At 36.6% G+C, this 288,358-nt stretch overlaps 9 protein-coding genes and 4 long non-coding RNA genes across 18 annotated transcripts; 3 read left to right on the top strand and 10 right to left on the bottom strand.

Annotated features, from left to right (window-relative positions):
* Nucleotides 1-15,324: 15,324 nt before the first annotated feature.
* LOC126714973 (senescence-associated carboxylesterase 101-like) lies at nt 15,325-20,620 on the bottom strand. The gene is made up of 4 exons (XM_050415400.1): nt 20,453-20,620; nt 19,906-20,266; nt 16,544-17,080; nt 15,325-16,290 (listed from the first exon to the last, which is right to left on the bottom strand). The coding sequence occupies exons 1-4, from the start codon at nt 20,467-20,469 to the stop codon at nt 15,469-15,471; spliced, it is 1,737 nt and encodes a 578-aa protein (XP_050271357.1). The 5' UTR covers nt 20,470-20,620; the 3' UTR covers nt 15,325-15,468.
* Nucleotides 20,621-47,156: 26,536 nt separating this feature from the next.
* LOC126714979 (uncharacterized) lies at nt 47,157-50,482 on the top strand. The gene is made up of 2 exons (XR_007651723.1): nt 47,157-48,266; nt 49,864-50,482. It is a non-coding gene; the product is annotated as an uncharacterized LOC126714979 (long non-coding RNA).
* A 3,005-nt stretch (nt 50,483-53,487) lies between these two features.
* Nucleotides 53,488-56,555, bottom strand: LOC126714978 (uncharacterized). Its single transcript, XR_007651722.1, has 2 exons — nt 54,185-56,555; nt 53,488-53,714 (listed from the first exon to the last, which is right to left on the bottom strand). It is a non-coding gene; the product is annotated as an uncharacterized LOC126714978 (long non-coding RNA).
* A 9,842-nt stretch (nt 56,556-66,397) lies between these two features.
* On the bottom strand, nt 66,398-72,223 carry LOC126714975 (senescence-associated carboxylesterase 101-like). Its single transcript, XM_050415402.1, has 4 exons — nt 72,057-72,223; nt 71,605-71,965; nt 67,607-68,143; nt 66,398-67,367 (listed from the first exon to the last, which is right to left on the bottom strand). Exons 1-4 carry the CDS (start codon nt 72,071-72,073, stop codon nt 66,549-66,551), a joined length of 1,734 nt encoding a protein of 577 aa, XP_050271359.1. The 5' UTR covers nt 72,074-72,223; the 3' UTR covers nt 66,398-66,548.
* An 18,310-nt stretch (nt 72,224-90,533) lies between these two features.
* Nucleotides 90,534-95,432, top strand: LOC126714977 (uncharacterized). 2 transcript variants are annotated; one of them, XR_007651721.1, is made up of 7 exons: nt 90,534-90,920; nt 91,094-91,115; nt 91,232-91,303; nt 92,599-93,493; nt 93,941-93,999; nt 94,639-94,742; nt 95,237-95,432. It is a non-coding gene; the product is annotated as an uncharacterized LOC126714977 (long non-coding RNA). The 2 variants fall into 2 exon arrangements; XR_007651720.1 differs by lacking the exon at nt 91,094-91,115 and having other exon boundaries at nt 90,537-90,920.
* Nucleotides 95,433-109,600: 14,168 nt separating this feature from the next.
* LOC126703124 (uncharacterized) lies at nt 109,601-110,131 on the top strand. The gene has a single exon (XM_050402044.1). It carries the CDS (start codon nt 109,601-109,603, stop codon nt 110,129-110,131), a length of 531 nt encoding a protein of 176 aa, XP_050258001.1.
* A 16,395-nt stretch (nt 110,132-126,526) lies between these two features.
* Nucleotides 126,527-209,251, bottom strand: LOC126714971 (senescence-associated carboxylesterase 101-like). Of its 5 annotated transcripts, none has more exons than XM_050415395.1 (5): nt 209,106-209,251; nt 208,561-208,918; nt 205,745-206,281; nt 205,328-205,477; nt 126,527-127,439 (listed from the first exon to the last, which is right to left on the bottom strand). In XM_050415395.1, the coding sequence occupies exons 1-5, from the start codon at nt 209,120-209,122 to the stop codon at nt 126,693-126,695; spliced, it is 1,809 nt and encodes a 602-aa protein (XP_050271352.1). In that variant the 5' UTR covers nt 209,123-209,251; the 3' UTR covers nt 126,527-126,692. The 5 variants fall into 5 exon arrangements, with proteins under 5 accessions (XP_050271352.1, XP_050271353.1, XP_050271354.1 ...); XM_050415396.1 differs by having other exon boundaries at nt 205,328-205,474; XM_050415397.1 differs by lacking the exon at nt 205,328-205,477 and having other exon boundaries at nt 126,527-127,568; nt 209,106-209,250.
* Nucleotides 133,596-224,097, bottom strand: LOC126714970 (uncharacterized). The gene is made up of 19 exons (XM_050415394.1): nt 223,991-224,097; nt 143,460-143,789; nt 142,765-142,956; nt 142,463-142,618; nt 142,000-142,293; nt 141,480-141,697; nt 141,302-141,376; nt 140,820-140,886; nt 140,155-140,480; nt 139,737-139,970; nt 139,460-139,647; nt 138,296-138,437; nt 138,088-138,196; nt 137,108-137,210; nt 136,807-136,996; nt 135,926-136,024; nt 135,773-135,831; nt 135,238-135,343; nt 133,596-134,146 (listed from the first exon to the last, which is right to left on the bottom strand). The coding sequence occupies exons 2-19, from the start codon at nt 143,707-143,709 to the stop codon at nt 133,982-133,984; spliced, it is 2,973 nt and encodes a 990-aa protein (XP_050271351.1). The 5' UTR covers nt 143,710-143,789; nt 223,991-224,097; the 3' UTR covers nt 133,596-133,981.
* Nucleotides 222,375-223,997, bottom strand: LOC126714974 (uncharacterized). The gene is made up of 3 exons (XM_050415401.1): nt 223,050-223,997; nt 222,747-222,902; nt 222,375-222,511 (listed from the first exon to the last, which is right to left on the bottom strand). Exons 1-3 carry the CDS (start codon nt 223,258-223,260, stop codon nt 222,489-222,491), a joined length of 390 nt encoding a protein of 129 aa, XP_050271358.1. The 5' UTR covers nt 223,261-223,997; the 3' UTR covers nt 222,375-222,488.
* A 6,769-nt stretch (nt 224,098-230,866) lies between the features above and the next one.
* On the bottom strand, nt 230,867-232,454 carry LOC126714969 (gibberellin-regulated protein 14-like). The gene is made up of 4 exons (XM_050415392.1): nt 232,176-232,454; nt 232,021-232,050; nt 231,448-231,688; nt 230,867-231,240 (listed from the first exon to the last, which is right to left on the bottom strand). The coding sequence occupies exons 1-4, from the start codon at nt 232,230-232,232 to the stop codon at nt 231,056-231,058; spliced, it is 513 nt and encodes a 170-aa protein (XP_050271349.1). The 5' UTR covers nt 232,233-232,454; the 3' UTR covers nt 230,867-231,055.
* Nucleotides 232,455-244,209: 11,755 nt separating this feature from the next.
* LOC126707156 (gibberellin-regulated protein 14-like) lies at nt 244,210-245,295 on the bottom strand. The gene is made up of 3 exons (XM_050406761.1): nt 245,176-245,295; nt 244,896-245,010; nt 244,210-244,759 (listed from the first exon to the last, which is right to left on the bottom strand). The coding sequence occupies exons 1-3, from the start codon at nt 245,230-245,232 to the stop codon at nt 244,572-244,574; spliced, it is 360 nt and encodes a 119-aa protein (XP_050262718.1). The 5' UTR covers nt 245,233-245,295; the 3' UTR covers nt 244,210-244,571.
* A 4,547-nt stretch (nt 245,296-249,842) lies between these two features.
* LOC126707150 (uncharacterized) lies at nt 249,843-251,054 on the bottom strand. The gene is made up of 3 exons (XR_007648847.1): nt 250,916-251,054; nt 250,433-250,679; nt 249,843-250,316 (listed from the first exon to the last, which is right to left on the bottom strand). It is a non-coding gene; the product is annotated as an uncharacterized LOC126707150 (long non-coding RNA).
* A 20,291-nt stretch (nt 251,055-271,345) lies between these two features.
* LOC126714968 (uncharacterized) lies at nt 271,346-272,313 on the bottom strand. The gene is made up of 2 exons (XM_050415391.1): nt 272,191-272,313; nt 271,346-271,954 (listed from the first exon to the last, which is right to left on the bottom strand). The coding sequence occupies exons 1-2, from the start codon at nt 272,245-272,247 to the stop codon at nt 271,508-271,510; spliced, it is 504 nt and encodes a 167-aa protein (XP_050271348.1). The 5' UTR covers nt 272,248-272,313; the 3' UTR covers nt 271,346-271,507.
* Nucleotides 272,314-288,358: the final 16,045 nt, after the last annotated feature.

Here is a 288,358-nt window from a genome sequence, read left to right as displayed (position 1 = left end):
TGTGTTTCTACGTTGGAGCCTTGTATGCTGGTAGGTTTAGATTGAGCTAAGCTCATGATGAAATTTTTGTTGCATGTCACATGCTCATGCATTGTTCATGCATACGTACCTTTTCATCTCTTTTTGGTAATTTTTTTTGATTGGTGTTTTCTGTTTGTCTCCTCTCTCTCTCTCTCTCTCTCTCTCTCTCTCTCTCTCTCGGATAGTCTGTGCATGGCACCCAAGCGCAAAACTACTACGTCCTAGAACCCTTTTCATTTCGGGGCATCTTCTTTTGATTCCACACCTTTCCATGTCAAGTTTTGTGATGAGAAGGCCCGTCAGTACTTCTCGAAGAACTTCTTCAAACATGGCATTCATTCGGAACGCCGTGTTATCCTATCGAACTTCTCTGATACTAATAGTTTTAGACCCCTTAAACAATTTATTTAACCTAGGTAATTAGCCAAGTTGTTACTTAGTCCAATTAAACAAGTCTAGGTTATCACAATATCAAAGATCAAATCATGCAAAGTAGCGGAAAATAAATAACACAAGATATGATCACCCAGGAAACCAAACCGGTAAAAACCTAGGGAGGATTTGACTTAGCTATCCTCAAGGTAAACTTGAATCCACTATCTTGAAAAAATCGAAGTTCATACAATAAGACTTACAAGCCCTAACGCTCGACTTCTTATTGCTACCAACCAGTAGAATTTACTGACACGACCACGTGCAAGCTCCGAATCCACGGACTCCTTCTTTCTTGGATTCACCACCAGATACAAGCACACCCGCTTGTATTTTCTTTAAGCTTCAATGGCAGCAACTAAATTGATCATCAAGGCGTAGATAAATCTTCTCCTTGAAAACCCTAAGTTTGTGTAAAGGAAAGCTCTTCTAGATCTCACAAGAGATTTACACAAACTGCAATTATGAGCAACACTAAAACGTGGCTAGGGTTTGCCTTTTATACTTAGGACAAATAAGAAACTCTAAAAACGTTTTAAAACACTTAGGGCTGAGTTGGACAAATCTGCAGAAAATCATTCTGCCTGAGCTTCGATCGATCGAGCCTATCTTTCGATCGATCGAGCTAGGCCGAAAGGCACAATGCTTTCCTGCTATAACTTGATTCCAACTTTACATAAATGCACAACTTTGAGCTAGACTAAATCACTTCTAAACACATTGTTTTGATCATGGTTTGCCAGCAATACAAATTAGAGTTCTAAATACATAAAATCCTAAGACTTTAGAACCTAACAGATACTACTCTTTCGATTGTCATATACAGGCAGGGTTGGGAATCTCTTTGTGACCCGTGAGTTGTCCCTTTGTGATCATACAGGAGTTTTACTCCAATATGCACGGTTTTGATTATTCTATACCTCATTTTCATTACTTCTGTTCAAGGTACTTGTATAGTAGTTACTCCAGAGCTTATCTCTAATGTGCTACATGTTTCGAGGGAATCACATCCTGATTACCCTGGATGTCCCCGTTTACAGACTGTTTCCAAAGACGAACTCTTGTCTCTCTTTTGTGAGACACCTTCATCATGGGGTGACCATCAAAACACCTCATGCTTGGGCTTTGCAAAAGGTCCGAGGTTCCTGAATATGGTGATGACATTTATTCTACATCCCTATAATTCTATTACTGAGCCTCGTGCTCGATTTTTGTTGTCCCTTATCGAGGACCTTACCATTGACTTTCCCTCTCATTTCATACTCTCCCTTATAGATGTCTATAAGGATACGATGATCCGTGGTAAGCTTATCTTTCCTTTTGCTATCATGAGGATCATTTGCCATTCCTCTATCTCTTATCCCGAGTCTGCTCACTTCACAGTCATGGATACTATCAGCGTGGTGTTTGTTAGACAGAGTGAGGCCCAACTTTGACCAAAGTGGCCACGGACTAAGACAACGACTCCTCCAGCCCATTCCACTACATCCACCTCCGCTCCTTCTTCTTCTTCTTCTGCATGGTGTGACACTTTAAGCGATCATGGCGTAGCTTCAGCGCATGGATGCTCGACTTGACACTCTCACTGATAAGATGAGTCAGGTGACCACCTGTGTGGGTCGTATTGCATGACGTCAGGCTCGCCTTGGTGGCTTCGTTTCTTCTCACTCTCCATCTCCACAGGCTTTAGAGGATGAGGATGATGATGCTAGCTCTTTCGGTGATGAGGAGATGATCGCTTTTCAGTGACTTGCCCTTTGTCATTTGTGACAAAAAGGGAGAGTAATTTTGGGTATGAGAGTAGTCATGTACTTAGGGGGAGAGTTAGCATATGACCTTTTTGTTAAGGGGAGTGTTTTTATATTTTTGAGGGATGTAGTGAGAACTTATGTATCTTTTCTTTTCTTTCTCTTTTAGATACATTATCTTTTGTTCATTGGTCTTGTGACCACTTAGTGATAGCAAACATTGTATTTATCCTTGATATATATATTTGATGATGTTGTTATCACATTCCACCTATCTCTCCATGTGTTGTTTCTTTTCTCTCTTTATACACATGTTTCTTATTTATTGTGTGCAATCTTTTATTTCTGTTTCACACTAAGTTGCCTTGATGAGTTTTGTTTAAAGTGTTTCAGAAATATAGGTTGTCAAAATCTATCATGCCATGAACTCTCTTCTTGCAAAGTTTTTCAAGAGTTTGTGTTAAGATTAGATTTTATTGTATTTAACAAGTGATTATGAGTTGAGTGATTTATGACTTCTCTCATATTTCATTTGTTTGTTGTGGTTTTGTCACGGATTGCCAAAGGGGGAGATTGTTAGGACATGTGGAACATTTTATGAACATATGTTATTTAGAATTGGCTAATCCTTTGACAAAATGTACTTTACTTGTAATTAGGTAGGTCTAGGATATGTTTAATATTTCAAGGAACAAGTGTTCAAGTCCAAGTATTGAAGCCATGCAAATTTGTCCAAGAATCAGGTGAAGAAGTGTTGTTCATTAAAGCTCAACAGATAGCTCGACAAATGTATCTATCGAGATTTAAATATTTAAAGCTCGAAAGATAGCTCGATAGCTATATCTATCGAGAATTATGAAATTCAGATTTCTAAATCTGTTTTTCATATTGTTGAAGGCTAAAATTTCACAAGAAAGCCCATTCCATGAAAAGTAAAGAAGGCCCAATTCAAGCAGCAAGAAGAATCAACATTAAGGCCCAATTTATGTTCAGATTTCCAGCAAAAAGGCCATTAAAAAATCCAGCAAAATCCAGTGAAAGAACTGGGCCGGGATACCCAGAGGCTGCCAGAGGCTCGGGATCCTCGGGACGTGCAGCACAGCTAACGTGGGATTGAGACAGCTCAAAAGGGTTACCACGAAATACAATAAATGAAGAACAGATATGTCCTTCTCAAGCACCCAGTGGTACAGCAAAGAACCAGAAACTTGGAGAGTGACAATTCATGAATAAAAAGCTGGTACATCGAGAAACCCAGAATGAAGAACTATAAAGGGAAGTGGCTGGGAAAACTTTCAACCCAGCAAGAATGGATTCTGCTCACTTGGGAAAAATGACAGGAAGAAGGACAGCCAAAAAGCTTAGTCTAAAAGGTAAAAAGCCTTGAAAGAAGAAAGGGTGAAGGTTAGCTCTCCAAGGACGCCCCGGAATGGAAAGTCAGCAAGTGACTTTTAGAGAAACAGTATTAAAAGATGAAAACCATGAGAAAAAAAGGAAGAGACGAGCCCCTAAGAAAATGTCACAGCACGAGCTCTGAGGGGCAAAAGAGAGAAATCACTAGTACCTCAGAGCCCTAAAAAACACGCTATAAAAGGAAGAGAAAACCCATGTTGAAGAGGGAGGATTTTCAGTAGGAAGAATATCAAAAAACAGAGTCATTAGAACTCTGTAAAATTTAAGAAAAACAGAGGAATGTCTCCCGGTATCCCAGAAACAGCCACTATAGCACATACTTGGATTCAAAAGGATTCAAACTTTGCAAGTCTTAGAGGCTTGAATAGCCATCAAAGTCTGTAATTTTTGAGCTTATTTGAACCTTGTATCACGTCTTAGTGAGCACACTTGTAATCCACAATCAAGAAAAATGGTGAAATATCTCATATTGATTTGAGAATTTCTAACATTTACTTTGCATATTTCTTTATTATATTATCTTCATTTACTGCTTCTTGCTGCTCAATACATATATTCTTGCTTGTAAAGCTGAGTCCCTGCCCAAGCAAAGCCACTCAGACTTGAGTTCCAAATCCCACAAGTCTTGTGCAAAAGCATAAGTCTGTGAGAATTGGGGCCAGGATCCTCGTGGCTGAATCATTCTTATGAAATTCATTTACATATATGTATATGTATTAATATATATATATCCTAATCTAAGAAACTAACAATTATTTGAAGATATGTGCATTGTATAGTTGTTCTTGTGTAGGACCTATAGAGGTAAAAGGAAAGGACAAAACTTCATTGCATAACAAGCATGGAGAAAGATTGTATAGTGCACAGAACCAGAGATTCTGGGTTCTTACAGGCCTAATGCGCCCCGGGATCCCACGACAGTACGTCCCGGGATCCCACGACAGTACGCCCGGGGAGGAATCGCATTTTTGCCTTGAGGAGATTTATGTGACTTGCGCACAACTTGGTTCGTAATCAGCCCCCATTTAGCTGCGGTGAACCAAGCCCAGTCCACCAAAACACAACTATTTGGCCCAGGATCCTTGGGCCTGTGTGCTAAAGAAAAAAGCACTCTCACATTTTGGCGACTCCACTGGGGACTGGGAAAAAGGAGAGGGAAAAAGCAGTCCCTTCGCAAGCACGACTCCAAAGCTAGGAAACACCTAGAGGAAGGAAAGTTCCTCTTAGTGCATTCAACATCAAGATCCCAAAAATGCGGGTTCCTCCAACAAATGTTCTACCGAGGGACTCTATATAGAATTTTGGGGAATTTCCCAACACAAGATAAGTTTTATGCGTTATTATTTTCTCTGCTTTACAATTTGAACATAATGGATCATTGCCCTACTTTTTAAAAGAAAAACAAGGGGTCATGTAGTAATATTTAAACAATCATAATATTGTCTCATTGCTTTAAAGAAAAATAGAGAAGTGAACAAATGAAATATATTGATGAAATGAAGATTCTATGAGCTACATAATAGAGAAATGGCCCCACATTTGGGGGCTAATGTATTCTTTCTTTTAAAAAAAAATTCATGATATTGTTTCACTTGTTTAAAAAGAAAAAGAAGAAAGAGAAGTAAGTGAATCAAAGAGATCTGATGAAATGTAAATTACATAGCAAAGCAATTTCCTCACGTTGTGGGGCTAAATAATTTTGCAGCAACTTGATAATAATATCATATGGCGCAGGTTAACAAAATGGATAAGTTCCTTAGCTCCATGATCCCAGCAAAGTCTAGGAGATCCTTGACTCCAAGAAAGCAAAGCCTGGGAGATCCTTGATCCCAACAAAGCTGAGAAGATCCTTTATTCCAGCAAGGCTGAGTACATTCTTAATTCCAGCAAAGTCTAGGAGATCCTTGACTCCAGGAAAGCAAAGCCTGGGAGATCCTTGATCCCAACAAAGCTGAGGAGATCCTTTATTCCAGCAAGGCTGAGTACATTTTTAAATCCAGCAAAGTCTAAGAGATCCTTGACTCCAGGAAAGCAAAGCCTGGGAGATCCTTGATCCCAGCAAAGCCTAAGAAATCCTTGGTTCCAACAAATCTGAGAAGATCCTTTATTCCAGCAAGGCTGAGTACATTCTTAATTCCAGCAAAGTCTAAGAGATCCTTGACTCCAGGAAAGCAAAGCCTAGGAGATCCTTGATCCCAGCAAAGCCTAAGAAATCCTTAGTTCCAACAAATCTGAGGAGATCCTTTATTCCAGCAAGGCTGAGCACATCCTTAATTCCAGCAAAGTCTAGGAGATCCTTGACTCCAGGAAAGCAAAGCTAAGGAGATCATTGATGCCAACAAAGCAGATGAGATCCTTTATTCCAGCAAGGCTGAGTACATCCTTTATTCCAGCAAGGCTGTGTACATCCTTAATTCCAGCAAAGTCTAGGGGATCCTTGACTCCAGGAAAGCAAAGCCTGGGAGATCCTTGATCCCAACAAAGCTGAGGAGATCCTTAATCCTAACAAGGCTGAAGAGATCCTTGATCCCAATAAAGCTGAGGAGATCCTTTATTCCAGCAAGGCTAAGTGCATTCTTAATTTCAGCAAAGTCTAAGAGATCCTTGACTCTAGGAAAGTAAAGCCTGGGAGATCCTTGATCCCAACAAAGCTGAGGAGATCCTTAATTCCAGCAAGGCTAAGTACACCCTCAATTTCAGTAAAGCCTAAGAGATCGTTGGTTCCAGCAAAGGCGAAGTATTTCCACGAATCTAGCAAAGTAAAATGGTTATAAAAAAAATGGAGGCATCCGAAAATGGATAGAAGTTCCATAATAGCATCAAGAGAAAGTGGATCAAACATGATTCAACAACCGCCTCATGTCTTGGGGGCTAAAGCCTATTATGCAGTGGACTTAAATATATTTTGAAGAAAATCAATAGAAACACTATATTGCAAGGCAGCAGCAAAATCAACATTATTGAAAACTCAACAACTATACAGTGCATCTATCATCTCTTGCAGCTCAATGATTGGGCTCACCCATGGAAATAACAAGATTTGGAGGAGATACAGAGACCACTGAAGAACACCTACAACTAGCTCTAAAGGCCAACCACAACATCACAAGTATTGTCTGATCCTCTCAATGTACCATTAGCACGTTAAAGAGGGATTGAATGGGAAGCCCATAAAAGTCGCTGCCAATCTTAGTCCTTTCATCCAGCACATAATAAACTTTGTGGAAAATATACTTTATGATGAATCGGCTCCAGTTGAAGAATATCTTTTTGTTAGGATCCCGAGGGGCTCCCATATCTGGGATCCCGGGAGCTCCTATCGCAGAAGAAGAAGAAACCTGGAGGGAAAGCAGAATATTACTTATGAAGGCACGCGGGACCTGAATGTAGCCTACAAGAGGATCTCAGACCACCATCTTACATGATAGCCCAAGAAGAGATCCTGGAGGAACCTGGGGATACGATGAGTCAGAATTTCCCATCTCCAGGATCCCGAGGGGTTCCCATCCAAGAAGAAGGAAGCAATGCCCATGGTTTGAGGGATCCCTTGGACAGAAAAAGAAAGAAGGAAGAATACTAATATACTGTTTACGAAGATCCTGGAGAAACTTACAGATATGGAAAGGAAGACATAAATCCTACCAAAGGAAAAACTAGAAGAGGTGAACTTGGGGGCTGACGCAAGGAACCCAGGGCCCATCCTAATCAGCAGTCAGTACAGAAAAAAGAGCAACTGGTGGAGCTATAGAAAAAATATGATGATTTATTGGCGTGAACTCCTTCAAATTAAATAAGGCACGTCCAAAAGATAAATTTCCTTTGCCTAACATCGATCTCCTCATAGATCCAACTAAGGCAACAACAATATCAACCATGAAGAGGCATGCCACGATCAGGGAACTCAAAAGCTTCTTAGAAAGAGTTTCTTACATTAGGAAGTTCACACCAAGACCAACCTTGGTCAGTAGTGGACTATCCAAACTGTTGAAAAAGGGGAATATTTTCATATGGGGAGTTGAGCAACCAAATGTCTTTCATAAAACTTCAACAGATCATGAGTCATTTGCCTACCATATGGGTACTATCCATGGCAAAATCATTATTGTTGTACCTGGGATCTTGATCCCAAGCATACAAAGCATTGAAGAACACTGAAATGAGGTATCCCAACATAGAAAGGGTGTGTATGGCAGTTATGCATCTCAACAACTGAATCATTACTTTTCATCCCACCAAATCCTGTTGGTGACAAGCTCTCATCCAATAAAAACCCTCCTCAATCAGCCCTTGCAATCTTGAAAAGTAGCCCGGTGGTTAATATTAATTTCCCAATACAACATAGGTTTGAAGGATCCCCAGAGCTATCAAGAGCTAAGCTGTAACAAACTCACTAACCCAGTTCCCCGAAGAAGAGAAATACCTATTAAGTGAGAAGATCTCTAAAAAAGTAGTAGCGGTAGAGATCCTTGTAAAGAAATAGACTATAAGGTTTGTGAAGAAAGCCTTCAACGAGCATGCCTAGAGAAAGTCATCCTCTTCCAGGATCCCCGTACGAAGATCCTCGTACGAAGATCCCCCACTTGAAGAAAACACCATGACAGAATCATCTTGGTGGAGCTCCTGGCCATCAGTCTACCATTGAGAGCAACCTTAGATGACTCATAAAAGAAGATTCTTTCCATAAAGAATTTGTTCACAGCCAAGAAAGGATATTTTAGAAAATCCTCGGAAAAGAAAACAAATCCTCATCCCTTTAAAGAAAAGAAAAGAAATCAGTTCAGTAAGCCCACTCGAAAATGAAGGGCTATGAAAGAGCTTTTTTTTCTGAAGATTGAAAAATTCAATGGTCATGAACAAATTTTCCAAGTGGCATGGCCTAAGACTTGGGAAAAGGAAAATTTTCCATGTACCTAGCCCAGGACTTGAGCAAAATAGAAATTTCCCAAGTGGCATGGCCTAGGACTTGGGAAAAGGCAAATTTTCCATGTACCTAGCCCAAGACTTGAGCAAAACACAAATTTTCCAAGTGGCATGGCCTAGGACTTGGGAAAAGGCAAATTTCCCATGTACCTAGCCCAGAACTTGAGCAGAACATAATTTTTTCCAAGTAGCATGGCCTAGGACTTGGGAAAGGAAAAATTTTCCATGTACCTAGCCCAGGACTTGAGCAAAATAGAAATTTTCCAAGTGGCATGGCCTAGGACTTGGGAAAAGGCAAATTTTCCATGTACCTAGCCCAGGACTTGAGCAAAACAGAAACTTTCCAAGTGGCATGGCCTAGGACTTGGGAAAAGGAAAATTTTCCATGTACCTAGCCCAGGACTTGAGCAAAACAGAATTTTTCCAAGTGGCATGGCCTAGGACTTGGGAAAGGAAAAATTTTCCATGTACCTAGCCCAGGACTTGACCAAAACAGATTTTTCCAAGCAACATGGCCTAGGACTTGGTAATAGCAAATTTTCCATGTACCTGGCCCAAGACTTGGCCTAGAACAATTTTTCTAAATACATGGCCCAGAAATTTGTCAAGAGCAAAAGTACCCAAGTACGACCAAGAAAATGGTCAAAAGCAAAAGTTTATGAGTACAAGCTGTAGCACATACCAGCAATAGGTAAAAGTGCAGATTGTAAGCATATCCCAGTCTTGGCTACAACTTGTAGCACATACTAGCACTGGGTACAAACTGTAGCACGTACCAGCAATAGGTACAAGCCATAGCACGTCCTAGCAAAGGATGCAAATTGTAAGCAAAGCCCAACGAGGGGTACAAAGAGAAAGAGCCTTGAGTGGGTATGAAAACCCAAAAGTGGGTGTGTAAAGTGCACAAGATTGACCTCCTTGAAAGGAATTGGTTCAAGGGAGCCTAAGGAAGCAAGGAAGGCGTAACTTAAAAAAAAAATTCTAAGAGTACATCACTCGAAGCTGCACAAGCATGGATACTTTTGCAAGTCTCTATACAAAGAGATTAGTCAATGACATTACAAACCAGCTAGCGACATTTCCCTCCTCCAACAAGGTGCAAACTCACCAAAGGCTTGGAGGTATTTCGACTCAACAAAAGAAAGGTACCCTTTCGTTCATCCCATGAAGGAAGTGTAGCAATTCCTTTGGAGTTTCCCTCAAGAATTATTTGATCTACACATTGGTTCTACAAACCAGAAAAGTGTCCAAAAACAATTTATTTTCTCGCGCATGGGCTACAGGTAACCCACGAGCTCGGGGGGCTAATGTTGAAGGCTAAAATTTCACAAGAAAGCCCATTCCATGAAAAGTAAAGAAGGCCCAATTCAAGCAGCAAGAAGAATCAACATTAAGGCCCAATTTATGTTCAGATTTCCAGCAAAAAGGCCATTAAAAAATCCAGCAAAATCCAGTGAAAGAACTGGGCCGGGATACCCAGAGGCTGCCAGAGGCTCAGGATCCTCGGGACGTGCAGCACAGCTAACGTGGGATTGAGACAGCTCAAAAGGGTTACCACGAAATACAATAAATGAAGAACAGATATGTCCTTCTCAAGCACCCAATGGTACAGCAAAGAACCAGAAACTTGGAGAGTGACAATTCATGAATAAAAAGCTGGTACATCGAGAAACCCAGAATGAAGAACTATAAAGGGAAGTGGCTGGGAAAACTTTCAACCCAGCAGGAATGGATTCTGCTCACTTGGGAAAAATGACAGGAAGAAGGACAGCCAAAAAGCTTAGTCTAAAAGGTAAAAAGCCTTGAAAGAAGAAAGGGTGAAGGTTAGCTCTCCAAGGACGCCCCGGAATGGAAAGTCAGCAAGTGACTTTTAGAGAAACAGTATTAAAAGATGAAAACCATGAGAAAAAAAGGAAGAGACAAGCCCCTAAGAAAATGTCACAGCACAAGCTCTGAGGGGCAAAAGAGAGAAATCACTAGTACCTCAGAGCCCTAGAAAACACGCTATAAAAGGAAGAGAAAACCCATGTTGAAGAGGGAGGATTTTCAGTAGGAAGAATATCAAAAAACAGAGTCATTAGAACTCTGTAAAATTTAAGAAAAACAGAGGAATGTCTCCCGGTATCCCAGAAACAGCCACTATAGCACATACTTGGATTCAAAAGGATTCAAACTTTGCAAGTCTTAGAGGCTTGAATAGCCATCAAAGTCTGTAATTTTTGAGCTTATTTGAATCTTGTATCACGTCTTAGTGAGCACACTTGTAATCCACAATCAAGAAAAATAGTGAAATATCTCATATTGATTTGAGAATTTCTAACATTTACTTTGCATATTTCTTTATTATATTATGTTCCTTTACTGCTTCTTGCTGCTCAATACATATATTCTTGCTTGTAAAGCTGAGTCCCTGCCCAAGCAAAGCCACTCAGACTTGAGTTCCAAATCCCACAAGTCTTGTGCAAAAGCATAAGTCTATGAGAATTGGGGCCAGGATCCTCGTGGCTGTATCATTCTTATGAAATTCATTTACATATATGTATATGTATTAATATATATATATATATATATATCCTAATCTAAGAAACTAACAATTATTTGAAGATATGTGCATTGTATAGTTGTTCTTGTGTAGGACCTATAGAGGTAAAAGGAAAGGACAAAACTTCATTGCATAACAAGCATGGAGAAAGATTGTATAGTGCACAGAACCAGAGATTCTGGGTTCTTACAGGCCTAATACGCCCCGGGATCCCACGACAGTACGTCCCGGGATCCCACGACAGTACGCCCGGGGAGGAATCGCATTTTTGCCTTGAGGAGATTTATGTGACTTGCGCACAACTTGGTTCGTAATCAGCCCCCATTTAGCTGCGGTGAACCAAGCCCAGTCCACCAAAACACAACTATTTGGCCCAGGATCCTTGGGCCTGTGTGCTAAAGAAAAAAGCACTCTCACACATATATATCCAAGTTATTTGTATAGGGTTTCTTTTCTCACAACCCTAGACATATATAAGGATTAATTTAACGGCTGTCTCACTAATGCAAATGTTGTTGCACTTGTTGTTACATGCATATTGTGACCGAAGACAATCTGCCTTAGTTCATCTTTCTCTTGAAGAAGCTGTTGCGTTTGTACGCCATAGGATTTTGTAACCAAGGAGCTTCTTGGTCTTCATCATATGAATGAACTGAAGAACTTTGCAGCCAACGTCCTTCTTAATTGTTGTGTTAGTCACGTATTGGGATCCGTGTATCGATTGGTTAGTTATGTACTTGGAGCCTTGCATTGAAAGGAGAGATTGTCACTACATTACAAGTCCAATTGTGTCTTGGGGTAAGGGTTCAACTATAAGTTAGTATAAGGTATTGAGATTTCTTTACTTGTAACCGCTTGTTTTGATAATAGTAGATTCTTGGGAGTGGTAACCTTAAATTCACCCAATGGGTTTTTGCGTTGATAGTTTTCTCCATTCGTAAACAAATCACCTGTGTCAAATTTAATCTCCTTACCACCACCAGAAAATCCAAATGAGCCCAAGCTCTCCTAGACCTTGGTCACCGATGAGGGAGAAGAGAAGCAAGAAAGAACAGAGGCAAGGACAGACAGAGACTTGGTTTTCCTAGAGGAAAGAGAAAAGTAAAACTAAAACTAGAATATTAATAAAATATTAATTACACAGCTACAGTAACCATGCAAATAAGCACTGTTACTATAGCTAATGTGTATATTTACACACCTTTGCACTTTTTGATGTGGGTTAATTTTTGGCTAGATTGAGTAAATCTTGCATCTTTTTTTATTATACACAGATAGATGTGAGTGCTCTTACAAAATAAATTTTATAAAAGATTATGAATATAATGTATGGTACTCATTAGATAGTATTTTATTTGAGAATTAATTATTGAAACTTGAAAAATCAACCCAATTAAATTATATAATAATAGATACCTCTACATTTTGCCGTGCCCTTTCTGAAATAAAAGTATATGTGGGTTTCACTAAAAACTCAAAATTCTTTGCTTTCATATCTTTTCCCCTTTTGATTCTTAAAAAAATATATCCCCTTTCTCATGACAATTTAAGGAAAATTTTACGATTTAGGAAAATAAAAAATAACAATCTGAAACGCCCCATTAAAAAAAATCTAATCTCTTTCATCTCTTGTGAATTACACAATTTCAAATTCGAAGGTCTAACTATTGAACTAATTTTTAATGACATGCTTTAGATTTTGTAAATATGACATTTTTTTTTGTTAGAAACTTAGTGCCATTTATTTATTTATTTTTTTTTAAAAGAAACAAACACACACCCATACATAAGGAATAGGAATTAAGCTTCTAATACAAAGACACACCACAAATTTCATTCTTCTATTAGTGAAATTTTATATATTTAATCAATGCATTTGTATATATGTGATTGCATTTGTGTACTCCTGGAGTACCATAAATGCGTACTCCCTCCTCTTATATGAATAGTGGGTCCCACTAATTAAATTCATGGTGGGACCCACCATTCATGTGAGAGGAGGGAGTACGCATTTATAGTACTCCGGAAGTACCTAATAATTTTCGTGCAATTTATACCGCATTAACGGTGAACTAATACAATTAATGTTGATAAATGGTATGTGGATATGATAACTTGAAGATAACAATGAACTGCAAAACTATGGCCGCAATTGCACAACGATATTATGATGGTGATAATGGGAACTTTGATGTACAAGGTCTTAGCCTAAAACCCCAACAACCATTTCTCAATATATTATATAAGGTGACGATGACCTACTGTAATTTTTCAACTTGTAACCTGCAGCTTTCTATTCATATATATATATATATATATATGAAAATTTCAAACAAAATGGAAAGTTTTTTTAAAAAAAAAAAGGTTTAAAGAAAATACAAAATTTTCATTAGTTGGACATAGAAAACAATGACATTATTTATTTTAGTTAAAAAAAAAACCCTGCCCTTGTTTGGTTTTGTAAAGGGTAAGATAAAAGAGTTTTTATTTTTTATTTTAAAATTAAAAATTTAATATACTAAAAATGAAATATGCTTACGAGTAAAATAGTTTATTAATATGGTTAATCCTAATATATGATCTTGAACTTTCCATAAAATAAATTTGATAGGATAAGAATGTATTGAACCCTTGTGATGAATTAACCAATTAATTAGTCAAGTTAATTAATTAATTTAATTTGCATGCAATAAGCGTGGTAGCCAAGGATGTCAATACCGTACCGGAGGCCGTACCGGTTTGGCCACCGGTACGATATATTTCGGATACCGGTCAATACCGGTGTACCGTTTCGGGTTTACCGTTATTTTTTATATTTATAAATATATATATATATATATATGTATGTATGTGTTTGTGTATATATATATATATTATAATAAATATAAAAGTTTACCATAAAACATTTCCTCAATTTAGAACTAGTTATTCATGGTTTTAGACTTTAGTATCAATTAAAAGGGGAAAAAAATAAAATAGAAAGCTTAAAAGTTACCATTGCATACTAAGAAAACAAATAATACTAATAAGTTTATACAAATAAGTTATCATTTTGTCCTAACAAAAATTCAAAAATTACAAAACTTAAAAAAAAAAAAAAAAAAAAAAAAAAAAACTTTTTTCTGTACCGGCCGGTACACCCGGTACCGGCCGGTACACCCGGTACCGGCCGGTATTGCCCGAAATTGGCCGGTACGGCCGGTACGGCCGGTATTTTTTCCGGTACGAAACAGGGGGGTCGAGTGTACCGGATTGCTGGCCGGTACGGTATATTCCGGCCGGTACGGTCGGTACGGTACGGTATTGACATCCATGGTGGTAGCACAAACAAATCACCAAATAACTAAATGTAATGGAAAAATAAATTGACACGATGATTTGTTTACAAATGGGGAAAATCTACATGGCGAAAAACCCTGCCGAGTGATTTTAAGGTTACCACTTCCGAGAATTTACTATTATCACAACAAGCGGTTACAAGTAAAGGAATCTCAATACCTTATATCAACTTACAGTTGAACCCTTACTCCAATACCCAATTGGACTTGTTCTGTAGTGACAATTTCTCCTTGAAATGCACGGCTCCCAGTATATGACTAACCAATTCGATGCGCGTATCCCAATACGCGACTTACTCACCAACTTAAGAAGGATGTTGGCTGCAAAGTTCTTTAGTTCGTCACACGATAAAGATCACGAAGCTCCTTGGTTTCAAAACCATATGGTGTACAAACACAGCAACTTCTTCAAGAGAAAGATGAACTAAGGCAAATTCTGTCTCCGGTCACAATTTGCATGAACACAACTTTGCTTCACACTTGTGCAACCTTTGACGGCCCTTAAAACAATCCTTATATATGTTTAGGATTGTGAGAAAAAAAAAAGCTCAAACATGTATTCACGGATTGGATTGAAATCAGCTCTGAAAAACTGAATTTCATAAACCTCGATAGATAGCTTATCTGTCGAGCATCGGGTTTCAGCAGCTTTTTAAACCTCGATAGGTACTAGCTGTTGAGCTTTAAAATCCAGCACTTTTTTACTTGTTTTCTGGATAGACTTGCATGGCTTTAACACTTAATCTTGAAACCTTGTTCCTCGAAGCATTAAACACATCCTAGATCTACCCAATTATAAGTAAAGTGTGTTTTGTCAAAGGATTAACCAATTCTATATTGACATATGTTCCTAACAATAAATCACATATGTCCTAACAAAATTATTCAAATAATCACATACCCTCATCCATGGTGCAAATCCATGATTAGTAATAATAATAATTGAAAAGATGATGTCCTCAATTTACAATTTAATTTATTGGAGAAGAACTTTTGAAACCAAGACAAGTTTGAAGGAAAGTGCAGATATAGATATTGAAATCTCTTAGGAAATCTATAGGGAGCCTGAAGCATACTTGTCATAATTCCTATAATCCTTCATTAGCTTAGCGAGATCTGAACTATAAGAAGTTCCCATAATTTTTTCATACTCTCTCCACCATTGCATGAAGCTGCTTCCCTGCAAGAAAATCTCAGGTGACACTACATAATTTTTTATCAAACCATATGCATAGTTTTCAAACTTAAACAGGCTGTCCCTTGATGATTGTTTATCCATCTCACTTGATCCTGTGCCAGTCAGCATTTTGCATGAAATGAGAGCCTCCTCAACATGTGCCCAAAAGCAAGAATCCTCCGTCAGAATTGACGCCACGTTCTGTTTCATCGAATCATTCGAAACACCTACAGGTTTTGCTGTTTCATTCAGCCATTGCTCCAATTTTATGTAATGTTTAGGCCTTCCTTGATTTATGTAGTCTGTTTTTCCCTTGTTGTAGTAATCAGCTATGTCCAATGGTTCAATCATCCTTCGGTAATTTGTTCCCCCAAAGAGCCAACCGGTTCGAAGGGAGGCACCTACTGTTTGGGGCCTTTTCTCTACTTCATTAACCAGTTCTTCCCAGTAACATGTGAGGGTTTTCATATGGATTACCACATCAAGATCACTTGTGTGGCTTTCATTCTTGTAGCTGTCATAGTATCCAATTTTGTTGTCTTTAGCCACCTTCTTGTACCATTCTAGGTTGGCCATATGTACTTTTACCTTATTCAACTTCATGGAGGGATCAAAAACCTGCTTCTTAAACAATGCTAACTTCTTTTCCTGGTTTTCTGTCTTTGTAATGATGGCGTTGATATCAATGTTATGGGCCTGCTGCAATGACTTGAAAAATTGAGATGGGCTAGAAGTGGATTTTTGGAAGAAATATCGAAAGGACAAAGACAAAAACTTCAAATTGTACTAATTTCTATACATTTAAAAAGATTAGAGCCTTTGGTTAGTTGTTAATCCGTGAGCATTTTATTCTTTACTCTGTTCTAGGTGTAACAGTTACGTACCATACAATGACATAGCTCAAATAAGAAATTTAATTTATATGATCCAAAAAGAATTGTAACTGAGTTACCTGTTGTGGCACTAGTCCGATTGCTGCTAGTTGTGTAATAATGCTTGCCCGTAATGGTGGTGTAGTCCAATCAAACGAGTGTGTGGTATCCTTACAAATTACCTTTCGGTTGATATTCTTCATAAATGTTCCATAGGACTTAAAAACCATATTAGGATCTTGATTTCCAGGACTCCCTGAATAGGTTGCCTTCAACAACTCCAAAATGGTTCGAGGGTCCCCAAAACAAGAACAACCCAGCTTAGAACACAAGAGAAACGTTCCAAAAGGCTTGTAAACACTAGTTTGAGAAATTAAGACTCTGGGAACTGGATCTTGGTCAGAAACTACATGCAAAAAGCAAGAGTTCCATGCTGCATATTTAGATATGGCTTCTTGCAAGTCCTCATCACCAATAAGGGGTGAACCAAAAGTGATGCAAAGTGGGCGTTTGGTGGTTAAAAAATTGAATTTTTCTAGCAGCGATAAGGTGAAGAGAGAGGCAACAGATCCTCCCAGAGAGTTTCCAGTGATAATCAATGGTTTGGAATTGGTCATCTGCATTATGATATGAATCTTACAATGTTAATATATAGGGAAATACTTGTTGCACAAAAACTATTTTACACCATTTTACACATAGCAAAAAAAACTTAAACCGTGAGTTGAAGTCATGATTTCTAACGTGAAAATTGTGAGTTAAGTCATATTTTTAGTTGTTTTTTGGGCGGTATGTAAAAAAAGAAAAAAGCTGACTGTGTAATAAATACAACTCATATATAACTGTTCATGTCACATTCTCAAAGTTCAATAAAAATAATAATAAAACTTATATAACATATCGTACACATTTTTAAATATTATTGTGCCATGGTAACTATGAATATTCGTCACTAACCAGTGTAACAAGAAATATTAATATACAATTATATCAAAACCCAAAAGAAGAAAGGTTCCCTTAAGCAGGGGTGGCGCTACGCTCATGCCAGGGTGGTCCCAGGACCACCTGACCTGAAAAAAAAAATTATATATAATATTTTAAAATTTTTTATTTGCCTACTCTTAAAAAAAAAAAAATAAATAAGAACACCCTCAGAAAAAATTAGGAATACCCTCAGATTTTTTATTGCTAAAAATTTTGAACTAAAATCTGAAAAAAAAAAAAATATATATATATATATATATATTGTAACAGGGCAAGCCCACCCAAGAAAAAAAAAGCCCAACATCAATCCTAAATAGCAAACCCAGCCTTAAAAAAAAAAAAAACCCAACCTAAAGAAAAACCCAACAGATTGTAAAGCAAACCCAAGGATTCTTAAAAAAAAAAAAAAAAAAAAAAAAAAAAAAAAAAAAAAAAAAACAAACAAACAAACAAAAAAACAAAACCCAATACGCTCAGCCGATTTTATCAAATGGTAAAGCAACAATTGATATCAGAAACCTAACCTAAAGAAAAACCCTCATCGGTGCGAGCGCGATAAACCAGAAGCACTGAACCTGAAGCACATCGGCGCAAGCGCGACGGCACCTCGTGTCCTTCCACCTTCCTCGCACGAGCACAGCCACATCGGGCATCAGAGATCGGTCCGATCCGATCAACGCTTGGCCTCGACCCTCGAGTCCTTCCGCCTTCCTCGCCTCATGTTCTGCTGCCGCGGCGCCGCCACTCAGGCCTCCCTCAAGGTATTTCAGTTCTTTACACTCTTTTTCTCTCTTACATCTTTGCCTCTTTGGGTTTGCTGTGGTCTAAGACTATCTCTCTCTTTAGCTGATTCTCTCTCTCTTTGAACTTTAAATTCAATAAATTGGCTTTATAGCTTCAGCTTTACTTTATAAATTATAACTTTATTAAATTTGCCCCAGTTTTAACTTTATTGCGTTGGTGAGTTTGTCTTTTAGTGTACTGTAATTTGAATTTATATTCGCTCTTGTAATGACTCTTGTCTGTTGGTGAGTTTGTCTTTTAGTGAATTATGATTTGTGAATTTATCTAATTGGCTCTTGTAATGACTCTTGGTACCCACTAGGGGTTACTCTAACAAACCAAATACAGACAAAATTAAATTATGTTACCCACTAGGCAGCGGGTTGAGCCGCACATGGGGTATATGTTACTGCACGGTGAAGTGTGTGCTATTGGTTAGTAAACAAAAATAATGAAGCAACTAAATAACAGTAATTAATAATTTAATTAATCAATACATTATAAAAGATATACAAATTAAATTATGTTAGGCTACACAATAATTAATAATTTTATAATTAATGAAACAATAATACAACAAATAAACAAATTATAATTTATAAAAGACAAACAAATTAATGAAACAACTAAAAAACAATAATTAATAATTTTATTAATATTTTAAATAAACTTATAATTTATTGTTTATTCTTTTGTAGAATTATGGAGAAATATTTGATAAGAAAATCACGTACCCAATAATTTTATAGATTGTGTAATTTATACTTCTTAAGGAACACCCTGGGAAAAATTCTTGGAGTCGTCACTGTCCTTAAGAAAATAACGAAATACAACTTCCTAATAAATTCAACATATATAACTTCAGCTCAATGATACATTATTTAAAACTAATATCACTACCAATTAAGTTTGCATAAATTAAATCAACATTAGTTTCTTCATACGAATAAGAAACACAACTTTTGAAATTAATCTTCCAATAGCAAGCGGGGAGCAGGCTTGGAATGGTAGAAACTTGTAGTTAACTTTTGAACCATATTGCACGAAAACTTACAATCTGTACAACATATGAAAATAAGCTTATGTTCTATTTTAAATTATTTAGAGACATGTCTTTTTTACCTTATTTGATTTGTTCCATTTTACCTAGCTAATCCAACAAATTCTTCAACTAAACTAATTTGGATATGTAAAACTGTAAAATCAAATAAATTTTTTCCAACGTATCAATAAAACTTACACAATTAAATAAAATGATAGAATCTATTAGATTAAAGACAGAATAATACAAATATAAAAAGAGATAATGAGCATCTTGCAATTAGAATATATCAGGTAGACCCATCATGTTGGTTTCTTTTTACTGTCACATGACCTATTATGCAGCAAAACATTTTCAAAAAAATAGTACGTGGACAACTGAGGACTACCAACCACACGTTGGTCTCTTCTCTTTTTATCCCTATTCAAAGCTATTTGTGACCTAACATATATGTATAAACTTATAGAAAATTTTTAGGCAATGATATATTGTTCAGGCAATTTGTTATGACCTATAGTTGAACTAGTCTTGAGTTTCTTGACTGCTTAACTTTTGCCCAGTTTACAAGTGCCATGACCAAAATAAAAAATTAATGAAAAAATAAAAGAGGATTTTTCAGAGAATAGAAGGTACCACAGATTTCGGGAGCACATAAAAAATGGAGGTAAAAAGCTCCAAGGCAGGTTTGTTAATGGAGAACTTTTGGTTGCCTTTGGGGCACAGGAAATTGAAGTGAGGAAAATACCCCTTGAGAGCTGATGATGTAACAAAATCTCCTCCTTCATTTCCCTGAACACAGTCTTTGCTATTGGCAGGCCAAGTGAAAAAAGCTATGATTGTATAGTTTAGTGGTTCATAAATTTTGAATTTCACTGAGGAAGATGGTTCTTCTTTTTGACTGGTTTCTTTATATAGTTCACTAATTGCAGTCCATGTTTGTTGTAGGATATCAGGGATCACCACGGAATTTGCCAACTCTAACCCACTGCTAAAACTGCCATCAAGGATTAATCATAGGAAAAAATTAGCTAAGAAATAATATATGATGCATCAATCTTTAATATTGAATTAATTGGTCATGAAACAAACTTGAGAGGAAGAAAAAATTGAAGAGCGAAGAAAAACAAAGACAAACAACTAAGGAAAGAAAAAGAAATGATTTGGGTTACTTGTTACTTACTACTGAGTTTGGGTCATCTTCTCTGTGTTTTAGCTTTAGATCAGCTTAGCGAAGTTGAGCAACATAAGCACTACAACTATAACTATATATGCTTATCATATGGTCCCAGAAACAAGGAGGGCAATTGCCTAGGAAATTAGATCGATGCATCACAAGACGACAAGTACGACGACTCTAAGTCATTTTTCTATATTTTCTTCTTTTTAATGGGAATGTTTTCATTTTCTATAATCGCATTTGTTTATGCTCTCCACTACTTTTTTAGGAACCTTTCTGACGATGGAATTTTTCACACCATCATGAGTTATGATTGATGGATATAATAAGTAATTAGTACTATCATTTTACAATCTTTGTCTATCAATTACATCTTTTTACTTAAATTGTTATGTTGGTGCACTTTTTCTTTTCTTTTTCTTGTACTTTTTTTTTATTAAAAAAAAAAAAAAAAAAAAAAAAAAAAAAACCTGTGATGCACATGGCCACCCCTCGTTACAAATTCTAGTCTAATGAGATAAAGCTTTCTATCAAAATAATAGTAATAATAATTAAAAAAAAATAATAATAAAGCTTCTCTTCAGATAATTAAAAATGTCAGTTTCAATTAATTAACTTGATTTACTTGTTAGTTATTACTTATAAAGATTAGGTCATTTTGTAAGTGTTAGTGTTGTAAGTCTCGTCTTCTCACTTTCTCTTTTCCTATTCCCTATGTCTTCTATCTATATTATCTCAAAAAAAAAAAAAAAAAAAAAAAAACTTTATTTACTTGTCTCAAAGCCTCGAAATTAACCTCACTAGGGTTCATCAAATTTTCTTTATCCAATCAATATACCTTCTTCTTTTCTTTTTTTTTTTTTTTTTTTTTTTTTTTTTGCGAACTTTAATGTTATAATGCATTTTGTACTGGAAAAAGTGGAAGCATAGACTAGGGTGGAAGAAGCATAGAAAATAGGTTATAATTTTTCATATTTTGATAGTGTAGAAAAGAAAAAAGGATTAACCTTCTTTTGTTAGAAACCTAGAGCCCTTCATTATTTTTTAAAAAGAAACAAACACACACCCACATACAAGGAATATGAATTAAGGTTCTAATACAAAGATACACTACAAATTTCAGTCCCCCATTAATGAAACATGATAGGAAAAAATAGAGAGAAAATTATATGTGTAAGGGCGCAATTCGGATCCTAAGCCCAAGAAGTAGCTGGATTACGGCCCAAAGAGCCCAACACAATGAATTTGTAGAGAGTGGGCTTAAAAACTAGGTTTCAATGAATCGAGCAACGCGCACAGTGGATTAAAGATAGTAAGAAAGCAAAGAAAGACAAACTCTATGCAAAGAAATCCTTCCTCAGCAAAATCCAAAGAGAGTGGTCCTTAAATATATTTCTTTTAGACTTGGATACAATTTCAGTTCTTGTCGGTATAGTGTTTTCTCTACAGATTCCCAGATCCCCCATTCTTGGAGGATCTCTCATATTATATATCCTCTTTTGGTTGATCCTGACCCTCCATTTGTTGATTATGCAGACCACTACACGAGTGCTTGTCCCATCAAATGCCCTCTCCAGTCTTTTGTGAGTTGCGGCAACCAAGACAACACTATTCAGAGGTCTTCTCCACATAAGTGCGGCTAAAGGGTTTGGTGAGGCGCAATAAATGTGGTGGCAACTACCATCCCTCCAATCACATCAGGGCTAACCCCCTCTCTAAAGCTCTTCCTCCACAATGTGGCCCCCCTTTGGTTTTACCGTTCGAGTATACGGGCTCCTTGGCATAGTAATGGCCTCCTCGGCCTTGGGTATAACACGTTGTACAATTACCTTATTAAATTTCTATACCCTACAATAGTCCCTCAAAACTCCGATTTTTCTCTCTTATCCGAGGAGAAAAGTGGGGTTTTGACCTTGGGTAACTGGTTTTACCGTTCGAGTGTACGGGCTCCTTGGCATAGTAATGGTCTCCTCGGCCTTGGGTATGACACATGGCACAATCACCTTATTAAATTTCTATACCCCACAATAGCCCCTAAAAACTCCAGTTTTTCCCTCTTATCCGAGGAGAAAAGTGGGGTTTTGACCTTGGGTAATTAATTCCACACGCTTCTTTTAATCTCATATGTGAGAACGTCACTTCACATGCCTTGTAACCGTTCCTGGCGCTTCAGAGTCTATAACATCTCATTAAATGCTCCATGAGGCGCCTTGTTCCCCATGTTCTACGGTGAGATGGAGATCCCACAACTGGTATTTTTCCTCAAAATTTGGGCAGGATAACTCCCACCTAATTCCACCTCCTATATAAGGGGCCTGAGGGATTCATTTCTCCCACTTTCTGAATCTTCAAACTTTCAAGACTTTCCAAATCTTCAAACTTTCAAGAAGCTCTTGAAGTGACCCTTGTCATAATTTCCGTAAGTTCCTTTATTCTTAGGTCCTTTCTCCTTGGCCAGTCTCCTCGACGTTTTGTTTTTAGGTTCTTTCTTCACAAAAATTTATGTCTCTTCTCCTTAGTCTGCTTAGATGGGTAGGTTTGCTCATTTAGTAGATAACCCCACAGGTATGGAAGGGTTTAGGGCCCGGTATCATATTCCCTGGGGTGTCTCCTTGCGGTACTTCCTTTTGGGTGATTGGCATACCCTCAGAAGGGAGGGGGAAGTCGTTATTCCCTTGATCGCCTTTATAGAAAGGGGAATTAGGCTTCCCATGGGTAGAGTGGCCAGGGATTACCTGATCGCCCATAGGTTATGTTCCCATCAATGCGTGCTCAACCTGTTTAGTGTCTTAGGTAGTGTAGATGCTCTCAACGAGCAAATGGGGTTGGGCCTCACTTGGCACGATGTTATGTGGATGTACAAGTGCCATCTTCTTGCAGATTCTGGCTATTACCTTAAGTCTAGGTCTTCCAACGTTAGGCTTATCTTGTGTTTCCCTAAATCAAACAAGGGCATGAAAGATGACTTTCTGATCGCCTCAAGTGAATGGCATGATAGTCTTCACTACCCAACCCAAGAGGGAGCACCAGGTAGGGTACCCTAGGTTTAGGTCCTTTAACACGGGAATTAGTCTTGTATTTTGCTTCTTCTTTCGTTCCTTTAGCACTTTGCTTCCTTTCGTCTAATGACTCATTTTTCTAGCTGTGGTTTTGCTTCTCAGCTCATCTTTTCTTGTAGATAAAAGATACATGGCTCCAAACCATAACTTTATTAATGTTCCAGATCTCAACAGAGTCGTAAGATCCAAAGTGGTCGTAAGCGAGGACAGACAATTGAGAGTTGTCCATCTCATTCTTGATTTCAAGCCCCTATCCGACAAGTTCCAGGACATAGGCAACGCGATCAGAGCAGGTGATCCCCAGCTTGCTTGAATTGATGTCTCGGTGCCTGGATTCCTAGCCCGATAAGGCATCGTGCAAGTTAAACTGCCCTTTTGTCGTTCTCCCTGTGTAGCAGCGGTTCCAAGAGAAGAGACAACTTCTTCGCGTCTGTTACTCGAGGTGGAGATAGACCAATTTCGGCTCGAGGAAGAGGGAGAGGAGCAGGGAGAGCCCGTGATTCAAGTCTCGGATTCGGAGGACGAGCTTGACAGATTTTTAAGCGTTCGTACTTCTAGACTCGTTGTTGCAGGCATAGCCAGCGATTCAAAGGAAGAAGAAGAAGAAGAAATTCCGCTAGAGAGGAAGAAGGGTCTTCGTGAGCTCCTCGCGGGTAAGGCCAAGGGGTCAACGTCTAAAGATGCCTTGGGGTCTTAGCTCCCTCCTGCTCTTCCTCCCTCCTCCTCTTTCAATCAACCCCTTCGCACCTGCCAACCTTAAGAAGAGGAAAAAGGACAAGGAGGTGGTCGAGGAGGGGGAGGTGGTCCCCTTGGATTAGGGGGTTCCTCCCAAGCAGCCTAAGACGGCCAAGGGCAAGGGGAGGGCCTCTTCGGTCAAAAGTAAGAGGCCGAGCTCGTGGCTGAGGTGCGCCTCTTAAATCCGGTGTGGAACCCTCGGTTGGAGTTTAATGGCACAACGATACCCTAGAACTCTTCCATTAAGGAGTTCCAGAAAGGGAACGCCCATTATGTTGCTGACACTTTGGAGCAGCCCCTCCTACTGTCGAAGGACATGGCTGCCTTGAAGAACGTGAGGCAGTAGGATCTCTTCTTGTCCCTGAAGAGGGACTTCTCTTTGGTAAGTTTCTTGACATGCCTTACTAATTTCATGCTCGGTTGTCCTTTTCTTATTTGACAAAGCATTCCTTCATCGTTTTTGCGCAAGCCATCCAAGAGGTCTTTATGGGCGAGGAATGGGTGAAAGACACCTAAAATGAGGCTAAACTTGCCGATAACCTCTACGTAGAGACCAGCAAGTCCTTGGCCGCTACTGAGAGCAAGCGAAGGAGCAGTGCCAAAAGTTCCACTACATATAAAGTTGGCCACGGCCAAACAGCAAGTGGTGGACTTGAAGGTGGAGCTGGAGAAGGCTAAGAAGGCTGCCTAAGTAGCCCAAGTAGCTCAAGCGGCCGTGGATGCTACAGGGCGGAAGTTCTATGACCTCAGAGTGTAGGAGATCGAGGCCCAGCTGACTGATAAGTTGGTTGGGGTCTGTAGGGATTACTGCCTCGAGGTGTGGATTGAGAACCTGAACGCGGCTGGGGCTCCTGCCAACTCAGAGTGGAGGAAGTCTGAGAACATTTATTATCCAGAAGACCTTTGAGAGACTCTTGAGGTAGCTCCGGGCCTTGGGACAGATGCCGCCCCTGCCACACCTGCACCTGAGCAGCTCCCTACCACTTAGGCTTCTTTTCCTCCTCCCAAGGCCACTAAAGGACCTGGCAAGGCTGGTGAACCAGGTCACGGGGTGGAAATGGCCAAGGGTAAGGAGGCTGGCCAGGGTCGAGCTGAGCCAGTGGACAAGGGCAAAGGCAAGGAAGCTACTCTTGAGCCAAGGGAGTCTGAGCCGATCAAGCCTCAAGCCGTGGCCAAGGAGAAGAAGGCCACCTCGGGCAATGCTGTTGATCCTCCCGCCTCCCAGATAGTTAGCAAAAAAGATCCTCCTTCAACCAAGGTCTAGCGTAGGATTTTTCCCTTTTTCTTTATTCTTTTTCTTCTTGTACTTCTCTTTTGTTGTGGCATTTTGCCACTGTTTATGATGTATCTTTTCTTTTGTTCAATGAAAAGACATTACCTTTTACTTTATGAGCCTTTTTTTTTTTTTGCAATATTTATTTCTGATTGGCTGTACTTACTGTTTTGTCCTTTCCTGAAAGGTTAGATTGATGATGCTTTTAAGGGTGAACGCCCATACTTTAAAAAAAGCTAATAGTAATGGATTGTTGTTAATTCAAATAAATTGAGCCCATGTAGATAGTGAGAAAAATAACTAAGTGTTAGTGCCAAAATCTGTATAATAAAATGCTAAGCAGAGAAAGGTGTGTCTGAGGTCTCTCATTTTAAGAGTACCTTATGAATGTACCTTCAGGATCCTTTAACCAAAACCAGGGTGAGTCCTCGTATTCTCGTGATGATGAATATGCTGAGGTCCCATCCTTGGTGAAATTGCAAGGTGTTAATTTACTGAAGGCATGGGTCCGAGGGACAAGCATGGCTGAGTTTCTATTTAACCCTTAGAGGATTTAATTAAGGCGTTAATTTAGCCAAGGCATGGCTGAGGTTCTGTTTAATATCCACACAAGTAATCAGGAATATTAATTTACCCAAGGTATGTAGTCCGAGGAACCAAGCATGACCAAAGTTCTGTTTAATATTCGCACAAATAACCAGGAATATTAATTTACCCAAGGTATGTGGTTCGAGGAACTAGGCATGACCAAGGTTCTGTTGAATATTTGCACAAGTAATCAAGAATATTAATTTACACAAGGTATGTGCTCCGAGAAACCAGGCATAACCAAGGTTCTGTTTAATATTCACGTACGTAATCAAGAATATTAATTTACCCAAAATATGTGGTCCAAGGAACCAGGCATGACCAAGGTTTTGTCTAATATTCACGCAAGTAATCAACACAACATATAATGTCACAAATAAAAACATGGCAGAGCTGCCTTTCATTAATAATAGTACCTTTGTAGGTTATATACATTCCAAGGTTGCAGTACAACATTTTCATCTAGATTTTCTAGGAAGTACGCACCTATACCAGGTACCCAGGTGATACGATATGGCCCTTCCTAATTGGGCCCTAACTTTCCCCATGTTGGGCTTTTTGCAATTCCCAGAACCTTTCTTAATACCAAGTCCCCAGGGGCCAATGGTCATAACTTCACACTTGAATCATACCCTTGTTTGAGCTTCTACTGATAGTATGCTAATTGAACTATGACATTTTCTCTCCGTTCTTCAACTAGGTCCAGGCTCTTTTCTAGTAGGTTGTCAATGTTGTTTAGAGCAAATATGCTTGTCCTCAGCATTAGGAATCTAGTCTTTAGAGGAATCACAACCTCGGCCGTATAAGTCATTGAAAATGGGGTTTCCCCTGTGGACCTACGAGGGGTAGTCCGATATGACCGAAGAACATATGGCAGCTCTTCCATCCATTTACCCTTTGAATTGTCCAACCTCTTCTTGAGTCCATTTACTATGACTTTATTGACAGCCTCAGCCTATCCGTTCCCTTGTGATAGGCTGGAGTCGAGTACCTATTCTTAATGCCCAATTCACAACAGTACTTTTTGAAGGCTTTGCTATCAAACTGAAGATTATTGTCCGAGATGAGGGTATAAGGGATCCCAAACCGAGTGACAATATTTTTTCACATAAATCTCCGGGCATCCACGTCCCTGATATTTTCCAGTGGCTCAACTTCAACCCACTTGGTGAAGTAATCCGTGCCGACCAATAGCCATCTCTTATTCCCTGTTGCCTTAGAGAAAGACCCTACAATATCCAAGCCCCATTGGGCAAAAGGCCAAGGGCTAGATAGAGAATTAAGGTCACCCCCTGGTTAATGAATATTTGGAGCAAATCTCTGACATTGGTCACACTTCTTCACGTATTCTTATGCCCCATTTTCCATATTTGGCCACCAATACCCTTAAGTAAAGGCCCTGTGAGACAGTGATCTGCCCCCTATATAACTTCCACAAATCCTTTCGTGTAACTCTTCTAAGAGTGGTTCCACTGCCTCAGGATGAACGCGAAACGAGGAGCCTTTCTCCGCACTTTATCAGCTTCCCCCTTCTCCTTGGGCAAGATGTCATCCTTAAGAAAGAGCACAATAGGATCCATCCAACTAGGCCCCACCCTGATTTGGTGAATAAGGACCATCCCCTCTCTCATCTCGGTAGGCTTACATAGATTTTTAACCAGGATAACCTGGGGTAAACTCTGTACCGAGGAGGTTGCAAGAGTGGTAAGAGAGTTAGCATACGTGTTTTTGTTCCTTAGGATTTGTCATAAGGAGAAAGATTCAAACCCTGATTGCAAGTGCCCAACTTGATGCAAATATCCTGCATTCTCACATCCCTAGTCTCTAGTTTTCCATTTACTTGGCCTATAACCAACCTTGAATCTGAAAATATCTCCACTGTTCTTCCTCCCATTTTTTGAACCATAGCCATTCCCACCAACAAAGCCTCGTACTCAACCTTATAGTTTTTGGCCAAGAAGCATAGCCTTAAGTATTTCTCAATGATGATCCTTTCAGGAGATACTACAACTAGCCACACTTCTGATCCCCTTTGATTTTCTACGCCATCAACATACACCTTCTAAGATAGAGATTCCCATTCCTGCAAGAAGATCAACCCAATTGATTTTCCATCAATGTTCGGCCTTTCATCATTTTCTTCTAATGAAGGCTCAGCAAACTCAGCCACCAAATCTGCAAGGACCTGGCCCTTTACAAAAGTGTGAGGCATATACTTAATATTGAAAGCTCTTAGGATCGTTCCCCATTTTGCAATCCTCCCTATGTAATCAGCTTTCCGAAGTAGTGATCAAAGAGGGAGTTAGGTTAGAACCACAACAGTGTGAGCCTGGAAGTAATGTGGGAGCTTCTGTGTAGCATGCACTACTGTCAAGATGGCCTTCTCCAATAGTAGATAGCGAACCTCTACCTCATGTAATGATTTGCTCACATAATAAACTAGTCTTTGTACCCCATCATCAACTCGTATTAGTACCAGACTCACCGCATGTGAAGCTACAGCAATGTAAGCAAATAGAACCTGCTCCTCCTTGGGCTTGGACATAATAGGTGGCCGAGAAAGATATTCCTTCAATCGCTAGAAGGCCGAGGAACATTCCTCTATCCATTCAAATCCCTTCCACTTATGCAACAACTAGAAGAAGAGCGTACACTTGTCTGTTGATCGAGAAATGAATCGATTCAAAGTGGCAACCATCCTTGTCAACTTCTAAACCTCTTTGGGATTCCGAGGAGGCTGTAGGTCGTTAATTGCTCTAATCTAATTAGGGTCAACTTCAATTCCGCGGTGGGTAACCATAAAACCCAAAAACTTGCCAGAGCCTACACCTAAAGAACACTTAGTGGCATTAAGGCGCAATTTGTGTTTCCTCAGTATCTCGAAAATATTCCCAAGGTCATTTATATGCTCGGACTTTACTTTATTCTTTACCACCATATCATCTATATATATCTATATATTTTTGCCCAACTGAGACACAAACATCCTAGTTATCATCCTCTGATAAGTAGACCCCATGTTTTTCAATCCAAAGGGCATCACTTTGTAATGGTAGTTTCCTGTGGGTCTAAGGAAAATAGTTTTCTCTTGATCATCCTAAGCTAATGGTATCTAATGATATCCTTGGAAAGCATCCAAGAAGCTCATTCGAGGATGGCCTACAGTTGCATCCACTAGCTGATCTATTCGAGGCATGGGGAAGGGATCCTTTGGGCAAGTTTTATTTAAATCTGTAAAGTCTACACATACCCACCACTTCTCACTTTTCTTTTTCACCACCACTGTGTTGGCCAACCACTCGAGGTAATACACCTCCTTTATGGCCCCAACCGCTTAAGCTTTAACAACTCCTCCTTGATAGCATTAGTATGTTCCTTAGATGAGCACCTAGGTGGTTGCTTTTTGGGGATGATGGATGGATTAACGTTTAAATGATGAAAAATGAAATTTGGATCCACCCTAGGGGCCTCATAAGTGTTCCACGCAAATACGTCAATATTTTTTCTAAGAAAATCTATCAGCTCATCTCTTTCCCAAGGAGGCAACTGAACTCTGACGTGAAAGAATTTCTTCTCGTTATCGCCAATAACAACTTTTTCTTGTTGCTTACACTTTGCCCCTTCTACCACTACGTTTGTGGGCAACACTAGCACCTTTGATTGCTGTAAATCCCGCCCAGCAGAGGCCTAGGACTCACCTCCAGTCTGAAGTCTAATCGTGGCTACCATGCACTACCTAGCCATAGATTAGCTTTCCACTAGCTCCTCAACTTGATCCTCAGACGGATACTTTACCTTTAGGTGCAAGGTGGAAGATACGACATCCACGACGTGAAGCCAAGGTCTTGCCACAATAGCAGTATAGGGGGAGTAGGCATCTACCATGATGAAGCTCACCTCTACGACCCTTGTCCCTGTCTGAACGGGTAGTCGGATTTGGCCTTTTGGAAAGACAATCTTCTTGTCAAACCCTATTAGAGGGGAATTATAGAAGGTCAGGTCCTTAGACCTTAGCTTTAGCCCCTTAAATAGGTTAGGGTACATGATCTCTATGCTGCTACCTTGATCTACCAACACTTTCTTCACATTATACCCACTTATCTTGAGGGTTGATAGGCCAAAAAATGAATTGACCCCTTGTGATAAATTAACCAATTAATTTAGCCAAGTGAATTAATTAAGTTAATTAACATGCAAACGCGTGGTAGTACAAACAAATCACCAATAAACTAAGTATGCAGCGGAAAATAAATTTGACACGGTGATTTGTTTACGAATGGAAAAAATCACCGAGACAAAACCCCACCGGGTGATTTTAAGGTCACCACTCTTAAAATTCCACAATTATCACAACAAGGGTTTACAAGTAAAGGAATTCCAGTACCTTATACAAACCTAAAATTGAACCTTTACCCCAATACCCAATTGGACTTGTTTTGTAATGACAATTTCTCCTTTTGATGCACGGCTCCCAAGTACGTGACTAACCAATTTGATGCGCAGATCCCAGTACGCAGCTTACTCCTTTGCACGAATCCAAGTATGTGACTAACAACACAACAACTCCTTAATTGTTGTAGTTGATTTGCAACAACTTCACATAGAAACACCAATAAGATCTTCAATGTTGGTGCAAGAGACTTTGCTTGGTTACAGAACCCAAAAGCGTACAAGAAATATAGCAAGAACTCTTTCTTTTGTAGGAGAAGGCTAGGGTTTCAAAAAGAAAACCTTATGAAGCTTTTTAGGATTAGGTTTTTCCTTTTCCACCTCCTTTAAATAGGAGCTTAATGGGCTCTCCTATTCCGAATTGGTTTACACAAACTTTGGGCTTTCCTAGTCCAATAAGGATTATACAGACCCACAAATCTGGGGTTTTCCTAGTCCTATAATGATTATACAAACCCATAAACAAATAAGCCTTTTAGAATAAAAACGTTACTGGCTATAGTCTAAATCCCGTAAGCTCGATAGATCGAGACATGTGTCGAGTTTTAATGAATCTTGACAGATCGAGCTTCTGTCGAGAAGGTATCGAGACCTGCAGATTGCACTTTTCTTGAGCAGTTCTTGAATAATCTTCATGTCTTCAATTTAACCACTTGTAATGATCATCTTGAACTTACTTAGATTTACTCAAATACAAGTAAAATGCGTTTTGTCAAAAGATATACCAATTACATAAAAATATGTCCCTAACAATTTCCCCCTTTGGCAATCCGTGACAAAACCACAAGAGTACATTGAATGTCCTAGAATACATTCTACTCAAAATTATAGAATAAATAAGCCTAGTCTAAAAGATTTGAACCTTGGAAGTTGCTGCAAGAAGAAGGTTTGGAATCTTGACTTGGCTTTAACCTGTCTTTCCTGAAAGGCACTAAACAAAACACATCAAGGTACCATGTGGAAAATAATGACAAGTTAAATAAACAAGAAACTTGTGTATAAAGAGAGAAAAGAAACAACACATGTGAGATAAAAAGTGAAATACATACATCATTATCAAATATAGAAACAACACATGATGTATGTAAATGGTTACAAAACCATAAGATACACAACACAAAAAAATATATCAATATCAATGTGTATCAAACTAACTCTCCCCTTAAGTTAGTTACATCAAGAACTTTCTTCCCTTTAACATGAAGTTCTCCCCTAATTCTATTACTCCCCCTGAGGAATGACATTCAATTCTCAAATTTCTCCCCCTTTTTGACACGATTGTCAAAGGGCATAAAAAGCCAAAAGACATGACAGGAGACAGACAGAAAACTGACATAGAGGGAATGAGGAGAACAAGGAACCATAGACCTACAAGAAAAAGAGAAACAAGATGCTATGGACACAAAGATAAAAGAAAGATGCAAAACATGTGAAAAATAATGCATGCAAGGGTATCTCGATCGATCGAGAGGTGGTGAGATAGATGTCGAGCATAATAGACATTGATAGATGCAGCTATCGAGGATCTGTCAAGGGAAAAATCAACAAAAGGCTAAAGAGAAGCTCGATCGATCCACCAGCTGTCGAGAAGCTATCAAGGGGATAGGAGCTTTCTCGATCGATCCACCAGCTATCAAGGAAGTGTCGAGATTGCGATAAGAAAAAGTTTGGAAGCTCGACAGATAGCCAGGTGTCGAGGAGGTGTCGAGCTAGCTTTTAAAAACATTTTTTCGAGAAGAGAAAAACACATACATGAATACAATCAAGCAAGCAACTTAAACAATGATCCACACACCATATTAACCTTTCAAAATCATCTCTCAACAGCAATTTTAAGCACATGAATCCCAAAAACACACACACACACACACACTAAATAGATCTAACCAATTTTATATTTCAAAAATAAGTCAAGACAATTTAATGAGCATACATTAACACATGTAAAACCTTGTGATGGCCAAATCACATTGTACCTGCACATGTATCAAGAGTAGCAAAGAATATTGCATGTTCTATGTGAAAAATATCGCAAGATTGCATAAGTGTATACATGTTATGATGATTTGAGATATGAGAAAATCAATTTAACTCACACACAATCATAACTGTTTGATAGGGACTATCACCTTCTAGGTACATCCTATAACTCCCACATCTCCTAGAGTACATGCTTGCAATCATATTTAAAGCATTTTTGATCTTTTTGTTTTTTATTTTTATTTGTATATTTTTCTTTTAAGCAAATCATGCATGGGCATATAAGAGAGAGAAAAGAAATACTCAATTATGTTAAGCTAAACATCACAATTTTGCTATGCCTAAGCAGACAGATGTTATATCATGATTGGCGGGCAATAGTGGTGAGATGGTTATTTATGCCTTTCTCTTAGGATTTTTTAGTCCTTTTCGTCAAAAAGAGTGATACGAGTGTTAAGTATAAGAGATAACTTAATCTTACTTATTACAAACAAGAGCCACAAAGCTCACTTGTTTAGTTGTGCATAGAGATGCTCATCTAAGCTACAAAAGATACAAAGTTTAGAAAACTTTGTTTCAATGGCCATCTAAGCTACACAAGTACCAATATACACAAAACACACACTGTTTTTGTATTTTTTTTTTCAAATTTTTTTTAATTTTTATATGAAAAACAAAATAAATAAAACTGAAAAATAACCAAACAAAAACATGTTAAACAAAACAACACGATACATAAAACTAGATGCAAATGCATGAGAGCATGATTCTAAAAATAAAGTCCAACTTTAGATAGAAAGCATTAAAGCAAAGGACAAACAGAAAGACAATTAAGTCTTAGGATCCTTTATCACCCACATAGCTTGAGTCTTTGGCCGTGAAAATGAAAAGACACGTGTCCTAGTATGACTCCTAAAGGACATAGAGGAATTAGAATTCCCCTGAAATTTAGTCAAAAAGCTCAAAGTTTTTAATAACTCACCAAGAATAGATACAGAGCCTTTAGACAAAGGATGAGACCTATTTGACACTCGCTTATGAGGAAACAACTTGAAACAATTAGGACGAGTGTGGCCTGAAGCACCAAAATGGTGACAAACATAAGTAGTTTTAGAGCTACTCGACTTCCAAGAGGGAGGAATAACCTTAGAGGTTGACAACTTAAGACAATTTGGCCTAATATGACCAACAATATGACAATAATGACAAGTGGGGACAAATTCAGAATTTTTATTCAACCTAGAAGGAGTTTTAGACATAGGTTTAGAAACTTCAGCATTAACATCAAATTGTTTACCTTTATCTATCCTAGCAATATTAGCCTTCAACTCTTCATTATTCCTTTTAAATGGGGGAATATAAAAATCTTTTTCTTTTAAGTTAGGCTCAACAACAAGTTTGGCACTAGTTAATTTTTCAACTTCAGTTTTAAATTCAACTAGTTGCTCTTCCAAACTCTTAATTTTAAGCACCTGAGACGAAATTTGATTTTTAAAAATATCATTCAAATTTTTGGCTTCATCCAATTTTGCAATAAAATCATCTTTTTCAAGTTTGACCTTTTTAAATTTAGCTTTTAATTTTGTAGAACATTCAAGAGATTACATACAAAAATTATAAAGCTTGCAATAGACATCTTGAATATCATCATCATCATTCAACATAAGATCATGAAAATCAAAACAATCAAGAGTTTCCATGACAACAGGGGTTAATGGATCACACAGCAAAGATTAAAACCTAATCGGAGTGTGCTTGCTTTGATACCACTTGATAGGCCAAAAAACAAATTGACCCCTTATAATAAATTAATCAATTAATTTAGCCAAGTGAATTAATTAATTTAATTAACATACAAACGCGTGGTAGCACAAACAAATCACCAATAAACTAAGTATGCAGCGGAAAATAAATTTGACAAGGTAATTTGTTTACGAATGGGGAAAACCATCGAGACAAAACCCCACCGGGTGATTTTAAGGTCACTACTCTTGAAATTCCACTATTATCACAAGCGGTTACAAGTAAGGAATCCTAATACCTTATATCAACCTACGATTGAAACCTTACCCCATTACTCAATTGGACTTGTTCTGTAGTGACAATTTCTCCTTTTCATACACGACTCCCAAGTACGTGACTAACCAATTTGATGCGCAGATCCCAATATGCGGCTTACTCCTTTGCACGAATCCAAGTACGTGACTAACACCACAGCAAATTGTTGTAGTTGATTTGCAGCAGCTTCACATAGAAACACCAATAAGATCTTCAATGTTGGTGCAAGAGACTTTGCTTGGTTACAAAACCCAAAGACGTACAAGAAACGCAGCAAAAACTCTTTCTTTTATAGAAGGAGGCTAGGGTTTCAAAAAGAAAACCTTATGAAGCTCTCTAGGGTTAGGTTTTTCTTTTTCTACCTTCTTTAAATAGGAACTTAATGGGCTCTCCTATTCCAAATAGGTTTACACAAACTTTGGGCTTTCCTAGTCCAATAAGGATTATACAAACCCATAAACCTTGGGTTTTCCTAGTCCTATAATGATTATACAAACCCAAACAAATAGCCTTTTAAAATAAAAACATTACTGGCTATAGTTTAAATCCCGTAAGCTCGATTAATCGAGATATGTGTCGAGCTTTAATGAATCTTGACAAATCGAGCTTCTGTCGAGGAGGTATTGAGACCTACAGATTGCACTTTTCTTGAGCAGTTCTTGAGTAATCTTCATGTCTTCAATTTAACCACTTGTAATGATCATCTTGAACCTTCTTAGATTTACTCAAATATAAGTAAAGTGCGTTTTGTCAAAGGATATGCTAATTACATAAAAATATGTCCCTAACAAGGGTGACCACTAGGGCATCATCATGTGGCTGCAAGGTTCCAACCTTATTATCATCCGAAAAGCTCAAAGCCGACTAGACTTCCATTCTACTCCTCTTCGGATCAAGGGACGAGCCCTTTGCAGATGGCCGAGCTATAGACATCACCCTAGATGGCTGAGAACCAGTCCTTCCCGAAGCAGCAAGAATGACACTGATTATACCTAGAGGTGGTCTTATAGAAGCATCTCTTTGAGCCTCCGACCTGCCTGACCGCCCTGTCCGTTGGGTTGATACACGAATTACTTCAACTTTCCCACCTTAACCAATTGTTCCAGATGGCTCCATAAAGTCCTGTAATTCTCGATAGTGTGCCCTCGTTCTTGGTGGTACTGGCAATAAAGACTGGTTGCACTTCGGGGGGTCTCCTCCCATTTTAGTTGGCCACTTAAAGTATGGTTGGTTCTTAATTTTTTTTTTAAACCTGATACACGGGTTCTTGGAATATAGTACTAACCATCTGGGTGGTAGCCGAGCCAAGGTGCCCTACAAAATCTCTCTAGGGTCAATTGCTATTGTGCCTATCCGACCTGAAATCCCTCCACTCCTAGGGGATCACCTTAGCCTTTCCCTTTCCTTGCTGCTAATCCACCTCGACTTGTTTGTACTCGTTAATACGATCCATGAGTTGACACACGCTCCCAACAAGCTTCCTTGTCAGAGATTTTCTCAAATCATGCTCAACGGGTAGGCCGACCTTAAAAGTCCTTATGGCCACGTCGTTAAAATTACCATCAATCTCATTGAACATCTCTCAGTACCTATCAGAATATGTTTTCATGATCTCTCTCTCCCGTATGGTCATAGACAATAAGGAGTTTAAAGGCCGAGGAACCCTGCTGCAAGTAACAAAACGAGCCCCAAATGCCAAAGTAAGCTCCTTAAAGGAGTTGATAAAGCCTTCCCTCAGGCCGTCAAACCACCTTATCACCACAGGCCCCAAACTAGATGGAACACCTTACACATCAAGGCCTCATTCTTGGAGTGTACAGCCATTTTTTGGTTGAAGTGGCTCACATGTACATGGTGAACGTTGGCTGAGTAAACCAGCGAGGAAGCTTTCCACTTTCAATTCTATGTGTAAAAGGTGACTTGGAAATTTGGTTCAACACCTTACTCAGAGCATCGTTTACTAGGCTTTTGCGAGATGGGCTCTTATTCTTGCGCTCGTAATGGTGATCCTCATCACACGAAAAAGACTCATTGGGGAGAGTCCTTGACTTGGGCCTGTAACTACCATCTCTATCATCATTAGAAGAAAGATCAGAATCTGAGGGAGTCCTTCTCCGTCGCTCGTGGCGTAGCCTCCTGCGAAGACAGTCAATCTCCAATTGCATGCTTTTAGTATTCTCCTTATGAGAGATGTAACTCCCGCCTCGAGACTGGCTCCTACATATGCGTGGTGTGCACACTAACCTCGTGGTCCCTCCTTTGTTCAAGATTGAGAAATTGGTATTGACGTTGAGAACCAATAGACTCCTCCCGGTTGGATCCTGAACCTACCATAGCTAGACGTTGATCTCACTAAAGCTCCAACCTTCCCACAGACGGCGCCAATTGTAAGGGAGCGATTTGGATCCTAAGCCCAAGAAATAGCTGGATTAGGGCCCAAAGAGCCCAACACAATGAATTTGTAGAGAGTAGGCTTAAAAACTAGGATTCAATGGATTGAGCAACTTGCACAGTGGATTAAGGATAGTAAAAAAGTAAAGAAAGACAAACTCTATGCAAAGAAATCCTTCCCCAACAAAATCCTTCCAAGGAGAGTGGTCCTTGAATATATTTCTTTTAGACTTGGATACAATTTCAGTTTTTGTTGCTATTGTGTTTTCTCTATAGATTCCCTAATCCCCCATCCCTGGAGGATCTCTTACATTATATATCCTCTTTTGGCTGATTTTGTCCCTCAATTTGTTGATTATGCAGGCCACTACTTGAGTGCTTGTCCCATTAGATGCCCTCCCCAGTCTTCTGTGAGTTTTGGCAACCAAGACAGCACTGTTCAGGAGTTTTCTCCACATAAATGCGGCCAGAGGGTTGGTGAGGCGCAATAAATGTGGTGGCAGCTACCATTCCTCCAATCACATCAGGGCTAACCCCTTTGGTTTTACCGTCCGAGTGTATAGACTCCTTGGAACGGTAATGGCTTCCTCGACCTTGGGTATGACACGTGGCACTATTACCTTATTAAATTTCTATACCCCACAATATGTATAAGTAAACTTGACATTTTTACTCCTACAATTTATCCCAAAAAAAATTCATATAATAATATATTAAGAATTTGGCACTAATATTTGTTGTTCCTCTCACCTTTCTCTCTCTCTCTCTCTTTCTCTCTCTCTCTTACCAAAAAAATAATTGTCTCTTTTTCACATCTTTCCTGGACCCTTCCTCTACCTTGGCCAGTACACAAGTTATCTATCAATGTTGTTAGAAATATTTAAACTTTCATTGACTAGCAAGGTGAAATAGTGACTTCTTTTTGGGTAAGGGTCTAGAAAGTCTAATTACTCATCTTTTTTTCTTTTTTTTCTTTTTATTTTAGGGATTACCCTTGTCTTGGGTAGAAAAGCTCTTTAAAAAATACTACATTCACAATATTTTAAAAATATTTTTTCAAAAAAATTCTAGATGGTAAATTATTATTAGTTCTAATTTAAATTTACAAGTCACCACTAAAATTATATTTTTGCTCACCAATAATAACTAGTAACAACTTTTTATTTCAAATTTATTGTAAAAATGTTGTAAAAATATTATCGACATATCAATTTTCGACACCAATATCCATAGTCATATGATAAGACAAAATTAGATCAAAGAAAAACCCGAAATTGGCGGAAGTTGTGTAGAAAGCGGGGACTCGTAAGTCATAAGAACTTGACCAAGACCTGTGGAAGCACACTAGTTCCAAAATTATGAATAGAATGTATGGTACTCATTAAATAGTATTTTATTCGGAGAAAAAATTATTGAAGCTTAGAAAAAGCTACCCAATTAAATTATATAACAATAGTCAATATATACCTCTGCATTTTGTCGAAAGTATATATATGTGTCGGTTCCAATTCAAACTTAAAATTCTTTGCTTTCACATCATTTCCCCTTTCTCACGGCAATTCAAGAAAAAATCATAATTCAGAGAGGATAAAAAATAAAAAAATAAAAAACAAAAAAAAACACGAGATCCTCTATTAACCTTCACTTTCATCTCATTACTTTTTCACAGTTTCAAATTCGAAGTTCTCTACATACTCAAAAATTTTGTTTACAGAGCTACAGTATAGCTCTTAAAAAAAAAAAAAAAAAAAAAAAAAAAGCATCCCAGTAACTCAATTTTATAGGTTCACTCTCCAAAGTTTCAAGAAAATTAGGTATAACTAAAGATGCTCTTCGGCAAACAGCATCGCATATGGGGTTGGACCTGCTTCATTTCAACTGGGACTTAATAAGCATTTTATAAGGGGTTGGACCTGAGGTCATCAGTTTCTTTCTTTCTGCTTCAATTTCAATCTTAATAATTGTAATTTTATATAGTTAATCAATGCATTTGTACAAATGCGGTTGCAATTTATACCACATTAACGGTATACTAATACGATTAATATTGATAAATGATCTGCGGATATGATAACTTGAAGATACAATGAACCAAGCAAGCCCTGTTATAAACATGCTAAACTATTGCACAATGAACGGGAACATCTGGAAAATCCCATTACTATGAAGTCCTTACACAAAGACAATAAGCAGTTAAGCACTTATGGGAAGCAATGACGAAGATGCCAAATGAGAAACAGCTCTTAAATCCCAAAAAAGCCGCTGTAATAAGAATGAAAAAGCTCACCTTGAAGGAAAGCATGAAGCTCACTTTGGTGCCAAATATCTTAATCTGATGTGACTTTTTACATTGCTTTCTGAGAAGATTCGAGTGCTGAACTGCACTGGATATCTTTTGTGTATACATTTGTGAGGGTAAACAGCAGCAGAACAAATACAACTTGGGCACTCACTATTCCAAAGTGACTGATGCTATTACCAATTTCCATCCAACTTCCCGTGTTCCAGACCTGATGATCAATTACATATGACAATAGTCAATAGGGTGCCTATTTTAATGTACAAAGTCTTAGACTGAAACCCCAACAACCATTTCTCAATATAAGGTGATGATAATGGAAACTTAAATTTTATATTTCAACTAGTAACCTGCCACTTTCTTTTCAAATATATACATATCAACTTGTAAAAAACAAACAAATATTGATCAACAAAGTCATAATAGCTTATTAAGCAAGAAAACTGGAAATTTTAGTGAGATAAATTAATGGAATTAGGTAGCTTTGGGTTTGTTAGGTTTAAAAATGCATGATTGACCTGACACCACACATTATAAATTACCACTTAACCTAAACTGTTACGAAATAGTGAATTTAATCATTATTCTAACACTCCCCTTTTATGTATAAACTTAGACTCCCACTTAGTAAGTAGGGTCCAATATGTGAGATTTTTCATCTTTTACTCTTTTAGTGGACATAACATTTAAGGAGGGTAAGTGCCATTTGTACTTACAAGAGAGAGAGAGAGAGATCTATTTGAGCTAACTCATTTAAAGGGAGGTAGTGACATTTGCCCCCAAAGCTTAAATTATTAGGAAATAATAAACTTAATCTTTCTAACTATTATTCTAACAATATACCACACACACATACACATATATAAAGAGAGGAAGTGCCATTCGAGTTAGAACTCATTAGAAAGTAGGCATATCTGCATAATCTAAAATTACAAGTAGGGCAAGTCTTGCCAGCCATTTCATTTACGTAAACAGTAAACTAGGCTTAGCAGTCAGCGCCATTCAATTTTACTACAAAACTTTTATCAATATTCTTGATTAATTGATAGAAAGTTTTTCCTAAGCAAGATGATGGGAAATTTCCAGACCCACGAATTACATGAATTTGCAAGATAAAAACGCGATAAGCTTAAATAATGATTACACAAGATACACTTTTCAAACATGATTGCCAAAATGAGGTAATCTATCTAAATGAGTAACATGGTACCAAATTAATTTTATATGTAATGCGTTTAGAAATAAGGGCCAATGTAAGCAGAGCTTCATCTGGTAAAGAAAAGGTGTGAAATAAAGAAAACAGTTCTTACCAGGAAAAAGAAGTGAATGGTCATTACGTGTGAAAATGATATAACGAGAAAATAGCATCCCAAAACATGGAATTTGGTGTAGTTTAGTTATGGAACTGAAAGCACATCTACATTTTGGCTCAAAACAAGCAACTTAAGAATCTAACTTTTAAGAGATTGATTTGGAATCGCAACTTCCTCAAAAAAAAAAAAAAAAAAAAAAAAAAAAAAAAAAAAAAACTGCAAAGTAGTTGTATGATCAATAAGCTAAAGAAACCAAGACTCTTGCCTATCTAGATAGACAGTCCATGAAATGGTTCTTGCCGATTAAATAGACCATGTACAATGACTATTACTGTAAAGATAAAAAAAATCCTCAATAATGCTAGTGAGGCATTGTCTTTATGTTTACATCCCATTGCGAACTGGAAATAAGTTACCAAATAGAAGAATTGGTGTGATCAAGTCTGTATTTTGCTAATATGGAAAAAGTTATGACTTTACTTACATGACAAGCAAGAATGGTATATAAAGCTTGAATACAAGTAGTTAATTTTGAAAGCAAACCATATCAGCTCGGTAGCAGATTTCTAACAAGAAAGTGATACATGTTGTAAGGAAGTAAGTTCAAGCTTTACTTACGCTGAAGACTAAAATGGTGTTAGTGAGGGTGAGAAATGACTGTAATGCTGAGAGAGATGATGTGGTATTGGTGGATCTTGGAGGGTATATGAATTTGGACCGTAGGGGATTAAAATGAAAAGTATTAGGGACCCACTACTACATTATATATAGCTGGCTGTGCCACCATTGCGTCCCTATGAGACGCGCAAATTATACAAACAAAAGCGCTTTCGAAGCTCAACCTCAAAGACTTTCGTTCCCATGTTTTGCTTTACATTTTAATTATTTTTATCCCTTTATTACGTGGCTGCTTTAGATGGAGGGGGATTTAGGGAACTAGGCCTAGGGGAACTCAAGTTACTCAACCTCTTGGCCCGTTACCCTGTTTTATTTTAATATTCAATGAATAAAAAGATATTAACTTAATAAATGAAATTCATGCTATGTTATAAGTTTCACTTCATCAAATTAAGTGATCTTAGTTTCATGCATTTTGTTTATGAGAAGTTCTGGATCAATAAAATTTTCACAAAAAATTTTAGGTTGGAAGTTGTTACAAGTTTTTAATTTGAATTCACTACTGAAATTACTTTATTACCCACAAGCAACAGGCCTTATAATAATTTGTCATTTATGATTTTTTGTGAAAGTATTTTGAAAATGTTGTGAATGTAACATTTCTTTTTGTGTATTGAATTAACATTTTACGTCTACAACAAAACTAATATTTTTGAAACAAACGTAAGAAGTTATTAACCAAATATGCAATTTAACCGAAAGTTAATATAATAGTATTGCTCTCTCTCTCTCTCTCTCTCTCTCTCTCTCTCTCTCAATAAATGAATGATCTGCTCTTACCTTATTTAAGATATTGTCATTTGACCACAACAAACCTTTGGTGTAATGGTCATTCCACAGGTATAAGTGCTTGTGGGGTGTGGTGATGGGGGAGGAGGCAAAGGCTGGGATTCAAGTCTTCAGGAGTGAGCTTCACACACATACACTTAGATTAGGCTAGAATAGAATTTCTATCTTGTATAATTTTTTTTTTTAAATAAGGAAAAAAATATATATATATACACTTATACACACACAAATACACTTAGAGTTCAAATCTCTAAAAGGAAGCATTACACACATATATACTTAGATTATATTAAAATAAAATTTATATCTTGTATTAAATTAAAAAAAGAAAAAGAAAAAGGAAATTGTCATTTGTAGGCAGAATACAATTATATCCTTTTAGGTGATACAACTTATGACTTTGGTATTAATTGTCTTGAAAGTCGTCATCATTTGTTTTTCAGTTGCTCTTTAATTAGAAGAATTTGGGTTCTGATTATGAGGTTTATGCTTGATGTAAACCTGTAACCAATTGGGATGATGTAAGAACCAAGTACAAGAATTCTGGGCCTTAGATCACTTGGGCTCACAATTTATTTGTAGTGGGTTTAAGGATTTCCTACAATGGGTCGTTCTCGGCAGAGAGACTCAAAGCAACACTCAGTTGATACTCTCTCCTAGACTATTTTCTCTCAATTTTTCTGAACCCCTTCTTCTCCCAACTTTCTTCTATTTATAGCCAAGGTTAGTGGGGAGATCATGATTACAGTCACCGTTAGTGCTATTGAAGGTCCAGTATTATCTGGTTAAAGTGGTTGTTTAGGTGAAAGGGCGGTGCAGCATTTATGATCTTGGAACTTGGTTCCATTTTCACCGATTATGTTCGGCAACTCACGTTCCCGTGCATATCATGACCTTCCCGGATATGACTCATGCGCTCTACCGGGAAAGATTAACCGGTCAACCCCGGGAACTTAATACCCAAAACTTGTTTTTGCTCTAAGGCAGTTTCAAGAAGGGCATAAGGTAACTGGAACTTTCTGCTGGGCCTGCGCCCAAGGCCGGTATGGGCTTGGGCCCGGGGCCTAGATGGGTCTAGGCCCAAGGCCAGTATGGGCTTTGGGAGCTCGGTGCCGTACAGATGAGATAGTTGATTTGGGTTTAAATAACTGCCTCGGTAAGAGTTATGAGGGGAGTCCTATGTATAGTGGCTTGGGAAACTGCTCTTTATCATCTTTGCTCCAAAGGAACAATCATATTCATGGAGGTCGGCTTAAAACATAGGAAAGCTTAATACAACTTAATAAATGAGAAGTTAATTAGAACTCGTGATGGTGACATAGTTCGTTTTAAGAATTAATTATATCTTAGACATGGCCCATTGTTGTTCAAGGGGAATCCTTGAACCTAGTTTTGTTAAAACTAGATGTATCATTGGTAATTAGTTGGTGTATTACCTAGTTTTTTTTATAGGTGAATTACCTAGTTGAATTGTGGTTTTCAGGTCTTGATCATTATGCATTTCTTCCAAGTTCAAACTGTATTAATTGTGACCTCTTTGCTCTTGCGGGATCTAGATAATTAACGCTAGCAGTTTTTTTTTTCTGCGGTATGTTGTTGTAATCTAGTTTTGTCGTATTTCTTCTATCTATTCTTTATATCAATGGAACTTAGTTCATTGCTATATGGACTATTAGGTTCTAAGACTTTAGGAACTAAATGTATTAGAACTTTATTATGTATTATGTTGGCAAACCATGATCAAAACATAGAGTCTAGGTTAGGCTTGCTTAAAGTGTGTTTATGTGTAAAGCTGGAATCGAATGATTGCAGAATTTTCTGGACTAAATCTGCAAGGCTCGATCGATCAAATATTAGACTCGATCACTTGAACCTTGTGCAGATTATTTTTTGGGATAATTACACTTTACCCACCTGTGGTTTGCCTCTAATTTGATGTGCCTACCCGTGATTTAAATTTTGACACTTTGTGATTCCCACCGTTACTGTGCCGTAACCCACCTCTCCCCTCACCGTTACTCTAACACATGTTATGTAAAAAACTCACTCCCATCTAGATCAAAACACTCTCACTCCCAAAAATCACTCACTCCCATCCAACCCAACTTGCTCACCAAATGAAGATCCTACACAATGCAATGTGCTTCGCTTGACCGAGAACCATCTGGGCTTTGATCGTGCAAGTAACCCGAGGAAGAAGGAGCTTTGATTTTGGGTTCATTTGTTGCTTGGGTGAGTTCGGGTGAGTTCATTGTGCAATAATTATATTTTTGATTTTTTGTATTTGATCCGTTTGTTTTCTCTTGATTCTGGTTTCATCTGTTGCTTGGCTGAGCTTCAAGTTTTGGTTTTTTACTTTCATATGCTCTGTTCATCTAATTTTTTGAAACCTAGGGTTTTAAATTTTTATTTATTTTTTCAAAATTGGGTTGTTGCAAGGACAATTTAAATGCAAATCTATGTTTTGTTTTGTTTTTGTTTTTTTTTTTTTTGTATTCATTAATGTGGGGCTGTTGGTTGCATTTTAATTGTACTAATGGTACTTAAAAAGTCTCTGTTTTATTTGGCTAATCATTGTACTTGGGTTTTTATTCATTTAGCTTCCCCTATCATATACAACTATGTTCTTCTATTACCCAGTAAGATTCCAACCATCAATACTATGAACACAACCATGTTCATGCTTAATTTCACAATTATGAGTAATTGACAAAAAGTAGTGGGTCAAGTTAATAGGTGGGCAAAAAGTGTCCACTAACACAAGTTAACAAACTGCGAAATTGTTAGAAGTGTGTAAGTGTGTTACTTAGTTGGGTGCTGAGGTGTGCATGTGGTGTTGATTAGTTGTGCGTGTGGTGTTGCATGTGTGGTGCTGGTGGGGTGCGTGTGTGAGTTGCTGATGAAGGATGCATGAGTTACTGATGAGGCATGCAGGTGTAGCTGATGAGGTGTGCATCCATTAGTGCTGCCAGAGTGTACAGTGATATTGTACTATAGATGATAATTATAATTGCTTAGTTGGCAATATATACTTGTATTCTCCACACCAATATTGTATATCATGAGAGTTAGTTAATATGGTTAGTTAGTTAGGATATGGACAGCTGGCTTTGGGCAGTTAGACAGTGGGAGGTATTAGAGTAGTGTGGTGAGGATTGGCATGTATCAGATGAACATTCTTAATTCCAAATTCTCAATCCTCTCTCTCTCTCTCTCTCTCTCTCTCTCTCTCTCTCTCTCTCTCTCTCTCTCTCTCTCTCTCTCTCTCTCTCTCTCTCTATTCACATCTCTTCCCCTGTTTTTGGAGGCTTGGTTGTCCTCAAATTCAACTACTAAATACCCCTATTCCTAAGAGAAATTTAAGTATGTCTAGATTTATTCTATGATTTAGTCACTTTGCGTCAAAATGTCATGCTCATGGGAAAAACTACCAACCTTTGTTACTTTCACCTCAAAGCACAAAGAAACATTATACTTTAGTCTAATCCAAAATTCAGGAGTCATGAAAATGTAGACAGACTTCTTAAAACCACAAATTAAAGCCAGATGGCAACACTAAATGGTCAAATTGTCAATCTATGATTGCTTCTTTCTTGGAATTTTGGTGTTTCTTACAAAGGTTCTTGTTTGCAATGCATTAATGTAGGATTTCAATGTGAGTTTATCTTACTTAATTTGATAAGTGTTAACAATGGTTTATGCTGTCACACATGCTGAAAATTTGAACTATGCCACTTGTAACAGATTTATTGGTCTATAAGCTTGTAACAATTTTTTGCTATGTCTTCATCAACTAGCAATGGCTCTACAATTAGTGGTTTCTACCGTGCCGGAGATGATCATTTATGTACCCTTGAGAATTGTGCCCTACAAACAAGTCGAAAAGCTGGTAACTATGGAAGAAGATTCCTCGGTTGTAATCAATTTAATGTAAGAAACAATTACATCGCTGTATTTGAATTGAATTGAATTATTAGTTGTGATTAATTGTGAACTGTGAAATTAATTGTTACAATTGTAATGATCAGGTTGGTCCCAAATGTGGCTCATTTCAGTGGGTGGATAACGAAACTTGTAAGAATGACCGTGAAAGGATAAGTATGCTTGAGAATGAATTGCAACTTGCAAATAAGAGAGAAATGACAACTAGGAAAATGGAAGAAAGATCTAACCGGAGGGAAAGAGAAACGCATGAGTTTTATGTAGAAGCTAGGGAGAAACTTAAGAGGGTTAGAGAGAGTGAGAGATTGTACAAGGTGGCACTAGTTTTGTCATGGCTATTTTTCATTTTTGTAATGTTGTTGTTGTGTTTTGCCTCAGTGAACAACAATGTAAGGGTGAGGAACCTTAATATGCCATGATGCTTGGGGGGGATGTTGAAATGTTATTGGGTAATTGAAATACAAAGTCCCTGATTATTGTATCTATCTCCTGAAATCGAAAGTGTTGTTTTAGTGCAAATATTCTTTAGTATAATTCTTTTTTTTTTTTACTTCATTCTGTGATTGATATATATTGGCACAAAGTGTTATGTGGAAATGTTAATAACATGAATGGAACATGTTGGTTCAATACATACACTTGTGTCAATGCAAGATTTATATATGGAACATGGAACATGTTTGCTGTGTCAATGCACACCTGCCCTGCCCATAAATGGAATATATATGGAACATGAAACATGGAACAAGATTTGCTGTGTCAATGCACACTTGCCCATAAATGGAACATGTTTTACATATACACATGATTTGTTGTGTGAATACATACACCTGTGTAAATCCACCAAAAGCACAAGACAAGCAAAACACATAGTCCCGTGTAAATCCACCAAAACCAAAGACAAGCACAACACAACAAAATACTTTATCCTATGTTAATGCACATTAACATTGATAAAAGTGAAGACAATCTTTGTGACTTTATGTCACATGCATACAAAATTACCAATATTGTTTTTGGCACATCCTGTGACTTTACACATCTTCCAACCAAAACCCAACTACTAGTACACCACACATCAGACATACACATCTTCCAACCAAAATTGCCAATATTGTTTTTGACACTTGACCATGCTTAAGCAAATACATTGAACATGGGAACTATAACAAAAAAAGTGGTTGAAACTTCAACATCTTCCATCTTCATTTACTGCTTTTAGTGCCCTTGCCAGCTACCTTCTTGCCCTTTCTACCAACTGGTTGAAACTTTCTGCCTTTAAACCCCCTAGCAGCACCACTACCACTTCCTTGACTTGGTACACCACTAGTGCCCACAGATGCACTTGGTTGCATAACCAAAATCCAATAGTTAGCAAGATGTTCCAACAATAGCAAGTAAGAGGAAAAAAATAAATAAAATAGAAGAAAGCAGAGGTGCCTGAGATGGTAAAGAATCCCATGTCTCTCTAGGGGTATGGAAACTTGGTTGTGAGGAAGAAGAGAACCAGTTGGCCCTAGATCTAGTTGGAGGTTGAGTTGCTGCCTCAGATCTATTGTTTGGTGCAGGTTGAGATGCAGTTTGACCAAAAGCTCTGTATGTAGGCTGAGATCTAGTACTTGGTGGCTGAGATGCAGTTTGAGGTGTTGCAATTTGCTTTGTTTTTGTAAATTTACTACCTTGTGCCTACAAAGAGGGTAGTACAAGTTACATACACATGAAATACTTGAGGAAATGAATATAGTTCAAAGCATGGAAATACTTACAGCTTTTGATTTAGCAAGTCCATCTCTTCTTTGTGATGGAGTTTCACCAATGATGCCTACCTTGCACCCTCTTGCATTATGTTCTTCTTTCTTGCACTTCCTACACTTGATTGTCTTGTTCATCCTAGAAACTCTATAAGGGTTCCTTGGCTCTTCAGGATCTCTTTTTCTTTGCTTTAGTGGTTTGCCAGGTGATTTATACACATGAGGAGCAACATGATCAGGTTGGTTAGTCTCAACCCACTCAGACTGGCCAAACATTGGCTGTATTATCTCTTTGTAAGTTTTAGCAAATGTCTCTTTCAAGTAACAAGGATGCATATAGTCCTACACTTTCTCCAGGTTCTTAACAATAGTAGAGATCCCATGTTGGCAAGGAAGTCTTGTCAAATCCCAAATCCTACAGCTGCATGCTTTCTTAGCCAAGTCAACCACATGTCTCTCACAACCATTATCAACCTCATACTTGAAGTTGCCTGCCAAAGTAGCATTAAAAGGTATAGATTCATGTTTTAACTTCTCTAATTTGTCTTGAATATTAGGACACACATTTCCAGTGTATTTTGCTATACATTTCATCTTTTTGTGTTGTTTGGTCATGAGCCTAACTCTGATCCACTCTAACATTGCTAAAATTGGCTTATCCCTAGCTTCTAAGATCATGGCATTAAAAGACTCACTCAAGTTATTAGCTAAACAGTCACACAAAACTCTACTACTAAAGTGAGACTTAGATCATTGTGTAAGGTTGATGTCAGTAAGATACTCCCATGCCTTGACATCCAAATCCTTCATTTCCTGCATTCTTCTCTCAAACTCCCTGATTGTTGTGGCTCCAGCACATCTCCACAGTGCATCCTTCAACTCCAAGCCCTTACGATTCACTTTAAAATTATTATAGATATGCTTCACACAATACCTATGCTCACAAGTTGGGAACAGCATCTCAATTGCAGGTATAAGGCCCTAATTCATATACAAAATAGATCAAGTAAATATGTTAGTTAAACATGTTGAAATGAACTGAAGCATGTATTAAAATGGTAGTATTTAGCTATGATTGATGGATAATAAGTAATTAATGTAACTTCATTTTTATTATCTTTGCCTATCATTTACATCTTATTACTCTTTGTAAAAAAGGTTATGTTGGACTTTTCCTTTCTTTTTTTTTTTTCTTTTTTTTTTCTTTTCTTTTGCTGAAAAGTTATGTTGGAACTTGGACCTTGGTGCACTTTTTTTTTTTTTTTGGTGGTACTTTTTTGGTAACTGTGATATACATGACCACCACTCGTATACAAAATCTAGTTTAATGAAATAAACTTTCTAATAATAATAATAATAAAAAATGAGGTACGATAATCCCCTTAAAAAAATGAGGTACGATACTTACTAGTAAGTAACTTGCTATATTAAGTTACTTTTTTCTCATATTTGATAGTTTCATCCTTATATTATGCAATTCTAACATCATATGTGACAATTCTTTTGTCACATTTGGTAGTTTCCTTTCTTTTTTCCTTACATTTGACGGTTCCATTCTCATATTGTGCAATTCCAACTTCACATGTGACAATTCTTTTGTCACATTTGGTGATTCCCTTATTTTTATTTTTTTCTCACATTTGATGGTTCTATCCTCATATTGTGTAGTTCCAACATTACATGTGATAGTTCTTTTGTCACATTTGGTGGTTCCCTTACTTTTTTCTCACATTTAACTGTTTCATCCTCATATTGTGCAATTCCAACATTATATATGACAATTCTTTTGTCACATTCGGTGGTTTCCTTACTTTTTTCTCACATTTGACTAATCCATTCTCACATTGTGCAGTTCCAATATTACATGTGACAGTCTTTTTGTTACATACGATGGTTCTCTTTTTTTTTTTTTTCCTCACATTTGGCAGTTTCATCCTTACATTGTGCAGTTCCAACATCACATGTAACAATTCTCTTGTCACATTCGATGTTTCCTTTATTTTTTTTCATCACGGTTCTATCCTCACATTGTGCGGTACCAACATCACTTTTGACCGTACTTTTGTTACATTTGATAGTACCCTAATTTGTTTTTCTCATATTTGACAGTTCCATCATCACATTGGGCATTACTAATATCACATATGACCGTTATGTGGGCGAGGATCTTTTATCCCATTTAAATGAACTGCCAAGATGATTTCCAAGGATACACCTTAGACCTCGAGGACGAGCACTGGATAACCACAGGAAGAGCACCAGCTGACCTTGGGGACGAGTAGTAACCATGATAAATGCATAAAGTTAGAATATCACTAAAGGAAGAAAGTAGACTTGGCATAGGTTATGAGGAGGATGAAAGGAGAAGGGTGTAGAAGCTATCCACTCCGCATTAAATGTAAGACAAATACTCATCTGGCCGCATTAATGAGGAAATGACCATGAATAGTGATGGCACAGCTCAGATTGCAAGGCAGGAGCTTACTAGTACATTCCAAATGAGACAGAAGACTTGGAAATACAATCTCAGTTCTCTAGATGTGGGACTAGGATAATCTATGTGTAAATATAAAAGGAAAATGAAGATCCTTATGTAGGGGATCGAGGAAAAGAGAGAGAGAAAAGCTTGGTAACCAAGAATAGAAGTACTTGTTAAAAAGAGAAAGTAATACACATATATAAAACAGACACTCCTCGGGCTTGATCGAGGATCATTTTTTCTTCATAATTTTGTGATCCTAGTCATTTCATTAGCGTCTTTACTCATTGTGATTAACTTTAACTCATTTAGTCAATATCCTATCCATTCTCTAACAAATCAATTGTAATGGGCTCGTGGGGCCACTATCTGGCTTATTCTTGGGCCGTGGGTTAGCTTGTGGCCCTAAAACCGTATTTTTGTCACATTCAATGGTTCTTTTTTTTTTTTTTTTACTCACATTTGACAATTCCATTGTCACATTAAGCTATACCAACATTATATATGAGTGTAGCCAACCCAGCCCAACCCCATCGAATTACCTAATAATTATGGATTCTAACAATTAAAAATTACCAAAATAACCTCGAAACTCTCAAAAATAATTGGGATATCCTTAAAACCTAAAAAATGACCGAAATGACCCTAAAATCTACAAAATGACTGAAATACTCTTTAAATCTAAAAAATAATCGAAATACTCTTAGATACTAAAAATAAATAAAAAATAAAAACCTAAATGAAAATGAAATCTAAAAAATGACTAAAATGACCTTGTAACTTAGAAAGTGACAATAATGCCCTTAGAACTTAAAAAACGACCGTAATGTAGCTTAACTCTAAAAAATTAACGAAATACCCATAAAACCTTAAAAATCACCAAAATAACCCTGAAACCTTAAAAAAATTTGAAATACCATTGAAACTTATAAAATGACCAAAATACCTCATTAAACTTAAAATGACCAAAATACCTCTGAAACCTTCAACAATTACTGGAATACCCTTAGAACCTAAATAATGATCAAAATGCCTTTAGAACCTAAAAAATGACCGAATGACCCTAAAACCTAAAAAAAATTCTAAAATTACCCTAAAACATAAAAAATAATCAAAATAACCAAAAAACCTAAAATAATGACCAAAAATACCCCATAACACTTGAAAATGACCAAAATACTTTCGAAACCCTTTAAAACTACCAGAAGACCCTTAGAACCTAAAAAATAACTTAATGACCTTGAAACCTAAAAATGACTGAAATGAGGCCGTAACCTAAAAAATTACTTAGATATGCTTAGAACCTAAAAAAAATGACTGTACTTTTGTCACATTTGGTGATACTCTAATTTTTTTTTTCTCACATTTGACAGTTTAATCTTCACATTGGGCAGTTCCAGCATCACATCTTATTGTACTTTTGTTACATTTGGTGGTACCATTATTCTTTTCTCACATTTGATGGTTCTAATGTCACATTGGGCAGTACCAAATCACATATGATCATACTTTTGTTATATTCAATAGTACTATTATTTTCTTCTCAAAAAAAAAAAATAGTCCTATTATTTTTTAGTCACATTAGGCAATACCAACATCACATATGACTGTACTTTTGTCGATACATAACAATCTTGATAATAATTAAAATGTTAACAATGAATTATACCAAAATACCCCAATGCCTCAAATATTACCAAAATACCTTCATTAACATGTAAAATGACTAAAATACATTTTTAAACTTTCAAAATTAATAATTAAAAAAAACACTAAAAATGAACAAAGTAGCGCTAAAAATTCCTAAAATGATTAAGATACTAAATATTTTGAAGATTACCATAATAGCGTCAAAACCACTCAATTTGGCCATGTTAGAGTGATATCTTGGATTTTTTTTTAGTGATTGTAAAGATATTTTGGTCATGTTAGAGGTTTTCAAGACAACTTTGTGATTTTTGACATCTCATGGGTATTTTAATCAAACACATCTCAATTTTTTTGGTGTCTTTACCACTCAATTTGGCCATGTTAGAGTGATATCTTGGATTTTTTTTTAGTGATTGTAAAGATATTTTGGTCATGTTAGAGGTTTTCAAAACAACTTAGTGATTTTTGACATCTCATGGGTATTTTAATCAAACACATCTCAGTTTTTTTGGTGTCTTTATGGTGTTAAATTTTCTCAATGAAAAAAATGGTGACCCAAAGCAAACATTATTTGTTAGGAAACATTAGCTTCTCTAAATGATTCCAAAGAAGCTATATATTTAGACCATACAATGATGTAACTGTGAACTCTAAAGAAGAAAAAAAATTGAAACCTTAAACAATTTAGGCCTCAGTGTGTTTTCTTGAAGAATTTGAAAATGAAACCTAAAACAAATTTAGGCCTCAAAGCATGTTCTTGAAGAACTTGATATCCCAGATACGAAGGGAAAATAGAGTGTAAAATTGAGAAGCAAATAAATTATGCATTCTAATGAAAATAGCTAATGATATTCTTGTCATTGGATGTGCAAGCTGTGAACTAGAAAAAAACAGCTGAAAAAATTATTATATGTGAAGCTTTGGACGTGCAAGCTTTGTTGTGGTGGTTTATTTGCATGGAATTTGTGTTGGAGGAGGCTGGATATAATAAACTAATTATTCCAGATAAAATTGTTCAAAAATAATATACTTTCTAACAATTATGTATAACCATATATCTGGGGGGAGAGGAACCCCTATGAGATCTGGGGCAGTTGTGTATTTGTGTAGTTTGATTGATGAGGATGCTAAGAGCGTTCAACCAGGAAATTTTGCATTGCCCTTAGTTATGGGACATCTTGTGGAAATTTGGATTCAAAAGCCAGATAAAATCTAACCATGCTTAGCCCAGAGTTATGGGGTGCACCTAGAGTCATAAGACAATATCAGATTACGTTGTAAGCAATCATAAAACTTGGCTCAGTTTAAGCATTCAATCGCTATTTAACAAATCTTGTTGTTGGCTTATTCTGACAAAGTGATGAACTAGATTAAGAAGCTGCTTGCAAAACAAAGTATAATTGATTCCCTGTCAAAAGCCAAAATCAGCGGCTTGCAAATTGGATGTCAAAGGGTTCATACAAAAATATTGCAATAACATCCTAGAGGGGTTGGCATTAGTTAAGTTGTATGACCTATTCAACTTGAGTTTTCAACTGCGACAAATGCAATTAGTAATTCCAATAAATTTTGGCATGAATGCATTAACAATACTTCATGTAATATGAGTAATTAAGCGCTGTTATTTAGATAAAATTGTACACCGAGAAAGTTTGATGCCAAATAAGCCATTTTGCAGGTTACAAATAGGTTCTAACTCCAAGAGTAAGGCAAAAAACTAATATTTTATCTGACCCTATTCACCAGATATACAGACACAAAATGGGGTCTATCAGCATTCCATGTAAGCCTGGGTTCAATGCCATCTTCAATTATTATACTCCTGGCTAGCCTGAAAGAGGAAAGAAAAAAAGTTCGAAGATTAGTGAATCGGACAACTATTGACCACCTGAAAAAGAAAACATAAGACTGGTGGAATAGAACAGCCATGATTAATAACACATGCAAATTCTCAGTAATTCCTTAAACATGATCCACCTTATAGGAACACAGTACGTTACATCTCAAAGTCATAACGTACACTACCTTGTCACATCAGAGTTACCTAGAAGAAGTAGTAGTAGTAGTAGTAAAAATAACCATGCATAAATTTGAACATTCATAGCCAATTAGACCCAAAGATTTCTTTTCTTTTTTTAATTCATCACTTAAGTTTTCATCCATAAATAACAATGTTTGAGAACTGAAAACCAAATGGCAAATGCAGTAATGGAGGACACGAAAGCCCTGCCCCATTGTGACCCAAAAAGGCATACATTAAGTTCAACAGACGTGTCACTGAAGATTTGATAAATATAAAACCTAACTATACAAAGCAACCGGACCAGGAAGTGGAGAGCACTTGCTCCTCAGTCAAGAAATGAGAATGGACATCTCTGCAAAGCAACCAGGCCAGGAAGTGGAGAGCACTGACCAAAAATAATATGAGATGCAGTTTCTCATATGAATCCCTGAAATGCATTTTGCCCAAATCTGAAAATGTGATTACTGAGAGACATCCTTCCCACATCTGACCAACCTTCCCAAAAATTATGGTCTCAAATGACTGACTATATTCAGCAACATTCAGATGAGTATGTAAGTGAAATTTTGTGTTTTCCATTCCTATGTAAATTAAAATGAAAAATTTTGAACTTTTGTGTTTTCCATTCCTAATAACCATAAATAATTTTGAACTTCTTCAAATTTTCATGATAATTTATAAGTAGCCTGTTTCCCTCATAATCCCCAGCCTTGGGACTTCCATTAGCCAACTCCCCTAGCATAAAAGTTACAGTATTTGAGTGGAAGAGCAGTCCTCCAAGAACAATCGTTAAATTAAATGTGTACACTGCTTCCTCTCTGCAACAACAATTAAGATATTACATGAAAAATGAGAGACCATCAATAAACAGGATTTAATTATGTAACCCACACAATGTAAAATATCAACAACTCAGAGCCAAAGTTTTAATCCAGCTGCAAGAAAAAGAAATGGAATATATGAAGCCTCACAGGTTTGCCACAAAGACAAATATCAAGAACCATCAGGTAAGGGAGGAGCCTTAACTATTTTACCAAATTTGCACGGAATATAAACAGGAAAAAGGAAGAATGAAAATAGAATATAAGCCTTTTGAACTGAGCTAAAAGAGCAATCAACAAATTTCAGGGGAAGAAAAAAAAGGGTATAAGATGAACACAAAATAAGAGAAGCATCATTTTTTCAGGTGCAACCAAAGTGATCCAACTCAGCATGATCAACCTGATCTTTTTGTTTAAAATAACTTCTCTACAGGAAAGTCCAAGGAAGAATGCAGAAATCAACAATCAGGTGCCATTGTGAAATTATAATAGTTTAGCAATTTAGATATAAATGAGTTTTAGGCACAATGGAATATGAACCATTCTAGAAAAGGATCCCTTTTCTAGGTGACATTCCGAATTTCTAGAATTTCTCTGGGTGCTCCACAGGACGCTGCACAATGTGATAAAGAGAAGGCAAAAACAAAGTCTCAGCCATAATCTGGTTAAGTATCACAAAAAATACACTGAAATCAATTCAGCAAAAATAATGAGAAAACAATAAATAATAATGAAGTTTAACAAAAACATCACTTAATACAAATTCCAATCCAGTAACTCTATTCCAAAAACTAACAATGTGATAACAATAACTAATAATGAAGTTTAACAAAAATGGCTAACAGATGAAAAAAAAAAAATCATCTTATATCTAGTAAATGTCCCATCGACATTTCACTATTAAAGAAAATTATAATAATGTGTTCCTAAATCAGCTGAGCCAATAGGTCTCACTCAAGTTTCACGTCTCACATCCCATACTCAAAAGTGTAAAGATTAATTTGTCAAATATATAAGAACCGAAACTCAAACAAAACAATTTGAGGTTGGATTGGAAAAGAAGAAGCTAGAGAGCGGCGCCGCCGAGTTGGACTGGAAGAGAAGAAGCGCCGCCGATGTGAGGTTGTGGGTGCGCCACTGTCTGGTTCTTCTCTTGTGGGTATGGTTTTGATTAGCAGACGCCAGACGATTCTTGTGGTTGGATTGGAGGAGAGGAATCTAGAGAGGCAAACGTGAGACAGAGGTAGAGAAAAGCGTCGACGTAGCATTGATTTGTTACTTTCCCTTTGTTTTTCTTTTTTTTTTTTTGATAGAAAACACACCAAAACTATTATTATAACAACATTACAGTACAAATACATCCTGGATAAGAACTTGCTGAATACAGCAAGGAATCTCTTCAATCCAAATTACATCATTGACAAGGTTTTGAGCTTGTCTTGCTAGAATATGGGCTGGTTTATTGCCAGTCCTGCGTACATGAGAGAAATGAATAACACCAATTTCAACACCTAACTCATGAATGCCTTCCATAATAGCACCAACAGAAGAGGGTGGTAGTGTAAGTCGCTTAGAGCCTCATAGGCCTTAGCTTCAACTTCAAGTGATCCCAATGGAGCTGTAATTTTTCTGCATAAAGCGGCCTTTAGTCTGCCTTCCACATCTCTAATCACAACACCAATCCCAGCTAGCTTCTTTGATGAAAAAAGAGCCCCATCTACATTGATTTTTAATAAACCCACTGAAGGCCGAAAGCAGAGGCTGTTGTTGTGCAGCAGGTGTGTGCTGAACCGGTTCTGATGTAGCTTGAAAGAATGAATCTGTAGCAGACCAGTACTCCTGAAGATAATTTTTCTTTTTTGTTTATATATATAACCTGTTTAACCGGTATCTAGTACCCTTTAAAATTATATGAATAGTTAAAATTAAAACAATACTAAGTGCCCGTTTGGATAGCACGTCTCACTGCGTTTGCGTTTTCCTTTTTTTTTTTTTTTTTTTTTTTTTTTTTTCTCCAGCCGCATATTGTTGACTTTTCAGCCATGAACAGTGACTTATATACTGTTCATGGGTCCCACAAACTCCACTTTTTATCAACTTTTTCATTAAAAATGGGTCCCACGGTACTATTCACACATTTAAAAATTATTTTGCTACAGTGTTTTCAGTTTCAGTTTTCAGTTTCAGCAAAAATAAGCTCAATCCAAACGGACCCTAAATTAATGGTTCAGAGTTAAGTTTGTTTTTTAAGAATCAGTTCAGATTTTAAGTGATTATTGTAACTTTTATTTATTTTTGGTGAAGAATACAGGAAAATGATCCATATAAATAAGGAAAAAGTTAACGAGTGTCCTAAATAATCCATTTAAAAAAAGTTTTTATAAAAAATGAAAAAATAAATTAATTAATATTTTGAAAATTTTTTTCACTTCCCTTAAAAGTGATATCAACATTTTTCTAAAATAGATTATTAACGAGTGCCTTAAGGACACTTATTAGCATGACCTATAAATAATTAGAAAGGTCAGTTTTTGTCAATTAACTTGATTTACTTGTCTCAAAGAATCTTTTATTGTTATCGTAGTTGGGGTTTGTTAAGCATCTTTGACTCTATTAATCATAAATCTTGTAATCATTACCTCACTAGGTTCGTAAAATTTTCCTTTTCCAATCAATGCTCTTTTACAATATTTTGATGAGAAATGTTATTCAATGCATTTCGTACAGAATAAAGTGCATAGACTAGGCCCAGGATGGAGGAAACATAGAAGATAGGTTATAATTTTTCAAATTTTAATAGTAGTAGAAAAGAAGAAAGGATGAACCTTTTTTTTTTTTTTCTTTTTCTTTTTTTAGAGCCCTTCATCTTTCGTTTTACCATTAATGAAACTTCAGAAGGAAAAAATTATAGAGAAGATTATATGTAGAAGTAAATTTGACATTTTTACTCCTACAATTTATCAAATAAAAAATTAGATAATAATATATTAAGAATTTGACAATTTTTTTTTCCTCTCACTATTCATTCCCCTTTTTCTTTTACCAAAACTTTAAATGGAAAAAAAAAAAAAATTGTCTCTTTTCAGGAAAATGTAATTTGGACAGAAATATTTCAAACTTCTCTTCTGTTTTTTAATTGAATTTGAAGTTTCAAAATCTCACTGTTAAATTGCATGTTTTTTATATTCTTCACACACATGTAAAATTTCGTTCAAATCGGATCCTATTTAATATTCGATCAATAAATTTATTTTTTATTTGTAAAAATTTAAACATTTGATTGATGATATATGATTTTCTTGAAATTTTACAAGTATGGAGGATATACTAAGAACGTGTATTTTAACGGTTAGATATTCAAAATTCATTTTCAATGAAAAGATATAAGGGAAGTTTGAAAAATTTCTCTCAAAATTAGTTTGGAGATAAACATTGTCCTCTTTTTCACATCTTCCTATATCTGACTTGGCCAATACAAGAGTTAGTTGTCTAGCCAATATTAGAGCATTCGCTTCAATTTGTGTAAAAATTAATGTCTGTTTTAGTATAAAAAAACTTACTTTTTTCTATTTTAAATATTTACTTCTGAAAATATATCACATCAGATTTTTTTATTTTACACTACATTTTATTAAAAAAATATCAAATTTTTATGATTTTTTTAATTGTTTATATTTCTTCATATATAATAACTACTATCCACTCTCTTCATTTATTCTTGAAATACATGAAGAAAAAAAATAAATAACTAAATGTAAAATGAATAGTATCAATGTAAATTTACACAGTTACTTATATAGCAAACTTAAAATTTACACAATTATATATAAAATGTAACTAATCATTTTTAAATTAAATTATGTAAATTTTACACATTTTACTATTATATACGAATGGATAACAATACTCGTAAAAAATGTAACTAGCAAGTCTTGAAACTGCAGTGAATTTTATTTTTTCTCTCATTAAAAATATAATATAATATATAATGGAAAAAAAAAATTAGTGACTTTTTTTTTGGGTGTGCGTGTAGAAAGCAGGGACTCGTAAGTCGTAACAACTTAACCAAAACGTTTTTCTGTTTTTTGGAGGGAGAGAACATGACCAAGACTTGTGGAAGCACACTAGTTAGAGCAGTTGTACTAGTAGGTGTAAAAAAATTTCTCCATTTTATAAAAAAGTACTTTTTTTTATATATATACAATTATTTTACAAAACACTAACATCAAATTATCTATTTTATAAATTTATTCAATAAAACATTTACGGTATGTTTGATAACTGTTTTTTCTCCTTATTTTTTGTTTTTAAAAACAATTTTCTATTTTTGAGACTAAAAAACTTGTTTGGCAACCAAAAAAAAAAAAAAAAATTGTTCTCAAAACTCAATCTGTGAAGAAAACTGAAAACATACAAAAGACTGTTTTCAGTTTCTATTTTTCAAAAGTCAATGAAAATACGCATTTAATTTGATGAATTTGTCTCATTTAATGAGTTAGCATTAGAGTTCAAATCCTAGTAACAATATATTTTAATATTTTCTATTTTTTTCTTCAAAAAACCTGTGGGGTCACAAAATCTTTAACGGCCCAACAACGATGTTGGGCTCGCACACGGAAAGCCCCTCACAATAATATTTGTAGAGAGTGGGATTAAAAGGCCAGCGTTGGATCACAGGGGGACATTTCGGGCCGAACTTTAGGTGAACCAACATGAGATAAAGCTTTGGGCTGGATATTCAGGCCCTTCAATCTTGTGTCTAGGAGGATTTGGCTCCTCGGATCATGTCCGAGGAGCGATGGTGTTGTCCTCGGTTACCCGTCGGCGGGTTTTTAGGTGGTGTCCGGCGTATGTTCTCCAGGCATTCTCTTTCATCAAGTCTTTTTCAGAAGCTCCATCGGAGAGCCCTCCTTTTGATCACATAACATTCTTTTTATACTAGCCTACGTTCGTTGTCCTTCGTCCACGTGTAGGGTCGATCTTTCCAGGACAGATATCTGTCCCATCAGTCTAATCCCAAAATTACTGTAGATGATCCATAAAGCCTAAGATCCCGGCTCTGCTAGGGGCAGTGTCATGTCAGGGAAGGGCATTAAAGACAACTTCCCCAAGATATTTTCTGATCTTTCTAGCTTACTCGTATTCCATTACTATCCCTGAGGTTTTGGGCCTGCCGAGGACGAGACCGTCCTCGGCTATGTCTTCGGGCTATTTTCATGTTTCCCAGTTTCGAGCTTGGGCCCTGGCCTCCTTCCGTTTAAGACCGGTGGGCTTCCCATAAGCGTGTGGGCCGGACCCATAAATTATTGGACCCCACATTAGCCCCTCAAAATCCTGCTGTCCAACATCATGGTAGGACAGGTGGATTTTGATGATGTCAAGCCCTTATTGCCGTTCACTTTCTTCGGATCTTGATCAACACTGGCGACTCTTCCCCTCCACAAGGAACGCACCGGTCTACGAGCCGTTTTTCCTGGATTTGCGCACGTTGCCGTTATGCTGCGTGGTTATCTGCAGCGTGTCTTTAATGTCTTCCCATTTACGAGGCCTCCCAGATGCAACGGTTACTGATGGTGTGGGAGAACGAAACGGCGCGTTATACTCTGGATTTCCCTGGGGATCTGAATGTGTCACATACCCTCTTCTTCGTTCCCTATATAAAGAGAGAAGACAGAGGGTGACTCTCTCATATCTAAATCCCTCACGTTCTTCTCAGAATTCACTTCCTCCATCCGGTTCCTCCCTACTCAATAATACTTCTCTCATAGTAATCCATCATGAACAAGTCCTTCCTTTCCCAGAAATGCCATGTCCTGACAAAACTTGAGATGGCTCGGTCAGGGCAAGGATGGCGGAGGCTTAAGATTTGCCTCTCCATTCTTTTAGCCAAAATCCGAAGCAGGGACTCGTCACACCCCATTTCTGGTGTGACCGAGTCGAAAACCTCCCTTGTCATCTCCATCCGCTCTCTCATGAGCATACCTAATATGGCTCCCCTTTTCCCTCTTTTGCTCCTTTTACTTTCTTTTCATTGCTTCCCTCTTCTTCTCCTCCTTCCCGCTCATGTCTTCCATCTTCTTTTTCCCTTGCATTCTTCAGTGACAAGAGCTTGCTGAAGTGCTTCCATGTCTTCTAATTCTTCTTCCTTCTCCTTCATTATTTTTGTATAAGGATCTTCTCCTGATATGAGCAGTACTGAGGCATAGATGTCAGAAAGACTTTGAAGGCGAATTCAGAAGACACCTGATGGTTTACTTGTGTTACGGATGTTGTTACTGTTTTAGCAGTTCATTTTTTGTATTGGCTCGTTTAAGCCCTTCCTTGTACGTTGTAACAATTTTTCATATTAATAAAAGTTATTGTTACTCTATTTCGTATGTCTTGTTTATATATTCTAACAAATGTGAAAGCGCTGCTCAGCATAATAGTATAGCATTTCAATCGATAATAAATAAGGCCAAAGTAATCGTTGATAAAAAGATGCCACGATGACTTTAACAAAATTATTATTCAACATAGCAATCCGACCAGTGAGGAATGAGACTTATCTTAAAATTAGCCGCGATGGGTACTAAATGCTTCAATAAGATGTAAGAAGTAGCTATCCGAGGACGTGTTACCCATCGGATGAATGGCCTCTTTAGGTTGACGATCATTAGGTTGTTCTGCCATTTTCATGATACGCGAGACTTAACCCTCTCCAGTATTTAAGCCGAGAAATTTCTTCATTCGGGCAGTTGATTTCCCAAGCAGCCTAAGTCCGAGGACTTTGCAAAACCTGGGTTTTGTTCAAGACTTATGCGTTTTATCTTATGTACTTGACTTTTTCCCTTTAAGCTTGAATCCGAGACTTGGGTCTTTATCGGTACTAGGTTTTCCCTTTTAGCTTGGGTCCGAGGACCATGCAAGCCTTAGGTTCTGTCCGAGACCAATGTCCGCATTAGTACTTGGTTTTCCCTTTTAGCCTGGGTCCGAGGATCATGCAAGCCTTAGGTTCTGTCCAAGACCAACGTCTGCATCAGTACTTGGTTTTCCCTTTTAGCTTGAGTCCGAGGACCATGCAAGCCTTAGGTTCTGTCCAAGACCAACGTCTGTATTAGTACTTGGTTTTCCCTTTTAGCCTGGGTCCGAGGATCATGCAAGCCTTAGGTTCTGTCCAAGACCAACGTCTGCATCAGTACTTGGTTTTCCCTTTTAGCTTGAGTCCGAGGACCATGCAAGCCTTAGGTTCTGTCCAAGACCAACGTCTATATTAGTACTTGGTTTTCCCTTTTAGCCTGGGTCCGAGGATCATGCAAGCCTTAGGTTCTGTCCAAGACCAACGTCTGCATCAGTACTTGGTTTTCCCTTTTAGCTTGAGTTCGAGGACCATGCAATGCCTTGGTTCTGTCCAAAACTTGTATGCTTCTTTTTAAGTAGTTGGTTTCCCCAGAGGCTTGGATCCGAGGACCATGCAAGACCTTGGTTCTGTCCAAAACTTGTATGCTTCTTTTTAAGTAGTTGGTTTCCCCAGAGGCTTGGGTCCGAGGACCATGCAAGGCCTTGGTTCTGTCCAAAACTTGTATGCTTCTTTTTTTTGTACTTGGTTTCCCCATAGGCTTGGGTCCGAGGACCATACAAGGCCTTGGTTCTGTCCATTACTTGTAAGATTTCTTTTTTGTACTTGGTTTCCCCATAGGCTTGGGTCCGAGGACCATGCAAGGCCTTGGTTCTGTCCATTACTTGTAAGATTTCTTTTTTGTACTTGGTTTCCCCATAGGCTTGGGTCCGAGGACCATGCAAGGCCTTGGTTCTGTCCATTACTTGTAAGATTTCTTTTTTGTACTTGGTTTCCCCATAGGCTTGGGTCCGAGGACCATGCAAGGCCTTGGTTCTGTCCATTACTTGTTGGAGATCAGCCCCTAGACCATGGTGGGGGGGGGGGATTTGGCCTGAAGCCGGAAGCCCCTAGAGCTGTCCGCGCTGTTGACACTGCAGGGCGTAGCCCCTAGCAAAAATTCGGGTCGGAGCAACGACGGCATGTCGCCGGAGATGGAGGGAATCCCACAAACCTCAGCTGGCTAGAGAGTTGACTCCAACACCTCCTACGCCAACGCGCAAGCCTTTCCCACAGACAGCGCCAATTGTGGGGTCACAAAATCTTTAACGGCCCAACAACGATGTTGGGCTCGCACACGGAAAGCCCCTCACAATAATATTTGTAGAGAGTGGGATTAAAAAGCCAGCGTTGGATCACAGGGGGACATTTCGGGCCGGACTTTAGGTGAACCAACATGAGATAAAGCTTTGGGCTGGATATTCAGGCCCTTCAATCTTGTGTCTAGGAGGATTTGGCTCCTCGGATCATGTCCGAGGAGCGATGGTGTTGTCCTCGGTTACCCGTCGGCGGGTTTTTAGGTGGTGTCCGGCGTATGTTCTCCAGGCATTCTCTTTCATCAAGTCTTTTTCAGAAGCTCCATCGGAGAGCCCTCCTTTTGATCACATAACATTCTTTTTATACTAGCCTACGTTCGTTGTCCTTCGTCCACGTGTAGGGTCGATCTTTCCAGGACAGATATCTGTCCCATCAGTCTAATCCCAAAATTACTGTAGATGATCCATAAAGCCTAAGATCCCGGCTCTGCTAGGGGCAGTGTCATGTCAGGGAAGGGCATTAAAGACAACTTCCCCAAGATATTTTCTGATCTTTCTAGCTTACTCGTATTCCATTACTATCCCTGAGGTTTTGGGCCTGCCGAGGACGAGACCGTCCTCGGCTATGTCTTCGGGCTATTTTCATGTTTCCCAGTTTCGAGCTTGGGCCCTGGCCTCCTTCCGTTTAAGACCGGTGGGCTTCCCATAAGCGTGTGGGCCGGACCCATAAATTATTGGACCCCACAAAACCATTTTTTTAATTTTAACTAACTAAACATGTTTTTGATTTTAAAAATACAAGAAAATTATTTTTTCTTTATATTCCCAAAAACAAGTTTTTGAAAATAGAAAATAAAAATTGTTACCAAACATAACCTTATTCTTTTACAATTTTTTATTATTTCCTTCAACCTACTAAACCCAAAAAATCATTGCAACCCACAAACCCAGAAAATTTCATACCAATAAACCCAAAAAATTCATATCCATAAACCTGCAACCTAGAAAATTCATACCCATAAATCCAAAAAAAAATTGTAGCAACCCATAAACCCAGAAAATTTCATACCTATAAACCTAGGAAATTCATACCCATTAACCTACAACCTAGAAAATTCAAACCCATAAATCCAGAAAATCATAGCAACCCATAAACCTAGAAAATTTCATACCCATAAATCTAGAAATTTCATACCCATAAACCTACAACCTAGAAAATTCATAAACCCAGAAAAATCGTAGCAACCCATAAAATCCATAACCATCCTTACTTGACAACCTCCTTACCACCACCAGAAAATCCAAATCAACCCAAGCTCTCCTAGAGCTTGGTCACCGATGAGAGAGAAGAGAAGCAAGAAAAAATAGAGACAGAGACAGAGAGAGACTTGGTTTGCCTAGAGGAAAGAGAAAAGTAAAACTAAAACCAGAATATTAATAAAATATTAATTACACAGCTACAGTAACCAGGCAAATAAGCACTATTACTATAGCTAATGTGTATATTTACACACCTTTGCACTTTCTGATGTGAGTTAGTTTTTGGCTAGATTGTGTAAATCTTGCATCTTTTTCTATTATACACATACAGATGTGAGTGCTCAAACAAAATAAATTTTATAAAAGATTATGAATAGAATGTATGGTACTCATTAGATAGTATTTTATTTGAGAATTAATTATTGAAACTTGGAAAATCAACCCAATTAAATCATATAATAATAGATATCTCTACATTTTGCCGTGTCCTTTCTGAAATAAAAGTATATGTGGGTTTCACTAAAAACTCAAAATTCTTTGCTTTCATATCTTTTCCCCTTTTGATTCTTTAAAAAAAAAATAATAAAAATAAAAAAAAATCCCCTTTCTCATGACAATTCAAGGAAAATTAACGATTCAAGAAAATAAAAAATAACATCTGAAATGCCTCTTTAAAAAAATCTAATCTCTTTTCATCTCTTGTGAATTACACAATTTCATATTCGAAGGTTTAACTACTGAACTAATTTTTAACTACATGCTTAAGATTTTGTAAATATGACATTTTTTTTTTGTTAGAAACTTAGAGCCCTTTATTTATTTTTTTTTTTAAAAGAAACAAACACACACCCATACACAAGGAATAAGAATTAAGGTTCTAATTAGGGGTGTCCACGGGTCAGGTTTGTGCCTAACTCGGACTCGACCCACTTAGATCGGGTGGAACAAAAACACACCCACAACCGACCGCCGACCACCATGGTTTGGGTCGGCCGGGCTTAGAGGGGTGAACGGTCGAGTCGGTTGAGTCCGATGATGAGCGACGGCGGGCGAAGGAGAAGTTCTTTATTCCTCGATCTGAGTTGAAGGTGCCGGATTCGAGTAGATTGGAGTCTATCTTTGCCGATCTTAGTAAGAATAGCCAGATTTAACCAAATATTTGAGTGTATCTTTGCCAATCTGAGCCTATCTTTGCTGATCTGAGTTAGATCTAACCATATATCGCCGAATTTGAGAAAATCTGACAAAGGAGGAGAGTAGATCTTGGCCGGATTTGAGTGGATCTGAGTAAATACCACCGGATCTGAGCAAAGGAAGACCAAGGGTGGCCGGATCGGAGCTAAGGAACACTAGAAAGTCGTCGGATCTAGGAAATTTTGGCATTTTTTTAGCATTTGTCGGTCGAATCGGGTGGCTCCAGTTTGAGAGACTGAAACCCGCCACTTGACCCGCCGAAGTCGGGTTTCAAAGAACAGGAACTGTCACCGACCGCCAGAGGTGTCGGATTTGGCCGTGATGGGTCGGGTCCGGTCGGTTTGGTCGGGTCTCCGGGTTGCTTGGACAGCCCTAGTTCTAATACAAAGATACACCACAAATTTCATTCTTCCATTAGTGAAATTTTATATATTTAATCAACGCATTTGTACATATGTGGTTGCAATTTATACCACATTAACAGTAAACTAATACAATTAATATTAATAAAATGGTCTGTGGATATGATAACTTGAAGATAACAACGAACCGCTAAACTATGGCCGCAATTGCACAATGATATTATGATGGTGATAATGGGAACTTAATGTACAAGGTCTTAGCCTAAAACCCCAACAACCATTTCTCAATATATTATATAAGGTGATGATGACTTACTGTAATATTTCAACTTGTAACCTGCAGCTTTCTATTCACACACACACACATACACACACATATACATATATATATATATATATAAATGAAAATTTCAAACAAAATGGAAAGTTAAAAAAAAAAATTAAAGAAAATACAAAATTTTCATTAGTTGGACATAGAAAACAATGACATTATTTATTTTAGTTTAGAAAAAAAAAAAAAAAAAAAGCACCTTGCCCTTGGTTGGTTTTATAAAGGGTAAGATAAAAGAGTTTTTATTTTATATTTTAAAATTAAAATTTTAATATACTAAAAATGAAATATTCTAACGAGTAAAATAGTTTATTAATATGGTTAATCCTAATATATGATCTTGAACTTTCCATACAATAAATTATTCAAATAATCACATACCCTCATCCATGGTGCAAATCCATGATTAGTAATAATAATAATTGAAAAGATGATGTCCTCAATTTACAATTTACAATTTAATTTATTGGAGAAGAACTTTTGATAGCAAGACAAGTTTGAAGGAAAGTGCAGACATAGATATTGAAATCTCTCAGAAAATCTATAGGGAGCCCGTAGCATACTTGTCGTAATTCTTGTAATCCTTCATTAGCTTAGTGAGATCTGAACTATAAGAAGTTCCCATAATTTTTTCATACTCTCTCCACCATTGCATGAAGCTGCTTCCCCGCAAGAAAATCTCAGGTGATACTGTATAATTTTTAATCAAACCATATACATAGTTTTCAAACTCAAATAGGCTGTCCCTTGATGATTGTTTCTCCATCTCACTTGATCCTGTGCCAGTCAGCAATTTGCATGAAATGAGAGCCTCCTCAACATGTGCCCAAAAGCAAGAATCCTCCGTCAGAATGGACACCACGTTCTGTTTCATCAATTCATTTGGAACACCTGCAGGTTCTGCTGTTTCATTCAACCATTGCTCCAATTTTATGTAATGTTTAGGCCTTCCTTGATTTCTGTAGTCTTCTTTTCCCTTGTTGTAGTAATCAGCTATGTCCAGTGGTTCAATCATCCTTCGGTAATTTGTTCCCCCAAAGAGCCAACGGGTTCGAAGGGAGGCGCCTACTGTCTGGGGCCTTTTCTCTGCTTCATCAACCAGTTCTTCCCAGTAACATGTGAGGGTTTTCATATCCTTTACCACATCAAGATCACTTGTGTGGCTTACATTCTTGTAGCTGTCATAGTATCCAATTTTTTTGTCTTTAGCCACCTTCTTGTACCATTCTAGGTTGGCCATATGTACTTTTACCTTGTTCAACTGCGTGGAGGGATCAAAAACCTGCTTCTTAAACAATGCTAACTTTTCCTGGTTTTCTGTCTTTGTAATGATGGTGTCGATGTCAATGTTATGGGGCTGCTGCAATAACTTTAAAATTTGAGATTGGCTAGAAGTGGATTTTTGGAAGATATATCGGAAGGCCAAAGATAAAAACTTCAAATTGCATGTAAAAATGTTAGAGCCTTTGGTTAGTTGTTAATCAGTGAGCATTTCATTCTTTACTTTGTTCTAGGTGTAACATATATGTACCATACAATGACATAGCTCAAATAAGAAATTTAATTTATATGATCCAAAAAGAATTGTAACTGAATTACCTGTTGTGACGCTAGCCCGATTGCTGCTAGTTGTGTAATAATGGCTGCCCGTAATGGTGGTGTAGTCCAATCAAATGACTCTGTAGTATCCATGAAAATTACCTTACGGTTGAAATCCTTCACAAATGTTCCATAGGACTCAAAAACCAGATTAGGATCTTGATTTTCAGGATTCCCTGAATAGGTTGCCATTAACAACTCCAAAATGGTTGGAGGGTCCTCAAAACAAGAACAACCCAACTTAGAACACAAGAGAAATGTTCCAAAAGGCTTGTAAACACCGGTTTGCGAAATTAAGACTCTGGGAATTGGATCCTGGTTAGAAACTACATGCAAAAAGCAAGAGTTCCATGCTGCGTATTTTGATATGGCTTCTTGCAGGCCTTTCTCACCCATAAGGGGAGAACCAAAAGTGATGCAAAGCGGGCGTTTGGTGGTTAAAAAATTGAATTTTTCTAGCAGCGATAAGGTGAAGAGAGAGGCAACAGATCCTCCCAGAGAGTTTCCGGTGATAATCAATGGTTTGGAATTGGCCATCTGCATTATGATATGAATCCTACAATGTTAATAACTGGCCATGCATGTCTCCTTCTCAAAGTTCAATCTAAAAAATAATAATAATAAAAAAATAAAACAAAACAAAACCTTATATAACATATTGTACACATTGTTAAATGTTATTATGCCATGGTAACTACGAATTTTAGTCATTAACCTGTGTGATTCATAAGTAAACATACAATTATGTCAAAACTAGTGAATACAACTTCCTCATGAATTCAAAATATTTTAGTTCTGAAATATTTAACTTCAGCTCGATAATAGAAGATTATCTATAACTAGTATTACTACCAAATTAAGTTTGCATAAATCAATATTAGCATCTTCATACTTATAAGAAATGCAACTTTCAAAATTAATCTTCCAATAACAAGTGGAGAACGGGCTTGGAAGGGTAGAAACTTGTATTAAAGAATTTACATTTTTGAAAAATTTACAATATGGCCATGGTTTCTGACATTGTAAATCAATTCATCTCTGTTAATCAGTTCGCATAAATCAATTGATTTACCATGTCAGAAGCCTTGGGCACACCATGTGACCAAGCTAGGATCTGACCTTCACTGTAATTTTGTTGGTTTTGATCACTCACAGCTTATGGTAGAGAACTTACTCACCCTTGATGACGAGGCAAATGTTTGTAATAGTTACAACCAATGGCGCAGAAGGGGCCGGCATCATTTTGGAAGTGATCAGCTATGCTATTAATTTTGGATTATTTTGATCCTAAGGTTTAAGAATTGTCCTAATTGATCCTTCATTTAATTTCTGTTAAACATTGATGGAAAATGGTCACATCGTTCGTGCATAGTATATAACCATTTTTTTTTATTAGTTATGGTAAACAAAATTAAGATGAAATGGTCAATTTGAATAATTATCAAAACTCATGGATTAATAATACAAAATTGATAACATGGCCAATTTGCAACTGGCCCAAATTTTTTCATTTTTTCATTTTTTCTTTGGAAGGAAAAAAAAAAAAACTGAAATATATTGTGTTATAATTGATATATTGGAAAAATAACAAAATATTATATTAATAAAATATTCATCCCCATGACAATTCGAACGGATTTAGGATCTTAAGCTATCGGGGAATAGAATATAAAGAAAAAAAAAAAAGAAAAAAAAAAAAGAAAAGAAAAAAACTCTAAATAGACAACCATATAATATTAAAAATATATATATACACAAAATTCTTATTTCTAAATACATTAAGATGCAATCTTTTACCAATAAAACAAAAACAAAATAACTTTTTTTTAATACTAGTTTGGATAGGTTTTTTTTTTTTTTTTTTTTTTTTTTAAGTTAGAACATTCACAATGATGATGCTAAAAATTTTAGCTTTTAGCATCTTAAAGAAGCTAATTTATCTCTTTTACCACTTCAGTTTATAATACACCTAATATCAAATATTATATTTTTTTTATCACTTCACTTAAAATAATATAAAAAAACTCATTAAAATAATAAAAGAAGAGAGAGAATTTGAGTTTTTTAATCGAAGGAATAGAAATAATTTCAATAAAATATTGTATTCTATTTTTAACAGTTTGTTACAGTCAACTAATATTTATACCAATTTATTATAGTTGTAAAAAATTTAGTTTTAGTTTCTCTAATAACACATAATTTTTTTGTTCTATGGTGGTAAAATTGTTATTTTGGTTTTTTTACTAAAATATAATCACCATTAGAACATCTCTAATAAGTACTCTAAAGCCTAATTTGAAGAGCAAATACACAAAAAAAAAAGTCCCCCAATAACCTCTCTATCTCTAAATTTTTTTTAGATTTGTTACAGTAACTCTCTAGGCTATTTCCCCTTAAAATAATACTGCTTGAATTAAAAAAAAAAAAACTTTTTTCTCTTTCCTTCCTTTCTCTTTCTTCTTCACTCCGTCTCTCTCTTGCTTCTCTTTAGGAAAAAATACTCTCTTTGCTTCTCATCAGAAAACAACGGTGAAGCACAGAATCGACGATCTCCACTTCTCTGCCGGTGATCTATGTGTGTATGAGAGAGAATTTGTTTGTGTGAGAGAGAGAAAGAAAGAGAGAGCTTCTTGAATGCTCTAGAATAGACGAAGAGAAGAAAAGAAAAAAGAAAAGTGAAGAGAGCTCCAGTGGAGTAGACGAAGAGAAGAAAAGAAAAAAAAAAGTAAGGTGAAGAGAGCTCAGACGAAGTGCCAGAGTACAAAAGAAAAAAGAGAAGTGAAGATAGAGATAAGGGAAAAGTGTGGAGAAGAAAAAAAAGAGGAAAAAAGAAAAGAAAAGAAAAGGAACGTGGGAAGAAAAAAAAAAGGGAAAATAAAATAAAGAATAAGAAATTAAAATTGAGAAATATTATTATAATATTTTTATAATATTTTTACAATAAATCTTAACTATGAGTTGTTATTAACTAATATTGATTAAAAAAAAAATTTAAGTGATGTGTTCAAATTAAAATAAGTAATAACTTACCACATATGATTTATTGTGAAAATATTGTAAAATATTAAGGACGTAGCACTTCTCATTAAAATTAGATAAATGAAAGAAGATTGAAAAATAAATATTAAAGAAAGAATGAAGAAATAATATTTAAATGAAATAAAAAAATGATAAAAAATTTGTTAAAAAGTGTATATGAAAAAGTAGATAGTGATGTGTTCAAATTAAAATAAGTAATAACTTACCACATATGATTTACTGTGAAAATATTGTAAAATATTAAGGACGTAGCACTTCTCATTAAAATTAGATAAATGAAAAAAGATTGAAAAATAAATATTAAAGAAAGAATGAAAAAATAATATTTAAATGAAATAAAAAAATGATAAAAAATTTGTTAAAAAGTGTATATGAAAAAGTAGATAGACAAAAACTAAAATAAACTGATCACACTTCAAACGGTACAAATATTTGAATAGCTTCTTATGAATGTTTTTATAATTTTTGTTAGATTTTTGTGTTTAATAGTTATTATTTGAGTGAGAGAAGCCAACCTATAAAAATAAAATATATATAATAATTATAATAAAAAAAAAATTAAACCCAGGGGCCGGGCACCCTTGGGCCCCACCTGGGTCCATCCCTGACGCCAAGTACCGGTTTTTTTTTTTTTGGGAGAAAGGACAAGTACCGGTTGATATCTCACACCAATTCAATCTGACGTCATTTCAAGGATATTTGTTAAAATTTAAAACCTTAATACATAATAACATAGTAGTACCTTGACAAATGAGTACCACCAAGTACCAAGTATCAACCAAATATTATGACCAAACATGTATCAATTTATAGAAAAAATTTCGGCAATTATATATTGTTCAGGCAGTATGTTTTGACCTATAGTTGAACTAGTCTTTGACTGCTTAACCAAAAATAAAAATTAATGAAAAAAAAAAAAAAAAAAAAGAAGAAAAGGAATTTTCAGAGAATAGAGGTACCACAGATTTCGGGAGCTCATAAAAAATGGAGGTGAAAAGCTCCAATGCAGGTTTGTTAATGGAGAACTCTGGGTTGTCTTTGGTGCACAGGAAATTGAAGAAAGGAAAAGACTTCTTAAGAGTTGATGATGAAACAAAATCTCCTCCTCCATTTCCCTGAACATAGTCTTTGCTATTAGCAGGCCAAGTGAAAAAAGCTATGATGGTACAGTTTGGTAGCTCAAAAACTTTGAATTTCACGAGGGAAGATGGTCGTTCATTTTGACTGATTTCTGTGTATAGGCTCCAAATTGCAGTCCATGCATCGTGCAAGACATCAAGGCTCACCACGAAATTTGCCAACTCTAACCCACTGCTAAACCTGCCATCAAGAATAATTAATCACAGGAAACAAACACAAACAACTAATTAAGGAAAGAAAAAGAAATGATTTGGTTTTTTATTTTACTTACAACTGAGTTTGTGTCATCCTCTCTCTCTGGCTCTAGATTAATTTGCTTAGGAAAGTTGAGCAATCTGAGCAGTACATATGTAAGCATAAAGCATCGCATGGTTCTACTTTTCTACTCATCAGGAGAGAAATTTCCCAGGAAATTCAGGTGCATCACAAGACGACAAGTCTCAAAAGCCGTGTAGGTTTAGTTGATGACTTTTTTTTTTATGGGAAGTTGATGACTTTCTTTAATCCAAAGTCATTTTCTATATTATCTTAGAATACATGAGTTACCAGAATATGAGAATATACTATAAACATCCAATTCCCACTATTTTTAAAGAAACATTCTTTCTTTTCACCCCATTACTCATTCTTTTTGAATCCTCCACAAAGAGTTAAAGACAGAGACAAGAAGGATGGTGCCTGGACTTTTCCTATTATATATAAGAAATTCCATTAATTATATGCTGTCCACATCTTAAGAGAAAATTTAAAAAGAAATAACTCATAGACACACAAAAATTTCACGATATATACAGTATTTCTGGATAACAAGAAACAAGTATCAAGTATCAACTTTATTATTTTTTTAAAATTATTAAGATGATAAATTTTTACTTAATTTTATTCAAAAATTTATTATTAACATCTTTTTACTTATTATTACTAACTTGTGGATTTAACTTGTGCGAAATTTTTTGTTCCTCACTTTTGTTATCAAATTATGATTAACAAAAGAAAGTCTATGATATACTGAAATTTTCACATTATCTCTGATTTTGTATTGAGTGGACCAGATGAGTTGAATTGTAATTTGCAAGAGAATGTGAAATTTTCTATGGTACTTGTTGGCGCAATCGTAGAGAGGCTCCGAAGCTAATGACCATTTCTTCTAATTAAGGTCGACGTCTAGAGGAAATTAATGGCTCTAGCTACTCGACTCAACATCATTCCCAAACTTATTGAATTCTCAACTAACTAAAATGGTATTAGTTATGGTTGATGGATAATAATTGCCTTCATTTTTATTATCTTTGTTAGTTGTCTATCATTAATTTACATCTTATTAATTAATCAGTTCGTGTAAAAAGTTAGGTTAGACCTTGGTGCATTTTTTTTTTTTTTTTTTTATAGTATTTTCATTTTATAACTGTGATACACTGATACACTTGGCCACCCCTCATATACATATTCTAATTTAATGAAATAAAGCATGACGAAAGAGACCTAACATGGAAAAGTATAAATTTTTGGCAAGGTGACTTATTCTTTACAAAAAGAATTGAAATACTCTTAAGTGGCACAAGAAAATATTAAATACTATTTTTTTTTTTTTTTTCATTTGATTCAGCGTTTCAAGATTTTTCTAATTAAAAAATAAATATGTGGGGCCCGGCCCAAAAATGATGGGCTATTCCAAGCTCAGGCCCGTCCGAAGAGCGTCCTGTCCAATGAAAAGCCTCATATGAAGCGCTATTCAACCCCAATAGCGTCAAGGAAACCTGTCCGAGGAGTAACTCCTCCTCGGACATCGCGAAGCCCAGACGAGAAACTTGCCCCAGCCATTTCAGCTCGTCTTCCCAACATATAAAACGAATTAAATTCAAAATATCTCACGGAAGGCTACCACCACATTAATTGCGCCCCAACCACCCTCTTGGCCGCATTAATGAGGAAAAGACTCCTGAACAGTACCGCCTTGGCCTCTACAACTCACAAAGGGTCTGATGAGGGCGTCTGATGGGACAGGTGCTCGAGTGGATGCTTGGATGATTAACAGGTGTAAGGCTGGGATGAAAAGAAGAAAAATATATAATGTAGTGGAGTCCCTCAAAGAAGGGGACGGGGGAACTGTATCAGGAACGAAAAAGAAATAAAATCAGACTTGAGAAAAATCCATTCTGGTGTTTTTCTATTTTCCTTTTGCAAACCATACTGCCCATGCATAAGACCGAACAAGTTCACTGAGGCCAAGTTCTTTGACCCATCCTCTACAAATAATTATTGTGGGTTGCGCTTTGGGCCAGGGCCTAATCAACACAAGTTGGGCCAGGAAAATCGTGTAACCACAATTGGCGCCGTCTGTGGGAAGAGCTAGGGCATCAGCTAGTGCAACAGTCGAGCATGGAGGAACTAGATCCACACCAGGAGGATCCTCACCAAGCTAACTCCCAACGAACACGACCTGCCGAGTCCCAGAGGCAAAATAACCCAACCAACCCAGGCGGCAGGGGGAATCGTGAGGGGAGTGTGCATACCACCCGGACGAGCCAGAGTCACACTCAGACAGGAAGTCACGTGTCTCAGAGGCGAAATAGTCACCAGGCCATGCAGCGAGAAATAGATGACCTAAAAAGGAAGTTACGACGTGCGCAGCGAAGACGATCTCCCTCTGACTCAGGCGAGTCTTCTAATCCGGAAGACGTGAGTTACAGACGAAGGTCAAGGACCCCCCCAAGTGAAACCTTTTCTTACGAAAAGGAACCACGCCTTGTACGGAAGTATGAGCGCCCGTCCAGCAAAGGTTTGGGGAGCGACGCCATGAAGAAGGCGTTGGATCAGGTCTCAAGATCACCCTTCACGAATAGAATCGAAGGGGCTAAGATGCCAAGACGCTTCAACCAACCGGCGTTCGCCATTTATCACGACAAAGCAGACCCGGTGGAGCACGTGAGTCAGTTTAATCAAAAGATGGCAATTTACTCGCAAAACGAGGCCCTGATGTGCAAAATCTTCCCCTCTAGCTTGGGATCGATGGCAATGAGATGGTTCAACAGCCTGAAGACAAACTCCGTAGGCTCCTACAAGCAGCTCACTCAAGCTTTTTGCTCCCGTTTCATTACAAACACCAGAGTCCCTCGACCTCTCAGTTCGTTGCTGTCCTTATCCATGCACGAAGGAGAAACCCTGAAAGCGTACTCGGATAAGTATTGGGAGGTGTATAACGATTTATATGACAACCATGATAACGTCGCTATCAGCACATTCACAAGCGGCCTCCCCACCGGGCATGGCTTAAGGAAATCCCTCACCGGGAAACCAGTTACTGACGTCCAACAGCTGATGGATAGGATCGACAAGTACAAAAGAGTGGAGGAGGATCAGCTGCAAGGGAAGGGAAAGGAGAAGGTCATCCCCTTTAAAGCAAATGATTTCAGAATGGAACGTCACAATCCTGGTCAGCCGAGGAGAGATTTTCCGCGACAGGCTGGGCAGAGCACCCCGCAAACAGTGAATGCCGTATTCAGAGAGCCGGTACAACAAGTACTGGAGAAAGTAAGGGATGAACCCTATTTCAGATGGCCGGGAAAGATGGCTGGAAACCCTGCCAATCGTAATCAGAACTTGTATTGCCAATATCATCAGGACCACGGGCATACTACTGAGGACTGCAGGAATTTGTGGAATCACCTGGATCAATTGGTCCGAGAAGGAAAGCTACGTCACCTGCTGCACCCATCGAGCGGTCATCCCGGCCAAGCGACACAAGAACCTCGAATGGACGTGTCTTTAAGACCCCCCACCGGGACGATACATGTCATCCTCGCTGCACCAGGAAGAACTGGGCCACCCATCCCCAGGGTATTAGCCGTGGACCACCTTCCCTCCGAGGGCAGACAAAGGGAACCCAAAAGGATAAAAAAGGGAAGCTCTTTGATACTGGGATTCTCGGATGAGGATAAGGGAGGAACAATTCAACCTCACGATGACGCCTTGGTGGTCACCTTGCGGATTGGGGGTTTCGATGTGAAAAGGGTATTAGTAGACTCTGGAAGTGCGGTGGAGATAATGTACCCCGACCTATACAAGGGGCTGAATCTGAAGCCAGAAGACTTGACAGCTTATGACTCCCCCCTCCTCAGCTTCAAGGGGAAGCTTGTAACGCCAAAGGGGCAAATCCGACTGCCCGTACAGACTGGGGCGGAAGTGGTGGAGGTGAATTTCATCGTGGTCGACGCTTATTCACCCTACACCGCGATAGTCGCAAGGCCATGGATCCACAGCCTAGAGGCCGTGACCTCCACACTTCACCAGAAAGTGAAATACCCATCCAGAGGACGAGTGGAAGAGATCCGAGGAGATCAGGCCGTGGCCAGGAAGTGTGTGGTGGCCGCCATTTTACATCGGCCCTTGGTCGAGACCTCGGCCCCAAAGAGCTTATAGCAACCAGCCTCCTCGGCAAAGCAAGACGAGGGGCTGGCCGAGGAGATAAGGTGTGAAGGTTTAGATAAGGTTGCTGTCAGCAATGACCCGGAGAAGTTCTTTCAGGTCGGCTCTGAATTGCCCTCTCAGGAAAAGGAGGAACTGGTCAGATTTCTCAGAGAAAATGTCGACGTATTCGCTTGGGACGCCTACGATGCCCCTGGAGTTGATCCCAGCCTCATCTGCCACCACCTGAACGTCAACCCCTCTTCCACTCCGAAGAAGCAACCACCCCGACGCCCTTCAAAGGAACACGCTGGTGCCGTAAGAGACGAAGTGGCCAAGTTGAAAAGAGCAGGGGCTATCAAAGAGGTCTTTTATCCTGAATGGTTGGCGAACACAGTGGTGGTAAGGAAAAAGACGGGGAAGTGGAGGGTCTGCGTGGACTTCACGGACCTGAACAAGGCGTGCCCCAAGGACCCATTCCCCCTGCCCAAAATTGATCGATTGGTGGATGCAACCGTGGGACACCCTCGAATGAGCTTCCTGGACGCCTTCCAGGGCTATCATCAGATACCCCTTGCGCTAGAGGACCAAGAGAAAACGGCTTTCATGACGCCCATCAGAAATTATCATTATAAGGTGATGCCATTCGGGCTAAAGAACGCGGGCTCAACCTACCAAAGGATGATGACTCGGATGTTCGAGCCGCAACTGGGCAAGATCATTGAGGTGTATATAGACGATATGGTTGTGAAGAGTAAAAGGGTGTCCGAGCACGTGCAAGGCCTTGGAACAGTCTTCGCTATCTTAAGGGAGCACCGGTTGCGGCTGAATGCCTCCAAATGTTCATTCGGGGTCGGGTCTGGGAAATTCCTAGGGTACATGGTCACCCATAGAGGAATAGAAGTAAGTCCTGACCAAATCAAAGCCATTAATAGTCTACAGACTCCTCGGAACCCGAAGGAAGTGCAGAAGCTCACTGGCATGATTGCGGCATTAAGCCGGTTCATATCACGATCGGCGGATCGATGTCGGCCTTTTTACCTCCTGATAAACAAGTGGAAAGAGTTTAAATGGTCGGAGGATTGCGTTCAGGCTTTCCAGCAGCTTAAGGACTACCTGTCCCGACCACCCATCATGTCCAGTCCGGAGGCAGACGAGGTGCTGTTTGCCTACATCGCCGTAGCTCCCCACGCCGTAAGCCTGGTATTAATACGGGATGATAATGGGGTGCAGCGACCGGTGTACTATGTGAGCAAGTCACTACATGAAGCCGAGGTGCGATACCTACCCTTAGAGAAGGCAATTTTGGCGATAGTGCATGCAACCCGGAAGCTTCGTCATTACTTTCAGGCGCACACGGTCATCGTCCTGACTCAGCTTCCACTTCGAGCCGTGCTTCGAAGTGCTGACTACACAGGAAGGATCGCCATGTGGAGTGCTCTTCTGGGGGCTTTTGATATTAAATATATGCCCAGACCCTCCGTCAAAGGACAGGTCCTCGCGGACTTGGTAGCAGAGTTTGCTGAGCCCTCTATAGAAACGATGACCGAGAAGAAAGACCTGGGCGGAAAACTGGTTGGCGCGATTTCGGCCGGGGAAACCATGCATTGGAAGGTCTACGTGGATGGCGCGGCCAACCAGAGAGGATCAGGAGTTGGGATAGTTTTAATATCGCCAGACGGCGCTGTCATTGAAAAGTCATTAAGACTCGGATTCTCGGCTACGAACAATGAAGCCGAATACGAAGCCTTACTTCAAGGAATGGCAATGGTTCAAAGGTTGGGTGGAAGAGTAATAGAAACCTTCTCGGACTCCAGATTAGTGGTCGGACAAGTGATGGGAGAGCTGGAAGCTCGAGATACTAGGATGCAAGAGTATCTGGGACAAGTCAAACGGCTACAGGAGAGCTTTGAATCCTTCAGTTTAACGCACATCTCCAGGAGCGTAAACACTCATGCAGACTCGCTGGCCACTCTTGCCACGTCCTCGGCACGTAATTTGCCACGAGTGATCCTAGTCGAAGATCTAGTTAAGGCCAGTCCCATCAGTGGAAACCCAACCCAAGTCCATCAGATAAGACAGAGCCCCAGTTGGATGGACCCCCTAAGGAATTTCCTCCAAGATGAGATCCTACCGGAAGAAAGACTAGAAGCCGAGAAGATACGTAGAAATGCTCCTCGTTTTTGGCTATCAGAGGACCGCAAACTTTATCGGCGCTCCTACTCTGGACCGTACCTGCTCTGCGTACATCCAGAAGAGTCCGAGTCTCTTCTTGAAGAGTTGCATAAGGGAGTATGTGGAAGTCACACCGGAGGAAGATCGCTGGCGCACAGGGCATTCACCCAAGGATACTGGTGGCCGAACATGCAGAGACAAGCCCAGGAATACGCTAAGAAGTGCGATCAGTGCCAAAGATTCGCCTCAAATATCCACCAACCCGGAGGGGTTCTCAACCCCCTCTCCAGTCCATGGCCGTTCGCGCAATGGGGTCTTGATATTGTTGGACCTTTCCCCAAGGCTGCGGGGAACAAGCGATACATAATAGTCGGAACCGATTACTTCACTAAATGGGTGGAGGCTGAGCCTTTGGCCAACATCAGGGACGTGGACGCCCAGAAATTCATCTGGAAGAACATTATCACCCGCTTCGGAACTCCGAGAACACTCGTTTCCGACAATGGTCTTCAGTTCGACAGCAAGAATTTTAGGGAGTATTGCCGTGAGTTTGGGATCATTAATCGATATTCCACCCCCGCATACCCCCAAGGAAATGGGCAAGTCAAGGCTGTAAACAAGGTCATAGTGAACGGATTGAAGAAAAGACTGGATGAGTCAAAGGGGAGATGGGTAGAAGAGCTACCGCACGTCTTATGGACCTATCGGACAACGCCGCGGCGTTCAACCGGTGAAACCTCCTTCTCAATGACTTACGGGGCTGAGGCTGTGCTTCCGATCGAGAAAAATTTCCCCACGTTGAGGTCTAGCTCGTTTACCCCAAGCGATAACGATGAGTTGCTAGGAAGAAGTCTGGACCTAGCCGAGGAAAGGAGGGAGAAGGCCACGATTCACATGGCCTATTATCACCAGAAGCTAAGACAAGGGTATGATGCTAACGTCAAACTGTGGCCTCTGGGTCCAGGTGATCTCGTGATGAAGAAGATTCTTGGCAGCGCAAAGAACCCCTCTTGGGGCAAGTTGGGGCCCAATTGGGAGGGACCATACCGTGTCACATCTGTGGCCGGAATAGGCGCCTACTACCTAGAAGATTTGGATGAAAAAGCTGTACCTCGACCATGGAATGTAAATAACCTCAGGAGGTATTATTATTAATAAGAATGGCTTAGCATACGTTCTCTTTCATGACTATTTGCCGCTTGCCAGTCTACATTACAATTATTTATAAGTTTTAAACAGAACCCAAGTCCTGCATGGCTCCTCGGACCACAGACTTGGGGGAAATTAATACTTAAGCCGATTATTTATAAGTTTTAAACAGAACCCAAGTCCTGCATGGCTCCTCGGACCACAGACTTGGGGGAAATTAATACTTAAGCCGGTTGTTTATAAGTTTTAAACAGAACTCAAGTCCTGCATGGCTCCTCGGACCACAGACTTGGGGGAAATTGTTACTTAAGCCAACTATTTATAAGTTTTAAACAAAACCAAAGTCCTGCATGGCTCCTCGGACCACAGACTTTTGGGGAAGTTATTACTCATGACAGCTCATAGTTTTAAACAGAACCTAAGTCCTGCATGGCTCCTCGGACCACAGACTCTAGGGGAAATTATTACTCATGACAAGTCATAGTTTTAAGCAGAACCTAAGTCCTGTCTGGCTCCTCGGACCACAGACTTTTGGGGAGATTATTACTTGTGATAGATTGGGAGATTATTACTTAAAGGAAATCACTTTTAATACATGCGCACAGTCTAGCACCATCGCGACCCTCAAATGAGCAACCCAAAAACCCATTTTCATTTTGACCGTTTGCCTGTATCTACCTCGTTGCAAATGTTTAAAAAAGAACGCTATTGACATACATTCTTAGTAAGCAAAACGAACATTTTATATTAATATTCCGAGTACATTAAAAAGAGAGGTCCTTACAAAAGAATGAAAAAACAAGACAACTCTCATTAAAAAAAAAAAAAAAAAAAAAAAAAGGGGCTAAGCCTTAGCGGGAGAATCTTCTTTCTGCTCGGGCTGAGGAGGAGGAACCTCAATGGTAGAGCCTGTGGCAGGATCCTTAGCCACATCAGGCACAAGGACGGCATCAGGCACCGCTAGGTCTTGCTCCGAAGCGACTTGGGCTTCATCAGGGTTAGCTCGGATCTCCGGAGGATAGAAGATGCTCTCGGGCAGTCTTAGGGCCGAATCCGCAGGAACTCCTGCAGCGTCGAGAGCATGAGCCCATGAAATGTCGCAGTACTCTCTGCATACCTCAGGAATCTCCTCAGACAGCCTGGCCTCCGTCTCTTCGGCCCCGAGCTGGCGAGCAGCATTCTTCTCAGCCTCTGTGGCCTCTCGGATCAGCTGGGACTCCTCCTTTACTAGCCTCAGCTCATCCTCTACCTTTTGCAGGGCAGTCCTGAGATCCCGCACTACCTGCCTCTCGGTGGTGAGGTCGAGCTGCGTCGTGTACAGCTCTTTGCGCTGGTCCTCCGCCTGGGTCTCAGCACTCTTTAAACCAGCCTCTGCACTCTTGCACCGGTTCTCCGACACCTTAAAGTCGTCCGTGAGTTTAAGGTCCTCATGCTTGAGAGACCCCAAGGCTTTCTCCATCTCTGCCCGAGCCTGGGTCTCAGCCTCAGCCCTACTTCGGCTATCGCGGCAAAACTCATCAGCCACGAACACCTGTTGGGTAATCTGCGAACGAAACAAGAGTGTTATAGAAATCTAACAAAATAGGAAAATCAATAGAACAGTAAAAGGATTACTTACCAACGCGAGATCCCTTTTTAGGGATAGGAAGAGCTCGGGCTGAGTGCATCGTCTATAGGCCTCCATGTCCCGAGGAAGGAGTAAGGGTTGCTCTAAGGCATCCGCCACGTACCCTGCCCGTCCTCGGTTGTACTCTCGAACCGAAGCATTGTAGGAGATGGCAACCCCATCCAGCTCCAGCTTGGGGTTCCATACACGGGGGGAGGCGCGAACGTCAGCAAGGTTCTCCTCATCCCGGCTCTCCGAGGAGTTACCCCTTCTGCTCCTCGGCGCCCGCGTAGTCTTTTGCTGTTTGGTCGGCTGGACAGCCATCTCACCCTCCTCAGGGGTGTCAACCGGTCTCTTCTTCTTCAGGTCCGGGTTAACCTTAAGGCCAGGGTCCGAGACGCCCTGGGGGACCACAGGGGGAAGGGTTTTGACCTTTGATGGACTTGGTCCCTTCGATGGCTGAACCTTTGATGACTGACCTTTCCCCCAAGAGGACATCAGCTCCTTTAGAGACTTTCCCTTTCCTACCATGGGCTCTACCTCTTCGTCTGAAGTATCGTCCGAGCAGATAACGATTGAGGGAACACCAACTGCGGAATGTTGGTCCTGCTCTACTTCGGGATTAGAAGACTCCACCAAGGGGTTTTGCTGAATTTCCTCCTAGAAGTAAAACTTATCTATCTCCTCTTCAAGGGAAAGACGAGATGATTCAGCCTCTTCTTCAACCAAAACAGCAGCACCAGGCTCGTTTACCGGAGGTAACTGCTCCGCTAAGTAGGGATTTCTGACACCTGGCAACACAACTGGTGGCAAATCGTGGTCAGCTAGGAATCCGTCCCGGGACACATCAATTCTGGCCAGCCTCGAGCTGCCAGCCCTTATAGCGTGACCGATTGCCTGGAAAGCGCTGCTCAGAGGTTGATAGCCCAAAACCAGATGGGCCGCACGCAACTGTCCGTCCCCGGTAACGTAAATCTCCGACCTGAGAAGATAGTTCAGCGCTGGCACGTTCACAAGTCTTATCCGAGGAGCAACGTGATTTTTGTCTGCAAACAAACCAAGAAAAGTGAGGTCAGATCATGAAATTTTCCAATTACAAAGAAAGCAAGAAAAAATAACCCCTCAACACTAAATCCTTTCCCCAAAAAGGATCAATCCTAAAAGCGCCGCACCTGGGTTTCCTGCCCGAGTTGGACAGTGAATATCGTCGAACCACTCCCCAGAAGTAATGAGGAAATCATTCTTCACGGTCTTATTGGAAACTGGAAGACAAGAGATCAACCTAACGTCCTCGTTCCGGGATTTAAGATAATACCCATCATCCCCGAGGCGGTGACATTCGTACAAATAAGCCACATCGTGCCAAGTGAGGCCTAGATTCATCCGCTCGTTTAAGACATCTACACAGCCTAGTACCTTGAACATATTTGGGGCACACTGATATGGCGTCAACCTATGGTTGAACAGGTATTCCCTTGTGATCCTGCGCATGGGAAGTGTCATCCCTCCCTCTATGAAAGCAATCATGGGGATAACGACTTCTCCCTCAACTCTATCGGTCAATATTCCTTCAAGAGGACAGTGCCGCAGCCCAACCCTCGGGGGAATGTGGTATTTAGCCCTAAAGGCTTCCATAGCGGCAGGAGTTTTTACTAATTTTTCGAATCTACCCATCTGAACTGAACTGAGGAAATGAAAGTAAAGACTGAAAAGAAAAGTAGAGTCCGAGGAGGGAATTGAAACGGAGAGAAAGGCGAAATGTACTGGTACCTTCACAAAACGCTCAAGGGGACGCCTGGGAATCTCTCTTGGACGAAGCGCTTCACAAGAACGGCTACGGCAGCGTAACGGACGCAAGTGTTCGTATATCTCTGGGATTCGATGGAGTTCTCTGGAGTCTTTTGAGGTTTGCGAAATGCAGATGAAAGAAGGAACTGAACCCCTCTGGCGTCTTATATAGCCGGGAGGAGAGAGAAAAGATCATCCCCTCCTAGAAATACGGGAAGAAACGATGGCCGTTCGATCCACGCCAAGCCGTTGGATGAAGGGAACATAACGCCTCCAGAAGTTAATGGCCACGTCTCGTAAATTGTAGCGCGTCAAAAGTAACGGTCCGCACGCGCGCCCCACGATCTCCTTATTTCCCTCCACTCACAAACATCAAAACCCCGCCTTTCCCCTCGGAGGGAGGTAAAAACCGGAGTTTTGATGGGCTATTGTGGGGCCCGGCCCAAAAATGATGGGCTATTCCAAGCTCAGGCCCGTCCGAGGAGCGTCCTGTCCAACGAAAAGCCTCATATGAAGCGCTATTCAACCCCAATAGCGTCAAGGAAACCTGTCCGAGGAGTAACTCCTCCTCGGACATCGCGAAGCCCAGACGAGAAACTTGCCCCAGCCATTTCAGCTCGTCTTCCCAACATATAAAACGAATTAAATTCAAAATATCTCACGGAAGGCTACCACCACATTAATTGCGCCCCAACCACCCTCTTGGCCGCATTAATGAGGAAAAGACTCCTGAACAGTACCGCCTTGGCCTCTGCAACTCACAAAGGGTCTGATGAGGGCGTTTGATGGGACAGGTGCTCGAGTGGATGCTTGGATGATTAACAGGTGTAAGGCTGGGATGAAAAGAAGAAAAATATATAATGTAGTAGAGTCCCTCAAAGAAGGGGACGGGGGAACTGTATCAGGAACGAAAAAGAAATAAAATCATACTTGAGAAAGATCCATTCTGGTGTTTTTCTATTTTCCTTTTGCAAACCATACTGCCCATGCATAAGACCGAACAAGTTCACTGAGGCCAAGTTCTTTGACCCATCCTCTACAAATAATTATTGTGGGTTACGCTTTGGGCCAGGGCCTAATCAACACAAGTTGGGCCAGGAAAATCGTGTAACCACAAAATATTTTTTGTATCATTTGATTCAATGTTTATTAACTTTCTTTATTGAATGACTTTTCTTCCCTTTCCCTTTTCTTTATTATTTTATTAAGTAATTATATTATTTTAATGTGTTGGATGTTAAAATAAAAACTAAAATAGTAGATATATTGTAAAGTGAGATAGTACAAATCCAAACGTGTATGCTCAAGTGAGTAAAGTATCTTTCTCAAAAAAAAAAAAAAAAAAAAAAAAAAAGAAGAAGAAGAAGAGTAAGTAAAGTCTAGTAAGCTCGCCAGGTTCATGGAATTTTCCTTATCCATGGTGGAAGAAACATAAAAGATAGTTAATAACTTTCCAAATTTTAAAAAGAAGAAAGGATGAATTTTTTTTTTAGAGCCCTTCGTCTTTCATTCTGCCATTAAAAAAATTTGGATGGAAAAAATAGTGAGAAAATTATATGTATAAGTAAACTTGACATTTTTACTCCTATAATTTATTAATTAAATAAAAATTCAGATAAGAATATATTAAGAACTTGACACAAATATTTTCTCTTCCTCTCACTTCTTTCCCCCTCTTTCTCTTACCAAAAACTTCAAATAGAAAATAAAACATTTGTCTTTTTTCACATCTTTCCTGGACCTTACCTCTGCAGTAGCTGTCCTGTCAGTGTCATTGTTTGAAATATAAACTTAAACTAGTAATTGGGTCTTGAAGTAGTAGACTAGTAGTGATTTTTTTTTTCCTCATTAAAACATAGTATAAATATATATATATATATATATATATAAATTATTAAAGTCTTGAGTATAGTGACTTCGATTACCCTCATCTTGGGCAGAAAAAGCTGCTTGACAACCATAGTCATATGACAAAATAATTAAATCACAGATAAATCCAGAATTGTCGGTAGATGTGTTAGAAAGCAGGACTTGTAAGTGTATAATAAAACAACTTGACCAAGACCCCAGATAAATCCAGAATTGTGGACTTGTAAGTCGTATAATAAAACAACTTGACCAAGACCCCATATAGATCCAGAATTGTGGACTTAGATGTGTTAGCAAGCAGGACTTGTAAGTTGTATAATAAAACAACTTGAATAAAACAAAGTTTACCAAAAAAAAAAAAAACTTGAATAAAACAACTTGACCAAGACCCCAGATAAATTCAGAATTGTCGGTAGATGAGAAAGCAGGACTTGTAAGCGCATTCTCATCAAACATGTCAAAAAATATAATATTTAGCATCTCAAAACACTACTTTATCAATTTTAACACTCCACTTTACAATTCACCAGACATCAAAGATTTTTTTTTTACTACTTCATTAAGATATTATTTATTTAATTCTTTTTTATTTTCAATCTCATCTCTTCCCCTCGGCGAAAATGGGTAACTAACTATAATTTTCCAACTATATAGTTAGTAGTTCTAGTTCCCAAACTATATTATTTACTAGCATTTCGAGTCTATGAGACTCAATTTTGGCCTATAAATCGAGTCTCAGAGACTCGATTTTCATGGTCTAATCATTTCCAATGTGGCATATTTTTCCACGTGGCGACCACATGAAAATCAAGTCTCTAAGACTCGATTTATAACCCTTATAAACATCAAAGAAGAACCCAAAAAAAAAAAAAAAAAAAAAAAAACAGAGAGAGAAGAACCCAGGCCCCGCATCGTGCGCGACCCAGGCCAGGCAGCGCGGTGCGCGGCGACCCAGGCCGATCGATCCAGGTAGCGTGCGCAACCGACCCAGGCAGCGTGCGACCTAGGTTCTTCTCTGATGTTCCGAGTTCTTCTCTCTTTCTGTTTCTGGATTTTTTTTTTCTCTGGGTTCTTCTCTGATATGTTCTGGGCTGGTCACCTCTCCAATCTGATCTGAGTCTCTAGATTCTTTCTCCCTTTGATTTGATTGTTGTGTTTCTGGATTTCTTAAAAAAAAAAAAATTGTGTATTTTGGCTTGTACGAGAGACTTGATACTTAAAAAATTTTTTAAATTTTTTTGGTTTATAAATCGAGCCTTAGAGACTCGATTTCCAAGTAGGAAAAAAATGCCACATCAAACCATGGAAATCGAGCCTCTGAGACTTGATTTATAGGCCAAAATCGAGCCTTTTAGACTCGAGATGTTAGTAAATAATATAGTTTGGGAATTAGAACTACTAACTATATGGTTGGAAAATTATAAAATTATGGTTAGTTACCCATTTTCGCCCTTCCCCTCTCTCTTTCTATATCTCTCTCTCCTAAACAAAAACACCCAACCCACTGCAAACCCAACCCGCTGCCACTAGCCACACCCACTGCCACCAGCCACCACCGCTCATACCCACTGCCACAGTCACCACCACTCACTACCTCAACCACCGACCACCAAAATCACAAACAAAAACAAACCCAAAACCAAATCACAAACCCAAAATCAAATCAAATCACAAACTCAAACCCACACCCACTGCCACCAGCCACAACAAACCCACACTGAAAAAAAAACCCACAAACGCAACAAACCCACACCGAAAAAAAACCCACAAACGCAACAAACCCAAAATTCTGGTTCCAACAGGTTTGACAAAATCATATTCCCACAGAGCATGCATCACCAATTCATGCTCCTTCAAACAAAAAGGCCAAGATGACTTAGATAAGATTTTTATGCTTCATCAGATTTGCCTTTAGTTGGCAAAGCATCAACACCGAAAAAAAACCCACAAACCGGAACCACAGAGGCTTGGTTCAGTGGCTTAAGGCAGGGGCAAGACGGTCTGGGGTGAGAGGATTGGCAACGTGGGTGACTAGGGAGAAGCAACAGAAGAGAGAGAGAGGGGGCGGCATGTGCGAGAACAAAGAGAGAGAGAAGAGGATTTGTGTGAGAGACAGAGAGCTGGAGAGAGAATAAATAAATTAATAAAATATTATACAATCTTGCTACAATGCGCTCTAAAAAATGAGAGTGCACTGTATCAAGATTGTAAAATTTATAGCATATACCAGTTTTGATGGAGGGTTTTTTTTTTTAGTTTCAGATGCTAAAAAATAGCATTTTTAGCATTTGAAAAGTTTGATAAGAATGCCCTAAGTCGTATAATAAAACAACTTGACCAAGACCCCAGCGGAAACGCAAAAGTTACAAAAATATATAAAAATTACCCAATTAAATAATAATAATAATAATAGAGATACCTTCTCTACATTTTGTTGTGTCGTATCTTTTCTGAAATAGAAGCGTATGCGGGGTTGGGTTCCACTTAAAACTCAAAATTCTTTGCTTTCACATCTTTTACCCTTTCTCACGGCAATTCAATCAAAATTTACGATTCTGGAAAATAAAAAGTAAAAATCTGAAACGCCCCTTTAAAAAATCTAATACACTGGATAAAATGACAATTTTTGCTATAATTATTTTATATCACACATTTTTTTCATACAAACTCACCACTTTTCTCTACTACTTACAATCTAGCTGCCATATAAACAGGTTGTAGGTTGTAGTTTATTACATGCTCTTAGATTTTTTTTCTATTTACCTTTTCTCTTTCATCTCATGACTTAAAAAGTAACTAGTGTTTATTTTAACTACATACTTAAAAATGTGTTTACAGAGCTATACTATTATTTCCACATCTTTTCCCCTTTCTCACGAGCACGGCAATTCAAGGAATATTTGCGATTCATGAAAATAAAAAGTAAAAATCTGAAATGCCCCTTTAAAAAAAAATCTAAAACAAGATAATTTTTATCGCAACTATTCTACATAGCAGATTGTGATTAGTTCACATCTTTTTCATATGAGCCCACTACTTTTTCTTTATCACTCACAATCTGCCACATGAACTGTGATTAGTTGCACATCTTTTTCATATGAACCCCCTATTTAGTCTCTACTACTTACAATCTGCCATAGAAATTGTGGTTTATTAGAGGATCCTTATAATTTTTGCTATTAACCTTTTCTCTTTCATCTCATGACTTAAAAAGTAACTAATACTTAACTACATACTTAAAAATGTGTTTACAGAGCTACAGTATAGCTCTTTGAAAAAAGAGCATCCCAGTAACCCAATTTTTTAAGGGTTCACTCCAAAATTTGAAGAAATTTAGGTTTAAGGAGTCTATTAGAGAGATGCTCTTAGGAAACAGCATTGCATTTGGGGTTTTACTTTTTTAGGCGCATGCCTGCTTCATTTCAACTGGGTCTTAATAGGCATTTTATGTGCTGAGGCAGCATTTCATATGGAGTTGGACCTGAGGGCCAGTTTCTTTCTCCTTCAATATTTATCTTGATAATTGTAGTTCAATATAGTTAATTAATGCATTTGTAGATATGTGGTACCAATTCAAACCATGTTAACTGTAAAGTAATACAATTATAACTGATCATTGAACTGTGGATATGATAACTCGAAGATAACATTTAACTATGGTCACAATTGCAGAATAAATGGGAACATCTGTAAAACCCCGTTAGTATGAAGTCCTAACACAAAGGCAATAAGCACTTCTAGGAGGAAATGACGAAGATGCCAAATGAGAAACAGCTCTTAAATCCCGAAAAAGTCGCTGTAAGAATGAGAAAGCTCACCTTTAAGGAAAGCAGGAAGCTCATTTTGATGCCAAATGTCTTAGGGTTGTTTGGTAGCTAATTTCAAGTATTGTTGTTTAAAATAATGTGAAAAGTGTAGTTTAAAAAGTGTTGTGAAAACACGTATTTAAAATATTCATAATGCAAATAATATGTTTAGTAGCATATTTTTAAATAACATATTGTAAAATGTTATTTGTGAATAATGTTTTTGGTTCTTTCAATGTAGGTTTCAGCCCTTCTTGTTTTGAGCTTATCATTAAGAAGAGGCTCTTGTTTCCTCTTTGTAGTTCTGTTTGTCTTGTGAATAAAATTTCTTGTTCATTAAAAAAAAAAAAAACATATTTTAAAATGTGAAAAAACATAATTGTGTATTTGGTATGTGTATGTGTTTTTTTCAAAAAGCTTACAAGTACAATAAAAGTATTATTATTTTATTTAAAGAGAGAGAAAGTTATCTCATATGATCTCATCAAGTGAGACCTACAATTTTTAACATATTTATAAAAGTGTCATTGAGTAATGTTATTTGTGTTAAGGACATATTTTGTGTGATTGGTTAATCATTTGACAAAACACACTTTACTTGTATTTGTGTAGATCTAGGATGTATTTAATACTTCAAGAAACATGTTGTTCAAGTCTAGTATTAAAGCCATGAAGATTGGACCAAGAAACAAGTGAAAAAAAAGTTGTTCACTAAAGCTGGACAAATAGTTCGACACCTGCGGACAAATAGCTCGATAGCTGCTCGACATATAGCTATCTATCGAGGTTTAATGAGGCTCAACAGATACTATATATCAAGGTATCTATCAAGATTACGAGAATTTAGATTTTCAGATATGATTTTCGGCCCATGCTTATGTATTTGTGTAGGGTTTCTTTTCTCACAACCCTAGACATATATAAGGCTTATTTTAGAGACCATCACATAAGAGAATACAAGAAGAACATATGCAAAAGGTGACCGATGCCTTATTCTCTCTGAAAGAAGCCACTACGTCTTTGCGCCTTAGGGTTTTGTAACAAAGTGCTTCTTGATCTTCATTGTTGATGAAGTAAAGAACTTTGCAGCCAACATCTTCTTCAAGTTGGTGTGTTAGTCACGTACTGGGAGCGGTGCATATTTGGTTAGTCACGTACTAGGATCCGTGCAACAAAAAGGGTGGCGTTCATATATTGAAGAGTTTAAAGGTTCTAAAGCGATAGAAGCACTACAAAAAACGCGCTCTGGAGCTGCGTTTTTCAAAAACGCAGCCTCAAGGTGCTATTTGAGCTGCGTTTTAGAAAAACGCAGCTCCATCACTGGACGTATAGCTGCATTTAGTAAACGCAGCTATAGACTCACTCTGAAACTGCGTTTTGTGATGTTAAGGCTGCGTTTAGCTGGGTAGGACTGAAGTTGCGTTTTTAAAAACGCAGCTTTAGACCCATCCAGGGGAATTTTTTTTTTTTTCAATATATCCCAGAGCTGCGTTTAGTAAACGCAGCTCAAACACTTTGTGTATGTTTGTATTCAGCTTATTCACGTTGCGTTTTTCTCCTTCACGTTTTCTCTTTTTTTTTTTTTTTTTTTTTTAACTTGAAGTTGGTTTCACGTGGGGGACAAACCTATCAGTGGGTCCCGTGCACAATGCACGGGACCCACTAGCACTTGGACGGCCACATATTGATCTAAAATGGCACTGTTTGTGGGTCCCATGTACTGTTCATGGGACCCACAAACATATTTTTTTACCTAAATTTTAATTAAAAATGGGTCCCACGGTACTATTCACACATTTAAAAATGATTTTGCTACAGTGTTTTCAGTTTTCAGTTTTTAGTTTCAGCAAAAATAAGTTGTATCCAAACAGACCCTTTATGGAGCTGCGTTTACTCAAACGCAGCTTCAACATGTCTGGAGCTGCATTTGACAAATGCAGCTTAAAAATTTTTAGAGCTGCGTTTGGCACGCAACGCAGCTTATACATGTCTGGAGCTACGTTTGTTTAAACGCGGCTACAGTTTTGTACAAATTAAAAAAAAAAAAAAAAAAAAAAAAAAAAAAAAAAAAAAAGAAGAAAAAAACCCGATCTCTCACCTTCTCTCTCACTCTCTCCCTTTGACTCCCAAACCCGATCCTCCTCACCATGGCCGAAGCCGTCACTCTCTCTCACTCCGATCACCAGCACCACCACTACGGTGGTCTTCTCCATCCCCGAACCAACTCTCTCAACCTCGAAATCTCTCTCTAATCCTCAGATCGCCATGGTGGCAGCGGTGGTTACAGCATTAGAGCCATTTGGATCATCAACAGCCTCGATGCCATCGTTTTCTCCAGGTACTTACTTACGAAAATATGCCGTCCTTTCACATTCTTCATTTGCTATGTACTAATCGATCTGACTCTTCTTCTCACATTTAGGGTTTTCACACTATAATTTCTGATTTCCAAATTTTCCCTCATTGTTTTGTGTGCTCACTGTGTTGATACTATTCTATAACATCTACAAGGGCTATTTTAGTAATCTGTCAAGTAAGATTTTTTATATATTTTCGTAAATTCATCTTTAGACTTTTGTGATTTAATCTTGCTTTTCAATTTGTTTTCCACAACAAAATTTCATCTTTCTTTTGTTTTCTTGTTTTCAGTTAGCACACAGGGATTGTATACAGAGGTGGTTTAACGAGAAGGGCAACACCACCTGTGAAATATGCCTCCAGGTTTGTATCTGAGTTTTGAGTTCTAAGTTTTTTTTTTTGTTTTTTTTTTATTATTTTTTTTTAATGTTCTGTTTTTTCTGTTGTAGTAAATGATTTTTTTTTTTTTTTCCTTTTCTTGTAATTCAAACTCAAATTGGGTCTGTCTTTTTTAAGATTGAGTTGTTAAAATTAGTTTGCATCATCATCATCCCCTTATTCTGGTTTTAGAATTTGGGTATCTCAAATTTGTCGTTTGCCTAACTTTCCTTTATGTTTAAGTATCTTTTTGTCTGTCTCTTTGCTCTCTCTTTTTTTTCGCTGGGTAATTGGTTTATAGGGGGATCGAACCCCCGAGCTTGACAAGGCACTAAGGCCCGAGTACCACTCAGGCACAAGGCCCGGTGGTTCTTTGCTCTCTCTTTTTATAATTATGAGCATTTGAAATGTCATATTGGTTTCACCGTCACATACAAAATCTTTTAGGCATCTTTTCTTCATATTGTATCCAAAACTAGTGCTTTGAAAGCCATTCTTTACTGTCCTTTTATAGACCAATTTAATCACTCTTGAATTTTGGTTAAAAAGGATAATGACACTCCAAAACCATTGGCTTGTCCTCATGTATGCCTATCCTTCGTTGGGAGGGGAAAAAAATTATCTTTGGTTTTAGATATCTTTTTAAAGACATTGATATTTATTTTTTATTTGAAAACTTTATTCTTAAAGATAAGTAATTTATTGTTGTATTCCCACCCTGTTGTCCTCTAATTTTGCATAACTTGTCGTGTCCTGTGTCCATGCCTTTTAGATTTAGAGTAATCAACTAAAAATTATTTTAAGAGTTCCACTGAATATTGATGGGCTTTTATTTTACTTGATCTTAGTAATCCACCCTGCTGAAGACCAATTTTCTCACCTTAGATGTTTTGGTGTAATTGCATTTTGGACTGGATTTGGAATGATGGTAAACTTGATATTATAAAGCTTTTATAAATGTTAAATGTAAGGATAGTCCCTGCTGGTGTAGGAATAGACATAATTTACTTTTGTAATTTATTATAAAAAATAAAATAAAATTGTTAAATGCAAGGATACATGCCCCCCTGCTGGATATATTTTTTTTCCCCATGTAATGGAGAGATGATGCTGTTACTCATTTGTGTAAGAAGGTTTGAGATAGTGCCTTCTATTTGTTTCATTAAATATCATATAAATTATGGGGGAGGACTTTCTTTTATTTTCCTTTTTGGCGTTTCATTTAGTAGTTTTTTTCCGCCTCTTATATCATATAGTGAGCTGCTAATTTTCTGGTGTAGGCTAGGCAAGTTCATCCAGATAAAAATCCAAACGACTCTCAAGCGGCTGAAAGATTTCAGGCTAGTTCATCCAGATAAAAATCTACTAATTTTTCCCTTATAGAAAAATTCAGGTTTTGGCTTTTCAATACTATAGAAACAATAAGGAATCTACTAACAGAAATTTTTTAATTTTAATACTATTTCCTCTACTCTAGTGTTGTGGAATGACCTATTTTACACAAATTTTGGCTTCATTTCTTCAACTTTTATTTCAGAAGGTGTTGTTAGACCAGGCCAACAGTCAAACACAACATTGCATTGTCCTAAACTTAATTATGATTGCATTGTTCTAATATGCTTCTCATGTGTTAAGGGTTGGTCATTTCTTTCTCTTCCATATATTCTTTGATTCTTTTATTTTTAATCCTATGGTTAGGATTTGTATGTTAATTTTACACAAATTTGGCTGTCTCTAGGCCTAAATTTTATATCCAACTGCTTTGGGCTAGTGAACATTACCCAATCTACGCCTTTTGAGGAGACCTTCTCTCTCTCTCTCTCTCTCTTCTTATATATATACCTCTCTTTGTCACTATTGTTTCTTGTGCAGTAGTAGTTGTAGTAGTAGTAAATTCAAAAGCAGAGTTTTGTGTTTGTATTACTTTTTGCAACCACCTAGGCTAGAAGAGAGGAAGAAGTAAGAAGAAGAAGAATATAGAGGTTTGATCCAGCAGAAGAGGCAGAGAAAGAGAGAGCAGCCAAGATAGGGTCAAAGTCTACAACATGCATCCAAGGGTGGTCAAACCCATCAAAAAAGTACAAGTTGTTTACTATCTCTCAAGAAATGGCCATCTTGAACACCCACATTACATGGAAGTCACCCATTTAGTCAATCAACCTCTTCGTTTAAGAGGTAGCTATTCCAAAAATCATTTATTTCCTGCTTATTTAATCTACTGACTTCTATTGAACAATGGTATCTGGTTGTCTTCATTCTTTTTAGTTTTTATCAACATGGTGGGGTGCTACATTATGCATGATGATAATACCGGTTTTTTTCCAAAAATAAAATTTTTATGTAAAAAAAAACTGCTTACAGAAGCATTATGCACTATTTTCTGTTTGCTTTCAGTACTTAAGTTTTGATGTGTGATTCGTGTGCTGTCCAAATTCAGACTGAACTATAATTAGGAATTAGAATCCCAATAGGGTTAAGTTAGAGACGTAATGCCAATGGCAGTTAATAGAAAAATATTCTCATGCAGGGATTGTAGATGGTCTTTTCATTTATGATTTTATAAGCTAACACGCTATCTGCATAAATTTCCATCATCTTATTTTTATCATCTTCATTGTGTAGGTTTTCCTAAAGCAGCATCTTACAAATGTTTTCTTTTGACTCCAATTTTGGTGATGAAGGTTAGTTTTCTGTTTGGGGTTTGTGTTTGTTTTAACTTCGGTTCTTTTTTGATAGCTCTATTACTGTCCTTTTGTTGAGCAAGATTTTTTAGTCCTCTGAACTGAATTAGTAGCCAAATCCTTGCATTTTTTAAACTTCTCAAATATCTAGCAACTTTGGAAGTTGAACTTAGAAACTGAGTTTGTAAGTAATTTTCTCCATAAAGTTCATTATTTTTTTGGTTCTTCCTTGCCATTCCAGGACAATGTTGCAAGTTCAAACACAAGCAGCTTAAGATCATTCTTTATTGGAATGGCATTCTTATTTCACACACACCCATAACATTCATCACACTCTTTAAGAATTTTTGTGATTGAAAAATATAGCAATTCCAAATTATGATGGATGTCAATTATTAAAATTTACTCAAAAAATAGAAGAATTATGTTTGTGATTGTAATTTTGAAGGTGTTAATTTTTTTTTTCTTTTCAATGGCTAAAAGATACTCCTTCCTTGATTGTGATAAATGGTTATTTTTGGCCTATTTTCCATCTCTAAATAGGAAGTATGGATTTATGCGACTGTTGAAGAATGTTTTCTGATTTTGTTTAATTAACCTTGTATGTTACTTATGTTCCATCTCTTTTTCTATATACAGGTTAAGAATTTAATAGCTTGATTTGGTTATTGTGAATTGGCTCCTGCAAATCTTTCTGGTCAACTGGTTCCACAACTTGGTCAGCTTTTAAATCTGCAATACTTGTAAGTCATCTTCACATGCAGGGCAAGTTGTTTGACTGTATTTTTTTTTTTTTTTTTTTTTTTTTTTTTTTTTTTTTGTGTTGCATGAGTTAGTGCCAGGATATGTCCACACAAGAAATAGACTTCACTACCCATAAGAAATTCTTAGGCTGCTTGTAAAACCCCCACCTCCTTGATTAATTATAGTTGGGTCCTTTCCTCATTTGAAGTTCATCTCCGCATTTAATGCTGGCATGGCTGGTATTATAGTTCTAAAGGGTAATTATGCCAAAGAAGCATTTATTCAACAATTTGAAAACAATCCCTTTTTTCACAAATATTTAATCAAGAAAAGAAATAGATTTCCTTCCAACACAATCCAATATGCAATAACTAATTAGCAACTCTTAGAGACTAGAATCAAACAAAAAGACTAATTAAACGTTTATATGCTATAACTATGATGAGGTAGAATTGATGAACACCATTTTTTTCATTAATGAAATGTTTGGTAGGGCCTGTGAAACGATCATGTTTATTGAAGGTGAACGATCAGCAATAAGACAGATCGATCCAATAGGATCAGGTGGGAACTTTGTGATGTTTTTATTTTGTGATGTAAAAACCAAAGTTTGTTGGGAACTTTTATTTTATATGTAATTATTTGGATATGTAATTAATCTTTTGGCAACGAACATAATTGTTTTGTTTATGTAAAATTATCGTTTATGTAATTAATATTTTGGTAATGATTTGATACTATATAGTATCAAATATGCAATTTGTTTTGTTGATATTTTGGTAATTAATGATTTCATATATGCAATTTGTTTTGTTGGTTCAGTATTGTTGCATTTTGAGTGTTGGCAGGAATGTGTATGTGGAATTACAGGTTTTGTGTTTTGGACAGTAATGTGCTTAGGAAGAAAAAAAATATTAAAAAAAAAAAAAAACCTATAGCTGCGTTTGAAACGCGGCTCTAACACATAGTATAGCCGCGCTTTAGATATAAAATGCAGCCCAAGCCGACCTATAGCCGCGTTTTATACAAAAACGCAGCTATAGGTCCCGAACACTCCACTGTGTAGAACCCGGCTATAGCTGCGTTTCAAATGCAGCTCTATGTTGCATCTATAGCCGCGTTTTCATAGAAAACGCGGCTATAGCTCCCTCACCTGGGAGCATAAAAAACGCGGCTCTAGGATTGAACAAACACAACTATAGATCCCGTTTGGGCTGCGGTTAAAACGCAGCTATAGGTCCCGCATCTGGGTTCGTAAAAAAACGCGGCTCTAGTATGTCTGAAACGCAGCTACAAACGCTGGTTTGGGCTGCGTTTTTAAAAACGCAGCTCTAGGTCCCCGCAAGGGGCTATAGCCTCGCCGCATAGGCTGTGTTTGGAAACGCAGCCATAAAAACGCAACTATAGTCTATAGCTGCGTTTTTTATTGGCTATAGCTGCGTTTTGCAAATGCGGCTATAGCCTTATTTTTTTGTAGTAAAGGTTTCTACTGTAAGTTCATCTACGGGGATTGTAAAGTCTAGGGATAAAAGTTTCGTACTAGATCTGAAACTTCTCTTTACTATAGTGGATTGCTTTTCGGGAAGGTTTCCCCCCAGGTTTTTTAATGTGAAACTAGTTTGTTTCATTAGTTTTCTTGGGTCATCATATCTTGTCTTATTTATTTTTTCGCTGCATGATTTTGACATGATATTGATGTTTATTTGTTTTAACAAGTTTTATTCATAATAAATCTAATTAATAACTTGGGTTTAAAATTTGTTAATTCTATCAACCGAGGTCTAAATTTCCCAACAAGTGGTATCAAAGCGGGTACACTCTGATTGGATTAATTTCCTGAGTGTGATCCGTAACCCCTGTTGTAATGGATCATGGACAATCTCTTTTGATTCCTCATTTATTTGATGGAACTAATTATACGTACTAGAAAGTTCGCATGAAAGTTTTTTTGCAAGCTCTAGGTGAACAGGTATGACAAGCTGTTGAAGTTGGCTGGATTAAGCCAAAGGAAGCGTCGGTGGATTGGGATGATGCAACAATCATAGTGGCAAATTTCAACAGTAGGGCCTTGAATGATTTGTTTTGTGGGGTGACCAATGAGGAATTCAAGAAAATATCATCCACGGAAGTTGCCAAAGAAGCATGGACCATTCTTGAGACCACCTATGAAGGTACCAAGGCAGTAAAGACTGTGAAGCTTCAACGACTCACTAGTAGTTTTGAAGAAATAAGGATGGAGGAGAACGAAACCTTTGATGAATTCTATGCCAAACTCAAGGATATTGTGAATTCTGCCTTTAACCTTGGAGAATGTATTGCAGAATCCAAAATTGTTAGAAAAATCCTTAGGTCTTTACCTAAAAGATTCCATGCCAAGATCACTACCATTGAAGAAGTGAAGGACATTGATCAAATTCCTTTAACTGAGCTTGTAAGGAACCTTCAAACCTATGAGATGGGATTAGGCTCAATGGGAAAAGGTGGAAAAAGTAGAAACTTGGCTCTTAAGGGTATAGAGGAAGAGATTGAGGACTCTGAAGATGAAGATGAAAGTGATGAAGATGATGATGAGGATAAGGATCTAACCTTCATAACTGATGAGATTATCAAGCTTCTTCAATTTAGGAAAAATGAGAAGGGCAAACCTCCTAGGAAATCTAAATCCTTAAGGAAAGGCAAGAATGAGAAACCCCTCATCAAATGCCATGAATGCAAAGGAAAAGAACAAGAAGTCAAAAGATAAAGGGTTGGTTGCTACTTGGAGTGATACTGAGAATGACTCTTCTAATGAGTATGTAGATGAATGTAGTCATGTTATGGTCTTTGTTGCCACAATCGATAAGGTGATTGTGGAGAGTGCTAGTGACAGTGAGGATTCTTCAGATGATGAAGTACCCCAGAAGTTGACCCTTCAGGAAGCCTATGATAAGCTATGCACTGAATTCATAAAATCTGAAAAGACTTCTCATCTTTGTAGAAAAGAGCTTAATAAGGTAAAAACTGAAAAAGTTGATTTGTTAGTCAAACTAGATGAGACTACAAGGTGAGTTGAGACTCTTGTTGTGGAGAACATCTCATTAGAAGAGAAGGTCAAGAATCTTGAGGTTGAGCTTAGTCAAGCTATAGAGAGGATGTCTAGTGCAAAGCTTGATGAGGTATTGAATGCTCAAAAGCCTAGTTCTGATAAAACTGGCTTAGGATATGTTGTTCCATGACTTCTAGATCAAGGACTGTCTTTGTGCTCCAATTTGAAAAAGGTGATAAATGTATGAAATTCAAAACTGATTTATCTAATTCTAAATCTTTTGTTAGACCTAATGTTTTTCATCATTGTGGTGTTTCTAGACACATTCGTCCTAATTGCTTTAAGTTGTATCCTTAAAAGCAAGTGTCCAAACGGTTATAGGTTTCCTCTCAAGGACCTACACCTTTGTTTGGAGAGTTATTAAAAGCTTTGAGCTTTTTGACTCAATTTCAGGAGAATTTTAATTCTTCCATGTCCTTTAGTAGACATACTAGGACACGTGCATTTTCATCTTCACAGCCAAAAACTCGTGCTGTGTGGGTGAAAAAGGAGCCTAAGACTTAATTGTCTTTTCTATTTGTCCTTTGCTTTAATTCTTTCTATCTAAAGTAGGACTCTTTTTGCTTGATTTCTTATCTGTTTTTGGAATCATGCTTTCATGCATCTGCACCCTTCTATCATGCCTTCATGCATATGCATATTTCTTTCATGCTTTCATGTTGTTTGTCTGTTTTTGTTTGGTTGTTTAGTTTTTATTTTGTTTTGTTTTCAAAATAAAAATAAAAAGGAAAAATCAGAAAAATACAAAAACAGTGTGTGTTTGTGTACATTGGTACTTGTGTACCTTGGATGGCCATTGAACAAAGTTTTCTAAACTTTGTATCTCTTGTAGCTTAGATGAGTATCTCTATACATAACTAAGCAAGTGAGTTTTGTGGCTCGTGTTTGTGATGAGTAAGATTAAGTCATCTCGTGTACTTAACACTCGTATCACTCTTTTTGATAGGAAGGACTAGAAAATCCTAAGAGAAATGCATAAATAATCATCTTACCACTGTTGCCCGCCAATTATGAAATGACATCTGTATGCTTCGGCATAACAAAAGTGCAATGTCAATGACATTTGTGTGCTTCAGCATAGCAAAATTGGAATGTCAAATGCTTAACATCATTGGGTATTTCTTTTCTATCTCTTATATACCCATGCATGATTTGCTTAAAAAGAAAAATATGTAAAGAAAAATAAAAGCAAAAAAATCAAAATGCTTTATATATGATTACAAGTGTGTATTCTAGAAAATGTGGGAATTATAGGATGTACCTCGTAGGTGATGGTCCCCATCAAACAGTTATGATTGTGTGTAAGTTAAAATGATTTTCTCATATCTCAGATCATCATAACATGTATACACTTATGCAATCTTACGATGTTTTTCACACACTACACGCAATATTCTTTGCTACTCTTGATACATGTACATGTACAATGTGATTTGGCCATCACAAGATTTACATGTGTTAATGTATGCTCACTAAATTGTCTTGACTTGTTTTTAAAATATAAAATTGGTTAGACTTGTTTAGTGTGTGTATGTGTGTGCGTGTTTTTGGGATCCATGTGCTTAAAATTGTTGTTGAGAGATGTTTTTGAGAGGTTAAAATGTTGTTTGGATCCTTGGTTGAGTTGCATGTTTGATTGCATTTATATCTGTGTTTTTCCCTTCTTGAAAATTTGTTTTTAAGCAATCTCAACACCTCCTCGATACCTCTTGATACCTAGCCCATTTGTCGAGATCTTCAGTTGATTGTTATCGTAATCTCGACACCTCTCGATAGTTAGGTGGATCGATCGAGAAATCTCATGTCTGCTCGATAGCTTCTCGACACCTTTCGATTTGTCGAGATCCTCTTACATGCATTGTTTTTCACATGTTTTGCATCTTTTTTATTATCTTGTCATTCATAGCATCTTGTTTCATTACATTCATGCATTTATATGGCTTTCTTGTGCCCCCTTGATTATCTTTATGTTTCTCAGGTGCAGCTTTTTAGCTTTTTGTACCTTTTGTCAATTATGAGAAAAAGGGGGAGAAATTGTGAAGAAAATGTAGTTTCTTTTTAAGATTCTACATGTCAAGGGGAGAAATACATGCCCTTGTAAGGGGGAGATGTGTTTCATCTTGTTAGGGGGAGTGCTTACCTCCTTCTTTTTGTACACCGGTCTTGTGACCATATTTACATACATTGTGCTTATCTTTGATATATATATGATGATGTATATCTTCTTTACCTATCTCTACATGTGTTGTTTCTTTTCTTTCTTTATACACATGTTTTTTATTTATTGTATGCAATCTATTATTTCTGTTTCACACAAAGATACCTTGATGAGTTTTGTTTAAAGTGTTTCAGAAATACATGTTTTCAAAGTCTACTTGCCATAAACTCTCTTTTTGCAAAAATTTTCAAGAGTTTGTGTTAGGATAGATTTTATTGTATTCAACAAGTGAATATGAGTTGAGTGATTTATGACTTCTCTCATATGTTCATTTGTTTGTTGTGGTTTTGTCACGGATTGCCAAAGGGGGAGATTGTTGAGGACATATTTTGTATAATTGGCTAATCCTTTGACAAAACGCATTTTACTTGTATTTGGGTAGGTCTAGGATGTGTTTAATACTTCAAGAAACATGTTGTTCAAGTCTAGTATTAAAGTCATGAAGATTGGACCAAGAAACAAGTGAAGAAAAGCTGTTCACTAAAGCTGGACAGATAGCTCAATAGCTGCTCGACAGATAGCTATCTATTGAGGTTTAATGAGACTCGACAAATACTATCTATCGAGGTATCTATCAAGATTATGGGAATTCAGATTTTCAGATCTGATTTTCGGCCCATGCTTATGTATTTGTGTAGGGTTTCTTTTCTCACAACCCTAGACATATATAAGGCTTATTTTAGAGGCCATCACATAAGAGAATACAAGGAGAACATATGCGAAAGGTGACCAATGCCTTATTCATTTTGAAAGAAGCCACTGCGTCTTTGTGCCTTAGGATTTTGTAACAAAGTGCTTCTTGATATTCATTGTTGATGAATTAAAGAACTTTGCAGTCAATATCTTCTTCAAGTTGGTGTGTTAGTCACGTACTGGGAGCCGTGCATCTTTGGTTAATCATGTATTGGGATCCGTGCAACAAAAAGGGTGGCGTTCATATATTGAAGAGTTCAAAGGTTTTGAAGCGGTAGAAGGTTTCTGCTATAAGTTCATTTACGGAGATTGTAGAGTCTAGGGACAAAAGTTTTGTACTAGATCTGAAACTTCTCTTTACTATAGTAGATTACTTTTCGAGAAGGTTTCCCCTTAGGTTTTTTACTGTGAAATTAGTTTGTTTCATTTGTTTTCCTAGGTCATCATATCTTGTCTTATTTATTTTTCTGCTGCTTGATTTTGACATGATATTGATATTTGTTTGTTTTAACAAGTTTTATTCATAATAAATCTAATTAATAACTTGGGTTTAAAATTTGTTAATTCTATCAACAGGGGTCTAAATTTCCCAATAGTTTGAAAAATTAAAACTAGTAAGAGGAATTTCCTAAATTCAGTGTTCAAAGTTCAAACGTCCTAAAATGAGAAACATAACTCGAACACTATGCAAAGTAATCTCTTTCCAAACGTGTTTTTTTTTTTTTTTTTGGCCCATAGTTTTCAGTGTTTAAACACTAAAAACTATTGTTTGAACTACCCGACCAAACATGCCTTTAATCCAATGAGACTTCACATTGCTTTATGAGAAGTAATGAGCACTGAATATCTTTGTGTATACATTTCTTTTCATATATATATATATATATATATATCAACTTGTAAAAAAGCAAACAAATTATTGATGAACAAAGTCATAAAAGCTTATTAAGCTAAAAAGTTGAAAATTTTAGGGAAAATTACATTTTACCACCTTAAACTCTACATCATGTTACATTTTGCACTCTAAACTTTTCAAATGCATGTTTTGTGCCCTAAACTATAACTTTTGTTACACTTTGCACCCTGACATTAAGTTTTCTATTAACTTAGATGGAATTTCAAAGTTTAGGTTGCAACGTGTAATTAGGAGTATAGTTTAGGATGGTAAAGTGTAATAGCTCTTTTGTTTTTAAATGATTAAGAAAATGGACAATTAGGTCTTTTCATGTGGTACCATATTTTAATTGTTTTTCCATCCAAGTTAATAGTAAACTTAACGTCGGGGTGCAAAGTGCAACAATAATTATAATTTAGGATGCAAAACATGCATTCAAAAAAATTTACGATGCAAAGTGTAATCGAAGGTAATAAAGTGTAATTTTTCCAAAATTTTAGTAAGCCAAATTAATGAAATTAGGTAGCTTTCGTTTTGTTAGGATCAAAAATGCATGATTGACTTGACACTAGTCACACTAAACATGATAAATTACCCTTACCTAAAAGCTTGAACTATAAATAGATGGAATCTTATTTATTTTAGGACACAATCTTCTTTTGCAGATAGGAGTGTTATCCATAATTGGGACTAACAAGACAAACAAAAATGATTAGATAAGTGACATATTTTAGCTTTTGCAATAAGATTTTCATTATTTTTCTTTTATAATTGATTTATATTGCAGCTTGATTATGAGGCTTTGCTATTTGTCTTTCTTTTTTTTTTTTTCTGTGTGTGTTGGGGGGTGGGGGGGGGGGGGGGGGGGGTGGGGAAGCTGTTTCTTTAGGTTATCAATATAAAGTTATTTTCTTAATGGATCCAACCAATCATTGTTGAGTAACAATTGCTCATATGACATTTTGTGTTTCGTTTGCAAAACGTATGGATATATTTGATTTGGTAGATATTTACAGATTATCAAGAAGAGCAATAATTTAGTAGGAAAGATTATGATGATTCTTATGTATGCTTTAAAAGTGAGAGAACTATGATTATGGATGACAACAAATAGTGGTTTAAGATTAAAGACAACATCAAAATAGAGGTATGCAAGTGAAAGTTTTTTAAATAATGGGAAAACTCTACTTTTTTCTTACCTTTCCAATTATTGTAATTGAAAAAAACTTAATCACCACTATATATATCATATCAAAAAATGGATGGGCTCATAATAGGAGTAGATAAAAATTTTAAACAAAAATTAAAGTAAAAATATAGGTTTTTATTTATGGAGAATATAAAATTTTCACCAGTTGACAGAGCAAACAATATGGCATCATTTATTTTAGTTTGAAAAATAAAAAATAAACCCTCCTTTTGCACTTGGTTGGTTTTGTGAAGGGCAAGATAAAAATAGCTTTTTTTAATTGAATATGTACGTTTTTAGACCCCTTAACACAAGTTGTTTAACCTAGTTATTTAGCCAAGTGATTACTTAGATAAATTATTCAGTTCTAGGTTAACATAATAATATCATATCATGCAAATAAAGCGGAAACATAAAGTATACCACGATATGATGACCCAAGAAAGCCTAACCGATAAAAAACCTGGGGAGAATTTAACCTAGCTATCTTTAAGGTAAAAACAGATCCATTGAAACTAATTGATTATATATTTCAATATATATAAGCATTGTTACTATAGCTATAGTATCCATGCAAATAAACACTATTACTATAGCTAATGTGTATATTTACACACCTTTGCACTTTCTGATGTGAGTTAGTTTTTGGCTAGATTGTGTAAATCTTGCATCTTTTTCTATTATACACAGATAGACGTGAGTGCTCTTACAAAATAAATTTTATAAAAGATAATGAATATAATGTATGGTACTCATTAGATAGTATTTTATTTGAGAATTAATTATTGAAACTTGGAAAATCCACCCAATTAAATTATATAATAATAGAAACCTCTACATTTTGCCGTGTCCTTTCTGAAATAAAAGTATATGTGGGTTTCACTAAAAACTCAAAATTCTTTGCTTTCATATCTTTTCCCCTTTTGATTCTTTAAAAAAAAAAAAAAAAAATCCCCTTTCTCATGACAATTCAAGGAAAATTAACGATTCAGGAAAATAAAAAATAACAATCTGAAACACCCTTTAAAAAAAAATCTAATCTCTTTCATCTCTTGTGAATTACACAATTTCATATTCGAAGGTCTAACTATTGAATTAATTTTTAACTACATGCTTTAGATTTTGTAAATATGACAATTTTTTTTGTTAGAAACTTAGAGCCCTTTATTTTATTTTATTTTTAAAGAAAACAAACACACACTCTTACAGAAGGAATAGGAATTAAGGTTTTAATACAAAGACACACCACAAATTTCATTCTTTCATTAGTGAAATTTTATATATTTAATCAATGCATTTGTACATATGTGGTTGCAATTTATACCACATTAACAGTAAACTAATACAATTAATATTGATAAAATGGTCTGTGGATATGATAACTTGAAGATAACAATGAACTGCTAAACTATGGCCGCAATCGCACAATGGTATTATGATGGTGATAATGGGAACTTAATGTACAAGGTCTTAGCCTAAAACCCCAACAACCATTTCTCAATATATTATATAACGTGATGATGACTTACTGTAATATTTCAACTTGTAACCTGCAGCTTTCTACTCATATATATATAATTTCAAACAAAATGGAAAGTTAAAAAAAATAAAAAAGTTTAAAGAAAATACAAAATTTTCATTAGTTGGACATAGAAATGGCCAACTCTTAAGAGGTGATGATGACTTACTGTAATCTTTCAACCTGTAACCTGCAGCTTTCTATTCATATATATATATATATATATATATATGAAAATTTCAAACAAAATGGAAAGTAAAAAAAAAAAAAAAAGTTTAAAGAAAATACAAAATTGTCATTAGTTGGACATAGAAATGGCCAACTCTTAAGAAGGCATTTCTCAAAATTTATTGAAGAAAGGAAAAGACTCCTTAAGATTTGATGATGAATCAAAATCTCCTCCTCCATTATCCTGAACATAGTCTTTGCTATTAGCAGGCCAAGTGAAAAAAGCTATGATGGTAAAGTTTGGTAGCTCAAAAACTTTGAATTTCACAAGGGAAGATGGTCCTTCATTTTGACTGATTTCTGTGTATAGGTTCCAAATTGCAGTCCATGCATCGTGCAAGACATCAAGGCTCACCACAAAATTTGCCAACTCTAACCCACTGCTAAACTTGCCATCAAGAATAATTAATCAAAGGAACAAAACACTAACAACTAAGGAAAGAAAAAGAAATGATTTGTTTTTTTTATTTTACTTACAACTGAGTTTGTGTCATCCTCTCTCTCTGGCTTTAGATTAATTTGCTTAGGAGAGTTGAGCAATCTGAGCAGTACATATGTAAGCATAAAGCATCGCATGGTTCTACTTTTCTACTCACCAGCAGAGAAATTTCCCAGGAAATTCAGGTGTATCACAAGACAACAAGTCTCAAATAACATGTAGGTAACTGCCAAGAAGTGTACCTTTTTCCGGTGTCAGGGTGTCCGTAAAAGTCAGTTACTTTCCAAGGCCCTCTGTTGCCTTTCCCGTGAACAACCACATCGATGTGGGAGTGAGAATAGCTCTTAAATCTGATATCCGTTCCTTCCCTCCACAATAAAGCCAATCTACCACTCCTACCATCACTCGGAACAATGATTCCTTAGGTGAAGCCCAATTTATTCTGAAAACCTTTCATCCTATCTATGCTTGCTTTCATTTCTACTAGGAAGACCACTATGGGGTTTTTTTGTTTCACCTCTTTGGTAAGGGTGCGAACTGCCGGTGAAGCCCCTAAACCCTGGCAGTTCCAAGCGAGGACACTCATTGGGCTGGGCAGGGCGGCCCCACAGCCACCGCCACACTGCCAACCATTTTCCCATCATCCTCAAGGTTATTCTCTACTTTAAGCTTTCCCTTCGCCCTCCGTTTACTATTAGTATTTGGATCCAACTTTGAAAGAGGGGTGTCTCCTTTTCTTTTCTGATTTGCTGGATCAAATTCTTCTCATGGGCTTTTTGCTTTAACTTGTCTGGCTAGGAACTTCCAATGCCCACTTTTCGGGCCCAATACCTCTGCAATCCATCCCTTTTCCTGGTCATAGCTCATTGCTAATAGGCTTAAGTCATTGTTGGCCCAATTTTGGTTTTCTTTTTCCCCATGTCCCGTGCTAATTGTTTGTAGCGTATTTTTTTGCTTTACTTCAGGCTTTATCACTAGCTTAATCTTCGTCACTTTTTCCCCATCGCATGCTATCCACCTTTTCTGTTCTAAGCAATGTGCCCATCAGAGGCACCTCCCCTCTTTTGGTTTGAGTTTTTTCAACCTTTGTTTCTGAAAGGTTGACCTTACCATTTTCGTGAACCATCTCCACCCTCTGTTGGGTCTCCCCCCCCCCCCCCCCCCCCCCGCGACTCACACCTCCCGAATTTTTCTTGTTTGTAGCTTGGACCATCTTCCTGACAAAAAGCCTAGTCGTTCACGTGCTGCCCACCTACCATAATCTTGCCCCAGACGTCTCCCTGGTTCTCCCTTCATCCATGCTTTGTATTGCATTCACTTTTCACTTCCAATGATTTCCCCATCCTTTTTTGCCAGGCAATCTTTCTCCCCATGGTCTAGCATTCCACACCGATAGCAGAAATTAGGCAACCGTTCATACTTGAAGAAAATCCATCTGCTTTCCCCCCCTTTAATCGAGACCTTCTTTCCCCTTATAAGCTTCTTTATAGCATCGATGCGTATCCTCACCCTTAGAAATTTTACTTGAAACACTCAATGCACAATGTAGTTTGCCATGGTTGGTTTGTGGAGATTTTAGTGAGATTGTTCACCCCGATGAGAAGTTGGGCTGGAAAGATAGAGATGCTGAACAAATGGGTGCGTTTAGAGAAACATTTAGTAGATGCGGCCTATTTGACTTGGGGTTTGTAGGGCCGAAGTTCACTTGGTGTAACGGTAGATTCGGCGAACAACAACACACTCTTATTCGATTGGACAAAATGGTCGCCAACGAAGCTTGGTCTCAGGTCTTTCTGGATGCAAAAGTCCACCACGTCTCTATGTCGCCCTTGAATCATTGTCTCCTTGCCCTATTTTTGAAGAAGGACCAGCACAAAACAGAGGGGAGGAAATGCTTCTTCTTCGAAGCTATGTGGATTTAGGAGAAGGAGTGCAAGGAGATGGTCGAATTAGCTTGGGACCTATATAGGGATGATTTGGTCCTGCCCATCTAGGAAAGATTAGAAAGGTGCCAAAAGCAACTTCGAAACTGGAATAAGAATAGATTTAGCAATATTTATAAAGGCTTAAGGCAGAAACAGACACGGCTTCAATAGCTTGAGTCTTTGAACTTGCTCCATGAAACGGCAGAGGAAGTTCAGGCACTAAAAAGGGGGATTAATGAATTGCACACCAGGGAAGAGATTATGTGAAATCAGAGATCAAAGGTCATGTGGCTTCAACATGGTGATAAAAACACCAAATTTTTCCACGCTACAACTAGTCAAAGACGACGAAAGAATAGAATTGGGGGATTGATTGATGATACAGGCACTTGGCATGAAGACAAGGAGATAACAGAGAAAATAATCCTAGATTATTTTAATTCCATATATAGCTCTAATCAACCATCCAATTTTGATGAAAGTTTGAATGCCATGGAAGAAAGAGTGTCACCCGAGATGAATGAGGAGCTCCAGAAGGATTCCAAGGCAGAGGAAGTGTGGACTGCTCTCAAGCAAATGCACCCCACCAAGGCACCGGGCTTGGATGGTATCTCTCCTATCTTTTACCAAACTTATTGGGATATTGTTGGCCCCTCTATTACAAATTGTGTATTGTTGGCCCTTAATTCAGGGGTTATGCCAAAAGAAATTAACAAAACACACATCTACCTAATTCCTAAGACAAAAAACCCCACAAAGGATAACGAAATATCGTCCCATCAGTTTATGTAACAAGATATATAAAATCGTGTCCAAGGTTCTTGCAAACAAATTGAAGAAAGTTCTCCACGGTTTCATAAACAAAGCCCAAAGTGCATTCGTTCTGGGTAGATTGATAATGAATAATGTGATTGTTGCCTTTGAAACAATGCACTCCATTGACAAGAAAAGGAAGGGAAATAAGGGTCTAATGGCAGTAAAACTAGATATGAGTAAGGCATACGATAGAGTTGAGTGGGCATACCTTGAATCAATGATGAAGAAAATGGGCTTGAGGGAAAGATGGATATCTCTCATTATGATGTGTGTAATCTTCGTGACTTATTCAATCCTAATCAATGGAGAACCGATAGGTGCGATTACTCCATCAAGGGGCCTTCGTCAAGGGGACCCAATCTCCCTATACTTGTTCTTGTTGTGTGGGGAAGGCTTGTTGGCAATGATAAAAAAGAAAGAAAGGGAGGGGCTGGTTAGAGGGGTTTCGGCTGCAAGACAAGCTCTAAGAGTCTCCCACTTGTTTTTTGCGGATGATAGTGTCATTTTCTGTAACGCAACAAGGGAAAAGCGTATGCAAGTAGCTAAGGTGTTGGAAGTGTATGAGGAAGAATCTGGGCAAAAGCTAAATAGAGACAAGACTTCCTTATTCTTCAGCAAAAACACAAAGGAAGAGATTAAAGAGTTTGCAAAAGGGACCTTTGGAGCCCAAATCATACAACACCACGAAAAGTATTTGGGTTTACCCCCATTGATGGGAAGAGCAAAGAAAAAGGCCTTTAATTGCATAAAGGATCAAGTTGGGAGGAAGATTGCAAATTGGAAAGGAAAGCTTCTATCTAATGCGGGAAGGGAAATCTTAATTAAAGCAGTTGCATAGGCCACTCCTACATACACCATGAATGTTTCAGGCTTCTGGACTCATTGTGCTTAGAACTTAATTCAATGATGGGTGGTTTTTGGTGGGGTCAACATGGAAGAGAGAAGAAGGTAGCCTGGGTTTCTTGGAAAAAATTATGTAGTCCTAAGGCAGAGGGTGGAATGGGGTTTAGAGACCTAAAAGTTTTTAATTTAGCTCTCCTTGCCAAGCAAGGATGGAGACTACAACAAAACCCCAACTCACTGGCTCATAGGATCATGAAGGCTAAATATTTCTCGAGTACATCCTTCTTGGAGGCTCACCTCGGGAAGAAGCCATCATACATATGAAGGAGCATCATGGCGGCAAGAAACATCATCAATGAGGGGGCTTGGTGGGTTGTTGGTAATGGAAAAAGTATTGAAACTTGGAAAGCGAGGTGACTGCCTTCATCAGCATCGATAAGGTGATTACTCCAAAGTCTGCAACAAGGCAGTGTGAAATGGTAGCAGATCTCATTAACGCCGAGAAAGGGGAATGGAGAACCTCGCTGGTCAAACACACATTCTTACCCCATGAAGCCGAGACCATACTGAGCATCCCCTTTATTCCTCTGAACTAGGTAGACTTTCTAGTATGGGCAAAAACTCCTAATGGATGCTTCTTTGTGAAAAGTGCTTATAGGGTAGCGGAAAAATGCCTTGCAGAAATGGAAAGAGTTGAGGAAATTCCTGGGTGCTCAGACAACTCTGGGATGACAACAATTTGGAAGACCATATGGAGCCTCTAATGCCCAAACAAAATAAAGCATTTCCTATGGAGAGCAAGTAGAAACATACTCCCTACAAAGCAGTGTTTGATGCACAGGAAGATCTTAAAGGAGGACTGTTGTGATTTTTGTGGAGAGAGTGAATCTTCGAGCCACATACTTTGGAGTTGCAAGATTGCGAAAGAAACATTGAGTGAAGTGGGGCTTAATTGCAATATCTCACCTTCAGCTCCTAGGGAATTTTTAGATGTATTATGGATTATGATGGATTCTCAGGGAGAAAAAGATTGGGAGCTCTTTGCTATTGTGGCATGGTGTCTATGGAATAATAGGAATAAGGTGCGGCATGGAGGGGCTGGGAAAATATGTAAATCCATCGCAGAAGAGGCAAGGAAATATCGAGCAGAGGTCTGGACTGCTTTGCCTTCCAATAATAGACCCTCGAGGCCCAAAATCATACACAAACAATGGTCCCCTCCACCACAAGGCTGGTATAAAGTGAATGTAGATGCTGCTGTTTTTAAGGAACAAGGAACGTGTGGTATTGGTGTGGTCATCAGAAACCATCAGGGGCAGATCATGGGGGCTATGTGTAAAAAACTAGAGTTCCCACTAGGGGCCTTAGAAGCAAAAGCCAAAGCAATGGAAGCTGGCATCCTTCTCGCGTGGGACTTGGGGCTGAAGGATATCGTCGTAGAAGGTGATGCTCAACTGATAATTCAAGCCTTGAATGGCTCTGCTACGCCTGCCATACCAAGTCTGAAGATAATTGAAGGTTCAAGGAAATATTTGTAGCTTTTTAGCTCCTAGAAGGCAGCCCACATGAACAGAATTAACAATTCGGCTGCTCATGTATTGGCTAGAGAGGCAAAAAATGTAAATGAGTGTGTAATCTGGGTTGAGGATTCCCCACCTTGTATTGAGACCCAGCTCATGAGTATGTAATTGCAATGGACTTTAGTCCTCATCAATGAAAGTTCTGATACAAGTTGACAAAAAAAAAAAAAAAAATACCGTGTAGGTTTAGTTGACTTGCTTTAATCCAAAGTCATTTTTTATTATCTTTGAATAAATGAGCTATCAGAATATGAAAATATACTATAAGCATCCAATTCCCACTATTTTTAAAGACACATTCTTTCTTTTCACCCCCATGACTCATTCTTTTGAATCCTCCACAAAGAGTCAAAGACAAGAAACAAGAAGGATGGTTCTTGGACCTTCCCTACTATAAGAAATTCCATTATATGCTGCCCACATTTAAAGAAAAAATTTAAAAAGGAATAACTTTATAGACACAAAAAATTTCACAATATATATACAGTATTACTGGGTTACAAGTAACAACTGCCAACTTTATTTTTTTTACAATTATTAAGTTGATAAATTTTTACTTAATTTGATTTAAATTTATTATTAACATCTTTTTGCTTACTATTGATAACTTTTCGGTTCAACTAGTGCGAAAATTTTCATTCCTCACTTTTGTTATCAATTTTGATTAACAAAAGAAAGTCTATGATATACTGAAATTTTCACATTCTCTCTATTTTTGTATTGAGTGGACCCAGATGAGTTGAATTGTAATTTGCAAGAGTATGTGAAATTTTCTATGGTACTTGTTGGCACAATCGTAGAGAGGCTTTGAAGCTAATGACCATTTCTTCTAAGGTTGACATCTAGAGGAAATTAATGGCTCTAGCTACTCGACCCAACATTGATGGTTTTTAGACCCCTTAAAACACAATTGGATTAACCTAGTTAATTAGCCAAGTTGTTACTTAGTCCAAATTCTAAGTCTAGGTTATCATAATCAAACAATCATATCATGTATAGCAGTGGAAAATAAATAAGACAATGATATGATCACCCAAGAAACCAAACCGGTAAAAACCTGGGGAGGATTTAACCTAGGTATCCTCAAGGTAAACCGGAATCCACTATCTTGAAAGAATCGAAGTTCATACAATAAGACTTACAAGCCCCCATGCTCGACTTCTTATTGCTACCCACCAGTAGAATTTACTGACACAACCACGTGCAAGCTCCGAATCCACGGACTCCTTCTTTCTTGGATTCACCACCAAATACAAGCACACCTGTTTGTGTTTCTTTAAGCTTCAATGGTAGCAACTGAATTGATCATCAAGGTGTAGATAATATCTCCTCCTTGAAAACCCTAAATTTGTGTAAAGGAAAACTTCTCTAGATCTCACAAGAGATTTACACAAACAGCAATATGAGCAACACTAAAACGTAGTTAGGGTTTGCCTTTTATACTTAGGACAAATTAGAAAACCCTAAACGTTTTAAACAAACTAGGGCTGAGTTGGAAATCTGCAGAAAAACTCATTCTTCCCGAGATTCGATCGATCGAGCCTAAGCTTCGATTAATCAAGCCAGGCCGAAATGCATAGTAACTTTTGCATCAGCTCGATTCCAACTTTACATAAAAGATACAACTTTGAGCAAGTCTAAAAACTACTAAACATATTGTTTTGATCATGGTTTGCCAACAATACACATTAGAGTTCTAAATACATAAAAACCTAAATATTTAGAACCTAAATATTTAGAACCTAACAAACTCCCCCTTTGGCAATCTGCGACAAAACACAACTAGAAGCTCAAAGTTTACAAAGAAAAGCCCTTTACAAAACAAATGCTCATAAAACAAACTCAATCCTAACTACTATCCATCAGTTGCAAGTGTAGACAGCAGCTTAATTGAATCAACCTGTATATTTCCTGAAACACTAAACAAAATGCATAACCGCATGTGTGAAAAATACAAGTAAACAAATTAAATTCTTGATTTCAAACAACACACAATAAAGACATATATCACTGAATAACTCATAAATATAAAACAATAAGTAGTTGAAAACAAGAAACATATAAAGCAATAAAAGTAACTCCCCCTAACAAGCATATCCCAACAAAAGTATGGCAAGAGCTAAAAAAGATAAAATACAATGTGAAGCACCTAGATTCAATCTAAACTTCACAAGCTCCAACCAACAAAAATACTCTCTCCCTGAAAACAAAACTCTACAAGAGCTCAAATATGTACTCCCCCTTTTTGTGACGGAATGCCAAAGGACAATCAAAATCCATCATCAAAAGGGAGGTGGCGATGAAGACCGTCTAAACTGTGTCAACTCTGCGCGCAAAGCACGGATCTCATCGAGCACGTCCACCAAAATCTGTCCATGAGCCGCCTGAACGGTCAAGACATGATCCAACGTATGTTGAATGTCCGAATCATTCGAAGTAGTCGGTAGAGGAACATCAGCATCAGCAGCAGCAACACCAGACGTCTCAGCAGCATCAACACCTGTAGAAGAGGGAGGATGGGGAACAGTACCAGATGACGCACCTCTAGGACGCGAAGGATCAACTCTCAAGTGAGCAGCCCTTTGCCTAAGAAAGGTGGCACCAATGGGAGCAACAACATGAACAAGCTCACCGGAAGGAAAACCATCTAGTCCAAGAAACAACAAAATCCTATGAATGAAAATAGGATGGATAAGCGATTGCCCTACGGCAAAACTCCTATGAACCTCGTTCAAAGAACGAAGGAATAGATGAGGGAAACTGATAGAAGCACCAGAAAAAAAAACATACAAAAACACACATCGCTCTAGAGGGATGGTGTGGAGATGAGAAATAGGCCACAAAGAATGACACGCTATCCTAAAGAAAAGATAGGCAATCTCGGTAAGCTCAGCAGACATGATCCGATGATCAGAACCCCACTGGATAGAAGATCCAGTGATGTATGACATGATAACATCTAAGGGTGGAGACTCATCATAGGGATAGTCAGGCTCTCGAACAACTGAAACCCCAAGAGCTTCAACCACTACCCGAGGAGTAATAGTGAACTCAACACCTCGTATCCAACTCCTAATAAGAGTGTTGGAATCATAGACGTGGCAAGAGAGATTCAAGAAGAACTCTCTAATCAGGGCAGTCGAGGGTAGATGATCTATCTCTAAGAGGGACAACCAACCTCTAGACTCAAAGTTAGCCCTAATGGTCGAATCAATCTCATCTAAAATCACAGAACGCTTAGCCCAAATCTTACGCTTACTGTTCAATTTCTCAAAAGCCTCTCTGCTTTTGTCATTCCTAAACAACTCACTCCTAGAGGAAGACTCAGAGGAAGTGGAGGGGGTCCTATGGGCTCTAGTTTTCCTAGGCATAGTGCTAGGATAAGGACCAAGACACAAGCAAAAACAAAAAACAAAAAACCAAGGGCAGACTGCAAGTTAGCATAAAAAAAATATAGAGCAAAAATCTATATGATGCATGAACAAATTAAATGTAGTGATGCATGACCTAATGCAATGCAATTAAGTTCAAAATTAGTTCAAGTTCACAAATTTGGCTTGAGCATAGAGTACTTAAAAAAAAACCCCAAAATTTTGAAAAACCACTTGATCAATTTGTAAGAAATTGACGAATTGATCATCATACAAGATAGATTTCAGAAAATAATGACCAATTACATCAATTCAACAAGCCAATTTCATCAATTGAACCAATTTGAACAAAAAGCCCCAATTTGGATTCAAAGCAAACCCTAGAATTTTTTATTTTTCATAAAACCCCAAATTGATCAAATTAACCAACATAGATCATGAATATATCATTGTAGCAACAAAACCCATTGATCAAATTCATAAAACAAGCCTTGATTAATCAAAAATCCCAAATAGTGCATAGTTCGAAAATTACCCAAAAACCATGAGATTTATGCATGAAAATGTGAAAAACAATGCAAAAGGAAGGGTAAAATAGACATACCGGCTTAGGGAGAGAGAATCCTTGCAAAAAGAATGGACGAAAACGACAAAAATTTGTGATTTAGCCTTGACCAAGTCGTATGGAGAGAGAAAAAGTAAAGAACTTTTTGAAAAAGTGTTTGACTGAACTGAAAATCAAATTTTAAAAAACTTTCCATACGATTTTCGATTGATCGAAGTATTAGGTTCGATCGATTGAAACAAACAGAGGCTCACGAAAATTTTTAAAACCAATTTCGATTGATCGAAAAACAGACTCAATCAATCGACATAGACAGAGACACAAATTTTTGAGAAATAAGCACAGTTTTTGAAAAAGTTTTAGAAACATCCCAAAGCATTGAAATTGAGGAACAAAATGCATAAGTATGTGATGATATGATTTTCAAAAACAAGAATTGAAGCCCAATTTTCCCAAATTTAAAATTTCTTACATTCTCCAAAAAAATTTCAATCATCAAATCAATTTTGCACAAAACTCAAAGTATTTGCAAACTTGGTTGGTCAGACCAAAAACACACACAATAACATGTACAATGTTTAGCAAAGAGTAACTCGTGTAGTGTGTGTAACTAGCAAAAACTTGAGATACATGTGAGGTGATATGTAAACAGCAATCAATCTCAAAGTCTACAAAATTCATTACATAGAATTTAAAAGAGACTATCACCTAAAGAGTTACATCATATAACTCCCACATCTCTTAGAACATAAGCTTGCAATCATGGAAGTTTCTTGAATTTTGCCTCATAATATACATACCAATTTTAATTTATTCAGAAACTTATTAAAAAGCTAGGATAATGTACACACCAATTTTAATTATGTGATTTGGCATCAAATCTAATAGTACACACCAATTTTAAGCATTAAGCAATTAAACCGAGACTACACCTTATGTTCTTTTTGTGCATGTACTACACTTTCTCGAGCACAAAATCTTACGATATGCACTAAGGTGTTCATGATTGGCTAGTGAACAGTGGTGAAATGGTTATTTATGCCTTTCTCTAAAAGATCAAGTCCGACAGTTAAAAAAAACATGTGACTTCAAGATCAAGACAAAGTGATCAAAACCATAAACATCTTTCCCACACAACATGCACTACAAAGTTTCAACTAGTAAAGTGCAATAAGTAAGCTCATCAAGGCTAAACAAGGTACACAATACATGTTATGCGAAAATAAATTAACTAACCTTGTTCTCAAAAACCAAGAAACTAGTGCAAAACACAATTTGCTTCCTTTTTCTTCCTTTTTTTTTTATATAATTAAAAAAAAATAGAATGGAATGCATGAATGTGATGCAATGCAAAACCTAGAAACAAAAAAAAAAAAAAAAAAAAAAAAAAAAAAAAAAAAAAAACACAAAACACAAAACACAAAACCAAAGAACAATGGTCACAAAGGGTAGAGCAATGAAGCACAAAGACCATGTCAAAAAGACTCAATTAGTTCGAGTCTTTTGCATCCAAAACCTTTTAGATGCACTATGAACATTGGAGTTCTTATTCACATGGGAATGATTACCAACTCCAAGATTGGAATAAAAGTTTAAAGTCTTTACCAATTCACCAATGAGTACCACAGGATCTTGTGCTTGAGGCATAGGTACTTTTGGTTTGTTTGCTCTCTTTGAAACTTGCAGCTTGTAATAGTTTGGACAAATGTGTCCAGACTTTCCACAAAAATGACAAACCCATGCAGGTTTATCATGTGACTTGTCCTTAGACAGGGTAGACTTCTTAGGTTTAGACTCTTTCAGATCAACCCTAATCTTCCTAGATAGTGAAACTTCTATGGGTTTGACAACCTCACTCACAGGGGGTTTGACAGTTTCACTCACAATCTCACTCATAGAAGGTTCAGAAGAAGATGAAGGGACAAAGTTTGTGGAATGGGGAGCAGACACAGAGATGCTTTCAACAAAACCTAATCCAGATTTGTCAGAAGGAGACTTTTGAACACTCAGCATTTGATCAAGTTTAGAACTAGCAGATCTAGCAACAACTAAATCAAGTTCCAAAGATTTAACTTTATCAAGCAATAGCATATTCTCAGTTTTCACATTGTTCAAAAGTTCATTAGCATCAAACAGTTTTATAAGCAAATTCTTCTTATCAAGCTTAAGAGATTCAATTTTCTTCAAGCCAAGATCAACATTCATAGCATCCTTTGCAACAACTTTGCAAAGTTTATTGTAGGCCTTTTGAAGATTTGCATCCTCAGAGAGTTCCCCATCAGAAGGGTTCTCTTCAGTAGATATGCTTTCATTGACTACAGCAGTAGCAGTGAAAGCAATGAAGTTTCCATCCTCGTCACATCCAAACTCACCATCAGAAACTTCACCATCACTAAGGGTTACAGACATAGCCTTACCCTTAGACTTCAAATAGGTAGGATATTCATATTTCATGTGACCATACCCCTGATATCCAAAACATTGAGGACCCATAGAATTATTTGAAGATTGACCTACTTTTTCTCTAGGTTTATCATTAGTGTTAACCTTATTGGGATCATTCTTCCTAAAATTTCTAGATTCAGCAGTGTTCATACCTTTTGCCTTTCTGTTACTATTCCTGAGAAAGTTTCTAAAGTTCTTGGCAAGGTAAGCAATCTCTGTAGCAAAGAGCTCATTAGCAAATCCACCAACCTCAACATCATCAACTAACTTAAGAGCCATTGATTTGGATTTGTTAGTTTTGAATAGGTCCAACTCATAAGATTTAAGTGATCCTACAAGTTCATCAACAGGGATGGAGTCCACATCCTTGCTTTCAGTAATGACAGTCACCTTGGGTCTAAAGTCTTCAGTTGAAGATCTAAGAATCTTCCTAATAATTTTAGGTTGATCATAGATTTCACCCAAGTTAAAAGCAGAATTAACAATATCATTCAATTTAGCATAGAATTCATCAAAAGATTCATCATCAGACATCCTAATGCTTTCAAATTTTGAAGTCAATTGCTGTAATTTATTGATTTTGACATCCTTTGTGCCTTCATGCATAGTCTAGAGGATATTCCAAGCAGTATGAGCAACCTCAACATTAGAGATTCTCTTAAATTCCTCCATAGAAACAGCGTTAAAGATAGCATTCATAGCCTTGCTATTGAACGCGGCTGCCTCTTTTTTAGAAGTTTGCCACTCACTAACAGAAGTAGTGGGCTTTTCCCATCCATATTCAACGGAGTTCCAAACTCTCTCATCAATCGATTTCATAAATGCTTTCATCCTTACTTTCCAATAAGCATAATTATTCCCATCAAAGTGAGGAGGAATAACAAGAAAGTGTCCGTGTTCCATGACAACAGGGGTCAAGGATCAGCTCAGTGATCAAAAGATCAACAACAAGAAAGCAACCCGCTCTTATACCACTTGATGGTTTTTAGACCCCTTAAAGCACAATTGGATTAACCTAGTTAATTAGCCAAGTTGTTACTTAGTCCAAATTCTAAGTCTAGGTTATCAGAATCACACAATCATATCATGCATAGCAGCAAAAAATAAATAAGACAATGATATGATCACCCAGGAAACCAAACTGGTAAAAACCTGTGGAGGATTTAACCTAGCTATCCTTAAGATAAACCTGAATCCACTATTTTGAAAGAATCGAAGTTCATATAATAAGACTTACAAGCCCCCACTCTCAACTTCTTATTGCTACCCACCAGTAGAACTTACTGACACGACCACGTGCAAGCTCCAAATCCACAGACTCCTTCTTTCTTGGATTCACCACCAGATAAAAGCACACCTGCTTGTGTTTCTTTAAACTTCAATGGCAGCAACTGAATTGATCATCAAGGTGTAGATAATATCTCCTCCTTGAAAACCCTAAGTTTGTGTAAAGGAAAGCTCCTCTAGATCTCACAAGAGATTTACCAAAACAGCAATATGAGCAACACTAAAACGTGGCTAGAGTTTGCCTTTTATACTTAGGACAAATTAAAAAACCCTAAACGTTTTAAACAAACTAGGGCTGAGTTGGAAATCTGCAGAAAAACGCATTCTGCCCGAGATTCGATCGATCGAGCCTAAGCTTTGATCGATCGAGCCAGGCCGAAATGCATAGTAACTTCTACATCAGCTCGATTCCAACTTTACATAAAAGATACAACTTTGAGCAAGTCTAAATACTACTAAACATATTGTTTTGATCATGGTTTGCCAACAATGCACATTAGAGTTCTAAATACATAAAAACCTAAGTCTTTAGAACCTAACAAACATCATTCCCAAGCTTATTGAATTCACAACTAACTAAAATGGTATTACTTATGATTGATGGATAATAATTGCCTTCATTTTTATTATCTTTGTCAGTTGTCTATCATTAATTTACATCTTATTACTACATCATTTCGTGAAAAAAGTTACGTTAGACATTGGTGCATTTTTTTTTTTAGTATTTTCTTTTTATAACTGTGATACACTGATACACTTGGCCACCCCTTGTATACATATTCTAGTTTAATGAAGTAAAGCATGAGGAAAGAGACCTAACGTGGAAAAGTATAAATTTCTGCCAAGCAACGTATTCTTTGCATAAAAAAATTGAAATACTCTTAAGTGGCACTAGAAAAAATTAAATACTATTTTTTTTTTTTTTTCATTTGGTTAAGTGTTTCAAAATTTTTCTAATTAAAAAATAAATATTTTTTGTATCATTTGGTTTAATTTTTATTAACTTTCTTTATTGAATGACTTTTCTTCTCTTTTCTCTTTCTTTATATTATTTTATTATGTAATTATATTATTTTAATGTGTTGGATGTTAAAATAAAAACTAAAATATTAGGTGTATTGTAAAGTGAGATAGTACAAATCCAAACATGTATGCTCAAGTGAGTAAAGTCTCTTTCTCAAAAAAGAAAAAAAAAAAAAAAGAAAAAAAAGAAGTAAGTAAAGTCTAGTAAGCTCGCTAGGTTCATGAAATTTTCCTTATCCATGGTGGAAGAAACATAAAAGATAGTTTATAATTTTCCAAATTTTGAAAAGAGGAAATGATGAATTTTTTTTTTTTTTTTTTTTAGAGCCCTTCATCTTTCATTCTGCCATTAAAAAAATTTGGATGGAAAAAATAGTGAGAAAATTATATGTATAAGTAAACTTGACATTTTTACTCCTATAATTTATTTATTAAATAAAAATTCAGATAAGAATATATTAAGAACTTGACACAAATATTTTCTCTTCCTCTGACTTCTTTCCCCTTCTTTCTCTTACCAAAAACTCCAAATGGAAAAACAAACATTTGTCTCTTTTTCACATCTTTCTTGGACCTTACCTATGCATTGGCTAGTACGCGAGTTAGCTGTCTTGTCTGTCAGTGTCATTGTTTGAAATATAAACTCAAACTAGTAATTGGGTCTTGAAGTAGTAGTGATTTTTTTTTCCCTTTGTTAAGACATATGTGATTCACTTGTTAGAAACATATGTCACTATTTTATGTAATTGGATTATTCTTTGACAAAACGCACTTTACTTGTAATTGGGTAGATCTAGGATATGTTTAATACTTCAAGAAACATGTTGTTCAAGTCTAGTATTAAAACCATGAAGATTGGACCAAGAAACAAGTGAAGAAGGGCTATTCATTAAAGCTGGACAGATAGCTCAACACTTGCGGATAGATAGCTCGACAGCTTCTCTACAGATAGCTATCTATCGAGATTTAATGAATGAAGCTCAACAGATTCTCAATCGATCGAGGTATCTATCGAGGTTACGGGAATTCAGATTTCCAGATCAGATTTTCAGCCAAAGCTTATGTATATGTGTAGGGTTTCTTTTCTCATAACCCTAGACCTAAATAAGGCTTATTTTAGAGGCCGTCACATAAGAGAATACAAGGAGAACATATGCAAAAGGTGACCGAAACCTTATTCTCTTTGAAAGAAGCTATTGCGTCTTTGCGCTTTAGGGTTTTGTAACCAAGTACTTCTTGATCTTCATTTTTGATGAAGTAAAGAACTTTGCAGCCAACAATCTTCTTCTAGTTGGTGATTAAGTCGCGTACTGGGATCCACTCAATTGGTTAGTTATGTGCTGGGATTAGTGCATCAAAAGGTGGCATTCATATATTGAAGAGTTCAGAGCTTCTGAAGCGGTAGAAGGTTTCTGCTATGAGTTCATCTACGGGGATTGTAGAGTCTAGGGACAAAAGTTTTGTATTAGATCTAAAACTTCTCTTTACTATAGTAGATTGCTTTTCAGGAAGGTTTCCCCCCAGGTTTTTTACTGTGAAACTAGTTTGTTTTATTGGTTTTCCTAGGTCATCATATCTTGTCTTATTTATTTTTCCGCTGCATGATTTTGACATGATATTGATGGTTGTTTGTTTTAACAAGTTTTATTCATAATAAATCTAATTAACGACTTGGGTTTAAAACTTGTTAAATCTATCAATTGGGGTCTAAATTTCCTAACACTTTCATTAAAAAATAATATAAATATAAAGGGATAATTACACATAATCCACCTGTGGTTTGGGTGAAAATTACTTTGCCTACCCGTGGTTTGAAAAGTATCACTTAACCCACCTGAGGTGTGTTTCCGTCACTCTCCGTAACCCACCTTGGTCTCTGCCGTTACAAAAACATCTTTTAACCCCAAAACAGAACATAACGTGAATCAAAACCCCCAAAACTCAAACACTTTTCGAGAGAGAGACCCGAGGTGCGATCAGCTTGTTCTTCGTGGTTTGGAGCGTCTAGAGAGGGAGAAAACACTTGTTTTGCATCATCGAACCTAGGCGCAAGGTATGTGTGACTGCTGTTCATCTGCATTTGGGTCTGTTCTTGATTTAGGGTTTCAGATTTTGTTCAAGTGTGAACTTACTGTGTGAAAGTCTAAATTTGTACTTCCTAGGAATCGTGTTATGTTGATATGTCTTCATCAAGTGGTAATTTCTCGGGTTCAAGTGGACATATGTGCAATGAGCAGACTTGTGTTTTGAGAACAAGTTTGAGTTTGTACAATTTTGGGAGGAGGTTCTTGGGTTGTAGCCATTATAAGGTTGGTCCTAAATGTCCTTTCTTTGTTTGGATTGATAACCCAACCTGTCCTCGTGGGAATGAAACTGCACCTTTGGCTCTAGAGAAGATGTCTAGGCTTCAGAGTGCTCTCTAACTTGCAAATGAGAGGGAAAGGACAGCTCTGGAAGCGGCAGAAGAAGCTAGGCAAATGGCAGAAAAGGCTCTTGAAGAGGAAGCCAAAGCCAAGGAGAGGGAGAGAAAGGCTCGAGCTGTCTGTGCAAAAGCTAAGGAAAAAGCCATGTTTGCTGAAGAGAAGCAAAGAATGTGGAAGTCTGCATGCATTTTGTCATAGATTTTTTTGTTATTGTTATGTTGTTGTGTTTTGGCTCAATTGAGTTCTCTGGAGTGAAGAGACCTAGATTGTTGCCCCTGAAGTAGTTAATTGGTTAGTAGAGATAGTTATGGCAATGGTGTTAATGAATTTGCATTGTAATAGCACTAGCCTACTGATATAATATTTTGATGTGTCAATGAATGAAGAATTGGTCAATTATTGAGTATTTTGTGCATATCATAACAACCATTCAATGGAAGAATTATTGGTCATGCCACTAGTCTATGGGCATTTAATGGAAAAAGTATTGGTCAATTATCAATGACCTGTGCATACCATAACAACCATTCCACAATAAAAACTTCCATACACTATATTGGAAAAGTATACTTGGACACAATCTATAGTAGCAATAAATAAACTTCCATATAATTTGGCTGTGCATACCATAACAACCATTCCACAATAAAAACTTCCATACACTATATTAGAAAAATATACTTGGACACAATTTGTAGTAGCAATAAATAAACTTTCATATAATCTAGTTTGGACAAATATTGTTCCATACAAACTGTAATATCACAACTTCCATATAACAACCTGGACTGTATTGTACCTTAATTACAAAAAAGCACATTCCAAGGCCAGCTACATATATATATTGTTTTTTACACTAATTGATAATTACAAAAGGCCAACAGTGGTCTTCAAAAAAAAAAAAAAAACAAAAAGGCCCACATGTTCCCACTAGCTTTACTCCCAATGCTGGCATGCGTACCCACTAGCTTCATTCATTTCTTGCCTTTACTCTTTCCTCTTTCCACCCACTGGATTCATTTTTGGTGGCCTTTGTGCAGCAAGCAGTCCTCTAGTCCTCACACCATCAATGCTCCCATTTGCATGTGAAGGCTACAAAATAAAAAATAGATCCACTTGTTAAAAAATATCCCAGTCTACACAACCATCCAGGACTAAGTTACCTGTGAAGAACTTGGTAAGGTATCCCAGGTCTCCCTAGGTGTGTGAAACTCTGGTTGTGAGGAAGAGAACCATCCTACTCTCTTGTGAGATGGCCTAGGTTGATTTCCTTGCTGTGAGGATGAAGGCTGAGTGGCAGACATCATGTTGTAGGTCTGGGTAGGCTGCTAGGATGGTGGCTGAGGTGCAGGCTGAGATGCAGATCTAGGTGCAGGCACCCCTCCCCTTGCCTGCAACAAAACCCAGTTTTAATACAGTGTTTATTGTAAGTTTAAAAACAAGTTTTTTTTTGTTTTTTTTTGTTTGCCATTTAAATCCTGATTACTTACAGCTTTTTCTCTTTGAAGTCTCTGTCTCCTCTGCCATGGTGTTTCCCCAATGATGCCAGCCTTGCACCCTCTTGAATTATGCCCTTCCTTTTTGCATTTCCCACATCTTACAGGTCTGTTCAGTCTACTTGCTTTGTAAGGGTTCCTAGGCTCATCAGAAGCCCTTTTTCTTTGCTTGGGTGGTCTGCCTGGTGGTTTGTATATGTGAGGTGGCAGGGGAGCAGGCTGTCCAGTCTCAGCCCATTCTGACTGGCCAAGCATGGGAGGAAGTACCTCCTTGTATATCTCCATGTAAGTTTCTTTGAAGTAGCATGGGTGGGTATAGTCTTCTGGTGTCTCAATGTTTGTATAAATGGCTGTTATGGCATGTTTGCAGGGAATGCCATTTAAATCCCAAGACCTACAGCTATATGTCTTCTTCACCAAATCAACTACATGCCTCTCATACTGACTGCCTACCTCATAAAGGAAACTACCAGCTGGGGTAGCACTAAATGGCTTACTTTCAACCTTCAATTTCTCCAACCTATCTTGTATGCTTGGACACAACTTTCCAGCATACTTCTGTATCCCTTTCCTTTTTGTGTAAAGCCTAGTCATAAGTCTAACCCTAATCCACTCCAACATTGCCAAGATAGGCTTGTCCCTAGACTTCAATATCATTGCATTAAAAGACTCACTCAAATTATTTACCAAACAATCTGTTAAGGCCCTAGGAGTGAAGTGTGACCTTGTCCACTGTGCAGGTGCAATGTTTGCAAGATACTCATATGCCTTTTCATCCAAATCCCTTATGTACTGCATGCATCTCTCAAACTCCCTTACTGTTGTGGCAGCAACACATCTCCAAAATGAATCCTTCAGCTCCAATCCCTTGTGATCAACTTTGAAATTATTGTAGATGTGTTTCACACAGTATCTATGCTCCACGGTAGGGAATAGTGTCTCTATTGCAGGTATAAGCCCCTGTAAATAAGCAAACAAACAAACAAAACAAGTTGGTTCAGCAAACAAAGTCAACTATTCAAGTGTAACTGAACAAAACAAAACTTGCATACCTTTTGCCTATCAGAAATGAAGACCAACTGAAGCTCCTCTAGCCTCCCTATATCATCAGCAAAAATTTCCAAAAACCATATCCAAGACTCCCTGGTTTCTTGTTCCACAACAGCCATGACTACTGGAAAAATGTTGTCATTTGCATCCTTAGCAGTGGCAGATAAGATTTGCCCACCAAATCTGTGTTTTATGTGACAACCATCTAAACCTATAAATGGCCTGCATCCACCTAAAAATCCTACCTTCTGAGCATTGAACCTAACATATATCCTCTTAAATTTTGGCTGGGAAGTCTCCTCAGCCATTTCTGTCTGCAGTATAACCCTACTCCCTTTGTCTACAGTGGTTATCATTTGTGCATAGTCCCTAAGGACACCATATTGCAGTTGCTCATCTCCATTTATCAAATCCTTTGCATTTCTCTTTGACCTATACACTTAGGTCAACAAATAAATTTTGTATCACATGGTTGTGTACACCACTCACCTCCCAATTTGGATTTTTGCTAAAATCCTCAATGAATCTCTTAGCAACATAAGCTGATATTGCTTGGTTGTTTCTAAAAGACTTGGGGCAAGTACAGTCATCAGTCAAGGTCTTAATTTGAAATGTTAGCTTTCCACTTATTTGAGATGCATAACATCTCCACCCACACTCATTCTTGCAGTGAACTGATATCTTGGTCCTTTCATTAAGCTTGAATTTGATGTCAATAGGTTTTTTAATTGCATACTCCCTCAAAGCAGCTCTAAACACCTTTGCATTAGGGAACTTCATCTCCTTTTTCAGTACAACATTTCTCATGTCACTCTTAGCATTAAACTCTACTTGCTCAGGTACCTGCTCATCATCAGACCCATCCATGCTTACCAAGTCATCCTCAAGAGCTGGCTCAACCCATTCAGGGTCTGCATGGAATGCATTGCTTGATTCTGGGGCTGTGTGGGGTGCATTGCTGGATTCTAGGTTTGTATTGGGAGCAGAACCTTGTGGAGTTGAGTTTTGAGCAGCAAATATATCATCACCAAAGTCATCCCCCTCTAGACCTTCATTTAGCCAATCATCATCATCATCATCATCATCTCCTTCAACATTCTGTTCTTTATCTCTTGCATCAATGTCAACATCCTCAACATCTTCTTCATCATCACTCTCATCATCATTCTCATCATCTTCATCATCATCACTATCCAAATCTATTTTAACCCTTGCTGCATCACCACTTGCATGACCACCTACACCATCTGCCACTCCCCCTCCATCACCACCTACACCACCATCTGCCACTTCCCCTGCATCAGGATACTCAACTGCCAATGGCTTCACATCTATGTCAGTATAGATTATGATTTTTTCAGCATGCCATGCCTTATGAAGGTTAGTCATGTTTACGACATCTGTATATGTTTCTATGTCTCTTAAATCATGCTGTAGATCACCTTCAGGAAGTAAATACTTATATCTACTGTGTTCTTTAGGAGCACCAACTAGATGGCATAAATCCTGAATTTCAAAGTAACTCAGCTTGTCAGGGTCAATCTCTGTCAGTAAACGTACAGACCCACCCACATATTGTATGGTTGGCTCCTCCACAAAACATCCCCCAACATGAATTTCAATGTCAAATGTGAAGTCAACCATCTGCAATTAAAATAAATAGTTTGTTTACACACTGACATGCAGAAAATGACAAGAAGCCAAAAGAGACAACAACACACGGACAAAGGACCATATAAAGCACATGCAAAACCAGATTCCCAACAAATTCATAGGGACCACACTACCCACAGTTCACAAACAAGTGCAATCATTGACAAATAAACTTAATTCTTTCAGGTATATACATTTTAGAAACAACCATAGCAAAATGCATATCCTAAGCGATTCTACACATAAATAGCAAAATGCACATTTAACATACAAAAAAAATTTTATTGTGCAGATGAACAGCAAAACCTAACTACGTGGGTGGGTCACGATAAAAAAATGACATCAAGAACCCAAATGCAGATGAAAAACAATCACATATACCTTGCTTAGGTTCGATGATGCAAAACAAGTGTTTTCTCCTTCTCCAGACGCTCCAAACCACGAAGAACAAACCTGATTGCACCTTGGGTCTCTCTCTCGAAAAGTGTTTGAGTTTTGGGGGTTTTGATTCGCGTTATATTCTGTTTTGGGGTTAAAAGGTGTTTTTGTAACGGCAGAGACCGAGGTGGGTTAGGGAGAGTGACGGAAACACACCTCAGATGGGTTAAGTGATACTTTTCAAACCACGGGTAGGCAAAGTGATTTTCGCCCAAACCACAGGTGGGTTATGTGTAATTATCCCTTTTATATATATATATATATATATATATTATTAAAGTAATGAGTATAGTGACTTCGATTACCCTCGCCTTGGGCAGAAAAAGCTGTTTGACAACCATATTCATATGACAAAATAATTAAATCACAAATAAATCCAGAATTGTCGGTAGTTGTGTTAGAAAGCAGGACTTGTAACTTGTATAATAAAACAACTTGACCAAGACCCCAGCGAAAACGCACTAGTTACAAAAATATATAAAAATCTGCCCAATTAAATAATAATAATAATAATAATAATAATAATAATAATAAACTATTCCTTTGATAATGATGACTAAAACTGTTTTCATCTACTCACATCAAGTATCGAACCCCAAAAATAGCAAGAGAAAGACATGAAAATTTTATTATACAAAAATTTAAAAAGTTAAAAAGATGATGTCCTTAATTTACAATTTATTGGGTAATAACTTCAAAATACCACACATGTTTGAAGGCAAGTGCACACATAGATATTGAAATATGCATATCTCTATCATACAATGTTTAAAAGACCAGGGAGCCTTTAGCATAAGCCTCATAATTGTTATCATTCTTGAGAAAGTTAGTGAGACTAGAACTATAAGAAGTTCCCATAATTTCTCTATACTCTCCCCACCATTTCATGAAGCTGCTCTTAGGTAAGAAAATCTCAGAAGATACTGCATAATTTTTCAACAAACCGTATATATAGTTTTCAAACTCAACCAGTTTTTTCTTTGATGATTCTTCGTCCATAGCACTTGCTTTTCGTTTCTTCTTTGATGATTCTTTGTTCATAACACTTGATTCTCTGCCAGTCAACAATTCGCATAAAATGAGAGCCTCCTCAACTTGTGCCCAAAAGCAAGAATCCTCCGTCAGAATTGACTTCACATTCTGTTTCTTCAAATCATTTGGACCACTTGAACTTGAAGGTTTCTCAGTTTCTTTCAGCCATTGCTCCAATTTTTTGTAATGTTCAGACCTTCCATTATTTATGTAGTCGCTTAAGCCCTTGTTGTAGTAATCAGCTATATCCAATGGTTCAATCATCCTTCGGTAATTTGTTCCCCCAAAGAGCATTCGGGTACGAAGGAAGGCACCTATTGTCTGGGGCCTTTTCTCTGCTTGATCAACCATATCTTTCCAGTAAATTGTGAGGGATTTTTTATACTTTTCCAAATCCATATAAGTTGTAGTCAATCTTTCAAACTTATATTTGTCATAGTATCCAATTCCATCGTCTTTAGACAACTTCTTATACTGTTCTAGGTAGGCCATATACACTTTAATGTCATTCAACCCCTTGGGATCAAGAGCCTCCCTTTTTGGCTTCAATTTTTCCCGTTTTTCTGTCTCTGTAATGATAATGTTGACGTCAACATTCTGTCGTTGTTGTTTCTGCAATAACTTGTAAAAATGAGTTGGGCAAGAAGTGGAGTTTTAAAAGATCACAAGACCAAAGACAGACTTCAAATTGTAGTAATTTTTATCCATGTAAGAAAACATTAGAGGCTTTGGAATTAGTTGTTAATCGGTGAGCATTACATTCATTACACTATTCTATTTAGTGTATTGTCTAGGTGTAGCATAGAAGTACCATACAATGATATATATAGCTCAAGTAAGCATTTTAATTATATACTATCCAAAAGGAATTGTAACTGAGTTACCTCTGGTTGCATCAGTCCAGTTGCTACTATTTGTGTAGTAATGCATGCCCGTAATGGTTGTGTAGTTCTTTCAGGCAACATTGTATTATCCTTACAAATTACCTTTTGGTTGATATCCTTCACAAATGTTCCATAGACGTCAAAAACTGGATTATGATCTTGATTTCCAGGACTCCCTGAATAGGTTGCCTTCAACAACTCCAAAATGGTTCGAGGATCCTCAAAACAAGAACAACCCAGCTTTGAACACAAGAGAAATGTGCCAAAAGGTTGGTAACCATTAATTAAGACTCTGGGAACTGGATCCTGGTCAGAAACTACATGCAAAAAGCAAGAGTTCCATGTTGGATAATTTGATATGGCTTCTTGCAGACCTTCATCACCAATAAGGGGTGAACCAAAAGTGATGCAAAGTGGGCGTTTGGTGTTTGTAAAATTGATTTTTTCTAGTAGTGACAAGGTGAAGAGAGATGCAACAGATCCTCCTAGCGAGTTTCCAGTGATAATTAATGGTTTGGAATTGGCCATCTGCATTATGATACAAATTGTACCATGTTAATATATATGGAAATATTTGTTGCACAAAAACTATTTTACACCGTTTTACACATAGCAAAAAACAACTAAAACCGTGAGTTGAAGTTATGATTTCTAACATGAAAATTGTGAATTAAGTCATAGTTTTAGTTGTTTTTTGGGCTGTATGTTTAAAAAAAAAAAAAAAACTAAATCTGTAATAAATACAACTCATGTATAACTATTCATGTCACATTCTCAAAGTTCAATAAAAATAATAATAAAACTTATATAACATATTGTACACATTCTTAAATATTATTGTGGCATGGTAACTATGAATATTAGTCACTAACCAGTGTAACAAGAAATATAAATATACAATTATGTCAAAACCCAAAAAAAGAAAAGTTCCTATAAGAAAATAATGAAATAAAACTTCCTAATAAATTCAACATATATAACTTCATCTCAATGATACATTATCTAAAACTAATATTACTACCAATTAAGTTTGCATAAATTAAATTAACATTAGTTTCTTCATACGAATAAGAAACACAACTTTTGAAATTAATCTTCCAATAGCAAGTGGGGAGCGGGCTTGGAATGGTAAAAACTTGTAGTAAACTTTTGAACTATATGTATTGCACGAAAACTTATAATCTGGCCAACATGTGAAAATAAGCTTATGTTCTATTTTAAATTATTTAGAGGTATGTCTTTTTTACCTTATTTGATTTGTTCCATTTTACCTAGCTAGTTCAACAAATTCTTCAACTGAACTAATTTGGATATGTAAAACTGTAAAATCAAACAAATTTTTTCCAACATATCAATAAAACTTACACAATAAAATAAAATGATAGAATCTATTAGATTAAAGACAGAATAATACAAATATAAAAAGAGATAATGAGTATCTTGCAATTAGAATAAATTTAAATATAAAATAAATTATAATCTCAAAAGTCATGAGTATGTAAAGTCAAAGAATATAATCAATTAATAATAATTAGTAATATGATTGTAAATAATAATAATAACTAGTCATCTTAATTAACAGTTAACACCACCAGCATGAAAGGGAGAGATGAGTTGATTTACTTTGCCAAAAGCCATGAGTATACAGAGTCAAGAATATATAGTAGTTAGTCATCATCAATCAGTGACACCACGACAAGGAAGAGAGGAGAGAGAGATATATATGAATGAAACATATTAGACAACGAAAAATCAAAGTAATACTACTTAGCCAAAAAAACAAAAAATTCAAAGTAAGACTAAAAGATTATTTCAATCAAAATGAACAAAACTTACAATTTAAAAGCACTTGAGCACAAATATCATGATTTAATAATAATTAAAAAAATTATATTTATAAACATATAACAATCTTGAAATCATAAAAAAAAACAAAAGGTCAAAAATTACTGTTTTAGAACATATTATAAAATTAGGTAGTGGATAGACAACTTAATGAGGGGAATAGTTTAAAATATTGTATCATTATATCTCGTGATATCTTGGCATAGATAATGATTTTTTTTTTTTTTTTTTTTTGTTTGAGAAAGAACAGATAATGAAAATTGATATCGATTTTTTAAAATAATACATGTACAGCACATAAACATTCCTGTTAATTAATTACTGGTTAATAGAATTGAAATAGAATGGTCAATTTAGACATCATTTCAATTTTCTAGAATGTTTTAGGAAAGGATTTGTTGTATACGAGCAATTGCTACATAATGGATTATATCACAGTTAAAATAAAAAATAAAATAAAAATAAAAAACTAACATATGTTCAAGGGTCATGTGCAATGAATATGATCAGGTAGACCCATAGACATATTGGTTTCTTTTTACTGCCACATAACGTAGCAAAACCTTTCCCAAAAAAACAATACCTGGACAAATGAGGACTACCAACCACACGTTGGTCTCTTCTCTTCTTATCCCTATTCAAAGCTACTTGTGACCAAACATGTTTAAACTTACAGAAAATTTTTAGGCAATGATATATTGTTCAAGCAATTTGTTATGACCTATAGTTGAACTAGTCTTGAGTTTCTTGACTGCTTAACTTTTGCCAAGTTTACAAGTGCTATGACCAAAATAAAAAATTAATGAAAAAAAAAAGAGAGAGGATTTTTCAGAGTATAGAAGGTACCACAGATTTCGGGAGCACATCAAAAATGGAGGTAAAAAGCTCCAACGCAGGTTTGTTAACGGAGAACTTTGGGTTGCTTTTGGTGCACAGGAAATTGAGGTGAGGAAAATACCCCTTAAGAGCTGATGATGTAACAAAATCTCCTCCTTCGTTTCCCTGAACACAGTCTTTGCTATTAGCAGGCCAAGTGAAAAAAGCTATGAGTGTACAGTTTGGTGGCTCATAAATTTTTAATTTCACTGAGGAAGATGGTCCTTCATTTTGACTGGTTTCTTTATATAGTTCACTAATTGCAGTACATGCTTGCTGTAGGATATCAGGGATCACCGCGAAATTTGCCAACTCTAACCCACTGCTAAAACTGCCATCAAGTATTAATCATAGGAAAAAATTAGCTAAGAAATAATATATGATGCATCAATCTTTAATGTTGAATTAATTGGACAAGAAACAAACTTGAAAGGAAGAGAAAAAGAGTGAAGAAAAACAAAGACAAACAACTAAGGAAAGAAAAAGAAATGATTTGGGTTATTTATTACTTACTACTGATCAGTTTGGGTCATCTTCTGTGTGTTTTAGTTTTAGATCAGCTTAGCAAAGTTGAGCAACATGAGCACTACAACTATAACTATATAAGCTCATCATATGGTCCCAGAAACAAGGAGGGAAATTGCCTAGGAAATTAAGATGCTTGATCACAAGACGACAAGTACGACGACTATAAGTCTTTTGCTATATATTCTTCGTTTTAAGGTTATCAAAAAAAAAAAATATTCTTCTTTTTAATGGGAATGTTTTCGTTTTCTATAATCGCATTTGTTTACGCTCTCCACTACTTTTTTAGGAACCTTTCTTACGATGGAATTTTTCACACCATCATGAGTTATGATTGATGGATATAATAAGTAATTAATACTATCATTTTACAATCTTTGTCTATCAATTGCATCTTATTACTTAAAGTGTTATGTTGGTGCACTTTTTCTTTTCTTTTTCTTGTACTTGTTTTTTTTTTTTTTTTAAAAAAAACTGTGATGCACATGGCCACCCCTCGTATACAAATTCTAGTTTAGTGAGATAAAGTTTTCTATCAAAATAATAATAATAATAATAATAATAATAATAATAATAATAAAAGATTCTCTTTAGATAATTAAAAATGTCAATTTCTATCAATTAACTTGATTAATTTACTTGTCTCAAAGCCTCGAAATTAACCTCACTAGGGTTCATCAAATTTTCTTTATCCAATCAATTACTTTTTTTTTTTTTTTTTGGGGAAACTTTAATGTTATAATGCATTTCGTACAGGATAAAGTGGAAGCATAGACCAGAATGGAAGAAACATAGAAAATAGGTTATAATTTTTCAAATTTTGATAGCGTAGAAAAGAAGAAAGGATGAACCTTCTTTTGTTAGAAACTTACAGCCCTTCATTATTTTTTTATCTTTATTTTTAAAAAGAAACAAACACACACCTACATACAAGGAAGGTGAATTAAGGTTCTAATACAAAGGTACATCACAAATTTCATTTCCCCATTAATAAAAACATGGTAGGAAAAAATAGAGAGAAAATTATATGTACAAGTAAACTTGACATTTTTACTCCTACAATTTATCCAATACAAATTCAGATAATAATATATTAAGAATTTGACACAAATATTTGTTGTTCCTCTCACCTTTTTTTTTTTTTTTTTTTTCTCCCTTTTACCAAAAACTTCAAATGGAAAATAAAAAATTTGTCTCTTTTTCACATCTTTCCTGGACCCTTCCTCTGCCCTGGCCAGTGCACGAGTTATCTGTCAATGACAACGTTGCTAGAAATATAAACTTTCATTGACTAGCAAGGTGAAATAGTGACTTCTTTTTGGGTAAGGATCTAGAAAGTCTGATTGCTCATCTTTCTTTCTTTCTTTTTTTTTTTCTTTCTTTTTTTTTTTAAAGGGATTACCCTTGTCTTGGGTAGAAAAGCTCTTTAAAAAGAACTACTACATTTGCAATATTTTAAAAATATTTTTACAAAAAATTCTAGATGGTAAATTATTATTAGTTTTAATTTAAATTCACAAGTCACCACTAAAATTATTTTTTTGCTCACTAATAATAATCAGTAACAACTTATTACTTTAAATTCATTATAAAAGTGTTGTAAAAGTAATATGGATATATCATTTTTCGACACAGACATCCATAGTCATATGATATGACAAAATAATTACATCAAAGAAAAATCCGAAATTGGCGAAGTTGTGTAGAAAGCGGGGACTCGTAAGTCGCAAGAAATTGACCAAGACTATTTTTCGACACAGACATCCATAGTCATATGATATGACAAAATAATTACATCAAAGAAAAATCCAAAATTGGCGAAGTTGTGTAGAAAGCGGGGACTCGTAAGTCGCAAGAAATTGACCAAGACTCGTGGAAGCACACTAGTTACAAAATTATGAATATAATGTACGGTACTCATAAAAATAGTATTTTATTTGGAGAAAAAATTATTGAAGCTTGGAAAATTCTACTCAATTAAATTATATAACATTATATATATATATATATATGTATATCTACATTTTGTCGAAAGTATATATATGTGTCGGTTCCAATTCAAACTTACAATTCTTTGCTTTCACATCATTTCCCCTTTCTCACGGCAATTCAAGAAAAATTCATAATTCAGAGAGGAAAAAAAAAATCTAAAACGCTCCTTCAAATTGAAAAAAATAAAGTCTAAAACACGAGATCCTCTATTAACCTTCACTTTCATCTCATAACTTTTTCACAGTTTCAAATTCGAAGTTCTCTACATATTCAAAAATTTTGTTTATAGAGCTACAGTATAGCTCTCTTAAAAAAAAAAAAAAAAAAAAAGCATCTCAGTAACTAAATTTTATAGGTTCACTCTCCAAAATTTCAAGAAAATTGGGTATAACTAAAGATGCTCTTCGGCATAAAGCATCGCATATGGGGTTGGACCTGCTTCATTTCAACTGGGACTTAATAGGCATTTTATAAGGGGTTGGACCTGAGGTCATCAGTTTCTTTCTTTCTGCTTCAATTTCAATCTTAATAATTGTAATTTTATATAGTTAATCAATGAATTTGTACAAATGTGGTTGCAATTTATACCACATTAACGGTATACAAATACGATTAATATTGATAAATGGTCTGCGGATATGATAACTTGAAGATACAATGAACCAAGCAAGCCCTGTATAAACATGCTAAACTATTGCACAATGAATGGGAACATCTGGAAAATCCCATTACTATGAAGTCCTTACAAAGACAATAAGCACTTATGGGAAGCAATGACGAAGATGCCAAGTGAGAAACAGCTCTTTAATCCCAAAGAAGCCGCTGTAAAGAATGAAAAAGCTCACCTTGAAGGAAAGCAGGAAGCTCACTTTGGTGCCAAATATCTTAATCTGATGTGACTTTTTACATTGCTTTATGAGAAGATTCGAGTGCTGAATTGCACTGGATATCTTTTGTGTATACATTTGTGAGGGCAAACAGCAACAGAACAAATACAACTTGGGCACTCACTATTCCAAAGTGACTGATGCTATTACCAATTTCCATCCAACTTCCCGTGTTCCGGACCTGATGATAACATATCACAATAGTCAATACGGTGCCTACTTTAATGTACAAAGTCTTTAGCCTAAAACCCCAACAACCATTTCTCAATATAAGGTGATGATGGTGATAATGGGAACTTAATTTTATATTTCAATTAGTAACCTGCCACTTTCTTTTCAAATATATACATATCAACTTGTAAAAGACAAACAAATATTGATCAACAAAGTCATAATAGCTTATTAAGCTAGAAAACTGGAAATTTTAGTGAGACAAATTAATGGAATTAGGTAGCTTTGGGTTTGTTAGGTTTAAAAATGCACGATTGACCTGACACCACACATTATAAATTACCACTTAGCCTAAACTATTAAGGAATAGTGAATTTAATCATTATTCTAATACTTCCCCTTTGTGTATGTACTTAGACTCCCACTTAGTAAGCAGGATCCAATATGTGAGATTTTTCATTTTTTACTCTTTTAGTGGACAAAACATTTAAGGAGAGTAAGTGCCGTTTGTACTAGAGAGAGAGAGAGAGATATCCATTTGAGCTAACTCATTTAAAGGGAAGAAGTGACATTTGCCCCCAAATCTTAAATTATTAGGAAATGATAAATTTAATCTTTTAAACTATTATTCTAACAATATACCACACACACATACACATATATAAGGAGAGGAAGTGTCAGTTGATTTAGAACTCATTAGAAAGTAGGCATATCTGCATAATCTAAAATTGCAAGTAGGACAAGTCTTGCCAGCCATTTCATTTACATAAACTAGGCTAAGCAGTCAGCGCCATTCAATTTTACTACAAAACTTTATCAATACTCTTGATTAATTGATAGAAAGTTTTTCCGAAGCTAGATGATGGAAAATTTCCAGACCCACCAATTACATGGATTTGCAAGATAAAAACACGATAAGCTTAAATAATGATTACACAAGATACTATTGTCAAACTTGATTGCCAAAATGAGGTAGTCTATCTAAATGAGTAACATGGTAGCAAATTAATTTTATATGTAATGCATTTAGAAATGAGGACCAATGTAAGCAGAGCTTCATTTGGTAAAGAAAAAGTGTGAAATAAAGAAAACAGTTCTTACCAGGAAAAAGAAGTGAATGGTCATTACGTCTGAAAATGATATAACGAGAAAATAGCATCCCAAACGTGGAATTTGGTGTAGTTTGGTTATGGAACTGAAAGCACATCTGCATTTTGGCTCAAAACAAGCAACATAAGAATACAACTTTTAAGAGATTGATTTGGAAGCACAACTTCCACCAAAAAAAAAAAAAAAAAACATTAAGATTGATGTAACTAACATATAGGTTATTGATAAAAATAAAAATAAAAATAAAAATAAAAACTGCAAAGTATACCAGTATGATCAATAAGCTAAAGAAACCAAGACTCTTGCCTATCTAGATAGACAATCCATTAAATGGTTCTTGCCAATTAAATAGACCATGTACAATGACTATTACTGAAAAGATAAAAAAAAATCCTCAATAATGCTAGTGAGGCATTGTCTTTATGTTTACATCCGATTGCAAACTGGAAATAAGTTACCAAATAGAAGAATTGGTGTGATCAAGTCTGTATTTTGCTAATATGGAAAAAGTTATAACTTTACTTACATGACAAGCAAGAATGGTATAAATAGCTTGAATACAAGTAGGGCTGCCATCAGAAATGGCTGCATTTTGAAAGCAAACCATATCAGCTCAGTAACAGATTTCTAACAAGAAAGTGATACATGTTGTAAGGAAGTAAGTTCAAGCTTTACTTACGCTGAACACAGTAATGAACCGATAGACAGATGAAATCTCAAAACTAGCAATGCTTGCAAAATTTCCCGTTCCAAAGAAGGCAACATTGAATAAAACCATCTAAGAAAACAAATAAGAGCCATTACCATTAGAGACACATGCATGAAAATATCTTGACCAATTAAATTAAGACACTGCTCCAAACTATGTCTACTCCTTTACAATCAGGAGATTTGTACCATGAAAAAGAATAAAAGAACATGCATTGATATATTCAACCCAAATATCAGCATGTGCTGAATTTTATGCCGGGATAATAATTAAATTATCAGTCCAACAAAGAAATCAGCCAAGGGAACATAGGCACAGTTGCTAAGATTTCATCTCACTCTCTCTGCCTCTAGATTTTTTGTAAATAAACAAAGTTTTGATGTTTGAATGAGAAACACAAACCAAAAGAAAAATCTGACCCAAACCCAAATCCTATTACTAGTTTAAAATCCCACTTACACCAATCCCTGTGTATCCTATCACTAAAAGTAGTTTATAGAGCCAATTTCTGGAAAATTCTCCATCAAACTTCACAGTTACGATAGGATGAAAATTAAATAGCCACCAAAAGAAAATTCTAAAAGTAAAACCTGACAGGTGATATTCTTCCAAAATTATTTCTAGACCATTTATTACATGGAAAGTACTAAATTTAAAAATTAAAAAAAATTACATGTAAAAAACGGATACTTCATGTAACTATCTCTGTACCTATCCCAGAAAAGAAAAAATGCTGAAAAAACATCTACTCAAACCAATTACACCAAGTCTTAATCCTTACTAGATAAATATGGTCAAAATTGATGAAGATTAAGAAAGGGAAATGTGATGAGTAAAAAAGGGTGACTTACAAAGATTAAAGGAATCCTCACATCAGATAGCTGCAAGCATCTAGTATCATGATCAAGAGTGAGATGATCCTCCACAATTTTTATTGAAGACGATGGTTTTTTAACCTTACTTAGGTATAGAACTGTGTTTTCAAATAGTATCCATGCCATTAGTACAAGAGCAAGAGCACCATAGAAGACAGCTTCATATCTGCACAAATTTCATGAGAAGAAAAACATGAAAAGAGAAAAATGAATTTCTGTTTTTCATATAGCTGTTAAATAAGGAGTACCATTGCAGTTACTTATAAATGAGATATACCCAATAGATAGAAGAAGGAACGGAGGTGCAAAACCTAGAAATATAGAAGTAAGCCGAGACAAGAGGCCATTTGCTGAAAATAATGGGAGAACCATCGAAAAACCTATGATAAAAAAAAAAAAAAAAATTAAAAAAGAAAAAGAAACTAACAGGTGAATTTAGACAAAGACATGTAATGTGCAGCAGTATATGCCTCAAGCAGTGGAAACTCAGAAACAAGTAAATATGAAATAAAAAAGGGGAGCAAACATGTAGAAATGAGGAGCTTCGACCATTGAATAAGAGAACAAATTAGATTTTGTAATATACAATAACACAGTATTGATAATGAACAATGGAGATATGTTTCAAGTATCCAAATTAGAAAGCTAATGGTAATGTGTGATCTGGGTTGAGCATGATCATGCAGTGGCAGAACTGTGAGCGTAATTGTTCTACGGACTGTCAACTGTAAATATGGATCATCAGTCAGATGTGACATCTCAAAGACAAACAGTTTCAAGATATATGGATTAACATTACAAAGTTCATCTCCTATTACTGTATTTAACAAAAATTGAGCTGTTTCCAACATGAACTCTCGTATTACCTTTGATGTTGCCTACATTCTTAAACATCTGTAATGCGTGAGTTTCAACCATATACATACTTACTGTTTTTAAGCATATACTTCACACAAAACTACATGCAAAGGATCTAGCACTAGCATTTTACTTATGGTAACAAAGAATCCATTGCCACAACCCTCCTCCTTTCTCTGTGCTTGAGACATGCTTGTAAAAGTAATAGGTCAAAAAGCATGAAATGAGCAGAGTTATATACAGGACAAGAGGACAATTGGGATTTGTAGAACATCAGAACTTGAAAGGATAAGAGTTAAAGTCAAAACTTTATGTTAGATTAGTTTGGTATTTTCTGCATGGAAAAGGCTCAATAAAAGTAGTAAACATTAGGAAAGAAAGACGAGTCCAAGAGTATACCAGCTATAGCCCAATTTATCAACTGGTGTAATGCAAGCAGTTCTTGCTTTTCTGTTCTGTGAGACGTTGATAAAGACACCATAACTGAAGATAACCCAACCAAAAGTGCCTATTTTTCATTTATCAAAAGTATTCATCATTAAATCAGTACAGTTATATCAATCATTAAGCTTCTAGTCCAAATGGAAGGTATAGACATGCTATGCACCTGTAAATGAAAGAGCATGGGAAACTTGGGTCTCTTCACTCCATGATTAGAGATGCTCAGCCAGAACTTATTACCTTCAGCATGCAGATCTAGCCACCTTGCAACTAACCCTATCAAGATAATCATAGCTCCACTTGCAATTCTGCATAAGTTATTGTTAACACACAAACATCATAATCATGATCACTCAGATATAGATTAAAAAAAAAAAAAAAAAAACCTATGAACTCAGGTAGTTTATAGAGTATTAAGTACACTTCCTTAATTGAATATCTCTGTTAAAAATAAAAAATAAAAATTGCAACCTACATTGTTACTTTTTGTTGGCCCTAACTCAAAAGTCTGATTTTAAGAGTGCAGGATCATCATTGTTTGCATTTGTAAGAAAGCATGTGGGTATATGATTTCAAAAAATCATCTTCTAAAATTTTTTCTGCTTGAATTTTCTTTTCTATTCCTAAAATCAGTGAGAAAAAGTACTGGCCGATTGACTTGGCTTCACACTCCATACACACAGCAATGCCATTTGGATTCATATCATTTTTTATTTTCTTTGAAACAAAAACAGGAAAGGAATAGCTTTGTTAGCCCTTCCCTTTAGTTACAATATAGATGTTATAAACTTAAAATAAATAAGGTGAAATTGCAGTTATTTTTAATAAGTTATATGAAGTTTTATTAGAAAATAAAGAGAAGCTCTATAAAGGAAGATTCACTAGAATGAACATACATGATTCAAAAAACACCATGAAATCAACTTAGATTTACAGGACACCCCCCAATCATCATAACAGTACTGTGGGCTGAGACTCCTGATTGTATTATGTGGTTAATTTATTGGGATCAGAGTATCCGCACATTTGATGGAGTAGAGAGCTTTACAATGAAACTTAAGAAATTACTACTTTCTCTACCCTGCTTATCCACATATAAACCATTTAAGTTGATGAAATGCATTGTACTGACTCAGCTTGTGCTAACTATTCTTCAGTCCCTTTCCTATTATCATTATGGGTTAATTTTTCTTCTTTTTGTAAGTAAAATTGAAAAGCCAAAGTAGCATTTTCATAAATTTAAAACAGTTTGCAACAAACTTAAACACACAGTCATTCATTCCCACAAAGCCACACTATAAAAAGGACAAACTCAAGGAAAGCAACTTACACTAATTGATTATTATCAGGAATTTGTGCTGGCATCAAAGTAAATATGGACAAAAACCAACATGCAATGCAGACAAAGATTGGTATTCCAGATCTCCATGGAATTGACTTAAGAAGATAAAGAGAAGCTATGGCCCCTGTGATCAGGAAGCACCAAGTGTAGAGCTTCCTGTCAGTGAAGCTATTCACCTGCACAAAAATATCATTACTCAGAATGCTAGTTTAGAACTTTATCATTGCTAGAACAGGTCTATAAATAGTATGTTTGATATCCATACCAGAAGTTCTAGAATGAACAATGCCACAGCACTGGTGGCTACAAGTTTAATGATATAGTTGAATTTTCTTCCACGTAAGTATATCCATAATGCTCTTATGGACCAATATTCATTAATTATTCTGGTCCACAAGAATACCGTCATTGTAGTATATGCATGGTAAAGGGGAGGAGAGTGCTCCAGAAAAAGTAGAATAGAAAGTGCTCCCATGAAAAGACATCCACATAGGTTTATCTGTCAAAACAATGAGATGTATGAGATATGTCTGCAAATGATGAGGTTTAATTTATACCCGGCTCCTTTGTTTCTTTTCCTACTCCTAATACTTTTTGTTTTCTCTTCATTTTGTTTCTCATTTTGCTTCATTTTGAATGATCAAAATGCAGCTTACAAGAGCTTAAGCTTACAGAGACATTACCTTTCCAGTATAACTTCTCTGACGAGCTGCTTGCTCCTTTCTTGATATATTTCCTGGCATTGAAGTATAAGATTGCAGCACATGGACAAAAAGATATATCATCCAACCAATATACCCAAGAGTGATTATGGTCATAAGCATCAGCCAGTCATAAGTTTGAAAATAATGAAGTCCTTGAAGCGCCAAGCTTCTGAGATTTTCGGATAGCTTCATAGCAGCTTCATAGTTTCTAAATGATATTAGACGCTCAATTTGATCCAGTACAGCAGAATAATTGGCCAGTTGCTTGAAAGGCTTGAAATAAAGTGAATTTGACCGCTTTATATCTAAGCTAGTCAAGAAAACTCATACAAAATTAGAAAGCTCATTCCCTACCTCCTCCCTCTACATATCTCCATAAGAAAAGAAAAGACTAAACTATGAAGCAGATTTTATAACTTTTTTTTGAAGGAACAAGAAGGTCAAAGTAGAACATAATAAATTAATCAAGGAAGAAATTTAGTATGCACATACCAAATCTCCTCAAGAAAATATATTTTGTTTTTCAATTAAAACAAAATAATAATTTGAAAGAAACTGAAGAATTAATGTTAAAATCTTCAAGAAAGTGAAGCCCATTAAAGTCCATACTACTAAGATATAAAGTTAATATAAGAAGAGGATACATGACTTGCGAAGAAACTGGTTGAGAACTTGCTTTGTATTTGATACCACAGCTTCAACTTCTTCCATCTGCACATTAAAATAAAAAAAAATCTCTATCGATTATCTACCAATTAAAACAAAAGGTTGGATTGATTCAAATCATCACTGAAATTAAAGAACAAAACTCCATTTGCTTGAACATTATAGTGGAATATAAGACGATATTTCTTCATCCATTTATAATGAGTAGGATCAATTCAATTAATAACATGATGCATCCATTCTCAATAATATGAAGAGGCATTTGCCACTATTTATTCTTTTATAGGTAAATACACCACCCACAAACTGCAGAGGGTTGAACCTATGACCTCACCCTCCAGCAGAAAAACCTCAATCATGTTATGAGGGGATGCCATTTGGTCCAGGGGCCATTGGCACATTTGCCATTTTATATTACAATGAAATAAGTCATCTATCCATGAAAGCTAGTTGAACGTACCTCAGTCATGTTTATGTAATCAAGGGGTAGACTTCCAACTGAGTTAACAGGGCATGGCAAACCAACAAGTGTGGACTGCCAGAAAAGCCAATGAGGACATTAGACTAAGAAAACTGAAGGACAGACCGGAGGATTCAGGCCTGAAACAGAAAAATTCAAGAAAAATAAAATGTACAACCATGAGTGGTGCAATATCAGCTTGATTGACATCCACCCTTTCAATATCATTAAGGCCCCATTCTACGGGTGTCGGTGCGTCATGAATATGTTCATCAACAAAACGAAAATTGCAATGAGAATGGTTGGTGCCTGATATTGGCTTGGGATTTTTAACACCAGCTCCCCAAGCAACAAGGGGAGTATCAGTGTTTGAAGGATGCCCATCTCCATGGCTTCCTGTGAGTGAAACCTTAAATTTGTCAGCATCTCATTTCAATATATCTAGCAAATTGAAGTAGTAGGGGGAAAAAAGGGATTTAGGGACAGAAAATTAAAAGCCTGATTCAAGGCAAACAAAAAGAGAGAACGTCTTATTCAAACCGATTATGCATGTCTTTGAAGAAGTCTAAACCTAGAGCAACTCATGGAAGATGCAAGTTGCTTAAATCTAGATTATAACCATTGAATGCATGCAAAAAATAAAATAAAAAAATAAAAAAATCCCAAGAAAAGAAATGGAAGTTTCTAAAAGTTCCAACCTTTGTCACTCATTCCATGATCAGCTGTAAATATATATGCCGTACGGTTGTCCTTGAAATGATCTTCAACCATATGATAAACCCTTTCAGCTATAGAGTCAACAACCTTTACATTGTTGAGATAGATGGAGGAAAAGGGCCTATGTGCATGACCATTTGAATCACAACCAAGTAGGTGCAGAAATATTACAAGATTATCCTGTAGAAGTAACTCCTTCAACTTTGAGTCTTCATTGGACCTATTTAAAAGGCTCTGAAATTGATCAAAAGACCACTCATCCAAAAAGGATGCATCTGCATAACCAATAGTGATTTGACAAAGCATTGAATGAAATTGAGGATGATAGCAATTAACGTTTAACAATATAAGCATAATTCATCTGAACTTCTTTTCTCTTTGAGCGCTTACTTGTTAGCTTATAACATTTACCAATCAAAAAAAAAAAAAGTTCAAAGGATGTACCAGTTGCAAAGTCTTCATACTCATGAGGATATGTATTCCATGTGCTGTGTGGCACAGCACCGCAGAATATTGGAACAATGTCAGGACTCCCAAAAGCAAATGTATGGTGGCTTCTATTAAATACTGAATCAAATTCAACTGGATTAGCTTTCCATCCTGTGTACAAGATAGAATATTTTAGTGGACAGAATGTGACACCAGCCAGTAATATGATTTACATGCATTAATGTTTCAGTGTAAAAAATGATATAAAGTGAAAGATGCACGGGAGTTAATTTGGCTCAAGAAGATAGACAGTCCACCTTTTGTAACTGCACTTGGATCCTCATAGAAACCAGCGATTAGAGCAACATGTCCAGGTCTCGACTCTGTTGGAGGGCGTGCATGAGATACTCCCCAGCGACCTTTCCCTTTAATAATGCTTCTTAAAAATGGAGCTCTGTAATTTCCTTCAGAATCAGGCTCAAAGAACTTGTCGGCACGCAAACCATCAGCTGCAATTTTTTTTTCCCATTCATAAAAGTTCTATATTTTATGACATGTAGTACACTAACAGCATATCTAAATTAGCAATTAACTAAGCCTTAACAAGCAGTGAATTATTACTAGTCCATTTTCAAAATCTAAGTCAAGCGCGCCAACTCTTGGACATACTAACCGTTCAGACTGCTCATATTAGATAAAACAACTCCAATACAGAAACTTTCGGATTTCAACCCTGTAATGATTAATAATTTATACAAAGGAACTCTCAAAATCCCAAAATTTAATACACAATATTGAACAACCTTAGTACAAAATATAGCATAAACTCAAATTAGTCACCTACATTTCGTTCTATAAACAATCCTAACCCGACCCATCTCATATTCAATGCCATTTCCTAATTGGGTAATCTAAAATCACTAAACAAAGCCAAAAAACCATAGCAACATTTCACTGAGACAATTCAACAAACACTTAGTGCGCAAAGTTCTAATTGGGTTTGGGTACGTACCAACGAGTAGCACGAGGCGCTTGGCTGGGGCATTGAAGCGAGGAGTGACAGGGTCCATGCCATGAACAATGGGGGTCTTGAAGTAGATATCGAAGATACTGAGCATGTAAATAGCGTGAAGAATGACACCCAGAACCACAAGCCATGTCTCTCGCCTCTTCAGCCATTTTCTTCTTGTGCTGGTGCTGCCTATAGTTGCTTTGCTTCTTTCTATGTCCCTGTTGCCTAAGATCCCATCGCTACCTCCCATGTTTGATGCTTTTCGATTTGCACTATGTTTTCTATTTTTGCATTTTCTATTTTTTTCTAAGTTTGTCAAAGGGCAATTAGGCCAATACATTGTTTCATTGACCAATAAAATATAAACAATATTATCTTTTCCAATGATAAGTAAATTCGATGTAATTTCATCTTTGAATTTAATTAGAGAACTTAATATACTACATTTAGAGAATTGTACTTTAGTTTTACACTTTTTATATTGTATCTTGTAATGCAAAAGTTAACAATAACATTATCTAATAGTTTTAACTTTCATAATTAAAAACAAATTTATATACTGTATTAAGGTGTTTAATAAATATATAAGGTACGTATTTAATATAAAAAAATTAAAGTAAACTTATTTATCTTAAATATGATCTGTGAAAATAAATTTAAATATAGGATAGTAAAAAAAAAAAGTGATAATGATGACTTGTCGACAAAACATGTTTTTTTATATATATAAATATAATAGAATTTAAACTTAATTATGACATCCATGGCTATGATGATTATTCTTATCTTCAGACTAATACATTAATTTTTTTTTGTTTACGTGAAGTTTGAATTCTAGATCTTGACAACCAAACATGTAAAAAAAAAAAAAAAAAAAAAAAAAAAAAAGATCATGCCTGAGTGTTTTTTTGTGATCGGTTCCAAATGAAGTTCAATGGGTCATCAAATACCCATTCACAGCTATCTCACAGCATATGATTGACCTGATTAGGATATTTGTTGAAAACCGAATGAGTATATATATATAGAGCTTTTATTTTCCAAATTCACAATATTTCATTTTGGATTGTCCTGCACAAGGCATTCTAGACTTCTAGTACATGCACCAAGTTCCTTCTTAAAATGAATATTTGCTTAGAGCATAATCATCTGTGTATATGTATAGGACGATCAAGAGTGAAATTTTAATTTATATTATAATAGTAACAGACGTGAAAAAATACAATTTTAAATCAAGTGCGATAAACATATATATTACAATAATACAGACATGAAATCAAACATAATATTATATTGATACAATCTTGTGACCTCAACACACCATCAAGGATATCTGAAGAGCGAGGAGCGAGGACAGGAGGACCCTAATCGATTTCTTTGAGGAAAAAGAATGAAATGGCAACACCCACAAAGCCAGTCAGCATTGATGGAAAAGGTGCATTAGAGTTGTTAGGGCTAGGTGCAAGGCCAGGAGTGCCTAGTACTGGTGAAAGACCAGGAGTGCCTACATGCTGTGCAGAAACAGCCAATATGGAGCAAGCAAGCCATATGACAAAAGTAGAAGCAAGCCTTTGGATCGCCATGTTTTGTGATATTTTGTTGAAGTAGCTTTGATGTTCAAAGCTCATTGATGGTATTGTTTCTCTTTGGTCCCTTTATATAGGCAGAAAAACCTTAGCAGTAGTTTTCATCGACAAGATAGAAATTATTTTAGCTATCCGGGGCTAAATGATCCATGAATCTTTTACTGTCCTTTGGGATATCTTCCAAGTGTTTGATTCCAATATTTGGGCATGTATAGAGACCAAATGGCATGAGCGAGTCTAAGGTCGTAATAACCATGCATCTATATAATATATAGTATTGCTGGCCCGATAATAATAACAAAGTTTGAATATTGGCACTTCTGTTGACTGTTTCTTACGGAATATATGTGGTGCTTGTTAATTATAAGTGTAAATGTATTGCAGGCTCAATTAGGATTAACGTAATATTCATATATAATCTTATTTAAGATTTTGTATTGTAATACATAATTCAACATATAGTAAAGATGTAGTTGTAAATGATTTTATCTCATAGACTTAGACAATCAATTTGAACCATATAATCCTCGCATTCTCATTCTCCCTTGCTTCCACTTCTCTACAATATTTTATAGTCTCACCCATCAAGGAGCCACAACCACATGTCGCATTTCAGGTCAACCATATTAGCCACCACGTTAACACTCGACCACTTCACTGCCTTGTCAACATTAGCTTAAGTCTACACGACCGAGTTAAAACTTCGAACTAGATCTTTGGCTAAATCATAGAATTAGATCAAATCAAATTACAGATCCACACCAATGAACCATACTATTGACTTTGTCTACTTTGACCAATATTAGGGTTGACTTTTTTCCAATTATGTATCCTTTCTGTTTTTTTTATAGATTACAATTTTAGAGGTCAATTTTCTCATATGAGGCATCCAAGTCACACTAATCAGCCTATTTTTTGGCCTAATCAATGCAAAATTCACCAACTCATCACTCACACGTGTCTTATCATGTCATATTCCCTTTTAGATATTCCTCAAGCCATCAATGTAGCCGTCCTTAGGCCATAACATCCCCTTCTTAGTCACTCATGCAACCATTCTTAAGCCTTTATGGTCATTTTTCAACATTCATTTATTGTCATTATTCATTGCGATCACTAGCAATTTTCATGATTCTTTCTCCTCCATTGTACCCAATCCAATTTCCATTCAATACAGTCATTTATGGTCATCGACCTTCAAAGCATTATTGAGGCATTTTCATGATCTTATATTTCAAACTTAAGGTATTATTAAGATTCTACCTTGAGTTTGCGAGGGCGTATTAATGAAATTATGGTTTATGTGGATTTGGACTCAATGTAATAGTAGCCCGGTGCAATGCACCTTTAATATGAGAGGAAAGTTGAAAAGCTAAAAGTTGAAAGGTTTAAAAAATTGATCCAAATATAAACACACACACAAGGGAGAGGAAATGAAATTCTAAAACAAGCATATCACAAACTCCACTTAAAAGTCAATGTAACTTTTAAGAGATAGGATAGAGCAAGTTATACTATAGATTTAAAGTTGGGCTTGAGCTTGGTTTGTTTAATAAATAAACAACATAAACAGACTTTTTCTCGAGCGAAGCTCTATTTGTTCATAAATGGCTTGATTCATTATAGTGCTAATAAGATATTTCTTAGACATACACCTAATTGACAAACAAGTAGAAGGAAGAACATAGTGTTAACCAGCTCATAAGGCTTGTTGTCATACTAATTTGACTTTTGTAAAATTCAACATTTTGTTATTTTTACTTCTATTTTTTTAACAGATATAATAAAATTTTAATCTATGACATCTACTTTATGGTAATTATCATTTATTATTAGGCCAAGATACTAGTGATTTTTTTGTATAAGCGGTGTTCGAATTCCAAATTCTTATGTAACGATAAAAAACTTCAGCAATTTAACTATCTATAACTTACTTTATTTTACCATTTAATAAAAAGAAATTCAGATAATGTATATAAAGAATTCAACTCAAGACATTTTCTTTTTCCCTTTCACTTTTTCTTTTATCCCCATAACCAAAACCTTGTAACGAAAATATAATTTTTCCTATTTTTTCTACATACTCCCCCGACCTAACTATATTACAAATCGCATTATATAAACCCTACCATTAATGTATCAATTGAACTGCTCCTTTCACTCTCAAAATCATATTTTTGACTTTTGTTGGAAAATGTAGAAATATTAGCAAATCATGAACGGTCTTGTTGGGGAGAATTATGCTCACTATTTCAATGGTATAGTGTGGCCTTTCCTTGCTGAGAGGGAAGAATAAACAAAGCCAAAAAAACTATTCCTTTGATAATGATGACTAAAACTGTTTTCATCTACTCACATCCAAGTATCGAACCCCAAAAATAGCAAAAGAAAGACATGAAAATTTTATTATACAAAAATTTAAAAAGTTGAAAAGATGATGTTCTTAATTTACAATTTATTGGGTAATAACTTCGAAATACCACACATGTTTGAAGGGCAGTGCACACATAGATATTGAAATATGCATATCTCTATCATACTGAAAGTTCAAAAACGTGTATAAAACACTTTTGAACGTTTAGACCCCCAAATTACAATTTAACCAATTCAAGCTTTATGTCAAACAACTAGTGTGCGGAAACTTAACATAAGCTATAAACAGAATTGGAAATCAATCTAAGCCAATTATAAATCACATCCATAGCAGAAAATAAAAGGCAAAGATAAAGGGAAGAGAGATGCAAACACAAGGACAACACACGATGTGTTATCGAAGAGGAAACCGAAGCCCTCGGCGTAAAACCTCTCCGCCGCCCTCCAAGCGGTCAATAATCCACTAGAAAATGTAGTTGGGATACATGAACAGCAATAGACCCTCCAAGCCTAATCTACCCGATGTACCTAAGCCCTCCAAGTTTCTTGCTCCAACGAGGTTGTGCCGAACCTTTTTCTTTTCTAGCTTCCCGGATTCCGCTACTTGACCATAGCATCAACCAATATAGATTGGTTCCTTCCTAACTGCTTCCCAAAGCACCAAATAAACCTTCTCACAGATATGGGTATGGTGAGAAAAGGATTTGGCCAAGAACCTCTCAAGGATGTATCAATGGAGAGGAAGAGAGTAGAGGAATTTGAAGAGTCTCTTAGGTGAAGATTGTGGATGAATCAATCTTGTTTTTCTCTAGGGTTTCTCTCTCAAAATTCTCTCTGGAGGCTCTCTTTCAATCGTGGGTTAAAGGGGTATTTATACTGGAGAGGAGAGGAATGTGAAACGTCAGGTTTTGGCAAAACAGGGGTGGCTCGTGGCTTGACCTCGCGGCTTGACCAAGTCGCGAGATCCAGTCGCGAGTTAACCGTATGGCCAGTTGTCCTGTTTTGTCCTGTAGTGCTCCAGCTAGCATGACTGTTCATCTTCCAGCATGCTTGGCACGTGTGCAGCTTCTGGCGGCTTGTAGCCGCGAGTCCACCCGCGAGTCCCAGCCACGACACTCTGTTTTCTTGCACACTCTTGAGCAATCTTCACTCTATCTCACTCACTACCCTTACAACAAACCCACCTAAATACAGGGTTACTAAATGCTGAATTACAAGCAAATTTGGCACGAAATAAAGCCAATTAGATGGTTGAATAAATTCAACCTTACAATCTCCCCCTTTGGCTATTCCGTGACAAAACCCTAAAACAGACTCTAGACTTAACATGTGAGTTGGGAACAGTTGAACAAAACTCACTCACACCTAACTCTAGAAGCTGTGAAGCACTTGAATCATATGAACAAAAACTCCTGAAACACAACAATACACCATGATCATTGTAAGCAGAAAATTATAAATGCATATGAAACAGGCAATATGAGATCAAGCAAAGATGGAGTTAATAAACAAACCATGGCTTGATCAACCAAGTGAACACCACAAGGTAGTGATCACAGTGCTCATTCACACTTGGAATGAACACAAGGACATACAAGTTAACAAGCACAAGGCAAGACACTTGTATGCTCAACACTCAACCAATGCATAGCACACAAGGCATATGCATCTAGGAACAATCCTACAAGGGCACAAGAGTGACAGTACATAAACCAAAATGCAGAACATTTAGATTAAAGTACTGATTTCAACATAGCATAAAGGCTGCACTTAAGCAAGGTACATACCATAAAGCCTACAAACTATGCATAAAACATTAACCCTAAAAGCTTACAAAAGCACATGGGTACAAACACATTATATTGAATAAAAACTTAAACAATATAAACTAAAAGTGCTTAAAATTTCTCCCCTTCAAAGTGATGAGAAGCTGTGATGCACTTGGAACATATATACTTGTAACCTGAAACACTTGCACAAAATACATTAGACCCTCAAGGTAAAGCAAGTAATAAAAGGACAAGTATAATGTAACAAGCAAATTACGATCAAGTAAACATGATGTGAAACATGTGAGCAACTTGATCATACACCAAAACAGTCATATAGTAATGACTACAATGATCACATAGCAAAGCAAATGATCATCCAAACATGCATTCAATGGAGCACAATAACATAGAGATATATGCATGTCCAAAACAAAAACATGATGTGATGAGAACCACAAAGCATAACTCAAAGCACCATAAAGCCAACAAGAAAACAAACAGAACAAAGTTTTCTTATGATCTCAATGTCTTCTCCCCCTTGGTATATGCATCTCCCCTATGGAATAACTCTCCCCCTACAAATGTGCATGAGAAATAGAATTTCTCCCCCTGAGGATGTGCACAAGAGTCATATAAAAATGACAAAACACTCCGACATACTCATTAGAGTATACTCTCCCCCTTTTTGTCAGGAATAGACAAAGGGTCAGGGAGAAACAAGAGCAAGAGATGAAGGTACGAACAATGCCAATGATGCACGAAGGGAAAAATGAAAAAAAAATTTTTTTTTTTTTTTTTTTTGAAAACAACTTTGAAAATAACCCTCAATATGCAAAACACGCGATTTTTGCGACTGAGTTAAGTCGCCAGGGCAAGCCGCCAAAACGCTCAAAGACAAAATTTTGAAAAATTTTCTAAGTGTTTTTCGCGACTGGAGGGTCTACCCGCGAGGGAGTCGCGAGCTGAGCCGCCAAAATCTCTGAGTAACCCTCGTGACTGGACCTTCCACTCGCGAATAAGTTGCCAAAAATGACCCGCAAAAACGCGACTGAGTCTCGCGACTTGACTTACCCGCGACTGAGTCGCCAAAACAGGGCAAAACTGGGTTTCTTGAAAAATTTTAGATTTTTTAACAAAATACTTTCCAAAAACACCTAAAACACTCAAAAATCTTTTTGCGCTTGAATTAACAAAGATTGAGCATGTGAAAACACATTTCATCAAGTACAATCACACAAATGAATATGGCATTTATTGAACATAAACTTGTGTGTTGTGTGTGGATATCAACAATGAAATAGTCCTTAGTCTAATGTGAAGCTTCAATGATCAATTCAACCAAGGCATACACAATTAGCACTAGATCAAGTGATCCATCTCAATTATAGAAATATGTATATATGACCTCCCACAAAACTTGATAACATATCTTGAAGCTTTACATTTGACTCCATAACATTTGATCATTTTGATCTCTTGAGATAATCGCCTCTCATTGTGAGAGTGATATTTGATATTTCACTTTAATGAACAAGCCTTTGGCTTTTTGAATAAACATTCTCTTAAATATAAGGTCGCTTACCCTTTTTCCTAGTCGAATACTAGAATGTGCGACAGGCTTTTGCAGCTCAATATCTCTTTTCATTTGGAGATTTACATTTGGTGAGTTCTTCTTAGCAAAAACAAAAATAAAGAGTGGGAAGATATATAGACACAAGTCTATGCAAGTTTCAAGATCAACATAACCATTCACTAATCATTCATGACAAGTTTGAAGATCTATTTACAACAATCACATAGATTTCAAGATTTCTTCCACAGTGATATGAGTGCAAAGGAACAAGCAATGCTCGAAAATGCACAAAGCCATTAGCACAAAGGTACAAGGCAAAACAAGTTTTGAGACAAAACTTAACAACGTCGATCAAGCTTTTTGATTTTCTACTTTTTATGTGGTTTTGGATTTTTACACACACAAACCAAAGACATAAAGGTAAGATCAAAATAAAAACAAAACAATGCATATAAAGATATGCATGATGCACAAATGCATGACAATGAAGCATCTAATGCATGAAGGGTCCTACAAAGATCGAAAGAATTAGATCAAGAACCAAAGGAGCAAAAGCTCAACCATAGGAACCCTTCCTCATCCAAACAGAACAATTGTTTGGAATGAGTGTCTCATGAGAAGTGAGACGAGGGTTGGAAGAATGAGAACCGGAGATGCACATAGACAAGGAGTTAAGAGCATTAAACACTTTCTTTAACAACATGCTATTATCACTTAAATCCGGTTTATCCTTTTTAGCACAACTTCCAAGAAGCTCAAGTTTTTCTTTTCTTTTGATTCTTTTAAAAGCATGAAACTTAGAGCATTGAGGTCTTAGATGACCAAAGGCACCACAATGGTGACACACAATGTGTTTAGGTCCACTAGGCCTTTTGGGAAGGGATCTAGCAATATGGTTTTGTTCCCTCTTCAACTTATGACATTGAGGTCTTATATGACCAATCACACCACAATTGTGGCAAGTTGGAACAAACTTAGATCCATCCAGAGCCTTAGGTTGAGACCTAAACAGAGACTTTGACTTAACAGTCTTTCTCTCCACCTTTTGATTTCTTTTATGTGGAGGAATGTACACCGATTTGTCCTTTAAGGTAGAACACACACTAGGCACAAAATCAGGTATCACAACATGATTGCAACAAATATTTTCATCCTTTTTAACAATAGGTTCAGCAATCAAACACTTGGCATGCATCTTAAGAGATTCATTTTCACATTTAAGATCATCAACAAGTTTGTTAGACAAAACAAGTTTAGCATCCAAGTCCATATTCAAACATTCAAACTCTTTCAGCTTTTCAAGAGAAATTTCAGCAAGTTTTTTATATTTCTCAACCAATTTGTTGGATTCATTGAGCTTAGCAATCAAATCATCCTTTTCACAAAATAACTTGCTCAAATTCTTTTGAAACTTCTTAGCATTTTTCTTCAAGAGTTTGTCAACAACACCCATGGATTCAATTAACATGTCATCACAATTATGAGGATTAGCACTCATAGAGACATTTTCACAAACACGTGGCATGTTACATTCATCACCAACCAAATCATGCAAAGAGGCATACAAAGCACAATCCATGGCAAATAAACAAAAGGGGTCAAGGATCACACTTAGGTATTTAAACCACAATAAGTGTACCCGCTCTGATACCAATTGAAAGTTCAAAAACGTGTATAAAACACTTTTGAACGTTTAGACCCCCAAATTACAATTTAACCAATTCAAGCTTTATGTCAAACAACTAGTGTGCGGAAACTTAACATAAGCTATAAACAGAATTGGAAATCAATCTAAGCCAATTATAAATCACATCCATAGCAGAAAATAAAAGGCAAAGATAAAGGGAAGAGAGATGCAAACACAAGGACAACACACGATGTGTTATCGAAGAGGAAACCGAAGCCCTCGGCGTAAAACCTCTCCGCCGCCCTCCAAGCGGTCAATAATCCACTAGAAAATGTAGTTGGGATACATGAACAGCAATAGACCCTCCAAGCCTAATCTACCCGATGTACCTAAGCCCTCCAAGCTTCTTGCTCCAACGAGGTTGTGCCGAACCTTTTTCTTTTCTAGCTTCCCGGATTCCGCTACTTGACCATAGCATCAACCAATATAGATTGGTTCCTTCCTAACTGCTTCCCAAAGCACCAAATAAACCTTCTCACAGATATGGGTATGGTGAGAAAAGGATTTGGCCAAGAACCTCTCAAGGATGTATCAATGGAGAGGAAGAGAGTAGAGGAATTTGAAGAGTCTCTTAGGTGAAGATTGTGGATGAATCAATCTTGTTTTTCTCTAGGATTTCTCTCTCAAAATTCTCTCTGGAGGCTCTCTTTCAATCGTGGGTTAAAGGGGTATTTATACTGGAGAGGAGAGGAATGTGAAACGTCAGGTTTTGGCAAAACAGGGGTGGCTCGCGGCTTGACCTCGCGGCTTGACCAAGTCGCGAGATCCAGTCGCGAGTTAACCGTATGGCCAGTTGTCCTGTTTTGTCCTGTAGTGCTCCAGCTAGCATGACTGTTCATCTTCCAGCATGCTTGGCACGTGTGCAGCTTCTGGCGGCTTGTAGCCGCGAGTCCACCCGCGAGTCCCAGCCGCGACACTCTGTTTTCTTGCACACTCTTGAGCAATCTTCACTCTATCTCACTCACTACCCTTACAACAAACCCACCTAAATACAGGGTTACTAAATGCTGAATTACAAGCAAATTTGGCACGGAATAAAGCCAATTAGATGGTTGAATAAATTCAACCTTACACATACAAAGTTTAAAAGACCAGGGAGCCTTTAGCATAAGCCTCGTAATTGTTATCATTCTTGAGTAAGTTAGTGAGACTAGAACTATAAGAAGTTCCCGTAATCTCTCTATACTTTCCCCACCATTTCATGAAGCTACTCCGAGGCAAGAAAATCTCATACGATACTGCGTAATTTTTCATCAAATCCAATACATAATTTTCAAATTCAATCAGTTCTTTCTTTCCGAGTCCTCCTCAACACTTGATCCTTCATTAGTCAGCAATTTGCATGAAATGAGAGCCTCCTCAACATGAGCCCAAAAGCAGGAATCCTCTGTCAAACTTGTCGCCACATTCTATTTCTTCATTTCATTTGGAACACTTGAAGGTTTCTTCATTTCTTTCAGCAATTGCTCCAATTTTATGTAATGTTTAGGCCTTCCTTGTTTTATGTAGCCTTGTTTGCTTGCCTTGTAGTAATCAGCTATGTCCAGTGGCTCAATCATCCTTCGGTAATTTGTTCCCCCGAAGAGCCAACACCAACGAAGGGAGGCACCTACTGTCTGAGGCCTTTTCTCTGCTTGATCAGCCATTTCTTCCCAGTAACATGTAAGGATTTTCTTATGCTTTACCAGGTCAATATTACTCGTATCGATTACATTTTTGTATCTATCATAGTAGCCAACTCTGTCATCTTTAGACACCTTCTTATACTGTTCTAGATAAGCCATATATACTTTTATTTCATTCAACCCCTTGGTGGGATCAAAAGCCTGCTTGTTTAAAATTACCATAATTTATTCCAGTCTTTCTGTCTTTTCAATGACACTGTTGATGTCAACGTTCTATGGTTGCTGCAATAACTTGTAAAAATGAGTTGGGCCATAATAAGGGGAGTCTTGAAAGATCACAAGGACAAAGACAAAAACTTCAAATTGTAGTAATTTTAATCCATGTAAGAAACATTAGAGGCTTTGGTTAGTTGTTGTTAATACTTAATCGGTAAGCATCTCATTCGTTATTCATAAATGACATAGGTGTAACATTATTCTAGTTCCTGTATTGTCTAGGTGTAACATATATGTTCCATACAAGTGACATAGCTCAAATAAGCATTCTAATTATATACAATCCAAAAAGAATTGTGACTGAGTTACCTGTGATCGCACTAGTCCAATTGCTGCTAGTTGTGTAATAATGCCTGCCCGTAATGTTGTTGTAGTCCAATCAATTAACGACTCATGATCTGTAGTATCTTTGCAAAGTACCTTACGGTTGAGATGTTCCACAAATGTTCCATAGGACTCAAAAACCTTATTAGGATCTTGATTTTCAGGACTCCCTAAATAGGCTACCATCAACAACTCCAAAATGGTATGGGGATCCTCAAAACAAGAATAGCCTAGCTCCGAACACAAGCGAAATGTGCCAAAAGGCTTGTAACCATTAATTAAGACTCTAGGAACTGGATCCTGGTTAGAAACTACATGCAAAAAGCAAGAGTTCCATGCTGAATAGTTTGATATGGCTGATTGCAGGCCTTTGTCACCAATAAGGGGTGAAGCAAAAATGATGCAAAGTAGGCGTTTGGTGTTTGTAAAATTGAATTTTTCTAGTAGTAATAAGGTGAAGAGAGTGGCAACAGATCCTCCCAGAGAGTTTCCCGTGATAATTAATGGTTTGGAATTATCAATATGCATTATGAATATTAAACACTAACCCGTACTGGAAATATAAAAATACAGTTATGACAAAATTAATAAATATAACTTCCTAATGAATTCAAAATCTATGAAGTTTAAAAATTTATAACTTCAGCTCAATTATACATTATCTAAAACTAATATTATTATTGAATTTAGTTTTGCATAGATCAATATTAACATCTTCATACTAAAAAGAAGTGCAACTTTTGAAATTAATCCTCCAATAGCAAGTGGAGAGTGCTCTTGGATTTGAGCATAAACTACTTAGTTCCTCAGGAGTGAATGCTCCAAAATTATTTGCAATTGGTTCTAACAGGTGGGATAAGTTGTTTGAAAGTTTTATTGGCTAAAAGAGACTCCAAAAAAGGTCTCTTTTTTATAAAGATTACCTACCATATTGTTGGAAAACTTACAATCTGACCAACACGTGAAAATAAGAAAATAAGCTTATGTCCTAATTTAATTATTTAGAGACATATGTCTTTTAGGGTTTTTCCTTATTTGATTTGTTCCATTTTCCCTAGTCTAATAAAAGACTCAACTGAATATAAAATTTAAAAAAATAAAATAAAATAAAAACTCTCCAACTAAACCAATTGGGACATGTAAAATTGTAAAATTAAACAAGTTTCTCTAACCCATCATGTATCATATACACTATATTAAAGTGGAAACTCAGTCAAGTTAAAATTGGATTCTAACCGGACTCCAATTTTGTGTCAAATATCTTTTTAATTTTTTCAATAACTTGATGCCAAGTGTCATTCTGATTGTTTAATAATTTAACGTCAAGTGTCTTTAGGTATTAATTAATTTACTCTAATTTCATGCAAAATCTCTTTTTAATTTTTTGTCAATTGTATATAAATTCAAATTCATGCATCTAATTCTTAGAAAATATAAAAACTCTCTCTCTCTCTCTCTCTCTTATATATATATATATATATATATATAACAGCCATCTGAACAGTTAACACCACCAACATGCACGGAAGGAAAAGATGAACTGATTTACAAAATAAAAGTCAAGAGTATACAGATTTAAGAATATATTTGATAGTAATTGGCGTCATCATCAACCATTGACGCCACTAACATGAAAGAGTAATAATAATAATAATAATAATAATAATAATAATAATAATAATAATAATAATAATAACTAGTCGCAAACCCGTGCGATGCACGGGATAGTTTTAAATCAAATGTTAACACATTTAGATTTAAACATCTCTCTAATTTCAATTATTGAAAGCTAAATTGACTCTGATATAAGATGAAACATGTAATATTATGAAATAATATTAAAAATGAGATAAATACAGATATTATGAAGTAATATATTACAATAATCATAATATGCTTTTACATTTGGTTTAATAAGTATTACAAAAGAACATCGCACGGGAATGCTACTAATTTTTTTAATTAAAAATAAATAAAAACTGTATCCATAATAGAAGGACATAAAATATCATTACTGTCCCAAAAGATGACACATAGATCACAGTTTTAAGCTGAAGCTCCTCCCAACAGTTTTTAATTTGCACATAAGTCCCAATACCATGTATTTTTGCTATGGCTTTTTTTTTTTTTTTCTTTTCAATTTCATTTATTTCATGACTTCCACTAAATATTCATTGTATGCATAATATTTAAAAAACGTTGAAGTAGAGTTGTATCCTCAAATAACTAAATAAAGGAGTTTAATTCCTCTCTGTTTCAATTTAAAACCAAATTGTGCATAAAAGCAAAAAAATTTCCTTTGTTCCACTATGTCTTTAGTACCAAAATCACAAATCCATTAAAACCAACTTGTGCATAGAAAATCTTAGAGATTGAAAGACAACTTTAAAGTGTTTTTTGCATCTTCTTCCTTTGTTGCTTTGTAGCAGTCCTTGAATATGCCCTTTTGTTTTCCTTGGGTACAGATGTTGGTGTGAGTTGCACATTGCTTTGAACATCAAGTTTCACTGATGTAAGCCTAGCAATAGAACAGGTTGAGGAATGTATTACAACATATACATCTTAAATATCATATTTGTAATTTTGCTAAATTAAAAAATACGTACTTCTGTCATTTTATCAAGCTAAATTGCTTTGTCAATTTCTTCAAAAGAGTCAAAAAGTTTCTTAATGGAGTAGAATTTCCATCCTTACTTGAGATTATAGTCATTTAGTTGTATTTTTCTTCTTAATTGAAGAAAAATATAGCATTCACATACTAACTTCAGAATTTAAAAAAAAATAAAAATAAAAATAAAAACATGATTATTTGATAAAATACAAATTGTACATAGAAGTAATTAAAACAATGGAAATCTTGAGATGAAACAATTAACCCAAACATAAAACCAAGTTTGAGATAACCAAGAAACTTAAATATGCAATCATATTCCAATTTCAAATTCTTTCTACAAACATATTACCAATAAATAGTACAAAATAAAGGAAAGACTGGTAAATACCTGACTTTCCTCGTCTTGTAGTTGTATTACCAAATAAGCCAGATATCAAAATGTTAAATCCTACCTGCAAAACAGTAAGAATCCAATTTTCAGCCAAGAAACATTAATAAAAGAGAAATAATGCAGTACAGAAAGTTTGAAACAGTGTAGTATAGTGCAGATTTTAATGAAACAGTGCAGTGTAGTGCAAATTTTTCTTTTTTAATCTCCTTCATATCATCAAACAATTTGATTGTGAGAGCAGGCAGCTTACCCTCATAAAAAATAAAAATAAAAAAAATAAATGAGAACTCTTCCTATATATGTTATTTTCTTCAAGAATTAAATAGATTAGCATAAAATTTTTTATGATTCTATCCAATGAAAAAACAATCACCTGCATCACCATAGTTGCTGTTGTTAGCTAACTTTAACTCATTTTTTCCATAGTGACCAGTAATTTATAGAGGCAAAGGAACCCAGATATTAAAAGCAAAAGCCTAAACTAAATCCTCTAATTGATTTAAGAATTCCATTTTGTTTTATGCAGTTACTTTCAGTTATAGTCATGTAGCCTTGCAAGTATTTGAATGTATCTTATCTAATAATGTATCTTAGCTAATCAATGTGTCAGCTGCATCATACCTTGCATGTCCATATGTTCATGTGTTTGAAGACAAAAATAATGTTGTTGAGCAATATAATATTCAATTTTGAAAAACTAAATAACACTGAAAAACTAACCTCAATGTACTCCACACCAATTTCGCTAAGATTATCAAGAGTGTTGTGTAATGAAAGCAAGTTGATAACTCCACCTCTCTCAGTTTCCACCAAACAAATTCAAACCCATAGCTCAGTTTCCACACAAAAAAATTCAAATTGATTATCACCATTTTAATATCTATTTAAAATATTGAAGATGTAACTCACTTCAAAAAATATTATTGTCAAAACACACTACTAAACTCAATTACAAAGTTCCAAACCTAAGACTTATCTAAGCGTGTGCACAAACTCAATTACAGATACAAAAGAAACACAGCTAAAACAGCACATATTAAAATAATAAGCCAACAGTAAACTATTGAAGTTACAGAAACTAACAACTGTCACATAAAAAGCTGAATATATCCCTCTAGAATTACAAAACAGCTGACTTCACCATCTGTTGCAAATGCAATTCATAGAGTTCCATCTTTGGGGTAGCCCAAGACAACGAAGCCCCACATTCTACTACTGGTTATAACGTATCACACCACTTAATTCCAAGATACATCTTTCAATTTATGATACAGAAAAGAAAACAAAGCTCAATACAGAAAATTTTATCAACATATACTCAAAAACATTTTGCAAAAAATAGTAAATTGACCCAAAACCACCTACTCAAATCAATAATGCATTCACAAAAGAAAATTCCCAAGTATATCTATAATGGTGTTTTTTTTAAGGATTGAAAAGAAGTGGAGCAACTATTATGACAAAGAATTCCATTAGCGTAATCATATTTATAATGAAAGTGGCAGAACACAAAGTGCTTTAGAAAATACTAGGTATTGACACATAGATGGCTAAGAAAGTGAGTCCACTTAGAAGCACTCTGCTTCATGGAATAAGATGTTCTCCAATTACTAATTCTCATGGCCCTTCAAACCACCCATGGAACAATGAATTTTAGACTTGAATTGGAAACATCAGAAGAAGTAAAGGGAAATCCATAAAGCTGGATTGTTGTATATATATATATATATATATATATATATATTCTATTGAGAGTGAAAGAAGACCAGCTATTTCAAGCATTAAAAAAAAAAAAAAAAAAATCAAATTGATTATCGTCAAAACACATGAAACAAATCAAACAAAACACACCAAAAAATTCATTTGAATTTTCTCAAAAACGACCCTAGAAACCCAATCTTTTCTGCCAATCTCTTCAATCAACAATAATTCCCACAATCACAATTCAAATAAGAAATACATACCCACTTAGACAGCCATTGGTTTTTGCTTAGAGAATTTTGTAGGGGGATTTCTGGAACTATGACAAATCAATCAGAAGGGCAAAAACTTAGTACCTGATCCTGAAATCAATGGCAAAAAAAATAAATAAATAAATAAATAAAAAAAAATAAAAATCAGTGAAAAAGGAAAGACAAAAAGATGACTGCTTAACAGGTTTTCTGAATCGCAAGGTAACAGGGTGGTGAGACCATTCTAAAACTAAAATTTAATCAACTTCAAAGTAAATTAATTTGAAGTAAACAAAAGCAGATCAAATCCTAAGTCATAATTCTGACATCAAATTGATTGAAAGCAAGCATAAATGCAGACCAACCATAGACTACCACTAAACAAATTCAAACCCATAGCTCAGTCTCCACACAAAAAAAAATAAAATTGATTATCGTCAAAGCACAGTACTAAACTCAGTTATAGAGTTCCAAACCCAAACTCAATCAATTACAGATACAAAGAGAAACGCAGCTAAAACTACAATTTAATCAACTCTAGAATACAAAACAGAAATCAATGAAGCTGGGGTAAAAAATCTCAGAAAGGCTAAGAAAAAAAGCTAAACTAAAAGCTAAGAAATCCAAACTAAACGAATACCATACCTTTAACCCTACTGCAAAAACTAAAATTAACAACAATTTATAGCATAATAACATATTACCAGTAAATTTTATTTATTTCAATCAACCTAAACAAATAAAGACCAATAAAATTATGGTATATAACACCAATAACCTAGAGGCCAGAGGTCAGAGGTCAGTTCGTGTTGTGTTTTTTAGGGAAAAGATGGAGAGGTTGAGAGAGAGTTGAAGAAGAAGCAGATATCTTCGATTTTGCACGAGTTCAACATTAATCAAAACCAATTATCCAAATACCTAAATTAAAGAGAATCAAATCAAATCCAAATACCTAAATCTAAGATAACAAAAATTAAAATACCTGCACTGGTAGCGGCTTTGGCGGTATATGACGGTGGTGGGAGGCTGGCACTTTTTGCCACTGAAGGAGTGAGAGAATGCCCATGGGATATAGTTTAGTGGTTTTGAGAATTGAGAGAGGCAAAGGCTAGAGAGAACGGCAAAAGAGAGAAAGGGTATAAAACCTAAAATAAAAAAGAAAAAGAAAATAGTGGTAGAATTGGGTTCCGGTTTATAAAACCTAAAATAAAAAAGGAAAATAAAATAGTGGTAGAATTGGGTTCCGGTTTTAAAAAGGTTTTATTATTATTTTTTTTTTAATATTGTGCTGATGTGGAAAATTGTAGGAGCTTCAAAAGTTTCAGTTTTATATATATATAGATGAGAAGGCTAGATAAAAAAATTATAAAAAAAAAAAAAAAAAAAAAGTGTTAGAACATATGTGTTTCACATGTTAAGAACATATGTCATTCTTTTATGTAATTGGCTTATCCTTTGACAAAACGCACTTTGCTTGTAATTGGGTAGATTTAGGATGTGTTTAAATACTTCAAGAAACCTTGTTTTAAGATCAAGTATTGAAACCTTCAAGTCTATTCAAGAAAACAAGTTCAGAGTGCAAAATCATTAAAGCTCGACAGCTGCATCTATCGAGCTTAAGGAAGCTGTTCTACATTCGGTGTGCTCGACACCTGCTCGACAGCTTCTCGACACCTACTATCTATCGAGGTTTAAGATTTTCAGAATTCCAATATGATTTTCTTGGGATCCGTGAATTTGTCTTTGGGCTTTCTTTTCTCCTAACCCTAGACATATAAAAGGATCAATTTAAGGGTCGTCAAACAATTCACAAGTTGCACAAGCTTTGAGCAAACTCTATTCAAGAAAATTGTGACCGGAGAAGAAGTTCTTGCCCTAGTTCATCTCTTTCTCTTGAAGAAGTTGCTATGTATGTGCACCGTAGGGTTTTGTGACCAAGTATCTTCTTGATCTTCATCGTGTGGATGAATTGAAGAATTTTGCAACCAACAACCTTCTTAGTTGGTGATTGAAGTCGCGTATTAGGATCCACGCAATTGGTTAGTCATGTACTTGGGAGTCATGCATCGAAAGGGGAACTATCACTACAGAACAAGTCCAATTGGGTATTGGAGTAAGGGTTCAACTGTAGGTTGGTAAAGTACTTGGATTCCTTTACTTGTAACTGCTTGTTATGATAATAGTGGAATTTTGGAAGTGGTGACCTGAAAATCAGCCGGTGGGGTTTTTGCCATTAGGTTTTCCTCATTCGTAAACAAATCACCGTGTTATTTATTTTCCGCTGCACATTTAGTTTATTGGTGATTTGTTTGTGCTACCACGCGTTTGCATGATAAATTGATTAATTAATAACTTGGCTAATTAATTAATTTCTATCACAAGGGGTCATTCAATTTGTGGCCTATCAAAAGGGAAATCTCTCTAGTAAATAAGGACAAAATTTAGTTACAAAATTGTTTGTAGTCTAATGCTACAACCTTACTTAATTTTTTTTTTTAATTATTGAAGGTGAATTTTAACAAATCCACCATTGAATTATATTTTTTTCTTATATCCTTACATACTTGAAATTTTTTTAGAAAATTAAAAATTACTAGCTATGTCATCAATAAATTATTTAAATTGCAAGTCTTTATAATTTAAAATTATGTATAAAATATAAGCTTGTAGATTATATAGTAAATAGTATCTGATTGACACAAAATTTGACATATATATTAAGAACCTAAGGAACATACAATTCAATGATTAGATTTTCAAAATATACGGTTGTAGGGGCAAAGACTCCAAATCATGTAATGGGTCTTGGGCCCCATCCGGAACGATTAGCAATGTCCGAGGAGAGGAAATGGTTGCTAAAGGGATTTCCAACTTAGCTCTCGTAGACAAGGGGGCATTTGGAGGACGGTCCGAGGAGGAATGCCTCCTCGAACGTGATGAGCATGGCTCAAACATGCACTCTGTCTACTAGAAGGACCCCCCCCCAATAGGCATTAGCAATAGGGATGCGCCCCACAGACCCGCAGGAAAGAAGGAAACGTAAAATATCCAAGGAAAGGCTGCTGCTACCGCATTAAATGCGTTGCAGCTACTTTTCTAGCCGCATTAATGTGGAGAGGACCTGTGACCAGTGCTGCCTTGGCCACCATAACTCACAGAAGGCTGAAAGGGGGTGTCCGATGAGACAAGCACTCAAGTAAGGATCCAGATAATCAATAAGTGTAAGACCACAATGGCTTCAAGAGGACAATATAAGACAGGGAGTCCCCATGAGGAAGGGAATGGAGAAAAAAGAAGAGAGAATACTGTAGCAGTATAAACGACCATAATCTTCAAACAGTGATCGACATATATTCATCTAACCTCCTCGGACTAAAGATCTATGGATGTTAACATGTCTTACTTGTGTTCAACTGTTGCATAGCCCAATACTAACCGTTGTCCAACTTGCTAAGACCTAATTCTACAACCCACTCTCTACAAATTTATTGTTTCTGGGCTCCTTGGACCAAGACCCCATACCTCTTGGGCTTGGGCTCCAAATTGTGACCCTACAATTGGCGCCGTCTGTGGGGAGAGCTTGTGCCTCAACAAGTGCAACGATTAAATATGGTAGGATCAGGTCCGTACCAAACGGAACCTACAGACTCCCAACTGTAGGACAACTTTCTTAACCTTGAATGGGAAAGAGATCAAGACAAGCGACGAGAGGGTAGTGTACATATCACCCATACGAGCAGAAGCCATTCAAGGGGGAAAGGTCGTGTATCCCAAAAGCGGGATGATAACAAAGCTCTACAGCAAGAGATTATCGACTTGAAAAGGAGGTTGCGTCGAGCGCAGCGAAGGCGTCCCCTCTCCAGCCTAGACACCAGCGATGAAGAGGACAACGAATACAGGCAAAGGTCGAGAACTCCACCAAGTGAAACCTTCTCCTATAAGGAAGAGCAACATCATAAACGCAGTCACAGAAGTCCGTCCTACAAGGGCCTAGTAAACGACGCCATGAGCAAAGTCCTGGATCGAATCTCCTAGTCACCCTTCACACGCAAGATAGAGAGGGCTGAACTTCCTCAGCGATTCCATCAACCTACCTTCACCATATATAACGGTCGGACGGACCCTGTAGAGCACGTAAGTCAGTTCAACCAGATGATGGCCGTCCATTCCAAAGACGAAGCTTTGATGTGCAAAGTATTTCCATCTAGTCTGGGACCGATGGCGATGAGATGGTTTGACGGCCTCAGGCCAAACTCCGTAAATTCCTTTAAGTAGCTAACCTAGGCCTTCGGCTCTCGCTTCATCACAAGCAACAGGATTCCTCGACCCTTGGATTCCCTTCTATCTTTATCCATGCGAGAAAGGGGGACCCTAAAGGCCTACTCGGATAGGTATTGGGAGATGTACAATGAGATAGAAGGCAATTATGATGACATTGCCATCAGTACCTTCAAGAGAGGCCTGCCAATCGAACAGAATTTAAGAAAATCTCTGACTGGGAAACCGGTCACCAACCTATGCCAGCTCATGGACCAAATCGACAAGTACAAGAGGGTCAAAGAGGACCAACAATTAGGTAAGGGTAAAGCGAAGGTTGTCCCTCAGGAGAGGAGGGACTTCAGGTCGGATCGATTTAGCAATAACAATCGACCGAGGAGAGATTACACAGAGCAACTCGGATCAACCGGTGCCCAAGCAGTCCACACTGTGTTCCGAGATCCAATACATCAGGTTCTGGAGAAAATCATGAATGAGCCATTCTTCAAATGGCCAAATAGGATGGCAGGAGACCCCACAAAATGCAACCAGAACCTATACTGTCAGTACCACCAAGAACCGGGGCACACCACTGAAGACTGCAGAAACCTGAAAAACCACTTGGACCAGCTGGTCCGAAAGGGAAAATTGAGTCATCTCCTACATCATTCCAGTGGCCGACAAGAATAGGCGAATGTTGAGACACGGAGGGACGCCTTGAGACTGCCTATCGGCACGATAAATGTCATTCTCGCCACTCCAGGAAGGACCGACTCTCATCCTTCCAAAGTAATGTCGGTAGCTCGACTTCCCACTGAGAGTGACGATTGGGAGTCTAAGAAGGCCAAAAGGATGGCCTCACCCATTCTGGGCTTCTCGGACGAGGATAAGGTCGGAACCATCCAGCCCTACAATGATGCTTTAGTCATCACGCTTAGGATTGGGGGATATGATGTAAAGAGAGTGTTAGTCGATCAGGGCAGCGCTGTGGAAGTAATGTACCCCGAACTATACAAGGGGCTGAATCTAAAACCCGAAGATTTAACGGCATACGACTCCCCTCTGGTAAGCTTCAAAGGGAAGACCATTACTCCAAAATGCTAGATCAAACTGCCCATACAAACAAGCTCAGACATAGTGGAAGTGGACTTCATAGTGGTGGACGCATATTTACCCTACACAGCCATTGTAGCTAGGTCTTGGCTTCATGCCCTAGGGGCTGTTTCTTCTACCCTACACCAGAAGGTGAAGTACCCGTCGGAGGGTCGGGTAAAAGAAAAGCTAATTGATTTTCTTAGGGAAAATGTGGACATGTTTGCATAGGATGCTTACGAAGCCCCGGGGGTTGATCAGAACTTCATATGCCGCCACCTTGACGATAACCCATCCGTTATGCCCAAGAAGCAACCCCCTCGGCGTCCGTCGAAAGAGCATGCTAATGCGGTAAAGGAGGAGGTGATGAAACTCAAGAAAGCAGGGGCTATCAAAGAAGTTTTTTACCCTGAGTGGCTGGCCAATACTGTAGTGGTGAAGAAGAAGAGCAGAAAATGGCGAGTCTGTGTAGACTTCACGGACCTGAATAAGGCCTACCCAAAAGATCCCTTTCCTATGCCTTGGATAAATCGGTTGGTAGACGTAATCGCGGGACATCCTCGAATGAGATTCTTAAACGCCTTTCAAGGATACCATCAAATACCCCTGGCTGTCGACGACCAAGAAAAGGCAGCTTTTGTCACCCCCATCGAAAACTACCACTATAAGGTGATGCCTTTTGGTTTGAAGAACGCCGGTTCCACCTACCAGAGAATGATGACCAGGATATTTGAGCTGCAGATGGGTAAGAAATTAAAGTCTACATAGATGACATGATGGTAAAAAGCAAATTGGTGTCCGAACATGTGAGAGACCTTAGCGACATCTTTGAAATGCTGAGAAGACACAAGCTGCGTCTCAACGCGTCTAAGTGTTCATTCGGGGTGGGATCAGGAAAGTTCTTAAGCTATATGGTGACCCACAGAGGTATCGAAGTTAGCCCCGACCAAATCAGGGCTATCCATAGCATGCAGCCTCCTCGGAATCCCAAGGAGGTCCAAAAGCTTACGGGCATGATTGTCGCTTTGAACAACTTTATTTCTTGTTTGACGGATAGGTGTAGACCTTTCTTTCTCTTGTTGAATAAATGGAAAGGATTCGAATGGACCGAAGAATGTGCCTCAGCCTTCCAGCAGCTTAAAGAGTATTTGTCTCGGCCACCAATCATGTCTAGTCCCGAGGCCGATGAAGTTTTGTTCGCTTACATTACTGTGGCCCATCATGCAGTAAGCTTAGTGTTGATACGAATGGACAACGGCGTACAACGACCAGTTTATTACGTAAGCAAGTCATTGCACAAGGCTGAGATTCGCTACCTTCCGCTAAAAAATGCCATCCTGGCAATTGTTCAAGCTACACGAAAGCTCCCCCATTATTTCCAAGCACACACAGTCATTGTTCTAACCCAACTCCTACTCAAGTCCATACTCTGGAGTGCTGATTACACAAGGAGAATTACTAAATAGGGCACAATTAAGGCCAAGTCCTCGCGGATCTAGTGGTTGAATTTGCTGAACCTTCATTAGAAGAAGAAGAAGTAATGCGAAGCATGGATGAAAAATCGGTTGGTGCAATCTCTCTGTAAGGGCCCACCTGTTGGAAAGTATACGTCGATGGCGCGGTAAATCAAATGGGCTCTAGGGTAGGACTGGTCCTGATTTCCCCCAAGGGGATTACCAATGAAAAATTGCTAAGACTAGGCTTCTCAACCACGAATAATGAAGCGGAATATGAAGCCTGCTGGAAGGAATGTCCATGGTCGAGAAATTGGGCGGGAAATCCGTAAACATGTTCTCAGACTCAAGACTTATTGTGGGTCAAATAAATGGGGAATTAGAGGCAAGAGATGAAAGAATGCAAGAGTACTTAGACCAAGCTAAACGCCTGCGGTCACATTTTGATTCTTTTAACCTACTGCACATATCCAGAAGTGGAAACACCCACGCCGATTCCTTGGCCACGCTGGCCACCTCCACGGCTCAACGTTTACCTTGGGTCATACTTGTGGAAGACTTACACAGGCCCTTGGTGATGAAGATAGGAGTGATCCATGTCCACAACGTTAGAGTGGAGCCTAGTTGGATGGACCCTTTGGTACTGTTTCTAAAAGAGGACACCTTACCCGAAGAGAAGAACGAAGCCGACAAGATTAGAAGAAAATCCTCTCGATTCTGGCTATCTGAGGACTTGAAACTGTATAAACGCTCATTTTCAGGACCATACTTGCTCTGCGTGCACCTTGACGCCACGGAACTTATCCTAGAGGAATTGCATGAAGGAATTTGCGAAAGCCATACAGGAGGCAGGTCTTTATCCCATAGAGCCATAACCCAAGATTACTGGTGGCCAAACATGCAGAAAGAGGCGCACGAATACGTGAAGAAGTGCAACCAATGCCAGAGGTTTGCACCAAATATACACCAACCAGGGGGGATCCTCAATCCACTGTCCAACCCTTGGTCGTTTGCTCTGTGGGGCTTGGATATCGTAGGTCTATTTCCTAAAGCAGCAGGGAACAAGAGATATCTGCTCGTCGGCATTTATTATTTCACTAAATGGGTCGAAGCCGAACCTCTGGCAAATATCAGAGATATGGATGCCAAGAAGTTCGTCTGGAGAAGCATTGTCACTAGGTTTGGAGTCCCTCATACCCTAATCTCGGACAATGGTCTTTAGTTCGATAGTAAGGCTTTCAGAAGGAACTGCGGCGAATTGGGAATTGCGAATAGATACTCCACACCAGCCTACCCCCAGGGGGATGGGCAGGCCGAAGCCGTTAACAAGGTCATAGTAAACGGGCTAAAGAAGAGGTTAGACGGTGTGAAGGGAAGATGGGTGGAAGAGCTACCACATGTCCTGTGGACGTATCGAACCACACCCCGCAGATCAACAGGGGAGACCCCCTTTTCGATGACCTATGGGGCTGAGGCTGTCATTCCGCTAGAAACAAACTTTCCAACACTGAAAACCAGCTCATTCTGTCCCAGTGGCAACAAGGAGCTACTGGAGAAGAGTTTAAACCTTATTGAGGAAAGAAGGGAAAGGGAAATGGTCCAACTCGCCTGCTACCAACACAAGCTTAAGCAAGGTTATGACGCCAAGGTAAAGCTAAGGCCATTAGCACCTGGGAACCTAGTATTAAGGAAGGTTCTGGGCACTACAAAAAATCCCGCATGGGGAAAGCTCGGACCAAATTGGGAAGGGCCATATCGTATCACTTCAATGGCCGGCATAAGGGCATACGTTTTAGAAGATTTGGATGAGCATATAGTACCATGCCTTTGGAATGTAAACAACCTGAAAATGTACTATTATTAATGAAAGTTCTCACTCTTGATATACCCTTCTATTGCGAAAAGCCTTTGCGCTACTTATTTCTCATTTATCAGTCCCAGTATTAAACAGAACCTAAGTCCTGCGTAGCTCCTCGGACCACGGGCTTAGGGGAAACTAATCACTTCGTATTTTTACCCAAGTATAAACAAAACCTAAGTCCTGCGTGGCTTCTCGAACCACAAGTTTAGGGGAAATTAATCATTTCGTATTTTTACCCAAGTATTAAACAGAACCTAAGTCCTGCGTGGCTCCTTGGACCACAAGCTTAAGGGAAATTAATCATTCCATATTTTTACCCAAGTATTAAACAAAACCTAAGTCTTGCGTGGCTCCTTGGACCACAGACTTAGGGGAAATTAATTACTTCGTATTTTTACCCAAGTATTAAACAGAATCTAAGTCCTGCGTGGCTCTTCAAACCACAGGCTCAGGGGAAATTAATCACTTCGTATTTTTACTCAGGTATTAAACAGAACCTAAGTTCTGCGTGGCTCCTCGGACCACAGGATTAGGGGAAATTAATCACTCCGTATTTTTACCCAAGTATTAAACAGAACCTAAGTCCTGCGTGACTCCACGGACCACAGGCTTAGGAGAAATTAATCACTCCGTATTTTTACCCAAGTATTAAACAAAACCTAAGTCCTGCGTAGCTCCTCGGACCATAGGCTTAGGGGAAATTAATCACTCCGTATTTTTTCCAAGTATTAAACAGAACCTAAATCTTGCGTGGCTCCTCGGACCACAGGCTTAGGGGAAATTAATCACTCCGTATTTTTACCCAAGTATTAAACAGAACATAAGCCCTGCGTGGCTCCTCAGACCACAGGCTTAGGGGAAATTAATCACTCCGTGTTTTTACCCAAGTATTAAACAGAACCTAAGTCCTGCGTGGCTCCTCGGACTACGGGCTCTGGGAAAATTAATCACTCCATATTTTTATACAAGTATTAAACAAAACCTAAGTCTTGCATGGCTCATCGGACCGCGGGCTCAGGGAAAATTAATCACTCCATATCTTTATACAAGTATTAAACAGAACCTAGGTCCTGCGTGGCCCCTCGGACTACAGGCTTAAGGGAAATTAATTACTCAAAAAGAACACAAGACACCAGGGAAGAATCTTTTTCTCTTGTTCATACTTAGCTATATTACTTGAACTACAAATAATGAATTACCATTAGAAATCTAGCAACACAGTCCGAATTCATTCATGACGACAATAAAGTTAAAACAGTAAAAATAAAGACCAAAGAAGAAGAAATTATATCATTCATTAAACTCAAAGGAAAGTTGTCTTACAGACATTGGCAAAAGCCAAGGAAATGAAAGACAGAATGAAACAATTACAAAAAAAAAAAAAAAAAAAAAAAAAAAAAAAAAAACCCTACACCTAAAGTTCTAGGCTTTATCTTTGATTAGGCTTTTTACGGGGTCATCAACCTCGGGACGATAATCTTTGGCTTTGGATTTAGATTCGGCATCCTTGGCCCGCGAGACAACATCTCTAATTGTGAGGGTGTCCTCAGATGACTTATCCTTGGCTGGTGGCTGAGCCTCCTCATCCACCCCTTTCCCCTCTGGAACGATGGGATCAGGAACTACGGTTGGGGCAGAAAGGAGCTTCTTAGGAGGATCCGAATTAGGAATCTCTCGAATATCCTCAGGGAAGAAGATATTCTCGATCCTCCTAAGCTCGGAGTCTGCAGGAACTCCTGCCCGGTCCATTGCTACTCCCCAGGACTCGGTGCAGTAGTCCCTACAAACCATAACCACCTCCTCGGTCAGCCTGGCCTCGGTGTCCTTCACCCCACGCTCGTAAAAGGCTACCACCAGAGCCTCAGCTGCCTCCCTAGCCACCCGAGCCGCCTCCTTAGACTGTTGCAACTGCGCCTTGAGGTCCAGGACTGTTTGCTTCTCGGTGGCCAGGTTTATTTCCGTTAAGTGTAGCTGCTGGCGCATGTCCTCAGCCTGCCTCTTTGTGTTCTTAAAGCCCGCTTCAGCGCTGTCCTGGGCCTTAATAGCCTCTTTGATCTTCTCATTTAGGCTCTCTTTTTCCAGCCTAAGGGCACTGACAGCTTTCTCAACTACGAGGCGAGACTGAACCTCAGCGTTCACTTCCTCTCGGGAATTCTTCACCCACTCCTCAGCCACGTAGATTTGTTGGGTAACCTGCATAAAAGTAATGAAAGAATCATCAAAACGTAGACGACAAATAGATGAACATAGAATCAGGAACCTGAACAATGGAGAGTCTTCGTTTTACCATGGCGAGATCCCTCTTCAATGACATGAAGAGGTCCGGTTGCCTCGTAATCCGGAGCCCGTCCATGTCAAGAGGCAAGAGAAGGGGCTGCTGCAGAGTCTCAGCAAGATATGACGCTTGCCCCTACTGGGACTCCTAAAGGGTCACGTCCCTAGGGATGGGAGCGCCGTCCAATTCGAGCCAGGGAGACCAAGTGCACTGCTCCCTCCTATGTGCAGCCTCATCTCGGCTGTCTAAGTACTATAAGCATCAAATTGGACCAATTCCACTATTTTGAAAGAAACATTCTTTTAATTCTTTCACACCATCACTCACGGTGAGCTGCGATTCACTCTTCTTAAATCCTCCACAAAGACAAGACAAAAGAAGGATGGTGCCTAGTCCTTTCCTACTTAAAAAAATTCCATTATGCTCCCCACGTCTAAAGAAAAAAATATATAAATTACATTATTAACATGAAAAATTTCACAACACATAGAGTTATTGGGTGTAGCATCTACCAACTATTTTAAATTGTGTATGAGTAATGATAGAGGACACATAGTTTCTCATAACTTTGTGCTACAACTCGTCACATGACGAGTTGTGATTAGTAAATATGTGATGGTAGGTCATCTAGGAACACACTTTTGTCAATCACAACTCGCCATGTGGCGAGTTGTGGGCCTTGTGGCACAGAGTTGTGTCTCTAACATTACTTATTGTGTATTATTGTGTGTACGTGCCGGCATTTTTTTTTTTTTTTACCATTTTTAAGTTGATTAATTTTAATTGGATTTTATTTATATTTATCATTGACATTTTTTATTATATTTTTATTTTTTTGATAAACTTGACATTTTTTACATATTATTAGCAACTTGTGGATTTGACTGCTGTGAAATTTTTCATTCCTCACTTATAGTTAACAAAAAGAAGTTTATGAGATACTGAAATTTTCACTTTCTCTCTCTCTATCTTTGTATTGAGTGGATTCAGATGAGTTTGAAAGCTCTAAAATGTGTGAAAACACAAGAGCTATTTAGACCCCCAAATTAAAATTACAGCGCGATTGATTTTACTCTAACTTATACTAAGTACGGAATAGAGTAAATGCGAGTGGATAAACAAACAAACTACTTTAATCCATATTCATAATAACACAGCAGTAAAATGAATGGAAAAAGAGTAGGGAAGAAGGATGCAAACACAAAGACAACACAGCGATGTGTTATCGAAGAGGAAACCGAAGTCCTCGACGTAAAACCTCTCCGCCACCCTCCAAGCGGTAAATAATCCACTAGAGAATGAAGTTGTGATACATGAACAGTAGAAGACCCCCCAAGCCTAATCTACCCAATGTACCTAAGCCCTCCAAGCTTGTTGCTCTAACGAGGTTATGCCGAACTTTTGTCTTCTCTAGCTTACCGGATCCCGCTATAGCCCATAGCATCAACCATGCCTCACCGGCTTCTTTTGGCAATTCCCCAAAACTTCCCAAGCTCTAAAACACTCTCTACACTCTAAATAGGTGTGGGTTGTATTTGGGTACAAATCTCCTCTCAAGGTATGGCAATGGGAGAGGGATGGAGAAGATGCTACAATGATTTTTCACTAAGGATGAGTAGCTCTCTCTCAAAAAGATGGGTGTGTGTGTTGTAAAAAACCTATCTAGGGTTTTTCACTTGAATGGCCTCCTTTATATTTGTGGGTAATGAGGGTATATATAGTATGGGTGAAGGGTAAGAAAGTCACTCTTTAAAATCCTCCAGGCAGAATATTTTGCGACTACCTCGCGGGAAGGCCTTACCCACGAGACACTCGCGAAACTGACAACCTGGCATGACTCTTCAGCTTCTAGTCATGTGCTTCTCACATGTCCTTTTCGCGGGAACTCTTCTTGCAAACTTCTCACGAGCTAGTTGCGAAATGCATTGACTCTTCAATTAAGCTTGAGTCTTCACCAACTTAATACTAAACCTAATACAATAAAATCCCACAAAATACAAGGAAATAAATTAAAGCAATTACAACACTTTTGTCATGAAATAAAGCCAACATAAAATATAGTTGTAAATCACAACTTTAAAGAGTTGAATTATGAGAGAATGTGAAATTTTCTATGGTACTTGATGGTGCATGTAGAGAGGCTCGGAAGCTAATGACCATTTCTTCTAAGGTCGACATCTTGAGGAAATTAATGGCTTCGCTAACAAGCTAGATCCTCGACTGGACACAACATCATTCCCAAAATTGTTGAATTCTCAACTTACTAAAATGGTACTATTTAGCTATGATTGATGGATAATGAGTAATTAATATACCTTCATTTTTATTATCTTTGCCTATCATTTACATCTCATTAATCTTCGTGAAAAAATTTATGTTAGACTTTTCTTTTCATTTGCTAAAAAGTTATGTTGGACCTTGGTGCACCTTTTTTTTTTTTTGGTATTTTTTTATCAACTGTGATATACATAACCACCACTCGTATACAAATTCTAGTTTAATGAAATAAACTTTCTATTAATAATAATAATTATTATTATTATAAAGCTTTTATATTGATAATTAAAAAGGTCCAGTTTTTGTCGATTTATTTGTCTCAAAGAATCTTTTATTGTTATACTTGTTGGGGTTTGTTAAGCATCTTTGACTCCGTTAATCATTAGTCTTGTAATCATTACCTCACTAGGTTGGTGGAATTTTCATTATCCAATGTACTCTCTTTTACCATACTTGGGAAATGTTAATCGAAGTTTTAGGAACTATTTTTAGAAACATTTTATTGGAAGAATGATAAAATAATAAATGTTGTTGACATTTTTTTTTTCTAATGCAAGTGATGTAAAAATTTTTCTATTATTATTTATTAACCATTACTCTAAGTACATCCGTTAACATAACCATATTTTAATTAATGTTGTTCATATATACAAGGCCTAGGGTGGAGGAAACATAGAAGATAGGTTATAATTTTTCAAAGTTTAATAGTAGTAGAAAAGAAGAAATGATGAACCTTTTTTCTTTTTCTTTTTTTAGAGCCCTTCATCTTTCATTCTCTCGTTAATGAAACTTCATAAGGGAAAAATTATAGAGAAAATTATATGTACAAGTTGTTAGGACATATGTGTTTCATTTGTTAGGAACATATGTCACTATTTTATGTAATTGGCTTATCCTTTGACAAAACGTACTTTACTTGTAATTTGGTAGATCTAGGATGTGTTTAACACTTCAAGAAACATGTTGTTCAAGTCTAGTATTAAAGCCATGAAGATTAGACCAAGAAACAAGTGAAGAAAAGTTGTTCATTAAAGCTGGATAGATAGCTTAACACCTGTAGACAGATAGCTCAACAGCTACTCGATAGTTGGTGGATTGATCGAGAAAGCTTCTGTCTCCTTGACAGCTCCTCAACAGCTTCTCGATAGCTATATCTGTCGAGGTTTAAAGCTCGACACCTGCTATCTATCGAGGTTACAGAAATCAGAATTTTCAGTTCTGATTTGTGGGCCAGGCTTTTGTATTTGTGTAGGGTTTCTTTTCTCACAACCCTAGACCTATATAAAGCTTATTTTAGAGGCCGTCACATAAGTGAATACAAGGAGAACGAATGCAAAAGGTGACCAATGCCTTGTTCTCTCTGAAATAAGCTACTGCGTTTTTGCGCCTTAGGGTTTTGTAACCAAGTGCTTCTTGATCTTCATTGTTGATGAAGTAAAGAACTTTGCAGCCAACAATCTTCTTCTAATTGGTGATTAAGTCGCGTACTGGGATCCGCGCAATTAGTTAGTCACGTACTGGGATTCATGCATCAAAGGGTGGCGTTCATATATTGAAGAGTTCAGAGGTTCTGAAGCAATAGAAGGTTTCTGCTGTAAGTTCATCTACGGGGATTGTAGAGTCTAGGGACAAAGGTTTTGTACTAGATCTAAAACTTCTCTTTACTATAGTGGATTGCTTTTTGGAAAGATTTCCCCCTAGGTTTTTTACTGTGAAACTGGTTAGTTTCGTTAGTTTTCCTGGGTTATCATATCTTGTCTTATTTATTTTTCCGCTGCATAATTTTGACATGATATTGATATTTGTTTGTTTTAACAAGTTTTATTGATAATAACTCTAATTAACAACTTGGATTTAAAACTTGTTAATTCTATCAACCGGGGTCTAAATTTCCCAACAAGTGGTATCAGAGCGAGTACACTCTGATTGGATTAATTTCCTGAGTGTGATCCTTGACCCCAGTTGTCATGGATCGTGGAAAATCTCTTTTGATTCCTCCTTTATTTGATGGAACTAATTATGCATACTGGAAAGTTCGTATGAAAATTTTTTGCAGGCTCTAGGTGAACAAGTATGGTAAGCTATTGAAGTTGGCTGGATTAAGCCAAAGGAAGCATCGGTGGATTGGGATGATGCAAGAATCATAGTGGCAAATTTCAACAGTAGGGCCTTGAATGCATTGTTTTGTGGGGTGACCAATGAGGAATTCAAGAAAATATCATCCACAAAAGTTGCCAAGGAAGCATGGACCATTCTTGAAACCACCTATGAAGGTACCAAGGCAGTAAAGACTGTGAAGCTTCAAAGACTCACTAGTTGTTTTGAAGAAATAAGGATGGAGGAGGATGAGACTTTTGATGAGTTCTATGCTAAACTCAAGGATATTGTGAATTGTGCTTTCAATCTTGGAGAATGTATTGCAGAATCCAAAATTGTTAGGAAAATCCTTAGGTCCTTACCTGAAAGATTCCATGCCAAGATCACTGCGATTGAAGAAGTGAAGGATATTGATCAAATTCCTTTGACTGAGCTTGTAGGGAACCTTCAAACCTATGAGATGGAATTAGGCTTAATGGGAAAAGGTGGAAAGAGTAAAAACTTGGCTCTTAAGGGTATAGAGGAAGAGATTGAGGACTTTGAAGATGAAGATGAAGATGAAGATGAGGATGAGGATCTAACTTTCATAACTAATGAGATTATCAAGCTTCTTCAGTTTAGGAAAAAGGATAAGGGCAAACATCCTAGGAAATCCAAATACTCTAGGAAGAGCAAGAATGAGAAACCCTCATCCAATGCCATGAGTGCAAAGGTTTTTGTCATATGACGATAGAGTGTCCAAACTACCTCATGAAGGAAAAGACCAAAGAGTCCAAAGATAAAGGGTTGGTTGCTACTTAGAGTGACACTGAGAATGACTCTTCTAATGAGTATGTGGATGAATGTCGTCACATTATAGCCTTTGCTGGCTCAACTGATAAGGTGATTGTGGAGAGTGCTAATGACAGTGAGGATTCTTTTGATGATGAAGTACCCAAAAAGATGACCCTTCAGGAAGCTGATGATAAGCTATGCACTGAATTTATAAAGTCTAAAAAAACTTCTCATCTTTGTAGAAAAGAGCTTAATGAGGTAAAAACTGAAAAAGTTGATCTGTTAGTCAAACTAGATGAGACTACAAGGTTAGTTGAGACTCTTGTTGTGGAGAACACCTCATTGGAAGAGAAGGTCAAGAATCTTGAAGTTGAGTTTAATCAAGCTAGAACTCAAATAGAGAGGATGTCTAGTGCAAAGCTTGATGAGGTCTTGAGTGCTCAAAAGCCTAGTTCTGATAAGACTGGCTTAGGCTATGCTGTTTCCTCCAGCCCCTCCTCTTCCACAACTTCTGGATTAAGAACTGTCTTTGTGCCCCAATTGGAGAAAGGTAATAAAGGTATGAAATCCAAAACTGATTTGGCTAATTCTAAATTCTTTGTTAGACCTCATGTTTGTCACCATTATGGTGTTTCTGGACACATTCGTCCTAATTGCTTTAAGTTGTATCCTCATAAGCAATTTTCCAAACCGTCACAGGTTTCCTCTCAAGGACCTACACCTTTGTTTGGAGAGTTATTAAAAGCTTTGAGCCTTTTAACTCAATTTCAGGAGAATTTTAATTCTTCTATGTCCTTTAGTAGACATACTAGGACACGTGCCTTTTCATCTTCACGGCCAAAGACTCGTGCTGTGTGGGTGAGAAAGGAGCCTAAGACTTAATTGTCTTTTCTGTTTATCTTCTACTTTAATTCTTTCTATCTAAAGTAGGACTCTTTGTGCTTGATTTCTTATCTGCTTTTGGAATCATGCTTTCATGCATTTGCATCTTTCTTTCATGCCTTCATGTTGTTTGTTTGTTTTTGTTTGATTGTTTAGTTTTTTTTTTTTTTTTTTTTTTTTTTTTTTTTTTTTTTTTAAATTAAAAGATTAGAAAAATACAAAAACAGTGTGTGTTTGTGTACATTGGTACTTATGTACCTTGGATGGCCATTGAAACAAAGTCTTCTAAATTTTGTATCATTTGTACCTTAGATGAACATCTCTATGCACAACTAAGCAAGTGAGCTTTGTGGCTCGTGTTTGTGATGAGTACGATTAAGTTGTCTTTTAAACTTAATATGCATATCACTCTTTTTGACGAGAAGGACTAAAAAATCCTGAGAGAGAGGCATAAATAACCATCTCACCACTATTACCTGCCAATCATAATATGACACCTGTATGCTTCGGCATAGCAAAAGTGCAGTGTCAATGACATTTATGTGCTTAGGCGTAGCAAAATTTGAATGTTAAATATCATTGGGTATTTCTTTTCTCTCTTTTATAAGCTCATGCATGATATGCTTAAAAGAAAAATATGCAAAGAAAAATCAAAAGCAAAAAGATAAAAAAAAATGCTTTAAAAATGATTGCAAGCGTGTATTCTAGAAGATGTGGGAGTTATAGGATGTACCTCAAAGGTGATAGTCTCCATCAAGTAGTTATGATTGTATGTGAATTAAAGTGATTTTTTCATATCTCAAATCATCATAACATGCATACACTTATGCAATCTTGCGATATTTTTCACACACAACACGCAATATTCTTTGCTATTCTTGATACATGTGCAGGTACAATGTGATTTGGTCATCACAAGGTTTTACATGTGTTAATGTATGCTCACTAAACTGTCTTGACTTGTTTTTAAAATATAAAATTGGTTAGACTTGTTTAGTGTGTGTGTGTGTGTGTGTGTGTTTTGTATCTTTCTATTATCTTGTCATCCATAGCATCTTATTTCATTACATTCATGCATTTTTTTGGATTCTTTGTGCCCCCTTGATTATCTTTGATCATCTTTATGTTTCTCGGGTGAAGCTTTATAGCTTCTTATACCCTTTGTCAATCATGACAAAAAGGGGGAGAATTTGTGGAGAATATGGGGTTTCTTTTTTAGATTCTACATGTTAGGGGGAGAAATACATTCCTTTGTAAAGGGGAGATGTGTTTCATCTTGTTAGGGGGAGTGTTTACTTCCTTCTTCTTGTACCTTGGGTCTTGTGACCATTTTTGACATACATTTTACTTATCTCCATATTTATGTTGATGTATGTTCTTCTTCACCTACATCTACATGTGTTGTTTCTTTTCTATCTTTATACACATGTTTCTTTACTTGTATGCAATCTATTATTTCTGTTTCACACAAAGATGCCTTGATGAGTTTTGTTTAAAGTGTTTCAGAAATACAGGTTGTCAAAGTCTACTTGCCATAAACTCTTTTCTTGCAAAGTTTTTCAAGAGTTTGTGTTAGGATAGATTTTATTTTATTCAACAAGTGAATATGAGTTGAGTGATTTATGACTTCTCTCATATGTTCATTTGTTTGTTGTGGTTTTGTCACGGATTGCCAAAGAAGGAGATTGTTAGGACATATGTGTTTCACTTGTTAGGAACATATGTCATTATTTTATGTGGCTTATCTTTTGACAAAACGCATTTTACTTGTAATTGGATAGATCTAGGATGTGTTTAATACTTCAAGAAACCTGTTGTTCAAGTCTAGTATTAAAGCTATGAAGATTGGACTAAGAAACAAGTGAAGAAAAGCTGTTTATTAAAGTTGGACAGATAGCTCGACACCTACGGACAGATAGCTCGACAGTTGCTCGATAGCTGGTGGATCGATCGAGAAAGCTTCTGTCTCCTCGACAGCTCCTCGATAGCTTCTCAATGGCTGTATCTGTCAAGGTTTAAAGCTCGACACCTGCTATCTATCAAGGTTACAGAAATCAGAATTTTCAGATCTGATTTGTGGGCCAGGCTTTTGTATTTGTGTAGGGTTTCTTTTCTCACGATCCTAGACCTATATAAAGCTTATTTTAGAGGCCTTCAGAGTGAATACAAGGAGAACAAATGCAAAAGGTGACCGATGCCTTATTATCTCTGAAAGAAGCTACTACGTTTTTGCGCCTTAGGGTTTTGTAACCAAGTGCTTCTTGATCTTCATTGTTGATGAAGTTTTTAGATTCTAAAGATTAGGATTTTATGTATTTAGAACTCTAATGTGTAATGTTGGCAAACCATGATAAAAACAATGTGTTTAGAAGTGTTTAAAGCTAGCTCAAAGTTGTGTGTCAATGTAAAGTTGGAATCGAGTTTAAAGCAGGAAGCACTGTGGCTTTCGGCCTGGCTCGATCGATCAAAGCTTAGGCTCGACCGATCGAAGGTCGGGCAGATTGCTTTTCTGCAGATTCGTCCAACTCAGCCCTATTTGTTTTAAAACATTTTTAGGGTTTCCTATTTGTCCTAAGTATAAAAGGCAAACCCTAGCCACATTTTAGTGTTGCTCATATTGCGGTTTGTGTAAATCTCTTGTGAGATCTAGAGGAGCTTTCCTTTACACAAACTTAGGGTTTTCAAGGAAGAGATAATTTCTACACTTTGATGATCAATTCAGTTGCTGCCATTGAAACTTAAAGACTACACAAGCGAGTGTGCTTGTAGCTGGTGGGAATCCAAGAAAGAAGGAGTTCGTGGATTCGGAGCTTGCACGTGGTCGTGTCAGTAAGTTCTACTGGTTGGTAGCAATAAGAAGTCGAGCGTGGGGGCTTGTAAGTCTTATTGTATAAACTTCGATTCTTTCAAGATAGTGGATTTAAGTTTACCTTGAGGATAGCTAAGTTAAATTCTCCCCAGGTTTTTACCGGTTTGGTTTCCTAGGAGATCATATCTTGTGTTATTTATTTTCCGCTGCTTTGCATGATTTGATCTTTATTATTGTGATAACCTAGACTTGTTTAATTTGACTAAGTAACAACTTGGCTAATTACCTAGGTTTAATCAATTGTTTAAGGGGTCTAAAAACCAACAAGTGGTATTAGAGCGGGTTGCTCTTTTGTTTTAGATCTTTTGATCTAAGAGCTGATCCTTGACCCCTGTTGTCATGGATAATTTGAAGTGTCTTTCTAATCATGTTTCTGCTCATGCTTCTGTTGATTTTATTGATGCCTATGAAACTCTTCGTAAGGAATTATTGAAATCTATGAAAATTGCTAAGAAATTCAAGGAAGAGTTAAAATTGGCTAATCTTGAAAAAGAAGAATTGATTGTTAGATTAGAGGAATCTAATAAAAAGAATGAATTTTTGAGAAATCAAATTTCCTCTCAAGATGAGAAGATGAAAAGCTTGGAACAAGAGTTAGTTGAATCTAAAGCTAAAATTGAAAATTTGACTAGTACCAAGCCTGTTGTTGATAACAGAAGTGTTTCTGTTTCTCTTAAGCCTAAAACTGAGAAAGTTTATATCCCTCATTTCAAGAGGAATAATAAAGAAAAGGCTTATTTTGCTAGGTTAGACAAAGGCAAAAGTTCTGATGTTGATGCTGATGTTTCTAAACCTATGTCTAAACCTACTGTTAGAGAGCATAATAAATCTGTTTTTGTGCCTACTTGTCACCTTTGTGGTGTTGTTGGTCATATTAGACCAAATTGTTCTTTGTTGAGGCAAAAACCAAAATCTGAGACTAAACTTGTTATTAGGAATACTGATGTTCCTAAATTTGTTCATGTTTGTCACTTTTGTGGTGTCTCCGGTCACATTCGTCCTAATTGTCATAAACTGAAATTTAAGCATTCTATGTTTCAGTCTAGGATTTGTGATGATATTTCTCCTGCCATAAGTCCATATAAATTGTTTCATATTCTTTTGAAAAATTTGAGCTTGTTGGCTTGTGAAAGGAATTTGCAGGATTTCAGTCTTTCTCAGAAGATTGGTGTAATCCCTCAAATACACTCTGCTTCACATGGATTTTCACCTACAAAGCCGAAGACTTGTGCTATATGGATGAGAAAAAATTCTCTAAGGTGAGTGTTGCTGAATTGTCCCTGATTTAATTCTTTCAATTGTTTGTGGACATGTTTTGTTTTTGTTGTTTTGTTTTTTAGTTTTTCTTATAAAAAAAAAATCCAAAAACATTGAAAAAATTTCAAAAAGACAAAAATATTTTATTTTGTGTCTAGTTTTATTTTTCTTGAGGATTACATGAGTTATGATATCTCTCTCTTGATTTAGAACATGCTTGACATCGTGGAGAAACTTGAATAGTATGTGTTAAATAAGTGTTAAGCTATTTCTGATTTTGTGTGAGTATATACTAGTTTGTACATGTACTCATAGGTTAATTAAGAAATTGATATTTCTTGTTTGTGTACCCTCTACAGCTTAGTTAAGCATTGTCATGCATTGCATTTGCATTGTTCATTTAACATAATGTGTGCTTTTTGTTTTTGGTCATAAATTTTTTAAAACCAAAAAGATTTTTGTATTTTGTATTTCACATCTTGGATTTATAATCAAGGATTGACCATATTATCTTTACATAACAAGCTTATGTACCTTGTTTAGCTTTGATGAGCTTACTTATTGCATTTTACTAGTTGAAACTTTGTAGTGCATGTTGTGTGGGAGATGTTTATAGTTTTTGATCACTTTGTCTTGATCTTGAAGTCACATGTCTTTGACTGTTGGACTTGAACCTTTAGAGAAAGGCATAAATAACCATCTCACTAGTGTTCACTAGCCAATCATGAACACCTTAGTGCATATCATAAGATTTTGTGCTCGAGAAAGTGTAGCACATGCACAAAAAGAATATAAGATGTAGCCTCAATTATAAATGCTAAAATTGGTGTGTACTATTAGGCTTGATGCCAAAATCACATAATTAAAATTGGTGTGTACATTATCCTGGCCTTTTAATAAGTTTCTGAATGAATTAAAATTGGTGTGTATATTGTGAGGCATAATTCAAGAAACTTACATGATTGCAAGTTTATGATCTAGGAGATGTGGGAGTTATATGATGTAACTCTTTAGGTGATAGTCTCTTTCAAATTCTATGTGATGAATTTTGTAGACTTTGTGATTGATTTCTATTTACATATCACCTCACATGTATCTCAATTTTTTGCTAGTTGCACACACTATACAAGTTACTCTTTGCTAAACTTGGTACATTATATTGTGTATGATCTTGTTGTGGCCATCCAAGATTAAAGTTCCTTGATTTTGATGCAAAATGTGCTTAATGTTTGAGTTTTTGAGGACAATTGGTTGAAAATCTTGTTTTTGGAAGATCTGGGTTGAATTCAAGTGTTTATTTTTAAAAAAAACTTTTAATCTCATACTTATGCATTTTATTCATAATATATTGTGCTTTGAGGAGTTTTTACATTAAATTGCTCTGTTTTTCGAAAATTTGATTTTTCCATGCATCATTTATGTTTAGAATTCACATGTATTGCATTGATTTTTTGTATCCATCTTGCAGTTTTGCAGTCATATCTCTCATTGTTTTCACACATAACATGCATATACTTTGCTACATTGGGTACTCAACTTGATCAAATAATTGATTGATTAATTTTTGAGCTATGTACTTTCTAGTATATGCTATTTTTATGTGTGAATTGTAGAAAATTATTTTCTTAAGAGTTATGATGGATAATCAATGTGCAAATATTTTCTCTACTCATGCAACTGTTTATGGGTCACATAGTGTCATGTTTGCATTTTATTGAAAGAGAGAATATTTTTTCTTTACGTGTATCCTCAACTTAGTTTTTTTTAAACTTGGTTTGTGTCTTTTTTTATCCCCACTCCCTTTATTTTTCCCCAAAATTGTTTTTCCCAAAACTTGTTTTGTTTTTCCTACTTTTTTAGGGGAGAAGCTTGTTTTTTAACCTTTGTTGTTCATAGGAGGAGTTGTCTCTATTTCTTATAGAGTTGAATTGTTTTGTGTTCCCTTCTTTCTCTATTTTCTCTTACTATGTTGCGTATGTTTTCTGTCAACTCTTTGTTTGAGTTGTCTTTGTCAATGCGTGACAAAAAGGGGGAGAGATTTAGATGAAATGTGTGGAAAATACAAGAATGTTCTGTTTATGGGGAGTTAACATTGTTTTTTATGTATCTAATTTAGGGGGAGAGTTAGATTGCATATTTGTTGATTTACTGTTTTTGTTTTTCTATCACACATGCGGTTATGCATTTTGTTTAGTGTTTCAGGAAATATACAGGTTGATTCAATTGAGCTGCTGTCTACACTTGCAACTGATGGATAGTAGTTATGATTGAATTTGGTTTATGAGCATTATTTTGTAAAGGGCTTTTCATTTTGTAAACTTTGAGCTTCTAAGTTGTGTTTTGTCACGGATTGCCAAAGGGGGAGTTTGTTAGGTTCTAAAGATTAGGATTTTATGTATTTAGAACTCTAATGTGTAATGTTGGCAAATCATGATCAAAACAATGTGTTTAGAAGTGTTTAAAGCTAGCTCAAAGTTGTGTGTCAATGTAAAGTTGGAATCGAGTTTAAAGCAGGAAGCACTGTGGCTTTCGGCCTGGCTTGATTGATCGAAATTTAGGCTCGACCGATCGAAGCTAGGGTAGATTGCTTTTCTGCAGATTCGTTCAACTCAGCCCTATTTGTTTTAAAACGTTTTTAGGGTTTCTTATTTGTCCTAAGTATAAAAGGCAAACCCTAGCCACGTTTTAGTGTTGCTCATATTTCGATTTGTGTAAATCTCTTGTGAGATCTAGAGGAGCTTTCCTTTACACAAACTTAGGGTTTTCAAGGAGGAGATAATTTCTACACCTTGATGATCAATTCAGTTGCTGCCATTGAAACTTAAAGACTACACAAGCGGGTGTGCTTGTAGCTGGTGGGAATCCAAGAAAGAAGGAGTCCGTAGATTCGGAGCTTGCACGTGGTCGTGTCAATAAGTTCTACTGGTTGGTAGCAATAAGAAGTCGAGCGTGGGGGCTTGTAAGTCTTATTGTATGAACTTCGATTCTTTCAAGATAGTGGATTCAAGTTTACCTTGAGGATGGCTAGGTTAAATCCTCCCCAGGTTTTTACCGGTTTGGTTTCCTGGGTGATCATGTCTTATGTTATTTATTTTCCGCTGCTTTGCATGATTTGATCTTTATTATTGTGATAACCTAGACTTGTTTAATTGGACTAAGTAACAACTTGGCTAATTACCTTAAGGGGTCTAAAAACCAACAGAAGTGAAGAACTTTGTAGCCAACAATCTTCTTCTAGTTGGTGATTAAGTCGCGTACTGGGATCCGTGCAATTGGTTAGTCACGTACTGGGATTCGTGCATCAAAGGGTGGCGTTCATATATTGAAAAGTTCAGAGGTTCTAAAGCAGTAAAAGGTTTCTGCTGTAAGTTCATCTACGGGGACTGTAGAGTCTAGGGACAAAGGTTTTGTACTAGATCTGAAACTTCTCTTTACTATAGTGGATTGCTTTTTGGGAAGGTTTCCCCCCAGGTTTTTTACTGTGAAACTAGTTGGTTTCATTGGTTTTCTTGAGTTATCATATCTTGTCTTATTTATTTTTCCGCTGTATGATTTTGACATAATATTGATGTTTGTTTGTTTTAACAAGTTTTATTGATAATAAATCTAATTAAAAACTTGGATTTAAAACTTGTTAATTCTATCAACCGGGGTCTAAATTTCCCAACACAAGTAAACTTGACATTTTTACCCTTACAATTTATCATATAAAAAATCAAATAATAATATATTAAGAATTTTACATATATATATATATATACTTTGTTCCTCTCACTCTTCTTTCCCCTTTTTCTTTTACCAAAACTTCAAATGGAAAATAAAAAAAATTTATATCTCTCTTTTTCAAGAAACTATAATTTGGACAGAAATCTTTCAAACTTCTCTTATATTTTTTAATTGAATTTGAAGTTTCAAAATTTAACCATTGAATTGTATTTTCTTTATGTTCTTCACACATGTAAAATTTCGTTCAAATTGGATGTTATTTATTATTCAATCAATAAATTTATTTTTTATGCATAATTTTAGGCCACAAAAACTTAAAATTTAAACATTTAATTGATGAAATAGTTATTGATCTTTAATCTTCTTAAAATTTTGCAAGTATGGAGGATATAATAAGAATATTTATTTAAATGATTAGATTTTCTTAAATTCATTTTCAATGAAAAGATATAGGAGAAGTTTGAAGGGTTTCTCTCTAAATTAGTTTAGAGAGAAACATTGTCCTCTTTTTCACGTCTTCGCAAGACCCTACCTCTGACCAGGTAGTACAAGAGTTAGTTGTCTTGCCAATGTTAGAGCATTCACTTCAGTTTGTGTAAAAATTTATGTCTATTTTAATATAAGAACTTACTTTTTCTATTTTACATATTCACTTTTTAAAATATATCACATCAGATTATTTATTTTACATTACATTTCATTAAAAAATATCAATTTTTCATGATTTTTTTAATTATTTATATTTTTTCACATACAATAACCACTATGTTTAATTGTTTATATTTTAGTATAGCTCTTTTTTTAATTGTTTATATTTTATTATAGCTCTTTTATAAAAATTTTTTAAAAAAAAATCCCAGTAACGCAATTTTATAGGTTCGCTCTCCAACATTTCAAGATAATTAGGCATGACTAAAGATGCTCTTCCGCAAACATATGCATCATGCAAGACATCAAGGCTCACCACGAAATTTGCCAACTCTAACCCACTGCTAACCCTGCCATCAAGAATAATTAATCACAGGAAACAAACACAAACAACTAAGGAAAGAAAAAGAAATAATTTGATTTTTTATTTTACTTACAACTGAGTTTGAGTCATCCTCTCTCTCTCTGGCTTTAGATTAATTTGCTTAGGAAAGTTGAGCAATCTGAGCAGTACATATGTAAGCATAAAGCATTGCCTGGTTCTACTTTTCTACTCATCAGCAGAGAAATTTCCCAGGAAAGTCAGGTGCATCACAAGACGACAAGTCTCAATGACCGTGTAGGTTTAGTTGATGACTTGCTTTAGTCCAGAGTCATTTTCTATTATCTTTGAATAAATGAGCTACTAGAATATGAAAATATACTATAAGCATCCAATTCCCATTATTTTTTGAATGTTCAAATAGCGTATAAAACACTATATATGAACGTTTAGACTCCCAAATTATAAATTACTAATTCAAGTTTAATATCAAACAATGTATGTGCGCAGTGGCGACTCCAGGATTTTTGTCTAGGGTGTTCCTATTCCACTTTGAAAAAATTTCGAGTTATTTCAGTCTATTTCGGGTGTTTTGGTAAATACCGACCGAAATTCAAGATTTGGCCTTAAAAAAAAATTCTTAAAACCAAAACAAATTTGTATTCTGTACAACGAAAAACCTCAAAAAGAAAAAAGTGAAAAGAAAAGAAATGAACAAAGGTACATGTACAATAAACTATAAGTTCATTTGAAATATTAATAAAATTATTAATTATTATTGTTTAGCTGTTTCATAAATTTGTTTGTCTTTTATAAACTATAATTTGTTGTATCGTTGTTTCATTAATTATTAAATTATTAATTATTGTTTAGCCTAATATAATTTAATTTGTTTGTCTTTTATAATGTATTAGTTAATTAAATTATTAATTATTGGTCAATACCGGTGAACCGTTTTAGGTTTACCGCTATTTTTTACTATTTTATACAATATACAAAGTTATATTTCTAATAACTCAATATATCACTTTGGCAACTTTTTATATTTTTTGGTGGAGTTAAAGTATTAGCAGCAATGAAGAATGCATTTTACAATAGTTGAGCCATAGCTAACATTTTTTAAAATTTTATTTTAAAAATTATAATAAGTTACTAAAACAAATATTAATATTTTTTTTTACTCATTCTTTTTTCACCTCCACACATCTTGCTTACAGTTGTAGCCCATTAGTCTTTCATTATAAGTTTATTTATTTATTTTTTTTCAATCTTTTTTTCACCTCCACACGTTTTGCTTTGAAGTCTTGTCACTTGGTTCTTGACTGACTACTTTTCCACTTTCAAGTGAGTGTACCAAAACTAAAGGGAGAGACAGACACATTGAGAAATAAATGAAGAAGATGAAGGGGCTGTAGAAATAGAGGCCGGTGAAACAAAGAAAAATAAGAAGAAATGCGTAGCAGAGACAAATAGGAAGAAGAGGATGAAAAACCGACGTAAGAGTGAGGAAACACAGAATATTTTTTCAATCTTTTTTTTTTTTTTCAGATTCTTTGTTACAATTTTTTCTTTTTTAGATTTTAATTCAAAATTTGTTTGGCATAAAAATTTTAAGGGTGTTCCTATTTTTTCTTTAAGGGTAAACAAATAAAAAAATTTAAATTATTATATATAATTTTTTTTTTTTTTAAGTCAGGGTGTTCCTGGGAACACCCTGCACTCTGAGTGGCGCCGCCACTGTATGTGCGGAAAATGAACATAAGCTTATAACATAATTGATAAACAATCTAAACCAAATAAAATCACATCCACAGCAAAAATTAAATGGCAAAAATTAAGGGAAGAGAGATGCAAACACAAGAACAGCACAACGATGTGTTATCGAAGAGGAAACTGAAACCCTCGACGTAAAACCTTTCTGCCACCCTCCAAGCGGTTAATAATCCACTAAAGAATGAAGTTGGGATATATGAATAGCAGAAGACCCTCCAAGCATAATCTACTCAGTGTACTTAAGCCCTCCAAGCTTCTTGCTCTAACGAGGTTGCGCCGAACCTGTCTTCTTTAGCCTACTGGATTTCGCTATAGCCCATAGCATCAACCAATAACCATTGGTCCCTTCCTAACTGCTTCTCAAAGCACCAAATGACCTTCTCACAGATATGGGTATGGTGAGAAAATGATTTGGGTATGAACCTCTCAAGGATGTAACAATGGAGAGAGTGAGAGTAGAGGAATTTGAAGAGTCTCTATGTGAAGATTGTGAATGAGTCAATCTTGTTTTTTTCTAGGGTTTCTCTCTCAAAATTCTCTCTGGAAGCTCTCTACATTTCATGGGTATAAGGGTCTATATATAGTGGTGTGTGTTTGGAATGCGAAGAGTCATTTTTCCAAAATAGAGCTGGTTGGCAACTTGGCCTCGCGACTTGACTGAGTCACGAGTTCAAGCCGCGAGCTAACTGAATGGCCAGTCTGGACTTTTTGTCCTGTAGTGCTACAGCTGGCACGACAGATCAACTTCTCTGCATGCTTCACTCGTGTGCATCTTCTGGCGGCTTGCCAGTCGCGAGCCACCAGTAAGATCCAGTCGCGAGTCCCTGCCTTCACTACACAATCTTGAACATTTTTTCACACTCTCTCACACACTACCCTTACATGATTCCCACCTAAATACAGGGTTTCTAAATGTTGAATTACAAGTAAAATTTGACATGAAATAAAGCCAACAAAATAGTTGATTAAATTCAACCTTACATTTTTTAAGAAACATTCTTTCTTTTCACCCCATCACTCATTCTTTTGAATCCTCCACAAAGAGTCAAAGACACGAGACAAGAAGGACGGTGCCTGGACTTTTCCTACTATATATAAGAAATTCCATTATATGTTGTCCACTTCTAAAGAGAAAATTTAAAAAGAAACAACTTTATATACACAAAAAATTTCACAGTATATATACAGTATTACTGGGTAATAAGTAACAACTATCAACTTTATTTTATTTTTTTTTCAATTATTAAGTTGATAAATTTTTACTTAATTTTATCCAAAAATTTATTATTAACATCTTTTTACTTATTATTACTAACTTGCGGATTTAACTGGTGCGAAATTTTTCGTTCCTCACTTTTGTTATCAAATTATGATTAACAAAAGAAAGTCTATGATATACTGAAATTTTCGCATTCTCTCTGTTTTAGTATTGAGTGGACCCAGATGAGTTGAATTGTAATTTGCAAGAGAACGTGAAATTTTCTATGGTACTTGTTGGCGCATCGTAGAGAGGCTCCGAAGCTAATGACCATTTCTTCTAGGGTCGACGTCCAGAGGAAATTAATGGCTCTGCTGACAAGCTAGCTACTTGACTCAACATCATTCCCAAACTTATTGAATTTTCAACTAACTAAAATGGTATTAGTTATGATTGATGGATAATAATTGCCTTCATTTTTATTATCTTTGTCAGTTGTCTATCACTAATTTACATCTTATTATTTCATCAGTTCTTGAAAAAAGTTGCGTTAGACCTTGGTGCACTTTTTTTTTCTTTTTTTTTTAAGTATTTTCTTTTTATAATTGTGATACACTTTGGCCACCTCTTGTATATGTGAGAGTGCTTTTTTCTTTAGCACACAGGCCCAAGGATCCTGGGCCAAATAGTTGTGTTTTGGTGGACTAGGCTTGGTTCACCGCAGCTAAATGGGGGCTGATTACGAACCAAGTTATGCGCAAGTCACATAAATCTCCTCAAGGCAAAAATGCGATTCCTCCCCGGGCGTACTGTCGTGGGATCCCGAGACGTACTGTCATGGGATCTCGGGGCGTATTAGGCCTATAAGAACCCAGAATCTCTGGTTCTGTGCACTATACAATCTTTCTCCATGCTTGTTATGCAATGAAGTTTTGTCCTTTCCTTTTACCTCTATAGGTCCTACACAAGAACAACTATACAATGCACATATCTTCAAATAATTGTTAGTTTCTTAGATTAGGATATATATATATATATATATATATTTATATATTAATACATATACATATATGTAAATGAATTTCATAAGAATGATTCAGCCACGATGATCCTGATCCCAATTCTCACAGACTTATGCTTTTGCACAAGACTTGTGGGATTTGGAACTCAAGTCTGAGTAGCTTTGCTTGGGCAAGAACTCAGCTTTACAAGCAAGAATATATATGTATTGAGCAGCAAGAAGCAGTAAAGAAATATGCAAAGTAATTGTTAGAAATTCTCAAATCAATATGAGATATTTCATTATTTTTCTTGATTGTGGATTACAAATGTGCCCACTAAGACGTGATACAAGGTTCAAATAAGCTCAAAAATTACAGACTTTGATGGCTATTCAAGCCTCTAAGACTTGCAAAGTTTGAATCCTTTTGAATCCAAGTATGTGCTATAGTGGCTGTTTCTGGGATACCGGGAGACATTCCTCTGTTTTTCTTAAATTTTACAGAGTTCTAATGACTCTGTTATGATATTCTTCCTACTAAAAATCCTCCCCCCTTTTATAATGGAGTTTTTGGTCCTCCCGGGGAACCGTTGGTTCCCCTGTTTTACCCTTTTGCAAATAGAGCACGTCCTGTATCCATCATCTTGGTAAGTCCCATTTCCGTTTTTTCTCATTCTTTCCTTCTTTCAGCTCTGATTCTTTTGAAGGTTCCTGATTGGCCATCTTCTTTGGGATGTGCTGAGGTATGCCCTTCTCGGCATCCCCGTTTCTGGCGTTTTCCACTTTTCCCTTTTCTTTCCCATCCGGGTGGAATCCTGCTCTGCCATTTTGAAAGCCACTTGTTATCATTCTTTCTTCTATACTTCTCCGTTTTGGTTCCTCGAGACTTTTTCTGTCTGTGCCATGAGAGGTCGCTGGGTTATACTGGCGTTTGTGTTCTTTTTCTGCTTTTGTTTCTTGTTTCCTTCTTCTGTCTTTTTCTATCGAGCTGTCCTAGTCTTCCTTTGTCTTTGTGCCTAAAGGGGTTTGCGCCTCTTGAAGGTTCCTGAGGATCCTTGCTTTTTATCCCTTGCCGTGATCCTCTTTTTTGGATGCTTCTTTGTCTGGGCTTCAGGATCCCCTGGGCTTTTTTATTCCTTCATGGGTTTCCTGCGTCTGTTACTTTGGGCTTAGCTTGATTTTTCCTTTTGGGCTTGACTTATCCTTTTGGGCTTGACTTATTCTTTTGGGCTTCCTTTACTATGATCCTTTTTAGACCTCAACAGTATACAAATTCTAGTTTAATGAAATAAAACACAAGCAAAGAGACCTTACGTGAAAAAGTATAAATTTTTGCTAAGCGTCGTATTCTTTGCAAAGAGAATTGAAATATTTTTAAGTGGTACAAGAAAAATATTAAATGTTAATTTTTTATATCATTTGGTTCAATGTTTCAAGATTTTTTTAATTAAAAAATAAGTATTCTTTGTAGAATTTGGTTCAATGTTTATTAACTTTCTTTATTGAACAACTTTTCTTCTCTTTCCTCTTTCTTTATATTATTTTATTATGTAATTATATTATTTTAATTTGTTGGTTGTTAAAATAAAAACTAAAATATTAGGTGTATTGTAAAATAAGATGGTACAAATCCAAACATGTATTCTCAAGTGAGTAAAGTCTCTTTCTCAAAAAAAAGAAAAAGAAAAAAAAAGTGAGTAAAGTAAGTTCGCTAGGTTCATGGAATTTTCCTTATCCATGGTGGAAGAAACATAAAAGATAGTTTATAATTTTTCAAATTTTAAAAAGAAGAAAGGATGATTTTTCATTTTAGAGTATGCATAAGTAAACTTGACATTTGTACTCCTATAATTTATTAAATAAAAATTCAGATAAGAAATATTAAGAATTTGACACAAATATTTTCTCTTCCTCTCACTTCTTTCCCTCTCTTTCTCTTACCAAAAACTTCAAATGGAAAAAAAAAAAACATTTGTCTCTTAAGCTTTCTATTTTTTGAAAACATTTTCTTGAAAATTGATAAAGCTATCATTACTTTTTCAATTTTCAAAAAAAATTTTCCAAAAATGAAAATTAATGTATGCCCTAAGACACACATTAGTAAAATCCATATATATATATATATATATATATTTTAGTAAAGTAGTAAGTATAGTGACTTTGATTACCCTCGTCTAGGGCAGAAAAAGCTGTTTGACAACCATAGTCATATGACAAAATAATTACATCACAGATAAATTAATCCAGAATTGTCGGTAGTGGTGTGTCCGCTGGGGTCTTGGTCAACTTGTTTTATTTAACGACTTACAAGTCCTGCTTTCTAACTTTTTTTTCTTTCATCATCCAGAATTGTCGGTAGTTGTGTGTCCGCTGGGGTCTTGGTCAAGTTGTTTTATTTAACGACTTACAAGTCCTGCTTTCTAACTTTTTTTTTTTTTTTTTTTTTTTTTTTTTTTTTTTTAAATAAAAAAAAAAGTTAGAAAGCAGGACTTGTAAGTCGTTAAATAAAACGACTTGACCAAGACCCCAGCGGAAACACACTAGTTATAAATATATATAAAAATCTACCCAATTAAATTATATATAAAAAATAATAGATACCTGTAGGGGTGTATAGAAAACCCACCGATCCTCCAAACCCGACCTGTCGGGTTAGGTCAGTTTTTAAGGCTTGGTGGGTTGGGTCGGGTTACAAAAAAAAATTTTATAGCGGGTCGGGTTGGGTTTGAGTCATAAAATTACAAACCCGACCCGATCCACCCATATTTAATATATATTATATATTTAATAATTTAAAAAAAAAAAAATCAGCTGTAGGGCACTTATATATATATATATATATATATTTAATAATTTTTTTAAAAAAAACCAGTTGTAGAGCAGCACTTCCTTAGTTCCCCCTACTAATACTAATTTAATATATATATATATATATTTATAATATATTATATAATTAATAAATTTTTTAAAATAACCAGTTCTTCCTATCCTATATAAAAGCCAATTAATTCACACAAATCTTAATAAATTACTATTGTTGTTTAGTCATTAATGTTGTTTGCCTTTAAAGAGTTACATTGATACTAATCTTTAGGTTTTTTTAATATATTAATATTTATATTTTTTTTATTCAATTTAATAATAATAAAAAAATTTGTTAAACCCATGGGTTCAACCCGACCCATGTGGGTTGGGTTGGGTTGGGTTGGGTTGGACTTATGTGATGGGTTGGGTTGGGTTGAATTTTTTTGACCCACCATGGTGGGTTGGGTTAAAAAATTCCATCAACCCGACCCATGCACACCCCTAGATACCTGCTCTACATTTTGTTGTGTCGTGTCTTTTCTGAAATAAAAGTATATTTAAAACTCAAAATTCTTTGCTTTCACATCTTTCCCCTTTCTCACAGCAATTCAAGGAAAATTTACGATTCAGGAAAATAAAAAGTAAAAATCTAAAACCCTTTAAAAAAATCTAAAACAAAGGATAAAAGATAATTTTTGGCACAATTATTTTACATGGTAGATTGTGACTGGTTGCACATTTTTTTCATACAAACTTAACATTTTTTCTCTATCACTCACAATTTAACTATCGTATAAACAGTTTGTAGTTTATTACGTGCTCTTAGAATTTTTGCTATTAACCTTTTCTCTTTCATCTCATGACCTAAAAAGTAACTAGTGTTTAACTACGTACTTAAAAATGTGTTTACAGAGCTATACTATTCTTTGCTTTCACATCTTTTCCCCTTTCTCACGGGCACGGCAATTCAAGGAAATTTTGCAATTTCATGAAAATAAAAAGTAAAAAGTTGAAATGCCCCTTTAAAAAAAAATCTAAAACACTAGATTAAAAAGACAAATTTTGTCACAATTATTCTACATGGCAAATTGTGATTAGTTGCACATCTTTTTCATATAAGCCCATCATTTTTTCTTTATCACTTACAATCTGACATATGAACTGTGATTATTTGCATATCTTTTTCATATGAATCCACCATTTTTTCCTTTATCACTCACAATCTGCTACTTAAATTGTGGTTTATTGGGGAGGCCTTAGAATTTTTGCTACTAACCTTTTCTCTTTCATCTCATGATTAAAAAGTAACCAATGTATAACTACATGCTTAAAAATGTGTTTACAGAGCTACAGTATAGCTCTTTGAAAAAAAAGCATCCTAGTAACCCAATTTTTTAAGGGTTCACTCTCCAAAATTTGAAGAAATTTAGGTTTAAGGAGTCTATTAGAGAGATGCTCTTAGGAAACAGCATTGCATTTGGGGTTTTACTTTTTTAGGCAAATGCCTGCTTCATTTCAACTTGGTCTTAGAGCATTCACAATAATGGAGCTAAAAATTTAGTTATTTAGCACTACAAAAAGTTACTTTATCTATTTTACTTATTCACTTTACAAAACATGCTGCAGTAGTGGATATTTTTAGCTTTCAACACAATAAAATAATATAAACATCATAACAAAATAATATATCCACTACAATAAAATAATATATTCACTACAATAAACAATAATTACAATCACCCGCAATTGCTACCGCTGCCACTACCGCCGCTGCCACCGACTCTTCCACTGCCACCGCAATTGTTACCGCTGCCACTACCGCCACCACCATTGCCACTGCCGCCGCCACCAACTCTTCCACCGCCGCCGCTGCCACATGATAGCAAATAATCATCTAGTGTTAACAAATGATTTTTTTAACTCCAAATTATACTTATACATTTTTTTTTACTAAAACAATTTCTCAATCATCATGATAGCAAATAATCATCTAGTGTAACAATAATATTTTGTTTTAACCCCAAATTATATATATACAAATTTATCTTTTGACTAAAAAAAATTTTCAATCGTCATGATAGCCTATTATCATCTCAATTGTCCGAAAGCAATTTTAGAACAATGTGAACTATGAAATGGAGGAACTTTATAAGAAAATATATAAAATAGAACACATATTATAACTGGAACAATGTAGTCCATAGATTACTCACATACATAACTCAAACCAAATTACAATAAAACTCACACACTTGCACAAGTTCCTATGACTCATGCTTCTTAACATATAAAAAAGGAAGTTTCTACAACTCACCTTGCAATTGCCATAAATGTTCAATGAGGTCCAACTAGAGTTGAAAATGAATTTCTCGGTCTCTAATGCGTCCATAGCTCTCAATGTATGACATAAATCCATCACTTTGTTCACGTAACACTTGCATAGGAGGATTATCCACTCCATTAATTTGTTCATAATCTAAGTCTACCACTTCATTATCATCCCGCTCATCTTCAAAAAAATAAAAATAAGGAAGTAAGCAAGTTTCAAATCCAAATCAAAACGAATGGATGCTCTGAATTTACTGCTCTATTATGTCCATTCATTAATTCAACTTACCAAAGCATGGATAAGTTTGTTGAGATCAAATGAAAGAAATTTTCATTGAACTAGAACAGCAAAAAAATTATTGCATCTAAAATTTATTTATTCTATATTTATAGATACACGCACATACCCAAATCAAAAATCCCAAGCATGTAGATGAAGAAGACAGAGACAACTTACTTGAAGGCGAGTCGGGTCAGAGGCATGGATCGACGGCGGTGGTGGCGAGACAGAGAGGTGAGAGTTCAAAGGTGAGAGTTTTAGAGAGTTTCAGAGATTGAGTTTGAGAGAGTTGAGAGCATCAAAGAAGTGGATCGGCGGCGTGGGTCTGAGGCGGATCGGCGGCGTGGGTCTAAGACTGATCGGCGGCTTGGGAGTTCGACAAAATGGGTCGGTTGGTAGGTCGGTGACGTTGAGCTTCGGTGGGCGATGACATCGAGGATCGAGTCAGGCCGGCAGCAGTGAGATAGAGAGGTGAGAGTTTGAGAGTGTGAGCTTGAGAGAGTTTTAAGAGAAGGTGAGACAGAGAGGTGAGAGCTTGAGAGAGTGAGTTGAGAGTGAGTCTGAGAAAGGCATGGTTGGAAGAATAAAAGAATATAAAAAAATAAACAAACATATATTATTTTAATCCGGCTGAGAATAATTTTTTTTTTTTTTTTTTTTTAGCTCTCAGTTACAGTGCATAGCCATATATAGTTGTGCACTGTAGCAATGAAGGTAAAAATTTTACCTTTAGCTCCACTACTGTAGTATGGATTTTTGTGTTTTGGTGAAGCTAAAATAGCTATATAGCTATTTAGCTTCATTGCTGCTAATGCTCTTAATTGGCATTTTATGTGCTGAGGCAGCATTTCATATAGGGTTGGACCTGAGGGCCTCAGTTTCTTTCTACTTCAATATTTATCTTGATAATTGTAGTTCAATAAAGTTAGAGAAATGATATTTCACAACATTTTTACAACAAATCCTAAATGGTAGGTTGTTACTAGTTGTTATTGTTGGGGCAAAAAAGTGTTAATCGATGCATTTGTAGATATGTGGTACCAATTCATACCATGCTAACTGTAAAGTAATACGATTATAACTGATCATTGAACTGTGGATATGATAACTCGAAGATAACATTTACCTATGGTCACAATTGCAAAATGAATGGGAACATCCAGAATATCCCATTAGTATGAAGTCCTAACACAAAGGCAATAAGCACTTGTAGGAAGATGCCGAATGAGAAACAGCTCTTAAATCCCGAAAAAGTCGCAGTAAGAATGAAAAAGCTCACCTTTAAGGAAAGCAGGAAGCTCATTTTGATGCCAAATGTCTGATGAGACTTCACATTGCTTTGTGAGAAGTAATGAGCACTGAATATCTTTTGTGCATACATTTCTTTTCATATATATATATATATATATATATTAATATATATAACCGGACCTATATATATCAACTTGTAAAAACAAACAAACAAAATATTGATGAACAAAGTCATAAAAGCTTATTAAGCTAAAAAGCTGAAAATTTTAGGAAAATTTACACTTTACCACCTTAAACTATATATTATGTTACATTTTGCGCCTTAAACTATAATTTTTGTTACACTTTGCATCCCGACATTAAGTTTTCTATTAATTTAGATGGAAGTTCAAAGTTTAGGTTGCAAAGTGTGATCAAGAGTATAGTTTAGGGTGGTAAAGTGTAATATCTCTTTTGTTTTTAAAGGATTGAGAAGAGGGACAATTAGGTATTTTCATGTGGTATCATATTTTTCTATCCAAGTTAACAACAAACTTAATGTCAGGGTGTAAAATGAAACAATGATTATAAATTTAGGGTGCAAAAAACGTGCATTCAAAGAAATTTAGGGTGCAAAGTATAATCGGAAGTATAGTTTAGAGTGGTAAAATGTAATTTCTCCAAAATTTTAGTAAACCAAATAAATGGAATTAAGTAGCTTTCGGTTTGTTAGGTTTAAAAAAGCATGATTGACTTGACCCTAGTCACACTACACATGATAAATTATCCTTTTGACTTGACACTAGTCACACTACACATGATAAATTATCCTTACCAAAAAGCTTAAACTATTTATAGATGGAATTTTATTTATTTTTGGACAGTCTTCTTTTTGCAGAGAGGAGTGTTATCCATAATTGGAACCAACAAGTCAAACAAAAATGATTAGATAAGTGACATATTTTAGCTTTTGCAATAAGATTTTCATTATTTTTCTTTTATAATTGATTTATATAGCAGCTTGATTATGAGGCTTTGCTATTTGTCTTTCTTTTTCTTTCTTTTTTGGTCAATAAGGAAATATCATTAAACTAGGAATTAACAAGTCTGTTACAACACAATCTAGCTTTATCATTAGCTAGAATTCTTTCCACCACAGGCGGTGGATGCAAAAATACAACAAAAGAAGTTACACTGCTTGCACCTAGTTTGGCCATTACATCCGCACATTGGTTGGCCTCCCCATATATGTGCTTTATCTGCATGTTGGGAAACTCCCTCACCAGGTTCCTGCAATCATTTAGCAATGGTTCCAAAGTCAAGTTGGTGGTATTATTGTTCAAGAGTAAAACAAAACTTAAAGCATCCAACTCTAGGTTATGCAGCCCCATTTCCTTAGCTAGTAAAAGACCATCCCTTAGAGCCCATAGTTCAGCCATACAGTTGTTGGTGCTACCAAGTGACCGAGCATAGCCTTTCAACCATTTCCCCTCATGGTCTCTGATCACACCGCCCCCACCTGCACGTCCAAGACTGCTTAGAGCAGAACCATCTGAGTTAAGCTTCACCTAACCCAATGGAGGTTTCTCCCATCCCACGGCAACAACAATTTTGGCTTTAGGCAATTTAGCATTCAACCTAATACAGAAGAACTCCGCACTATCCTTAATACTCTTCCTGAAACATGACTGGTTCACCTTGCCGGTTTTGAAAATAAAATTGTTTCTATGCAGCCATAGTTTCCACACTCCCATGGGAAACAAAATCTTCCAAGGAATGCCTATTCTACAGTAGTTGATATCTGCCTTACAGTTGACTTCAAGCCATTTACTAACTGGTAAACTAAAAGTATCCCTCATGCAGATCGGGAACTGAGTTTGCTGCCAAAAATCTCGAGCAAACCAACAGCCCCTTAAGAGATGATCAATTGTTTCCATGCTTTGAAGACATAATTTACAAATGGGGTCAAGACTTAAACCCCTTGAACCCAAAACTTCCCCGGTGGGCACGCTATTGTGAAGACACAGCCATAGAAAAAATTGGATCTTAGGATAAGTTTCAGCTTTCCACACCCAATCCACCATAATAGTATCAAGGTTCAAAGGGTTTAAACCCCTTGCCAATAAGTATGCAAATTTTAAAGAGAAAAAACCATTTTTGGAAAAGGCCCATTGAAGTGAATCCTCTGCTTCCGGACTGCATGACAGCGGAGTAGCTTTGATGAAATTGAGAATATGTTCAGGCAGATCAAAGGAAAGGCCTTGAGCTTGCCATTCATGATTTTGGTCAAAACATTGCTTCACAGTAATGAGATTTTCATCCCAATTTAAAGGCCCTTCAATTAGAGTTTTCAAAGGACCCAAAGGAAGCCAAAAATCATTCCAGACCTTTACTTTCTCCCCATTTCTCACTGACCATTTTAGCCCCTTGACATAGACTGGGCCACCCTTCTTATAAGCTGCCCAAATAGAAGAGCATGGTTGTTTATTACCTTCCTCAGATAATCTGCTAGGCGAGAGATATTTAGCCACAAGCATCTTCGCCCAAGGAGCTTCCTATTCACAAGCTAATCTCCAGCAAAGCTTAGCTAACAATGCACAATTCCTATCCCTCATATTATGCAGCCCCAATCCCCCAAGCTCTTTGGGCAATGTCACAGTCTCCCACCTAACCAGATGCAGCCTCCTTTTTTCTTCAGTTGAACCCCATAGAAAGTCTCTTATTAGTTTGTCAATTTGATTGCAAACTTTAACAGGTAGCGATTGGCATTGCATATAATATTCTGCCACAAGAGCCGCGGAAGATTTAACAAGAACCAACTTACTAGCCTTTGATAACAGTTTTGATCTCCAGCCAGCTAGCTTACTTTGCATCTTATTAACCACAAAATTAAAGGCATTCCCCACTCTTCCTTGGTGAAAGATGGGAAAACCAAGGTACTTACTTAAGTTGGTGGTTGCAGCAATGCCCAATCTCCTACAAATGCCTCTCACCCTTCCTCTAGTAACATTAGAAGAAAAAAGGATCTTAGATTTGGTATAATTAACTTTCTGCCCAACAAGGTTGCATAAATTGTCAAGAACTTCAATGATAGCTTCACAATTTTTGTAGTCTGCTTTAGCAAACAGCATCAAGTCATCCGCGAAAAATACGTGAGAAAAGCTCGGACCACTTCTAGAAGCCCTTACTTTATCCCACCTTCTATCCTCACACATACCAGTGATTTGGGCTCCAAGAAATTCCATACACAACATAAATAGGTAGGGAGAGATGGGGTCTCCCTGCCTAATTCCTCTTGATGGTTGGAAAGACTCAAGTTTGCTTCCATTGAACAATAGAGCTGTGGTAGTGGAAGACACACAGCTCATTATCAACCTTATCATATTCTCCGAAAATCCAAAATCCTCAAGCACCATTTTGATGAACGACCACTCTAGGCGGTCATAGGCCTTTTCAAGATCAATTGTCACAACCATGAACCCTGTCCTCCCCTTCCTCTTCCTAAGAGAGTAAATTAATTCTTGGGCAATTATGACATTATCTGTACCCCTTCTACCTTCAATAAAAGCTGTCTGCATTAGGGAAATCAAGGATGGTAGCAGATGACGAATCCTCAAAACAATAATTTTTGAAATAACCTTGTAAATCGTGTTGCAAAGGCTTATGGGTCTATACTGGCTGACTGTCTCAGGACCAGGTTGTTTAGGAATCAGGGCAATTAGGGTCTGATTAAGGTACTCAGGAACTTTATGCTTCATAAACACCTCTTTGATTTCCCTTTTGACCGATGCCCCCACCACTAACCAGAACCTCTGGAAAAAACCAACATGAAACCCATCAACACCTGGAGCTTTGTAAGGCTTCATTGATTTGAGAGCATTCCAAATTTCCCCATCCGAAGGTATATTATCCATAGTAACAGCATCTTCATGGCTGAGCTTGGCACACCAATCCGATCTCCACTGAGGGGCAATAGGACAAAACACTTGTTCGGATTTATACAGCTTCTTAAAACTTGTACTGAAAATTTCCTTCACTTCCTCAATATTATGGCACCATTCACCCTCATTATTTTGAACACTGGTAATTTTATTCTTACTTCTTCTTTGAAGCATGGAAATGTGAAAATAAGAAGTATTCCTCTCCCCCAAAATGATCCAATTAGTTCTGGACTTCATAGCCCACAGCTCCTCTTCTAGCTGGATGATTGAATTATATTCTTCAGTCAACTGCTCTTGTAAATTAATCAAAAACCCATTTGGACAGGTAGCTAAGGCTTTTTGAGTACCTAATAGCTTGGCCTAAATTTTCTTTTTTCTTACAAAAACATTCCCAAACACTTCTCTGTTCCATCTTTGAGCTTTGGTTGTGAAGTTAGTAATTGCCTTAGCTAAATTCTCTTCCCTACCAACCCAAGCATCCCTTACAACAGTTGGAAAGTCACTGTGACTCAGCCAAATTGTCTGAAATCTAAAAGGCCTGTCGGCAGTGGACCCCAAAAAAGGATTCAAATTAAGCAGCAAAGGGCAATGATCTGAATTTACCCTGGCTAAGTGGGTGGCGTTAGCTTCCGGATATAATTCTTTCCAACCCGGATTAACCCAACATCTATCAAGTCTACATTGTATTAAGTTACCCAACTCCCTTTTATTAGTCCAAGTATATTTTGGGCCTGAAAACCCAAGGTCCATCATGTTACAATCATCCATACACTCCTTAATAACCCTAACCCTTCTTTGACAGATTGGATTCCCCCTATACTTCTCATCCTTAGAAAAAACTTCATTAAAGCCCCCCATAAGGGCCCAAGGTAAATCATGCATGTTAGCTAGCATCCTAAGATTATTCCAAACAATGCATCTTTCCTTAAAACGAGGACTGGCATAAATAGCACTAATTAACCAGCTAAGAGTTTGAGACCTTACCCGTATCAAGGCATGAATCTCCTGCTCTATAGCTGCCAGGACATCCACATTCACCAAATCTGAACGCCAAAGCAACCATATTCCTCCAGCAAATCCAATTGTGTCAGACACCGCATGCCCATCGAAAGGAAGGGTCTCAATGATCTCATCTACTCTAGCACCACTTATCCTGGTTTCAGTGATCACCATAAGAATTGGTGAATGCCATTCCACCAAATCCATGACCGTCTTTCTGAATTGGGGCTTCATAGCGCCCCTACAGTTCCAAATCAGTATGTTCATCATTTTATATGGAGTAAAGAAAGCATCACCGTGAGACAGAGAAGAAGAAACATCAGTGTCTCTCAATCTCCATACCTCCAACATCTCTTTCCTCAACTCCCAAATCCCCCAAATCCCCCTGATTAGAGTCACTGAATGCATGATTATTCCCCAAGTCCCCTTATGTTCCCTTGGCTATAATCATGCCGCTTATTTTGGGCTTGGCAAATTGGATCATTTTCACCCTGTAAAGGTTACCCATCAACGAGCATTCCACCGGGTAGGAGACCAATTTCTTCATTTCTGAAATCACTGGCTCCATCCACATTGCTTCTGCTTCCGATAGAGATTTTTCCGAGTTCTGCATGACGGATCTTATTGCTGATGGCCCTGAGTTTGTCATTGGAGGACTCAGAATTGGAGGCCGATCCGTCATAAATCTCCACCATGGGTTCAGCGTTGTGATCCACACCTCATCCTTCAAAGGCAGGTAACCCAGCTGCTTGCTTCTCTCCGTTAGAGGAAATAGGTTCTTCCATGCCACCATCAACTCGGTTTCGAACCAGCCCCACACCTCTGTTGGGTCTTGTTTTATCCATCGAATGGTTGAGTCGTCCACCGATAACCTTTCCCTTGTAGAAAATCCCCCAATTCTTCCTGCCTTCCATCACAGCTACTAGAGTGTTCAGAGCCTGTGTTTTCCTTTCCCGTTGGAATGATATTATCTTTATGGGTCACTATTGGGTTCAAAGAGCCTGAAAAACAAAATGGGCCTTGCTCTGTATCAGACCCAAACACAAAAATCCCATTCTTACTGCTCGGGCCCACCTCTTTGGGTTGTAATCCAACTGAATTAGTTGCCTTCTGGTTTGTTTTGGCGCGCACGCCCTTACTTTTAGCTCCCTTACCAATTTTTTGTTGACTGTGATTGGACGTAACCATCTCTCTCTGTGACACAACTGGTTGCGTGTGCAGAGATTTTCTTTTTCCATCTCTTCTACTCAGACTTGCTACACTAGGCTCGGCAGTGGTGGCTACGGATGTTTGCATCATCTGTACACCCGTCGTATGACTCATCGCCTGATCACGCTACACTGGTCTTGTTTTATTGTTCACTTTCCTTCTGCTCACAACCATCCATTCACCGTATTCTTGCTACGATTTTTCCTTTTTCTTCGACCCTTTCGCCCCTTAAAAATTTTGCATACCGGTTTGTTCATCATTTTGCATACCGGTTTGTTCATCACTTCTATCCGTACTCTTCTCCTTGGGCTGCTCTCTTATGGTGTATGGACACGTTTCGACCTTATGGCCAATCCTTCCACACGAGAAACAGAGAGTGTTTATTCCTTCATAGAGCACACTCTACTCAAGCTTGCCAAGATAAAGCTTCCTTACCAACGGCTTATCCAAGTTAACTTGGATACATAATCTAGCAAACCTGCCCCTTTCCTCGTTAGCTGTATGAGAATCAATCCTCAAGACCGGTCCAATAGCTTTCCCGATCTTCAGGAGTGCATTAGGTTCATAAAATTCAATGGGCAACTTTGGTAGCCTTATCCAAACTGCTACCGAAGAAAGAGTTGCTGTGGAAGCCTTAAACTCTGGTTCCCATTGTCTAATAGCAAGAAAATGCTGACCAATGAACCAGGGACCCCCCATGAGAATAGAATCCACATCTTCATCTAACTCAAATTTCACTAGGAGATAATCATACCCCAAATCTATGCAGTCCATACCACCACACGGATTCCACATCTTTCGCACTCTCTCAACGAGGAATGAAAATGCCATTCTCCTCCCAAAGGTTTTGATGATGAGAGCTTTTTGCCAAGGTGCTCTCACTTGAACCTTCTCTTCTTTGGTAAAGCCAATTCTAAGGCTACCATCCTGGTCATTTTCCTCTTCAATGTCAGACTCCAAATCCTCTTGCATTGAACTTTCAAGTCCAAATGCTTGTGCAAATGCTCCAGGAATTGCACCCATTAGCTTATCCTTATAACTCCCCATTTTGATCCCCTTTCCTTTCTCATTCGTCTCTTGAAAGCTATGGCTTTCCTTGAACTTTTTTGTGCTGCGAGCTAAGGCATCTTCTTCTTCTTCCAAGTGCTTCAGTCTTTCTCTCTCCATACTAGCTGCAGTGCATATTATTTGTCTTTCTTTTTCTTTTTCTTTTCAACAATGATTAGTCTGGACAAATTTACATTTTTTTTTGTTTTTTTGTGTGTGGAAAAAGTTGTTTCTATAGGTTATCAATATAAAGTTATTTTCTTAATGGGTCCAACTAATCATTGTTGAGTAACAATTGCTCATATGACATTTTGTGTTTTGTTTGCAAAACGTATGGATATATTCGATTCGGTAGATATTTACAGATGTATCAAGAAGAGCAATAATTTAGTAGGAAAGATTATGATGATTCTTTTGTATGCTATAAAAGAGAGAGAACTATGATTATGGATGACAACGAATAGTGGTGTAAGATTAAAGACAACATCACAATAGAGGTATGCAAGTGAAAGTTTTTTAAATGATGAGAAAACTCTACTTTTTTCTTACCTTTCCAATCACCACTATATATATCGTATCAAAAATGGATTGGCTCATAATAGGAGTAAATAAAAATTTAAAACAAAAATTAAAGTAAAAATATAGGTTTTTATTTATGGAGAATATGAAATTTTCATTAGTTGACAGAGCAAACAAACAGATTCAGATCCTCTAGATTTCCTAGGATACTCTATCAATAGATTTCCTTAAATCTTAACCACACTTTAATGATTTAATAGTCTATATTCTGTCATGTCAGCATTCCACTAATAATATTCTTAAAATAATAAAATAATGTTGCAAACAAAATAATTAAGAATATTGTTAGTGGAATGTTGACATGGCAGAATCTAGATAATTAAATCGTTAAATAGTGGTTAGGATTTAAGGAAATCTATTTGGTAGAGTACCTTAGGAAATCTAGAGGATCTAAATCCAACATACAATATGACGTAATTTATTTTAGTTTGAAAAATAAAAAATAAACCCTCCTTTTGCACTTGGTTGCTTTTGTAAAGGGCAAGATAAAAATAGCTTTTTTTAAATGAATATTTTAAATAATATTCTTATGCGTAGAAATCCTTTGTTATGGCTAACCCTACTAAATGATCTTGAAGTTCTTAGAAAATAGATTGCACATATATTCCATTACAAAAATAATAGCATATTCTCAAGCTTGTACGGATCCATGACTAGTAATAATAATGATTGAAAAGATGATGTCCTCAATTTACAATTTATTGGGGAATAAATTCTAAATGCCAAACAAGTTTGAAATATATAATTTTACATCTCAGGAATCACTAGGGTGCCCCTAGTATATTCCTCGTAATTCTTGACATTCTTAATTAAGTTAGTGAGAGGTGAACTATAAGAAGTTTCCATAATTTCTCTATACTTTCCCCACCATTTCATGAAGCTGCTCTTTGGTAAGAAAATCTCAGAAGATACTGCATAATTTTTCATCAAACCGTATACATAGTTTTCAAACTCAACCAGTTTTTTCTTTGATGATTCTTCGTCCATAGCACTTGATTTTCGTTTCTTCTTTGATGATTCTTTGTTCATAACACCTGATTCTCTGCCATTTAGCGAGTCGCATAAAATGAGAGCCTCCTCAACATGTGCCCAAAAGCAAGAATCCTCCGTCAGACTTGACTTCACATTCTGTTTCTTCAAATCATTTGGACCACTTGAACTTGAAGATTTCTCAGTTTCTTTCAGCCATTGCTCCAATTTTTTGTAATGTTCGGACCTTCCATTTTTTATGTAGTCTCTTGAGCCCTCAATGTTGTAGTAATCAGCTATATCCAGTGGTTCAATCATCCTTCGGAAATTTGTTCCCCCAAAGATCGAGCGGGTACGAAGGAAGGCACCTACTGTCTGGGGTCTTTTCTCCGCTTGATCAACCATTTTTTCCCAAAAACATGTGAGGGATTTTTTATACCTTATCACATCCATATCAGTCTTCTTCATTCCATTACGGCTTTCAATCTTATATCTGTCATAGTATCCAATTCCTTCATCTTTACACAACTTCTTATACTGTTCTAGGTAGGCCATATACACTTTAATGTCATTCAACCCCTTGGTGGGATCAAAAGCCTCCCTGTTCAGCATTGCTGTCATTTTTTCCCGTTTTGCTATCTCTGTAATGATAATGTTGACGTCAACATTCTGTTGTTGTTGTTGTTGTTGCTGCTGCTGCAATAACTTGAAAAAATGAGTTGGGCAAGAAGTGGAGTTTTAAAAGATTACAAGGACAAAGACTTTAAATTGTAGTAGTTTTTATCCATGTAAGAAACATTAGAGGCTTTGGAATTAGTTGTTAATCGGTGAGCATTTAATTCATTACACTATTCTATTTAGTGTATTTTCTAGCTAGGTGTAACATAGAAGTACCATACAATGATATAGCTCAAGTAAGCATTTTAATTATATACTATCCAAAAAGAATTGTAATTAGGTTACCTCTGGTTGCATCAGTCCGGTTGCTACTATTTGTGTAGTAATGCATGCCCGTAATGGTTGTGTAGTCCTTTCAGGCAACATTGTAGTATCCTTACAAATTACCTTTCGGTTGATATCCTTCACAAATGTTCCATAGACGTCAAAAACTAGATTAGGATCTTGATTTCCAGGACTCCCTGAATAGGTTGCCTTCAACAACTCCAAAATGGTTCGAGGATCCTCAAAACAAGAACAACCCACCTTTGAACACAAGAGAAACGTTCCAAAAGGCTTGTAAACACCAGTTTGCGAAATTAAGACTCTGGGAACTGGATCCTGGTCAGAAACTACATGCAAAAAGCAAGAGTTCCATGCTGCATATTTAGATATGGCTTCTTGCAAGTCCTCATCACCAATAAGGGGTGAACCAAAAGTGATGCAAAGTGGGCGTTTGGTGTTTGTAAAATTGATTTTTTCTAACAGTGATAAGGTGAAGAGAGAGGCAACAGATCCTCCCAGAGAGTTTCCAGTGATAATTAATGGTTTGGAATTGGTCATCTGCATTATGATATGAATTGTAAAATGTTAATAAATAGGGAAATACTTGTTGCACAAAAACTATTTTACACCATTTTACACATAGCAAAAAAAACTTAAACCGTGAGTTGAAGTAATGATTTCTAACATGAAAATTGCGAGTTAAGTCATATTTTTAGTTTTTTTCGGGCGGCATTAAAAAAAAAAAAAAAAAAAAAAAAAAAAAAAAAAAAGAAGCTGTCTGTGTAATAGATACAACTCATGTATAACTGTCCATGTCACATTCTCAAAGTTCAATAAAAATAATAATAAAACTTATATAACATATTGTACACATTTTTAAATATTATTGTGCCATGGTAACTATGAATATTAGTCACTAACCAGTGTAACAAGAAATATAAATATACAATTACGTCAAAACACAAAAAAAGAAAAGTTCCTATAAGAAAATAACGAAATACAACTTCCTAATAAATTCAACATATATAACTTCAGCTCAATGATACATTATTTAAAACTAATATCACTACGAATTAAGTTTGCATAAATTAAATCAACATCAGTTTCTTCATACGAATAAGAAACACAACTTTTGAAATTAATCTTCCAATAGCAAAGCGGGGAGCAGGCTTGGAATGGTAGAAACTTGTAGTTAACTTTTGAACCATATTGCACGAAAACTTACAATCTGGACAACATATGAAAATAAGCTTGTGTTCTATTTTAAATTATTTAGAGACATGTCTTTTTTACCTTATTTGATTTGTTCCATTTTACCTAGCTAATCCAACAAATTCTTCAACTAAACTAATTTGGATATGTAAAACTGTAAAATCAAATAAATTTTTTCCAACGTATCAATAAAACTTACACAATTAAATAAAATGATAGAATCTATTAGATTAAAGACAGAATAATACAAATATTAAAGGAGATAATGAGCATCTTGCAATTAGAATAAATTTAAATATAAAATAAATTATAATCTCAAAAGTCATGAGTATGTAAAGTCAAAGAATATAATCAATTAATAATAATTAGTAATATGATTGCAAATAATAATAATAATAACTAGTCATCTTAATTAACAGTTAACAACCAGCATGGAAGGGAGAGATGAGTTGATTTACTATGTCAAAAGCCATGAGTATACAGAGTCAAGAATATATAGTAATTAGTCATCATCAATCGGTGACACCACGACAAGGAAGAGAGAAGGAGAGAGAGATATATACGAATGAAACATATTAGACAACGAAAAATCACAGTAATACTACTTAGCCAAAAAACAAAAAATTCAAAGTAAGACAAAGATCATTTCAGTCAAAATGAACAAAACTTACAATTTAAAAGCACCTGAGCACAAATATCATGATTTAATAATAATTAAAAAAAAATCATATTTATAAACATAAAACAATCTTGAAATCATAAAAAAACAAAAGGTCAAAAATTACTGTTTTGGAACATACTATAAAATTAGGTAGTGGACAGACAACTTAATAAGGGGAATAGTTTAAAATATTGTATCATTATATCTCGTGATATCTTGGCATAGATAATGATTTTTTTTTTTTTTTTTTTTTTTTTTTGAGAAAGAATAGATAATGAAAATTGATATCGGTTTTTTAAAATAATACACGGACAGCACATAACCATTCATGTTAATTTTAAAATGATCACATGGTGTGTGACCACGTTACTATAAAAAAAATAAAGTTAATTTTAAAATAATACATGGACAACACATAACCATTCCTGTTAATTAATTACTAGTTAATAGAATTGATGTAGAATGGTCAATTTAGACATCATTTCAATTTTCTAGAATGTTTTAGGAAATGTTTTGTTGCATACTAATATGGAGTCATTGCTGCATAATGAGTTATGTGGCAATAAAAAAGAAAAAACCAACATATATTTAAGAGTTGTGCATTGAATATAATCAGGTGGACCCATAGACATGTTGGTTTCTTTTTAATGCCATATGACCCATTATGCAGCAATTACTGTATACTAGTACGCAGCAAAACCTTTTCAAAAAAATAGTGCGTGGACAAATGAGGACTACCAACCACACGTTGGTCTTTTCTCTTCTTATCCCTATTCAAAGCTACTTGTGACCAAACATATACGTATAAACTTACAGAAAATTTTTAGGCAATGATATATTGTTCAGGCAATTTGTTATGACCTATAGTTGAACTAGTCTTGAGTTTCTTGACTGCTTAACTTTTGCCCAGTTTACAAGTGCTATGACCAAAATAAAAGAGGATTTTTCAGAGCATAGAAGGTACCACAGATTTCGGGAGCACATCAAAAATGGAGGTAAAAAGCTCCAAGGCTGGTTTGTTAATGGAGAACTTTTGGTTGCCTTTGGGGCACAGGAAATTGAAGTGAGGAAAATACCCCTTGAGAGCTGATGATGTAACAAAATCTCCTCCTTCATTTCCCTGAACACAGTCTTTGCTATTGGCAGGCCAAGTGAAAAAAGCTATGATTGTACAGTTTAGTGGCTCATAAATTTTGAATTTCACTGAGGAAGATGGTTCTTTTTGACTGGTTTCTTTATATAGTTCACTAATTGCAGTCCATGCTTGTTGTAGGATATCAGGGATCACCACGAAATTTGCCAACTCTAACCCACTGCTAAAACTGTCATCAAGGATTAATCATAGGAAAAAAATTAGCAAAGAAATAATATATGATGCATCAATCTTTAATATTGAATTAATTGGTCAAGAAACAAACTTGAGAGGAAGAGAAAATTAAAGAGTGAAGAAAAACAAAGACAAACAACTAAGGAAAGAAAAAGAAATGATTTGGGTTATTTGTTACTTACTACTGAGTTTGGGTCATCTTCTCTGTGTTTTAGCTTTAGATCAGCTTAGCAAAGTTGAGCAACATAAGCACTACAACTATAACTATATAAGCTTATCATATGGTCCCAGAAACAAAGAGGGAAATTGCCTAGGAAATTAGATCGATGCATCACAAGACGACATGTACGACGACTCTAAGTCATTTTTCTATATTTTCTTCTTTTTAATGGGAATGTTTTCATTTTCTATAATCGCATTTGTTTATGCTTTCCACTACTTTTTTTAGGAACCTTTCTGACGATGGAATTTTTCACACCATCATGAGTTATGATTGATGGATATAATAAGTAATTAGTACTATCATTTTACAATCTTTGTCTATCAATTACATCTTATTACTTAAATTGTTATGTTGGTGCACTTTTTCTTTTCTTTTTCTTGTACTTTTTTTTTATTTAAAAAAAAAAAAAAAAAAAAAAAAAAAAAAAGCCTGTGATGCACATGGCCACCCCTCGTTACAAATTCTAGTTTAATGAGATAAAGCTTTCTATCAAAATAATAATAATAATAAAGCTTCTTTTTAGATAATTAAAAATGTTAGTTTCTATTAATTAACTTGATTTACTTGTTAGTTATTACTTATAAAGATTAGGCCATTTTGTAAGTGCTAGTATTGTAAGTCTTGTCTTCTCACTCTCTCTTTTCCTATTCCCTATGTCTTTTGTCTATATTATTTCAAAAAAAAAAAAAAAAAAACCTTGATTTACTTGTCTCAAAGCCTTGAAATTAACCTCACTAGGGTTCATCAAATTTTCTTTATCCAATCAATATACCTTTTCTTTTCTTTTTCTTTTTCTTTTCTTTTCTTTTCTTTTTTTTTTTTTTTTTTTTTTAGCAAACTTTAATGTTATAATGCATTTCGTATAGGATAAAGTGGAAGCATAGACTAGGTTGGAAGAAGCATAGAAAATAGGTTATAATTTTTCAAATTTTGACAGTGTAGAAAAGAAGAAAGGATGAACCTTCTTTTGTTAGAAACTTAGAGCCCTTCATTATTTTTTATCTATATTTTTTAAAAAGAAACAAACACACACCCACATACAAGGAATATGAATTAAGGTTCTAATACAAAAAATACACCACAAATTTCATTCCCCCATTAATGAAACATGATAGGAAAAAATAGAGAGAAAATTATATGTATAAGTAAACTTGACATTTTTACTCCTACAATTTATCCAAAAAAAATTCAAATAATAATATATTAAGAATTTGGCACTAATATTTGTTTCTCTCTCTCTCTCTCTCTCTCTCTCTCTCTCTTACCAAAAACTTCAAATGGAAGAAAAAAAAAAAAAAAAAAAACTCTCTTTTTTACATCTTTCCTAACCCTTCCTCTGCCCTGGCCAGAACACGAGTTATCTGTCAATAGTGACTTCTTTTTGGCTAAGGGTCTAGAAAGTCTGATTGTTCATCTTTTTTTTTTTTAGGGATTACCCTTTGTCTTGGGTAGAAAAGCTTTTTTAAAAAGTACTACATTCGCAATATTTTAAAATATTTTTACAAAAAAATTTTAGATGATAAATTATTATTAGTTCTAATTTAAATTTACAAGTTACTACTAAAATTATTTTTTTGCTCACCAATAATAACCAATAACAACTTGTTACTTTAAATTCATTGTAAAAATGTTATGAACATATCATTTTTCAACACCGATATCCATAATCATATGATTAGACAAAATAATTACATCAAAGAAAAATCCGAAATTGGCAGAAGTTGTGTAGAAAGCGGGGACTCATAAGTCATAAGAACTTGACCAAGACTTGTGGAAGCACACTAGTTACAAAATTATGAATATAATGTATGGTACGCATTAAATAGTATTTTATTTGGAGAAAAAATTATTGAAGCTTGGAAAAAGCTACCCAATTAAATTATATAACAATATATACCTCTGCATTTTGTCGAAAGTATATATATATGTGTCGGTTCCAATTCAAACTTAAAATTCTTTGCTTTCACATCATTTCCCCTTTCTCACGGCAATTCAAGAAAAATTCATAATTCAGAGGGAAAAAAAAAATAATCTAAAACGCTCCTTCAACCTTCACTTTCATCTCATAACTTTTTCACAGTTTAAAATTCGAAGTTCTCTACATACTCAAAAATTTTGTTTACAGAGCTACAGTATAGCTCTTTTTTTAACAAAAATAAAAAAATAGCATCCCAGTAACTCAATTTTATAGGTTCACTCTCCAAAATTTCAAGAAAATTAGGTATAACTAAAGATGCTCTTCGGCAAACAGCATCGCATATGGGGTTGGACCTGCTTCATTTCAACTGGGACTTATTAATAGGCATTTTATAAGGGTTGGACCTAAGGTCATCAGTTTCTTTCTTTCTGCTTCAATTTCAATCTTAATAATTGTAATTTTATATAGTTAATGCATTTGTACAAATATCGTTGTAATTTATACCACATTAACGGTATACAAATACGATTAATCAATCAATCAATATATTACTAAAAGCTGAAGCGTGGCATTTATAACTGCTGAACTCCTGTTGCGCCACCTCATCACCACGTCATTCGCCACATAATTAATATTTATTCCTATTTTTTTTACAAATATATATATATATATATATATAGATTATTAACTTTATATATTCATCTTTGTCGGTTTTAACATCTATATATAATTAATATTTATTCCTATTTTTTTTTACAAATATATATATATATATATATATAATAAATAGATTATTGACTTTACATATTCATCTTTGTCGATTTTAACATCTATATATATTTCTTTTTTATTTCCAATTTTTCTATAATTTTTTTTTTTTTTACATTCACTTATTTTTTTAAATATTTACATTTTCTTCAACCTTTCTTCTTCCCTTACATTTTCATCTCCCCACTACCCTCTACTTTAATATTGCTATTCATCCTTCTCTTCATCTTCCTTTATTTGTCTTTTCTTATCTCTTCCCTCTTACTATAAATTTGTCACTCTTTTCCATTCTTTGCATAGTTTTCTCTCACAAAAAGGTTCTCTCTCTCTCTCTCTCTCTCTCTCTCTCTCAATGTTTTGGTGGATTTTTATTTTTTATTGTATCTCTGCTTTAGGTTGATAAAATTTTGTATTTTTAAGAACTCTAATTTATGTTGATACGATTTAGTTTTGTGTTTTAAGTTATTATTATTATTTTGCTCTTTGATTGTTAAATTTTATCCGATTACATTATAAAAAATTAAAGATAGTAGATAAAAATAAAATAGTATTCCATTACATAGCATAATTTGGATAATTTAGTGTTTATTGTTATATCTTTTAATTTTTCTTATTTTTTTCTTCTCTTCCATTTTACTCAATATTGAAATTCAACCACATCCTCCTTATCATTAAATTATTTATATTTTCTCTCTCTTTTTGTTTTAAAAAATAAAAAATGTAATATTTTACTTAAATTCAAATAAAAGAAAATTGTGCTCATCAAATTGTACTCATTTTTTTTTAACATTTACACTTTCTTCAACCTTTCTCATTCTCTTTACATTTTCATCTCCCCAAAAATTCTACCTTGATATCACTCTTCCTCTTTCCTTTTATCTTCCTTTATTTTGTTTTTTTATATTATCATCCTCTTAATATAAATGTATCATTCACTCTTCTATTCTTTACATAATTTTATCTCACAGAAAAGTGGTTATTTCCCACTCTTTCTCCCTCAATTTTTTGGTAGATTTTTATTTTTATTTTTCTTGCATCTCTATTTTAGCCTGATAAAGTTTTTTATTCTTTAGAGCTCTATTTTGGTTTATGGGATTTAGCTTTGTGTTTTAAGTTTTTTTATTTATTTTTTATGTCTTTGATTGTTAAATATTATCATATTTCATTATAAATAATTAAAAATAGTATATAAGAATGTACTATTATTATATTACATAGAATTATTTGGATAAGTTAGTGTTTATTGTTATGTATTTTATTTTTATTTTTTTTCTCATATCATTTTATTTAACATTTAAATTCAACCACATCCCCCATATATATCATTAAATTATTTATATTTCCACTCCTTTTTTATTTTTAAAAATTTTAAATATAATATTTTGCCTAAATTAAATAAATAAAATTGTCCACATTAAGTGGAGTAATGATAGGGAAACACTCATTCTCACACCCAATGCATCAAAGGAAGAATGAAATACAAAACAAATCAAGTTAGAAACACTAAATTAAAAAAAAAAATTAATAATGCATATTTAATGTCATAGAATCATCATCAAATTTTGGAAAACGATAGGTTGCCAGTGGAGAGAGAGAGAGAGAGAGATGGTATAGAAAAAAAAAACCAATACAAAGTAATAAAGAGTAGATAAAGAAAAAAAAAAACCAAACGTCAATTAGTAATCGTTGATTGGAAAACAAAGAGGTTGTTAGGAGAAGTAAAAAATAAAATAGAGATTACCGTGTGGAGAACATTAAAAACTTTACAGTGTAGTAACATAAACTGTTTAATTCACTTAAAAAATTAAATCAACAATCAATAATTAAATACAATCATAGTACTAAATTTAAATTTAAAACTAATCAAATTCTAACTATGGAAATCATATTAATCATAACTAAAAAAGAGATGTTCTCTGATAGTAGTAGAAATTGAATAAGAAATAAAGTTAGAAAATTTAAAAATCCATTTTTTGACATTTCATTTAACCTTATTTATAATATATATATATATATATATATATATAATTTTCATGCACTATTACTTTCGAAAATCTAATGAACGATGCTACCTCTCATTTATCGTCTTTGTTATGCAAATCATCAGTTAGTAAATATATGATAATGGTAAGAAGCGTTACAAATGAGATCACTAAAAAAAAATATAAAATTAATTAGATACTATCATTATGGAGTAGTAGTCTATAATTTTACGCATCCAAAAAAGTGGAATATATAGAGTTTTTTTTAAAGGTATGTGTAAAGATTCACTATGTGTATGTGTGTGTGTGTGTGTAAAGGTAAAAAAAAAAAAAAAAAAAAGGGTATATTTAAGGTTTTTGTTAACTTAAAAACTAATGAAAATCAAATGGTTAATAACTAAAATTATAGTATTAATAAAATATTTAATGAGACCATCCTAAAAAAATTACCACGCGCAACGCGCGGGTATGCGACTAGTATTGATAAATGGTCTGCGGATATGATAACTTGAAGATACAATGAACTAAGCAAGCCCTGTTATAAACATGCTAAACTATTGCACAATGAATGGGAACATCTGGAAAATCCCATTACTATGAAGTCCTTACACAAAGACAATAAGCACTTATGGGAAGCAATGACGAAGATGCCAAATGAGAAACAGCTCTTAAATCCCAAAAAAGCCGCTGTAAGAATGAAAAAGCTCACCTTGAAGGAAAGCAGGAAGCTCACTTTGGTGCCAAATATCTTAATCTGATGTGACTTTTTACATTGCTTTCTGAGAAGATTCGAGTGCTGAATTGCACTGGATATCTTTTGTGTATACATTTGTGAGGGCAAACAGCAACAGAACAAATAGAACTTGGGCACTCACTATTCCAAAGTGACTGATGCTATTTACCAATTTCCATCCAACTTCCCGTGTTCCGGACCTGATGATAACATATCACAATAGTCAATAGGGTGCCTATTTTAATGTACAAAGTCTTAGCCTAAAACCCCAACAACCATTTCTCAATATAAGGTGATGATGGTGATAATGGGAACTTAATTTTATATTTCAACTAGTAACCTGCCACTTTCTTTTCAAATATATACATATCAACTTGCAAACAAATATTGATCAACAACGTCATAATAGCTTATTAAGCTAGAAAACTAGAAATTTTAGTGAGACAAATTAATGGAATTAGGTACCTTTGGGTTTGTTAGGTTTAAAAATGCACGATTGTCCTGACACCACGCATTATAAATTACCACTTAGCCTAAACTATTAAGGAATAGTGAATTTAATCATTATTCTAATACTCCCCCTTTGTGTATGGACTTGGACTCCCACTTAGTAAGTAGGGTCCAATATGTGAGATTTTTCATCTTTTACTCTTTTAGTGGACATAACATTTAAGGAGGGTAAGTGCCATTTGTACTTACGAGAGAGAGAGAGAGAGAGAGAGAGAGAGATCCATTTGAGCTAACTCATTTAAAGGGAGGAAGTGACATTTGCCCCCAAAACTTAAGTTATTAGGAAATAATAAATTCAATCTTTTTAACTATTAATCTAACAATATGCCACACACACACATATATAAAGAGAGGAAGTGTCATTTAGAACTTAGGCATATCTGCATAATCTAAAATTACAAGTAGGGCAAGTCTTGCCAGCCATTTCATTTACATAAACTAGCAGTCAGCACCATTCAATTTTACTACAAAACTTTATCAATACTCTTGATTAATTGATAGAAAGTTTTTCCTAAGCTAGATGATGGGAAATTTCCAGACCCACTAATTACATGGATTTGCAAGATAAAAACACGATTAGCTTAAATAATGATTACACAAGATACACTTTTCAAACTTGATCGCCAAAATGAGGCAATCTATCTAAATGAGTAACATGGTACCGAATTAATTTTATATGTAATGCATTTAGAAATAAGGACCAATGTAAGCAGAGCTTCATTTGGTAAAGAAAAAGTGTGAAATAAAGAAAACAGTTCTTACCAGGAAAAAGAAGTGAATGGTCATTACGTCAGAAAATGATATAACGAGAAAATAGCATCCCAAACGTGGAATTTGGTGTAGTTTAGTTATGGAACTGAAAGCACATCTGCATTTTGGCTCAAAACAAGCAACATAAGAGTTAAAGTCAAAACTTTATGTTAGATTAGTTTGATGTTTTCTGCATGGAAAAGGCCCAGGAAAAGTAGTAAACATTAGCAAAGAAAGACGAGTCCAAGAGTATACCAGCTATAGACCAATTTATCAACTGGTGTAATGCAAGCAGTTCTTGCTTTTCTGTTCTGTGAGACGTTGATAAAGGCACCATAACTGAAGATAACCCAACCAAAAGTGCCTAGTTTTCATTTATCAAAAGTATTTATCATTAAATCCGTACAGTTATATCAATCATTAAGCTTCTAGTCCAAATGGAAGGTATAGACATGCTATGCACCTGTAAATGAAAGAGCATGGGAAACTTGGGTCTCTTCACACCATGATTAGAGATGCTCAGCCAGAATTTATTTCCTTCAGCATGCAGATCTAGCCACCTTGCAACTAATCCTATCAAGATAATCATAGCTCCACTTGCAATTTTGCATAAGTTATTGTTACCACACAAACATCATAATCATGATCACTCAGATATAGACAAAAAAAACTATGAACCCAGGTAGTTTATAGAGTATTAAGTACACCATCTTAATTGAATATCTCTGTTAAGTTTGTAACACCCAAAAAAAAATTGCAACCAACATTGTTACTTTCTGTTGGCCCTAACTCAAAAGTCTGATTTTAAGAGTGCAGAATCATCATTGTTTGCATTTGTAAGAAAGCATGTGGATATATGATTTCAAAAAATCATCTCATAAAATTTTTTCTGCTTGAATTTTCTTTTCTATTCCTAATATCAGTGAAAAAAAGTAGTGGCCAATTGACTTGGCTTCACACTCCATACAATTAGCAATGCCATTTGGATTCATAACATTTTTTATTTCCTTTGAAATGAAAACAGGAAAGGAATAGCTTTGTTAGCCCTTCCCTTTAGTTACAATATAGATGTTATAAACTTAAAATAAATAAGGTGAAATTGCAGCCTTTTTTAATAAGTTATATGAAGTTTTATTAGAAAATAGAGAGAAGCTCTAAAAAGGAAGATTCAGAAGAATGAACATACACAATTCAAAAAACACCATGAAATCAACTTAGATTTACAGTACACCACCCAATCATCATAACAGTACTGTGGGCTGAGACCCCTGATTGTATCATGTGGTTAATTTATTGGGAGCAGAGTATCCGCACATTTGACGGAGTAGAGAGCTTTACATTGAAACTTAAGAAATTACTACTTTCTCTACCCAGCTTATCCACATAAACCATTTAAGTTGATGAAATGCATTGTACTGACCCAGCTTGTGCTAACTATTCTTCAGGCCCTTTCCTATTATCATTATAAGTTAATTTTTCTTCTTCTTTTTTTAAGTAAAATTGAAAAGCCAGGGAAGCATTTTCATAAATTTAAAACAGTTTACAACAAACTTAAACACAGTCATTCATTCCCACAAAGCCACACTATAAAAAGGACAAACTCAACGGAAGTGACTTACACTAATTGATTATTATCAGGAATTTGTGCTGGCATCAAAGTAAATAAGGACAAAAACCAACATGCAATGCAGACAAATATTGGTATTCCAGATCTCCATGGAATTGACTTAAGAAGATAAAGAGAAGCTATGGCCCCCATGATCAGGAAGCACCAAGTGTAGAGCTTCCTGTCAGTGAAGCTATTCACCTGCACAAGGATATCATTGCCCAGAATGCTAGTTTAGAACTTTATCATTGCTAGAACAGGTCTATAAATAGTATGTTTGATATCCATACCAGAAGTTCTAGAATGAACAAAACCACAGCACTGGTGGCCACAAGTTTAATGATATAGTTGAATTTTCTTCCACCTAAGTATATCCATAATGCTCTTATGGACCAATATTCATTAATTAATCTGGTCCACAAGAATACCGTCATTGTAGTGTATGCATGGTAAAGGGGAGGAGAGTGCTCCTGAAAAAGTAGAATAGAAAGTGCTCCCATGAAAAGACATCCACATAGGTTTATCTGTCAAAACAATGAGATGTATGAGATATGTCTGCAAATGATGAGGTTTAATTTATACCCGGCTCCTTCGTTTCTTTTCCTACTCCTAATACTTCTTGTTTTCTCTTCATTTTGGTTCTCATTTTGCTTCATTTTGAATGATCAAAATGCAGCTTACAAGAGGTTAAGCTTACAGAGACATTACCTTTCCAGTATAACTTCTCTGATGAGCTGCTTGCTCCTTTCTTGATATATTTCCTGGCAGTGAAGTATAAGATTGCAGCACATGGAGAAAAAGATATATCATCCAACCAATATACCCAAGAGTGATTATGGTCATAAGCATCAGCCAGTCATAAGTTTGAAAATAATAAAGTCCTTGAAGTGCCAAGCTTCTGAGATTTTCGGATAGCTTCATAGCAGCTTCATAGTTTCTAAATGATATTAGACGCTCAATTTGATCCAGTACAGCAGAATAATTGGCCAGTTGCTTGAAAGGCTTGAAATAAAGTGAATTTGACTGCTTTATATCTAAGCTAGTCAAGAAAACTCATACAAAATTAGAAAGCTCATTCCCTACATCCTCCCTCTACGTATCTCCATAAGAAAAGAAAAGACTAAATTATGAAGCAGATTTTAGAACTTTTTTTTGAAGGAACAAGGTCAAAGTAGAACATAATAAATTAATCAAGGAAGAAATTTAGTATGCACAAACCAAATCTCTTCAAGAAAAGATATTTTGTTTTTCAATTAAAAAATAATAATAATTTGAAAGAAACTGAAGAATTAATGTTAAAATCTTCAAGAAAGTGAAGCCCATTAAAGTCCATACTACTAAGATATAAAGTTAATATAAGAAGAGGATACGCAACTTGCAAAGAAACTGGTTGAGAACTTGCTTTGTATTTGATACCACAGCTTCAACTTCTTCTATCTGCACATAAAAATAAAAGACAATCTCTATCAATTATCTACCAATTAAAACAAAAGTTTGGATTGATTCAAATCATCACTGAAATTAAAGAACAAAACTCCATTTGCTTGAACATTATAGTGGAATATAAAACACTAATTCTCCACCCATTTATAATGAGTAGGATCAATTCAATTAATAACATGATAAATCCATTCTCAATAATATGAAGAGGCATTTGCCACTATTTATTCTTTTATAGGTAAATACACCACTCACACACTGCAGAGGGTTGAACCTATGACCTCACCCTCCAGCAGAAAAACCTCAATCATGTTATGAGGGGATGCCATTTGGTCCAGGGACCATTGGCACATTTGCCATTTTATATTACGATAAAATAAGTCATCTATCCATGAAAGCTAATTGAACGTACCTCAATCATGTTTATGTAATCAAGGGGTAGACTTCCAACTGAATTAACAGGGCATGGCAAACCATCAAGAGTGGACTCCCAGAAAAGCCAATGAGGACATTAGACTAAGAAAACTGAAGGACAGACCTGAGGATTCAGGCCTTGGACGGAAAAATTCAAGAAAAATAAAATGTACAACCATGAGTGGTGCAATGTCAGCTTGATTGACATCCACCCTTTCAATTTCATTAAGGCCCCATTCTACGGGTGTCGGTGCGTCATGCATATGTTCATCAACAAAACGAAAATTGCAATGAGAATGGTTGGTGCTTGATATTGGTTTGGGATTTTTAACACCAGCTCCCCAAGCAACAAGGGGAGTATCATTGTTTGAAGGATGCCCATCTCCATGGCTTCCTGTGAGTGAAACCTTAAATTTGTCAGAATCTTTTTTTTTTTTTTTTTTTTTTGATATATAATAAGATATATTGATAAAAAAAAAGGAACACCCTAGTGCACAGGGAGTGAACAAGGGATAAGAAATCAAATACAAAAATTGCAAGAGTCAAGGAAATCAATAAAAGAAGGGAATGATTGATTTTGCAAAGCAAACAACCAATCCCTTAAAGTTCTAAAAAAGAGTAGCTTGAGGTCTGGAATAGATCTCAATATCTTCAAAACATCTACCATTTCTCTCCCTCCAAAGACACCACAATAAGCAATGAGGAATGATGGACCAAATATAACCATTTCGATGATAACCAAAGCTACCTTGCCAACACCGTAACAGCCCCAAAACAGTGTGCGGCATAACCCAAGTTACTCCAAATAGACCCAAAACCATAGACCATAGATCCATAGCAAAAGGACAATGAAGGAATAGATGGTCAACCAATTCACCATTTCTCTTACACATTTAGCACTAATCCAAAATCCACACCTTCTTTTTTCGTAAATTATCAATCGTCAAGCATTTCCCTAAGGCTGCAGTCCATACAAAGAAAGCTACTCTAGAGGGAATCTTCTACTTCCAAATACATTTCCAAGGAAAACCATAGAAAGTGGTGCCAACTAAAATTCTATAATAATCACTAACCAAGAAACCCTTATCTTTGCTAGGTATCCAACACATTTTATCCTCACCTAGCCCCCTTATAGGAGAACCATATATGGTTTCCATGAAGTCTGACATAGCCTCTAGATCCCGAGCATGCACACCCCTAAAGAATCTCACATCCCAAAAGAGGACACCTTTGGTAGACATCATAAGCTCAGCCACACTAGCATCCTTATTCCTACAAAATCTGAACAAGTCCGGATATCTAACAGCAAGAGATGTCTATCCACACCACCGGTCTTGCCAAAACTTCACTCTAGACCCATCACCAATATCATACAGAATATGGCAAGAGAAAGAAGGCCATCACTGACTGATATTTTTCCATAAACCAACACCATAAGGGCCATTCACAGATTTGGTACACCAGCCCCCCCCCCCCCCCCCACACACATCCATATTTCATCTTTATCACTTGTCTCCAGAGGGCATCTTCCTCAATCCCAAATCTCCAAAGCCACTTCCCAAGTAAAGTTTTATTGAAAAGTCCTATCTTCCTTATCCCTAAGCCACCTGAAGAAATAGGAGCACAAACAGTAGCCCATTTAACCAAATGAATTTTAGGATCATCTCCAAAACAGCCCCATAAGAAATTCCACTGGAGCCTCTCAATTCGGTTAGCCACACTAGTAGGTATAGGAAATAAAGATAGAAAATAAGTGGGTAAATTAGATAGGGTGCTTTTGATTAGGGTGACTCTACCTCCCTTGAATAAATATAAGCGTTTCCAACCCGCCAATCTCCTCTCCCTTTTCTCCAGAATTGGATTCCATACAGTCTTATCCTTGAATTTAGCACCCAAAGGAAGACCTAGATATTTCATTGGGAGAAAACCCTGCTTGCAGCCAAGAACAACCAAGAAAAGGTCAATATTATGGACTACCCCAACGGAACCAATTCTGACTTGCCCAGGTTAATCTTTAGACCCGACACCGTCTCAAACCAAATAAGAATCATATGAAGAATCAGAATTTGTTCTAAATCAGCCTCACAAAAAATTAGCGTGTTATCCGCAAAAAGGAGATGAGACACCGCCATAGATCTTCCCTCCAAGTTACCCACACTAAATCCCGACATGCGTCCTTCATGAACTACTTTATCCAACATTCTTCCAAGAGCTTCCATCACCAAAACAAACAGGAATGGAGACAACGGATCACCTTGCCTCAAACCTTTGGTGCTACCAAAGAATCCACAAGGAGAGCCATTAATCAAGATGGAAAAACAGACTGTAGATAGACAAAAGAAAATCCATTGTCTCCATTTGGCAGAGAATCCACTTCTTCTAACATCTGCAGCAGAAATCTCCAGTTTACATGGTCAAAAGCCTTCTCAACATCCAGCTTACAAATCAGCCCCAGCACCCCAGACGTCAATCTACTGTCAAGACATTCATTAGCAATAAGAACAGGGTCAAGGATCTGTCTATGCCTCACAAAAGCATCTTGAGATGCTGAGATTATATCCCCCATCACCGTGCGGAGACGATTAGTAGTAAGGGGAAAAAATGGATTTAGGGACAGAAAATTAAAAGCCTAATTCAAGGCAAACAAAAAGAGAGAACATCTTAATCAAATGAACACTAAAACATCAGATGTCAAAGCAGATGCTGTTAATAGCATCCAAATTCAAGGCCAATTACTAGATGCTTTGAATTTTCTGGTCCAAACATTAATTCAAAAGAAATGCTCAGGTGGGGATGAAAATAGCATATTAATCCATTCTTGTGATATATTTCCAGCGTTACAGAATTCAAACCAATTATGCATGTCTTTGAAGAAGTGTAAACCTAGAGCAAGTCATGGAAGATGCAAGTTGTTAAATCTAGATTATAACCATTGAGTGCATGCAGTGAGGCAAAAAAAAAAAAAAATCCCAAGAAAAGAAATGGAAGTTTCTAAAAGTTCCAACCTTTGTCACTCATTCCATGATCAGCTGTAAATATATATGCTGTACGGTTGTCCTTGAAATGATCTTCAACCATATGATAAACCCTTTCAGCTATAGAGTCAACAACCTTTACATTATTGAGATAGATGGAGGAAAAGGGCCTATGTGCATGACCATTTGAATCACAACCAAGTAGGTGCAGAAATATTACAAGATTATCCTGTAGAAGTAACTCCTTCAACTTTGAGTCTTCATTGGACCTATTTAAAAGGCTCTGAAATTGATCAAAAGACCACTCATCCAAAAAGGATGCATCTGCATAACCAATAGTGATTTGACAAAGCATTGAATGAAATTGAGGATGATAGCAATTAATGTTTAACAATATAAGCATAATTCATCTGAACTTCTTTTCTCTTCGAGCGCTTACTTGTTAGCTTATAACATTTACTAATCAATAAAAAATAAAAATAAAAAATTGTTCAAAGGATGTACCAGTTGCAAAGTCTTCATACTCATGAGGATAGGTATTCCATGTGCTGTGTGGCACAGCACCGCAGAATATTGGAACAATGTCAGGACTCCCAAAAGCAAATGTATGGTGGCTTCGGTTAAATACTGAATCATTTTCGACTGGATTAGCTTTCCATCCTGTGTACAAGATAGAATATTTTAGTGGACAGAATGTGACACCAGCCAGTAATATAATTTACATGCATTAATGTTTCAGTGTAAAAAAATGATATAAAGTGAGAGATGCACGGGAGTTAATTTGGCTCAAGAAGATAGACAGTCCACCTTTTGTAACTGCACTTGGATCCTCATAGAAACCAGCGATTAGAGCAACATGTCCAGGTCTCGACTGTGTTGGAGGGCGTGCATGAGATACTCCCCAGCGACTTTGCCCTTTAATAATGCTTCTTAAAAATGGAGCTCTGTAATTTCCTTCAGAATCAGGCTCAAAGAACTTGTCGGCACGCAAACCATCAGCTGCAATTTTTTTTCCCATTCATAAAAGTTCTATATTTTATGACATGTAGTACACTAACAGCATATCCAAATTTGCAATTAACTAAGCCTTAACAACCAGTGAATCATTACTAGTCCATTTTCAAAATCTAAGTCAAGCGCGCCAACTCTTGGACATACTAACCCTTCAGACTGCTCATATTAGATAAAAACAACTCCAATAAAGAAACTTTCGGATTTCAACCCTGTAATAATTAATAATTTATACAAAGGAACTCTCAAAAACCCAAAACTTTATACACAATATTGAACAACCTTAGTACAAAATAGCATAAACTCAAATTAGTAACCTACATTACGTTCTATAAACAATCCTAACCCGACCCATCTCATTATTAATGCCATTTCCTAATTTGGTAATCTAAAATCACTAAACAAAGCCAAAAAACCATAGCAACATTTCACTGAGACAATTCAACAAACACTTAGTGAGCAAAGTTCTAATTGGGTTTGGGTACGTAACACCGAGAAGCACGAGGCGCTTGGCTGGGGCATTGAAGCGAGGAGTGACAGGGTCCACGTCATGAACAATGGGGGTCTCGAAGTAGATATCGAAGATACTGAGCATGAAGAATGACACCCAGAACCACAAGCCATGTCTCTCGCCTCTTCAGCCATTTTCTTCTTCTTGTGCTGGTGCTGGCTATAGTTGCTTTGCTTTTCTCTATGTCCCTGTTGCCTAAGGGCTAAGTTTGTCAAAGGGCAATTAGGCCTCGATCTGAATCGGAGAAAAGTCGTTCCTAACTTCCGAAGTACATGAAGAATAACGAAAAACCAAATTCAATCTAGTCCGCCTTTTTTTTTGGTGTGTGTTTTGGGTTTTTGGTTTGCTTTCAAAGGCCCATTTGGTCCATAGTTATAAATGAAGCTTTTTAATTTCCTTTTTTTTGGGGGTATTTATAAATGAGTTTGTGAGTTTTAATTAATTTACTAATTGGATAAATCTTAGATAAATTTACTTGGGTGTTGAATATTAGGTTCTCTAATTAAATTCAAATATATTATTTCATTGCCCAATAAAATATAAACAATATTATCTTTTCCAAAGATAAGTAAATTCAATGTAATTATATCTTTGAATTTAATTAGAGAACTTAATATACTACATTTAGAAAAGTGTACTTAAGTTTTGCTCTTTTTATATTGTATCTTGTAATGCAAAAGTTAACAACAACATTATCTAATAGTTTTAACTTTCATAATTAAAAACAAATTTATATACTGTATTAAGGTATTTAATAAATATATAAGGTACCTATTTAATATAAAAAATTGAAGTAAACTTATTTATCTTAAATATGATCTGTGAAAATAAATTTAAATATAGGATAGTAAAAAAAAAAAAAAAAGTGATATAATGATGACTTGTCAACAAAACATTTTTTTTATATATATAAATACAACAGAATTTAAACTTAATTATGACATCCATTGCTACGATGATTGCCCTTATCATTAGACTAATACATTATTTATTTATTTTTATTTTTGCATAAAATTTGAATTCTAGATCTCGACAACCAAACTTATATTAAAAATAGTGAAAAAAAAAAAGCATGCCTGAGTGTTTTTTTGTGATCGGTTCCAAATGAAGTTCAATGGGTCATCAAATACCCATTCACAGCTATCTCACAGCATATGATTGACCTGATTAGGATATTTGTTGAAAACCCAATGAGTTCCTATATATATATATATATATATATATTAAAAAGTTAATTGTGGTCGGTTCAATCATAGCTAGCCATATGCATAATTGTCAGTATCATACGATATGCAATACATATTGTGTGTAAAAAGTTCTGCATCGTATCGGTATATCATAAATACTTATGAATTGTATGATATAGTGTGCATATCACATGAATCGTATCATATCGTAAAATCATACGTATCATACGATACATAAACAAATGCTTTAAAATGAGATTTTTTGTTAAAATTTGTACTTTTATTTGAATCTAACAAGTTGTTAGACTTGTTTTTAACACAAAATTATTAGGTTACTTAATTTGGCCTAATGAAATAACATATTCATAAGTTTTTCCCCTCTCTTTCTCCTATAAACTTTAGATTACACAATACACACTTACATTTCACTTTAATATTTGCAAATTTATTTTCTATACTATAAATAAGATATTAATTGACAATATAATTATTTTTAATTTTTGTCATTATTGTTATAAGTCCAAGAAACTAGAATGCCAAGAAGAAATATTTTTTAAAAAAATTATTAAAATAAAAAGAACAAGAAGAGATAATAAATGTTAATGACAATGAAGAAAATTTTAATGAAGAAATAAATTTGCAAAATGATAAACATAATAATAACATTGAGTTAGACAAGGTTTATTAAGCAATGTGATGAAAATAAATTATTATTTTTGGGTCATTTATAATATATTTTCACTTTTGAATTTAAGCAATTTGAATGTGTATATTATAAACACATGCTAGTTTGATTTATTTAGTTAGCTTGTTAAATATTATTACATAAGTGATGAATAAATTAGTCATTAGTTTAATATATTTAAAATTTATAAAGAATATACCATTCATATATGTATATTTATAATTTTTTATAAATCTTATTAAGTGTATGTATATCTTAATATACACGATACGAAAAAAAAAAAAAATTAATTTACGATACGATTCACGTTTTGACAATTATGGTTAGATATATATAGCTTTTATTTTCCAAGTTCACAATATTTCGTTTTGGATTGTCCTGCACAAGGCATTCTAGTACATGCATCAAGTTCCTTCTTAAAACGAATATTTGCTTAGAGCATAATCATCTGTGTATATATATAGGACGATCAAGAGTGAAATTTTAATTTATATTATAATAGTAACAGACGTGAAAAAATACAATTTTTTTTTTTTTTTTTTGAAACCGGAACCAATATCATTAATTTAGAAAACTAGAATCCAAATACAAAGCATCCATAGCAGGAGGAGGATCCTCCTCCAGCCAAACAATTTCATTGTCAAGTAATCTAGCAAACCTAGCCAAAGAATGAGCCACACCATTAGCACTACGCCTAATACAATTATAAAGAGATGGACCTGAAACCTGCAGCCAAGCACCAGATGTCTTCGTAGATTAAGCCAAGTCGTGATAGGTCTGGTTGGGCCTGAGAAATCATCTTCATCACCAAAGCATTATCGCCTTCCAGTATTATCTCTGTGAATCCCGCATCAATGGCGAACTCAAGCGCTTTACGGCACGCCATCACTTCCACCTCCTCACTGTCACGCACAGCTCCTCCCCGAACTGCTAAAGCCGCCATGACTTCACCCTTTTCATTCCTAATCACTGCCCCATAACCCGACGCAGCACCCTCATCAAAACAAGCACCGTCAAAGTTCAGCTTGAATAACGTTTCTGGTGGAGGCTGCCATGTCTGCTGTGCTGGAATATAATTCGGAATAGGCACATGCAAAGAATCTTGTGCAGCCGTATACTCTTTCAAATAGTCAACAGCACGTTGGGCTGATCTTGAGGGATGCTGGAAAACACCTCCATGAATAACCGTATTCCTCTGGTGCCATATCAGCCAACAAGTAATCCAGAACAGATTCCATTCCTCCTCAGAAAGCTTCACCAGAAGACCTGTGACCAACTGCAAGAAATCGGTCTGTGCTGTACAAGATTTTTGAAGTCTACCTAAGCTCCCAGCCCAAACATCTTGCGCCGCCCCACAACTCCAAAGAACATGCAGAACCGTTTCAGTCTCTTGTTGACAGAGGCAACAACGTGCATTCTCCATCACCCTTCTTCGAATAAGATTATCTTGTGTGGGCAGAATATTAAGACAAGCCCTCCAAGAAAAAATCTTTATCTTGCTTGGAACAGCTGCTTTCCACAGACGTGACCAAAGGAACCCAAGTGCTCTGTGCTCTGAAGCCTCCCCAACATTTAACACATCCTTCTTTAATTGCTTTGCCACAAAATACCCAGACCGGACTGTATATCTGCCTCTTTTTGCAAAAGACCATACAACCACATCCTGAACAACCCGCCTACTTAAAGGAACTTGAAGTATTGCTTCCGCATCAAATTGGTGAAACATGGCCATAATTCTTCCTCTATCCCACTGATGAGTCTGCCAATCAACTAAATCAGAAACTCTCCATTCCCAAATTTCCTCCTCTGGTTGAAACAATATTTTTTTTGTTGGATGGTTTGGTAGCCAGCAATCTTTAAGCACACGAATTGAAGCCCCATTTCCTACTCTCCAAAAACACCCTTTCTTCAATATTGGTTGAGCCGCTAACAAACTTTTCCATACGTAAGAACTATTTTGGCAATCAGTAGCTTCAAGAAAATCACACCGCGGAAAGTATTTGGCTTTAAAACAACTGTACAACAGAGAGCCTTTATCCTGTAGCAGCCTCCAACCCTGTTTTGCTAACATAGCTAAATTAAAAGATTTTAAATCTCTGAAGCCCATTCCGCCCTCTTTCTTTGACAGCGTTAAAAAACTCCAATTTTTCCAGTGTATTTTCCTTTCCTCCCCAACTTGGCCCCACCAAAACCTAGCACACATAGAGTCCAACTCATCACATAATTTCCCCGGCAACAAAAATACCCCCATGGTATATGTGGGAATGGATTGAGCCACTGCTTTTATAAGAACTTCCTTGCCAGCCTTAAAAAGCAATTTCCCTTTCCAACCCTGCAATTTCCTCCAAACCCTTTCCTTCAGGAAAGCAAAAGTCTTATACAATTTTAAATCAAGTGCGATAAACATATATATTACAATAATACAGACATGAAATCAAACATAATATTATATTGATACAATCTTGTGCATGACCTCAACACACCATCAAGGATATCTGAAGAGCGAGGAGCGAGGACAGGAGGACCCTAAGCGATTTCTTTGAGGACAAAGAATGAAATGGCAACACCCACAAAGCCAGTCAGTATTGATGGAAAAGGTGCATTAGAGTTGTTAGGGCTAGGTGCAAGGCCAGGAGTACCTAGTACTGGTGGAAGGCCAGGAGTGCCTACATGCTGTGAATAAACAGCCAATATGGAGCAAGCAAGCCTTTGGATCGCCATGTTTTGTGATATTTTGTTGAAGTAGCTTTGATGTTCAGAGCTCATTGATTGTATTGTTTCTCTTTGGTCCGTTTATATAGGCAGAAAAACCTTAGCAGTAGTTTTCATCGAAGAGATAGAAAATTATTTTAGCTATCCGGGCCTAAATGATCCATAAATATGGTTTCTCACGGAATATATGTGGTGCTTGTTAATTATAAGTGTAAATGTATTGCAGGCTCAATTAGGATTAACTTAATATTCTTATATAATCTTATTTAACGTAATATTCTTATATTATCTTATTTCCCATATTCTTATATAATCTTATTTAATGTATTGCAGGCTCAATTAGGATTAACGTAATATTCTTAGTCACTCGTGCAACCATTCTTAAGCCTTTATGGTAATTTTTCAACATTCATTTATTGTCATTATTCATTGCGATCACTAGCAATTTTCATGATTCTTTCTCCTCCGTTGTACCCAATCCAATTTCCATTCAATACAGTCATTTATGGTCATCGACCTTCAAAGCATTATTGAGGCATTTTCATGATCTTGTATTTCAAACTTAAGGCATTATTAAGATTCTACGTTGGGTTTGAGAGGGAGTATTAACGAAATTATGGTTTATGTGGATTTGATTCAATGTAATAGTAGCACGTTGCAATGCACCTTTAATACAAGGGAAAGTTGAGAAGCTAAAAAGTTGAAAGGTTTAAAAAATTGATCCAAATACAAACACACACACAAGGGAGAGGAAATGAGATTCTATAACAAGCACATCACAAACTCCACTTAAAAGTCAAGGTAACTTTTAAATGATAAGATAGAGCAAGTTATACTATACATAACATACTATTTTAAATAATGTCGAACAATTATCCTTTTTTTAAGAAACATGATGTAAAATAGTGGAAGCTCAAATTACCAAGATTGATTGTGAAAATATTTTAGGCTTGAGAAAGATCTCCAAACTAATCAGTAGAAACGAAGAAAGTTAATCCAAAAGAAAATGGACACAAAACACTAAGAATTACGTGGTTCGACAATAGCCTACATCCATGAGCAACAACAAACAAATTTCACTATAACAAATTTAGGATAATACAAATTGGTGTAAATGTACTCTCATAAACTCAAATCATAAATACACCCAAATAGCTCTCTCTCACAAATACAAAACTAAATAATCAAAGGTTCACAAATACCAAATACCAATTGCGCACAAACCAAAGAGAGAGCCACAACCAAGAGAGAGCAAATCTCCAAACCGCATAACCGAAACCAAGCGACAACAAACCTCTTTCACTATTCTAAATTGCAACCCACAAATATCAAAGAACCAAACAAAAAAGAGCCTCTTTTTCTTACACCCACACTATAAATTTGCCACAATGGCGCTATACTTATATGGGAGACTTCAATCAGCTAGTATGTCCAAAACCAAGAAGGATTAGACTTTTTTTCACACACAAAAGGAGAATCACTCCTATTCCAAAAGGAATTCCAAATCAAGTAGTAGACAAGACTTCTAATAAAGTTTGATAACTTCAAACAACAATAACTCAGAAGAAATAAGATTCTTTCTTATCCAAATCCAACAAGTTGAACTCCTAATTCAAGTCATATTTTACAAAACAATCATACACAATATTTAAGAACTTATATAATTATCGAAGTACTCACCTAATAACTTAATAATTCAACGGTTATCGAATTAATTCTCTCCTTATTCCCCAAATAAACATCACACCTATCACATGGTACCTAAAAACTTACCTAACGAATGTTTTGCAAAAACACTCTAGAAACAACACACCCGTCTCACATACCATGTTTTAGGTATACATGTTTGAATGAGATCACAGAGTCATATACAACCTATAAAATTAGTGATTTCTTTTCTTATAGGTAGATGGTGTGGAGGGAGTGAGGGGGAAATATACTTGGACTACAACATATAGACTTAACTTTGGATGAAATGTTGTTGTATAGTCTCTCTCTCTCTCTCAGATCTTTGACTACTATTTGAACATCTGACTTACAAGCAAAAGGTCAATTTATTTGAACGCACCGATTTAAGGAACTGTGTGGTAAAAATTGAAATGTCTCCGGACTATAGGATATGCTAGCTAGGGGGGAGAATCCCAGTAGTGGTGACCCTTTCACGCTTCCACGGACATCACCCTGTTGACCTGTTGTTTGTTAACTCAAGGTGCTCTTTGGTAATGTGTTGGGCACTGATTTTCTTTTCCTTTTTTAACTTTTTATTTAACTCTATTCCCCTCTGAGTCTCGTATTCTGGTACATCACAATTTCTTGCTAGCCATATATGGCGACTGGATAGCAACATTCGTGTCTCTCAACAAAAAAAAGGGGGATAGCAACATACTTGTTTGATGAGCAGGATTACAAGTTTTATATTTCTTATAGAACCAGTAAATATTTGCATACATGAAGTAGAAAGGACATTAAAAACCACTTAGAAATAATACTTTTTTTTAATGTAATAATATCTGAAATATAGCAAAATGGGAAAATGTATTGAACACCACAAAACAATTCTTGGCCTAGCACTATATGCACAATTTATTGCTTCAGGAAGTAGCTAGCTAGTAAAAAGAACACTGCGTGGAAAACCAAATGTTTTCACCCTCTTCTCAATACTTATTACAGATCTAGAAAATACAACCATCCAAGTGATATAGGCCATTCAAGGACACTTGTATTTGTTGCCGTGAGTGGTCATTTCGGTGTAGCACTTGCCACATTTTTCCCTGTTACCAAATGTTCCTGGTGGAACACACTTGCAGCGGTCACAGCATGTCATGCAGGCTCTCATGCACACTCTCTTCCGGTTATGTAATTGACATCTCTGATCACATCTGGGGATACAATCTGTGCACAATACAATAGCACATTTACCACAAAACAAAGTTAAAAAAAACAAGTATATCATGAGGAAAAAATAATTCAATAATGCTATAGACAACTTTTTTTTCCCCCACAACATGATAAACTGGAAAATTATCAACTTGTCATCTCGACATTTGTGAAAAATATTGTATTCGGCAGACTTGTTGGTAAAACTGTGTTGAAATTTACCTTGTTTAGACTTCACTGGGGGCAGTGGTGGAGAAGTGGGTGGCTCAACTGGGGGCACAGGGGCAGGTGCCTTTGGTGGAGGAGATTGAGATGGTGGTGTGTTCACAGGTGGTGGTGGTGCATAAGCTGGTGCCTTTGGTGGAGGAGATTGAGATGGTGGCGTCTTCACAGGTGGAGGTGGTGCATAAACTGGGACCTTAGCAGGAGGTTGTGCTGGTTCTGGCTCTTTGACATAAGTGACCTATACCAAATCACAAAGTCCATTTTTTTTGTTAGTATTTAAAAATTAAAAAGAAAAAAAGAAAAAAGAAGAAAGAATCAGCAAGTGGCCAAGTTAAGTATAGAACTCCTCTTGCTTAGAAAAATATTTAGTTAAAGGTTACAACTTGATCCTCAATAAAAATAAAATAAATAAATAAATAAATAAATAAGAGGCTTAAGGTTACAACTTACAAAAAACTAGCAGGAATCTAAATCTAGGGTGCCCAAATATAACAATATAGAAACCCATTAAAGGAAACAACTGAAGAGAGAGGAAAAAAAAATGTAAACATTTGTCTTATATAATAATACCTCCTTGAGTTCCTCATCTTTAGATGAAACCTACAAAAAAAGATAAGGATTTCTACAAATTAAGAAAACCAATCAAAGGAAGCAAATAGATTGATTCAAATGAAGTGTGTGTGTGTGAGAGAGAGAGAGAGAGGGAGAGAGAGAGAGAGCCATACTGTTGCAGTAAACACAAGAAAAGTGGTGAACAAAAAGAGCATAGCTTTCAAAGCCATCTTTAGAAAGAGAAGGGAAGAAAATGTGAAAGCTACTAGTCACTTGATACTGATTCAAGGCAGAACTATCTGTGGTATAAATAGTGCTAAAAAATGGAGAGAGAAATCTCTACAGCTGGCCTTTTATTCAATCAAACAGTGCATGCCAGCTTGAGCTTCACCAAATCACTGAGACACAAGTTATGGCTACATGTCCTGAAACTCAGTTTTTCTTTTTCTTTTTTTGGGTTGAAATTGGTGTCCTCAAGTGTGACTTAATTAAGAGCCCCGACCCACATGCCCCAATGACTGTGTCTGCTAGACTAGTATATGTATTACTCATCAGAGAGTCGGTGACACCAATAATTTATTAGCCTGCACACGAGGTGTGTCTTTTCAAAATCGGAACCAAAGATACGCCTCATTGATAACAAGGCTAATGTTCTCACCTACCTCTTCAGTTGTTTACCAATTTTTACGTGCTTTAAATAATTGAGGTCAAGGTTAATTAGACTCCTTATCTTAGTTTGTAACTAAGAGTTTTCCACTTGACCAATATGGAAGACATGTGGATGAACCTTGATTGTCACCTTTCCTAAACAGGAATCTTTTGGTATATGTCTAAAAAATAATTTAGTTCAAAGTTGAAGGGTAATGTTTCTATAGAGTTGTACCCAAGACGTAGCTAGCTGGCTTTTTTTAATATAAATATATATAATAAGATTTGGATGATACTAAATATTTGAATTTATAGTACCATTTTCATTATAATTGTTCTTACTATTAGGTCAAAATATTAATGAATTTCATTTTAATCGAGGTAAGATTTGATTTCAAGTCCCTTAATCCAGGTAAATTAATTGAAACCCATTAATTAATTGATTGACCTTAATTAATTAAGGTTTGCAAGTATAATGGTTGTGGTGGAGGATTGGATAACATCATTGTACATCAAAATTTAAACTTTTATGTCAATGAAAGAAGATCATAAAACATTGGGATGACCTATCTCTAACCCTACCAAGGTGCATGGGGTATCAATGTATCATGAACTTTTTGATCTTTTAAATTGTGGTCACTACTACAAAAGTACCATTCAAACTCATTAGAACAAAAGGTCAATATAATATTGAAGAATTAATAAGCACTCTTTATGTGGATTTAGGGCATGTGCTTATATTATATAAGCCATACAGATGTTTCCTGTCAAGAAAAAACGAATCCAAATACTTAAATAGAGTATCCTAGGTTGAAAACCTAAGATTACAACAGGCCAAGAGTCCTCACTAAGATGTTTCCATGAGTGCAAGTGGTATTTCAATATTTCTTATCTCTTGCTCTTTTCACGTGGTGACACATGCTATGCCATTGGGCATTAGTCAAAATGATATCAGTCCAGTTAGATCCAATCAGAGATGGGCCCAGAAAGATCCATTAGTACTACTTTGTGTTTTTTTAAAAAGCTTGCACTAATGTGTTTATAACACGGCAAAATGTATATGCCTGAATGCCCAGAATAAGTCAAATTTGACCCCGAGCATTTTGGAGAAGTCGATGCAATGTGTTCAGGTTGTTTCAGAAATAGATTAGAAGTCGGTTTTATATGCACAAGTAACAAATAATCTAATATAATCTCAATTTAGACTTGGGCCCTAGACTGACATGTTGCATGTGATTTTTTTCACTTATTTTCAGGTCAACTAAGTGTTTTACTTACCTCCTGTTCATAACTGAATGCATTTGTGAACTTCATGAATTCAATTTGTACTTTGGCAATTAGTTCTATCTCAAATGACGATTCCCCCTACTATAATTGAATGAAAGTTTTTTTCTTTTAGTGCAATAATTGAATAAAAGTTAAAAAGTTGTGGGATCAAGACAGCAAAAAAGTGAAGGTAACTTCCCTTCAAAGAAAAATTTGTATTTTGATTTTTGAAGTAATTAAGTGCAAGTTATTCTCAGTGATTTAACTATTAATGAACTGTATGTCAAATGTTAAATGCAACTGAATTGGTTCATATGCAATATATATAACAAAATCTATTCTTGACCAGGTAGAAGATACTTGCTGGGACGGTTAAACCACAATATTCCTCATTAAATCTTCGGGTCTAAACTTGACATGGGTGGTGACTTTAAAATATTAGCTATAACCATGACAACTCCCCCGGGTCCTCCCCTGGAAGCTTTAGAAGAGGTACAACCCTCCAAGTGGGTTCCTGGGTGATGACTTTAGGAATATATTGACATGTGACAGTGGAGCAGGTAAATAACCCAACAAATAATAGGGAAACTTTCAAAAAGAAAATTTGATAAACATGGAATGGAACACTTGTTTTTTTACCCAAAAAAAAAAAAAAGATTTAAAAATATTCTTAAATAGAGACTACAGTTAACAATAATAATCTGCACCCAAAAATAAAAAATTGTAGCATACATAGAAACTTTACTTTATTAGTGAAATCTTAAAAAATACCTAAAATCAAGAGAATAAGATCATCACTTAAAATTCCAAAAATTAGAAAAATTAAAAAGCATAATGGGAAGCAAAACATCATAATTCATTATAAATCACAGATCCCGGGGCAAACTTTAAAGTGAAGAAATGATGTCTGGGCAGCAGGAGGTAGGGCATGCGTGAGGTCTGGCAAAGTTGGCCCACCTATGCAATAAACATACAATGTTACAAACAAAAGAGTACTATTGACATTATTATTGTCTATGTCCATTGGCCATGATCTGTCTGGGTGGACACATATATTAGAATCTAGAAAAATCTTCATGTAAACTGTTGCAGTTGAACAGGGTTCATTCTTCCTCGGCTACACAATTGCTAGAACCCCTGCTCTGGTTACTTGTCATCAAGGTTGCATTGCTTACAGGTCTTTTTTTTTTTTTTTTTTTTTTGATACGATGCTTACAGGTCTTAAATCTTAATGAAAAGCATCACAGGACAGGAAGGAATATTTGGAGGCACCTAGCCAACTGCATATAAGTACAGTTTAGTAAGCTCACTTAATTAAGAGTGCTTGTCATAACTTTGTGCAAGACTTGTTAAAGTGAGCTGTGAGTTCTGAATAATCAACTTAGAGTTGACTATTTGATCAGCAAATTTTGCACAAAATTATGGCAAAAATTGTGTCTCTAAAAATATTGTGTCACAATTTTGTGCATATCTGCTTTGACTATATTCTTAAATACTTAGGTTGCATTTGAATAGCTTATTTTTTGTCAATTTATTTTACTATTCAGCTTATTTTTGCTACTATTCATGAGTTTCACTACACTATTTCAGCTAACTTTTACCTTTGTACTTTCAGCAAAAAGTTTTCAGTTTCAGCAAAATAAACAAATTCCAAACAGATCCTTAGTAGTCGAAGAGTCTTGTGAGTCTATGACAATATGACTAAGTGGTATTAACTCATCCACAGCATTATTTGGCTTTTTCTATGAGAAGAGCTTGAGTTCAAACTCCTCTCTCACTTGTTATAAGAAAAAAAAAAAATCTCAAATTCAATCACTAACATCAACCGTATACCTCCAAACACAATCTCTCATCACTGTAACTTATCCTCTTGTTCTCAAGCTAGAAGACCAATTGAAGCTACACACAACTCCAGCTTCTCGATGGTAATATCCTTTGAAGGAGTCTCTCCAAGATGTTTATCTCCCCAACAAGCAGTATCAGAGCCCATAGTTGTGTGGGGTAAAGGTGACAAGGTTATTGAAGTTCATTTCGTAGTTAGAGCAGGAATGAGGTGTGTATATTTGGAGCCCTTTCGTAAATGGAGTAGGGGCGAGTCCCTTTTGCAGTTGAAGTGGGGACGATATATTGCACAAAGCAAGCCCATAAAGCCTACACAAACAATCTTAGAAAAGGCCCAACAAAGGAGTATTATTGTCAATGGTGCTAGATAACGATGAGATGCGAGGTTCCCATGGAAGATAAAAGACGTGTGGTGTTAACACATAGAGGCCCATGGATGATGCACTAGTGAAAAAAAAAAATCATTATTCAAGGGGGAGCGAGTAAGATTTATTCATGGCCCATAGTGCGGTCTTGAAGCGCAAAGAAAAGTAGAGACTCACACGTGAGGGGGAGATTGTTGGGAATACACTTGTGAGTGAAATCCTACATTGAATAAAGATAAGAAGAATGAGTAGTTAATATAACATAACTGAGCACATACCCATTGGGGTTTTAGCTTTTTGAGTTAAAGTGTGTCTTTATATGTTATATTAATGATTTAAGAAATCTCTCCAAGGTGTTTATTTACCCAACAATATATATGTAAATTACATTTTTCACTTCACAATTAATTTTTTTTTTTAATAAAATGACTATTTTTTCTTTAGAATCAAATAATATGACTATTGATAAAAAAGAAAAGAAAAGTGATTTTCGTAAAACATTATTTAGAGCATCCATAGCAGTGAAGCTAAAAATTTAGATATTTAGTTCCACCAAAAGTTATTTTATCTATTTTACCTACACACATATTGTAGCAGTGGATCTATTTTAACTTTCAACATAATAAAATACTATAAACATTACAATAAAATAATATAACCACTACAATAAAATAATATATCCCACTACCCAAAAAAACATCCACAGCACCAACCATAACCACCTCTACCATCAGTCACAGCCACAACCACCACCACCACCACCAGTCCACAGCAAAAAAAAAAAAAAAAAAGACCACCACCACCAACAACCACAACCACAACCACCACCAACAAACCCACAGCCACCATAAAACAAACCTACAGCACACCACAAAACAAACCCATAGCCACAAATCACAAATTGAACCCACGCCGATACGACCCACCACCAACAAAACAACCCACCACCACCACCATCTCCACCGTGACCCCTGAAATTCAGCAACCCAAACGTCGAAACCCACCAAACCTAAATCCAACTACCCAAACGTCGAAACCACACACCAATCTTAACCCCGATACCAACACACACCGAAGCACAACCACGACCCAGTGGTGAAGTGGAGGTAAGGGAAGCCACTTCGATCCAAGAAGCTGGAGCACAACCACGATCCACAAAAAGCCACTTCGATCCACGAGGCCGGAGCACAACCACAACCTAGCGACCGGAGCACAACGTTGAGAGAGTTTTGAGAGATGGGATGAGAGCTTTCAGAGAGAGAGAGAGAGAGGCACGGTGTTAATAAAATAATCCGGCTGGTAGAATAAAATAATTTTTTTTAGATCTCATGAATAGTGCACATTTATTTATAGATGTGCACTATAGCAATGAAGTTAAAAAAAAATAAATTTAGCTCCACTGCTGTAGCATCATTTTAGTGTTTGAGGGGCTAAAATATAGCAATATAGCAATATAACTACACTACTGCAAATGCTCATAAACCTCTTTTATAAGAATCTAGTTTAAGTTTTTAAAAGAAAAATAAAGATAGCATAGAAAATTGAACTTTTATGGTTAGAAAGTTTCATTATCTTGGGAAAGAAAAAATGACAAATGATCATCTATTATGGGAAGAAGAGTATTATTTTTTGATGAATGGCTTCCATAAAAATAAATACAGGTCAGAGGTGACTGCCATCTTCTATGAACCGCCAAAACTTTGAACCGAGATACAGCTTTGAATATTCTTCTTCCCTCTCCTTTTGTGTGTTAAAAAATACTTAGTATTCTTAAAAAAAAGAAAATAAAATAAAATACAGCTTTTGAACTGTAAAATATATATTTAATTGCAATTTCAGGATTTGGGAAACAGGAGAGATCTAATATAATAGAATGGGATTTTTAGCTTTTTTTTAAAGCTTGGATTGTCCGCTTAAAGCTAGACTAGTTGGTATTAGCATATCGATGTGAGAGCTTCCCTAGGCCTAGATGGACATATTTTACGCTTCATAGGTTGCACATATTCGATTCACAAATTGTCCCCAAAAAAAAAAAAAAAATGCATCTTTTATCAATCTTAAAGTACCATTCCCAGAACCACTGCTGGTTTTTCATATATAATTATCTTACAAAGATATGTCATATATGGCACATTTTGCTTTTAGTTGATCCACGCAAAGATAAACATATCAATCAATTTGAATATCGAACAAAACATGAACTGATAATAAAAAATAGTGTGTATAATTTCACTTGACATTTAATACATACGGAAAATTTTGCTTCTTTCTTAAATTTAGGACAAGAAATTTAGTACTATCTATTATGATATCATAATATTATTACTAGTTGTTATAAAGGTTTTCTGTATTAAAAAATATAATGAATCTAATCACCTAACCATTGCCATTGTCATTGCCATTGCCATTGTCATTGCCATTGCTTGTCAAAGATATATCCTGCCATTTTCATTCATTAAGTTTTTCATTAGTTACGTATTGTAAAGTTGAATTTATTCAACTATGTATTGGTTTTATTCCGTGCCAAATTTGCTTATAATTTAGCATTTAGAAACCTTGTATTTATGTGGGAATAATGTAAGGGTTGTGTGAGAGAGAGTGTGTGAAGATTTGATCAAGAATGTGCAACAAAAAGTAACTCGCGACTGACTTGCGAGTGGGGACTTGCCAAAATCTAGCACACATATGAAGCATGCAGTAAGTTGAAGTGTTAGGACAGCTGGATCACTACAAGACAAAAAGTACAATCTGGCTAGTCTAGTAATTGGCGACTAGAACTCGCAACTTATTCCAGTCACGAAGTGAGTCGCCAGTGCACTATGTTTTGCTAAAAATTGATTTTTCACATTCCATCTCATACCCTACTATAAATACTCTCATACTCGCGAAATGTAGAGAGTTTCCAGAGAGAATTTTGAGAGAAAAACCCTAAAGAACAACAAGATTGATTCATCCACAATCTTATACATTTGATTCTCCAAATTCCTCTACTCTCACCCTCTTCATTGTCATACCCATGAGAGGATCTTAAGCCAAATCTTAACCTCACCAAATTCAAAGTAGTGAGAAGGTTCTTGGTATTTGGGAAGCAGTTCAAAAGAGAACTAATTCATATTGGTTGATGCAATGAGCTAATTGTGGGATCCGATAAGCTAGAAAAGACGTGGTTAGGCGTAATCTTGTTAGAGTAAGAAGCTTGAAGGGCTTAGGTGCTTCGGGTAGATTAGGCTTGGAGGATCTTTTGTTGTTCATGTATCCCAACTGATTTTCTAATGGATCATTTTACTACTTGGAGGGGGGCGGAGATTTTTTCGCCGAGTTCTTTGGTTTTCTCTTTGATAACACTTGCCGGTGTTATCTTGTATTTGCTTCTCTGTATCCCTTACTCTTTGCTTTTAATTACTGCTGAGTTGTGATTAAAATATGGGTTTGAGTAGTTTGCATATTTGGGTATTGCTTATATTTCATATTCCACACATACATTGTTTGAATATAAGCTTGTATTGGATAATTTTTAATTGGGGGTCTAAACATTCACAAGTGTTTTGCACACTATGTGATTTTTTCAAGTACAATGAGTTACAATTTGAGAAACTACTTACTTCTATGCATATATGATTCCCTTATATCTATGCGCCACAACTATGGGACGATTGTAGGCCAGTTGTAATCTAGTTTAGGTCATTAATTAATTATACAATTTTATTTTCTTTGGTTTGCAGGATGCAGGATTCAACTTGGTGTAAATTAATGAGTAGAGCTTAGACTTTAATTAAAAAAAGAATAAGATTTTGCATAAAATAATCCAATAAAATTTACAGACCACTCCCGGTAGGATTGTAATTTTGCAAGGGTATCTCTTACAAAGTATAGCTTCACCAGATGGACATATTTATCAATTACAAAATAGCATGCATTTTCAATTTTTACTTGAGGGTCGTAGTTCATATTTATATTTAACTCATGTGGTGGGCCTTTCTGAGATTGTGGGCTGGGCTGCCTCTTGTCACACTACGGCCCAAAGGTTCAGGGTCAAAGAGTCAGGACCGGTCCAATTGCAACTCACCTCAGACCGGCTTGTGTGCAAACTAAATCCCCTTTCTTGAAACTTTGGTCATATACCCATGGCAGATGAGACTGTTACAAAAGAGTTATGGCAAGCAAATACAATATGACAACAATAAAGGAAATATACTTGCTGTTAGATAGAATAAGTAAAGGATTCTCAATCAAAATAAAGAAAAAGGACGGCACAACACCATGAAATACATTATAAATGAAATGGCAAAGGCAAAAGAGAAATAATACTGGTACTTAATCAATAAAAGCAAAGAATGAATGGCTAGTATGCCGTGCTTAGTTGCATTATGGAACTAAGACCAAAGAGTGAACCACTCCCTTAATGTGAATAACCTCACAGGAAGATCCTGCTGTAGAAATTACTCACTTTGAGAGAATGGGGCTAAATGGCTTATATCTAGAAAATCCTTAATCCTTAATAGAGGGTAGGCTTTTAGAGGGAGAGAAAGAGTTAGCCTATTGGTGCATGCCTGCCATTCTATTCTCTCTCTATTTTTCTTCCTAACTTTCTCTTTCTTTTTTCTCCGTTTTGTTACTCTACTTTTCCATTCTTTTCTTTCTAGTTCTTACTCATGTGTTACTCTACTTTTCCATTATTTTCTTTCTAGTTCTTACTCGTGTGTTATAGTGGTGACTGTTGTTGTTGTAATGTTGTGAATCTCTCGTTTTGATTGTTGCTTTGTGTTGGTCCCCCTACTATGCACGGCAGATGCTCTTTATATACTGCCTGCCATGACTGGTTTTTTACTATTTTACCCCTTAACCACTTTTGTCTGGGTGTGGGTGTCCTTCCAGACCACTCACTAGTTTGTTAGCTGCCTAACCATCACCACTTACCTGTTTTATCCATGCGACTCCCCATTACCAGAGAAAGAAAATTGTTTTGTTTACTTGTTCATCGTGGCATTTTCATCCGAAACAAGGTGGGCATCCTCTTTCACTATCCCTCATGGCATGCACTTAGTGGTTTTAATTCACCCTTCCCTCTTTTGGGTGGTATGTCATCCCAACAGGACATTTCTCTTAAAAAAGTTTGAGCAGGAACCCCAAAATAGGCTCCCCCTTCCCCCCGTCGCTAGACCATACCCTCACTTACTTCTGACCCATGACCCACCACTCTTGTATTGGCTGGGTATAAGTTGGTGGTGTCTGGGCCTTGCGCGTACTCCACTTTCATGTATGTTCAAAGCTTGTCTGTTCCTCATGCGTTTGCCATGGTCTAAAGGCTCATCTATGCATTTCACCACTCATCCTTGACCTCTTGTGGCGTGAACTGTTTTTTGATCTTCCATTCTTTATGACTTGCTTCCTTCAAGGGTTAGGCCTTGCTTGATTGTGGGCTTTTTTCTCTTTAGCCCACTTTTTGCTCCATCCGTAAACTTGCTAGCATTCTTGCCATGCCACTCTGTTATTCCTGCTGTGGTGTTATTTGACTCGTGCTTGCTGGGCCTCTTTTAGGACTGCTGCATGCTTTTCTTTCACTTAATTACAGTGACCCAGCATTGTCATTGTGCCTGCATTCATGCTACTTGGGCTTCCTTGACCCATTCCATTGCTAACGGGCTTTCTCGGCCCATTTCTTCCTCCTTGAGCATCCTTAGCCCATTTTTTTTCCTTGGGCATCCTCAGTTTATTCCAATTCTGCACTCCCATGGGGTTTTGCTAACTCTTTTGGGTTTTCCTGGCCTAATTACCATATCCTTTATCCTTGGGATTCATGGGCTTTCCATTAACCCTTTACTCACTTACTTCATTACTTCGGGTCTGTTTTGGCCCATTCTTACTTTTCTACTGCCCATGAGTTTACTATTTCTTTCTCTGGGATCCTTTAGGCCCGCTAGCTTCCTTCGAGGCCCATTTATCATTTTGTGGGCTTATGATCTATTATTCCTACCATTTGGGATTAATGGTTTTTCTCTTAATTTACTAACTCTTTTCTGCCCATATTGTTGGGTTTCTTCCTGCTATTGGGCTTTTCCAAAATGAGCGTCAACAACTCAAAAATATTGTCTCAAAATAATTAAAAATCCGGTTAATAGGTGTCATTTAACTTTATGATATTTGTTAATAGATCATTTTAAGAAAGTTTTAATATACTACTTTTTAGAAAATATAAAAAGCTGTAAAAGAATTAGTCACTTTTTTCTTTTCTTATAAAAAAATATTTCATAAACTAATGTCCTTAAAACTTCGGTTAACTTTTCTCATATAACGGGTATGTTACCTGTAATATGTTTTTAGCGGCATCAATATGTTGGTTTTAGGTAGCATTTGGATTGCATTTGCGTTTTCACGCAGACGCGTTTTTTTTTTTTTTTTAGGACTAGCACCTCTTGCACTGTTCATGGGACATGAACAATGCAAACAGGCAAATGAACAGTCCCATGAACAGTGCAAACAGGCAAATGAATAATATTTTTTGTGTGAATAGTAATTCAGAAATTATTTTTTTATTATTTTCAGTTTTTAACAAAATAAGCGATATCCAAACGCATCTTTAATGTAACAGAACCAATGCTTGCTTGTTTTCATGGTTATCTATACAAAGATATGGGCAAAATATGTATCTTTTTAGCATAAAAAGATATGGCCCATATGGCCCATACACGCCCAGTACTCTTTGGGACCCCGGAAGTCAATTTTCTTTATAGGGCTATCTTTATAAAATTCTACTGATGAACATTGTGAAAACTTCACCTGATTTTCTTATAAAAAAAAATAAAAAAATAAAAAAATAAAAAAAAAATAAAAAAATAAAAAATAAATTAAAAAAACCTTATCAAAAGATTCACCTGATTACAAGAGAAACATTTGTCAGGATAGGGCTTCAAATCTCTTAACATATTCTGCTGTTTTGGTCTGAAATCAACTTGACGACAGAGCTAATTAAAACTTGCCATCAAGGACATGTCTTCAAATAAAACCAACACTATAGTTAGGATTTTAGTTCATTGAAGGCAAAAAAAAAAAAAAAAAAAAAAAAAAAAAAAAAAAGGAGTTTGAAAAAAGAAATTGATAGTGAAGGTGTTATAAATTGTAACTTGGTTTACTTAAGTTTGATCTTTTAAACTTATATCGATAATTAAAATTCATATTCTATCAATATCCAGTCTTACTGAAAGAGAGTGCAATCTACTCCTTGTATTAGTAGGGGATGGATCTAAGACTTGTTAATCGGTGGACAGATTTTAATATGTGAAATACAATTAATTATATACATAATATAACCACACATATGCCTAATGTATATTATACACTTAATTATATTGTCTGTATGATATAAGTATAGTTTTATTCTCATTTATAATATCACGTTTATTTTCTTAAAAGTTGGATTTCTTGAACATTAGATTTGGAAAATTTAATACATTTTTTCTTCAGAAAGAAAATAATTACTCATAAAATTTTAGGATGGGGAAAGCTAAGAATATAAATTTTCTAAAGGAAAAATTCATTTTTTTCCAAAATTTAAAAGGGGGGAGTGGGGATGCTCTCCTTACCCATAGTGCATGTAGCTCATTCCTTACTCCTAATGGTCCGTTTAGATTAAGGGAGAGAGAGGGGGAATAGAGTAAAATAGAATAGATTTAGTACAAAATTAGCTTATTTTTAGTTAACTCTACTCTACTTCCTTCCACTTCTCCCCCTCCATCCAAACAGGCCATAAGTCTATTCATAATGTCATTAGATTAAAAAAATTATCACCAATAAGTGTCAAGAATATTGATTTGAGCTAGATAAAGTCTTTTAGTATTAAATAAAGGACATGGGATCAAACGTTGTTTACATTAAAAATATGTTTCTTTCTTTTTTTATTTTTGGTGAAATAGTTAGAAATCACCCATACTAAACTTAGTACACGAACCCCTCCTCTACCCTTCAGGCCTTCTAATACCTATGGCTAGGGAAGGGCAGACCAATTGGGTCATTGGCCACATCGGTATCTTTCAAAGAATAACAGTCACCTGAACATAAATACATAATAGATTCAGATAACATTGCAACATATTGGCATAAATATAAATATTTGTATTTCAATTAATTGCTTCAAGAAGTACAAGAATGGATACAGGAAAACACATTTAGAAGGAAAACTACTACAAATATATAATATATGAAGAAAACAAGTAGAAATATCAATGTCTGAAACAGCAAATTAATAGGAATATTTAGTAGACAGCACGGTACAAGTCTTGGCCTATAGCACTACTTACACATTTATTGCTGACACTAAAAGAAAACAATGAAATGAAATGGATTCTTTTCTCAAATGGAGATAATGCTTCCTTATTTTTCACCCATTTGACCTAGTCACTACAGACTTAGTTAATTAATAGAACCAGCAATTATAAGAAATAATAGGCCGTTTCAAGGGCACTTGTAGATTTGGCCGTGATAGGTCACCTCGGAGTAGCACTTGCCACACTTTTCCAAGTTAGTACCGCGTGGACCTGGTGGAACACAGGAGCATTGCTTACAACATCTCGTGCATGCTCTCTGGCACTCTCTCTTCCCTTTACCTGTGTTGCATCTCTCATAACATGTAGGTGTGCAACCTGTGCACCAAATCAACCACAAAACAAACACACAAAACATACAATTACTACAAAAATAGATCATGAGAAAAAAAAAGAAAAGAAAGTGGATGTGCAATTTTTGTATAATTACGAAAGACGTGTGTTTAACATTTACCCTTTGTTGTCGTCAATGGGGGCAGTGGTGCATAAGTGGGTGGCCCAACTGGGGGCACAGCGTGTGGCTTTGGCGATGGCGCGGGTGCACGGTTTTCCTCCCCATATGATGAAACCTACAGAAAGTGGACAAAGATTACTATAAATTAAGATAACCAAACATATATAGGAAGTAAATAGGTAGAATGAGTATTTTTACAAAGAAAAACAATGTAACGATCTGTGATTAATGGAATGATACAAAGAATCAGTATTCTGAAGTGTGTAAGAGAGAGCCATACTCTTGTTGTAACCACAAGAAGAGTAGCGAACAAAATGAGCAGAGCTTTGAAAGCCATCTTAGAAGAAGATCAGAAAAAAGCGAAGAGAATTGGAAGGCTAGGTAGTCACTGGATCTCGATGTTGACTTAAGGCATGAAGAACCATCAGTAGACTGTGGTATAAATAGAGCTCAAGCATGCATGGATACAGTGATATAACTACACAGCTGGTCTTTGACTCAATGAAAACTGTGCATGCTAGCTTCCCCAGATCATTTAGCACAAGTTATGACTTGATTTCCAGAAAAAAATTTCCCCCCTTTTTTGGCAGAAAACATGGCTTACGTGCTAGCTGACCTTCCTTCTAGGTTGTTTGTCTGCCTTGAATAACTGAGATTTAAGGTTAGACTCCACGTTATCATTTTCGTAACATGATTATGAGCAATTCTAGCTTTCAACTTAATTAATATACGATAATACGAGGCCATGTCAGTGAACCTCAGAGGCCGGTCACATTTCTTAAACAGGATACTTGTGATGATCAAAATATGCCACAATAAAAATTTTGATTAAATATTCTTTCACACTTGTTCACATCAATTATTTCGCATACATATCTACAATTAATACATAAATAACTGTACACATTTTAACATAAAAAATGAATATAAAAAAAAAAGGTGAAATAATGCAATACTCTTTTGGTAATGTTTCTGCGGGAAATTATTGTGTACTCCTGAAATATTATAAATGCGTATTTTCTCATTCTCTCACATAAATGGTGGGTACTACTAATTAAATTCATAGTGGGACTCACCATCTATGTGAGATGGAGAATACACATTTATGGTACTCTAAGAGTACCTAATAATTTTCCTATTTCTGCATGGTTGTACCAATGAGTAACCGGCTTTGATGAGGGCTACCCTAATTGTGCAATAAACCTTTGATTCTGGGGTCAATGAAAGAAAATCATAAACGAAGAGATGCGCCATGGTAACATGATCCTCTAAATCTTTATTTTTTATTATTTTTTGAGATAGAGCCTATAAATCTTGTAGACTAAAAAGGTTTCTACGTAGGAAAGTGTTATCCAAACTAGACCAAATTAAAGATCAATAGTAGTATATCGCAGATAAACTCTTTACGTGGATTTAGGCATATCTAAGACTTATATAAAATTCTGTCAAGTTGTTTCCCGCGAGTCAAGAAGAAATTTATCAAAATCTGAATTAACATATTTAGAAAACCTAGGATCACAACTGGCTAAGAGTCATCACCAAGACGTTTTTCATGAGTGCCAGTGCCAAGTGGGCTTCTTAATTTCTCGTACTCTTTGCATGTGCATGTGATGCCTCATCACATTCCAAGCCATTTGCATTAATCAAAATGATCAGTCCAATACTCCTGTTAGGTTTACTCAAAGATGGACCTAGAAAGATCCTTTAGTACTAGTCGTTCTTGACTTTGTCAGATAATTTGAATTCTAAATTACCAATTATTTCAAAAGATTAAACTGTTAAAAACTAATGAATTTAATTGTTCAACCAATATTCTAATAATTTCATCACGTGTGGGTTCAAACCCCTTCTTAATAAGTGAGATCAAACATATTAGATAATTGCAAAAAATTAAATTATTAGAAAATTGTGAATTTAACCACTCAACCAATATTCTAACATAATAGATATATGGTTACATGCATCTATAAAGTATGGATCCCAAAATGCTCAAATATGACTAATTCTTTTAATAATTATTCAAATTTTAAGAGAAATGCTTGTGCCACAGAATAATTCACAACTTTTGTCATAACTCACCCATGTAATGAGTTATGAGTGGTGAAAATGTGAACTCACATGGACCTATTATATTATTTCCACCACTCACAACTTGCCACATGACGAGTTGTGACAAAAATTATGAATTATTTTATGTCACTAGCATTTTTAATTTGTTAGTATGACAAACGACATGGTTGATGATGTAGTGGTATTGACTTGGCATTGATGTGGCACAATGCTGGCTTCACACGCTGGCATGTATTGGACTAACAATATTGCACAGGCAAGATATGACAAGCAGATCTGGGGTTGCACAGGCAAGATATATATATATATATATATATATATTTGTTCTTTTACATAAAAACGTAATTAAAAAAAAAAAAAATCATTTATATTTTATCAATGTCTATTAAAGGTTCAAAACCTATAAAAGAAAAAAAAATGTTGAAAAAAGAAATAATTTTAATAAAAAAGATTAGAAAAGAACATTATTATTATTACATATCTTTGAAGTGATAAACAATGATAAAAGAAGAGTAAATTTATAATGTAATATTTATTATTCGTTTGGAAGATTTGTATATAAGTAATAAAATATAAGGATAATCACATAATGGATGACAGAGTCTAATATAGTTTTCGAGATAAAATGTTGAATTTCAAGTGCAAATAAGTTCACAATATAGTTTTAAAAATATTACAATTTGATCATAATCATATTGGTTTACATTAACTAAAATATCATAATTCATATAAGCTGTGCTTAAGGCTTGCCTAACTATTAATATTCTTTTTATGCGAATTATAAGTGGAATTTTGATTTCTACAAAGAAAATCATAAAATGACTTATTCAGGCAAACACCAAATAAATAAACATATATAAAAAATATGTTATTTTTTATGAATTCTTTAAATAAAATATTGCTTATTATTTATATGAATGGATTTTTATTATTCAAATTAGTCTCAAGAACTTGTGTGCACTATTGGAGGCCACTATATATTGAAAACATGCACACCCGCAGAGTTGTATGAAAGCTATATATATAATGGATGCATATCTAAATGTATAGGTCAGAGGAGTTTACTAAAGAATAACAATGAATTCCCTGATGAGACTAAAATCAAGGACATATATATCGATTATTCTTGATTTTAATTTGATGAAGGATAAGTAAGCTAAAATCAGAATATACAATAGGTAAACTCAAGATATACAAATATAGTATACTAGCAACATTGACACTTAAATCAGTTACGTCATTCTGGATATTTGCCTACACAAGGCAATCAACATGCTCCAAGCTTTGATGTAAAAAAAAAAAAAAAAAAAAAAAAAAAATATGCACCAAAATTTTTCATAACATAAATAATTTTCTTACAACGTAAGCATTTGTAAGTCGGTAAAAGTGCAATTTTGATAATATAATAAAACCAAGACATGAAACCTTATCAAAATAAATAAATAAATAAAGACATGAAACAATATTAAATGAAATGGTGTTTGTTTCTGCTAGAAAAGGAAAGTGAGGGTTGTTTACTCCAGAAAAATGAAGTCCTATTTGACACATGTCAGGCGGATTATTTAGAGCTGTAAACAAGTTAATTTAATAAACTATTAAAGGTTTAGGATTGTTTATTTAATTTTATATTAAATATGAACAAAGTTTGAGTTCATTACAAGTTTATATGTTTAAGCTTGGTTTTTTCTCCAAAAAGAAAAACAAAAGGTTTAAGCTTGGTTTTTTTTCTAATTGAATAAGCTTGAACTTGTTCACAACACACTTAATAAACTTCTTATTTTCTCATTTATACAACTTATTCTTTTCTCATTTATGGTAAAACCATAACTAACAATTTCTACCCATCACAAATCTATACTAATAATAAATTTTATGTGAAATTATATTATTTGAGTTAATTAGATAAAATCATTTTTATTTATGAATTTATACAAATAAGATTCTCCAACCTTATTTTGTTAAAAATTATATATAATTTACTAAAAATTTATTGTTTATATTATTAAAAAATTATAATTAATAATTTGATATCTTATGAATTTATTTACAAACTTACAAAATCTAATTTGAAGACTATATAATTAATTATATTTTTAGACAAGTATATTTATAAAAGTCTAGTTAATGGATGTCCTTAGGGCATTTGTTAATGACCAATTTTAGGAAGATTTTGATATAATTTTTATTGGAAAAAAAAATTAGTTACTTTTTTGTTCTTTTTTTTTTCCAATAAAAAGTTTTTAAAAATATATCCTAAACTGAAGTCCTTAAAGAATCCATTAACTTTTTAATATTTATAAATATGTAATATTGGATATACTTAAATTGATTCATGTTCATAAGCTTGTTTACAAACAAGCTAAACTTAAACTTAATAACATGTTTGTAAACAAGCTTATGAACATGAATCAATTTAAGTATATCCAATATTACATATTTATAAATATTAAAAAGTTAATGGATGCTTTAAGGACTTCAGTTTAGGATATATTTTTTTAAATTTTTTATTAAGTTTAAGTTTAGCTGTGGGTTCCAGCTAGTTCAACTAGTAAAGTCTCTGATGGTTAAATAAGAGATCTGGGGTTCAATTCCAGTCTACACTAAAAACTGATTGGTGTCTTGGTCTGATGATAAAAAGTTATCATCAGGAGCAGACACCATAAGTTGAAACTCTCACTCAAAAAAAAAAGTTTAAGTTTAGCTCATTTAATAATTGAGGCAAACCTTGGCTAGAACTTGGATTATTCTTTGCTAAACAAATAAAAATAAACTAGTATTTTTTCCTAGTTGAGCTTAAACTGCTTATAAATAGCTCAGTTCAATATATATATATATATATGCATGCGAAATTGATTGCTTTAAGGAAGTAGATGAAAGGACACTGGAAATTCATTTATATATAAGGAAAATCTGGTAAATATATTAATATCTGAAATTCTATATGGGAATATATGGTAGGCACCGCACCATGGTATACAAGAGTCTTGGCCTAACACTATATGGACAAATTTATTGCTGGAGGAAATTAAATAGTAGAAAGTACACTTAAAAACAAATTATTTTCACACCTTTATGATACTTATTACAAACTTTATTGCTGAAATTAATACTTATTGCAGACTTATCAATATAACCAGCAAGTGATGATATATTATAGGCTGCTTCAAGCGCACTTGTATATTTGGCCGTGATGGGTCACCTCGAAGAAGCACTTGCCACATTTTTCCAAGTTAGTACCGCGTGGTCCTGGTGGAACACACAAGCATTGTTTACAACATCTCGTGCATGCTCTCTCGCACTCTTTCTTCCCTTTACCTGGGTTGCATCTCTCAAAACACACAGGTGTGCAATCTGTTCACCAAATCAACCACAAAACATACACAATTACTTTATAAATATATCATTGAAAAAAAAAAGTTGATTTGCAATTTTTGTATAATGAGGAAAGACATGTATTTAACACTTACCATGTGCTGACTTCAATGGGGGCAGTGGTGCAAAAGAAGGGGTGTGCCTTTGGTGGCTGTGCATGATGAGGAGCTCGAGATGGTGCAATGATGTTCATGATGTGGTGGATGAGCGTGTGCCTTTGGTGGATGTGCATAAGTGGCGGGTGGCCTTTGGTGGATGTGCATGACGAGGACCATGAGATGGATGATGTCGATTTGGTGGATGAGTGGGTGCCTCTGAGAGTTCATCGTCATGACATGAAACCTACAGAAAGGACAAACATTATCATGAATTAAGATAACCATGCCATATGGAGCAAATAAGTATCAGTTTCGTTTTCAGTAGTTTATTTGTTAAATATGAGACAAAAAAATGTAGTTTTTGGTAATTTATCCGTTAAATGTGTGACAGAAAGATAAAATTAGCTTCTTCTTATATATATATATATAATAAAAAATAAAAAATAAACCTAGCTAAGAGAGCGAGAGAGACATGCATACTCTTGTGGTGACCACAAGAAGAGTGGTGAACAAAAGGAGCATAGCTTTGAAAGCCATTTTAGAAAAGGATCAGAAAAAAGCTATAAGATAATTGAAAAGGTAATCGCTCTGCGTTGGCTTGAGGAATGAAGAATCGTCTGTGGGGGAGAAAAATGGGCAAATGACCCTTTCAAAAAAAGAAAAAAAATCTAGCATTTTACCATATTTTCCAAATTAATTAGTGAAATGTCCTTGTTATAACTCGATTGTCCAAAAATCGAATTTCAAAACGCCACTATAGGGTCCTTAAAAAGTCACTACAGATATGGGATGATTAAACTTAAAAAATAAAAAAATAAAAAAAAATTGCATGGAACTCGAGTTCAGGGAGCTTGAGTTCCAAAACGCTACTATAGAGTCTTAAAACATCACTATAGGACTCCTTAAAACGCCACTATAGGGCTCCAGATTTTTTTATTTTTTTATTTTCAGTTTGTTATAACTCAATTGTTCAAAAATCAAGTTTTAAACTGAAATTTGATTTTTAGAAAATTGAGTTTCAAAAGAATAGTTTAGGAAATTGGGAAAATTGCTAGATTGTTTTTTTAAAAAGGACAGAGGCCAATTTTCTCCTCATCTGTGGACTGTCATATATATGTACAGCTCAAGCATGCATGGATTATCAATATTAGCGATATATCGATGTACAGCTGGCCTTAATTTGACTCAATAATCAAAATTGTGCATATATATGCTAGCTTCACCAGATCACTATGCACAAGTTATGACTCGATGTCCAGAAACTCTTTTAATTTGTTTCCTTTTTTGGCGGAATTCATGGCTTACGTCCTAGCAGACCTACCCTCCTAGCTAAAATCAAAATATACAAATAATAAACTCAAGATATACAAATATGATATCCTAGCAACATTGACACTTAAATCAGTTACGTCATTTTGGATATTCGCCTACACAAGGCATTCGACATGCATGCATCAAGCTCTTTCATAACATGAATAATTTTCTTACAACGTAAGCATTTGTAAGTCGATAAAAGTGCAATTTTGTTAATATAATATTAACAAGACATGAAACCTTATAAAATAAATAAATAAATAAAGATATGAAACAATATTAAATGAAGTGGTGTTTGTTTCCGCTAGAAAAGAAGAGTGAGGGTTGTTTGTTAGGTCATATTTTTTATGTGATTAACTAATCCTTTGACAAAATGCATTTTAATTGTAAATTGGGTAGATTTAAGTTGGGTTTGATACATATTAAATGGTTGTATTAAAGACATGAAGATTGATCCAAGAAACAAGTGAAAAAAAGCTATTTTATTAAAGCTCGACAGATAGCTCAACAAAAGGCATCTATCGAGATTTACTGGGCAAGCTCGACACTAGATATATCGAGTTTTACGAATTCAGAATTTTCAGATCTGAATTTGGGCCCATATTGATGTATTTGTTTAGGGTTTTTTTTCTCACAACCCTAGACATATATAAGGTTTATTGTTAAGAGCCATCACACATGGATACAGAGACCAAGAGATTATTTTCCTCTATGAGAAGCTACTGCATTTGTACGCCTTAGAATATTGTAACCAAGTGCTTCCTGATCTTTATCGTTTATGAAGTGAAGAACTTTGCAACCAAGAACAATCATTCAAGTTGTTGAAGTTAGTCACGTACTGAGATCCGTGCAAAGGGTTAATCACAAATTGGAGATTTGTGCATTAAAGGAAAGAAGGTTACTATAAGATTAAATCCAATTGGGTATTGGAGTGAAGGTTCAACTATATGTTGGTATTTTGGGATAAGCCAAAGTAGTGGTAAAATTTTTCATACTTGTAACTGCTTGATTATTGATTTGTGCATGTTTAAAACTCACATTAATTGCTAGTTGTGAAATTATATTGTTTGAGTTAATTAGATAAAATCATTTTCAATAATGAATTAATACAAATAAGACTCTCCAACCTTATTTTGTTTAAAATTATAAATAATTTACTAAAAATTGATTGCTTATATTATTAAACAATTATAATTAACAATTTGATATCGTATGAATTTATTTACAAACTTACAAAATCTAATTTAAAAACAGTATAATTATATTTTTAGACAAATATATTTATAAGAGTTTGGTTAACAGATGGCCTTAGGGCATTTGTTAATGACCAATGTAAGGACGCGATTTGTAACGACCCGTAACAGTGCTGGGTTCGTACGTAAAAGGCCCAAACAATATCATTTGTAGAGTGTGGGTTTGAAAGGCTAGGCCTTGGTCGCCAAACGGTAGGTTTTTCGTGGTGTTCATACATGACTAAGGCGTTCTCGCCATAGGAGTCTTTCTCCTGGAGGCGGGCTGGGAGGCTCTGGTTTTTGGCCATTTTTCCCAGCCCTTTCTCTGGTTTGCTTACTTTTCCTTTTATATTAGCCTATATTCCTTATCCTTCGTCCACGTGTAGGATAGGCATTCCAAGACTGATACTTGTCCCATCAGCCCATACCCAGAGTGGTTGGGAGTGGTTGTAAAAGCTGGAAAGTATGGCTCTGTCAGGTGCAGAGTATTGAATGACAGTAAGGGTAGCTTTCCCTGGTCGCTACACTTTCCAGCGTAACCTTTTCTATTGACATAGATATTTTAGATTTTTTCCCAAGCTGTTTCTATACCATTTTTGCCCTTCCTTCCTGTGAGATCTCGGACATGGCGAGGACTGCCTCATCCTCGGCTGTGTCCTCAGGCTATTTTGTACTTGTATTACCAATCCTAGGCTATAACTCTTCTCGGCTCGGGTCTTAGGCCCCAATGAATAAATGGGCCAGGACCACAAACTATTGGGCCCCACAATAACCCCTCAAAATCCTGCTGTCCGACCTCATGGTTGGAGAGGAGGATTTTGGTAATGTCAAGCCCTCATTATGGCTCATTTAACTCTGTCTTTCATTAATGCTGGTGTCTTTTCATCTACCCAGAAAACCTACCAGACTACGAGACATTCCTATGAATTCATTCACAATGCGTCTCCATCGTTTGATTATCCGAAATGCGCCTTTAATGACTTCCATTTACGAGATTATTTAAATTCAACGGTATACTGACGATGTGGGGAAGTGGAACGGGTACATTCTCGTTTATAGATTTGCTTGGAAATCTGGACAGATTAAATACCCTCCGTTTTGCCCTTCATATAAGAAGAAAAGCAGGAGGCTATTTCTCTCTTACAGAGACCCTTTTCATCCTTCTGAAATCTGAAACCCTTAGCCTCCTTCAGAGTTTACTTTACTCGCTAGTTACCCCTTAAATCGTGATACGTTCGAGATAGGAATAAGTAATGAAGGAACCATACCCCTCCCAGAAACACCATATTCTTATGAAGCTCAAAATGGCTCGGTCAGGGCAGGGATGGTGGAGACTCAAGATCCTTCTCACCTTCCTTTCAGCCAAAATCTGAAGCAGGGGCTCGTCACGTCGAACTTTCAGCGTGACTGAACTGGGGTCACCTATTATCAGTACCAGCCGCTCTCTCATGAGCATAGCTAACATGGCACTAGCGTGTTAGGAGTCAGGACTGACGCAGGGACAAAGTATCCCTGCCTCTTCCTTTCTTCCTTCACCGGTGCCTCCTTTTGCCTCTCTTTCTTCTTCTTTCCACCGCTAGATCCATCCTGGCGCTTTTCCTTCTTCCTCTTCTTTTCCTCCTTCTTTCTCTTCTTCTCCTCCTTCTTTCTCTTCATCTCCTCCTTCTTCTTTTGAAGAAGGTCCTCCTCTTAATATAGGCGCTACTGGGGCAGAGTTTGGAAGGACTTCGGAGACGAATTTAAAAAGACATTTGACTGTTTACTTGTTATATTGTTGTTGTTGTTGTTGTTTTTTTTTTTTTTTTTTTTTTTTTTTTTTTTTTTTTTGTAATCCACCATTTGTATAGGCTTGTTTAAGCCCTTCTTTGTACGTTGTAATACCTTTTCATATTAATAAAAGTCGTTATTGCTTTATTTCACATGTTCTATCTCTTTATTTTTGAAATGGTTACGCCGTGAATAAACATACTACCTCGTGAATCCTTTTTATTTTTACATTTTGACCGACGTCTAAGACCGAAATCTCAGTTAAAAAAGATCTTATTCTGTGTTTATTAAAACTATCCGACTTAATAATACTGAATCGAACAAATGATACTTAAGGCTGAAACCCATATTAAGAAGAAAAAGACAAGATATTATGATGAGCTTATTGGGGCGGTCTGGCACAATACCGCCGACCTGAGAGCACAATACTTAGGGCTGAAATCCCTTATCAAGGAAAAAGGTACTACTATGAACTTACGAATGCTGTTCGGCACAATAATACCGACTTGAACAAATGATACTTAGGGTTAAAACTCTTGCTAAGGAAAAGATATTATCATGAATTTAATAGAGTTGCCTGGCACAATAATGCCAACCTGAGAAAACAACACTTACCCCAAAATAGTCGAGATGACAACTGAATGCTCGGTGCGGTGTAGGAGGTAATCATCCAAAGTCATATAACCCAAAAATGAACAGCCCTTCCAGGTCGCTGAGTAATAGGGTCTTTCATCATCTTCCTAACAACTTTCATAGCCTTGACCTTTTTCTGGTATTTGAGCCGAGTATTGAACAACTTAAAGTTTTTATTAAGTAGCTGACCTTTCCATAGGTTTAGGTCCGATGACCATGCGATACCTTGGTTCTGTCCAAATTTTTTTTTTTTTTTTTTTTTTTTTTTTTTTTATTTATCTAAGTAGTTGGTTTCCCCATAGGTTTGAGTCCGAGGACCATGCAATACCTTGGTTCTGTCCAAAACTCAGTTTTCTCATCTAAGTAGTTGGTTTCCCCATAGGTTTGAGTCCGAGGACCATGCAATACCTTGGTTGAGTCTAAGGACCATGCAATACCTTGGTTCTGTCCAAAACTCAGTTTTCTCATCTAAGTAGTTGGTCTCCCCATAGGTTTGAGTCCGAGGACCATGCAATACCTTGGTTGTGTCCAAAACTCAGTTTTCTCATCTAAGTAGTTGGTCTCCCCATAGGTTTGAGTCCGAGGACCATGCAATACCTTGGTTTTGTCCAAAACTCAGTTTTCTCATCTAAGTAGTTGGTCTCCCCATAGGTTTGAGTTCGAGGACCATGCAATACCTTGGTTCTGTCCAAAACTCAGTTTTCTCATCTAAGTAGTTGGTTTCCCCATAGGTTTGAGTCCGAGGACCATGCAATACCTTGGTTCTGTCCAAAACTCAGTTTTCTCATCTAAGTAGTTGGTTTCCCCATAGATTTGAGTCCGAGGACCATGCAATACCTTGGTTCTATTCAAAACTCAGTTTTTGATATGGGGCCTTGGCTTTAAGGGAATTAGCTCCTCGGCCAAGCCCCTAGAACCATCCATGCGATTGACACTACAAAGCGCAGCCCTTAGTCAAGAATCATAGCCCCTAGTGGAACTTTACACTAGAACTCTATAACCAGCTGTTAGAAATGACAAATGGACTGTCTCGACCTACTGTCTATGCCAACACACAAGCCTTTCCCACAGATGGCGCCAATTGTAAGGACGCGATTTGTAACGACCCGTAACAGTGTTGGGTTCGTACGTAAAAGGCTTAAAAAATATCATTTGTAGAGCGTGGGTTTGAAAGGCTAGGCCATGGTCGCCAAACGGTGGGTTTTTCGTGGTGTTCATACATGACTAAGGCGTTCTCGCCATAGGAGTCTTTCTCCTGGAGGCGGGCTGGGAGGCTCTGGTTTTTGGCCCTTTTTCCCAGCCTTTTCTCTGGTTTGCTTACTTTTCCTTTTATACTAGCCTATGTTCCTTATCCTTCGTCCATGTGTAGGATCGGCATTCCAAGACTGATACTTGTCCCATCAGCCTATACCTAGAGTGGTTGGGGGTGGTTGTAAAAGCTGGAAAGTATGGCTCTGTCAGGTGCAGAGTATTGAATGACAGTAAGGGCAGCTTTCCCTGGTCGCTACACTTTCCAGCGTAACCTTTTCTATTGACATAGATATTTTAGATTTTTTCCCAAGCTGTTTCTATACCATTTTTTCCCTTCCTTCCTGTGAAATCTCGGACATGGCGAGGACTGTCTCGTCCTCGGCTGTGTCCTCAGGCTATTTTGTATTTGTATTACCGATCCTGGGCTATAACTCTTCTCGGCTCGGGCCTTAGGCTCCAATGAATAAATGGGACAGGGCCACAAACTATTGGGCCCCACAATAGCCCTTCAAAATCCTGCTATCCGACCTCATGGTTGGAGAGGAGGATTTTGGTAATGTCAAGCCCTCATTATGGCTCATTTAACTCTGTCTTTCATTAATGCTGGTGTCTTTTCATCTACCCAGAAAACCTACCGGACTACGAGACATTCCTATGAATTCATTCACAATGCGTCTCTGTCGTTTGATTATCCAAAATGCGCCTTTAATGACTTCCATTTACGAGATTATTTATATTCAACGGTTTACTGACGATGTGAGGAAGTGGAACGGGTACATTCTCGTTTACAGATTTGCTTGGAAATCTGGACAGATTAAATACCCTCCGTTTTTCCCTTCATATAAGAAGAAAAGCAGGAGGCTATTTCTCTCTTACAGAGACCCTTTTCATCTTTCTGAAATCTGAAACCCTTAGCCTCCTTCAGAGTTTACTTTACTCGCTAGTTACCCCTTAAATCGTGATACGTTCGAGATAGGAATAAGTAATAAAGGAACCATACCCCTCCCAGAAACACTATATTCTTATGAAGCTCAAAATGGCTCGGCCAGGGCAGGGATGGCGGAAACTCAAGATCCTTCTCACCTTCCTTTCAGCCAAAATTCGAAGTAGGGGCTCGTCACGTCGAACTTTTGGCGTGACTGAACTGGGGTCACCCATTACCAGTACCAGCCGCTCTCTCATGAGCATAGCTAACATGGCACCAACGTGTTAGGAGTCAGGACTGACGCAGGGACAAAGTATCCCTGCTTCTTCCTTTCTTCCTTCACTGGTGCCTCCTTTTGCCTCTCTTTCTTCTTCTTTCCACCGCCAGATCCATCATGGCGCTTTTCCTTCTTCCTCTTCTTTTCCTCATTCTTTCTCTTCTTCTCCTCCTTCTTTCTCTTCATCTCCTCCTTCTTCTTCTGAAGAAGGTCCTCCTCTCAATATGGGCGTTACTGGGGCAGAGTTTGGAAGGATTTCTGAGACGAGTTTAAAAAGACATCTGACTGTCCAAAACTCAGTTTTCTCATCTAAGTAGTTGGTTTCCCCATAGGTTTGAGTCCGAGGACCATGCAATACCTTGGTGCTGTCCAAAACTTAGTTTTCTCATCTAAGTAGTTGGTTTCCCCATAGGTTTGAGTCCGAGGACCATGCAATACCTTGGTTCTATCCAAAACTCAGTTTTTGATATGGGGCCTTGGCTTTAGGGGAATTAGCTCCTCGGCCAAGCCCCTGGAACCATCCATGCGATTGACGCTACAAAGCGCAGCCCTTAGTCAAGAATCATAGCCCCTAGTGGAACTTTACACTAGAACTCTATAACCAGCTGTTAGAAATGACAAAGGAACTGTCTCGACTTACCGTCTATGCCAACACACAAGCTTTTCCCACAGACGGCGCCAATTGTAAGGACGCGATTTGTAACGACCCGTAACAGTGTTAGGTTCGTACGTAAAAGGCCCAAACAATATCATTTGTAGAGCGTGGGTTTGAAAGGCTAGGCGTTGGTCGCCAAACGGTGGGTTTTTCGTGGTATTCATACATGACTAAGGCGTTCTCGCCATAGGAGTCATTCTCCTGGAGGCGGGCTGGGAGGCTCTGGTTTTTGGCCATTTTTCCCAGCCCTTTCTCTGGTTTGCTTACTTTTCCTTTTCTACTAGCCTATGTTCCTTATCATTTGTCCACGTGTAGGATAGGCATTCCAAGACTGATACTTGTCCCATCAGCCCATACCCAGAGTGGTTGGGAGTGGTTGTAAAAGCTGGAAAGTATGGCTCTGTCAGGTGCAGAGTATTGAATGACAGTAAGGGTAGCTTTCCCTGGTCGCTACACTTTCCAGCGTAACCTTTTCTATTGACATAGATATTTTAGATTTTTTCCCAAGCTGTTTCTATACCATTTTTGCCCTTCCTTCCTGTGAGATCTCGGACATGGCGAGGACTGCCTCATCCTCGGCTGTGTCCTCAGGCTATTTTGTACTTGTATTACCAATCCTAGGCTATAACTCTTCTCGGCTCGGGTCTTAGGCCCCAATGAATAAATGGGCCAGGACCACAAACTATTGGGCCCCACAATAACCCCTCAAAATCCTGCTGTCCGACCTCATGGTTGGAGAGGAGGATTTTGGTAATGTCAAGCCCTCATTATGGCTCATTTAACTCTGTCTTTCATTAATGCTGGTGTCTTTTCATCTACCCAGAAAACCTACCAGACTACGAGACATTCCTATGAATTCATTCACAATGCGTCTCCATCGTTTGATTATCCGAAATGCGCCTTTAATGACTTCCATTTACGAGATTATTTAAATTCAACGGTATACTGACGATGTGGGGAAGTGGAACGGGTACATTCTCGTTTATAGATTTGCTTGGAAATCTGGACAGATTAAATACCCTCCGTTTTGCCCTTCATATAAGAAGAAAAGCAGGAGGCTATTTCTCTCTTACAGAGACCCTTTTCATCCTTCTGAAATCTGAAACCCTTAGCCTCCTTCAGAGTTTACTTTACTCGCTAGTTACCCCTTAAATCGTGATACGTTCGAGATAGGAATAAGTAATGAAGGAACCATACCCCTCCCAGAAACACCATATTCTTATGAAGCTCAAAATGGCTCGGTCAGGGCAGGGATGGTGGAGACTCAAGATCCTTCTCACCTTCCTTTCAGCCAAAATCTGAAGCAGGGGCTCGTCACGTCGAACTTTCAGCGTGACTGAACTGGGGTCACCTATTATCAGTACCAGCCGCTCTCTCATGAGCATAGCTAACATGGCACTAGCGTGTTAGGAGTCAGGACTGACGCAGGGACAAAGTATCCCTGCCTCTTCCTTTCTTCCTTCACCGGTGCCTCCTTTTGCCTCTCTTTCTTCTTCTTTCCACCGCTAGATCCATCCTGGCGCTTTTCCTTCTTCCTCTTCTTTTCCTCCTTCTTTCTCTTCTTCTCCTCCTTCTTTCTCTTCATCTCCTCCTTCTTCTTTTGAAGAAGGTCCTCCTCTTAATATAGGCGCTACTGGGGCAGAGTTTGGAAGGACTTCGGAGACGAATTTAAAAAGACATTTGACTGTTTACTTGTTATATTGTTGTTGTTGTTGTTGTTTTTTTTTTTTTTTTTTTTTTTTTTTTTTTTTTTTTGTAATCCACCATTTGTATAGGCTTGTTTAAGCCCTTCTTTGTACGTTGTAATACCTTTTCATATTAATAAAAGTCGTTATTGCTTTATTTCACATGTTCTATCTCTTTATTTTTGAAATGGTTACGCCGTGAATAAACATACTACCTCGTGAATCCTTTTTATTTTTACATTTTGACCGACGTCTAAGACCGAAATCTCAGTTAAAAAAGATCTTATTCTGTGTTTATTAAAACTATCCGACTTAATAATACTGAATCGAACAAATGATACTTAAGGCTGAAACCCATATTAAGAAGAAAAAGACAAGATATTATGATGAGCTTATTGGGGCGGTCTGGCACAATACCGCCGACCTGAGAGCACAATACTTAGGGCTGAAATCCCTTATCAAGGAAAAAGGTACTACTATGAACTTACGAATGCTGTTCGGCACAATAATACCGACTTGAACAAATGATACTTAGGGTTAAAACTCTTGCTAAGGAAAAGATATTATCATGAATTTAATAGAGTTGCCTGGCACAATAATGCCAACCTGAGAAAACAACACTTACCCCAAAATAGTCGAGATGACAACTGAATGCTCGGTGCGGTGTAGGAGGTAATCATCCAAAGTCATATAACCCAAAAATGAACAGCCCTTCCAGGTCGCTGAGTAATAGGGTCTTTCATCATCTTCCTAACAACTTTCATAGCCTTGACCTTTTTCTGGTATTTGAGCCGAGTATTGAACAACTTAAAGTTTTTATTAAGTAGCTGACCTTTCCATAGGTTTAGGTCCGATGACCATGCGATACCTTGGTTCTGTCCAAATTTTTTTTTTTTTTTTTTTTTTTTTTTTTTTTTTTTATTTATCTAAGTAGTTGGTTTCCCCATAGGTTTGAGTCCGAGGACCATGCAATACCTTGGTTCTGTCCAAAACTCAGTTTTCTCATCTAAGTAGTTGGTTTCCCCATAGGTTTGAGTCCGAGGACCATGCAATACCTTGGTTGAGTCTAAGGACCATGCAATACCTTGGTTCTGTCCAAAACTCAGTTTTCTCATCTAAGTAGTTGGTCTCCCCATAGGTTTGAGTCCGAGGACCATGCAATACCTTGGTTGTGTCCAAAACTCAGTTTTCTCATCTAAGTAGTTGGTCTCCCCATAGGTTTGAGTCCGAGGACCATGCAATACCTTGGTTTTGTCCAAAACTCAGTTTTCTCATCTAAGTAGTTGGTCTCCCCATAGGTTTGAGTTCGAGGACCATGCAATACCTTGGTTCTGTCCAAAACTCAGTTTTCTCATCTAAGTAGTTGGTTTCCCCATAGGTTTGAGTCCGAGGACCATGCAATACCTTGGTTCTGTCCAAAACTCAGTTTTCTCATCTAAGTAGTTGGTTTCCCCATAGATTTGAGTCCGAGGACCATGCAATACCTTGGTTCTATTCAAAACTCAGTTTTTGATATGGGGCCTTGGCTTTAAGGGAATTAGCTCCTCGGCCAAGCCCCTAGAACCATCCATGCGATTGACACTACAAAGCGCAGCCCTTAGTCAAGAATCATAGCCCCTAGTGGAACTTTACACTAGAACTCTATAACCAGCTGTTAGAAATGACAAATGGACTGTCTCGACCTACTGTCTATGCCAACACACAAGCCTTTCCCACAGATGGCGCCAATTGTAAGGACGCGATTTGTAACGACCCGTAACAGTGTTGGGTTCGTACGTAAAAGGCTTAAACAATATCATTTGTAGAGCGTGGGTTTGAAAGGCTAGGCCATGGTCGCCAAACGGTGGGTTTTTCGTGGTGTTCATACATGACTAAGGCGTTCTCGCCATAGGAGTCTTTCTCCTGGAGGCGGGCTGGGAGGCTCTGGTTTTTGGCCCTTTTTCCCAGCCTTTTCTCTGGTTTGCTTACTTTTCCTTTTATACTAGCCTATGTTCCTTATCCTTCGTCCATGTGTAGGATCGGCATTCCAAGACTGATACTTGTCCCATCAGCCTATACCTAGAGTGGTTGGGGGTGGTTGTAAAAGCTGGAAAGTATGGCTCTGTCAGGTGCAGAGTATTGAATGACAGTAAGGGCAGCTTTCCCTGGTCGCTACACTTTCCAGCGTAACCTTTTCTATTGACATAGATATTTTAGATTTTTTCCCAAGCTGTTTCTATACCATTTTTTCCCTTCCTTCCTGTGAAATCTCGGACATGGCGAGGACTGTCTCGTCCTCGGCTGTGTCCTCAGGCTATTTTGTATTTGTATTACCGATCCTGGGCTATAACTCTTCTCGGCTCGGGCCTTAGGCTCCAATGAATAAATGGGACAGGGCCACAAACTATTGGGCCCCACAATAGCCCTTCAAAATCCTGCTATCCGACCTCATGGTTGGAGAGGAGGATTTTGGTAATGTCAAGCCCTCATTATGGCTCATTTAACTCTGTCTTTCATTAATGCTGGTGTCTTTTCATCTACCCAGAAAACCTACCGGACTACGAGACATTCCTATGAATTCATTCACAATGCGTCTCTGTCGTTTGATTATCCAAAATGCGCCTTTAATGACTTCCATTTACGAGATTATTTATATTCAACGGTTTACTGACGATGTGAGGAAGTGGAACGGGTACATTCTCGTTTACAGATTTGCTTGGAAATCTGGACAGATTAAATACCCTCCGTTTTTCCCTTCATATAAGAAGAAAAGCAGGAGGCTATTTCTCTCTTACAGAGACCCTTTTCATCTTTCTGAAATCTGAAACCCTTAGCCTCCTTCAGAGTTTACTTTACTCGCTAGTTACCCCTTAAATCGTGATACGTTCGAGATAGGAATAAGTAATAAAGGAACCATACCCCTCCCAGAAACACTATATTCTTATGAAGCTCAAAATGGCTCGGCCAGGGCAGGGATGGCGGAAACTCAAGATCCTTCTCACCTTCCTTTCAGCCAAAATTCGAAGTAGGGGCTCGTCACGTCGAACTTTTGGCGTGACTGAACTGGGGTCACCCATTACCAGTACCAGCCGCTCTCTCATGAGCATAGCTAACATGGCACCAACGTGTTAGGAGTCAGGACTGACGCAGGGACAAAGTATCCCTGCTTCTTCCTTTCTTCCTTCACTGGTGCCTCCTTTTGCCTCTCTTTCTTCTTCTTTCCACCGCCAGATCCATCATGGCGCTTTTCCTTCTTCCTCTTCTTTTCCTCATTCTTTCTCTTCTTCTCCTCCTTCTTTCTCTTCATCTCCTCCTTCTTCTTCTGAAGAAGGTCCTCCTCTCAATATGGGCGTTACTGGGGCAGAGTTTGGAAGGATTTCTGAGACGAGTTTAAAAAGACATCTGACTGTCCAAAACTCAGTTTTCTCATCTAAGTAGTTGGTTTCCCCATAGGTTTGAGTCCGAGGACCATGCAATACCTTGGTGCTGTCCAAAACTTAGTTTTCTCATCTAAGTAGTTGGTTTCCCCATAGGTTTGAGTCCGAGGACCATGCAATACCTTGGTTCTATCCAAAACTCAGTTTTTGATATGGGGCCTTGGCTTTAGGGGAATTAGCTCCTCGGCCAAGCCCCTGGAACCATCCATGCGATTGACGCTACAAAGCGCAGCCCTTAGTCAAGAATCATAGCCCCTAGTGGAACTTTACACTAGAACTCTATAACCAGCTGTTAGAAATGACAAAGGAACTGTCTCGACTTACCGTCTATGCCAACACACAAGCTTTTCCCACAGACGGCGCCAATTGTAAGGACGCGATTTGTAACGACCCGTAACAGTGTTAGGTTCGTACGTAAAAGGCCCAAACAATATCATTTGTAGAGCGTGGGTTTGAAAGGCTAGGCGTTGGTCGCCAAACGGTGGGTTTTTCGTGGTATTCATACATGACTAAGGCGTTCTCGCCATAGGAGTCATTCTCCTGGAGGCGGGCTGGGAGGCTCTGGTTTTTGGCCATTTTTCCCAGCCCTTTCTCTGGTTTGCTTACTTTTCCTTTTCTACTAGCCTATGTTCCTTATCATTTGTCCACGTGTAGGATAGGCATTCCAAGACTGATACTTGTCCCATCAGCCCATACCCAGAGTGGTTGGGAGTGGTTGTAAAAGCTGGAAAGTATGGCTCTGTCAGGTGCAGAGTATTGAATGACAGTAAGGGTAGCTTTCCCTGGTCGCTACACTTTCCAGCGTAACCTTTTCTATTGACATAGATATTTTAGATTTTTTCCCAAGCTGTTTCTATACCATTTTTGCCCTTCCTTCCTGTGAGATCTCGGACATGGCGAGGACTGCCTCATCCTCGGCTGTGTCCTCAGGCTATTTTGTACTTGTATTACCAATCCTAGGCTATAACTCTTCTCGGCTCGGGTCTTAGGCCCCAATGAATAAATGGGCCAGGACCACAAACTATTGGGCCCCACAATAACCCCTCAAAATCCTGCTGTCCGACCTCATGGTTGGAGAGGAGGATTTTGGTAATGTCAAGCCCTCATTATGGCTCATTTAACTCTGTCTTTCATTAATGCTGGTGTCTTTTCATCTACCCAGAAAACCTACCAGACTACGAGACATTCCTATGAATTCATTCACAATGCGTCTCCATCGTTTGATTATCCGAAATGCGCCTTTAATGACTTCCATTTACGAGATTATTTAAATTCAACGGTATACTGACGATGTGGGGAAGTGGAACGGGTACATTCTCGTTTATAGATTTGCTTGGAAATCTGGACAGATTAAATACCCTCCGTTTTGCCCTTCATATAAGAAGAAAAGCAGGAGGCTATTTCTCTCTTACAGAGACCCTTTTCATCCTTCTGAAATCTGAAACCCTTAGCCTCCTTCAGAGTTTACTTTACTCGCTAGTTACCCCTTAAATCGTGATACGTTCGAGATAGGAATAAGTAATGAAGGAACCATACCCCTCCCAGAAACACCATATTCTTATGAAGCTCAAAATGGCTCGGTCAGGGCAGGGATGGTGGAGACTCAAGATCCTTCTCACCTTCCTTTCAGCCAAAATCTGAAGCAGGGGCTCGTCACGTCGAACTTTCAGCGTGACTGAACTGGGGTCACCTATTATCAGTACCAGCCGCTCTCTCATGAGCATAGCTAACATGGCACTAGCGTGTTAGGAGTCAGGACTGACGCAGGGACAAAGTATCCCTGCCTCTTCCTTTCTTCCTTCACCGGTGCCTCCTTTTGCCTCTCTTTCTTCTTCTTTCCACCGCTAGATCCATCCTGGCGCTTTTCCTTCTTCCTCTTCTTTTCCTCCTTCTTTCTCTTCTTCTCCTCCTTCTTTCTCTTCATCTCCTCCTTCTTCTTTTGAAGAAGGTCCTCCTCTTAATATAGGCGCTACTGGGGCAGAGTTTGGAAGGACTTCGGAGACGAATTTAAAAAGACATTTGACTGTTTACTTGTTATATTGTTGTTGTTGTTGTTGTTTTTTTTTTTTTTTTTTTTTTTTTTTTTTTTTTTTTTTGTAATCCACCATTTGTATAGGCTTGTTTAAGCCCTTCTTTGTACGTTGTAATACCTTTTCATATTAATAAAAGTCGTTATTGCTTTATTTCACATGTTCTATCTCTTTATTTTTGAAATGGTTACGCCGTGAATAAACATACTACCTCGTGAATCCTTTTTATTTTTACATTTTGACCGACGTCTAAGACCGAAATCTCAGTTAAAAAAGATCTTATTCTGTGTTTATTAAAACTATCCGACTTAATAATACTGAATCGAACAAATGATACTTAAGGCTGAAACCCATATTAAGAAGAAAAAGACAAGATATTATGATGAGCTTATTGGGGCGGTCTGGCACAATACCGCCAACCTGAGAGCACAATACTTAGGGCTGAAATCCCTTATCAAGGAAAAAGGTACTACTATGAACTTACGAATGCTGTTCGGCACAATAATACCGACTTGAACAAATGATACTTAGGGTTAAAACTCTTGCTAAGGAAAAGATATTATCATGAATTTAATAGAGTTGCCTGGCACAATAATGCCAACCTGAGAAAACAACACTTACCCCAAAATAGTCGAGATGACAACTGAATGCTCGGTGCGGTGTAGGAGGTAATCATCCAAAGTCATATAACCCAAAAATGAACAGCCCTTCCAGGTCGCTGAGTAATAGGGTCTTTCATCATCTTCCTAACAACTTTCATAGCCTTGACCTTTTTCTGGTATTTGAGCCGAGTATTGAACAACTTAAAGTTTTTATTAAGTAGCTGACCTTTCCATAGGTTTAGGTCCGATGACCATGCGATACCTTGGTTCTGTCCAAATTTTTTTTTTTTTTTTTTTTTTTTTTTTTTTTTTTTTTTATTTATCTAAGTAGTTGGTTTCCCCATAGGTTTGAGTCCGAGGACCATGCAATACCTTGGTTCTGTCCAAAACTCAGTTTTCTCATCTAAGTAGTTGGTTTCCCCATAGGTTTGAGTCCGAGGACCATGCAATACCTTGGTTGAGTCTAAGGACCATGCAATACCTTGGTTCTGTCCAAAACTCAGTTTTCTCATCTAAGTAGTTGGTCTCCCCATAGGTTTGAGTCCGAGGACCATGCAATACCTTGGTTGTGTCCAAAACTCAGTTTTCTCATCTAAGTAGTTGGTCTCCCCATAGGTTTGAGTCCGAGGACCATGCAATACCTTGGTTTTGTCCAAAACTCAGTTTTCTCATCTAAGTAGTTGGTCTCCCCATAGGTTTGAGTTCGAGGACCATGCAATACCTTGGTTCTGTCCAAAACTCAGTTTTCTCATCTAAGTAGTTGGTTTCCCCATAGGTTTGAGTCCGAGGACCATGCAATACCTTGGTTCTGTCCAAAACTCAGTTTTCTCATCTAAGTAGTTGGTTTCCCCATAGATTTGAGTCCGAGGACCATGCAATACCTTGGTTCTATTCAAAACTCAGTTTTTGATATGGGGCCTTGGCTTTAAGGGAATTAGCTCCTCGGCCAAGCCCCTAGAACCATCCATGCGATTGACACTACAAAGCGCAGCCCTTAGTCAAGAATCATAGCCCCTAGTGGAACTTTACACTAGAACTCTATAACCAGCTGTTAGAAATGACAAATGGACTGTCTCGACCTACTGTCTATGCCAACACACAAGCCTTTCCCACAGATGGCGCCAATTGTAAGGACGCGATTTGTAACGACCCGTAACAGTGTTGGGTTCGTACGTAAAAGGCTTAAACAATATCATTTGTAGAGCGTGGGTTTGAAAGGCTAGGCCATGGTCGCCAAACGGTGGGTTTTTCGTGGTGTTCATACATGACTAAGGCGTTCTCGCCATAGGAGTCTTTCTCCTGGAGGCGGGCTGGGAGGCTCTGGTTTTTGGCCCTTTTTCCCAGCCTTTTCTCTGGTTTGCTTACTTTTCCTTTTATACTAGCCTATGTTCCTTATCCTTCGTCCATGTGTAGGATCGGCATTCCAAGACTGATACTTGTCCCATCAGCCTATACCTAGAGTGGTTGGGGGTGGTTGTAAAAGCTGGAAAGTATGGCTCTGTCAGGTGCAGAGTATTGAATGACAGTAAGGGCAGCTTTCCCTGGTCGCTACACTTTCCAGCGTAACCTTTTCTATTGACATAGATATTTTAGATTTTTTCCCAAGCTGTTTCTATACCATTTTTTCCCTTCCTTCCTGTGAAATCTCGGACATGGCGAGGACTGTCTCGTCCTCGGCTGTGTCCTCAGGCTATTTTGTATTTGTATTACCGATCCTGGGCTATAACTCTTCTCGGCTCGGGCCTTAGGCTCCAATGAATAAATGGGACAGGGCCACAAACTATTGGGCCCCACAATAGCTCTTCAAAATCCTGCTATCCGACCTCATGGTTGGAGAGGAGGATTTTGGTAATGTCAAGCCCTCATTATGGCTCATTTAACTCTGTCTTTCATTAATGCTGGTGTCTTTTCATCTACCCAGAAAACCTACCGGACTACGAGACATTCCTATGAATTCATTCACAATGCGTCTCTGTCGTTTGATTATCCAAAATGCGCCTTTAATGACTTCCATTTACGAGATTATTTATATTCAACGGTTTACTGACGATGTGAGGAAGTGGAACGGGTACATTCTCGTTTACAGATTTGCTTGGAAATCTGGACAGATTAAATACCCTCCGTTTTTCCCTTCATATAAGAAGAAAAGCAGGAGGCTATTTCTCTCTTACAGAGACCCTTTTCATCTTTCTGAAATCTGAAACCCTTAGCCTCCTTCAGAGTTTACTTTACTCGCTAGTTACCCCTTAAATCGTGATACGTTCGAGATAGGAATAAGTAATAAAGGAACCATACCCCTCCCAGAAACACTATATTCTTATGAAGCTCAAAATGGCTCGGCCAGGGCAGGGATGGCGGAAACTCAAGATCCTTCTCACCTTCCTTTCAGCCAAAATTCGAAGTAGGGGCTCGTCACGTCGAACTTTTGGCGTGACTGAACTGGGGTCACCCATTACCAGTACCAGCCGCTCTCTCATGAGCATAGCTAACATGGCACCAACGTGTTAGGAGTCAGGACTGACGCAGGGACAAAGTATCCCTGCTTCTTCCTTTCTTCCTTCACTGGTGCCTCCTTTTGCCTCTCTTTCTTCTTCTTTCCACCGCCAGATCCATCATGGCGCTTTTCCTTCTTCCTCTTCTTTTCCTCATTCTTTCTCTTCTTCTCCTCCTTCTTTCTCTTCATCTCCTCCTTCTTCTTCTGAAGAAGGTCCTCCTCTCAATATGGGCGTTACTGGGGCAGAGTTTGGAAGGATTTCTGAGACGAGTTTAAAAAGACATCTGACTGTCCAAAACTCAGTTTTCTCATCTAAGTAGTTGGTTTCCCCATAGGTTTGAGTCCGAGGACCATGCAATACCTTGGTGCTGTCCAAAACTTAGTTTTCTCATCTAAGTAGTTGGTTTCCCCATAGGTTTGAGTCCGAGGACCATGCAATACCTTGGTTCTATCCAAAACTCAGTTTTTGATATGGGGCCTTGGCTTTAGGGGAATTAGCTCCTCGGCCAAGCCCCTGGAACCATCCATGCGATTGACGCTACAAAGCGCAGCCCTTAGTCAAGAATCATAGCCCCTAGTGGAACTTTACACTAGAACTCTATAACCAGCTGTTAGAAATGACAAAGGAACTGTCTCGACTTACCGTCTATGCCAACACACAAGCTTTTCCCACAGACGGCGCCAATTGTAAGGACGCGATTTGTAACGACCCGTAACAGTGTTAGGTTCGTACGTAAAAGGCCCAAACAATATCATTTGTAGAGCGTGGGTTTGAAAGGCTAGGCGTTGGTCGCCAAACGGTGGGTTTTTCGTGGTATTCATACATGACTAAGGCGTTCTCGCCATAGGAGTCATTCTCCTGGAGGCGGGCTGGGAGGCTCTGGTTTTTGGCCATTTTTCCCAGCCCTTTCTCTGGTTTGCTTACTTTTCCTTTTCTACTAGCCTATGTTCCTTATCATTTGTCCACGTGTAGGATCGGCATTCCAAGACTGTTACTTGTCCCATCAGCCCATACTCAGAGTGGTTGGGGGTGGTTGTAAAAGCTGGAAAGTATGGCTCTGTCAGGTGCAGAGTATTGAATGACAGTAAGGGCAGCTTTCCCTGGTCGCTACACTTTCCAGCGTAACCTTTTCTATTGACATAGATATTTTAGATTTTTTCCCAAGCTGTTTCTATACCATTTTTGCCCTTCCTTCCTGTGAGATCTCGGACATGCCGAGGACTGCCTCGTCCTCGGCTGTGTCCCCAGATTATTTTGTACTTGTATTACCGATCCTGAGCTATAACTCTTCTCAGCTCGGGCCTTAGGCCCCAATGAATAAATGGGCCAGGGCCACAAACTATTGGGCCCCAGAATAGCCCCACAACCAATTTTAGGAAGATTTTGATACTATTTTTAGTGGAAATATAAAAAACTTTTTTAAAAAAATTAGTTGGTTTTTTTCCTATAAATTTTTTAAAAAATATATCCTAAACTAATGCCCTTAAAACATCCGCTAACTTTTCCCTATTTATAAATATATGATATTTGATATATTTAAATTGAATTCATGTTCATAAGCTTGTTCACAAACACGTTATTGAGTTTGAGCTTAGCTTATTTAATAATCGAGCCAAACCTTGGCTAGAACTTGGCATATTCTTTGCTAAACAAACAAAAATAAACAAGTATTCTTTCCTAGTTGAGCTCAAATTGCTCATAAATAGCTTGGTTCAATTATAGTCTTTTATATTTCCCATTATCTAACAAGGGTTAATGGGTCACAACTAGCAATTAATGTGAGTTTTAAACATGCATTTATGCCATCCACAATAATTTTAAAAGTTAATTTAAAGTAAAAGGATAGAGAACGTAATTCTCCAATTAATTCAATTAGTAAAGTTTCATATTTCTTAAATTAATACCCTTAAAGCATCCGTTAAATTTTCCCTATTTATAAATGTTCATAAATACATTATTATATTTGAGCTTAGCTCATTTAAAAATCAAGCCAAACCTTGGCTAGAACATGGATTATTCTTTGGTAAACAAAACAAAAATAAACAAGTATTTTTTTCCTAGTTGAGCTCTAATTGCTCATAAATAGCTTGGTTCAATTATAGTCTTTTATATATCCCTTTATCTAACAAGGGTTAATGGGTTACAACTAGCAATTAATGTGAGTTTTAAACATGTATTTATGCCATCTACAATAGTTTTAAAAGTTAATTTAAAGTAAAAGTACAGAAAATGTGATTCTTCAATTAACTTAGTTGGTAAAGTTTTATCATTAAATAAGGGATGTGGAATTGATTCAGTTCTACCTACACTAAAAGGAAATACATTAATATAATTTGGCTAAATAGTACTGAAAAAAAAAGAAAGTAATATTCAAATGCCTTGTACCTGGCAAGATGTACCAAGTGTTTTGTTAATTGCTTGAATCTGTAACTTGTTAGCGTTTATTTCTTGTTGCAATGGTATAAGAAAAAATATTACTAATTAGAAAAAATTTCTGAAGCAAACACCTCCAATTGTATTTATCAAAATAAAAATATTCGGAAGAAAGAGAAGGCGGATCACAATTTGTGGTCAAGTCACAATATATTGGCATATATATGCGAAACTTGAAAGGACTCTGGAAATTCATTTATAAAGAAAATCTGGTAAATATATTATTATCTGAAATAGTAAATGGGAATATCTAGTAGGCTCAGCACCATGTTATACAACTCTTGGCCTAACACCACAAATTTATTGCCTGAGGAAAACAAATTATTTTCACACCTTTATGATACTTATTACAAACTTTCAAGCCTTTGGTGGATGTGCATGAGTGGGTGGATGTGCATGATGAGGAGCTTGAGATGGTGCATTCACATGATGATGTTGGTGTGGTGGATGAACGTGTGCCTTTGGTGGATGTGCATGAGTGGATGGATGTGCATGATGAGGAGCTTGAGATGGTGCTTTCTCATGATGATGTTGATATGGTAGATGAGGGTGTGCCTTTGGTGGATGTGCATGAGTGGGTGGCTTTGCATGATGAGGAGCATGAGACGGTGCATTCTCACGATGATGTTGATGTGGTAGATGAGGGTGTGCCTTTGGTGGATGTGCATGAGTGGGTGGCTTTGCATGATGAGGAGCATGAGATGGTGCAATCTCACGATGATGTTGATGTGGTGGTGGATGTGGGTGTGCCTTTGGCGAAGGCGCATGAGTAGGTGCATCTGAGCGTTCCTTGTCACATGAAACCTTCAAAAAAGGACAAACATTAACATGAATGAGGATAACCATCCATAAGTAGGAAATAAATATCGTATCACATAGTTTTCAATAGTTTATTTGCTAAATATGAAACAGATTAAAGACGTAGTTTAATTGTCAACTGGGTAACAAAAAGATAAAATTTGGCTTTTTTTTTTTTTTTTTTTTTTTAATAAACAAAAATCCTAGTTATAAGAGAGAGAGAGAGAAAGAGAGATGCATACTCTTGTGGTGACCACAAGAAGAGTGGTGAACAAAAAGAGCACAGCTTTGAAATCCATTTTAGAAAAAGGATCAGAAATAAGCTATAAGACAATTGGAATTGACTTGTGGAATGAAGAATCATCTATGGACTCTGGTATATATTGAGCTCGTGTATGCAAGGATTATCGATGTTAGAGATATATCTACAGCTGGCCTTAAGTTGACTCATTAATCAAAATTGTGCATATATGCTAGCTTCACCAGATGATCACTAACTAAGCACAAGTTGACTTGATGTCCTGAATCTCTTGTATTTTTTTTTTTAATAGCGGAAAACATGGCTTACGTCCTAGCTGACCTTCCCTCCTAGGTGTTTTGTCTGCATGGCTTTCATTTTGGTTACATTAATTATAAACAATTGTAGCTTTCAACTTGACCAATATGGAGGCCATGTTAGCAAAACCTTATTGGCCAGGTTACTTGAAAAGCTCTTTTGATATTATAGTATATGACCTCCATAAAAATATTAGCCCAAAGTTGCAATACCCTTTTGGTAATGTTTCTGCATGGTTGTACTAATTAATAAAGACTAACCGGTCTGAATAAAATTTACCAGATAAAAGGATGTATGGGACTGGGGGAGGACTACTGCCCTAATAAAAAATATTTGAGCAACAGTAAACATCATAGGAACACAATGATAAAGAAATTCAAATTCAAAGCTAACTTAAAATTATATATTACAAAGCCCTCCATCATACATAAGTGATTTTAATATTTGAATCGTTTCCATTTTTTTTTCTATTGCAGGTTAGGAAAACTATTGCATTTTTAGAAACAAACTATTAGAAAATTCCTTCTTAATAAGTGTGACCTAACACATTAGATTCGCAAAAATTTCAACTACTAGAAAATTATGAATTTAACCACTCAACAATAAAGTATGGATCCCAAAATGCTCAAATATGACTAATTCTTTTAATAATTACCCAAATTTATAGGTATGGTAGACGACTTGGTTGATGATGGGGTAGTGTTGACTTAGTGTTGATGTACGTGGCACAATGCTGGCATCACACGCAGGCATGTGAGAGGCTCTGATGGCACACGGAATTACTCGCAGAGTGACTAATTAAGGTCATCTGTTTTTTTAATCAATTCGCCCCCTCCCTGTTTTTATCATCTTGAATTTTTTTTTGGTATTATTTTCTTCTTCTTTTCAAGGATTGGATTTTATATATATTTTCCATTTATATATTGACTAATGGACTATTATTCTTTGATATACAAACGTAATTTGTTATAAAAAAAAAATAATAATAATGTACAGTTTATCAATGTCTATTAAAGGTTTAAAACCTTTAAAAGAAAAAACAAATGTTGAAAAAATAAATAATTTTAATGGAAAAATATTAAAAAAGAACATTATTATTATTATTATTATTATTATTATATATCTTTGAAGTGATAAACAATAATAAAAGAAGAGCAAATTTTTATTGTCACATTTATTATTCATTTGAAACATTTGTATATAAGTAATAAAATATAAGGATAATCACATAATGGATGACAAAGTCTAATATAATTTTCGAGATAAAATGCTGAATTTCAAGTGCAATAAGTTCACAATATAGTTTTAAAAATATTACAATTTGATAAACATATTGGGCTACATTAACTAAAATATCATAATTTACAGAAGCTGTATTTAAGGTTTGTCTAACTATTAAGAATCTTTTTATGCGAATTGTAAGTGGAATTTCGATTTCTACAAACAAAATCATAAAATGACTTATTCAGGCAAACACCAAATAAATAAACATAGTATAAAAAAATAAGTTATTTTTATGGACTTTTTAAAAATAAAATATCAATTAGTATTTACACTACAAGAAAAAATGTTTATTGCAATGAAAAAAACTATTGCAATAACATTAGAGTCATTGTAATAATTGATACAAGATGTTGCAATAAAATTTAAGGTAATTGGTTTATGCAACAAAAAATTTTGTTGCAATAAACTCCAAATATTTTAATAATAACTTTGATGCAATGATATATATAAATATATATATATATATATATATAGTTATAATAAACAATTTACTATTTCGAATATCATGTAAGTATAGGCTATTACTTCACGAAATTTGTTGTAATAGATTGCAAATAATTGAACAAAATAAGTCGGATTAAATTACTGCAATGATATCTTCATTGCAATAGATAATTAATTCATTTTGTCACTGCATTGACTATGAAATAATTGATACAACGTTATTGCAACGATATATTCATTGCAGTTACGTGTTTGTCATTGCAATAAATTGTAAAAGAATTAATATCAAATTATTACAATGGTAATTTCAATGTGTAGGGACACGATTTGCGTTGGACCACGGTAGGGCTGGGTTCGCACGTAAATGGACCCGTGCAATATCATTTGTAGAGAGTGGGATCGAAAGGCTAAGTCATATTTACTCGGCTGTGGTTTTGTTAAATTGTTCATGCATGATCTAGAGGTGTTCACCCCTTTTTCTGGTTCTTTTCTTTCCGGAAGCCCCCTTCTTTAGGTTGCAAATTTTCCTTTTATATTAGCATGCATTCAATTTCCTTCGTCCACGTGTAGGGTTGAACTTTCCTAGCCTGACACTTGTCCCATCAGTTTAAGACATGAGTTGTTGGGAGTGGTTGAGTAGGCTAAAGAGACACGACTCTGTGAGAGGCAAGGCTCCGTCTAGGGCAGGTAGTTTGGGCGGCCCTTCCTAGATATTTTAGATTTCTTACAAGATTATCCCTATGCCGCTTTTACCCCTTTCCTTAGTGTAGTTCTGGGCTGGCCGAGGGCTGTACCCTCCTCGGCAGTTTCTATGGCCCATTGGTGCTTTGCGTTTATTGGGCTGGGACTACTATCCTCTTCGGCCTGGGCCTTAAGCATTCCTGTGAATAGGTGGATCTGGCCCATCTGTCGTCAGGCCCCACAATAGCCCCTCAAAACCCTGCTATCCAACTCCTCGGTTGGAAAGGTGGGTTTTGTTAATACCGAGACTTTATTGCGGCTCATTAAGTTCGTCCCTTGATCAACGTCGGCGACTTCTCACCTCCCCAAGGAATGCGCCGGTCTACGAGGTATTTCCCTTGACTTACGCGTGATGCGTTTATTCCGTTTGGTTAGCCGTAGTGCGCTTTTAATGTCTTCCTTTTACGAGGCCTCTTAACTCCAGCGGTTACGGATTGCTTGGAGAAACGAAACGGTTTTGCATTTACTAGCAGATTTGTTAGAGGATCGGAGCGTGTCACGTACCCTCGTCTTTTTCCCCTATATAAAGAGAGAAGACAAGAAGGTGATTCTATCATATGCGAATCCCTTAGACTCTTCTCAGAATCCACTTCTTCCCTCTGGTTATTCCTCATTCGATAACACGCCCCCCATAGTGATCAGCCATGAATGAATCCCTCCTTTCCCAGAAACACCATACCTTAACGAAACTCGAGATGGCTCGGTCAGGGCAAGGGTGGCGGAGACTCAAGGTTTGTCTCCCCATTCTTTTAGCCAAAATCCGAAGCAGGGACTCGTCATACCCCATTTCTGGTGTGACTGAGTCGAAAACCTCCCTTGTCATCTCCATCCGCTCTCTCATGAGCATACCTAATATGGCTCCCCTTCTCCCTCTTTTGCTCCTTTTATTTTCTTTTCATTGCTTCCCTCTTCTTCTCCTCCTTCCCGCTCATGTCTTCCATCTTCTTTTTCCCTTGCATTCTTCAGTGACAAGAGCTTGCTGAAGTGCTTCCATGTCTTCCAATTCGTCTTCCTTCTCCTTCATTATTTTTGTATAAGGATCTTCTCCTGATATGAGCAGTACTGAGGCATAGAGTTCAGAAAGACTTTGAAGGCGAACTCAGAAGACACCTGATGGTTTACTTATTTATGTTACGGATGCTGTTACTGTTCTAGCAGTTCATTTTTTGTATAGGCTTGTTTAAGCCCTTCCTTGTATGTTGTAACAATTTTTCATATTAATAAAAGTGATTGTTATTCTATTTCGTATGTCTTGTTTATATACTTTTAACAAATGTGAATGCGCTGCTCGGCATAATAGTATAACATTTCAATTAATAATAAATAAGGACAAAGTAATCGTTGGTAAAAAGATGCCGCAATGACTTTAACAAAATAATTATTCAACGTAGCAATCCGACCAGTGTGGAATGAGACTTATCTTAAAATTAGCCGTGATGGGTATTAAATGCTCCGATTAGATGTAAGAAGTAGCTATCTGAGGACGTGTTACCCACCGGATGAATGGCCTCTTTAAGTTGACGATCACTAGGTTGTTCTGCCATCTCGATGATACGCGAGCCTTAACCTTTTCCAATATTTAAGCCGAGAAGTTTCTTCATTTGGGCAGTTGATTTCCCGGGCAGCCTGAGTCCGAGGACTTTGCAAAACCTGGGTTTTGTTCAGGACTTATGCGTTTTATCTTATGTACTTGATTTTTCCTTTTAGTTTGAGCTCGAGGACCATGCAAGCCTTAGGTTTTGTCCGAGACCAATGTCCGCATTAATATTTGGTTTTCCCTTTTAGCTTGAGTCCGAGGACCATGCAAGCCTTAGGTTCTGTCCGAGACCAATGTCCGCATTAGTACTTGGTTTTCCCTTTTAGCTTGAGTACGGGGACCATGCAAGTCTTAGGTTCTGTCCGAGACCTTGAGTTCAAATTTTCCCTTCCTATGAGCATTTCCCGAGGTGCTTAACAGTGGTTGTTCTCGGCCATGGTCATTGCTCGGCGTCGGCCAAAGTACCTGGGCCCTTACACAAAGCGGACCCGGGGCCACGAATCCACCTAGCCTCTGATTTAAGAGATATTTCTGCAACTTCTGGCCACGTGGTACTCTCTGATGTCACGGGGACCGAGGTGCACCTTTACGAGGCTCTTTAATCTTGTGGTTGCAGTTGATGTTGGAAGTTGAGCCAAGACTGTTTTGTCTGTAGCGTTTCTTGGGAAGCTACATGAGTTGACTGCCATCACCTTGTCTTTTCCAATAAATGGGAAGGAGAGAAAGTTGCTTTATATACGCACAAATCCTTCAGATTTTCTCCCACATCACAGCTTCCATCTTCGGAGTTCTCCCTTTTTGGCATTACATGTTGAAAGTGAGGGTTGGGAAGAAAGAAATGTCTCCGCCACAGAAGCGCCGTGTCTTCATGAGGCTTTTAACGGTAAGGTATGGGCACAGGAAGCATAAGTTCAGGAGAGTATTCCATCTCCACCGAGGGAGAATGGCGTCTCTCCCTCTTTTAGCCAAAATCCGAAGCAGGCCCTGCTCATGCCAGCACTTTGGTATGGCAGAAGAAGGGTTTTCCTCCATCAGCGCCTCTGCTTTGCGGCATGTGTATATTTAGAGAAAGCCCCATCACCTCCAACTCCCTGCACCTTTTCTTCAACGGTGTCAGGTTCAAGTTGGGTCTTTTTGGCTGCCTGAGTTATGGGCAGGTAAGGGTGCGGGGGAAGAATAAGGTCTCGGAGCTGTAGCCAACCTTTCCTCCGACATACCTTCTCGGCTTTCTACAGCTTTCTTGTATTTTTCTTTTTCTTGCTTATGTAGTACTCATGTAGTAAGCTTTGACGTAGGCTGATTCCAGCTTTTCATTGCACGATGTACTATTTCTTCATTGTAATAAAAATAGCAGTTTATATACTTGTTTTTGGGTATGGTTCTTTTGGCACATCACCTCGTGAATGAGTGTACTCCCCGTATGTGCTTTCTCTCAGCGCTACTTAGGGCAGGAGCCCCTTGAAACACGATTCAACTCGTTCTAATTCGTTCTAACTTACCTATACTACCAGGCATAATAATAATTGACAATAAGTTAAATTCAGGAAACTAACCTAGGTATCGGTTGAAAGTCCCGTGATATGTGCGGGAATGCTGTCCGAGAAAAGATGAACTCCAAATAATTCATTGAAGGGGGTGACTGAGCATCGAGCGACTTTGATTATGTTTTTAGAAATATGTTACTCCATTTCATATCGGCCCTTTTGGTGTTGAGGGTCCGAGACTTGTATGCTTCCCTTTGAGTAGTTGGTTTCCCCAGAGGCTTGGGTTCGAGGACTTTGCAAAACCTTGGTTCTGTCCAAAACTTGTATGACTCTTTTTAAGTAGTTGGTTTCCCCAGAGGCTTGGGTCCGAGGACCATGCAAGGCCTTGGTTCTGTCCAAAACTTGTATGATTCTTTTTAAGTAGTTGGTTTCCCCAGAGGCTTGGGTCCGAGGACCATGCAAGGCCTTGGTTCTGTCCAAAACTTGTATTCTCCTTTTTAAGTAGTTGGTTTCCCCAGAGGCTTGGGTCCGAGGACCATGCAAGGCCTTGGTTCTGTCCAAAACTTGTATGATTCTTTTTAAGTAGTTGGTTTCCCCAGAGGCTTGGGTCCGAGGACCATGCAAGGCCTTGGTTCTGTCCAAAACTTGTATTCTCCTTTTTAAGTAGTTGGTTTCCCCAGAGGCTTGGGTCCGAGGACCATGCAAGGCCTTGGTTCTGTCCAAAACTTGTATGATTCTCTTTTTTTATTTGCTTGTTTTCTGAAGGCTTAGCTCCTCAAACAAGGTGGGGGGAGCTGGCCTGGTGTTTGAAGCCCCTAGGCTTGTCCATGTCGTCGACAACGTGGAACGTAGCCCCTAGTAAGAGCTTATGTTGGAATATCAGCAATATGTCGCAGGTGATATAGGCACCTTCATAGCCCCTTGTTCGACAGAAGCTCAACTTCACCACCGCTCGAGCTAACATGCAAGCCTTCCCACAGACGGCGCCAATTGTAGGGACACGATTTGCGTTGGACCACGGTAGGGCTGGGTTCGCACGTAAATGGACCCGTGCAATATCATTTGTAGAGAGTGGGATCGAAAGGCTAAGTCATATTTACTCGGCTGTGGTTTTGTTAAGTTGTTCATGCATGATCTAGAGGTGTTCACCCCTTTTTCTGGTTCTTTTCTTTCCGGAAGCCCCCTTCTTTAGGTTGTAAATTTTCCTTTTATATTAGCATGCATTCAATTTCCTTCGTCCACGTGTAGGGTTGAACTTTCCTAGCCTGACACTTGTCCCATCAGTTTAAGACATGAGTTGTTGGGAGTGGTTGAGTAGGCTAAAGAGACACGACTCTGTGAGAGGCAAGGCTCCGTCTAGGGCAGGTAGTTTGGGCGGCCCTTCCTAGATATTTTAGATTTCTTACAAGATTATCCCTATGCCGCTTTTACCCCTTTCCTTAGTGTAGTTCTGGGCTGGCCGAGGGCTGTACCCTCCTCGGCAGTTTCTATGGCCCATTGGTGCTTTGCGTTTATTGGGCTGGGACTACTATCCTCTTCGGCCTGGGCCTTAAGCATTCCTGTGAATAGGTGGATCTGGCCCATCTGTCGTCGGGCCCCACACAATGCAATAGCTATTAATTCGAAATTTTCGTTGCAATAAATTGCAAAAACAATTGGTATCAATTTATTGCAATAATTCTTTTATTTTAAGCTATTGCAGCAATTTTTCCTTATATATTAAAGCTTCTATTGCAGCTGAAAATTATAAGTTATTGCAATTTATTATTTTTGATGTAATAATTTAACACTTTTAAGTTATTATTGCAACCATTTTAACTTGTAAATGCTATATTTTGTCTAAAACTACTATATACATATTTTGTGTATTAACACTTGATGTAATAGACATTTTTTTACGTAGTGTACTCTTGGTACTAAAGCCAAACTATGATATTTAACTATCCCATACCTCTAATCTTCTCTCTCTTTCTCTCAGAAAAACAAATTGAGAAGCTTCTTCTCATCATTCCCAGAGCTAGTCCCACTAGGACCCAGTGAGAGAGTGAGAGCAGACGGCTGATAAGGAGTATATGGAAGAGGAGTCAGAGTACCTCCAGCAAGCACCGTGGCCATCGCCTTCTGGCACACGTCCCACTTGCCACGTCCTAGTAGTCCCACCACTCCGTCCATTGGGTTTACCATATGCCCACATGCTTCAAGCAATAGGGACAGGAACAGAACTGCAAATAGAACAACAAATACGTAAAAATATAATTGTAGAGAATAATAAGACAAGTCATGAATTATATGTGCCAGAATTCATGTGCTTTTTTTTTTTTTTTCTTTTTTTCAAAGCATTTAAACTCAGGATATGAATTATGTGTCTGCCAAGATTTATGTACAAATTCCTGCTCCTATAATAATGGGATGGAGAGTGAGATTGTGGGATAAAGTTTCTTTACAACCTAAATTGGAGAAACTCTCTGCAAACTACATATGTGTCAACACTAGAGAGTGACACGTGTCCTGGCCTAACTAATGCTCAAATTGAAAAATAACATCGTTAACTCCAAATGTTAAAGCACTTTTTTCTCCTCTTCTACAGACCAGTCAGACCTGAACCATCCTCTCTCTCTCCACTAAATTCTCTCTAGTCCAGTAGCCAAAGCTCCAAACTCGCCCCTCATGGCAATCTCATTCCAGCCTCCACTTAACCCCTCCCTTGTCTTTTTTCCAAGTCTTTCCAACCCTCCCTTGCATCATGAGTCTTGCTTAATTAAGGTGTTTTGTTCATGAAGTTCATACTCTAACATAGTATAGTGTGCGCAAGTTGCTCATTTTTTAATGGGTCTTCTTTTCTTAATGGAGCCTTAGTTTTTGATATTGGTTTATCTGTTGTCTTGGGTTGTGTGTGATTTCACATGTTGTATTACCATAAAGTGTAAAGTTTGATTTTGAATGAGTCTTTCTTATGGGTTTTTTTTTATATTTTATTTTAAATTTATTTTGGACTGGTGATGGGTTATATTTTGTGGTGGCATTCTAATAATGCTACACATGTGTCACTGCAACCCTTTCCAAGTACTCTGTAACTGCTGCAAGTGAGAGAAGAAGAGTAATCTTGAAGAAGAGTGAGAAAGGGAGTCAGTGAAGTACAAGTTTTTTTTTGAGAAACTAGTGAAGTACAAGTTGAAGTAGTGAAGAATTAGGGCATTATATAAAAGAAAGAAATTTAGTGAGAAGGGTGTGGGGCCCATCTAGGTGTTGGAGATGTCGAGGTCGAGGGAAATGTCGATGCATATCTTCCAAACTTTGGGCAAGAGGCTCTTGGCGGCTGCACTTGTCAGTCAGGAGGTTCATGGTTCAAATGAACCCTTGACTTGAAAAAAAAAAATTATATATATAAAATATTTTTTTTAGACAGAATATTGATATAACCCCATATTAGATAAATCGGCTTTTTTTAAGGTGTGGGAGTGGAATCTTTTCTTCTTTTGTCTTTGGGGGATTTTTTTTTTTTTTTTTTTGGTTGTTGTTGGAGGGGTTATTATATGGGGTTAAGTGGTAGAGACTAGAGAACAACAAGTTACAAGAGAAAGTCTTATTCTTCTTCCATTAAATCTTCTCTTCCAAATGATTTGTGGACAAAGGTTCTTGGTTATGTTGCCTCAACATCGTTGACTGAGTTATTCAATATCAAATTAAGTTGCAAATATTTTTCGGAGTTGGCAAAGGATTTTAAAAGATTGTAAAAGAATTAATATCAAATTATTGCAATGATAACTTTGTTGCAATAAACTATTAATTCGAAATTTTCGTTGCAATAAATTGTAAAAACAATTGGTATCAATTTATTGTAACGATTCTTTCATTTTAAGTTATTGCAACAATTTTTCTAATATATTAAAGTTTTTATTGCAGCTGAAAATTATAAGTTATTGCAATTTATTATTATTGATGCAATAATTTAACACTTTTAAGTTACTATTGCAACCATTTTAACTTGTAGATGCAATATTTTGTCTAAAACTACTATATACATATTTTGTTGTATTAACACTTGATATAATAGACATTTTTTTTGTTGTAGTGTTATATGAATGGACTTTTATTATTCAAATTAGTCTCGAGAACTTGTGTGCACTATTGGAGGCCACCATTTTTAGTATGTATTTGAATGTTTAGGTTAGAGGAGTTTACAAAAGAATAACCATGAATTCCTTGATGAGACTAAAATTCATTAAGGAATTCGTTGTTATTCTTCAGTAAACTCCTTTGACCTATACATTCAAATACATACTAAAAATACTTCGTATATGCATAGATTATATATATATATATATATATATATTTATATATATATATAAATCGATTATTCTTGATTTAAATTTGATGAAGGATAGGTAAGCTAAAATCAGAATATACAATAGGTAAACTCAAGATATACAATAGGTCAACTTAACATACATTTTTTCGCACGGCTAGGTTTCCTCTGAAAACCTAGAGTGGTGAAAAACTGTCTATCGTTGTGATAGACAACTATTTCCCCTTAGTGGCGAAAATCTTTGGGTCTTTACTACAGCAATCGGCTAGGACAACCTGCTAAACGATGGAGTATCTCGCATGACATTGGGCTAGACTATCACTCCTTGCTAGAGAAAGCCAAACCGTTAATCTATTAGATAACGAAGTTGGTAACAGTAGGGTTCTAGTGGCCAAATTTTTCACAAAGCAGCAGATTAATTTGGAAGCTACCACAAGGACGTTGAAGAGTACGTGGAGGTCTAGGGGAAGTTTTGACGTACAGGACTTGGGGAATAACATGGCCATGATTTTATTTGAAGATGAAGACGATCCTAAACGAATAATTATGCAAGGACCTTGGTCCTTCGATAAGTATCTGATTGGTTTATTTCAACTAGGGGAGTTGGCGACGGTGGATGATGCAAAATTCGATACTGCTTCTTTTTTGGTACAGATTCATGGTCTTCAGATCAGACGGATGACCAGGGAGAACGCAGAAGCTATTGCGGAAACTTTGGGCCGGGTTGAGTGTGTTGAGGAATTGGAAAAAGGGGATTGCTGTGGACGATGTATGCGAGTTTGAGTTAATATTGACATTACCCAACCTCTCTGCAGAGGCCGACTAGTGAACACAGGAGAATTGGAACCACAATGGATTTCTTTTAAATATGTGCATATGCTGATCTTCTGCTAGTGGTGTGGGGTTTTAAACCATGATGAGAAGGATTGTAAAATTTGGGTGAGAAGCCGTGGCACTTTGAAGAAGGAAGAGCAGCAATATGGTGCATGGATGCGTGCCTTTGCTGGTAGGTTTCAAGTAGCCCACGCAGTTCAAAATAAATCTGGGCAGAATATGAACTCAATGGCACCCCATACAGAAGGACCAAAACTCAGTTAATAGAAGCAACAGTTACTGGGGATGTGAACTCGGATGAAATTAATGATGATGGAGGAACGATATTGAGACACGATCATGGCGAAGTGGAATTACAATACAACCCGACAGAGAGAAATACTAGCTACTCCAATTATGTTTAAAGAGACTTGAAAGATATTGATAACAACTTGTCAAAGTTCTCACAAAAAGATAATTCTGATACTTATCAAGTGGATAAATCTAGCATGGTGGGTAATGACATAGGTGATATCTTTCCGTTTCAAGCAAACACATTGAACCAAGTCAAAGCGGGTACCACTCAGATTGATGGACTAATTCAAGGGGTACAAAGGACAACCGTGGGGATTGGTGTGGATGAGGAATGTGTTAGGATTGAGAATAACATTTGTGGAAGGTGTGGACACAAGGGAGGAGTCGCCAACTAGTTTTTGTAATGGTTTAGAAACCATATATATAGCGTCCCTTCGAGGAATGACCTTTTGATCTTACTACCAGAGATATGAGTTTGGAGTTTAGGTACACTCTTGGAAAGGTGTTAGGCACCCAAGATCACCCAACCTTAAAGTTGGCCTCCCATCATTGTGTCTTATACCTTAACCTTATTAAAAACTAAATCAACACTTATATCCTAAACTCACATACACACACTAACATGCATCTAGCATACAACATGACAACTTCAACCCAAACAAACATACTTATCTATCCACCAAACAAAAGAGAGCCAAACATACAAAAGAAACCCTAGCATTCATCTAAAACAAGGCAACAAGCATATCATTAAAAGCAAGAAAATCATTTTATGAACAAGGCATTAACTTCATATCTCAAAGGAGGATTAAACAAACAATATGCATGTTCATGTGAATGCATGACTTACCTTATTTACCTTTTAGCAACACAGCACATATGGCATTGATGAATGGGCATGTGAATGAATGGCATTGTATCAAAGCTAAGACAAACCCTAATCTAAACATGTGATAGCAAACAAGCATGTGAAAGAGGTAAACAAGAACCTATAGAGCCTAAAACATGTAAAAAATGGGCTAAACGGAACAAACATGTGAAGACAGAAACAAAACAAACAAACAAAAATTTAGGGTTTTTGGGGCAATGACATCACACATGCTAGAACAGGCTTGCATGCGTAGGCAAAATTATGCATATGCAAGTCCTTACCCAGAAAACCTAAAAACGCAAAAACAGAGCAAAACTTTAAAATGAAAATCTAACAATCTAACGTGCACAAAACATGAAAAGAGCTAAGAAACTAACTTAAATAGACATACACAAACATAAACTATGCCCAAAAAAAGAGAGATTGAAACGCAGAAAGAAAAGCAAAAAAGAAAAAGAAAAGATAGAAAAAAATATCTTAAAGCAAAAGCTCCTACACTTGATTTTTTTATCTTTCCCCTCAGTCAAATCTATCACATTTCAATAAATTAGTGATTAGAAACTTTAAACTCAAAGGATTAGGACCATAACAGGTCACAATCAAATAAAAAATGACTTGAGAGTGTTTTGTGAAAAACTTCTTTTTGATTCACTATTTTCTAGTGAATCTTAGGTTTTTCCTATGGGATTTCTGTGTGTTTTGAAAATGTACAATGTAAGGTTTTTTAAAGTTGAAAAAATGGGGTTTGGAACAGCTCCCAGATGATGTGAGATTCATTCCAAACATCAGCCATTATTGTAGAAAACTTGCATTTCTTATGCTTTTGAAACCCTAGCTGCATACATAGAAATGTGTTTGCGTACGCATCCTTTGGCCCGCGTACGCATGCTGCGACCCATGTACGCAGGCCAAGGGCCACTTTGGTCATTTTATTTCCAAAAATAGATTTTTGCTCATTTAAAATGTTATATTTTCCATTTTAACACTCCTCAAGCCAATTTAATACCAAATTGGGCTCTAAACTGGCATTGGGCCTTAGAGTTCGAGCATTATTGGGGAATAGGGGCCCGAGTCGTAAGAGGTACAAAATGCAATGTCTATAAAAGGGTCCAAGGGCAAGTGGAAACGATTGGGTCCTATTCAACATTTAGAGGTTATGATGGATGCAGAGGGTGACTTACTAAAGCAAAAAAGAAAAATGGATACAAAGCACATACTAGATGAATAAGAAGTGGGAAAAGGCAAAAGTTCAAAAATGAAACAAAAGCTCTGAGCAAGCTTATGGCTCAACACTTGGGATTGGCAGTGGCTACTATGCAACATCACCGGGCCTAATGAGTATCCTAAGCTAGAACTATCGAGAGCTTAGGATCAAGCCCCCGATAGTGCAAGCCCTTAATAGGGCGCTACGTGATAAAGCTCCCAAAGTTGTCTTTCTCATGGAGAAGAAGTTACATCAGGATCGCATAAAATTCTTTAAAGCATGAGTTAGGATATTCATAAGGTTTGGTAGTGTCAAGTGATGGACAGAGTGGAAGTTTAGCTATGCTTTGGAAGCTCGAGTCAAAAGTGGAGGTCAAGGGCCTTTCGAGGTGGTGTATTGATGTGTACATAGACTATGATAAGGCAGAAGAGAGGTGGAGGCTAACGGGGTTTTATGGTCACCCTAACACAAGTAAAAGAGAAGAGACGTGGTTAATACTCGAATCTTTTGGCCAAAATAATTAGCTTCCATGGCTATGTATTGGAGACTTTAATGAGATTACCAGTGGGTGAGAGAAGACAAGAAGGAACCCTAGACTGGCTAGGCAAATGGACTGGTTTAGAAGGGTGATTAATCTTTGCACATTCCATGATTGGGGCTTTATGGGATCACCTTTTACGTGGTCAAAGAATAATGGAGTGGAAGGAAAAATACGGGTGAGGTTGGATTGTGCTCTCGCTAATAACGACTAGCTAACAAAATTTCCTGGAACAAAATTTCATCATATTGCCATGTCTACATTTGACCACCACCTCTTGGTTTTATGTTTTCTGATTGCCAAGAGCCAATCTTGGGGTGGTGGCAAATTATTTAGGTTTGAGGAGATGTGGCTCCAAGATCCTAGATGCGATGAGGTTGTCCAAGAAGCTTGGCAAGAGGGTCTTTGTAAACAGGGTGGAGTTCAGTTTGAGAACTGCATGGAAAGTTGTCGAGCTAGGCTTGTATCTTGGAACAAATTAGAATTTGGCCATGTTGGGAGAAAAATTGTTGAGATACAAAAAAGATTACAGAGTTAGGTATTGATTAAGAGTGACATGACTAATAGGGAAATTGAGGTGGTCCGTTGACCACTAAATAGTTGTTTAGATGCTGAATTAGTAATGTGAAGGTAGAGGTCTAGAAATATGTGGTTGGTAAGAGGTGACTGAAACACAAGTTTTTCCACACCAAAGCTTTAAACCAATACCAAAGAAACTTAATTCATGGCCTATGTGATGCCAATGGGGTTTGGAAGGAGGATGAGTGAAGAATTGAGAGTATTGTTGTGGACTACTTTGCGGACATCTTTAAATCTAATGGCTCAATTGATGCTTCAAAGGTGGTGGAAGTTGTCCAACCTGTGGTTACTAATGCTATGAATTTGGGTTTAATCCAGAAGTTCCATGTAGCTGAGGTGGCCAGAGCCTTGGAGCAGATGCATCCTAAAAATGCCCCAAGACTTGATGGTATGCCTCCTTAGTTGGTAATTGTGTTACTAATACAGTTCTTGATTTTCTTAATCATGGCATTATTCCCCCAAAGTTTAACGAAATTCATGTTGTGCTCATACCTAAAGTCAAGAATCCAACAAAGATTACAAAATTTCAACCCATTTGCCTTAGCAATATTGTCTCTAGATCAGCCTTTAAAGTTCTTGCTAATAGATTAAAATGTTTATTTCCACACATCATTAGCAAGAATCAAAGTGCCATCATGTTTGAACGCCTTATTACTAATAATGTACTGCTTGCTTTTGAAATAATGCATCATATAAACTAGAAGAAAATAGGGAATGTGGGAGAAATGGTGGTAAAGCTAGATACGAGTAAAGCTTATGATAGGGTTGAATGGGGTTGTTTGGAAAAAATTATGATCAAAATGGGTTCTCATTTGGATTAGGTTAATACTATGATGAGATGCGTGAGATCAGTATCTCATGCTATCAAAATCAATGGGAAGCCCCGGGGTCACATTGTGCAACCAAAGGGACTACGCCAAGGGGATCCCTTCTCTACCTATTTATTCTTGATTTGTGCAGAAGGCCTCTCTTCTCTCTTGAGGAAATTAATGAAGGATGGTTTAATGAAAGGTGTGGTTGCATGCCTACGGGATCCAGAGATATCACATCTATTTTTTGCTGATTATAATCTTATCTTCTATCAAGCCATAAGAGAAGATTGAACTAATTTGGAGAGGACTTTGGAGAGATATGAACAAGTATCAGGTCAACAGTTGAATAGGGAGAAAACATCTCTATTTTTCAACAGTAACACCCCACAGGACATTCAAGATGACATTAAATCTCATTTTAGGGCAGAGGTGATTAAACAACATAAGACTTACTTAGGTTTGCCATCCTTGGTGGGAAAATCAAAATGCAATACTTTCGGCCAACTAAAGGAGGGACTAGATAATAAATTATCAGGGTGGAAGGAGAAGATGCTATCTCACACCGAAAAATAAATTCTAATTAAAGCAATGGCTCAAGCAATCCCTACGTATACAATGAGTGTATTAAAGCTCCCAAACACTCTATGTGATGAGATGAAGAGCATGGTTTGCAAGTTTGGTGGGGACAAACAAATAAAAAAACGAAGATGTTATGGCTTAGTTGGGATCAAGTTTGTACCCCAAATGAGCAAGGTGGCTTAGGCTTTCATGATCTTAAAGTTTTTAATCTTGCACTTTTAGCCAAACAAAGATGGCGGCCTCAAACCAATACCTCTTCTCTCATCTATTGAGTCTTAAAGGCAATGTATTTCCCAAATAGTGATTTTTGGGGGTTGAACTGGGTTCTCAGCCATCATTCGCATGGA

The sequence above is a fragment of the Quercus robur genome, chromosome 2, assembly GCF_932294415.1.
Source record: "Quercus robur chromosome 2, dhQueRobu3.1, whole genome shotgun sequence".
NCBI classification, from domain to species: Eukaryota; Viridiplantae; Streptophyta; class Magnoliopsida; order Fagales; family Fagaceae; genus Quercus; species Quercus robur.
Note: the sequence above shows the minus strand (reverse complement) of the source record. Positions and strands in the feature narration are given on the sequence as shown.

Coding starts and splice junctions, on each gene's coding strand:
- LOC126714973 (XM_050415400.1), bottom strand. Junction 17,081..19,905: donor ATGTGCTCCCGAAATCTGTG/GTACCTTCTATT, acceptor ATCATAATGCAG/ATGACCAATTCCAAACCATT. Junction 16,291..16,543: donor TCGGACTAGTGCCACAACAG/GTAACTCAGTTA, acceptor AAGTCATTGCAG/CAGGCCCATAACATTGATAT.
- LOC126714975 (XM_050415402.1), bottom strand. Junction 68,144..71,604: donor ATGAGCTCCCGAAATCTGTG/GTACCTCTATTC, acceptor ATCATAATGCAG/ATGGCCAATTCCAAACCATT. Junction 67,368..67,606: donor TCGGGCTAGCGTCACAACAG/GTAATTCAGTTA, acceptor AAGTTATTGCAG/CAGCCCCATAACATTGACAT.
- LOC126703124 (XM_050402044.1), top strand. CDS start 109,601: ATGGATTCTCAGGGAGAAAAAGATTGGGAGCTCTTTGCTATTGTGGCA.
- LOC126714970 (XM_050415394.1), bottom strand. CDS start 143,709: ATGGGAGGTAGCGATGGGATCTTAGGCAACAGGGACATAGAAAGAAGC. Junction 138,438..139,459: donor CCTGATAATAATCAATTAGT/GTAAGTTGCTTT, acceptor TAACTTATGCAG/AATTGCAAGTGGAGCTATGA. Junction 135,832..135,925: donor GGTTCATTACTGTGTTCAGC/GTAAGTAAAGCT, acceptor TTCAAAATGCAG/CCATTTCTGATGGCAGCCCT.
- LOC126714971 (XM_050415395.1), bottom strand. Junction 205,478..205,744: donor CCGGACTGATGCAACCAGAG/GTAACCTAATTA, acceptor AAGTTATTGCAG/CAGCAGCAACAACAACAACA. Junction 127,440..205,327: donor TTAAAGTGTATATGGCCTAC/CTAGAACAGTAT, acceptor TATATGGCCTAC/CTAGAACAGTATAAGAAGTT.
- LOC126714974 (XM_050415401.1), bottom strand. CDS start 223,260: ATGGGAAAAAAAATTGCAGCTGATGGTTTGCGTGCCGACAAGTTCTTT. Junction 222,903..223,049: donor TCCAAGTGCAGTTACAAAAG/GTGGACTGTCTA, acceptor TCTTGTACACAG/GATGGAAAGCTAATCCAGTC. Junction 222,512..222,746: donor GTATGAAGACTTTGCAACTG/GTACATCCTTTG, acceptor CCTTTTAAATAG/GTCCAATGAAGACTCAAAGT.
- LOC126714969 (XM_050415392.1), bottom strand. CDS start 232,232: ATGGCTTTGAAAGCTATGCTCTTTTTGTTCACCACTTTTCTTGTGTTT. Junction 231,689..232,020: donor AAGATGAGGAACTCAAGGAG/GTATTATTATAT, acceptor GATTTGGTATAG/GTCACTTATGTCAAAGAGCC. Junction 231,241..231,447: donor CCCAGTGAAGTCTAAACAAG/GTAAATTTCAAC, acceptor TATTGTGCACAG/ATTGTATCCCCAGATGTGAT.
- LOC126707156 (XM_050406761.1), bottom strand. CDS start 245,232: ATGGCTTTCAAAGCTCTGCTCATTTTGTTCGCTACTCTTCTTGTGGTT. Junction 245,011..245,175: donor TTCTTGTGGTTACAACAAGA/GTATGGCTCTCT, acceptor CACTTTCTGTAG/GTTTCATCATATGGGGAGGA. Junction 244,760..244,895: donor CCCATTGACGACAACAAAGG/GTAAATGTTAAA, acceptor TTTGGTGCACAG/GTTGCACACCTACATGTTAT.
- LOC126714968 (XM_050415391.1), bottom strand. CDS start 272,247: ATGGATTTCAAAGCTGTGCTCTTTTTGTTCACCACTCTTCTTGTGGTC. Junction 271,955..272,190: donor TTCTTGTGGTCACCACAAGA/GTATGCATCTCT, acceptor CCTTTTTTGAAG/GTTTCATGTGACAAGGAACG.